Source organism: Sitophilus oryzae, unplaced genomic scaffold, assembly GCF_002938485.1.
Source record: "Sitophilus oryzae breed Bouriz unplaced genomic scaffold, Soryzae_2.0 scaffold_882_pilon_pilon, whole genome shotgun sequence".
Lineage (NCBI taxonomy): Eukaryota > Metazoa > Arthropoda > Insecta > Coleoptera > Curculionidae > Sitophilus > Sitophilus oryzae.
In genome coordinates, this window is record NW_022147508.1 from 1770363 (window position 1) to 2056213 (window position 285851).

Consider the following 285851-nt stretch of genomic DNA (forward strand, 5'->3'; position numbering starts at 1 on the left):
ATTCAAGCAGTTCGACGAAACAAGTGAGTAAACAAAGTGCTCGTTACAATCAAAAAAATTTTTGATTGCAACGAGCACTGAAAAACTAGTTTTGACATTAGTTTTAATCATCTGCTGATGATGCTAACATGGTTAGCGAAACGCGCGTCCAGTGTAAAAGTAAAAGTGTTCTGGTGTATTGCGGTGATTTAGTGTTTTAGTTTCCTGTTGTAACACAAAGGGTTCCAACCTCCAACTGTAATTAATTATTATATATCGGCTAATAATGATTTTATTCTTTTGGGCACAGCTCTGAGAGCTATTACAAATAACTTTAAATAAAAAAATAAAATGTTACTATAAATACTCGAGGTATTAAATATAACAAACTGCAGTTGAAATCTAAATAATTATAAATAATATATGCATGAATACTATTAATTATAAATAATATATACATGAATACTATCACAGACTAACTAGTTTTCAGATTACTTGACAAATTGGTGAAGGAACAATTGAGATTCAATACATCATTATTGTGTAATTCCTTAAACAAATTTTACTGTGCTTACTGCATAACATATTCGTAATATTCATAGGCTTTTTTATTTTGTATATGGTACTCGTTTTAGAAAAACTGAAACTTGAGGCGGTTCTTCAATAGGTGAAGACGTACATCCCTAAATTCAATGCTAAAAATATTACAGAAATAGTTGCATCTATATATCTCGATTTGCTATACCACATTGCCAACGGTCAGCGATAACAATCCCTTAAAATAAGAATTTAAGAAAAAGCTTTCCGCCAAGTACGTAATTAAAAATTCACTAAAACCCCTAAAATGTGGTGACCGGACAGTCTAAATTGAATAATTAGAATTAATTAATTTTCATTATCAGACAATTTTTCAGAAATAGGTCCAATGTAAAAAATAATTTATACCGATCTTACTATTACACCAGACATTAATATGTTTTTTTTTATTGAAATCGAAATTTGTTAATATAATTAACATTATATTTCTCAAACACTGGTGTGCCCTCGCAATTCGCCAGGTTATCTGTTATTTATCTGATTACAGAATAATTTACCTCCTAGCGAACATGTACGAATTATCTAATTTTTAATTTTTTAACTAGTTCCTTTACTAAATAATAGGTAAATATGACCATTTTTGTAGGTATTTACCTCTAAGGTTCATATTTTATTCCAAGCAAGTTTTTATTAAATTTTGTAAATTGCATATTTTGACAGATATTTGCGAAAAACTAACTTTTCGACCATTTGGGGTAATTTTTTCGGTTAAAGCCGGCTAAAAACGGTGTTACAAATTTTCCCCAAAAGGTACAAAATCCGCCTGAAAAGTCCCGGTGGACGAATTAAGGCCGTGGTTTCAACCTTCATAGATTTCAGATTATAACGGCCGAAATTCGTATTATAGTTATAACTTTTTTAACTCATCACGAATTTCGTGCTATTCACCTTTCTCCAAAAGATAAACAATAGTTTCAAGTTTTTATTTAACCTTAGCGTTATGCGAATGAAATTGATACTTTGTATTTGACCAGATTTGATGACATTCTAATATCGTTGTTTTACAAATAATTAAAAAAAAGTCTTATGCTATAAACTGGTTATACCGGGCAAAGAAATGAAATAATATTTTAGGAACGAATATCACTTTAATAAGAATACTGGCAGGTATTATTCAGGAAATACTTCATTGTAATCCAAGTTTTTGGTTATTTTGTTGCTTGTCTCCAATAATATCTCAGCCACTTTACGCTCAATGAAAGGTAAAGCCATTTTTATTAAATCTCCTTTGTTATTGTTGATCAAATCTTTAGCCAACTCGTCTGAAATAAAAATAAAATAGTAAAAAATATAGCATGCAGAAGTATATGGAAGGTATATGAGTATGTATATGGGAGTATATGATGCGAGGAAGAAACAGTTTCTCTATATACGTTTTTCATATACATAACAGGATATAAAAATTTCTCCATATACATTATCCATATACATACTCCCATATACATATGTATATGGGAGTATATGATACACCCAGGAAGAAATTTATAAATATCATGGTGTAAAATAAAATGTTCACAAAAGAAATTAATAATATCAGTCAAAATAGAAAATCCAGATCAATCCAAGTTCATTTTAATCCACAGTCAAACTATTTAAAAAATCGTCCAATCATTTCTTATTTTTGAATGGATTTCTATCAAACCATGTTATTATTATACCGGGTGTTGCATCGTCGGACGGGACATAGGAAATCCCATGTAAATTTTAATGGGGTCAATTATTGACTTCCCTAATTATTTTAGAGAATAATTCTATTTAGGTTTATTGAAGAGCACTAAAACCCACATTCAAAAGAATAACTTTAGATATTTTTGATTAGCCCGTTTACGAGTTATCGCCGATTTCTTTGTAAATGTTTCTCCTTTCTTATGGCCCTGTATTGACTTATGAGCACCAGTCAAGGTAAAAGATAACTATCAAATGAAGTTGTCATTTCAGAAATTTACCTATTTAGTGCTTTATTATTAAGGAAAACTCATTCCTACACCGGAAATCTTCAAGGTGTATTTATAAATACAAATTAATATGAATTAAAGTAAAATAAAGTAATCAATTACAAGGATAATTATAGTATTATTACAATATTCAATAACTTATTATTTAGGTACAATAAAATTGTTAGAACTTTAGGATGAAGGAAAAGAAGATGTTCAAATATTCCTCCATCGACTGCTAGACAATAACCCAGGCGATCATAAAATTCTCTTCTTACATTCGCTAGTTGGTAAACTGAAATTCTATTGCATTCGGCAGAAATAGCATTTTTTAACTCGTCTAGATTTGGGTATTTTTTATCCTTATATATCCTGTTTTTTAAATGGCCCCAGGGAAAGAAATCATTTGGCGAAATATCAGAAGACCTTGCTGGCCAATTTACTGTATGATTTAGGCCAATAACGTTTCCGTTAAAACTATTGTCTAAATATTCCCGAACAGCCAGGGTACTATGTGCCGGGCAGCCATCCGTTTAGTACCAAACTTCCTGATTTTCCCTAGCGGCATCATGCAAAGCAGGTAAAACATGATTTTCGAGTAGTTCCAAATAATATTCTGCTTTTAAATTTCGCGTAATAATGGCCCGATAATATTGTGTCCGAATATCCCTGCCCAAACATTTACTTTCTGTGGATATTGCGTCCTTGTTTCGACAAACCTGTGTTGGTTTTCTTTGTTCCAATATCGATAATTTTGAACATTGGGTTCATTATTTAAGGTAAACGTGCATTCATCAGTGAAACATATGTTTTTAAAAAATTCCCTATCCGTGTTTGCTCTTTCCATCATATCAAAACAAAACGCCTGCCGCCGTATTTCGTCCCCACCTCGTAGCTCTTGGTGCTTTTCATATTTGAATGAATAGTATTTGTGTCGTTTCAAAATTCGAAACGCTGTAGAGCAATCTATTCCTATTTCATCCTCAAGTTTTCTTGTGCTGATCTTTCCATCGTTCTCTTCCACGCACAATAGAACTTCCAACTCGGTATCACTTCTTGCATCTTCTCTTTGTTCCTGCCTTGCTTCAGATCTGCAGTTATTTATTAGGGTACCTTTGGTCTCAAATCTCTGGATATTCCTTGCGATTGTAGATTTTCCAGGTATCGGTCTATTCGGATACAAAGCAGCAAACATGTCCGACACCTTTTGATAACTATTTCCTTGATAATACCATTTAATCATCAATACTTTTTCTTCGGTAGTGTAATTCATGGCTAATATTTTTGATGTAGGTATGAGTTTTTAATAATAATAATAAAGCACTAATTAGATAAATTTCTGAAATGACAACTTCATTTGACAGTTATCTTTTACCTCGACTGGTGCTCATAAGTAAATACGGGGCCTTAAGAAAGCAGAAATATTTAAAAAGAAATCGGCGATAACTCGTAAACGGGGTAATCAAAAATATCTAAAGTTATTCTTTTGAATGTGGGTTTTAGCGCTCTTCACTAAAATTAAATAGAATTATTCTCTAAAATAATTATGGAAACCAATAATTGACCCCATTAAAATTTACATGGGATTTCCTATGTCCCGCTCGACGATGCAACACCCGGTATATAAAAAATCTTTTATTGAACATCGAGTCAATCAATAATTTTTCCAATCAGCTCCATATAATAATTATGTTGCCAGTATTACTCATCAAGCAATACTACTGTTATTTTAATCAATTAAGGGCGCGTAAAACAAACATAACATATATACAATTTTACACACTCATTTACTATAACAAAATTAATAATCAATATATTGTAATTATATTCCTGTAGATTGAGTGAAAAGTTTTGTTCTTAAATTTCTACTCTACATATTATCAACGCGTGTTCAAATATTAATTTTGTGGAATATATATTAACATAAAACGAGATGTAATTAACGCAATATCATTGTAGCAATAGCTATTTTAGAAACGGCTAGGTTTACTTATTTTACTGAGATTTATGAAAAAGATCCTTTGCCTCGCGTACAGATACCGCCACGTTTTGGTTATAATATATATAATAGCTCAAAACGAAACAAAATTGAACGAGGCAACGGGAAACGCCAAAAAAAAAAATCTCTCCACGCCAATAAATAAAATGTGACAAAGTTGGGCGACGAAATTCGACCTTGGCCTGTTTGGAAGAGTTCTCCGCATAGTGTAGAGTTATGTAGAGACTGTTGAGAGAAAAAGCGTCCAAAAGCTAAAGTCCACAAAACAAATTTCTGATAAAAATCAAATAAACTAACTTATCAAAAACCATTAAAATTTAATGTAAATGAATGAAATTTTATTTAATGTTCAATTGATAAATAAATAATTTATTAGATTATTTTTATTTTATTTTATAGTTATTAGGTATTTTAGTTCATTTTTATTCAATATTTCAGTAGCACCAAAGAAAATAATAATGACAGTGCTGAATGTTTACAAAGGATACAGCGGCTGTATATCCGATTCTGACTCTACTCTACAACTTCAGCCGGATCTACAACTAATCCGGTTCAAATATGCTGATAATTACCGTGAGGGCCTGTTGTGACACTGCAATTTTTGCTGCATACTCTCTCGTGCGGCGCGGCGTCTAATGAAATTACATTTACAGAACAAATGTTTGTCACTTTATTCGACAATTATTATTACTTTACATTATTACGCTTTAATTTATTTATTCATTATCAAGCATTTTGTTTTAAAAAGCAACCCAAATATTGTGTAATAGAGATGAGCAACAAATCGCAAACTGCGTTTCAATCGCAGCGCTTTAAAAATCGCAATTGCAACCTCCGATTGGCTCTCATAGGAAACTGCGACTGCAATTTCTTCCATTTGGAAGTTTTAATTTAGGCAACCAATCTACAGTTGCGATTTTGCTGCGATTGTTATTGTATAAACTAGGACCATGACAACCTTCTATCTGCGAGTTTGAATTTTTAGGAGTTGCGATTTGCGATTTTGTTGCTAATGTAATTTTGTAGTCCATTGAAGCATTTTATAGTAAACTGCAATTGATTTTTTTCTCTGATTTTATTTATTTATAGAGAAGGTATTATTTTCTAGCGCCAAGATCATAATATACCGGGTGTTCGCCCCAATATCTTTTTTTATTTTTTTCTAATAAAAAAACAAGATTTGGTATGTTCGCATATGACATAAATTAGGACTGATTGACGTATTCAACTTTTCTCGATCACTTACTATAGTTGGCACCTTCGGTATTTTTTTACTTTATTCGATAGAAAATAACACTCTCAATAGAATGGCATATCATATGTCAACTTTTCACATTTACACTTAAAAATCGTATTTTTAATTTCAATCTAGAGTGCCATGGCTGTGTTAAAAATACTAATTTTTAATCAAGGATCCTTGCAAAAAAAATTAATTGTCTATTATTTTTCGTGTGTCGTCCTGACCGATTAAAAGATGCCCAAATAGTATTTTTAATCATATCTCAATGTTTTCAAATGGAACGAGGATGGCTCATTAGCTAATTTAGTAAAAGCATTTCTTTACGAATAATTTGGTACCGCACACACTTGGTAATTCGAGTCAAATTGTCGTTATGAATCGCTTGTTACAAGTTCAAATAAACCATACGCGAAAATGTCTAAAGTTGATATACGATATTTCATTCGTTTCAGAATAGTTTTCTATCGAATAAAGTAATAAAAATACCGAGGGTATTATTAAAAAATGAAAAGTTCTAGATATTTACGATAATTTACGATGAAACAGGATTGAATACAAATCAATTGAATACGTCTATCAATCTTGATTTATGTCATATAATAACGTAACATATAGTAACCTAAGTGGCAGGAAACTAATCCTAGAAGCAGACAGGCAGACGCAAGATTTTACTATTAGTGGAGGTGTCCCACAAGGATCGTTACTTGGACCAACCTTATGGAATGTTCTATACGACGATCTGTTCCGGATTGATATGCCAACGGGCGTGACTTTAATTAGTTTCGCTGATGATGTCGCTATGGTTGTAACGGCACAATGAGGAAACAGTAATGAATTTGGGAAACGCCGCCCTAGCAAGAGTAACACACTGGATGATGGAACATCAACTCCAGTTGGCACCACATAAAACTGAGGTTGTAATATTGACAACACGAAGGAAGATGACTCCCATATCTTTTCAAATTTTGGGGTCTGAAGTTGGACAGAGTAAGGCATTGAAATATCTAGGGGTATGGCTCTAGCACTGTCTACAGCAAGCTAACTTTTGTAGAGCAAAATTACTGGTAAAGCAGAAAGAACTGTTACGGCGCTATCCTTGTTGATGCCAAATATCCGAGAGGTCATCCGAAAGACGGATCTTGACAAGCGTTGTGCATTCACAAATTCTATATGCCGCACCGATATGGCACAAAATAGTTGAGAATCGCAAACGTTTGCAGAAGCTTGTTAGCGAGCGGTTCCGTTGTAGTTGGTGAAGTAAAAGGAGGCGGTTTTTTTAGTCGGTAAGAATCCGACACTACCTCGACAACTAAACACCAGTCGTGGTGTCTTATGCAAGATTTTTTCCCCTCCAACAAAAAAAAATGTCATATAATAACGCACCTAATCTTGATTCTTTATCTAAAAAAATAGGGCTGAGCTACCTTAAAAAAATAGTTTCTTAAGATCATTTAAAAATTGAAGACTACACGGGAAAAACGAACTAAGTCCAAAAAAAATGGAAATTGCGATAACACTGCCATCTTATGCCCATCAAGTGTCCGTTCCAAAATAGGAATAATGTAACACTGAAATAATTATCTAAGTCCACTAAAATCAGCGATTAAAATATTAATACTTTGGAAAAGCGATCTAAGTCCACGTGAATGCACGGAAGACCGATCCAAGTCCATATTTCATGTTTTTAAACATATCAACGCATACAAAACGAATAAAAATAGCTATATATTCAGCACCACAACAACTTTATGCTGACCTAATTCCTTTGCCCAAACTCAAGTATGAGCAGTTACAATTTTTGAAAAAGTTCGTGGATGAATCTCTGCAAGACTACTACACAAATTTGCCTTGTGCGTCAAACAGTGCTCATCTAAACGATGCAGATATGGTGAGTAATATCAATTAAAGTATATTGTTTTTATTTCTGCCTAAGAAAAGAAGTCTGATTATGTCTATTGTGTCACTAGTTTTAAATTCAAAGAAATTAAATTCTGGAAATGTTCTAGTGGAACCATAAGGGAACTGTCTAGTAGTGTAGTTTCATTTTATCAGAAACAAATCGCCATTCTTAAGTAAAAAATAATCTAATGCTAATAATATTAATAAAAAAATAATAACAAAAATAAGAAATAAATAAAAAAATATTAAGAAAATATAATTAATACAATATTAATAATAAAAATGAGAATAAAAACATATTTTTCTCTTTATTCCAGCATGAGTAATACTCGGAGTAACCACATACAGAATTATTCCATATGGACTTGGATCACTTTTCCATTGAACCAAGCGAATACGAGTTTTATTTTATCTAACAAATTTGCTACAAATTATTTTTCTTTGTTTTGTCTGTTAATCAGTTAATGTCTATACATATAACTATTGATAAAAACTTCTTACGATTCGCTACATTTTATTATTTCTTGTCCTTTAGTCTTTAAAGTTTCAAAATCATGTATCTCAAAAGTAAGAAAATGTGACTTAGATCGTTTTTCCCCTGTAGTCTTCAATTGGACAAAGAATTAGACTCAGTTATCTAATTCTTGCACGAAAGATAAAATTTGCCAGGTTGCATTGGATATTCTCGGTGTAACCTAACTCACAATTGCAACCGAAATGGGACACACTATACATAAATATCCTGTACCCAGGGTAGAACATATAAAATTTTAAAATACCCCATGCGTTGAAGTAAACAGTGACAATACCAATATAGTAACTTTAATGGAATAATCCATAAAAACTTAACGGGCATCAATTAAACAAAAAAACTGCAATATATCATATACGTCTGTATTTAAAATGAACTGAAAATGCCTATTTATTACCTTCCAATTATGTTTTGACCTCAACCAAATTATCATTAATTAAAATATGTAATTATTTCAGTGCTGATTAATCATTAATTAATATATGTCAACTGTACCATTAGTTTATATTTTTTAAACAATGTCTTTTTTTAGGTATTCATTATTATTTACAAAAAACAACAGGGATTTTATAAGTAGGTTTTAATAAATATATAGATCTGAATATCAACGTTAGTAAGTCTATTGATATTAGAAATTAGAAAGAAGTTTATAAGTTTAGATTATTGTTTCTGGGACATGTGTTTTAATAATTAAAACAATTAACAGCAAAAAAATCTAGAATAATAAATATTTTCGTTTAAAAAATGTAATTACTATTAATAATAATAATTTAATACTTAGTCAATTAATGACTACATATTTCAATTTTTGTAGAGATATTTTAAATATTTATTAATAAAATAATTTATACAGTATGTCCTCGGATTGTCTTTACAAAAGGAAAAACTTATTTATTATTGAAATTTTGAAAAAATGCATGCTTTATAAAATTTTTTGCTTCTTCTAAAATGGTTAATCCTGTTTGCACTTTTCCTAATTTCCATACCGTTTTAAAGAAAATTAGAGAAAACATGAAAATATTGTTGAAAAAAGTCCTAAAAATCAAATGGCGTTTCTATGGTAATATTATTTCGATTTCATTCTTTAGTAGATGATTGTTATTAATTTTGATTAACCTCATATTTTTTGCTGTTGTTAACGTATCATATTTTCCGATAACTATTTTCAACCTTCCGTAGCGTTGGACTAAATAAGTTTTGTGCTCCTTTAACATTTTAAAACAGCAAGAAATATGACGTTTATTAAAATTCCATCAACAACAATCTATCAAAGAATGAAAACGAAATTATATTATCATAGAAACGCGTTTTGATTTTAGGACTTTTTCCGGAAAAAAATCAACTATATTTTCATGTTTTCTAAATTTTCTCTAAAACGGTATGAAAATTTGGAAATGTATAAACTGGATTAACCATTTTAAAAGTAGCAAATTTTTTTATGAAGAATGCATTTTTCTCAAAATTTCAGTAATAAAGAAGTTTATCCTCTTGTAAAGACAATCCTAACATTGAAAATGTAGGTAAATATTTCTTTAACTAATATCGTAATTAAATGTTTAGAAATACTGCTTACATAAATTCAAAACTTGTTATTCACTAACCTAAGTCAACAAATTTTAAATGTATGAAAGCATATGGAAATACCCTATCCTCGAGAAACAATATGATGCTGATCTTGAAAATGGACACATTTAATAAAATAATTGAAATTAAAATAAACTATTTTGTTATCAAAACAAGTGGGAGGACAAATCCCCGGTGGTGGAAAATTGACAGAAGCAAGCAAAACAGCTCATAGTTAACACTAGCCAAAAGTTGCGAAACTTGATAAGCAAAGGCAGGAAAACTGTCAAAAGTATAATGGATATACTAACAGCGCTCAGTAGCCTTTTAAAGTTGATAGGTTTTATAAAATCACGGGATTCTGAAGAAAAAACAGTAGAATAAATACTATCTCAATGTAATAGCCAGTGCAAAATGCGCGTTGTTTTAGACTGAGCCATGGTTTAGACTGGAGCTATTTGCAGCACACGATGGTCACCTATGGTGACAGTCTTTGTACTGTCATCATTGGCAAAATGCTAGATGAAAGTCCCAATTTCTTTATTAGACTTAGTGAAGAGACAAAATTTACCTCAAAGAAGAAGAGACAAAATCTACCTCATTAAATATATCTATCTATTACATATTTCTAAAAATTACTACTAATATAATACTAATAATTTTGAAAGTGAGAGAGTTCTTGAATCTTAAAGTGTTAAAGTTAAAGTGTCTTCATTTTAGTTTTTTTTTGTTATAAAAAAACTTTAAACTTTAGTCAATAAGGAGAAAATCTATAATTTTCTTTAATCTTCAAAAAACAAACGTTTAGGCTAGAAGCTTTCATTAGTGTCATATTCGGCCCTTTAACAAGGGAATTCCAATACAGAGCTGCGCTAGAAGTAATTCTGGACTTGCAATCAAGCCACTGTTTCGTGAAGGACCTGGCCACTAAAGATGCCCTAAGATTAAGCAGGGAATCCAATCTGTGGAACCAGACCAACTACGGTCACTCGAGAATATTGCCAATGATAGGGAAATTCATGGCGAACATCACTCCATATCTGCTGGAGCAGAAAACGAACTATATGCTCATCAAACATGATTTTGGAGAAAAGATAAGGATTCGCATCCCGACAAGAGAAGAATGGGAAAGCAACCGAGTAATGAACACTTAAAAGATAGCAGTCTACACGATGCTTCCGCAACTTCAGGAGGCACAGGTATAGGCATCTTCTCAGAGGAACTAGACATCCGACGATCTTTAAGGCTATCGGAGAATTGTAATGTTCTACAAGCAGATGTTAAAGCCATAAAAAAAGCGGCTTGTTGTATACGACAGAAAATTGCTGATGACGGGATATCGTGATATATTCTGACAGCCTGGGCGCTTTAAGAAGAATTACCATGCAATCAAGGAGATCGAAAAGGGTGATGAACTGCCGAGAAGCATTGTCCTGGCTGCGTCAAGGCGGGCTACTCTGTGCTTGGTGCCAGGCCACAGCAATGTGGTGGACAATCAAAGCAGACAGACTCGCTAAAGAAAGGGATAGGGGAGAAGCCGTAGCAGATGGCCCACCACTTGTGACGATCAACAAACTAAAGGAAGCTATAAGATCTACCATCAAGGCAAAGCAGCAGGAGACGTGGCAACACCGTGAGGACTGCGCTACAGCTCGAAGACTATGGCCAATGGTAGATAGCAAAAAGAAAAAAACAACTTCTACAGCGCAAAAAGAACCTTATACGCATAATTATTGTAGTTGTCATCACTGGAAACTGCCCCACGGGGGTAAACTTCGTGAAATGGAAGATTTCCAATGATGACTACTGCAGACAATGTGGAGAGAACGAAGAAACCATAGAGCACCTGCTTTACCGACGCTTTAAAACTTTAGGTGAAGGTTTTTTGGAGGAACTAGAGCACTTTGGAGGAACAACAGCACTTTTGAGCATTGATGTCAAAAATTGGGCCGAACCCGCATATACAAGGTGGTTTGAATTGTATTCGGGAAACTTCAGCAGCATATTCTGCAGATGAAAATAATTTTAAAAAAATCTTATAAATGTATGTCCTAAAATGCCAAGTGTTGGAGATACAGGGTGTAGAAATTTCATTTTTATTACGAATTTTTTCAAATAATTTCTGAACTAATATCGATTTTTGATGAAAATTGGTGTCTTTTGGACATGAGAAATTTTATTTCGATGTTAATATGACTCCTACTTGTAGGGGGGATACTGAATGAAAAAATATATCTATTTTTTGCCATTTTTTAGGTAAACAGGCGTCTTGATAGAAATCACTTAGAATAACCGTTGTCAAGATATTTGAAATGTAAATAATTATCAATACATATCATCATTGACAAAAAATAAATATGTTCACTAGATTATACTTGTTATTTTTTTAAATTAATCATAAATTTTTGATGAAATAGTTTCCGTTGAACCTGGCACAAAAAAATCAATTTTATGATTTCAGCCAAACAACTATCTTGACAACATGTTCAATTTTTGGCAATGATGATATGTATTGATTATTTTGATTTATTGATTATTTGAAAAACGATTATTTGTAGCGATTTTTACCAAGATACCTTTTTACATAAAAACGGCGTTAAGTATATTATTTTTTCACTCAGTAGATTTATACAGATATGGACAAAAATATATTATTCTTCAAAACCTTTAAAAAATATGTAGGTGCAGCTCCCAACAAGTGGGAGTCATATTGACATTGAAATCAAATTTCTCATATCAGTAAACTGCCAGACACCAATTTTCATCCAAATATCGACATTAGTTTCAATTAGTTCAGTTTTCATTAGTTTCAAATTCTTTGGAAAAAGCCGAAATAAAAATGAAACTTCTACACCCTGTATCTCCAAAACCAAGCATTTTAGGGCATACATTTATACGAACTTCTTTTTACACATTTTTCTCTGCAGAATATGCTGCCGAAGGTTCCCGAATACAATTCGAACCACCCTGTAACCACTTTAATATATAATTTGTCTTTGTTTTTAATAATTATACTAAAAACAGAAATACAGTCTGGAAGACACATTTGAGAAATTAAAAAACTGCCTTTTTAAAAGCAGCGCTAAAGGTAACTCGAAAAAAAAAATTTGGCACAAAACAATATAATTGGCCCACTTGTAGGGGTTAAGGCCTTTTTACGCTTCTATATACTATTTTTATTTAAGTTAATGTAATAATAATTTAATTAAAAGTGATTTGGCTGTTGTGAAAATAACAAAGTGCTGGGAAAGTATTATTATAAATCAGATTTCCTTCGATATACAATATAAAAAAATAAGTTACTTACTTAATGCTGGATTTGACTTAAACAAATCCCCAAAGTCTACATTGAAGTCCTTGACGCCAATTTTAAAGTTGAACGATTTAAACATTAGATGATTTTCTTCTAGTTCGCCTTGTATCACAGCTTGCCCATTAATTCCACCTTAAAATAAATAATAAATTCAAAATTTACTCTTAATTGTTTTAATATAAAATACTTACTGACATTAGCATGAAAGTCGCCATTTTCTTTAATAGGATTCTGCAGAATTTTAAGATTAATATTATATGCTCCGACAATATCCAAGAATGGAATTGTGACACCGACTCTGTAAGTCATCTTGTCTATATCCAGTCTGAAAGTCACAGCTAGTATTAGTCAAAAATTTCAAGTACAAGCAAAAGTTTGTTATTATCTTAAATTCTGTCACGAGTTATATAAAAAAAAATTTGGAACTGCGAAAAGATAAAATGCATTAAGTATTTTAATGTATTATACAAACTCTTTCAACAACTGTTGCAGTTCTATGCGAATTTCATGTGTGTTAACAGAATACAGTACATGTATGCTTGTCTTACTTCAGTTTAGTAATTTCAAAATCTCCTGCTCCACGCACTTGTAAGTTTTCCAAATATGCATATAATCCAGATTTCTCTGATCCTTGGAAAATAGTTACTTTATCTAAAAGGAAGGGATCGATTCCAGGGGCATCTATTTCAGGTAGACCTTCAGCCAATTTGGGTTTAAGATGTTCGATGGATTCTTTAATGCAAGCCACGACATTTGGATCTTTTTTATGACATATATGTATATAGTCAGCTAGAATTCGTTAAAATGTAATAAAAGAGAAAATTATCGAAAATTCAAAGTACACTTACGAACTTCGCTCAAAACGAACCCGAACAATAATACATACAAGGTAAAGTAAGCTCCAACCATTGTAACGAAGTGGTTAGAAAAAAGGAAATACTCGCAACTGATTTGCAACACCCATTATTTATACTTTTATAGAAAATTCGTAACTGATGATGGCAAATGACTGGCTTGCAAATAATTAAGTACGTAATACGTATTTACAGAGTGAGGCAACTTATAATTATGATAAAGAAATCATCATTAAGGTTGAAACGGTTAGATAGAAAAAAACAGATTTTTTACGATAGGAAAATTTAGGTGAGAGAAGGTCAGTTTTATTTTTATGCCTTTGAAAAAGAAGAATTTAAGAAGGAAATATGAGAAACAATATAATTTAGAATATACGCGTCCACCAAATATATAGCAACAAAAAACGTAATTATCTTCTTCAAACCAGCTTTATTATTGTACAAGTTCGGTTTCAAGGTGCGTGGAAAACCCAAAATGCGATGTTTTTTGATATAGTTCCGCTGCTGAATTTACATAAGATACAGTCCTTCAAAATGTAAACACGATCCATAAATATTGCAATAAAGAGGACCATAAAATTAATTTCAAGAACTAAACGTAGAAGAATAGGTTTATTCAATAATAGAAAAATGCAATAAAAGTCATTTGTTGAAAAAATAACATTAAGATAATAATTCCGTATGATCGAAAAAAAAATGAAAATGAATGAAAATCATATCGTAGCCATCGCTGTCATTTTATATGTAAATGTATATGGGAGATGTCATCGATCGTCATTTCCCAGCCAACTGGAGACCGTTTTTTCTCTATCATACGGTATATTGTTTTATTAGGAGTAAAAATGACACTTTTCGCGGCGAGACTGTACATTTGACATACAGGCAAGGTTTGACCTTTGGCAACACTGCCTATTGAGAACGCGTCGTCGACCGACGAGCGGGCCGAGGTTGCCATATTTCAACCATAAAGCTCTTGTCACGAGTAATGAACAAATTAACAACCTGTATATCGAGAAATTATGGTTACGCTCGTTGAATTTGACACTTTGTCAGTTGATTAAATTTTTATTTATTTTGATACTTTTGTGCTTAGGCGTAAAAGTGCTTTATTTTTATGCCTAGGCGTTAAAATGACTTTTTTATATTGTCAATCAATCACCTGGCAAAAATTAATACTTATGTGACGTTTGAAAAAAAATATGTTTTAATATATTGTACCGAAAGGCTATTAAATTTTATTTGTTAACAGTTTTACATATTGATATTTTGAATTACTAAAAAATTGGAACAAAACTGTGCGTAATACATACAGGGGGAGTCTTATATAAGTGCAAATATTTTTAGGGGTAGTATATTTCGACCCCAAAAACACGGTTGTGAGGTTACTTTCGCGAAAAAAAAATTCACACTTCACAATTTGGATTTTTTTTATCTTTTTTTTTGTTTTTAGTTAAAAAACATAATTTCTTGATAATATAGCAACGATATGTTCTAAAATGCTTCGTTTCGGAGATACAGGGTGTAAAAGTTTTATTTTATTTCGATGTTTTCCAAATAATTTCTTAACTAACGCTGATATTTGGGTGAAAAAATGTGTGTTGTATATCGATATCGCTGTGTTATGTGTTATACTTATAGGGGGGCCAGCTAGATATTTTTTGGCTGCTTTGAAGAGTAACAACTTTTCGTCCGTACATTACTGAATTACTGAGTGGAAAAATATAAATTTCCGTAATTTTTTGCGTAAAAATGATCTTTTAAATTTAAAATCGCTATGAAATCGTCCTAAAGATATTTGAAGAGCACACGGGAAAAACTATGAAAGTCCCATTTTTTGCTAATTTGATTTTAATGCATAATATTTTTCGTCATAAAAAGCTACACCTTTTGGTACCTAAATAAATGGGAATATCGATAACGGCCACATAGAAAATTGAAAAAGAAAAATTGACATAGAAAAAGACATTTAAAAATGGGAAAACGATAAAACTCCATACGTAATTTAAATTAAAAAACTCCTTCTGAACATTTATCCGCCCGTTTTTGGACATTCATCATTTCTCCCGTGTGCTCTTCATTTGGTATCAAAATAGTTAATACATGATACTAATTGACAAATCACCCAGACGCCATCAATTTAAAAAAAATGGATTTTTTTACAAGAAATTTTCGAAATTTTTTAAATGTTTAATTAAAAAACATAATAACTTCATAATATGGCAACATAGGTAGTGGATATGTTACGGTTAAAGTCCGATGTGCGGTTAATGTCGACATTAACATGTTAATGTTTGGGTTAGGTTATGTTTTTGGTTGTTTTGTTGTGTCTTATTCTCGAGATTAACCGGGTAATGTCAATATTAACCGGACATCGGACCTTAACCGTAACAGATAAATTTACAAAATAGAAAAAAAACCCAAAAAATATCTAACGGTTCTAAAAATTTAAATAAAAATCATTTTTTTGGAAATTTTCAAAGTAAAATATTTCGGGTATTTTGGACTTGAAAAACGGTAAAGGGAAAAAATGTTTCTTTTATCGAAATCTACCAGCCCTGAAAATATTTGCACTTATTTAAGACTCACCCGGTATATAATAGCGGTAAAAAATTAATGACTGATAAGAAAAACTCACGGTTCGATAAGAAAAACACAATCATTATGAAAATGAAGACAAAAAATGACAATTGGAATTGTATTGTGAATTATTGTTATAGTCGAATATTTTTAGCATGAAGGTAGAATTTACATTGATGCTAAAGAATTCATGCTTTTAGCACGTGAATGCAATAAATGTAAAAGTTACGGAATTTTCTAACCAATCAAAGTTTTTATCTTCTACCAAGTCAATATTGTATCATCGTATCGTCGGAAATAAAGCGCACGAAAATTCGCCTTGATGATAATTATTCTTATAATCTAATATATTTTGCAAACCAGCGATTAAACATTCAAATGAAAAAAAAGCATATTAAATTAGTAAAATGTTTCCTAACGAATTGTCCAGTACTTTGTACAAAATTGATACGAACATGTGCACCTCAGTGATTTATATTGGAAATACGTTCAATTTGTAATGCGTTTGCGGAAAGGAAGAATTTTAAAGCCGGGCCCCCATTAACAATGTGCCACGCCATGCCACGCCACGCCATCTCACGTTATCACATGTGTAACTTCATTATACAGGGTGTTCCTTAATGACAAATAATGACCTATTCTAAAAAAAACTTTATATGAATATATGTCCTAAACATCTTAACTTTTAGATACAGGGTGGTAAAACTTTGTATTTTATTTTTCAAATTACCTCCGATGTTATATTTGATACACGTTTTCCCTGCATTAAAATGCTTATTTTGATATACAAAAAAAATGTTTTATTTCTTAATTTCCTTCCAGCTGATTCAGAAATGATTTCCACACAACAATCACCGGATCAGATTTTCAGCCATTTGACCCTGAAGGAAACTGACTTTAACTTTTTTAAGCAAAAACTATGCGTCGGAATTAAGAGATAAAAAATGTTTCCAAATGAATGGAGATTTTGAAAAGTTAGTGGTGTACCACTTTTTTCTCCAATAATATTCAATGTAAAACCCATATGGACACTGGTTGAAATAAATAAAATTCTTTGAACATCAAAAAGGTATTTTGATACATAGAAGACGTGTATGAAGTTTCATAAAGATGTCTGTAACAACAACTCAACAAACTGTAATAAAATCAGAGTTATTATGCATTTTTTTTAGAAAAATTTACCACTGTATCTCAGAAACTGAGATGTGTAGGACATACATTCATATGAAGTTTTTCTCTTAAAATGGGTCAAAGAATCAACCCTTAAATATTAGCATATCATTAAGGAACACCTTCTATACTATTACACCATTAAATTCTACGTAGAAAGGTGCTTGGAAATGCTTTCATAAAAATACAAAATTTTCCATAGCAAAAAAGTTATAGCGATTTGTTAAAAATGCACATTTTTGAAAAACACCCCGTAACTCCGAAAGGGTAACAGATACCCATGTGCAGTTTTTACCATAATGTTTTTGGTAAAAGTTCAGCTCCAGACAACGATATTAGTTTTCGTCTATCTTCTTTAGAAAAAAGTGTTTGCCTTTGAAAGTGTCCAATTTGACCCACCCTGTACACCCTTTCCCACGTCGCGACACGTGGCGTGGCATGGCGTATTGCTAATGGGATCCCGGCTTAAATCTATTGAAAGCTTCATAAGTCCAATAAACTGTAATAAAATCAGAGTTATTATGCATTTTTTTTAGAAAAATTTACCACTCTGTATCTCAGAAACTAAGATGTGTAGGACATACATTCATATGAAGTTTTTCTCTTAAAATGGGTCCAAGAATCACCCCCTTAAATATTAGCATATCATTAAGGAACACCCTCTATACTATTACACCATTAAATTCTACGTAGAAAGGTGCTTGGAAATGCTTTCATAAAAATACCAAATTTTCCATAGCAAAAAAGTTACAGCGATTTGTTAAAAATGCACATTTTTGAAAAACACCCCGTAACTCCGAAAGGGTAACAGATACCGATGTGCAGTTTTTACCATAATGTTTTTGGTAAAAATTCAGCTCCAGACAACGATATTAGTTTTCGTCTATCTCCTTTAGAAAAAGGTGTTTCCCTTTAAAAGTGTCGAATTTGACCCACCCTATACACCCTTTCCCACGTCGCTACACGTGGCGTGGCATGGCGTATTGCTAATGGGGTCCCGGCTTTAATCTATTGAAAGCTTCATAAGTCCAATAAAGGATGTATACTGTAGGGTTCTTCTTGGTTCTTCCATTCTACGCAATTTCGAACCAATCTCAGCCATTGTCTTCCTGCCACTGTTTTGACGTCATAGTCGGTACGCCATAATCCGTAAAACATTGAAAATGATATGGCTGAGAACCGCGGTTTGGATTCCGCGTAAACAAAGTAAGCCTTGTCCAGATTATCTTCAGCAGCAAAAAGTAGATGTTAACTTAAAGTACTTTACTTTAAATGATATTATATAATAATTTATAAAAGAACAAGGTGAAAGAAATGCAGGTCACATGATAAGGTTATGTTAATATAAATATTCCGCAATAGATATAAATCCTACTGTTAGCAGAACAAAGAGAACATTTATATTGTCAAGATTTATCTGATCAGCGTCCAATAAAGATGTACCTAGTGTTAGTAGACTTTAGATCCCATTGTCTCCTAAAATTAGTGAAATTCGCTAAATGTCAGCACTTCCCTGGATTATTCCTATAGTATTAAGTTTTGTCAGTGATTATTAGTGATGGGATAACTCGAGCAAAAACTCGCTCGAGTACTCGATTATTGAAATAACCGACATCGCTCGATTATGAACGAGCGATGCAAGTGACGAGTGCCAAGCGACGAACGCAAGCGACACTAGAATGAAATAAATTGAAATCCGATTTTAATGTGACGTACTCGATAAAAAGCCGAGCGAATTTTCTACATACATTGCAGGTAGCAAATTTATACGACGCCGTATTATATATTTATCCGCTGCGTATCTGAGGGACAAAATTTTACGACCTACATTGACAATGCTTTGTAATAAACTAAATAAAGCGTCAAGAGATCGACGAATCGCTCGCTGCTTGCTACTTGCCATTCATCACTGCGCACGCAACTTACTGCTTGGCGCTTGGCGTTAACGAGTACTTACAACAAGCGACGACGGCGACGGGTGAAAAACCGTATTTTTAAATACGAGTGATATTTCGCTCGAGCGATCAGTCGGTTATTGCCATCGCTTGAATCTCGAGTACTCGATTGTTGAAATTAATCGGTTTTTCCCATCACTAGTGATTATCAATACCGATAGAATTGAAGCTATGGGCAGAGGAGTGGTTATCAATTACAACATTTTTACTTTGGAAAGCAAAGATTTCATTTATTTGCAGTTTCAACTCTACAAAGAAAATATATTTTAAAGAAACTGAATACTTGATAATTGACAATTTGTAAATCATGTCTGCTTTTGATACCAGGCCCTTTTTAAGATGTACGTTTTAAATAAAACAAATATTTGCCAACAATAGATGAATTATTTGGGAAACAACTGATTAAATGAAAACGATTCCATGATACCATTGCCGGCATTTAAAAACACTCTACCTAATGCATTTTCGATAATGGGCATCAGTTGATCCAAGAAGGGTTGTAAGTTTCTATTAATAGCGTCATTGATAATAGTCACTGAAAATAAATAAAGAATATTTCTGTTTCATTCTAAACTTTAGAAACTCGTTATACTTACATAAAACCTTATCTTTGTCATTGAAAAGATTTTTCAAACGAACAGATCCGCCTCCAACTCGCGCCTTTAACTTTATTTCACGATGTCTCACATATATATCTCCATCTTTTTCATAAGGTTCGCCCTTTAATTTTGCTCTTGCGCCTATATCAGCTGAAAGTTTAAATTGTAAATTATAAAATATCTATATTTATTTTATGTCATAATTTTAATTATTCAGTTATTACATATTTTTTAACATAAAGTAAAAGAATGGAGTGGATAAGACAAACGACCGAGGTAATAGATCAGAGGTAATAGGACATCAATAAAATCCCTGTAGTGGCAATGGGCAGTACACAAAAATTTTACAAATTGTAGACAAAGGTAAAGTAAACAAACAAACAAATAAAAGAGAATACAATACATTATACAAATAATATAATAATATATTGAAAGCTGAAATTTGGTTTATAGATTAAGGAAAAAAATAGAAAATCTTGAAATGAAACTGTAATAATAGAACTATTAATTTTTAAATAGCTCTATTTAAGAAACCGGAAGGTTTAGGTATAGGAACATGATATATCGTTGAAAGGCAATTTTATTAGTCTTTTAATTTTTTGAATAATATTCATAGGGTTGAATTAAAAATATCAAAGATTTGAGTAACTTTATAACAAACGGAAATAAATAATATTTTTGCTCTCTCTCTGTGTAATATCCAATTGGTTTATTTAGACAGATTGAATATATCGACTTTCGTTAACTTATAACCCAAATTTCGAGTTTAAAAATGTTTAATTCTTATGATTTTGCCAATGCTTATTGACGATCATGTTTTTTGTCAATTTCACACATGTTTTATTTGTTTATCTTAAAAACTGTTTGAAATAGTATAGGTTAGTATAATAGAAAAATTATTATGAGATATGAAAGTAGTTTTCACAAATGTAATAATATACTGGGAGTTCCACTTAAAATAAGAAAGATGCTACCACGTTGTTGCCGAATCATTCAAAAAGTCGAATGATTCGGTAACACTGTAGTGCTGTAAATATTTTAGTAAAAATGAAGCCGGTGCCTGTATGTAGAAATCCAAATTTTCAAAAAACTCTATCACCAGTTCTCCATAAACGTCTACGTGCCATCGCCCTGAATCACCCTTAATTTTGAACCTAAATTTCAAATTTATTGAATCAACAAGTAGAGAAATGACTCCCTCTGCCACAATTTTTTTGACATCCGGTATTGTATTTTTTTTTCATTATATTGTATATAATTATTGTTAATTATTATTTTTAATGTGTATATATATTTAAAAATGAACTTACTTATATTGGCTTCCAAGTTTCCAGTTCCTTTTACAGGTACCAACAGAATCTTTCCATCTAGAGTATATTGAGCTTCAATCATCAGTTGTGGTATCTCAACATCAATAATTACCTCATGGTTGAGTAAATTTATACTAAACATGCAAATAAAAAAACAGTGTATCCGAATAGTATGCATTTAAACAAAAATCATTTTTACCTTAAATTACTAATAGTAAAATTGCTGCAACCATACGCACTTACATTATTAACAACAATTTTTAAAGTTTGAGTTTCGTCTGAAAAGAAATTTTCCATAATTAATGGTTCTAAACTAGGAATGTTGTACTCAGGAATTCCTAAAATGGTTACCTCTATTATTATGAACATTGTCATTAGATCAGCAAACCTTTTATTAAGTATGGCCTCAAATATTCTATAGATTTTATTACACATTCAGATAAATGTTGGTCGTCTCGTTTGCATACATGGAGAAAGGATGCTAAAGAAAAAAAAATATATTTATAAAATTATTCTAGTTATAAAGTTTATTCTAATTATTTTAATATTCTATTAAGATTAATTCTCAAATAGACAATTTTGACAGTGAGACACCCCTCAGCATTACCTGTCTAAACAGTTAGAACAGTTTACTCTAAAAGAGAGAGATATATATATCAAAATTTGATAAACGTCGACATTCACAAAGCCATTTTCGGATTTTCTTGCATTTCGAATTCAATGTAAATCTGATTGGTATGCAAACGACACATCTTCTATTTTAAAATAGCTGCAATATTCAATATTCGCATAGAGCTAGCCGCAAAGTCGTAAATAAGGTTTCTGTTGGTTTATCCAAAATTATATTTATAATGAAATAAAAAAAAATCTAAGAAATAATATTTTTAAATATGCTATGATTAGTGATGTAAAATTACCGGTAATTTATAAATCGGTAATATTACGTAATGTTATGGTAACATTGGTAATTTATAAAAACATCTTCTTAAATAGTATTATTATATTTCCCGCCTCTTCCTCTTAGATCACTATGTAGTTCACTCTCTCGCCGTAAGGTGGAGCCACGCATTTTAAAGCCAAACAAAAAATTGTGTCGATCCAGACCCTTTCCCGGAATATATCACGCCGGGCCGCCTTCAATTCATTATTCTTTCGCGTGTGAGTGGAACCACGTCGCGTCACCGTCTGTCATTTATAAAAAATCGGACGCGAGTGATAACCAGTGGATTCGAACACTAGTGTTACACTACAGATGACAAAGTGCCTTACAATGTTACTCATCAATTTATAACTTTTGGACTTATAAATTATGGACCTTCTGATTCGGAACGTGAGTACCTGAAAATATTTTCCTTTTTACACTCTGTAGACTATTACGCTTAACAATGTTGTAAGTGGAAACAATGGATAGTACTACTTAACGGGTTTGGTTGACACAAGTTCTAATTTTATACGATGCTAACGAGCTTTGATATTGGCATTTCATGAGCCTCTAATTTTATTCTATAACTTTTTGTGTTTTTTGCTAACTAGAACAGTAAAAGTTTTTGTCTATGTGATATGTCAATTATTGTTAAAATCCTAGTTGATTATGACTAAGAATATATAATAAGTATATCGTTATAGGCAATAGTTAATATAGTACAGAGTTGGTACATTACACCTGTTAGCACATTACATTTGTTAGCACAGTTAATATTGTTAACGCCAACGAGTTTTGGCCTGTGTTAACCCCAACGAGTTTTGGCATGTAGTAACGCCAACGTGTTTTAGCCTGTATCAACGCCAACGAGTTTTGGCCTGTGTTGGCCAACGTGTTTTGGAATGTGTTAACGCTAACGAGTTTTGGCATGTGTTAACGCCAACGAGTTTTGGCAAGTGTTAACGCCAACGAGTTTTGGCATGTAGTAACGCAAACGTGCTTTAGCCTGTGTCAACGCCAACTAGTTTTGGCCTATGTTAACGCCAACGAGTTTTGGCCTGTGATGTAGAATGTAGAATGTTTAGGAGGCGATTTAATCACCGCTACCTGATAGATATATTGTGTGTTTCCCTTTCTTGAGTTATAACGAGTTATAACTCATCATACAGTCTCAGGGCTTTAACAAAAGCCAGTATCTGAGACGGCTCCACAAAGGCCAGCTCTCCATCCTCGACATCAGACGTACTAAAGTTCATGGCACGAATGGTTGTTGTCTCGGCGCACTCAGTGATAAGGTGTTCTGGTGTGGCCTGTGTTAACACCAACAGGTTTTGGCATGGGTTTACGCTATCCAGAATTTTCAAAATTCTCGTCGTCTGTCAAAATTCTATTATCTAACTGAACAGACTTTATGTCAATATATTTTGAAGAGCACAAGTTATATATATATATATATTTTTTTTTCTTTCTGCAGGTTAGCATGTGTTAACGCCAACGAGTTTTGGCATGTGTTAACGCCAACAAGTTTTGAGATGTTGCATTTCAACCTATAATTTTATGTTTTAACCGTTTTTTTTTGTTTTGCTAACGAGTTTAGTAAAAATTTATGTGTTATATGTATATAAATGTTGTAAACTCCTTTCTCTCTCAAATTTGGTTTAAAATATTATAGGAGGGACTCGACGCCGAAATGCTCTCCTACCTGTGCAAAAACTATTCTCCTCCTAATAATCTGAGTCTCAAACAAGTGCTCCCAAACTTAATTTAGAAATTCTAGCAGTTCCCACTGAACACCACAAGAATTGAGATCAAAGACTAGCAACCGACAAAACCAAATGAGAGCCGCTTTAGTGGCAATAGAAAAATCTTTAACAGCATTTCGTAAAGAAGGGGGGGGGAGCACACACAAGGGATCTGATTGAATGGCTCAGCGATGTAATCCCAAAAGCAATCAGTTTGTTTCAAATATTTTTTGTTAACACCCAAGCCGAACGGATCATTTAGATTAATTTTAAATCTAAAAACCTTCAACAAGTTTATTAAAACAGAACATTTTAAATTAGAGGATCATAAAATGGTCAAAAAACTCTTAACTAAAAATATGTTTCTTGAATCTTTAGACCTCAAGGGTGCATACCACTTGATCCCTATACATCAACGGCATCGTAAATATCTGAGATTTGTGTTTCCTGGGCAACTTTATGAATACACTTGTTTTCCTTTCGGCCTTAATACAGCGCCTTATCTATTTACCAAACTGCTGAAACCCGTATTATATTACTTACGGGAACGAAGTTTTATCGGTGTTATATATTGATGACTTTCTATTAATGGGCCGTACTTATGAAGAATGTCTATTAAATATAACTGTTACAAAGCAAATTTTGCTAGATTTAGGATTTATAATTAATTCGGAGAAGAGCGTTTTTGTTCCATGTATTAATATTAAATACTTAGTTTTTTTTTAATACTGTTGATAGTTGAAAATAGTGTTAAACTTACCATTCGAGAGTTTGCGAAATTGATCGGGATTTTATTGCGGCTGGCCCAGATATCAAATATGATTGGCTTTATACCAAAAATAGCGAAAGAGGAAATTTAGCTCTAAAAAAGTCATATGGGTCTTATAAACATGGAATAAAATTACTTCTGATATTTTAACTGACCTTATGTGGTGGAAAGATCACCTTTCTAGCAAAAATACTTTTCATAGTTTTACCCGTAAACTAGAAATTTCAGTCATAGTTCCCTCACGGGTTGGGGCGTTTATTGTAATGGGGATAAGTGTCGGGGTTTTTTGGTCTAAAAAAGATAAAAGTAATCATAAATTATTTTTAGCGAGAGTTTTTAGCGACATTTTTTAGGCTAAAATGTTTTGCGAATAATCTTGTTAATTGTGAAATATTATTGCGGATAGACAATACTACGCTATGGCTATCTCATATATATACAGAATGGGTGGCATTCAGTTCCCACATTTTAACAGTCTTGCTAGGGAAATGTGGGAGTGGTGTGAACAGCGCAACTTAGTTATCTTTGCTTCTTATATAAAGTCACAAGAAAATTTTAGTGCTGATAAAGAATCTCGTTGCCTAGATACTGAAACTGGATTTACGATTGCAAATTATGATTCAAAAATATTTGCCGTAATTTCCGAACGCCGGAAGTTGACTTATTTGCTTCCAGAATTAATGCAAAGTGTAGCAGATTTGCTTCTTAGTTTAAAGATCCTAGGGCTGAAATTATTGAGCATTTATAGTATCATGGGCAAACTATACTTTTCATGCTTAAAATAATTACTGCCCTGCAAAAAATAATTGCAGATAAAGATGAGGGTATCGTAGTGGTTCCCTGGTGGCCAAGTCAACTCTGGTCCGTTATTTCAGTCTCTACTTATCAAAAAGTCATTAATTTTTGCTCCTAATGCTCAATTAGAACTATCCATTGATAGGACACCCCATGCTCTATATACCAACCTTTCCCTGGAAGCAGGTCTCTTATCCGGCAGGACATGATCGTTAGAAAGGTTCCAGAAGAGGCTATTGAGGTGTTAATATCATCTTTGACATTGAGTCATCGATAAAACAATATGGAAATGGGTTAAAATTATGGTGGTATTTTTGCAATCACAAAAAAAAAAAAAAAAAAAAAGCTAAACGGTAAACATTTATAGCGGTAAACACTGTACGCTTTTCTCTGGCATTGCTAATATCACCACAAGTCGGTGAAGATTATCAAATTAAAAGATTTTTAAGGGTGATTACCAAATTTTACCAAAACGACCACCTTTACCCAAGTACCATGTAACATGGAATCCGACATTAGTTTTAGATTATGTAGGGACTTGTTACCCTAATGAAAAAATTAGTTGAGAAATGTTGACACGTAAATTATCGAAGGTAATGGCCCTGATAACGGCACACAGAGTACAAACATTTTCATTAATAGAAGTTCGAAACATCCAAATATCGGAAAAAAAAAGATAGAAATAGAAATAGAAATAAAAGTTCCAGCCAGAATTAAGACAACAGCTCCCAATAAATACCAACTCTTATTAATTATTTAAATTAAAAATTTTTTTTTAATAATTAAAAAAAAAAAAAAAAAAAAAAAAAAGAACCAAAATATGTGCTGCGAAGTGCTACTTAAACAGAACCGCAACAAGGCAAACAGATAAACTGTCACGACTTTTCCTCACTTACAAAAAACCCCATAAAGAAGCAACCGCTCAGTCTATCAGTCGGTGGATTCGTTGGGTCTTAAATAAGAGTGGAATTGATACATCTGTTTTTACGGCGCATAGTACCAGACACGCCTCCATATTGGCAGCTATTAACAGGGGTGACATCGATACGATACGTAATATAGCAGGGTGGCACGAGTCATCTCAAGTGTTTGCAAAATTTTTTAACAGGCCTCTAATGACCCCTGATAATTTTGCGCAAGCAATAATTGTCATGCAATAAGCAATACAACCTTAGAATTCCTAGATATAGTATTTACAATCGCTAAATATAAATATATATTTTTAAATTTACTATTAAGGACAATTTGTTATTAAGTATAATCATTTAGTGTGTAAAAGTTGGCCTAGAAAAGTATAATCTAGGGAAGTTTTTTTCTTTAAAATTTATATATATATATATATTTTTTTTTGTTTGTTTGCAGAATAAATAAAGTTTTCTAGTGATAGGTTTTATTTATTCTTACTAAAACTGTTGCTCTACTTTGAACATCTACATAGTGATCTAAGAGGAAGAGGCGGGAAATATAATTATAAGATTAAACAAACTACCTTTGTGAAGTTTGATCATAATTATATGACCGCCTCTTCCGAATAGATCACTCCCTCCCTCCCGGAACCCGTGATCTATTCTATCGCAACAGTTCCGGCTTTGAAGTAATGAATTGAAGGCGGCCCGGCGTGATATATTCCGGGAAAGGGTCTGGATCGACACAATTTTTTGTTTGGCTTTAAAATGCGTGGCTCCACCTTACGGTGAGAGAGTGAACTACATAGTGATCTATTCGGAAGAGGCGGTCATATAATTATGATCAAACTTCACTTAGGTAAGTTTGTTTAATCTTATAATTTTTTTATTTCAAAACTGTAAAAACATTACAAAAAAACAGAAGAACATTTTTTAAGCTAGTTAGAGTCAGAGTGGTCCGAGGAGTGGCCTCTGTTATAGTACGTAATAGACTGATAATGGTAAATCATCCTTAATCTTGTCATATGGTTCTTCTTTATCTTGCGTTCATTGAGTCAAGTCTATTACTTCGAAATCGATATCTTCTTTCATACATATACATTCTGCCATTATACTCGCTGACGAGTATTTGACACGCATCAGGTCACGCAAGGCGTTTTCTTTCATGAGCTTTTCTGTGACTGAAAAGCCCGATACGTGATGTGATGATACACGGATACTACCGCACTCCGGACATTCAAAAATCTCATTGCTGTGTTGCCTCTTTACTTTTTGGTTGTCGCTGTTAACTGAGTTTACAATTCTTCTCCATTCCGTTCTATTGTGAGCTGCTTCTTCCCACTCATTCTGCTTGTTAATCCCCTTTAAGCTTTCGTGGAAAATATCCTTGTACATTTTGAGTTGTCCACCCGGCCTCCTCTTACCGTCTACAAAGCTCACCGTAAATCAGAGATTTTGGTATGCGGTTTTCATACTTTCTGCATATGTGACCAGCCCATCTTAAGCGGGACTTTGTAATGATGACTTCAATACTCTCGCAGTTAGCTTTTTCAAGGACCGATACGTTTGAGACATGATGGAACTATTTGATTCTTAAGAATTGTCTAAGATGTCTCTGTTGCAACTTGTTTAGTGCGTTCATGTGTCGGCGGTACGGCCGGCACCCAGGTTTCGCTTCCATATAACATGGTTAGAATTATTATTGCTCGGTACACTGCAAGTTTCGTTTTTGTGCTCAAGTCATGATTGTAGAAAACCCTGTCTTTTATTTTCCAGAAAGCTCTTGAGGCCCTGCTAATCCTGTGCTGAATTTCAAAGTCGATATTGGCCTTTTCCGAAATCAAACTGCCGAGGTAATTGAATTCCGCTACATATTCCAATAGTTCTTCTCCGATTTTTATAGCATTGTTGTGATTTTCCGGGGGGGTTCATATGATTCTAGTTTTATCGATGCTCAACTTAAGTCCCAAAGCTTCGCATGCCCATGCATATGTGTTCAACATTTCTTGCAATTGCTGTAACGTATTTGCAACTAGAGCACAGTCATCAGCGTATTGAAGTTCTGTGATGAATTTTGTACGTCTCTTTGCTTTGAGTCTGTTTATGTTGAACAGACCGCCGTCGTGTCTGTATCTAATCCATGTATCTGTATCTAACGCCGAAACCTCTCTCCTGCAGTTTGCTGTCCACTATAATAGAGAGTGCTGCCATGAATATATTGAATAGAAGAGGCGCTAACACTGCCTAGACAGCCTAAGACTGCCTAACGTATGCATATCTTCTTTCATTTCTTTCTTAGCGGCCTCTACCATTCTTGGATGTTTTTCTCCATTTAGTAAATTATATTTATAGGCAATATAAGTAAATTTCTGGCCCTTTCCACGGTAAGTTTGTTTCCTCTTGGCCGATGGAAAAATCCATAAGTAGTACTAAAGGTTCTTTAGGTTGCGGCTCTTTACGATGGTAAATTTAGATTGTCTATGGCCAGCATAGGTACGTATTTTAGAGCTTGACCAAATTCCTATCCACCAGACAGGTTCAGTCATAGTTTTTTTTGCTGAATGATTTTTTTAGCAAAAATATTACTTCTAATTTTGTATTGTACCAGTCAGTGCTTCCATAATGAGATCTAGTTATGAAAAGTACTTTGAATGACGCCTTAGATGAACTCCGTTGAATTGTACGTATATTTTCTTGTTTTCCGACCTCGCAACGGATGAATCTGATACTTTGCTACATAATATAGACCTTATTTCCAAAAAGCAGGTAAAACTTAAACGCTTACTTATTAGGCAAGAAGCATTCGTAACAATATTATCCACATTTTCAAATACACTTTCAGTAGAATCAGTTAGTTATACCAATAATATAGCATATAGCATGTAGGATTTTGTAGTATGTTCAACGTGTCAGTGAATATTTCGACAGACAACATCCAAAAAAAAAAAATTTAGGTAAGAATTAAAATATCAGACGCAAGACGCAACTGTCACTGTCAAGCATCCTCTTGTTGGACAGACTATATCAAAGTAAATCTGATATTAACAATTTTAAATATTATTTTGTCTTTCATACATAGAAATTATATTTTATAAATACGGTATTATATTAAATATTTTTATTTTATTTATAGTTTATTTTTATTATAATGATTTTCTTTTTTTTTTTGTTAATCTGTTATTTTCGTTAAATCTATTCAATTTAATCGTCTAGTATCCAGTAAAAATGTATCTAAGAACATATTATGATTTGGTCACAAATCTATTTTTTAGTAAATTTGAGACAAATAAACTATTAATTTACAAGAAATATAGCTTAATATTACTGGTGCCTATAACATAAGCACCAGTTAAGAGATCTACATCAAATTAGTATAGTATTATTCTGTGGTATTAATGCATCAAATGTTTATGCTTCTTTCAGTTATAATAATTATAACTGAAAGAATCATAAATATTTTTTCCGCATAATAATTATTACTATACGTACCTAGAGAAGAGAGAACTACTTAATAAAGAACCACAAAATATAAAGTCATATCTATTTTATGATTTGTTTGTTAATATTTTATGCAATTAAAAAACTGCAATACTTCGAAAAATTAAAGGCATTTCCATTTACTTATTTAGAATGACAATACAAAAAAATCAAAACAATGGCTGAAATTTTTGAGTTCCGGAAAGTCGATCAGAAAGCTAATTGTTTTGGTGAATTATAAAAAATAGTTAAATTATTACAACAATGGAGGCATGGATAAAGGCTAAATTGATTTAAACAACGTTGCATTTTTGAGAATCATCTTTAATTTATCATGGTGATGTTTTATAAACGTTTTTATAGATTTAAAATAAACATATATCCAATTTTATTCCATTTAATAATATTGATCGAACCACGCAGAGAGCGTACCCTGTACCCCAATATGTGGGAGCTTTTCCGCTATTATATGAGCCTGACAACATAGTCATTTTGAAAGGGGATAGTCTGCCTTCGCTTGGTTGGTAAATAGCCAGAATTACATCCTGTTGTCTGTTGTAACAGATGTAGTTATACAGAGTGGTGACAATTTCGATGCTCAACATTGGCATCTTGTATCTATTGCAACGTAAGTTGGTAATTTTATATTTTTGACCTTGGCCAATTAAATGCCGTTTTCAGAAAATTTCTAAGCCTTCTAGATTTCGCACAACAAGAGTCAAGTTTTTGTTTTCTTATGGCCGCCATTTTGAATTTTTATACTGGACGCATAAAAATTGTATAGTAGAGTTCAATACAGGTCAATACAAAACCTAAAATTTTATTGTGAAGAATGCCAGCCCAGACGTTCAAAGAATATCTTATTTGTGGTCTGGTTTCTTTAATTAAATGAGGATTTTCTTTTACATAATAATGTGATTTTTTTCTGTTAGATGTACCAGAATTTGTAAATAAAGATTCATCCGTCCACAATATTTTTCTAGATAAAGGGTCTTGAACGCTTTCCCGAAACCATTTGCAAAATTGTAACCGTCTCTCGTGATCACCAGCATGTAAAAAAATATAAATTTGGTACACATTTAAATTTAAAGTTCTGATATTTATGTTTTTTGATCATTTTCCCTACATAAAAGTCACTTATACAACACTATATAGCCACTTATTTTACGGCTAGAAGTTTCTGGATTTATTTCAATCTGAGCTGGCACATTAATATCATTAATCCTAATATTGCCTGTATAGATTATTTTTGCTCTATCTAATAGTATTAAAATTAAAAATGGCGGTCATAAGAAAACAAAAACTTGACTGTTGTTGTGCGAAATCTAGGCTTAGAAATTTTCTGAAAACGGCATTTAATTGGCCGGGATCAAAAATATAAAACTACCAACTTACGTTGCAATAGATACGATAGTTCTGAAGATATTGTCATTTAAAATAAACGAATTATTTTCATTTTTTTTACATAAATCCGAAACTAATCAAGATACCGAGGTGTTCTTCATAGGTGTTTGTCAAACATCTAATTACGCAACTTTTGTCCCATTTAATCGAATTCGTATCTCTCGAATATAGTTTCTGAGTTGCCAATGTTGAGCATCGAAATTGTCACCACCCTATACAGGGTGTCATTAAAATGGTGTAAAAAAATTCGGGGGGTTATAGTACTCCTAAAAATACTAAAAAAAGTTCCTATAAGTATAGGGCCGAAAATGCATATTAAGGGAGTTAGGGGCACTGAAAGGGTGAATTTAAAAAACGGTTGTTTTGAAATTGTATGCTTAAAAAACGAGATAAAACTTCGAAGAAAAGTCCTCTGCCATACATTTTGACCCTAAATCAAACGATGATACTGAAAAATTATTTGAAAAAGCGGAAAGGGTAGTTTTTGCAAGGGTAGGGGGTTGTTTCGTGAATAATTTTTTTGAAATTATTTTTTTTGCAACGTGGGTTCATTTTTTGAAAACTACATACTTTTTCCTACAAAAAAGGTACTCTTGTTGCACATCGCCCAGAGCGATGGTTTTCGAGAAAATTGAAAGCAAAAAGATTGCTCTAACTAGTTAATCAACACAAAACTTATGAAAGTTATGGCGGTTCAAAAGTAACCAAGTAGTTATTAAATAATTAATTGGAAAATAAAAATTTCATGATTTTTAAAACATCTTATTGCTTTAAAAACGAAATAAACTTTTTTGGTTTTAAAAAAATGGTTTACTCAGTGGCGATTAATAGTGAAGAGCAACTACGGCAACGCATTATTGACTGGTCCAATCAAATTCGGACAACACCAAGGATATTCCACAGGGTACCTATGCAGAACGTGAAGAAGAAGATTAGATGTCTACATTGAAATGGATGGTGGTCACTTTGAACATTTACTATGAATGAATTAAGGAATGCATTATTTTAATAAGGAATTTTGGTAATTGGATTATTTCGTTTTTTAAAGCAATAAAATGTTTTAAAAATTATGAAATTTTGATTTTTCAATTAATTATTTGATAACTACTTGGTTACTTTTGAACCAATAATTTTTCTTCAATAATTTTCTCGAAAACCATCGCTCTGGGCGATATGCAACAAGAGTATCTTTTTTATAGGAAAAAGTATGTAGTTCTCAAAAAATGGTAACCCACGTTACAAAAAAAAAATAACCTCAAAAATGTTATTCACGAAACAGCCCCCTTCCCTTGCAAAAACTACCCTTTCCGCTTTTCCAAATAATTTTTCAGTACCACCATTTGATTTAGGGTCAAAATTTATGGCAGAGGATTTTTTTTCGAAATTTTATCTCGTTTTTTAAGCCTACAATTTTAAGACAACCGTTTTTTATATTCACCCTTTCAGTGCCCCTAACTTCCTTAATATGTATTTTCTGCCCTATACTTATAGGAACTTTTTTTACTATTTTTAGGAGTACTATCACCCCCCAATTTTTTTACACCATTTCAATGACACCCTGTATATATCTCGACATTCTTGATACAGCGTCCATTCTTAGTTGCCCACCCAGTAATAAGAAGAAAGAAAGTGAAATTTTGAAAAGGGACTTGAGAGGAGATTGAGACTAGTTTCCATTTTAGTACTAAAACAGAAGATGCTGGAAAAGTAATGCTAACATTGAAGAATTGTTTTAGGATATAGGATTTTGCTAATTGGGATATTTTACCACAACTATTAAGTCACAAACTGTTAAGATGTGGAAATATCGTCAATAAAAGTAAGAAAGTGTTCACCACAACTAAAACAACATCTGAGAACTTTGGAAATTGTAAAATGAAGTCAGTGGCAAATAGAATAAAAGAAAACAGAATTGTTAAGAAATGTGCACAAAGAAATATGTATTAAAGCTTTTTGAAACTGTCCATCTGCGGTAGGTTTTGATGGTTGTATGGAGTTTTATGCTTATAAATATTTATATAAACTACTGAAAGTTTCACCTAGATAAAAAGTAGAAATAATAGTACTTACGTAGTGTATTTTCAGAACAAACAAAGTAGAAACCAACAAGTGTTACTAAAAGTGACAGTAACATCTTCAATATTTCACAATAAAATATGGGGCATCTATCGGAGAATCTTTTATATAGCTCAACGTAATTAACGTGATAATTATTGTCAATTTTGTAGGACACATCCTGCGACAATATATGTATAGTCGCATGAGTGATTGCGGTACTTTACAAAATTATGTTTTATTGTATATAATTTACCTTTCAGTCTTACCTAATTTTCTAGAATCGGACAAGAAAATCAAAAGGCCAGTTGCAGAGAAGAATCTATATTTAACTAATTAACTAAGAAATAAATACTTATAAATTAATGGTAAATTAAAGTTACTGGTCAGTCAAGAATGCTTCATAAGGAACGTTTTCGAATAGGTTCGATACGAATTCGCTCATCAAAACGATTAGCTTTTTCTTTAAATGGGGTTTCATTTCTTTTAATAATTCCTGAGAGTTGCTGTTGATGAACAAGTTTAACGCGGCTTCTGAAATACAGAAATAAAATGTATTATAAACACTCTAAAATGTTATGATTAAACTTACGGAGTACCGCATTGCCATTATGAATTCCGTCAACGCCCATTTTGATATCCTTTACGCTAAAGTCCATTTTTAACTGTTGAAGATTTAAGTAGCTGAGTCCGTCATCGCCTGGAGTTCTGCTTGCTCGAATATAAGCCTTCACTTTGACACCCTCTATAAAATTGAATATAAATTACTAAATACAAAATTCTTGCCTTGAGCTGCTATACTTTTCAATTTTCGATAATTGAAAAAAAGGAAAAAAATGTTGTTTGTCGTTAAGGGGGGGAAACAACTCCAACTCTCACGACCGATTTCTGGGTCTACACTTCATCAAGTGAGCTGTCCAGAGGTTTGTTCTCCAACGAAACGACAAACATAACTTTAACAATTTGACTCGGCGATGTCGAATTGTGTCGCTGAGATATTAAGGATCTCGCGCCAAAACGATGGAAAAGAGCATTCTTCGGCCGCTCTAATATACAGGGTGGCGCACCTCATTCGCCTCGGCTGATTATACGAAAATGGAAAGATGTAGAAACAAAAATTTTATGGGTATATCTGGAGAGGCAATGTGCACAATTGTGCATTGGCAATAAACAAGTTATTTTGAAATATACAGAGTGTTTCAGAACTAGGATCCATACCAAAGTTATATATATTTTTCTTATGGAACACTCGGTAGTTTATTTCATTTTTGGTTTCTTGGGCCCAAAAAAAGGTATTTATTATAAGGGTTAAATATGTTTAAAATCTTTGGTTTTTGAGATATTTAAAGATATTTTGATATGCATGCTACACAATAGAAAAGATTATCAACACCCTGTACATTACTTTTCAGATTTAATTCTTGTGCTGAGTTTAAAGGTAAAGAAATAAACTTTAACGAAAAATTGTATTGCTACCTTAAATCTATACCAAGGGGTACCAAAAATTGCTGATCTATTTTAAATATTTATTTTGCATAAAAACTTTGTATTTTCAATTGCAACACCCTGTATTATTTAAATAAATCGAGGCAGATTTAAGTGCTCTTCTAAATTATATTAGAGTTTCCTATACCTGTTGCAGCTCAGGTTTTGAATAAAAAGCGATTTTTCAATAAAATGGCGATCAAGATGGCTGATATTGCCATGGCAATTTTCTAGTGACAGTTAGTAACTATTTTTAAAATCGACATTAGTCTATGGACATTATTATTTAGATTTATAACAGTTTACTTAAATTTACCTACAATAGTTTATTAAGTAAGTACTCGTTATATTTTATCAAGAAAAATAATGCAGTATATATGCTGGCGCGGCGAGCGAATGAATTTATGTTACTAGTGATTTTATTTTGTGAGGAAAATTGCTTCTCGGCCTCAAGGGCTTAGAGATATTCAAATAGGAATCTTCCTGATAAGGGTGTCTTTGAAAAACTACTTGTCTTATTGTCTTAACTACGCAAATCTGGTAGTGTAATTTATAAAAAAACCTATTAGGTAGAAACCTGTCGTTAGATGTGAAGAATATGAATTTGCCATGATTGGGTCTTTTATAGAAAATCCAAACAAGGAAATCTAATAAGTCATGATAATATAAAACAAAGAACTAATTCTTCGTTTTTCTTGATAAGGTAATACATATTTACAAACAACATACAAGAAGCAGAAAAAGGGGCTAAAAATACATATTTAATAAATATTATTTATTAAATTATTGTAGGTAAATTAAATAAAAGAAAACAGCTATAAATTTAAATAAAGTCCAGAAACTAATTTAAATTTTGAAAATAGCTTCTTTCACTAAAAACTTGCCATGATGACATCTACCTTTAGCATCTACCACCCCTCTTTGTTGTCACTTTATTGAAAAATTACTCTTTATTCAAAATCTGAACTAGATAGGTATAGGAAACCCTAATATAATTTGAAAGAGCATTTGAATCTGCTTCGATTTATTTAAAAAAATACAGGGTATTGTATTTGAAATAACTTAGTTTTTATGTAAAATAAATATTTAAAATAGACCAGCAATTTTTGATACCCCTGTATATATTAAACAAAGCAATCAAATTTTTCAGTAAAGTTTATTTCTTTGGCTTAAAATTCAGCACAAAATTTAATTCTGAAAAGCAATGTACAGGGTGTTAATATTTTTTATTATAGCATGCATATTTAAATATCTTTAAATATCTCAAAAAACAAAGTTTGTAAACATATTTAACCCTTATAACAAATGCCTTATTTTGTGTCAAAGGATCCAAATATGAAATAAAATACCGGGTGTACCAAAAAATATAACTTTTATATATCTTAGTTCTGACATACCCTGTACATAAAATATTTTGTTTCGACATCTTTCCGTTTGCATATAATCAACCCTGTATATAAAGCTAAACAACATAACAAACAGAACGACAAACATACTACAATTTTTTATTTCCTTTTTGCGGTTTTCGAAAATTGAACAGTATGTCCCCGGGTCGTCTTTACAAGAGAAAGCATTTTTTTATTATTAACATTTTCAAAAAAATGCATTCTTGCATTCTCGTGACATTTAGGTTTTCATTCTTTGATATATATGTTTATTAGTAATTTTGATTAACGTCATATTCTTTGCTGTTTTCATAAGTTAATGAAGTACAAAATTTATTTACTTGCAAGTATTGCATTGTTTCAATAGGTTCTTACCATAGTACAAGTTTTTACTAGAGTCAATGCAAATAAAACTTTAAAGAATAAAATGATTATATTTATCAGACAAAAAAAATTATTTTTAATTTTTATCAGTATTTTTTTTTCAATTTTATTCAGTAGTCGAAAAACTACTATTTGTAATAAATTAAAACAATAATTTTGAAGAAATAATTAATTTCTTATAGCAATAAACGCGAAAGAAAAAAGCATCTTGGTCTTGCAGATCTAACGGTAGTCTTGGTCTTGGTCCAAGACTCCAAAACCAGTCTTGCTCATCACTATCAAGCCATGTCACAGTAAGCAGATTCTTCCAGTCTAGCCTTTTGTTAGTTAGTGACCATGGGAGTTTTTAAGAAGATCATAATTTTTATACAAGATCCAGATAATTTACCAAAGCTGGTCTTACCATATCTAGTGACATAATACCAATACTAAAACTTTGAGGATAAATTTAATTTTTATATGAGTCACAATATCTAAAATTTTGCTTATCGAATGTTTTTGCTTGTTTAAAATATATCTCTCCAAAAAAATCCTTTATGGGTATTTCGCCACTGCACTGCAAGAAAATCTACAAAATAAAATAATTATTTTTTGTAAACACTTAAACCTGCGTTAAACCTAAACGGACGCTGTTTGAACAGAGCTGTTTCTTGTAGACGTATCTGTTTTAAAAAAGTAAAGTGTTCTCAAATAGTTGAATTTAAACATTTTAAATAGTTTTTTTCTTTATTCTTTGTATTTGTTTGCTTCCGAAGATGGAAAGAGATAACTTTCCGAAAAGTTAAGCATTTTTTTTTCTGTGTTAGGCAAATTTGTATTACCATAAACATAACTTCTGACAAGCAGCGTCCGTTTAGGTTTAACGCAGAAGCGTTTACAAAAAACAGTGGCGAAATACCCATTAAGGATTTTTTTGGAAATCCGCCACATAGGTATAGACATTTTTTAAAATATATCTTCTCAGACATCTGTCAGACATAGAGGTACCATTGCTCTAATGGGTTCATGGCCTCAAACATATTAAAAGCGACCCTGAATAATGCCAAAAAATAATAAGCGGTGCTCACCATATTCTCCCCAATAGTTGCCTCCTCCAGATGCCTGAACTAGAATTAATACTCCACTAGACTCATAAATTGCACGTGCTGAAATCTTTGGTATATATAAGGTAAACTGGAACTGATTGGTTGCAATATCAGACCTGAAAAAAAATGTATATGTTACTGTAAATATCCGAAATGCGGTAAAACCTAGGATAAGCGCGCTAAGCCTAGGATTTCCCAAAAGCATGTGGTAAAAGCCCGAAAACTATTTATTTTGCTTCCATTTCGGACTTTTACCGAACCCAAACAGTAAATCTTAGGATTTACCACACCGCATTGGTAAAAATACAAATAAGCAAATGGTAGTAAAAACCAACCAACACCACCAAATAGCCACCTAACCAATGCATTAACACCCCCCAAATAACCAGACTAACCAATGCATTAACACCCCCCAAATAACCGGGCTAACCAATGCATTAACACCCTCCAAATAACCAGGCTAACCAATGCATTAACACCCTCCAAATAACCAGGCTAACCTATTTAGCTTGGTAAATCCTAGGTTTAGGTTAGGTTATGTTAGGCTTATTGAAAATACTTTTAATCGATAGATCTCGTTGTAGAACAATAATATGCAAAAAATCTCCGATCTAGGTATTGTGGTTCACTAGAAACTTCTAATGCACGCTCAGCCTGGGACACCCTGTATATAAAATTGAACCTACCTAACTGCTGTCACGGAACAGTTACTGACTCCATATGCCTCAATATCCTTAAATATCGCTCTATATCCATCAGGCCCGGTTCCTAACGCCAGTTGTATTTGATCTATTATGATCGGTTCGGGGTTATTTAGGTTTAATTCCGGTATTCCCCTTCTCATATTAGCTATGAGGTAATTGGTTGATTCGCGTAAACATTCGTTTATCTCGGGATCGTTTGCCGAACATTGTTTAATATAATAAAAAGCTAAAACAGAATGAAATAATGATAGATTTAATAATTTTTTGATGATAATTGGCGCACTCAAGAGGGCTATAACTCTACTAGCCATTCTAAGAATAAATTATATACTATTTTTAAAATCAATTGAATTGGTTTCGGACTCTTGATCTCGGCACTGCATTATTGGACACCATTGTGGGGCTAGACTAGGGTTTTCATAAAGGCTTTTGGAAGTTCCGGAAAAGTGAACTCAGAAATCCGGACAAATGAACTCTGAAATCCAGACAAAATCCGGACGTCGCGTCGCAAAAAAGAAACTATAAATTCATTTATGAACTTTTAAAGGACGCCGAATAATAGTTCCGTAATCAACAAAATATAAACCAAAATAATATTCATTTTCCAGGAGTACACCAAAAGCAGTGGCGGCTCGTGACTCGTGTGACTGGGTAGGCGACAAAATTTTAGTTGCGTATTTTAAATTTTTAAATTTACATAATACCCTAACGCAGTTTGTAAATATATGTTATCTCTGGATTAAAAACATAGCTCAAGGATATTTAGGACAAAACTAAAGCAAAAGTGACAGCATTCAACGTAATGACATAATGATTGACATAATGTACAAGTATATGTTTGTTTATCTATTACTATGGAGTTACTATGGAGTACATCATAGAATTTTATTTTATTTATTTACGCAAACTAATAAAATTGGTAGTATTGAGAAAAAGAACAATTATGTTTTATATATTAAATTGATGAGTCGGTCTCTTGATAAAGAAAAGTTATTTAATATTATATCAGTAAAATCATCAGATTGTTGAAGAGCTGTGAAAAGATCTTTTTAGATTGAAAGTAAGGCAAGTGGCGATAAACGTTTATTTTTCATGGAATCTCTACTATAAATTATAATGCATTTCAAACATCAAAAATGTCTCTCAACCCAAGTAATTGTAAATGGTGTAGTAACAATCAAAACCAACAATTTGAAAGCCTCTGGAAATATATTTCCAGGATTATTCTCCTTAAATTCGTTTATAATCGAAATTATCACAGCTATTATTAATTAATACCTGCAATTTATTCATTAATTTATGTTGGGCATTAACATTTTATTTTTGTTAAATCAATATTAAATGCGTTGGAAATGTATCAATATAACAAGTTTGATAAATCAGATATTAAATGCTTTGGAAATTTTTTATAGGATTCTTTAAATTTCGGATTTATTAGGATAAATAAAAATAATTGAGACATACGAGTACCTATCTGCAAACCTTATTTCTAATGTATAACAATCTTATCTAATATTTCATAAAATAGGCAACATTTATTAACATGTCGAATTTATTAGCACACTGAGACTTTTCTTTAATATCTGTTGTATCGTCTTCTTGCACCGAATAACGCGCTCTTTTATTTCGGATTCTTTTATTTCTGTGGTATGTTCTGAAATACAACCGGTTAATATAATTTTGAATAACGTTTCCAATTTGTTTTAAACGTTTTTTGAAATTTCATATAAAAATTTAAATGCTATGTGAATAATGAATTATATGAAATATCCCCTTAACGAAATGTGATATATCCCCTTATAAAATATCCGGAGTATCCCCTTAACTTCTTAGCCTACCGAGCCTCCACGACTTCATGCGAAGGCGACCGGAGATTTCGCCTAAACCCCGCCTTAATACGATACAACTCCGACTTACGTCGCGTCGCTACCGCACCGCACGATGATATTTTTATATACAAGACCACAAATATTAAAATAATATTGATTATTATAACACACTTCCGTGTATTAATAGTATTTTTACTGACAAACTGCTTAAATTCTGCCAAAATTTTAGGGTAGGCGCCGCTTACCTTGCCTACCCTGACGAGCCGCCACTGACCAAAAGCAGAAAATTTGAGGGCCAAAGCAAAGAGTAGATAAGACAAGAGACAGAGAACAGAGAACAAAGAAGTCGAATTTCGCGAGAGAGACGCAGATATATTAAAATTTAAAGGTCCCATGAAGTCCCATTTTGTTTGTTGCCAAGTATATTTCTTTGAAAAATAAACAAGATTTTCTGAAAATAAATTAATAATATAAGAAGGATATAAGTAACGTATGTTAATACGGAAATGTAAATTTTTAGTTTAGGTTGGTTTAGGTTCTTTTTTTGCAATGTACTGATAATATCAAAGAAACAGAATGACTAACTAAGTTGATCGATTTCAAAGATAAACAGATAAAATCTGAAAATCTGACAACGGCTATTTTATTTATTCTAACCTATGATTTTAGGACGCTAATCAGCTGTGCTAATCAGGCTTAAACATAAACAAATCTGATTAGTTGTTTTCTTGCATTTTTGCCTTTTTCAAGTGTGTTTTCAGAGTTTTTCGATATATTATCGTTTTGAGAGTTTTTAAGGTTTAATTTTAGTATCGGTTTTGTTGCGTACTAATTTGTAATTATTGTTAAATATGAATACTGAACAGGACACGAGTAGCAGGAAAAGAGGAGATGGTGGCAATGTGTGTGCTTATAAAGACTGCAAAAATAGGTCTTATTCTTCGACAAACATAATATTTCACTCTTTTCCAAAGGATCCTGAAAAGTATTTTTATAGAAATATACTATATAATTATGTTATTAAACTAAATGTAATCCATAGATCGAAGACATGGTTAGAAGCTTGTAATATATTTTTACAAAAAAAATTGAGCCACTCTATTTTTTTGTACATAAACTCCACATTGTGATATTACACTTGTTCAAGTCCATATGTAAAAAAAAATAAACGTAAATAAAACATTTCTTACAAATCGACTTGGTCACTTTATCTTGTTTACCAACGATATACAAAATATTGCTTGGTATTATTATCTTTATTCCCCGACAAATATGTTTCTAATTATAATTTATTTTATATAATATTTAGAAAATTCATTTTTTCTTTAGTTTCTATTTACTTCTTTACCCATACAGTAACTATTTATAAGCTATACAGGCAAGTTTTAATAATAGTCTATTTCAAATTTCCCGCGAAAAAATTACGAAAATTTAAAGGGACAAGCGAGACGAGGTCACTCTCCCCACCACTCAAACATGAAAGGTACCGCGCGAACTGTCGTCTCTTGTCTTATCTACTCTTTGGCCAAAGTATAGAAATGGATACCTTCGAACATGCGTCGGTTAAGTAGAGCTGTAGCATCGTAGAGACTAAAATATTCAACAAAGTAACTGGGAAATTAAATTAAATGTATGAAAGACGTATGGAAACCCTAGGTTAGACAAACAAATTAACGAGTCCTAAACTAATCCAACTGACTTGATTGAAATCATATAACTAAATTTAAACTATTATAAATAATAGAGAGGACATCCAGAAAAATATATTTTCGCTTTAGGTTTCCTATTTCAAATACTTTGAAATATGTCTATAATATTGTGATTTCAGTTGGAGATTTTCACACTTTCCTGATTTTTTACCAATTGGCGGAAAATAAAGTAAGAAAATTTAATACTGGCATGCATTAGGAATTCTTTTAAAAATCTTGTTATGGTCACTGCTATACATAATGTAAGAAACACAAAAAAAGTATTAGAGCCGTTTATTTTTTTCAAAACTATTAATTTGCAAAACTTTCTAGGTTTAGTGACACTGAAACAAAAAATACAACTTCAAAAATCAAAATATCTGTATAATGAATATAAATCATTTGATAAACTCAATTCAACAGAATGTCATCGATTAAGTACTGATACACTGACATATTAATAGCATTTCAATTATATATTTACTGTGTCTACCGCTGACACTTTTGTCTGTGACAGTGACAGATCGAATAGTTGTCTTCATAGATAAAGGAAACAAGTTTAGATTGGAATGCTCGGCTTGCCCCCAAAACTTATAATAATTCTTTTGGTGTACATACGTTGCACGGGATCTGGCGCTGCTATAGCGGTTGCTAAGAACAACCGCCAAACAACAACAGAAATAATTTTCTCTTGTCAAAGTCAGAATCTTCAAAAATGATAAAACTTTGTTATAAAATCTTTCAAAAATTAAACTGCCCTCGTTGAAAAAATACCAAAATATGTTTAAAGCGTCCATTTTCAAAGTAATTATTGCTATATCTTGTGAGTTTAATTTAAATTTTATTTACTCAAACCTTTGATAATTATGAAAAGTGGCATTAAAAACTTGTAAACTGTGAACTGCAAAAACCATCGTGGATCGTGGCATAACGTCGGTTTCCAATGTTTCATAGGTATTTCATACATATGTCCTTATATAAAATAAAGTTTCTTATATGCAACACACTTTATTTTATTTAAAAAATTAAAAGGAAATAATAAATTTGAATAAATAATATTTGGCGACATAATTTCGGAAAACTCCGAACCGCTCCGAAATTATCTAAAGCTTCTGGAGAGAGACCGTTGTAAGAACAGCGCCAAATAGTATTTAATGGGCACTTTCCAATGTACACTTGTTTCCTTCATCTATGGTTGTCTTCTAAATGGTAAAACTATATACAATATAAGGAAGACAATGGTTTTCAAACAATAAATATTTGGAAGTTATGTCTTTTATATCTGACGAAATTGACGACCACTAACAGCTGTCTCTGGCTATAAATGTCAAAAAGTCAAAAGAGTCAAAATAAAGCTCATATTAAAAACCTCTGTTAAAAACAAATACCATTCCATCGAAAAACAATCGAAATTAAAGATGGCTGGGGAATGACAATCGATAATAATTTTGGCGAGGTCAATCTCTAGAAGTCATTTACTAAAAATTGACTTAAAACTTAACATTAAAATTATAGGAAGATTAAAAAAAGGATAGAACGTTTCCAGACACTCAAATCTATTTCCAATTTTTTTTTCTCGAATTTTAAACTACACAATTTAAAAATATTGTTTACTCAATATAAAAATAAATTCCAACCTTCTTAGACCAATTGGCAGTATAAGCGCCATTAAAAAGTAAACAAGAGTACGGGCCGAGTAATGACGTCTAGGGCTTGACCTCGCCAAAATTATCATCTACTGTCGTTCCCCAGCCGTCTTGGACTATTGTACAGGGTGGGTCAAATTGGACGCTTTTAGAAGATAGACAAAAACTAATATCGGTGTCTGAAGCTCAATTTTTATCAAAAACGTGATGGTGAAAACCGCTATCTGTTACCGTTTCGGAGTTACGCGGTGTTTTTCAAAAATGTGCATTTTTAACAAATCGCTGTAACTTTTTTGCTATAGAAAATTTTGTATTTTTATGAAAATATTTCCAAAGCATCTTTTTACGTAGAATTTAATGGTTTAAGTATAATTTTCTCGAATATGAATCGAGCAAAATATCAAGTATGCTATATTTTTGGAAAGGTAATTTAAATTATTTTCGATAAATTAAAAATATACAGGGTGTCCCATATTAAAAATCAAAATTTGTGTTGATAATTCTTAAATTATTAATTTTAAAAAAATTATACTTAAACCGTTAATTTCTACGTAAAAAGGTGCTTTGGAAATGCTACAGCGATTTGTTAAAAATATACATTTTTGAAAAACACCCCGTAACTCCGCAACGGTAACAGATATTAATGTGCGGTTTTCACCATCATGTTTTTGATCAAAATTGAGCTCTAGACACCGATATTAGTTTTCGTCGATCTCCTAGAAATATCTAGAAAAGGGTGTTTCCCTTTAAAAGCGTCCAATTTGGCACACCCTGTACACATATGGTGACATCGTGTCTATTCTTATGGAGGAGGGGAGATCTTATATACTCCATTGAAACATGTTTTTGTTTATTAGACAGCATTCTCACTGCTACAAAAAGAACAAATTAACATTTCGTCTTGGTGAATAATAAGTGATTTTTCCAAAACGAATGTTCGTTACTTAAAAAAAAAGAAACGTTACTTATGTACTTACGGTCTTGGGCGGTCACGTACTGCGCAAACGCAAATATAACTAGTAGTATCTTTGAAGGGCACATATCACAAATCAGTTTTGAGAATATTTACGTTATTAATTATTTTTATTTATGATTTGTCGCACTTTTATGCCGGCGGTGACAGTAACTGAATAATATTTGATCGCTCGCGCTTTCTTCTGGCTTTCTCGAGCGACCCCGAAACCAATGACCATGACCGAGACCAAGAAGACTGACGATGGGATTTACTGTTAGCTTACTATCGAGTACCACTCGACAATTATTTTACCGATCGAACGGTGGAATCGCCTTTATAGGATGAAATTTATTTAAATTTAATTCAATACCGATATTAATTTATTTAAGGTACTAACTTATTTATTATTGATTTTTATTCTTTCATAAACTTTTTAGTTAATACAGGGTGATTTTTAACTTATACGCATAAACTTGGAAAATTATTGCTGATGACAAATAATGACTAACAATGAAAAAAAAAGTTAGTAAAATATTTTTAGATTCTGAAATAATTTTTTTTTTCACAAAAATTTTCAACTTTATCAGTAAATGTAAATGCACATTCAATTTAATGGAATTTACGTTTTTTGTTTTTATTTCAAATAGTTTCTTATCTCCGTAAATAAAAATATTTTACTTACTTTTTTTTATTATTAATCATTATTTGTCATCAGCAATAATTTCCCAAGTTTATGCGTATAGGTTAAAAATCACCCTGTATATTATGTTTTCTTATTTTTAATATACAGTACGTCTGCTGGATCTGTGTCTATGAAACGAATGCGGACAAAAATCATTTAAATAAACAACAATATATTTTATACGTCGACTTGACGGGTACGTCACACGCAAATCGCTCCGCCCACTCATTTTATTGGCTACTTGCAAATTTGTCGAATTTTTATTGATGGGACGCGTCGTCTAATTTTTTGAGAAAAGCATCGAGAGAATATCGTTTCCCCTCTCACGGATACCCCGTAGCTACAGAACGGACAAACGTACTGTACAGGGTCCGGGAATAGTGTGTCGGGCATCTGTAGCTCCTAGAATAAGCAACTTGGGTATTTTGTTCAAGTGCAGACCTAAAGTATGTCCTAGAATGTATTGCGGGAAAATATTTTAACTTCTATAGGGTGGCTCAAAAAAGCGAATTCAAAAGAGTGGATTGGGATGTTTTTTTAATGGAGCATTCTGTATATTATTGTATTTTTGGTTTTCTTTCAGATCAATCTACATAATCCTAAAGTACCTATGAGTAAATATTTTTCGATAGTTGCAGAGATATTAATAAATAATTGAACAATATATATTTTTCAGCCTTTCTTAAAATCATTATTAGTTATTACAAATACAAGAACTGCCCTGAAGTCAAAAATATATTAGGTATTTACTTCAGATGATCTATACTTACTTTGCTATAAATATCGCAAACTTAAATCACACAGGGTGTTCAAAATTCTACGCCAAACTTTTTAAAATATAAATTAATTTTTCCTCGTATTTTTAAATGGAACACCCTGTATATAATTTTTTTATTAGATGGAGAATTAAAAAATTAACATTTTTTGTATTTAGATTATTTCAACGGTTTCGCAGATACTAGCGATATTATTTCATATGGCTCTTTCAACGGTAAAATACGAGAGAAAAATCATTGGGTGGGTTTCATAAAAAATTGATGCGGAAAATGCGATATGAAATATAAAACCGCGAATATCTGAAAAACCGTAAAAAATGTTGAACTACTTTAAATACAAAGAATGTTAATTTTGTAATTCTCCATCTATTAAAAATATAATATACAGGGTGTTCTATTTAAAAAAACAAAGAAAAATTATTTTATATTTTAGAAAGTTTGGCGTAGAATTTTGAACATCCTGTGTGATTTAAGATTACGATATTTATAGCAAAGTAAGTATAGACCATCTGAAGTAAATAGCTAATTTAGTTTTGATTTCAAAACAGTTCTTGTATTTGTAATATTTTTTTTAAGGATGGTTGAAAAATATATTTTTTTTTATTTATTTATTAATATATCGGAAACTAATCGAAACATATTTACACATATCTTAGGATTATGTGAAGTGATCTGACAGGAAGGTAAAAATACAATAATATACAGGGTGTTCTATTTATTTCCAGTGACACTACATGTTTGCACGCGATTGGTCCATATATATATAAACCGACGAGTAGCGACAGTCCGGTTTTCAATTTTCTTTACGGCTGCGTGAAATAATTAGTCTATCTGTCATATGAAGAAGCGAAGTTGCCACTGTTGCCATTTATCAAGTATCTCTATATACTCTATTTCAAGTATGCCTCAGGCAACAAATAATTTTTTTAATTATTTATTAACTGTAAGATATTTTATACATTCAAATTTAGATATAAGGATTAAACAAAACAAAAAAATATGTTTAAAACTTTATAATTAATTCCACTTCAAATTATGAGCAGTGTATACCATGTTTATAGGACCACTTCATAAGTTCAGCAGTTAAATAAGTAGTTTATCTGTCAAACACGTCAAAAGAGACAGAAAGAAAATTTGGTCCCACCTGCTGCCAAAAGAGCCGACGGTTTATGTCGCTACTCGTCGATTATATGCCGTGCTGTAACCATAATAAGCTAGAGTCAAAATATATTACAAGAAATTTTGCCATCGACTTGGAAGCTATATTGTTTATGATTAATATTTGAATCATGAATTTAAAAGCAACTTCTTCTCCTATAGAGTTCCCTGAATGTGAGTCTCTTATAAGTCTGGCGTCTCTTCTGTACATTCCCCCGAAAATTAATTCTATACGCTTTAGTCTGTTGAAATGTATATCACAAGCTAACTTATATACAGGGTGGGCCACTGAAAACTTACAATGGCTATAATTTTTAAACCAAAAAAGATATCAAAAAAATAAAAAATACCGTTTCTACGAGTATAATATCGAAGGAGAATACATATATGACGTATTTTTTAACCCACGCCGACCTACCCCTTAGGCGGCACCCCTACTCACTTGAAAATCTTAAATGGCAACACCCCACTTGTGGCGCCTTTTTGGAAAGCCCATGAAAAATGCTAAACGATGATCATAAAGTTTTTAGGGTGAAATTGAAAATCTACCCCATACACGAAACATTAGGTGGACATTAATGAAAAAAGTGATTTTTTCAGCACAAGTTACAAATTGGGACCCAGCTAAATGAGGTAAATTAGGTATTTTTTAAACCACCCCGACACACCCCTAGGTGCCACCCCCTCAGTTCTAATCTCAAGATAGCGATACCCCACTTGTGACACTTCTTTTGAAAGCTAATTGAAATTGCTAAACGATAGTCATACAGACTTCAACTTAATTACTGGTAAGTAGTGATAAGAAGTGGCCGGCCGTAGCCCCAGGGTTTATGTCGATTTTATGTCGATCTGCGAATCGGAAGGTACTGGGTTCGATCCCCAGCCAGTACGGTCGCTTTATTTATTTAATTAAAAATATTTATTTATCTAAATAGAGCGACCAACGAACCGCCACCTTAAGGAAGGCAATGGCAAACCACCTAAGTATATTTGCCTTGTTCAGTCTCTCAAATTGTGCCGTTCGGATTCGGCAATAAACTGTAGGTCCCGTACACTTGTGAAACACTGATGACACACATCACAAGTACATGCGAGAGGTAGCCGACGCTCTATATAGAGTATGGCACTGTAAGAAGAAGTGATAAAAAATGTAGGTGTGACAATTTGAAAGAAATTTAAAATGATAATTTATTTTAACAATTGCTCAAAATGACAGCCGTTTTGTTCCATACAAAAATACAAACGATTTTCAAATTCTTCTCTCACTCTTTGGAAAGTCCCTCTCGGAATATTTCGACATGCTTCAGTTATCCTCTGCGGCAATTCTTGCAACGAATCTGGTTTTGTCTTGTAGACTATGGATTTAGTGTAACCCCTTAAGAAAACGTCTAAAGGAGTGGGATCAGGTGACCTTGGCGGCCACTAGATTGGACCCCTTCTGCCAATCCATTGCCTTGGATAATATCTATCCAACCACCGCCTTGTGACAATAGAATAATGCGGTGGGGCTCTATCTTGCTGAAAGTGTATGAGGTCTTCATTAAGAGTTAAATTTCCTTCCAAATCTCTTTGATTTTCAACCTCATTTACAATGGCTGGCTCTATCAGTGTTTAGCATTTCCACATAAGCATCACCAGTCAAATTTCCGTCGATGAAAAATGGACCTATAATTTTATCGCCTAGTATTCCGAACTAAACATTGAGCTTTTGGGGATGTTGGGTGTGTCTTTCAACAACAATATGCGGATTCTCATCGCTCCAGTATCTGCAGTTCTGCTTATTCACATTTCCGTTTAAAAAAATGAGCACTCATCACTAAAACAAATATTTTAGTTAGTGAAGGTTCCCTTCGAATTTCCTCCGTCATTAGTTCACAGAACTGAATCCTTCTATCTGGATCGTCGTCGCCAAGTTCCTGCAGAATCTTCATTTTGTAGGGATGGAATTTGTGCATTTTCAATACTCTTCTGATAGATGTTCGAGGTATACCTGTGATTGATACCATCTGGCATGTTGATGCTTCTGGATTGACCGATACCTGACCAATAACTTCCATCAGCCTTCATTCAATATCCTGGGCCCTGATATTATTTATTTTTGACCGATCTCACAAATCTCTAACATAAAAGTGACACCATAAAGAAAAACTATATGAATTCTTTCTTCCACAGTATAAACCATTTTTCTTTCAAATAGGCGAATTAAATAAAGGTTTAAAATACCACCAAATTTGCAAACGATTGAAAGTCGATAAAAGACAGTGCAAAAACGCAAAGATATACCGTTTTAAGATTCCTGTTTGTTGATAGTAAAAAATAGATGATAAGGAAGAATTTGTGTTATCCCAAAATTAGGCTGTAGATTTTAGGCTTTATTATCTACATTTTTTATTTTTAGCTTTAAAATGACAATGGTTTCAAAATGGCATTGATGAGATTAAAAGTGAGGGGGTGGCACCTAGGGGTGGGTCGGGGTAGTTTGAAAAATACATCATTTGCCTCATTTAGCTGGGTCCCAATTTGTATCTTATGCTGAAAAAATTACTTAATGTCCACCTAATTTTACGTGTAAGGGGTAGTTTTTCGATTTCACCCTAAAAACTTTATGATCATCGTTTAGTATTTTTCATGGGCTTTCCAAAAAGGCGCCACAAGTGGGGTGTTGCAATTTAAGATTTTCAAGTGAGTAGGGGTGCCGCTTAAGGGGTAGGTCGGGGTGGTTCAAAAAATACGTCATATGTATTCCCCCTCGATATTATAGAAACGGTATTTTTTATTTTTTTGATATCTTTTTTGGTTTAAAAATTATAGCCATTGTAAGTTTTCAGTGGCGCACCCTGTATATATTATGCTAGCTTGTGATATATTTTGATTTCTTCAGTCATTAAAAAATTAAACTCTATAAATAAAAAAACTATATATAACTTTATTAAAATATAAAGAGTAAGTAAAGAAGTAAAATTAATCAGACACAAATAATTCTTTCACTGAATAATTTGAAAACAATTTGTTTACTATACCAAAAATAAAATCACTAACTACACGCTGGATAACTGGTTGAAGATCGTTGATAATAGTTTCGATATTTTCGTTGAGAACCTTATTAGTCTTGTCTGCTATATCCGTATGATTTCCGAACAGCTTCTCCAAGATAACGTGCGATTCACCTACTGTCGTATTGATAGTTTCCTTCTCCCATTTAAGATGTTCTTTGTCGTTTTCAAGGTAAGGAGTTCCTTTTAGTCCCAAGTAAATTCGGAAATTCGCTAAAAAATGTAATTGAATTAGAATTGATTATAACTTCAATATACTTTAAGTTTTAAAAGTTAATTTCAATTTTTATAAAGTGGATTAATTTAGCATAAACTGCATTTTAACAATGCGTAAAATATGTTTAGAGATCTTCAGAGACTCCTGTAAATTTAGCATAATTATTTGAAAAGATATAAAGCGAGATATAGTTTGTAATAATCTGAACAAAAGTCAGTTTTCTAGAACCAATATTATTAACATTTTCTTAGATAAAATCGATCATGAGAACGAGACCAGACGCTTTTGTGTAAACAATATACAGTGCATCATTTAAAGTTCTTCGCTTAGGCCCACGTTGAGTTATTCGATATCGATTAATGGAAAACATGAGTTTTGATGAACCAGAGTTTTGAACGTCTTTTAAACAGAATTTTTTTTCGACAAAAAAATCTGATGGTAGCTTGTGCACCGATTTGGGTACCACCATGTATAAAGTAATATCCTGATTCCTGATAATCTACATATATGTTACTTTGAATGTGATAGACAATGATTCAGTATTGAAACTAAAAGAATTTCGGACTTCCATTCTTTGTTTATTTTGCTTACACAACGTTTCGCTCAGAAGTATCACTGACCGTTATCAAGTGTGAACTAATCTAAATCCTTAAACTACTGAGCTTAATATACTAGAGCCACTGTCCACTAAGAATACCTACATTGGAACGTTTTATGAGTGGTTATAAATTGTTGATTTCCATACTTGGATTATTAACGATTTTATTATTGTTAGATATGAATAAAGTTAAAGTTGCGCTTTTTACAATAGGGTTCTTTACTGTGCAAAATCCCTCTACAATATTATATCCAACTGCAAATCTGACTCATTGGTGCCTGAGGAGAATACTCTCTCTCTCATCGACGATTCCATATGGGAAAGGAACATCGGAAAAGATCAGGCGAATAGCCAAACAGAATAAAATTCAAACTGTTTTTAAGTCCGGAACTGCACAGAGAAGTACCAACCGGAACCAAACAATACCGGAATCATCAAAACAAGAAAGGAAGTGCATCCACCAGGTACCTTTTGCGAGTACGGTGAGTCGTATATTGGAGAGACGTCCTCTACATGTACGACTTAATTAAATCGGGCATTGCAGATTACATACAGGGTGAGTTTCCTACGATGTTCTCTATGGGTATCTCGGAAACTACTGGAGATAGAGAGTCGGTTAAATGGGGAAAGGATTGCAGTTTTGTGGGGTCATAAATATGCGCCTTTCAGATTTTTGAAAAAGTTCATAGCTTAGATATTTCCAAAAAAAACAAATTTTGGCTATTTAAAAAATTGTTCATATTCCTATTATAATCTATTTTAGACAGAAAGTTTTCAGATAAAAGTTGTAGATAATCACATCTCTAATGAGTTTGTGTTCTTCGATTTTTTCTCAAGTCTGTCATTTTTGACATATGACACAAACATATGTTTTTTAAATGGAAACCACAGTTGGCCATGACTTCATAAGAAGCGCCATTTTTTAAGCTTTTCAACGATATATTGATTATCTACAAATTTTATCTGAAAACCTTTTGTCTAAAATAGATTATAATGAATTAGGGACAATTTTTAAAACAGCCAAAATTTGTTTTTTTCGAAATATCTAGTAAGCCATGAACTTTTTCAAAAATCTGAAAGGCGCATATTTATGACCCCACAAAACTGCAATCCTTTCCCCATTTAACCGCCTCTCTATCTCCAGTAGTTTCCGAGATACCCATAGAGAACATCGTAGGAAACTCACCCTGTATATGTGGTCCAAGCACCACAACATAAAATGGTCGGAAGCCCGGGTTGTCCACAAAGAACCTCACTAGAAAAAGCGCAAATTTAAAGTGGCCGTATTCATATCAACATTCATATTTCATACTTTCACATACTTATAAAATGATTATAAAAATAATTATAAAACTCATAAAACGCTCCAATACAGAGATATTCTTAGTTAACTACACCCAATTAACTTAACTGCACCCAATTAATTTCACAGGTGAATGCTAGGCTCTAGTAACTCGTGTATACATACAAATAGATCTGTTACGGTTAAAGTCCGATGTCCGGTTAATGTCGACATTAACATGTTAATGTTTGGGTTAGGTTATGTTTTTGGTTGTTTTGTTGTGTATTATTCTCGAGATTAACCGGGGGTGATGTCGACATTGGACCTTAACCGTAACATATATATCCCACACCTATTCGGTACAATAGGTATACAATAAATACAAAAAATGCAAAAAAAATAGTCAAACTATCGTGCAAAATATATACGAATAGGTGTGGGATATAGACGCGAAGGGCTCTAGTATAGGCTAAACCAAGCTCAGTAGTTTTAGAATTTAGATTAGTTCACACTTGATAACGGTCAGTGATACTTCTGATCGAAATGTTGTGTAAGGAGAATAAATAAAAACAATGGAAGTCCAAAATTCTTTTAGTTTCGATATCTATACCTATGTTGGAAAATAAAACTCTAGTTCACCATAATACATCAACACACTTAACTGTACGCGAATTTCGCTATGTGCGAAGAATTATATACGGTACATTATGGGTGAAATGGTGTTTTATTTTGCTATACTAACACCAAAAATTCCATCCCAACTGGATTTTTGTAACATAAGATAAAACGGATATCTAATAAAATCTATTTAATGTTTATGCTAAGCCGAAATTTGTCCCAGTCAATTTTCTCCTGATATTTTAACATAGAGAGTAGTTATTTTATTTGTAAATTGTGTTGTTTGGGAAATTTCGTGTAATTTCCCGAAGTCTGAAATGAACCCGATACACCGGTTTATCTAATTCTAAATTATAATTTGTAATTATCAGATATTACTAATCAGATTTAATGAGTCGTCTTAGTTTTGCTGGTTGATAATTTTTGACTTAAATATTTAATTTTCTGTTGCCATTACTTTATTCACAAAACGGGAAAACCTAAACTATAAATATAAGTTTGCATGTGTTGTAATAAATATACCTTATTCTTTCCGATACCAACTACTTTAATAAATTAGCGGAAAATAATCACATTTTTTAAGATATTTACCTTATTACCTTCTTTTATTACTTACAACCATCAAAAAGAATAAGAATATTTTAGACACATTAAATAAATTTTAAATTTAAATCGCTTCATTATTATGAGATTTTTCGGTTACGTTTCTAATAATAAATATTTATGATACTTTAAATTTTCAGATGTAAGTCTATAAAAAATATATTTATATAATGTTCATTATGCAGATGTCGCTAGCCAAATAAAAAGCGGTTGTTGATTTACATTTTTAAGGTTTCAAATGTATATATAACCGCTTTTTCTTACTAGGAAATTACTTAGACTGATATAACAAATAATACATTTAGTAAAAATCTGAAAATTCTAATCAATAGTAGTAGTAGTAGTAGTAGGTAGAGAATATTTTTAAAATGGTGGTAGTACTTATGGGTAAACCACAACTAATTATCAAAGTTTTTTATCGAGTCGTAACAGAGATCCACTTTGGGCAATTATGAAAAAGTTCGGAGTTCGCAACAAATGTCTTACAGTATGTAAAAGCCTCCATAACAATAACAAGTCAAGAGTGTCACATCATGGATCACTGAGCGATCCCTTCCTGACAAATACAGGAGTTAGGCAGGGATGTGTCTTAGCGCCTCTCATATTCAACATATTCATGGCAGCGCTCTCCATTATAGTGGACATCAAACTGTAGGAAAGAGGATACGATGGCGGCCTGTTCAACATAAAAGGACTCACAGCAAAAACATATACAAAATTCATCACAGAACTTCACAATACACTGATGACTGCGTTCTAGTTGCAAAAACGTTACAGCAATTACAAGAACTGCTGAACACATATATCTAACAAAAACCACTAAATAGACACTAAACCTGCATTTTTTCACTTTTCAAAGCTTTCAAATAGACGAATTATTGAATTGAAAAAAATTACTCTGAGATAGATTTTTTAGTAAATTTTATGCTCTACAATAATCCGAGATGTAATTTTTTTTATCGTATACCTTTTCAAAGTTATGGTACTTTTAATGGAAAAATATTTTTTACGTGTTAATTACATGTTCAAATGATTTAAGTCAAAGACTTAAATCATATGAACTTTATGTTGAATTTGACTTAAGACTTAAATCATTTTGATTTTAGAAATGACTTAAGACGTCTTTTTAAAACTGACTTGTTGCAGCTCTGCTTATAACCTCAATAATGTAGAGTACAAAAAATGTTGGTCTTTTTTTTCGAGAAAATATGTATGTGGTTATCAATTCAATTTTTTTAAGAAAATGTCCATTTTAAATAAAAAGCTTAAAAAAGTAAAAAGCTCTAATAACAAACATGTACTTCAGAGAAACATTGATATAGTGGAGAATCTTTCTTAACAGATCTCTGACAAGGAGCTGAACTTATTAAATAAAAGTTTTTTGGTGTATTTTGTAATACTCACTATAATTTCCATCCGCTGGACCGCTTTTATCAAATGTGACCACCAAGAATTTTCCGTTTACGTTATACGTAGATTTGATCCTTAGCAATGGGAAATTAATAGTCAAATTAACTTCGTGGTTCTCCAAATCGATATCGAACTGGTCCAAAGTGAAATCGTTAACATGGTAGATATGAATGTCCTAAAACAAAAAAAGTAAAGGATTAATATCATAATGCCGCCCGGTTTAGGTATACCAGTTTGACCAGTTGCGACATTCCGTCAAACGTTTCTTACTTTGAATTAAAAATGTGAAAGGGTCGTTATTTAATTTATGCCCAACCAGATTTGTATTTTGTAACTAGTATCGATATTTTTTCAAGATTATTTCAAAAGGCGATAGCTAATAACAAAATAAGAGACCTGCTTTTATTTCTATTATACTTAATATACAGGGTGGTCCGAACTGTATTCCGGAAACTTCGGGAGCATATTCTGCAGTTAAAAGTAAGTAAAAAAGTTCGTCTAAATGTATGTCCTAAAATGCTTTGTTTCGGAGATACAGGGTGTAGAAGTTTAATTTTTATTTCGATTTTTCTCAGATAATTTCTGAAGTAACGTCAGTATTTGGTTTAAAATTGGTGTCTGGGAGTTTTTTGACATGAGAAATTTGATTTTGATGTCAATATAACTGCTATTTGTAGAGGGCGCCACCTACATGTGTTTTAACTGTTTTGAAGAGTAATAATTTTTCGTTCGTACCTATATAAAACTAGTGAGTGAAAAAATGTGCATTTACGACGTTTTTTACGTAACAAAGGTCTCTTGGTAAAAATCGCTACGAGTAATAGTTATCGACATATTTGGAATCGAAATTATAAATACCTATCATCTTTGACATAAATTAAACATGTTGACTAAATAGTTTTTAGAGTCAATAAATTTGAAATATTTTTGTGCCAAAAGTTCAACAGAAACTGTTTTATTGTCATTAGAAAAGTCAAAGAAAAACTTATGATTAATTTAAAAAGATAAAAATTTCCCAAATTTATTATTTCAGTCTAATAACTATCTACTCAACGTGTTTATTTTTTGTCAATAATGATATGTATTGACTATTTCTGTTCTAAATATCTTGAGAACGGTTGCTCGAATCGATTTTTACCAAGAAACATGTTTTACGTAAAAAAATCACGGAAATGTATATTTTTTCACTCAGTAGTTTTATACAGGTACGGTCAAAAAGTTATTACTCTTCAAAACAGTTAAAATACATGTAGAGGGCGCCCCTTAGAAATAGCAGTCATGATGACATCAAAATCAAATTTCTCATGTCAAAAAACTCCCAGACACCAATTTTCATTCAAATATTGACGTTACTTCAGAAATTATTTGAGAAAAATCGAAATAAAAATGAAATTTCTACACCCTGTATCTCCGAAACTAGGCATTTTAGAACATACATTTATACAAACTTTTTTACTTATTTTTATCTTTAGAATATGCTTCTAAAGTTTCCGGAATACAGTTCGGACCACCCTGTATAAATATACAATATGCATATCAATGACACTATCTAATCATATTCATAAATGCAAGACAGAAAATGACAAAGTGATTGGTAGGACTTTTGTTTCAAGTTCTTCAGTAGTTAGTCGCAACGATGCTTTCAAAATCAAAGCAGGGACAGTAGGGAGTATTTGGACCGAAAACTAAATACTCCGAATCAATGGGCACCTACCCCAGCATCCTTCAGGCAGAAATGTACGCTATCGAAAGATGCGTACAATTTATCTTAGATAGGAACTATCGAAAACAGGTAATAGCCATCTTATCCGATAGTTAAGAAGCACTAAAGGCGATTTTCCATTAATTCGAAATTGAAGAAGAATGCCTAGAGAAGCTGAACAAATTAGGCAAAGAAAATAAAGTCCTCCTACTCTCAGTGCCCGCTCACCAAGGGATAGAAGACAATAAAAAAGCAAATGATCTAGCTAGCGAACACTCCCACTAACTGGACCAGAACCGTTCAGTTTTCCAAGCGGAAACTAACTAAAGGTGGAACTGAGGAACCTGGAAGACTCCATCCGTAACCTGGAATGGGAGTCATCCAACGGTCTAAGACACTCGAAGAAGTTCCTCAGATCTTACGACCGAGAAAAAACAAAGATTTTCCTTGATTTAAGTAAAAACAATCTTCGGATTGTCACTAGATTTCTAACAGGAACTTTCTCCTCAACGAACACCTCAGTAGGCTGAAGCTGAGAAACAACGGCGAATGCAGATTCTGTGGGGAAAATGGAGAAATACCAGAACACCTTATCAATGAGTGCGCCGAGATGCCGACCGTTTGTGCCATGAACTTTGGTACGGCTGATGTCGAGGATGGAGAACTGGCCTCTGTGGAGCCGTCTCAGATACTGGCTTTTGTTAAAGCCCTTGATTTCATTCGCACTGTATGATTAATTATCACTGTATGATTAAGAAATAAGAAAGGGGGACACAATAGATCTGTAAGGTCACGGTGATTAACTCCCCTCTTAAATATTCTACATCCCATATTCACATGCAATTGTTTAACCGAATAATAAAAACATTAGTGTTATAATAATAATACAAATAGGTCAAATGTATCTGAACAGCATGCAAGTATATTGTATTATAAAACGATATTTCATTTATACACAGTACCTTGAAAGTGACTTTTACTTGATCCTCTTCATTTACACAAGTTGGTGGAATGATTAGTGGGTCTAGGGCTGGAATAAACAATGAGGGGATGCCTTCTTTTAAATTAGGTCTCAAAGCATCAATGTTGACTTCTACACACTTATGAATGTTTGGGTCAGATCTGTTGCAAGGCTTAATATATGAAGCTAAAAATATAACATTTTATATATTAAATTTACAGACATTGATTTTTATCTCTCTCGTTACTTTATTTATTATTAATAAATAATTAGTATATATAGTTTATACAATATTAAATTTGTGGGTAATATGTACATTTTAAGAAGTGCGGCCACCAGAGTGTGTGGCTATCAGATAATTTCCTCCATATTACGGGGGGGGGGGCTTCGGGGGCTCAATACCCCCCTTAGATTCAACCAAGTAATACGATATAATTAATTTCTTTGGTTACAAACGACTCTGGAGTATGTACTTTGAATAAAATTTTGTGTCTAAATGCTGAGTCAATATAATATATTTAAAAGTAAAAAATTTTCATCTAGCAGATATTTTTATAAATTCTTTCTTTATAGTTTTATTTGCATTAAATTACTAAAAATACTATTTATTTAATGATTTTCTATGTAGTGCCCTCAACTGCCTCTAGCAGAAATCTATTAAAAAGTCCCAGCCTTACAAGACTCTTGGACTTGGAGCAACACCAAGAAAATGAAGTGAACTATTTTTCATGTTGTATAATATTATCCCTAAACATATTAATTGAAAAATCTGTAAATGATTTATATCCTTTAACTACAACAAAATATAACAGTAAATCACCACAATACAACAAAACGCTTTTACTTTTTTTAATTCTTTCTTTATAGTTTTATTTGCATTAAATTACTAAAAATACTATTTATTTAATGATTTTCTATGTAGTGCCCCCAACTGCCTCTAGCAGAAATCTATTAAAAAGTTCCAGCCTTACAAGACTCTTGGACTTGGAGCAACACCAAGAAAATGAAGTGAACTATTTTTCATGTTGTATAATATTATCCCTAAACATATTAATTGAAAAATCTGTAAATGATTTATATCCTTTAACTACAACAAAATATAACAGTAAATCACCACAATACAACAAAACGCTTTTACTTTTGCACAGGACGCGCGTTTCGCTAACCGTGTTAGCGCATTATCAGCAGACGATTAAAACTAACATTTGAACAAACAACATGAATAAAACTGAATGTAGCTTTAACCATCTGCTGATCAAAAACCAAACCAAAGATTCCAAGTTTCAACCCCCAACTGTAATCTTTTAACTAGTTAAAAGAACCTAAAATTAACACATACTAAGAGTCACTTAAAATAAAATCATGTTTTAAAATATGAATTATCCATAAGGAATATAATACATAAATCAGTGTTATTAAAAAAATAACGGTATATAATGATATATTCTTGAATATAGCTTAACAATTTATTTAATATTATTAGGGTATTGTTTCACAAACGGCTACAAATTTTATTTAAAGTAAATAAAGACATAATCAAATATATTATTAAAATATATTTATCCTAAATTAGAAATACATGTATTTACAAAAGACAAACATAGTGCATTAATTCTAAACACAGTGAGTGTCCTTTGATAATAATTACAACAAATAACAATAAACAGTTAACTTTCTAATGGTAAAATTTAAACGTTTTCAGACAAATAAGTTTATAACCTTCCTAAAAACACTTTTTTGAATAAGCCTCCGAGTCTAATATAGAGAAAGGCTTTTATGTCAAAATTTATTAAATTATATCCTTGATTATTTCACTCATCGTGAAATGGACCAATCAGCTAATCTAATTTTTCGAATAAATTTTGTTTAGATAAGTGATTAAATCCCAAGACCAGTTTAACCCCAATTATTTTTTCGGCTTCGTTTTGGGTTTTCTTTTTGTCGTTTATCACTAATTCTGAGAGATTTTGGCAACATTTCATTAAAAAAACATTGATTTACAACTCATATGTATGACTTAATAACGATTTTAATCGGTGAAAACCCTTTATTCGATATTATTTTGAACAAATAAGTGGAGAAAAATACGTCAGAATTTGATATGTTGACATGCGAAACGGTCCATAGATAAATGAAATAAGTTTAGATTGGAAAGTGCCCATAAGGACAATGTAAACACTATTTGGCGCTATTCTTGCAACGGTCGCGACCCAAAACTTTTGAAAATTTCGGAGCGGTTCGGCTTTTTCCGGAATTATATCGCCAAATATTGTTTATTCAAATTTATTATTATTTTCGTTCAATTTTATAAATAAAATACAGTGTGTTGCATACAAGAAACTTTATTTTATATAAGGACCCATGTATGAAATACCTATGAAACATTGGAAACCGACGCCGGCGTTATGCCACGATCCACGATGGTTTTTGCAGTTCACAGTTCACAGCACATTTTAATGCCACTTTTTCAGAATTATCACCGGTTGGAGTAAATAAAACTTGAATTAAACTCACAAGATAGCAATAATTACTTTGAAAATGAACGCTATAAACACTTTTCGGAATTTCTTTAATGAGAGCGGTTTAGATTTTGAAAATTATTATGATTTTTGAAGATTCTGACTTTGACAAGAGAAAATTATTTCTGTTTTTGTTTGCCGTTGTTATTAGCGACCGCTATAGCAGCGCCAGATCGCGTATAACGGTCGCGACCCAAAATAATTTCGCGACCTAAAATTTTTACGGGCTTTCCAATCTAAACTTGTTGCATTTATCTATGAAACGGTCCTCGATGCATTGTTGGGATGCGTAACCAAGGTACCTTGTATACCAAGGTACCTTGTATTTTAAATTTCAATCTAGGTGTTAAAAACACTAATTTTTAATCAAGGAATCTTGGAAAAATAGATTTGATCGCCTAATATTTTTAGTGTCTTGTCCTAGCCGGTTAAAAGATGCCTAAATCATATTTTTAATCATATCTCAATTTTTTCAAATAGATCGAGAGTGGCTCATTAGCATATTTCGAAAAAACATTTTTTACGAATCATTTGGTACCACAAACTATTTCGAGTCAAATTGTCGTTATGAATCCCTTGTAATTGTAATTTCAGATAAACCATATTCGAAAATGTCAAAAGTTGACATATTATGATATGCCATTCTATTCAGAGTGTCATTTAAAAATCAAAAGTTGTAGTTATTTCCGGTGAAACAGAAAGTGACCGAAAACAATTAAATGCGTCAATCAATCATAATTTATGTCATATACCTACAACATACATATCTAATCTCGATTTTTTATCCGAAAAAATAAAAAAACTGAGTGGGGTGAGCCACTTTTGAGACGCACCCGGTATATAAAAATTTTTACATTACAAGGGAAAAATATACAATGTGCTATGAGCAAGCGTGCTTTGTACGATGACAGAAAAACAATGCTTATGAAAATTTATATCGGTAGTTTTTTAATTGTCTGAGTCAGAGCACCTTGATCATAAAACTTTTTGATCATACGGTATAATAGTAAAACTGTAAGGCTGAGATACCGTAAGATATTTTTCTAAAATATCCATTTAAAGTTTTCAAACACTTTTATAGTAGTGTAAAGCTGATTTTAGAGGCAATAACAGCATATGTAAATATGTAAATAGAAGAAAGTAAAAAAATGAAAACATAAAGACAAGCTTTCAACTTTCAACTGTTATATGTACAATTATGTAACAGTTTCTTCCTAACACTTTTCCCGCAAGATTTCAGTTTATGATACTGCAGTACATTAAAAATAATTGGTCGTTTTTTAAAGAAAATGGAAAATATTTTCAATTAATAAGTATGAAAAATGTGTAACTTACGTAAAGTATACGTCTGGTTATCACTACAACATACAACATGAAGAAGAAAGGCACTAATAACTGCGTAGTTCCACATGGTGCTTCGACGGCTACGGAATCTCAATAGCAAATAATAATTCGAATGTTCGAAGAGCTGAAAACGTTTGGTTGGGCAAGAAATCGTACAGGGTGATTCAGTATTGGTAGATAGTATCCAAAAGGAAGCGGCTAAGGTTTATTTTTTCTATGTTAGATCTTCGGAGATTTTTTAAAAAAGCGAATATGATACCATAAAATCTAATTTTTCCGAAACATTGTCATTTTCTATCATTAAAACTCAAAGAATTTCGGACATTCCCTTTATTTAGGTTTTTTTTACACGACGGTACACAACGGGTTTCGGTCAGATGTACCTATCACTGATACGCCAGGGCAGTTAGCAAAAATAGGGGAAGTTTTTGCAATCAAGCTGTTTTTTTCACAGATGATAGTACTCATTAACAGTACTCTGTAAAAAAAAGTTACACCTCCTAGAGCGCTTGCTTCCTCCGCCATGTTGAATTAAAGATGGTGTCTGATCCTATTCTTTAAAAAATCGTAACTTTCTTATTTATTAACTGATTTTCGTCAAGTAAAACTCATTACCTTTGTTTTGGACTAAAGAATGAAATAAAAATATAAAACTATTTTGACAGGTTGCTTTTCTGTCATAAATAAAAAAAAAGTGAAAATAATAAAAGAAATCGACTTGCTTTTCTTCAATTTTTTTTTGAACCGTACTCCGTAGCAAAAATGTTAAAGGCACTCTTTTGTTCTGATTTTGAAACAGTCCTTAAGTTTGTGATAGGTTGAGTAGTGCGGGAGATATAGTGTATCCTTAAGGATACAAAGTTACATACAAAAATAAAATTTATGCAGGATGTAAAAATACTTTATTTTTTGCTCGATTGACATAAAATAAAAACAGTTGCCTTTGGTTTTAGGTTAAACATATGAATTAAAAAAAATATTAAAAATTAATTTAAAAAAAAAACAGAAGAAATTGTTATTCTTAATAATAGATAATAATAAACACTGAAATTCTTTTTATTCCAACCGAAAAGTATAAATTCAACTTTTAATAGCTTTTAACTACAAATACATAATAATAACTTTTTCACATTTGTATTTACACTTCACCATTATTTATTTCCACTTCTTCATAATCAACTCTGGGTGCATTTAGACATGCTTGATTGCATTTTTACAGAAAATACTGCATTTGCGATTATAAGAAGCACAAAAACAGTTTGCTGTGCAAAGATCTTTGCATTTGCAAGAAAAAGTTGCCATTAGGTGTTCGGGCCCTGGAAGTTTGGTGTAAGTCACTGGGAAAAGCTCATTGCCACTGGCAAACCACCAAATGGATCTAACTTGTTTCCTCTCCAGCTTTGTACCTGTAAATATACCCTAAAAACATGTTGATTACTGGAGTCTTCTATGTGGGAAGAAGATTTGTCAAATCAAAATTAGATCCCAAACCTTATGTGGAGGTGATTTTTTGATAGCAATAAAGTCTAGCATCGTTCAGTTTTTCACAGTTTTGGAGAGGAAAAAATTTTAATATAAGTTTTTGCCCAACTTCACTTAAAGCAGGTTTATTCATATTCAGTGCATTGAAACTTTTTATCAAATCAAACATTTCAGGACTGTTTTTTAACACGTCAAATATTCTTTTTTTACCCATTTTATATGGGTACGAAGTGGTGTCGCATCCTGTAAATGCATGAATGCATAGAAGATTTTCGCGAATTTGTTCCGAGATCAAGCTTTGTATTTTGAAAATATTTAAAAATTTATCAAGAGCTTTACTCGTACTGGGTCCCAAATATATAGCTGGTTGTTAGACTTTTTGCTAAGGAAAGTAACATTACAATTACATCAGTAGGTATCATTAACGAAGACGACTCTACATCTTGGAATTGACATTCTGATATTGCGGTTGAGGCAACAATACTATCACAATCAGATTTTGTATGTGTGACTTTTATACCCTTTTCTTTCAATTTGTCGGCTAGGTAAGATATAAACCTTTCTTTGTTGAAAGTATTTGACACGAAGTCTGCTTGGAAAAAGATCAACATTGTGTTCTCCTGGAATTCAACCCTAGGTGTAATTTTTGATTGATGTCTATGTTCCTCGTCTTTAATGGACTTTTCGCTATAACCATCAAAAAGTACCCAAGAGTTTTTTCTCAGAGAATTTTCTTTAACTTCTCTTCCTCCTTAATATGGAGTTTGTTTGAGGTAAATCGGTTAAAAAATAAGAAAGTTACAATATTTAAAAAAATATTGTGTCGGCCATCTTTAATCAACATGGCGGAAAAAGCAAGCCTCCTAGAAGGTGTAACTTTTTTTACAGAGTACTATTGATGGGGACTATCATCTGTGAAAAAATTAGCTTGATTGCAAAAACTTTTCCTAAAGGCCATTTTTCCACCCAACTGCCCTGGCCTATGACCGTTATCATGTGTGATCAAGTCATAAATCTACTGAATTTATACACCAGAGCAGAGCATTTGCCCGTGAAAAAGTTGGTTACAATCAAGCGTGAGGTTGTCCCCAAAGAATGTCCACATTGGTACGTTTTATTAATAGTTCCTATATTGTGAAAATTTCCATAGTAGCATGGCTAAAGAGTTATAATTGCTAGATATAGAATACGGCTTCTTTAAATTTTCACTTTTTCCAATAAGGCTAATTCTGGATAACACGGGCTTGCTACCCTACCATTTTATATTGTGGTACTTGGCACACACTTGGTTTTCATTACCTGACTTCATTGTTTCACCTCTTTGCGTATGTTTTTTTATGTTCGTTAAGTCGTTCATTTAGAGGAGGTTTTGTTTCTCCAATACACAACTCACCACACTCACAAGGTACCTGGTAGATGGATTCTTTTTCTTGTTAGTTGATGATTCCGGTTTTATTTTTGTTAAGACACTTCTTACAGTATCCAATGTAAAATTAAAACTTTATTTTGAATAAGATTAATTCATAGTTGATAACAGAAACTTATACATCTTAGTGGTGTGCGCCTTTTTGCGGTTGCAGTAAAAAGGCGTGCGTTTTAGCCATATGGCACCAGCGCCACACATATAAACTATACAGAGTACCGGTGCTGTGGCAAAAACGCATAGTTTAACATCTCCCATATTTCCCTAGGAGATGCAAAACCTTGTCGTTGGTGGGGAAGCTCCTAGTCAGGTGCTAGGGTGCCAAACCCCCTAGCACTTTGGTTTAGTCTAAGAAGCATCTCACTCATGGTATTGTCCCTAGCTGTAGTGTCGTGGCCAGGGAATTGCACCAAGACATATAACGATACCGGACTGGGCTACCCTGTTCATTATACCAGGCACCCTCTACTGTCTGTGGCCATGTCTCACGGATAGAGGATGTGGGGAGGTCTTGGCTTAACCGCCCGGACCAAAAAGAAAAAACCTTACCAAAAACCTAAATCCACGACGGCGACGGCGGAACTAGGTCAAAGGGATGCGGGCTAGATAGAAGACTAGCCTTTACTGGTCTCAATCATGGGGCACCATTGTATTTACCCCTTACTTTTACATGCGGGGCTCTGCAAAAATGGACTATCACTAACGACTCGTTGGAACACTATCAGATCTAGTATTAAAAACACCACCGGTAAAGCTGTAGAAAAACCCCCTAGCGACACTGGAAACATTAACAATGAAAGTTCCAAGGGACCAAACCCAAAGGGAACTATGCAGGAGAGGCGGCCGACACTTGCACGAGACCATCCTCCATAATTGGCACACAAGCTAGTAAGGGTCGAGAGCAGAGCCTACCGCTAGACCCGGCAAGCGACATAAGCTACCGTTTCGTCTAGCCGGCCTGGGTCAACCAGGCGGGCTAGGCGATCCTCTGAGAGTAGGGCTTAGCGGAGCAGAAGCACGGAGATACCTCCGAGTGCTCCACGAAGGACTTGCTCCAGAGGAAGAAAAAGCGAAAACACTCCTTGAAAAAGGGGAGAGTAAAGAAACCAAGAAACAGCCCGGCGCATCTCCACCAAAGGATAAGGGAGGGAGCGAGTCTGCTCCGGTAAAAGAGAGAAAAAAGCCGAGATAGAAAGCCGTCGAACACCGGGAGGCAAGTAGGGACGTATCACCAGTTTTGCCGGTATTGTATTACTGGACAAGTGAAAATGGCGGTGCTGCCAAAGGATTACCCAGTTGCGCTGACCACCGACCAGCAAATGGCCCTAGAAGAGACGATACTGGACGACGTAGTGGCTAGCGGATTGCAACGCAACGGTCCACAACATGTGTACCAGCTGCGTTTTGCGGGGATACATTTTCCCTTCACTTACAAAAGTATTTATTTTTAGTAAAAGTTTTTCTCTATCTAAACGGATTTAGGCAGTGTCACATAGTGATTCTAGGCTAAGTGATTCTAAAATTATTATTATTAGTTAAGATACCAAAAAAGAATCTTTCGAATATCTATGCAGTGTTAAATTTGTAGAGAGTTACCTTGTCCCAGTCCTTTTTCAATAGTGCCAACCAGTTTTTCATTTTTATTTACCATTTGTTAGAATCACCCTGTATATGCAAAAGCGAGAGATAATTCTTGTTGATCGATTTCGATATGTGTATATTTACTGAGTTGAGAAAACAAACTAATAAAAAACGCGGTTTTCATGGAGAACAGGTTGATATGAACGGGGACAATGTTTGGTTTAGTCGCGTGTTGGATTGCTTTAGTCGATTTCGTCTATGAATTTAAATATTTCTACATTGTACAAAAATAATATCCGTGAGTAAAATTTATGGGTGATAGTACATGGTGTCTCTAAAGTAAGCTAAAAAGGCTTAAGAAGAGTCTCTCAAGGTTTCTAACTAGCAATTTACTTCAATTTTCTGGAAAATCATTGCTCTAAAATTAACATGTAAGGAGAGTTCATTTTTATGGATAAATGTGCAACAATCTAAAAAACAAACAATCCCCCTACAATAATAATATAGCCATATAGAATGTAGAATGAGTGGGAGGAGGAATTAATCACTGTGACCTAAAGATCTATTCCTTTAGTTATATCGGGTGGGTCTCAAATGTGGCTCATCCCTATAACTTTTTTATTCTTTTAGATAAAAAAAACGAGATTTGGTATGAATGTTGGTATATGACATAAATTAGGATTGATTGGCGTATTCAATTGTTTTCGATCACTTCCGGTTTCACCGAAAATCACTACAACTTTTGATTTTTAAATGTCACCCCCGGTATGCTTTTTACTTTATTCGATAGAAAATGTCACTCTGAATAGAATGGCATAGCATATGTCAACTTTTGACATTTTCGCATATGGTTTATTTGAAATTACAACTTGCGGTTCGTAACGAAAATTTGACTCGAAATGCCAAGTGTGTGGTATCAAATTATTTTGTAAAAAAATGCTTTTTCCAAATATGCTAATGAGCCAGCCTGCCCGTTTGAAAAAATTGAGATATGAATAAAAATACGATTTGAGCATTTTCTAACTGGTCAGAACAAGACATTAAGACATTAGACGATCGAATCTATTTTCCAATGCTCCTTGATGAAGAATTACTGTAGGTACGTCTGCTGGATCTGTGTCTACGAAAGGAATGCGGACAAAAAACATTTAAATAAACAACAATATATTTTCTACGTCGACTTGACGAGTACGTCACCGCAAATCGCTCCGCCCACTCATTTTATTGGCTACTTGCAAATTTGTCGAATTTTTATTGATGAGACGCGTCGTCTAATTTTTTACGAAAAACATCGAGAGAATATCGTTTCCCCTCTCAAGGATACCCCATAGCTATAGAACGGACAGACGTACTGTAGTGTTTTTAACATAGCCATGGTACAGTTCGTCTGCTGGGTCTGTGTCTATGAAAGGAATGCGGACAAAAAACATTTAAATAAACAGCAATATATTTTATACGTCGACTTGACGAGTACGTCACCGCAAATCGCTCCGCCCACTCATTTTATTGGCTACTTGCAAATTTGTCGAATTTTTATTGATGTTGTTTCCCCTCTCACGGATACCCCGTAGCTACAGAACGGACAGACGTACTGTACTCTAGATTGAATTTTAAAATACAATTTTTTATTAAGCGAGAATGTCAAAAGTTGACATGTGATATGTCATTCTATTTAAAATGTCATTTTCTATCGAATAAAGTAAAAAAATACCGAGGGTGCTATCTAAAAATCAAAAGTTGTAGTCATTTCCGGTAAAATAGGAAGTGACCAAAAACAATTGAATACACCAATCAATCCTAATTTATGTCATATACTAACACACCAAATCTCATTTTTTTTTTATCTGAAAAACTAAAAAAGTTATTAGGGGTTATTGGGGTGTGCCACTTTTGAGACGCACCCGAGACGTATGTTGAGTTATACCTCAACATACATGTTGTAGGGGAGACAGGATATTTCTCATCCTTCTCTGACAACAAATATTCCTCCTCTCAGGGTATACACCCTTTCACGGTTGGGGTTTGGCCCTCTGTGCCCTTCATAATCGAGGAGCTTCTCTCCGGCTGAGGTACCCGTGAGGTGGAGGCTAGAGGATCTGTCTCTATTTTCTCTACCTCTAACTTGGTCTCTCCTTAGACCTAATACCGGGGTTGTTCCGAATTTATAATAGAGGATATATCCTTCTTTCTCTATTGTTTCCTTTACGCCATATAACCTCTATGACCTCTTATGACAAGTTTCGGAATATTTTCATATACTATATGTTAAACCCACAATTTAATGCTCTATAACTTTCGTTCTATTTTTTTATTTAGAATGACGTATTCCATGTGACGGAGGACTGAATGTTACTTTGCACTGCATTTTTCATCAAAGTGGGTAAATATCACCGTTCTTCGACTTTCGGTTTTAGCCATACTACAGAACCGAATTGAATGAATATGCATATACTCACTCGACAGACAATTTAATTCTCTTTAATTTACGTAATACTCAAGTATTCGCTAAAATGCAACGTTTCGGAACTATAGACGAAAATCTGAAAGAAAATCTAAGAATTTTACCATCTTTTGGGCCTCCTGAGTCGAGCGGCGGTCGAAGAACCATACAAACCTAGAAAACTTCTCTTTCGTGTCAAATGAACCGATCAAATCAATATAATTGGTTTTCTAACACTTTTTTCCAAGTGATCCCTCTAATAAATCTCATTTGACTGACCTAAATATTAATGTGGTAGGTTTGCGTCCTTATACCATATGATCGAAAAAAAAGAACGCCGTCAGCGATGGCTATGAAATGAAGATCGCTGTCATTTTATTGTAAGTTTATATGGGAGATGTCATCGATCTTCATTTCCAAGCCAACTGGACGCCGTTTTGTCTCGATGATATGGTATAATAATATATGAAATGGCATTAGCAAGTTTAGAACTAGGAAAAAAATTTTATTCAATAAATTGTAGACATTTAGATGTATATTCTCGCATTTTTTTGAGAGGAGGTTCTTTTGACAAGCGTAAACATTAGTAGTGGCGTTTCCTCACAGTATGGGTACAATTTCAAAAGCGGTACACATAATAGTAATAATAGTCTGTGTATACCATAGACAAGGCACAGAAAATAAACACTACACCAGAATAAAATATATACAGTTTCACTTATACAAAAATTAAAAGCATCTGTGTTCCCTTGAGAGATACCGCTATTTTAAATATCGAATTTTAATTTCTATATAAAACAGGATAACCAGACAGTAGTATCAACTAACTAGTGAGAAAGAAAATCTAGGAACTAGTAGGGTTGAAGTAGGAAGGGTTTAAAATAGAATTAATACACTTTGTTAATTGTAAAGCTTTCGGAGTTTATTCATTCCTTCCTCAGGACATCAACGTGGTACAAGAGACCTTCATAAAAAACTACATTAACAAAAAATTGGTAAGAGTTGTCGTTTGTCGGTTGCTTTGCGCCTTCACGCCTTAGATTGAGACGCAATTGAATTTTTAATCGAACATCTCTCAATTATTTCAATGTTTTAAATAAGATAGAGAGCCTTCTTATATGTGGTTGACTGGTCAGCGATGCTTCACGTAGAGTTTTCAATGCATCCCACAAGCCAATTTTTTGTTAATGTAGTTTTTTATGAAGGTCTCGTGTACCACGTTGATGTCCTGAGGAAGGAATGAATAAATTCCGAAAGCTTGATAATTAACAAAGTGTATTAATTCTATTTTAAACCCTTCCAAAAAGGATTACTGTATATATTTTTTATTCTTATTAAATAATTACGGCATAATAATCGGGTATATTCATCTTTTGATCATTTTGATTGGTCTATGTTGCTCTAATATAAAGAATGTCTTGTTTCTAAAACACTTTATATACTCTTTCTTATAGCCGACAAAAATGTGTCCTGATACTATCTTAATCATTCATGCATATGTGGGTGTGACGGAACTTCGGCAATGTTTAACCAGGGGAAATTAAAAGTTCTTAGAAAAGTTTTACAGAAAAATAATACTTGAAATCCATCATTAATGATTTTAAAGATCCCCAACATACTAAGGCAATGTTGCTTGAAGTTGGAAACTTATTTCTAATGGATCTATATAGTAAACAACTCCAAAGAAATCAGACTGCACTGAACGATTTAAGCTACAGACAATCTTCGTCCTAAAAAGGCAACACATAATATTGCTTCACTGTACGATAACACGCTGTTTTCTTTCGAGTACAGGGGGTTATCTAACCAAACTACATATTATGAACAAAAAAAAATTCCAAATGAGTGCGAGTGAAAAAACACACATTCTGCGGTACATTTCTTGCAAATGCAAGAAAGGTTATCAACGCAATTGTGAATGCAGGAGGATAGGAGGACTCTAAACAACATTATAAATTTAAATGCTTTGTGAATGTAGTATTATAAGAGTATCATTTTTCATTTTTTTTTTGTTGCAACTAATGTTTTTCATAAAGGATATTTAAAATCTCCGGTCTTTTCAGTGAAAAAATCGGTTTTGAAGCGATAGCTCAAAATACGCTAATTTTAAACTAGCGCTGGAGCCTCATCGAAATTTTGTCCACTTTTATTTTGAATAGAAGTATTATTTCTGAAAAAAATATATTTTTGCAATAATACTAATAATTACTTATAAGCAATAAAACGCTAAATTTGCATTTTTTTCAATATCTCGTTACGAAATTTTGTTAGCAAACATCAGATTCAGATCCAGATTTTTAAGAAAACTAAACTTAGAAAAAATACGATGACGTTGATATAATACAAAGAGCTTAGTATTATAGCAAATACATATTTAGGCAGAAAAGAAAGTTAACAAATTGAACATTTCGAAACATATGTATAAGCATATTACTACTTAGGTATAAGTTGTAATGCTTTCACTAATTTCTTACACTTTTCTTATTGCAATTGTTCTTTTAAGCAAATCTATCTTCAAATTCATTACCATCCTCTCTATATATTTGTAACTAGCGTGTACCCGCGACTTCGTTCGCATCGAATTAAACATTTGTAACGGTGATGATAAAGCAAAGCAAGAATTTCCATAAACATATAAACTGGATAAAATTTTCTCAAATTTATGTCAGCATGAGAAAAAACAATATGGCGATATTATTATATAACTTGGTAATATTAATTTGAGGGGTAGTTTCATCTCGTTGGAATTTGAGTTTCGAAAGACCCGTTTGTCAAAAATAAGCTTTTTACGTCAAGCAGTTTAAGCAGAATCGTGGTTAATCAATTACCCAACTTTTTGGAACACCCTGTATGATTTTTTAAAAAATTTCAAAATTTGTAAAAAAACAAAATAAATAATTCGTTTTCGAGCATTTTCCCGAAAGACTAACCGTTTTTTAAATAACAAATATTGTAATATTTGAGGGGCGTTTTCACCCTCGATTCGAGATTCGAGAAATCCCTCCTTATCGAACCTCTACACCCCACAGTCAATCTGTTTGCCAAAAATCAGCTGCAAACGTCAAGCAGTTTAAGCAATCGTGATTACTCAATGGTCATATTTTATGAAACACCCTGTATAATTTTTTAAAAAATCTTAAAATATGTAAAACAACAAAATAAAATATACGTGTTTAAGAGTTTTTCTTTTCGTTTTTTAAAAAAATATTCTAATATTTGAGGGGTGGTTTTACCCCCTTAGAATTCGCGTTTCGAAAAATCCTTTCTTATTGAACCTCTACATCCTAAAGTCGATCCGTTTTCCAAAAATCAGCTTTTTACGTCAAGCGCAAATTTCTAATTTCATTTTCTTATTGGGTATATATTGCAAATTATTATAAAACTATAAATATTTGAACATTTGAGGCGTCAAGTTGCAAAACCCGTCTTATCCCACAAAGGTTGTTACGATAATAAGCAAAATCTGTTTTAGCAAATGTTTGAAGCATTAATTTACAAAAAACGTGTCCATTGAGTGGAATCATTGTTTGTGTCTCGTTTTTCTAAAAATAAAAATTAATATTTAATTTTTAAACAGAAAAAACACAAAAATAATTCGGATAAGGCGGGTTTTGTTGCAGTATGGTGCATATTGGCTATGAAATGAAGAACGCTGTCGTTTTATATATAATTTTTTATGGGAAATGTCATTGATCGTCATTTCCTAGCCAACTGGACGCTGTTTTTTTATCATACGGTATTTGCATCCTAACTTGATGTATTAAATATACTTACTTATTACTTATGAAAAAATGCGGGATTTGTAACAATAATGGCAATAAAAAGCAAATATAAGTGGATAAGACGGATTTTGCTGCAGTAACGTAATTTGTAGTGAATTTTATACAGGCCGACTTTTACTGCAGTTTGGGATTATGTTTATGAATATTTCTGAGTCCCACTATTAAAATATGTCATTAGACCATTTTTTTTACCGGACAAGGCGGGTTTTGCAACTTGATGCCTATCATTTATATACGAATTTCAAACACAGCAAATATTTGTAATATTAGATATTAAAAGACTTATGTTGTATAACAAGAGTAAATTAATTAAATTAAAAGTGAGAAATGACCCTGATTAATAATTTAAGACTCACTTGGACTAGATTTTGAAGGAAACCCCAAAAATTTGCTAACTGTTGACAGTGTTGACATACATTTATAAAAAAATGGCATTGAAATTGAAATAAAACCAAATTTGACCTTTAACGTGTCATTTTATTTTTCTGTATAAAAAATAGTAAATTCTAAATCTTACCAATGGAAATTAATCTAAATGTATTCTTTACTTTTCATGTGTATTACTGAAATCAGTCTCGCGTTTTATTTATTCAGTTAATTTTGATTAACTTATAAACAACTCGTTAACAGAATATCTGGCAAAAACTCTGTTAATGATGGTGAATACGAAATCACTGACAACTCCCTGAATTACTGGTTGTAATTCCTGGATGATTCCATCAATATTGTCATTAATGGCTCTGTTTGTTTGTTCATTGAGTTGGGCATTATCGCCAAAGAGGCGGTCAAATGACAGATGGGACTTTTCAATACCGATGTCGATCTTTTCTTTTTCCCATCTAATATATTCCTTGTTGTTTTTCTTGAATGGAGTACCTTTTAAGCTCAGACTGGCACGGACATTTGCTGAAATAAAAATGAAGTTATAGTTAATCTATTTTGACTTATCATATGCATTTGTCACAGCAATCTTATACCTATTTAGTAGTAAAAAGCAAAAAAAAACACTAATTCAACACAATACACAAAAACATTACTTTTAACACTAAGACCTAATCTATGCGTTTCCCTAACACCTAATACATGCGCTTCACTAACCATGCATCATCAGCAGTCATCTTAATTAAAACTTAATCTTGATTAAAACTATTTCAGTTTTAAGCATCTGCTGATGATGTTATCATGGTTAAAGAAACGTTTGTGCAGTGTTAAAAGTAAAGTGTTTTGGGGTGTATTGTGGTGAATTAGTGTTTTATTTTGCTATTATAACACCAAAAGTTCCAGCCCCCAACCATTTTATTTAACTATTTCAAATACATGGTCCGGCAATAGTGCGTCGGGCATCTGTAGTTCATAAAAGAAAAAACTTAGTAATGTTGTTTAAGTGCAAACCTAAAGTATGTATTAGGATGTATCTCAGGAAAAAAAGTATTATTTTTTAACCCTGTGTATTATATGCCTAAAGATTTTCTTGGTATGTTCCGTTCCGAGACTGCTGTTCCCGTATTGTAACGTCATGCCTCTAATCTATTCACAGAGCCATGTACTCACGAATGACGTGCCTGTTTTAGCGAGGTAGTCAACATGTTCGTTTCCCTCTAGGCTGACATGTCCTGGTATCAAGATTGACTACACGCTGTTCCTATCTCCTAGTAAATTGAGTAATTTCTTACAGTGGAGAATCGTCATGGATATGCATTTCGTCGTTTTAAGCGCTTTCAGCACAGCTTGACTATCCGGAAATATGTATATTGTTTTCCCGGTGTTTTGTCACTCTACCAGCAGATGGACACAAGTTTCAATAGCATATAACTCAGCTTAAAAAATTGTGGTGTATTTCCCAGGTCTATAAATTTTATCCAAGGCTAGATCTTAGTTTTTGTTCTGCTGCAATAAATTCCAACGCTGCGCGCTGTTTCCTTTTTCATTATTAAATCTGAATGTACCATCACCTTTCCGCAACTGTTTCTCGGTTTATCACATTCGCTCCTTTTTGAAAACAGGATGTTATAAGTGTGCATCAAGAGTTTGAACGGTTGCATGAAATTTGAGACCATTCCAAAAATCTCATCCGCCTGTAGCCCATCTCGCCTCTCTTTCCAAAAGAGTTTGAAGTGGAGGTAAGTCGAGTAGGGTTTCCATAACTTTTGAGGTGTAGAATAAAAAACACCAGTCACCGTTAAACATGATATAATTTCGGGAAGTTATTCTTTTAAGTTGTTTGGTTGCCTTTTTATCACGTATAACCAGTGCATATTTTTAGAGTTGGGTTGGGTGCCCAATTTCTGCCGTAAATTCGGAGACACGTCCATAGAGCATTGCACGCCTATTTTGTAGTTTTTTTTCCAAATGGACATCCATTTGGTTAGTCCAGTTATGTTTTTATATTTTTTTATGTTTTTATCCAGGGTTTTAATCTTAGATACTTAGCTTCCTCCGCAAACATAATAGTCTCACCAAGAAGGGTAGGCGGTTTCAGTTGTCTTCTTTTTCTACAGGTTTTCTATGGGTTTACACTAAGATGTTCCAGTGTGCATCAACAGTGGATTGCATCTAGGACTTCCTGTATTTGTAAGGAATGTCCCCCTCTTCACTAATTCTTGCTCTAAAAATCTTTAATAGGATAATGTCTTAATCTTTAACGATAATGTTCTTAGGCCTTTTCAATAAGGCTGGAAACACTTCGTCCTCACCTGGAAACTAAATAGATCGCAATTTTCGAGTAGGTGGCCCATATAACTAAAAACATAAATAGCTTTAACGATCCAAACTTTCAGCAGATATACAGGGACTACAGAATTAAATTGAATTATTTAATAATAAAACAGAAACAATCTTACTACTTTGAGAAGATAATGAGGGAGAGAAGTGATATAAAATCAATTTGGAATGCTCTAAAAAGACTAGCGGAAGTAACCAGATAAGAAATGACAATATACATTGCATCAAAAAACCTAACTGTACATGGTGTCCCAAATTAGATTCGTCCCTCGTCATTTGGATCTAGGAAAATGGAAGAGACACATGTGATCATAAAATCCCATCTTAAAAGTTTAAAAATTCCAAATACTTTCTTTCGAAACAAATCCAGAACATGGAAGTCCAATGGAAGATGCAAAAAATGCAAAATCTTGGGTTGAAAATATGGAGTGGATGTTGTAGATAAGATATTATGTGCACTCATTATGATGATGTGTCTAGTAATAGCGGGTATTGCCCACTCTTTAGTACTAGTTAATTTAAAGAAATTTAGTTTATTTATATGCAATAATCGGTTTCCAAAAACCTACACTAGATTTCTTTCTGAAAAAAGGTCACTGGGGGATTAGTTTGGGAACGGGTTATAAAAAGAATATGTTTACAAAATATAAAAAATAGATATTCATTCTTTTTAACATGGTGAGGAAACATGAAAATCTACCAAAGTACAGGTTATGTTACCACTTTTCCTCTCGCGTCTCATGTGTCATGGCCTTCAATTTTTACTCTCATCGGGCGTAAAGAAGTTTCACTTCAAAAAGAAAACATCTGTTGTAAAAGAAAATATCATAATTTTTTAAATCTACCAAAGATCAAAGTACACGATACATGATCGTAAAACATTACATTTTCAAAGAAAGTCCAAAATTGGCAAAGCAAAATGTTATTTATGTGTGGCAGGAAAGACCCAGTTAGCTGCCCCAAGTGGACTAAGTGGATATGAAAAATCCATCAACAGTGGTCCTAGCAAATAAAGCCAAAATTAAACCTTAATTTAAAAATGATAGATATTCTAACTAAATACTATATTAATTAGTGACAACTATTCGGATACTATAAATAAATAGATAGTAACGTAATAAAATACACTGTTTATATAGAGTTGGGTATAAGGTAAATTTTATAAGAACTTACTATAGTTTCCATCTGCTGGCCCTTGCCCGTTCAATTGTAAGATTAATAATCTGCCATTAATATTGTAATTCGATTTTATCCTTAGAAGAGGGAATGTCAGTTTCGCATCAACATGGTGGTGATCCAAATCAAAATTGAAAGTGTCTACTTTGAAGTTTTCAGCATGGTACATCTAAAACAAGACATTAGCCATATTAGCAAGAAGATATTAACATTAAGACAAATTAATTTAGTATAATAATAACAAATTATTGAATCTACCCTAAATTGCCAGTTGTACGGGGTGTTTCAAAAAACATGTGCCATCTCTCGTGGGGAGATTCCTCACGCAAAAATAAGATTTATTTTTCATATCAACATAGGTTTGATTCTGCTTTGTTTCGTATATACAGGGTGTTAAAATGTCAATATTTGTTCGATTTATTACAATTTTCTTCTAAGTACTTTTAGCGTTTCGAATGAAATTTTGAGGGTAAAAGTTACTATAAATGCGACATATTTTAAAGCTAAAAAAGTGACGACATATTCACCAGGGATGTGCATATGGGTTACCACTGGAATATTTTTCTAAAAAAACATGTACGCCACTGACTTTTTCTCTCTTGTTAGTGATATAGTGTAAGCAGTTTAATGTCGATTAAAAGTTGTTTCTTGATATTTTGTCGTTTTCGGCCTCCTTGATGAGATAAAAGCAATTTTATTAATTTGCCTTGATCCAAGCCTAATAGCAACTTCTAAAAAATTAATATCATTAGCTTGCAAAAGTTTTAAATAAGTACTCATTGATTCCTCATCAAAAAATATGAAAAAAAGTTCCTATAAACATGGGTCTGGAAATATATGTATTATAGTTTATACAGGATGTTAAAACTTTCTAAAATTAGGTTTTTTGTAATTATCTTAAATACCTACCATTATTTTTATTTGAAATTGTTGTAGGTTTGACTAATAGTAATAATAACTAATAGTAATAATATTTAATAATAAATTTGGTAAAATATTTATTAATTTTATTAATAGCGATTAGTAAAATTGCGTTTATCTCGTCAAGGAGATCGAAATCGACATAATATCAAGATACAACTTTTAATTGGCATTAAACAGCCTAGACAATTTTGATATAAAAAAATCAGTGGCGCACATGTTTTTTTTAAACAATTCCAGTGATAACCCATATGCACGTCCCTGATGAATTTATTGACACTTTTTTAGCATTAACATATGTAACATTTACAGTAACTTTTACCCCCAAAATTTCATTCGAATCACTAAGAGTGTTTGGAAGAAAATTATAATAAATCGAAATATTATTATAACCTTAACACCCGGTAGTTACGAAAGAAAGCAGAATCGGACCTAAAAAAAATCTTATTTTTACGTGAGAAATCTCCCCACGAGAGATGGCACATGTTTTTTGAAACATCCTGTATGAGCCAGAAGTATAAAAAAAGACTGGAAAAAAAACTTTCAATTAATATATTTACAATTGATTTGAAATTTTGGGGATTTTTTGTCCTTTTCTTAGCTTATTTTATTTTGTTTATTATTCATTCTACAATTGCTTTTGTTCAGAAGTAGTAAATCTAAACGGATATTGTGTCAGAACTGAGTGACATTATTGCCGAATTCCAAAAATCCAAAAATAGACTGTGAAGTATAATTGTGCAGCGTGCGATAAATCTCGGTTAAAAATCAAGAGAAATAAGGGACTAACTTTTCACTAGAAAGTAACTATACAGGGTGAGTCTTAAATAAGTGCAAATATTTTCAGGGTTGGTAGATCTCAATAAAAGATATATATTTACTCTTTACCGTTTTTCAAATAAGTCCAAAAAAGTTATTTTACTTTGAAAATTTTCAAAAAAAATTATTTTTTACTTAAATTTTGAGAACCACTGGATCTTTTCTGTTTTTTTTTTCTTGTAAATGTAATCTACTACTTATGTTGTCATATTATCAAGAAATTATGCTTTTTAACTAAAAAATAAAAAAAAATAAAAAATGTTTTCCAAATTTTCCAAAAAAAATTTTTCGCGAAAAAAAACCTCATAATCATTGTTTCTGGGGTCGAAATATATTACCATTAAAATATTTGCACTTATTTAAGACTCACCCTGTATAATAATATAGCACACGTGTAGTGTAGTAAACCAATTAATTATGAAATTCACTGGCATTAATTAATTTTATATTTTTTCTCGCAATTTTTCTTTTATTTGAAAGGATACGCAATTCACTTATTTTGGTTATTAAATAATTATTATCGCTTATATCTATTCTTGTGAGAAATATATTTTTATCAATTTTAATAACTAATAAACTAACAAAGTATTGTGTCTACCTTAGATTACATTTTTACACGTTTGTTTTATATAAAATTAGAACGGCACTGACTGATAAAACAACCATGCTAATCCCTCATGGCGCTTCACCCAGATTTGTTCATAAATATTCTCCTTTCTTAATATTTTTATTCAAAGGGTTTACTAAATCTGACCAGTACTAAAAGATGACAACCACGGAATGTAACTGACGTATTCGTTTACGCTCATTCACCTTATTTAGATATCAGAAGAGCTAATATGGAACAGTGGTTCTGGTAATTCAAATATACAAACTACTCTGACAAGTTATTCTACCTTATTAAGATAACGACGAAAGAAAACAAACATGCCATAGTCTTTTTTGGAACACTTCTAAATAACATTTCTTTAAGAAACTACTATTTATATATCATACTATTTTTTATTTATTTATGCGTGTCAAAAGCGTTGCGTGTAAAAATGAATATATAAAAATAGCAGAGGATAAAAATGTATAGACAAATAGAAGAAAAATGTAAAGGTAAAATTTATGACAGTTACAGACATAAAATTGTAAAAAAAATAAAAGATATAAATATAGTACAAACACTAAATATTATCAAACCTAAAGTTAGCAACATTGATGGTTTTTGCTGCGACACTGAGGGCAGTTAAGTATAAATGTAATGGTGGTTTGTTCAATACAACAATCGCAATGTTGAAGAAAATATTGTAAAACGGAACAATAAAATTAATAACAAATATGCTAATAGATATCAATATAATAAATTTATAGAACATTCACACAAACAACTTTAAGAATAACTAGAGATTAACAGCTACCTCCATCTTCTTACATTGACGTCACTATTTTTCCATATAAAATGTGATTAATTACATGAACGTCAACAATAAACATAAAAAAATATTATTATTTATATGCAGCTACTTGTTATTTTGGAAATATGACGCAGAAAAATTCTTCGTAAATACATAAAAAAATCGTTAAGTTAAATGGTACATGATCTTTGATCATGTTGTACTGTGAACTTCGGAGAGTTTTAACCAAGGTTTTACACATTCAAGAGATAGCTATCCTTTAAAAACATATAGATTTTACAATATATTGATGATAAAAAATCTAGTTTAAAAGAAAATTCTACATCATACAAGAGTTAAAAAATAAAGTATAAATTATAACTCAAAAATACTCCTTAAAAAGACTATATGGTTGGATACTGGAGCAAAAGTAAAAAGAAGTAATACGAAAAAGCAAGAAGTTTTTGTTGGGTAGGCAATTCTGTTTATTAGTAAAAATCCATTGACAAGTTGGTTTCCATTTTAGGTATTTTGCGTATATATTCTGTGTTAAAAGGAGTGGATAGTTTTTTTTATCAAATTTTGAGCCCCTATATTGATAAAACAAACTAGTATAACTTCTATTTCTTCCTCTTCTTCTTTTTGCAATAGGGTTATCCCTGTATATAACAACAATTTAAGCCTCTTGTGAACCGGATATCTAACTTTCGTACCATCGTTTTGGTGGCCTACCAGGGGGTCTGGGTGGTCTGGGTGGTTCGCACCCATTTTGCTATTCTGTCGTGGTCCATTCTTTCAACATGGTTACCCAATGACGTCTTCTTGATCTTCCCCATCTCACTATGTCTTGCACTCCCAGTTCCTCTCTGATGTCGTGGTTTCGCATTCTATCTCTTAGAGTGACTCCGCGTATTGTTCAATACTTTCATCTTGTTCTATTGTTCTGAGTATTGTATTTGTTTTTGATGTTTCGGCTGAAGTCTCTCTAGCATAGGTAAGAACTAAACAACACAAGTCTTATATATGCGAACTTTACTTTCTCTTGACATAACTTTATTCTCCATATGGCATCTCAGTAGCCAGATATTCATGCTAGTTTGTTCGCTTGGAAACCAAACCTTGCTTCGTCTGAGAGATTTCTGTTGCCAGATTTATTCACGCCTAAGTAATTAAATTGGACACTTGGTTATTTGTTTGGTTGTTAACTACGAGTTTGCATCTGATTGGTTCTTTCGCTGTAACCACGGATTGCGTTTTTTCCACGGATATCTGCATATTGAGATTTTCAGCTTTATTTGATAGTCGGTACAGGAGCCGCTGTAGGCTATCCTCGTTCTCTGCCATTAGTACTGCATTGTCTGCATAACATACAATTTCGACGGATTTCTGGTCCATTCTGTATCCAGTGTCCAAGAGCTTCACATCTTTGATCATCTGATCCATAATGATATTAAAGAGAATAGGACTGAGGCTGTCCCCTTGCCTCATGCCGACAGAGACTGGTACATTTTCAGAAAGGCCGTCTTTGTTTTAATTTTGTGCTTAGTATAACTTAAAAAAAATAATAATTTTTAGTAGTGTTTAGTATAACTTGAAAAATAATAATTTTATTATCCTTATATCTATATATCGTGTTAAATTTTTAAGCCAATCTAACTCTATTTCCATTAAAAATACGATATTTTTTAACTGTCAACTGGGGATACGTATATGTGCACATTAGTGATGTAAAGAATATCAATTTTTCCACATTTGCGAATGCAAAGCAAATAGCTGATGCCATTATAGCGAATCCGAATGCGAATCCGTTAATATGTTGTTGAAAATTATTATATAACAACAGATAGCAGATGTTATAATTAAAGAAATTAATTTTTTTAGTGTAAATTATTTTGTAAAAGAAGTTTAATAGCGGAACATTATTGTTGGTTATTAGTATTTTTAGTTATAAAAGATGATTTAAGTTTAAAATCAAAGTAGATTGATACAATGATTGTAAAAAAAATTAAAAGAAGAATACGCTATATAATATACCATATCGGCCATCGACATTCTTGGGTCGGTATCTACATGTATCTGCGTGCATCGCTATGCGATCTTGTAAGTCAGAGAGAAGAATATGCAAAGTGTTTATTACATATCTACTTAATCGAAACCGACGAGAAATTTAGACAAAAATCTCTGGAGGAATTTTTTCAAAATTGATTTTAAAATATTTAATGCATTATTGGTTTATATACCGAAACCCAGAAAAAAATCAATCCGAACTTTAATACCTAGATAATTTAAAGTAGGTGTAGATCATCAGAATAAATAATTGATATATTATAGATTTATTTTTAGTATAATTTTACCGTTAGTCATTCAGATCTATAATTAATATGTAAATTTGTTTAAGCAATATCTAGAATCATCTCATAATATTATATAAGAGATATAAGACATAAATTATTATAATCACAATACGCTTGCCGTTCGCAGAAAATGGACTTTGTATGGACTCTTGGAATCGCAAGAATGATATTTTTTGACTTTGGATTTTAAAAAGCAAATGATTCAGCACAAATAATTCGAAATATGAAAATTTCGCCACATAATGAAATGGATTATAATTATTTGCTATAAATCTAATTTCTATTTTTCTATAATACAAATTTCATTCGAATCGCTAAAAACACTTGGAACAAAATTATATTAAATCGAAAATAGATGAAGACTGACCAGATGAAACAAAGATAGAATAATACAAAGACAAACGAAACAATGCAGAATCGGACCTATGTAAAGGTATCTTGGAAACCGTAATAGCACAGTTTAAAGATATATTCTTAAACTGTGGTAATAGATTTTCTTTCCATAAGAAGGAGCCGTCCTCTGCTGGAAATACTGCGACCTGTGAGGCCTATTGTGTTTGTCCCCTTGCTATATCTGCACCCACTCTCCTATCCCTGTAGCCTGCACTAACTTATGCAGGTCCTTGATAGGATAGGAGCATAGTTCCTCCGGTTCTAGCCTAGCTTTCCCAAATAAGAGGGTCGCTTGCGATCCAGAACATCACAGTGACATATTATGTGCATATATTATTATTATAAAGACTTCCTTGATACAGGTTGAGCTTGTTCAGGTAACACTTGACAACCATGTGTCCTGTCAAGAGGCCTGTTGTAATCCGCACTTTATTTCTACTAAGCGTTAGCAGTTCTTTTGTGGTTTTAGAGCTAGGTCCTTGGATGATAATAGATAAGTTGGATGGTAATAGATACGAAGATGGTTAAATTGAGGCAAAGTTGCGTTGGGTATTTGTTGAGTGCCACCCTATATAACCTTATAGTACAAAATACATATTTGTAATATTTATTACATACCTCAATATTTCTAAACGTTGCTTTAAATTGATCACCACTGTTCAGCGTTGCTTCCGGGATAATCAGGGGATCCATTGAAGGAATGAAGAGTTCTGGAATGCCCTTTTTCAGATGAGGACGAAGTAACTCGACATTTTCAGCAACACATGTACGTAAGTTGCCACTTCTTCTTTTGCACAATTTCAAGTATGATGCTAAACATAAAAATTCATGATATAAAATATTTATAATTATTTCAGTGTGTGTATATACATTAGATAATAGCTTATAATCAAAAAGTTTTATCAAACAGGCTTTGACGTTGACAATCAAAATTATTTTAATATAACTTTTTAGATTTGTTTATCTATTATATTCCAAAGCTTGATCATAAAACAAATTGGTCATATGGGATATCAAATAATGAACTATATCTCAATAAGTTCTCATCACCAGAGTAGCGAATGCGAAAATAGTTTTTACTAGTGATAGGAAAAACCGATTAATTTCAATAATCGAGTACTCGAGTTTCAATTGATTTCAATAATCAAACGATCGCTTGAGCGAAATTTCGCTCGTATTTAAAAATACGGTTTTTCGCTCGTCGCCGTCGCTTGTAATGCAACTTCCTGCTTAATTATTGTCAAATTTTCGTTACATTTATGGCCATGACACTCAGGGGCGCCGACTTTTATGAAACCTCGTGGGTGCTCATCAAATATCAGTAAATGTACCAAATTTCCAGATTGTTACATTTGTCGTATTTATTACACTTTTTTACATATGTAATATACATAACAATATTAGAAAAATATCATATCAATTTGTCATTTTTACAATTTTATTGAGTATAATTTGAGTTATGCAGAATAATTTTTTCAGTACAGATACCGGTTTGTGAAAATATTAATTCTACCCATTACAATCGTGCAAGGGCAGGCATTAAAACAGCAGACAGATATTGTAGCTGTATTTTATAAAGAGATACAAAATAAACGAAACTAAAAGTTGCTGAGAAGAGCTGCTAGTGGAGGGATCTCCGAGAATGGGAGGGGGACAGCTTAGGGTTTTTATATAAACAAATCTATATGTCAAGACTGAAAATTCTCAAAGATCATACACAACCAGCTTTCGCATCACATAGCACAGTTCGTATACATGGCCAGCTAAATAGATTGACAGTGAGCTATCGTGGATATGAACACACATTCCTAATGTAGTTTACAATTCGCTTCCAATTTAGAATAAATATAATTAATATACAGGGAGAGTCTTAAATAAGTACAAATATTTTCAGGGCTGGTAGATCTCGATAAAAGAAACACTTGTTTTCTCTTTATCGTTTTTCAAATAACCCCAAAATAAACCGAGTTATTTTACTTACTAAAAATAAAAAAATATGTATTTTATGCCCATATTTTGAGAACCACTGTTTTTTTTCTGGGTTTTCTTTTTTGTAAACATAATCTACTACCGATGTTGCCATAATATTAAGATATTATATTTTTTAATTAATTTAAAAAATCCATTTTTTTTGAAAAACACCAAATTTAAAAAAGAATCGCGAAAGAAACCTTATAGACGTGTTTCTGAGGTCGAAATATACCACCCCTAAAATATTTGTACTAATTTAAGAACATTTTTAGAGCCCCCACAAACGCACAGTTAATTATTTTTATTTTTATTATTAAACACAGGCAGACTGTGCAGCCCAGTCTGCCCAGTTTAACCTGTATTACAGCCTGTCGCACACACACGCAATTTTATAGTACAGTTTTATCTATAATGAACTGAGTTACGGAATCACTTCGGCACATTTTTTTTTCTCAGTAAAAATGGCCTCCCGAAATACACATCTGTCTCGGATTTTATTCGCTTATGCAATAAGTAAAAAAGCAGCAAAACTACGGTTACTTAAAGGAAATAAGTACTGCCATGTTAATTTGCTTGCTGATTTAACAGTTGAAAAACAGGATTGATTTAACTACCTAAGAATGAACGAGGAAACTTCCTTAGAACTACTGAAATTGATGTCTGGAATTGGAAATTGGGCTGGATGAGATGCGAGTGTCTTAAAGTTGCTAAACTGGTTAGTTTTGATGCTTATACGCCCGTGGGTGCTCCGCACCCACTAATTTTCTCTCGTGGGTGCTTGAGCACCCGAGTACCCACGTAGTCGGCGCCCCTGATGGCACTCCAAATTAAAATTTAAAATGCTTTTTTTAATTGTAAATGTCAAAAGTTGACATATTATGCTATGCCATTCTATTCAGAATGTCATTTTCTATCAAATGAACAACATTTTAACATTTTCAATTAAAATATAGCATTTTAAATTTTAGTTTAGAGTACCATGGCCATAAATGTAACGACAATTTGACTCGAAATACAAAGTGTGTGGTACCAAATTATTCGTAAAACAAATATTTTTCCAAATATGCTAACGAGCCACACTCCTTCCATTTTAAAAAATTGAGATATGATTAAAAATACGATTTGGGTATCTTTTAATTGGCCAGGACAAGACATTAGACGATCAAATTTTTTTTCCAATGCTCCCCTGATTAATAATTAGTATTTTTAACACAGCCTTTTTTAAGCGAATATGTCAAAAGTTGACACATGCTATGTCATTCTATTCAGAGTGTCATTTTCTATAGATTAAAGCAAAAAAATACCGAAAGTGCCATTTTAAAATCAAAAGTTGTAGTCATTTCCTGAAACAGGAAGTGACCGAAAATAATTGAATGCATCAATCAATCCTCATTTATGTCAAATACTACCAAACCAAATCTCCTTTTTTTTTATATGATGAAAAAAACAAAAAAATTACTAAAATTACAAAAATTATAGGGGTGAGCCACTTTTGAGACGCAGACCACTTTTGCATACCGGGTATACAGGGTGAGTCTTTCATAAGTGCAAATATTTTTAGGCCTAGAATATTTCGACCACAGAAACAAACCTATGATGTATTTTTTGCGAAAAAGTCCAAAAAGAAAACCCAGAAAAAATTCAGCAGTTAAATTTTCAAAATTTAAGCGAAATATATATATATATATATATATATATATATATATATATATATATATATATATATATATATATATATATATATATATATATATATATATATATATATATATATATATATTTTGTAATTTTGGACTTATTTTAAAACGGCAAAGAGAAAATATGTTTCCTTTATCGAGATCTACCAGCCCTGAAAATATTTGCACCAACCCAAACCAAAACCAAAATAATAATTTTTAAAGTTTTTAATGTATATTTTTATATTTATATCTACTATATCAATGTAAATGGTTAAATAATGAAATAAATAATAAAAGTTTCTAAATGGGCATTTCAATATAAAAAAGAAAAAGCAAAGTAAAAAAATGCATAATCATACTACAAAAAAAAAACATGCCTCCCATGAACCTAATAAAAAGTAAATTATTTAATTAATTCATTACTAGGTATCGTAAAATTATTAACATGTAATTAAATTGTCACAATATTAATTTAATTATAGCCATCTAGAATATAATTTACTCGTTATTTAGTGAAATTATATTAAAATGGAGATTCAACATATTTTATAAAATAAAATAAGTATGTTAGATATGGGAAGCCCAGATTAATATCAAAATATATCAGAATATTATATAATACCACTTAGTGACGTTAAAAGAGAAGATGAAAACGACCATCCAACAATGTAATGGAATATTACCGAAAAGAAAAGGAATTGCGGCAAAAACATTGCTAAAAAGTTAAAAAATATATATATTTTTTTTAGTATTTTGATATTAGTCTCAAATGTATAATTTGAAAATGTCGGTATAAACAAAAAACCTTATAGATTAGAAAATTTTACTACGATGCGGTTCGTCAATGATTAGATGCGTTGATTTGATGCGATGGTTTGTGCGATTCGGCGGAATGACGGTTTTTGGATCCACAATACCAACAAATTCAAACAACAATCAACAAATCCACTAGCAATCCAAACGAAGTAACGAATCGCATTGACGAACCGCATGATACCCAGTATGCGTGCATGGACGCATGGACGAATCAAATCCACATATCAGCGCATAGTGAGCACAAAAATAAGAAATACGTCGTGAGTTTGGGCGTTACGTAAACTTAAATAATTCTGTCAAAATAACTTAAACAGAATACAAAAAAGTACATAAGTGCATTTTCCAGTCAGATATAATTACTATCGAACTTAATTTATCTTCAAATTAGGCTTCATTAGCAACCGAAAAATTAGTAGAATAAATTAGTGGTTGCAATAATTAAGCTTCATTCAGAACATCACAATTAGTGGAACAAATTAGTGGTTTCAATTACACTTTATACTTTTAAGGCTTCATTCAGAACCTCGCAATTAGTGGAATAAATTAGTGGTGTCAATTAACGTAGAAGTTTGTTCATTTAATTGTAATGTAAAGGACGGTCCACACTTGCTATATAACACTGCTATATAGCAAAGTTATATAACATGTCACATATTTTTAGTGATATTTAGCAAATTTCGCTGCTATATAACTTGCTAGATGTTATCCATTTGTAGTCGGTAGAGATCAAAAGATGTTGTGCAACACTGCTATTGTAACATGAAACAATGCATCCAGACTTGCTAAATTTCTAGTTTAACCGCTCATATTTTCAGGGACGTGCGCGACAGAATCTTAGTGTGGTGAGCTGATATTGGTTTGTTTATTTACTGGTTAATAATATACCGTATGGTCAATAATGACGTCCGTATGATCGAAAAAAAAAACTGTGTCCAGTCGGCCTCTCGTCCAGTTGGGTTGGACATGACGATCGATGACATTTTCCATATAAAATGAGAGCAATCTTCATTTCATAGCCATCGCTGACGACATTTTTTTTTTTCGATCGTATGGTTCTTATTAATGGAGTAGAGCCAAGAGCAGACTTATCAACTAATTAAGTTGTATAGAGATCATACAGTGTTATGGGATATCCGTAGTCCCTCATTTAAAGTGAAAAAAAAAAGCATGATGCATGGTTAAAAATTGCAAAAAGTATGTACATATTTGGAAAGAGAAAAGTTGAGAAAAAAATGGGTTTTCTAATAGGCCAGTTCCAGAGGGATCAAAAGAGATGCAAATCAGGTACTGGTTTAGATAAAGTGGATAATAATTGTAAATGGTTTCCTTTTAAGTTATTAATGTTTTTAAAGACAGAAACACACCACCAGAAACAGCCGCGGCAGGTATTGAAAAGGTAAGCTAATTGAGTTCAACTATAGATAGATCTTGCTTGTAGGCTATGGCGGACTCAAAACCTTTTTTTTCTCGAGTTTCTTTCTCTTTCTTCAAAAAAAATTACGCACGCCGCTGCTGCGAGCTGAACCTCTTTCTTGCCAAAACGATTCATGTTTACATTAAACTATAATGTGGACGGCTCCCGGTATTTTAACATGTGATATGTAGCTTGTTAAATAGCAATGTTATATAACATGTTAATAAATGTAGACCCTCCTTAAGGCATTCAAAACGTCAATTATAGTGGTAGGAATTTTCAATTAGTAGGAAAAGTTAACAGACTTTTAACTTTCCCACTAATTATACTTTAAAATGTGCGACGAATGTTATTTTGACCTTTGATCATCATTCGTCAAGACAAAATTTGGTTACACATTAAAAGTTTATTGTTTTATAAGCTAAATATTAGGCTCGATATTAGGCTTTCTCTATGGATACAACCGACTACTGGAAGCTGTTGCTAGGATATTTTATTAATTTTAATTGGACCCACAAGGGCTCACCCCTATAACTTTTTTATTTTTCAGATAAAAAAACGAGATTTGGTATGATAGTATATATATAGTATATGACATAAATTAAGATTGATTGACGTACTCAATTGTTTTCTGTCAGTTTCGGTTTCACCGGAAATGACTACAACTTTTGATTTTTAAATGGCACCATCGGTATTTTTAGCCGACCATACCAACAGGTATGGTAGGCTATTAAGATCGGCAAAAAAAAAGTTTTTTTTAAATTCACTCAAAATGAGTTATTTGGGTCATAAATGACCTAAATACAAAATATTTTCATGGTGTCTGTCTGTCTGTCTGTCTGTCCGTTTGTCCGTCTGTAACACGATAACTCAAAAACCGCTAAACCGATTTTAACCAAATTTGGCCCCCCCAATTTTGACCCGAGAATCTGGCCATTAGTTTTTGGTGGGGGTGGGGGGTTAGTAAGGCGGTATGGAAGGGGGCTAAAAATTTTAAAAAATCGTAACTCCAAAATTACAATAGCTAGCGAAACGCGGTTTTCAATTTAAGATTAGGAATAATATTTGCAATACAATTTGTAATAACATCAAAATCACTCAAAGTCGCAGTTTTTGACATATTCCGTGTTTCCGTAGTCCGTTTTTGAGAAAATCCGTGTGGAGAACTCCAAACTCCAATCGGACGCGACCCCAGGTGGCGGATAGGGGAAATAACAGCGGACCAAAATTGGAAAAATTCCAATAGCTTACCAACTTTTTATTAACATATTTTAGTATGGTGGCTATACGTGCCTACGGGCGCCATTTTTTTTTACTTTATTTGATAGAAAATGAAACGCTGAATCGAATGACATATCATATGTCAACTTTTCACATATTCGCTCAAAACAAATTGTATTTTAAATTTCAATCTAGAACGCCATGGCTGTGTTTAAAACACTATTTTTTAATCAGGAGCCTTAGAAAAGTAGATTTGATCGTCTAGTATTTTTAGTGTCTTGTCCTGGCCGGTTAGAAAATGCCCAAATCGTATTTTTAAACATATCTCAATTTTTTCAAGTGGAACGAACGTGGCTCATTGGCATATTTGGAAAAAGGATTTCTTTGCGAATAATTTGATACCACACACTTAGTATTTCGAGTCAAATTGTCGTTATGAACCGCATGTTACAATTTCAAATAAACCATATGCAAAAATGTCAAAAGTTGACATATGATATGACATTCTATTCAGAGTGTCATTTTCTATCGAATAAAATAAAAAAAATATCGAGGGTGCCATTTAAGAATCAAAAATTGTAGTAATTTCCGGTAAAAAAAAGGGTGAAACGGTTAATCACGTGATTAACCTTGCAACTTTTAAATTCATTCTTGCCAACCATGGATATATTCGGCGCCGTGTTGACTAACTGGAATTTAAATTTCGCGCTGGGTATTCAACTGGTTGATTTGCTGTAAAAAATGTCAAGTTGCCGCATTTATTTATTTATTTCTTGACATTGTCATTTGACACTTGACATTGTCGTTTTGACACTTTAGTTTTGTATTACCAGCTTTTTTTAGTTTAAAAGAATTGTGTTGTGATACTTTAAGCTTGAGAATGTTTACTAGCAGACCTTGCAGTCGAACATTGTTCTTTTTAGAACCTGTTTTAGTGCGAAGTGGTACAAGATAGCTTAATAGCCGGAAAAAACTCATTGCAACTTTATTATAATATTTTGATCGGGTAGTAATGGCCCTTTATATCCCTTAAGTGCTGTTAAGGTGAGTTTATATATTTATAATTTATTTTTGTTTCCTAAAATATTTTGATTAAAAGAAAATATATAAAACTGGGCAACGCTGTGCCAGTCAAGCTTAATCACGTGACAAAAAGTTTATTTTGTATGAACTGTAGAAACGCTTTTTGATTTTTAGGAATTACGAGTAGAAAAAAATCCACTGTGTTTTCATATATTTGTTATTTTTCTCTAAAACGGTATAGAAATATAGAAAAGTATAAACATTTTAGAACAAGCAAAAACTTTTATTATGAAAAATGCATTTTTATCAAAATGTTAATAATAAAAAAAAATTAAAAAAGGACGTTTTTTAACATACTCTTATATTAAATTAACTTTTGTCGAAATAGTAGATAATGCAGCTTGAAATAAACAATAAACCTTATTAAGTTGACATTGACACCGAAATTATTATAAACAAGAACACTTACGTAAACCCTTGGACGACGCATTGTCTAAGACCAACAAAATAACTACCGTCCCGCTAATAAGTTTCCACATACTTGTGATGTCAAAATTTCGCGACAACCTCAAAACGTATCTCCCCTTAAACTGATCTTCGCTACCGACCCCCAGACCGTATTTATAGTCGTCCCCTATCCCGGCATTTCCCAAAATCGCGCGCTTCGACCACTAATTAACAGAAAATCACCGCGAAACGTCGCCGTTGGTCGATCTTCGAGAACGATGACATTAGCCGCCAGTTTCGAACGAGTTCGAATGTGCGCCATCGTCAGGGATAACGACTAGCATTCGGTCAAGGGAATTCACGGCGGCGACGACACACAAACTAATTGAAGTGGACATCTCGCTTGAATCAAATGGGACAGCAAAATTAATAAACGTACGAAAGTAACCTTAGAACGACCGAGTTCGCTAGTACAACAAATTGCGAAATGAGTCTATTAAAGAATACAATGTAAAGTTTTTTTTTTACACAGAATGAAGAAATAGTCATCTTATCTGATAGTTAAGCAGCATTAAAAGTGATCAACTCAGTATGAATCAATTCGAAGTTGGTCAAAGGAGGCATCTTCTTCTTCTTCTTAAAGTGCCTTCTCCATTCAGTGAAGATCGGCAACAACCATGGCAAATTCCTCTCTATTTTTCGCTCTTCTCAGCAAAGTATGCGAGTCCAGGCCTGTCCAATCTCTAATGTTCTTCAGCCAGGAGCATTGCCGTCGTCCGGGTCCGCGCTTTCCCTCAATTTTACCCTCGATGATGAGCTGAAGGAATTCATACTTGCTATGTCTCATGATATGGCCCAAATAGGCTGCTTTCCTCTTTTTTATTATGTCGAGGAGTTCTCGGTCCTTGTTCATTTGGTTTAGAACTCGTTCATTCGAGACACGGTCAGTCCATGGTATTCTCAGCATTCTGCGATATACCCACATCTCAAATGCTTCCAACTTATTCATTGCGCTTACTTTGAGTGTCCACGACTCAACCCCGTAGAGAAGTGTGGAAAGTACGTAGCACTTGACGAAGTTGTCTTTTATATGGATGTTGAGACGTTTATCGCACAGTAGGTTCCGCAATTTTAGGAAGTTTGATCTAGCCATCTCAATTCGAGCTCTGATCTCAATGTCTGGGTTTAGGTCTTCACTAATCCAACTGCCCAAATATCTAAACTTTGAGACTCTTGCTATTGGTGTCCCACCTACGACTACCTCCGTTGCCTGTCTTGCATCTCTATTTATCACCATGACTTTTGTTTTGTTTGTATTTATCCTGAGACCCATTGAGTCGCCCACCGAGGACAGTCTATCAAGAAGTCTTTGCAGGCCCTCAGTGGTGTCTGCAATAACGACGGTATCATCAGCATATCTCATGTTGTTAATCAGCCTGCCATTCACTTTTATGCCGTCTTCTGATCCCTCAAGCGCATTTCGAAATATTAGTTCGGAGTACATATTGAAGAGCATAGGGCTCAATACGCATCCTTGCCTAACTCCACGCTTGATAGGTATTGCTGTTGTTTCAGTGTCCTGTAGTTTTACTGTCGCTACTTGTTGTTCGTATAGCTTTTGGATAATTTTCAGGTCTTGGGTATCCAGGCCTCTTCTTTCAAGGATGCTCAGCAATTCCCTGTGGTTGACGCAGTCGAATGCCTTCGTGTAGTCTATGAAGCATAGGTGTACCTCCTTTCGTTGATCTCTGCACTTCTGCAAAAGCACCGATAGCACAAACAGGGCTTCTCTCGTCCCCAGTCCCTCGCGAAATCCCATTTGCTGTTCACTTATGTCTAGCTCACATTTTCTTCGGATTCGATTATGCAGAACCTTTAAAAACAGCTTTAGGACTTGACTCATCAGACTTATTAAACGAAACTCATCACATCTTTTTGCACCATTTTTTTTTAAGGAATAGGTATAAATGTCGACGTTAGCTAGTCCTGCGGTATGTTTCCGGTATTGTATACAGAATGGAAGAGGTTTACCAATAACTTTAAATTGTCTCCGTTTATTAGTTTTATCAATTCTGGGTAGATGTTGCCGGTCCAGCTGCTTTCCCCTTTTTGGTGTTCTTTAAAGCTCTCTCGATTTCTGAGATCATTATATCTGGACCATTTTCCGTTTCTATTTGGGAGTGAAAAGAGGGGCCACCGTCATCGAACAGTTCCCTTATGTAATTGGTCCATACCTCCTCTAGTTTTTGTTCGGTTAGGATTGGTTTATTCTCACCGTCCACGATTCTGGTACATGTTCGAGGTTTGTGTTTCCCAGTGACTTCTTTGACTTTTTTATGTAGGTTAAATAAGTCATGTTTTTGGTGGAGCTCCTCGACTTCGCGGCACCTCTCCGTCATCCACAGTTCTTTGGCTTCTTTGATTTTATTTCTGATAAGCCTGTGAGTGTCTCTATATCTCTGAGGGTCTGTGCCTTTAAAACTTCGCCACTTTTCCATGAGGTCTAAAATTTCTTGAGTCATCCACGCTTATGGTGCTTCTCGTTATTAGTTGTTGTTAGTTGTTCTTGTGTTTCCTGCAGCGCTTCTTTAATTTTCTTCCAGATGTTCTCTATGTTATTGTGGTCTTCCAGTCCAGGGGTTTGAGAGGCATTTGGCTGTTGGATCTTTCCTAGTTGCTCGTTGAGTTTGTTGGATACGTCTTGTCGTTGTGCCTCACTTCTCAGTAAACTAAAGTTTCTCAGTAAACTAAAGGAGGCATAGAGAAGCTAAACAAAGGCAAAGGAAACAAAGTCCTCCTGCTCTGGGTGCCAGCTCACCAAGGGATAGAAGGTAATGCGAAACCAAATGATCTAGTTAGAAAAGGAACGAACACTCTACTAACTGGACCAGAACCATTAGGCTTTCCAAACAAAAACCAAATAAAAGCGGAACTCAAGAACTTGGAACACTCCATCCGTAACCTGGAATGAAAATTCTGCAACGGTAGAAAAAATTCTTCTTAGTTAGAAACTTCTTCGAGTGTCTCAGACTCGAAGAAGTTTCTAAGAACTTACGACTAACAAAAATCAAAGACTTACCTTGATTTAAGTAAAAACAATCTTCGGATTGTCACGGGGTTTTTAACAAGACACTGTCTCCTAAATGAACACTTCAGTAGATTGAAACTAAGGAAAAACGGCGAATGCAGATTCTGTGGGGAAATGGGGAAACGCCTCATTACTGAGTGTGCAGAGACGATAATCATTCGTGCCATAATAGTGGAGTGCCAAAGACTTTTACCTCGGAATTCAATTACTGTAAATGTATTTTAACCTTCTGTATTGTGTTTTATAGATAAAATTCTAAAATGTTTGAGACCCAAACACCTATTTTTTTTTCGTTGCTTTTAATTTTTTATTTTAGTAAATTCTTAATTATTTCCTTCTTAATTTTTTGATTTTTTTAATTCTTTTTCTAAGTAAATTTATTGAAGTAAATAAATCTAATGCACAAGCTACACCTATTCTGCTTATATTCTAATCATTGACATTTTGATCGAAATCGAATTATACAAGGCGGCGCGACATATACGACGCGGTTTTTGCAAGGAGAACAAAAGTTTGCATTGAAGTGAAATTTAGTGAGCTTATGTAAGTTAATTTAAAGCATTTTCTAAAATTATGTAGAGTTCTACAGGTGTTCCCAAAAAAAGTTACACATCAAAGTTATGTTTTTTGTAATGGAACACCCTATATATTAATTGATTTTTGGATTCTAGTAAAAAATAAAGGTTTGTTTCATTAGAAAAGTATATGATTAAAATGTATAGTTTTTGAAATACATTTACCGGCACGAAAAATGGGCACCTTAAAAATTTGATGTATTTTAAAGGTTAATATATTTTGTTTTAATGGGCCGATTTTGATGATTTTTTAAGCAGTGTGTAGCCAAATTATTTGACTTTTTAGTATCTTTTTCTAAAGCTTAGGTTCCTTAGCGATAAACTTACAATAAGTCGATCGTCTCGATTAGAAGTTCTCATACGAAGGGTCCTGTGGACGTCTAGATTGACGGCCTCATGGTTGTGGTCATCATTCAAAAACCACTTAGTATACTCTATGGTATTAAGGTATTTTTGAACCGGAATTTTATAGCAAATTCACTGAACTAAACAAATATAGATATATATTTGACTCACCCTGTATATCTATAAAAATATTTTTGAAATGTGAACTACCATTAACAACATATTTTGTAAAAGGTTTGGACTAAAAATCTCAAATAGGAATCCTGATACAGAGCTTTTGCGGAATACGGAGCCATCTTGTATGTGTGCATTTGTTATGTATGTTTATTTAAATACTAAGTGAAAGCAACGAATTTAAATGGGTAAACTTTGTAATATATCTTATTAACAATACAATGCACAAAGTTTTATAAAAATTCGTTCACAGTAAATGAATTCCTAGGTTTGTATCCCATAAGGGCTTAAAACACTCCACTATAAACTTTGGTACTACTGATATTGGAAATGGGGAATTACACTCTATAAAACCGTCCCAGATACTGGTTTTTGTCAAAGCCCCTTCAACTCGTTCTACATTCTACACAGAATCATGATGCCAAAAGACCTCATATTATGTTCCAAAATTGACTAAAATTTTGACTTGTAACCCGGGGCGGTAGTAATGAGCAAGACTAATCTTGGTCTTGCATTTTTGCGAGACCAAGACCAACACCGACAGTGCAAGATTTACGCAATACCAAGACCAGGCATGCAAGACTCTTGCGGTCTTGAGTTTTTCTATGCATTTTTCGTTTACTCGTGTACTAAGCATTTTGGAACGATTACAGTTGAGGGTTGGAATCTTTGGTGTTACAACAGCAAAATAAAACTCTAATTTACCCAAAACAACCAAACCAAAACACTTTACTTTTACACTGGACGCGCGTTTCACTAACGATGTTAATATCATCAGCAGGGTTTTTATCATCTGCTGATGATACTAACACGGTTAGCGAAACGCGTCTAATGTAAAAGTAAAGTATTTTGGTGTATTGTGGTTAATTCGTGTTATATTTAGCTATTTTAGAACGACCAAATTTTTTAAATGATCAAAAGGTGTTTCCTTTTGTGTCCTTCCACTCTTATTACAACGTCCATTACCTTTGTTATTTGACGTATCCCTTCTTTACTACTATGATTTCTAGTTCTGATTCCTATGGCACGTTCAATTGATTTCTGTGTTTTTTCAGCTTTTTTATTCGTTGGACTTACCGTCCAAATACCTATGGTTATAACTGTGCCTTCCAACGGTCAATATCTTTGTTTTCTTTACACTCATCTTAAGCCCAATTCGTTTTGTAGATCTTTAATATGGTGAGCAAAATAAAGGTAATGATTTACAAATGCTTCCAGGAAACAGACGGAGGCATTTGAGAGTTTGCGGTATTTGGTACATTGTTCTGTTAAACTGTTAGCTGGTTAGTAAATGGTCTTTTTAAGCGTCTGGGGTTCCATTCTATTATTTTAGTGGTTCATAGAGATGGACCACTATGGATTTTTATTATTAGTTTGTACAGATATGAAAAACAGCTAATAAACATCAAAAGTTTGCCATTTCATCATTTCAACATTGTCTTGTTTTTTTTAAGAATCAGTATGTCAAGAAGAATTTTATCAAGGTTTCAGATTTCATTAATTTGAACATTATTGTAAAATATTGAGAAAAGATTACCAGAGAAAGAGTCCTACAAGATAAGACACTATATAAGTGTTCCAAATTACTATGAGAACATGCATAAACAAATCACAATATACTATACCACCAAATCTGATCTGGATGAATTAAGATTACATATACTAGTTTGAAGCAACAACATTTTAAAAACCTTAGTGATAATAAAAACTACAAACTTTAACACTAATTTTATTGGATTAAATAATTTTATTCATTTCAAATCTATGTTATAAAGCAAAAACTGTTTCTACTATATCCTACTGTTAAAACATAATCAAGGACTAACTATCTATTAATTGTTACATTTTTTATTAATTATCAACCCATCAAGTTTAAGTTATCAATCGTAGGTAAAGAATATCCGGGGCTGTTGACCCAACAAAACATTTTAATACCTAAGCTTCCCAAGTCGAAGGTTATCCTTAGTAGTATTTTGTAATTCATTAATATCAAAATTTTCTTATTTTCTTATATTACTATCAAATATTCTGGTATGATTCAATTGTGCCAAGTTATTTTTTCAAGTTCAAAACTTTTCGGGTATAATTCATATTTTTATTCTAATGCATCTTTTTGGGATTATTCGCTTTAGAAGAGCTCTTCTTAGTCAATTTATCTTCTCGAAATTCCAATTTATCTTCTCGGATGATAACATTGTTACATCAGTGTTATCATAACCGTGATGTTCAACCAGGGTTGGCGATTTTTATTTGTTTAATTTACCCTAATGTCCCAATTTTTATTTGTTTAATAGCTACGTTTTAATTATTAAATAATAAAATAGTAAAATTTATTATTGAAATTACATCTTTATTAATTTATTGAATTTAAAAAGAGTTTCCACGAAATAACTAAAATCTTAGAAATTTTAGAATTAAAAGAAGTAGATTTTGATACTCTGTTTAATGAATACTCGATAATAAAAACTTGCGTAAAGGAAATTTGCCAAAAAGGATATAAAAATTATAGATAAAAAAATAAAGTATTTTTAAAACTAGAGTAAATTACATGCCTTCATTGTTTAAGGTTATTATTTATATATTTTCACGTATTTATTGAAGTAGACAGACGCTAGAAATAGATGTTCAGTTAAGCTCATTAGAACAGAACTTCAAATCTCATTTGATTTTAATATATCGCATATAACAATTTTTGAAAAAACCTATACCTATGTGGCGGATTCATCTCTCCAAAAAAATCCTTTATGGGTATTTCGCCACTGCACTTTTATCACTTTCCGACGACGGAAACAGATAAACTTTCCAAAACGTTAAGCATTTTTTTCTTTGTTAGTCAAATTTATATAACTGTAAACATAACTTCTGACAAGCAGTGTCCGTTTAGGTTTACCGCCAGAAGTGTTTACAAAAAATAACTATTTTATTTTGTAGATTTTCTTGCAGTGCAGTGGCGAAATACCCATAAAGGATTTTTTGGAGAAACAATTTTTGAATTTTATTAAAATGACAAAGCTCTTATTATTACAGCAACCCTTGATGATACAGCAACAAAACAAATAAAAAATATTTATTACAGTTGGGGGTTGGATCTTTAGTGTTACAACAGCAAAATAAAACACTAATACACCGCTAATATATAGTAATAAAACACTAATACACCAAAACATTTTGCTTTTAACACTGGACGCTCGTTTTGCTAACCATAAATTTTCAGCTAACCATCAATTTTCATCATCTGCTGATGATGCTAAGTTGGTTACCGCGCAATCAGTGTCAAAAACTAAAGTATGTAATGGAAATTAGAGCACCCCTAATGTCAAAAATGACAAGCTTGAGAAAAAAGCGGAGGACACAGGATACAGTCTCATTAAGGATGTGATTATCTAAAACTTTTATCTGAAAACTTTTTGTCAAAAATAGATTATAATGGAATTAGGGACAATTTTTAAAATAGCCGTAATTTGTTTTTTTCGAAATATCTAGTAAGCCATGAACTTTTTCAAAAATCTGAAAGGCGCATATTTATGACCCCACAAAACAGCAATTCTTTCCCCATTTAACCGACTCTCTATCTCCAGTAGTTTCCGAGATACCCATAGAGAACATGGTAGGAAACTCACCCTGTATAGTAACATTTATTGCAATTGTAGTATCTCTGTATGGTTTGTCGATATACTTATCTGCAAAATTAGAAACAGCAATTAACAGCTCAATACCACAAAATTCGTTAAGCTGACAAACTGGCCAACAAGAGATGTACCACCAAAATTACAAAGTGGTAACCAAGAGGCATAAGAAGACCATGGAGATGAACTAATATAAGACACAACTACGACGGTTTTTAACATAAATAGACATTAAACAGCGCAATGATATGGAGGGTTCAGAAGTCAATCAGTGTAAACAATCAACAATTGCATTAAGCTAATGAGGTTCAAAACCAGAATATGAAAAAATGAAAATCATACAAATTGACTTTCATCTTTTTAAATGCTGTTTTGCAAACCTTATTATCCCAATCCAATAATTGATTGACTTACACTTGATTGACTTCTGTCTGACTGTGAAAAGTAAGAAGAATAAAAATATTATTGAATATGTATGTTGTTGAAAGTTATTTTTACTAGAATTTTTAATTTGAAAGTATTTTAAAGGCATCCACAACGGCAGGTTCCAAATTTTGTTTGCATCGCAATAAAAATATTAATTTATCCAGAGTTCCAATCTTGAGAAATGAAGTTTAACAGCAAATTTTAAATATAAAAAGTTTATTTTTATGACTAGTAAATATTTCTATTATATCCAATTAGATAGACCGGTAATTATCTTATTTTATTGCTAGAATTATTAAAATAATTTAGAAATAGCCAGAAATATGAGTGACAACGATAGGTACCTAATGATTAAAATAATCTTAAAAAATAGTAATTATTAATTTCTTGCAATTAAATATTATAACATTTCTTGTAAATAATTATCATTGACGTCAATTTTTAGAACTGGTGTTTTATTTAGAACCGACTGACTGTTAGAATTTATGGCACTGCGCGTTATAAATTTAAAAATGAATTATATAATATATGAAATTTTAATTTTATAAATGTCTAAAGCTAAGTCCACACCAAAGAAACACAGAGGAACATTTTGTTGCAAATTGCCGCAACCTGTTTATGAAAATTGAAACAACAGCAAAAGTTCCGTAAACATTCTTTCCACACCAAGGTAACTCATTCTTGTGAATGTTTCGTTGTGTTGCTGCAACAGGAAAGATGTGTCCACACCAGTGCAGTGTGTGTTTCTGTTTCTAGTTTACAATGTGGTCCGAGTTCTCTCCTCTGCTGTGGAATCTCGTTATGGACGGACTGCTTAATAGTCTCAACAGGGCTGGTTTCAACACTCTGGGATATGCAGACGATTTCGTCGTGTTAGTCAGAGGTAAGTTTAACACAACAGTAAGGGAGCGAATGCAAAGGGCCCTGAAGATTGTGGAATCATGGGTGACACGGGAGGGACTAAATATTAGTCCTACAAAGACCAAGCGCAGAATACTTGAGGGACTAGGCCCTCTAAGACTCTGCGGTGATGAGATTCCTCTCTCAAGGGAGGGTCAAGTATCTAGGAATCAGGCTTGCATGGCCCGTAGTGCACTAAAACTCTGGATCAGGGAAAAGCAGAATGTCCACTGGAGAAACAGACAGGGGCACAGGCACAGCAAGGCTTTTATCCAAGGACCTAGGTCTAAAACCGCAAAAGAACTGCTAATGCTGAGCAGGAATAAAGTGCGGATTACAACAGGCTTCTTGACAGGACACATGACTGTCAAGTGTTACCCGAACAAGCTCAACCTGTATCAAGGAAGTCTTTGCTGCAGACTCTGCGATAAAGATCCTGAAACAGCGGAGCACATAATATTTCACTGCGAGACTCTGGATCGCAAGCGACATTTTTATTTGGGAAAGCTAGGCTAGAACCGGAGGAACTATGTTCCCATCCTATCAAGGACCTGTATAAGTTAGTGCAGGGCACAGAGATAGGAGAATGAATGCAGATATAGAAAGGGGACAAACACAATAGGCCTCACAGGCAGGGTTCGGAAAACTACATGTTTTAAAAACTACATTACATGTAGTTAATGTAGTTTATGTAGAGGGTGTAGTTTATGTAACCTATGTATGTAACTTTCAAATATCAAAGGTTTGAGGTGAGGTTATAATAAGTTGAAGCTTTAAAAACACATAATGTATTTAAGAATACAGAAGAAATATGGCTTTAAATATAATATTTAGATCATATTATCTCTATAACACCTCATGCAAATGAAAATTATTCATAACATCAATACATAGTTTATTAACGTAGTTTTCATGTAGTTAATGAACGGGAAAAGACGTAGTTTTTGAAGAAAAACTACACGTAGTTAATCAGGTAAATTACGTCTTAATTAACTTCTTCCGAACCCTGCTTACAGGTCGCAGTGTTTCCGGCAGAGGACGGCCCCTTGTTGGGAAAAAAAAGTCTTTTAGAAAGTCATCCTATAATAAAATTTTAATCAATCAGAGTTGTTTATCTCCATCATTTACCGGATTAATAATACAGATATTACAGTTCATTTACAAACAATTCATTATTTATAGTGACTTACACTAATTTTATTAAATATACGAATATTCTGGTTGATTATTGGTCACAATTAATAAAATTGAAATAAAAATAAAATTAATAAATTATTTATTTAATGCAATTTATTACTACATTTTATTAACATTTAATAAAGTTCAGTGCTACTAGACAAGGGTGCTACCTACACCAAATTCACCCCAAAGATAATGATATTTAAGATAAATACAAAATGTCTTATTTTTTTTTCTTAAGTTTAAAACTATAAAGTATGCATCTCTGCAGCCATGTTTTTAGGATTTTTTTTTCATATTTTTTGATGAGGAAATCTCATTTAACATTTTGGCAATTTAACAGCATTAAATTTTTTTACAGGTACTATTAGAATTGGATTAAGGCAAATTAATTAAATTGCGTTTATCTCATCAACTTTTAATCAGTATTTAACGGTCTACCCAGGTTTTGCTGCAAGATAAAAAAAGTCAGTGGCGCACATATTTTTATTAGAAAATTATTCCAGTTATAACCCATATGCAAGTCCTTCGTGTATTTTACTGGGTTTCACCCAACCTCCTGGATTCTCCACTCTTTAAAAACTACTCATACTGACAATAGTGTAGCGGTCCACTCACGGTCACAAACCACTCTAAACCTATGAGATGGCGCTCGAGAAAAATTTTACGAAAACTTGATATCAGTAACGCTCTCTGGAAAGAAACACTGTAGGATGTATTTAAACCATATATTTATAAACTAAAATAGTTAATATACAAGGTGAGTTTTCTACGATGTTCTCTATGGGTATCTCGGAAACTACTGGAGATAGAGAGTCGGTTAAATGGGGAAAGAATTGCAGTTTTGTGAGGACAAACATGTGTATTTTCGGATTTTTCAAAAAGTTTATGGCTTACTAGAAAAAAAAATTAAAAATGCAGTCTAATTTCATTATAATTTATTTTAGACAAAAACTTTTCAGATAAAAGTTGTAGATAATTACATCCTAATTAAATTGTGTCATCTGTTTTTGTTCTAAAGCTTGTCACTTTTGACATATGACACAAACATATGTTTTTTTTTAAATGGAAACCATAGTTGGCCAAGACTTTATAAAAAGCGCCATTTTTAAGCTTTTTCAGCGATATAAGCTATAATATGTTTTTTTTCGAAAAATTACTGAGTTAAATTGGAGGTTACACGGCTATTCAAAGATATTTTTATAACAATCTAATCAGTCTGCTAATATTACCCGCTTATTTCCAAAAAAAAGTTAAAGTGAAAATCTCAAGGAGGAAACCCGATATAAAGTTTTTTTGCGAAGACTGGGCCATCCTGCAGATATTTATAAAAATTTGATCAGCTGTTATTATTATCTATACTTAATTGTAATACATTTGTTTAAATAAGGTTGCTTAATACGCCAGAGTATAAAATTTGAGTCTTCCGCTCATTTAGGGTAATTAGGAGCCACATAAAAATAAATATATATTACGACAATTCACTTTGAACATATCTATTGTGTCAACATTTTTGGTGTCATGGCAATAGACTAAGTAACATAAATTGTATTTAAGTGTACGTTTTACGGCCATAAAAAATATTTTCTTCTTTTTAGAATTTCCACAGAAATATAGTTTTCTACCATTTGAAGGTTAAGCAGTTAAGTTAAATGAATTAGCAGGAAATACAAATTCTAGTTATACCGAGTACACCATAAAGTTTATACTCTACAAATTGAAAAACATATTACTGAATATCCAAAAAAAAAATCAGCCAATCAATCTTATATCAAAAAAAAAATAACTAAATCAATTCATCCTATCTAATAACCAAAAAATAAACATTTTGGCATGCGACAGTCATTGCATAAAATATTGAAAAATATAGATGAAAACAATTAATTAGAATTCACATTTTTCAAACTTAAACAGAATTTTAAACGGTTTTAAAAACAAAGTAGGTTCAAATTAGCCAAAGACAGCAAAAAGAAGACTTTAACTTAAAATATATTTTGTCATTATTTTTCAAAAAATTAGCATATTACTTTTTTTTCAAACTAATTCCCTAGTTTTAGAGAAATCCAGACAAATGAACTCTGAAATACGGACAAAATCCGGACGTCGCGCGTCGCAAAAAAGAAACTATAAATTTATTTATGAACTTATATCCATATATCCATCGGTGCCCGGTGGCGTAGAGGTACAGGCTCTCGTCTACCAATCTCAAGGTGTGGGTTCGATTCCCACACCCGGCATTTCATCAGCCGACTATTTTTATTAAAATAAAAATAGTTTGGGTACCTAGGTCGACTCAGCCTTTAATGAGTACTTGGGATTCACAATCCTGAGGTAATAATAGGCGGTTGAAGCGTAGTGCTAGCCACATTACCTTCCTTGTATACCGAACGGCTCTAGTATAGCAAGCTGTACCTTGCTACTCCCAAGGCGTTAAACGCTATATACGGGAGCTATTATTATTATTATATCCATATATCCTGTAAGACGGAGATAACAGTCCCGCAATCAACATAAAATTATAAACCAACAAAACATTCACTTTCCAGGAGTGCACCAAAGGCGAAAATTTTGAGCGCCAAAGCAAGCCAAAGTATAGAAATAGGTAGGTATACTTTCGAACATAACGTCGCCGTCGCGCGTCGGTGAAGTAGAGCTGTAGCATCGTAGAGAGTAAAATATTCAACAAAGTAACTGAGAAATTAATTGAGCTGTAACTGGTAAAATATTTATTATTTTATTTTTTTTTTGTTTTTTTTTTAAGTTAAATTACTACGCTTTTCCAAATCCGGGCAAGACCACCCCGGACACTTTAAAACTCCGGACGCATGGAAACTCTAAATTAAATAATATTCTAAATACAGGGTGGCTCATCGAAAACGTTCCGCAAGGCATAACGGCCAGGGTAAATTTTTTTTCAGAAAATTCAAAAACACGTCAATTTTGTTTGTGAGGGGGACAACTTTTGCCCCAAAAATGATTGCAAAATCTTCAACCCTCTAAGCGGGGGTGTCATCCCCCAACTTTTTTCAAATGGGAAGGGGGTCAAGTGGTACCGCAATGAAAAGGGGTTTTGAAAATCGGTCGAGTCATTGAGAAAATATGAAGGATTGAAATTTGGAAAGTTTATTTAAACATTTATCAGAGTAAATGATAAGAATAAATTCCTTCGTCCAATTTGCTGTTTTTTCTTATTATTTCTAGATGTTTACGCATTTTTTCACTTGCCACAGCTGTGGGTTTTTCACTGAACACATAGCTGTTCTGTGACTTGTGCGTTGAAGTTCTTCTTCGATGAAGTTCTTCTCAATATTCTATGAAGTTCTTCTCAATATCGTTAAACTTTTTAACAATTATGGATAGTACGCTGAGTACAAGAAAATTAGCCGATGCAAAATTAGCCGGCGTGAATCGTACGTCCAAAGGATATTAAAAAAACACAAGTTCCACCCGTACAAAATTTAGTTGGTACAAGAACTCAACGAAGACGATTTTGATCGTCGCTCAGAAATTTTGATAGATATATTTCCAGTAATTCTATTGGCTGAAAAATTCATCTGTCACAAATTTCAGCCAATAGAATTACTGGAAATCTATTCAAGGTCGTTACGCCGTTACGCCGATACGCCGTTTTTAGGATAATGTGGATGCACCCTCACTGAACGATGACTCTTGGCTAAATATATTTATTTATTTGCTTGTGATATGATATTGTAAAAATGACTTTTTCCATTTTTGTTTAGTTAATATTATTTTTCTTTGTTCAAAAAATGTGTGTTAGTTTTTATTTTTTTTCAAAATTTGTAGGTATTTTAGTAATCCACGGGAACACGGGTTGATCACCAACTCTATCAAATTTATTGATAGAGAAATTCATGTAAACGTTTTATTCAAAAATGGTATTTATTTTTAATGATAGTCTTCATTAAAAAAAAACGAAATCCTTAGGTCCCCAGGGTGAATTGCTAGTTACGCTAATGTATTTAGGGTCAAAATTTGAAATTTATATAATTTTCCAATATACGAGGTCGAAATGCTTATTACGGACATAGTAAAATATATTTTTATATTTTATTCACATTTAATGTAAAGAATATATTTTACGATTTTACGATTTGTTTACTATCGCCATACCTGATTAAAAACACATACACATCTAGTTACCGACATGTCTGCTTCATTATGCACATTGATTCGAATATCCTTTTATATCTCCTACTATTTCTCTAGGTATTATATTATTGCGGATCTATTAGAATTTTGAAATACAATTTAGAAGTTTCTCTAATTTCCGTGATATTATGCCTAAATTTTAAGAATTACTTTTAATTGCTGTATATTCGAAAAAATGTTTATTCTTTAACGCTTGGGCAAAATGGAAAAAACAAAGAGAGAAAAAGAAATATTTTCCCAAGCGCGTGAAATAAAACCAGGCAAAAAGATTATAGTTGAGGGTTGGAACCTTTGGTGTTACACTGCAAAATAAAACACTAAATCACCACAATACACCAAAACACTTTTACTTTTACACTGGACGCGCGTTTCGCTAACCATGTTAGCATCAGCAGATGATTATAAACTAAAATACAATCTATCAATTCGCTCCAATTGTAGATGGTATTTTAGTTTATAATTATCTGCTGATGATGCTAACATGGTTAGCGAAACGCGCGTCCAGTGTAAAAGTAAAAGTGTTTTGGTGTATTGTGGTGATTTAGTGTTTTATTTTGCTTTTTCCAGGCAAAAAAGTTCATTGTATAAATTAAAATAGGGTAATTCGCCAAAAATTTACGGCAGTACTGATAAGGGTAAGCAAAGACAGAAAGAATCAAAAGGTCTACTAACAGGGCATTGTAAGCTGAATAGGCATCTAAAGTTAACAATGGGATTGACGGACAAAGGTATGTGCAGGTTCTGTCGATCTGAAGAAGAAAGGACAGAACACATTTTGTGTCGTTGCACCTGCCTGGTAAATGTGCGGTTCTCTATAGGCAATGATAGGCCGCTGACAGAGAGCTACATGGAGGGTTCAGTCTCCAAGTTGCTATAGATTTTGCGAAAAGGATAGGACTGGAGAATGTAACCCAAGGATCAGAAGAGGACCACAATAGATCTGGAAAGGTCCCAGTGGATCAGGCCGATAGCCTGATACCCACCTCGAAGAATCTAATCTAATCTAATAAAGTTACCATGTATGATAGTTACACACATTTTTATATAAACAGCAATATTTGAATCAGCCGAACAAAAGAATATGAACTCCACTAGCCACTCCTAATAGAAGCCCTAGTGAAACAAGGCCTTATATAGAAACTTTCGCCAATATATACAAAGAAGCCAAGGATAAAACAACTCCAGAGTTCCCAACTGGCAAAGGAGACAGAAGAGACATCACAGGGAGACGCGATATCCCCAAAGCTGTTCACAGCAACACTAGAAGAAATCTTCCGTCAACTGGACTGGACCAACAAAGGATTAAAAATAGATGGAGAATATCTCAACCATCTAAGATTCGCTGATGATATAGTCCTAAATTAATTCAATTATATACAAATCTAGAATGCCCCTTTATCTAAAGAAGAGGACATTTTTTGACCAATGTGTATTATTACCAGTGACGTATACTACCTATGCATGCGAAACCTGGCCACTTAAAACGGATATCATAAGGAAACTGCAGGTAGGACAACACTCAATGGAACGAAATTTGCTGGGAATAACCAAGAGAGATCGTAAAAGAATATTTTAATATAAAATTGTGTGGGAGGGCTAACAAAGAGAATATGTTAATGAGGCTAAATTTAAGAGAGAATTACAACCATAATTGGAAATGGTTGAATAAGCTGAAAATGATGATGATGATGTTGATTTGAACTTTATATTGGATCTTTATTTATTGCTAATCTAATGCAAGTATTCTTTATTTGTTGCTAATCTATATAATTTAGATTTGAGTACAAAGAAGTATAATAATTAGTCGTCATAATAATTAAACTCTATACTTCATTTTTTTCTATTAGATAGATCGAATCAAAGCATTATTACCTTTCTTCAATGTTGTCAAAAACAAAGGGGATTAACCCAGGGCAAAACAGGTTTGTCTCGATGTATTAAAAATCGTTTAATACGATAAAGTATAGAAGCTGCATTAAAAAATGATAAAATAAAAAAGAAGTAGTATGTTGACCTGCACCAAGTTGCGTAAAGTAATTCAGGAGTAATTATTACATATTTATACAATGCAAGGCTGTAGAGCTAAATAAGTTCACTACAGTTTAGTTATAAACATATTTGAATTGACATTGTTTTGTAGGAATGTAAGAAATAGTTACATAGTAAATTTTATATAATTATATTCTATTAAATATTCAAGTAAGATGTCTTGTAATAAGTAATATACAGGGTGGTCCGAATGGTATTCCGGAAACATATTCTACAGATAATAATAAGTAAAAAAGTTCGTATAAATGTATGTCCTAAAATGCTTAGTTTCGGAGATACAGAGTGTTGAAGTTTTATTTTTATTTCGATATTTTTCAAATAATTTCTGAAGTAACGTCAATATTTGGATAAAAATTAGTATCTCGGAGTTTTTTGACATTAAAAATGATTGATATCAGATGATTTTGATGTCAAAATGACTCCTACTTGTAGAGGGCGCCACCTCCATATTTTTAACTGGTTTAAAAAATTATAACTTTTCGTCCGTACCTGTATAAAAGAACTGAGTAAAAAAATATACATTACGACGTTTTTTTACGTAAAAAAGTCTCTTGGTAAAAATCGCTATAAGTAATGGTTCTCGAGATATTTGGAATCAAAATTACCAATACCTGTCATCATTGGCATAAATTAAACATGTTGACTAAATAGTTATTAGACTGAAATCATAAATTTGAAATGTTTTTGTATCAAAAGTTCAAAAGAAACTGATAATCATCATTATTTCGAAGAAAATTTATTATTAATTTAAAAAAGTCAATATATAACTAGAACAATCTACTTAACATGTTTATTTTTTGTCAATAATGACATGTATTAATTAATTTCATTCTAAACATCTTGAGAACAGTTACTCGTAGCGTTTTTTACTAAGAGACATTTTTTACGTAAAAAATCACGGAAATGTATATTTATTCATTCAGTACTTATAACTCTTCAAAACAGCTAAAATACATGTAGGTGGCGTCCCCTACGAATAGGAGTGATGTCAAAAGACTGTCAGGCACCAATTTTCATCCAAAAAATATTGGCGTTATTTCAGAAATTATTTGGAAACAATAGAAATAAGAATGAAACTTCTACACCCTGTATCTCCGAAACCAAGCATTTTAGGACATACATTTATAGGAACTATTTTTATCTGCAGAATACGCTGCTAAATTTTCCGGAATATAGTTAGGACCACCCTGTAGAGTAAATAAAAACAGCAGGTTTAGTCTTCACTGACTAAGTTAAAAACACTAATAAATTTAGCGAAGACGCAGTCAACAATCACCACATAATAAAACTACTTTTCAATTTATCAAGCTTTCGAGAGAAAAGAGAGAGCAACTTATTCCCATCATCAGGACAGTTTCTAAAATATATGAAAAAAACGCATTAAAATGTTGAATTTGTCTCGGAATTTGTATAAAAACAAACTTACGATGAGTTAATTAACAAAACAACATCCTTTGCACATTACAGCCTTACAAATTAACATCATTTTATAAAAATATTCAAAATTCAAAATCTATATCTAAATATTTTTTAACAAATTACTCAAAAGAAATTGCTACATTGTTGTTTCGATCTCGATCGACAGTAACTCTTTACTGTCGATTACTTAGTTTACCTAGTACGTTATGCTGTACCAAAATGCACTAAACATTTTAAAACTTTTCTTATCAAAAGATTTTTTATGTTGACATGTACTTCTGTTTCTTGCATTTTTTTAATGTTCCGCCACAAAATTTTGTTGGCAAACTTAAAAACATAAAAACTCTTTTATAGTTATTCCTTCAATCAACGATACTAGTCTTGTATTTTCTTTGGTGTCGTATAAGTTGAGTCTTCTTACAGTGCCATACTCTATATAGAGCGTCGGCTACCTCTCGCATGTACTTGTGATTGTGTTTCACAAGCACACGGGACCTACAGTTTATTGCCGAAATGCCGAATCCGAACGGCACTATTTGAGACGCTGTACAAGGCAAATATACTCAAGGTGGTTTGCCATTGCCTTCCTTGAGGTGGCGCACAGTGGGGTATTTGACACCGACAGTTGATCCATTTTTTTTTATGTAGACCTTATATAAATTATTGGTATTTTCAATTAAAGAGGAAATAATATGAACAAAATAAAGGATAATTCGTCGATTCTAAAAAAAGGATGAAAAATCATTATTCCAGTGGTTCCACGATCAATGCCACTAATGCCAGTAGTAATATTGCAACTAATACTACTAATGCTACGACTGATCCGCGACCAATGCCCATACCACTAAAGCCGCTACTAATGCCAAATTGTGCTATACTGCTAATGACACTAATGCGATCGCTTCGTACACAACAATGCCATCGCGGTTTACACCTCGCATTAGTATATCACTGATTTGCAAATTAGAGGAATGTTTTTCTTATTTTATCAGCAAAGTCGCAAAAAGTCGCAGTATTTTATTTTACTGTATGAAAGCCCAATGTTTACTAAGTAAAACATATATAGACAATATGCTGAATTCTTCGAAATGCGCAACTAAATCTCTAAGTATAATAAAAATGTCACAAATTTAATCAAATTTTCTGAACGCCTAACTTTTAGTTGCAAAGAAAATCGTTAGTATAGAGAATATCAAAATAAATAATATGTTTTTGTAGAATACATACCTGCAGCTTGCTGAGCCATTTTCAATCAAAACAATAATATAAAAAAAAGGAGCAGAAGAACAACAACATTTTATAATTTTAAACATAAAATTTAGCCATTTACCTCTTATCTGTGAAAAGTAACAACCATAGTAACAACTTTGACGTTTCGTTGAAACAGATGAATGCAGCTAAACACACCCATAGCAACGCCATTCATTGCAGACATGATTTAACTTATCATTTATCTTTTTTTGGGAAATCTTAAACACATTTGCTTTTTCGAATTTCGATCACCTTTTTCATGCTAATACTCCACCGTGTGGCGGCTGGTTGGCCGCTCTATTTAGATAAATAAATATTTTTATTTAAACAAATAAAGCGACAGTACTGGCTGGGGATCGAACCCAGTACCTTCCGCCCCGCAGTTCGACACACTGGAGCTACGGCCGGCCACCATAATTTGAATAATGTACATAAATTATTTCATTCACTCTATAATAAAATTTGTCTAAGGCCATTAATTTGGAGGAAAATTAGTTAGGAAATTTTGTCTATTTTTATTTTGTATCGAATTTTTGCATTATTTGTAAAAATGTAGTTTCGGAGTTATAGCAAAAAACTAGCTAAAATACATTTTTTATATTTCTTGCATTTTTTAATGTTTAACGGACAATCCGCCGTCACAAAATGTTGTTGCCAAACTTCAGATTCGGATTCACCGCCCCAACAAACATACGAGTATGAAATAAATTAGGGCCCCCCCAAAAATACATTTTGACTTTTCACTAGATTATACCTTTTCACAGTTAAATAAATCATTGTTAATATTTTTTAAATACTACTCTTGTATTTTCTTTGGTGTTCAATAATCTACATAAATTATTTCGTCCATTGTATAATAAAAATTGTCCACTTTTATTCTGTATAGAATTTTGGCATTATTTCTGAAAAATTGTATTTTTGGAGTTATAGCAAAAAACTAGCTATAATTAATTTTTTATGTTTTTTGCATTTTTTTAATGTTCTGTCACATAAACTATTTCATACACTGTATAATAAAAATTGTTCATTCCTTTGCAATATGCTTATGCAACGAACTTTAAATTGTTAGTAAATAACTAATTATTAATTAATTACCAGCATTCGTGCTGACATATCTATTAACGTTATGAAGACAAAATAATTAATGTGTGTCTGCAGATACATTATTATAATTAAAAACCAGTTGTTAAAAAAAATAAAATTGTGTTAAACTTTAGTAATGAGTATTGTGAAAAAAACTGTTTTATTATTTTTAGCGATAGCGTCAATTAGCCCTATTAGAGGAAGACAAAAACTGCGTGAGTAATTTCTAATTAAGGCATTTATCTATCTTGGTACGTGGTGTCATAAATAGTTATAAATTACTAAATATATTTAGTGTTAATTAATAAATTAAATATAATAGACGATAGATAGACAAATAATAGAAAATATCATTAAGTAAAAACATAGCTGTCCAGTTAAATGAGTCACCGACGGTTATTATTAAAATTTCAATTACCTATTTATTATTGTTGTCCATCAACAGAAAGTTTAAAAATTAGGTCCCCATGATTATGCTTAAGAGTCCATATCACTAGTTCGAAAAAGTAGCAATTAAGCCCACGGCTACACAGAAAGCATTTTTTGCGTTTTTAGCGTAAAGCGTCTTTAGCGACTAAAATAAAATAACAGGATTATATAGGAGTGACCACACAAAAAGCATGTAGCGTTCGGCGTGTCTCGCAAAAAACGCAAATGAAAACAAATCAGCTTGTTTTCTGTAGCGTCTTTAGCGTTTTCTAAGACGAGACCCCGTCATAGGCGGACGTTATATTTAATAATACAATAAAAATAAATTAAATAGTATGCATTTTTTTCATTTTAGGATATTCTCTAAAAATATTTTTATAAAGAACATCCAACAAGTTTAGGAAGATTTTATTAAATCCAAAAATTTGAAAGAAATGTTTGGAAAAGTGTAGTTTGAAATGTTGAAAAAGTAATAAATTAAAGGAATATTTTCTTACGCGTAAAAAATAGTTTTTTATGCGTAAAAAGTGTTTTTTTCTGCGTAAAAAAGGGTTTTAACGTTTTTGACGCATAAAAAATACTTTTTTACGTGTAACAAATAGTTTTCTACAAGTAACAAATAGTTTTATACGCGTAAAAAATAGTTTTTTACGTGTAACAGTTTTATTCGCGTAAAATAATAAAACTAGTTTTTTACGTGTAACAAATGTTTTTTTACACGTAATAATTTGATTCACTTTTACAAAATTTGTATTAAATATCAATATTTTTGATAAACACGTGGACTGCTCACTAAGTATGTCTAAGCCATTAACACGTTTCGTTACAACGAGCTCGTGTGTCAGGGCCGACTCACTAGCTCGTATGTCACAGCCTTCAATTTTTACTCCCAGCCCGCGTAAAGAAGTTTCATTCCATAATGTTTCATAAATCATGTCCTAAAATTGCATTAGCAACTAGAAATATTTACTATTCTATTATATAATTATAATTATTTATTATATTATATTGTAATTATAACAAGTACTAACCACAACACTACAACATAAAAAAACTATACACATATAAATAATATAAACTAAAATTCGTAAAATAAATGACAAATAATAATTATTATTTTTACACACACCACTGGCACTAGTAGTAGATTGTGTTTGTCTCCAAATATATGCCCCGGCCCGTCCACAATTCAATCCCAGCATCTTTTATCTTCGCCTTTTCAACGCGAACGGCGCCGATCTCGCCTATCTCTTTATCACAAGATTGATTGTTGGACAGGCCGGGAATCCACGAGCTTGCGACGTTACTAATTGACATCTTGATAGAAACTGCAGACCTGCCGCGTCTTTTGCGTGATTTTAATGGACACAAATCGAAAAAAGCGCTTAAAACGGTAAAATCGCAAAAAGCGCTTGAGACGCAAAAACGCAAAACGCTAAAAACGCTTTCTATGTGGCCGTGGGCTAAAGGCAGATTTCTGAAATTAATATAAATATTTCCTTCGGCCACACACCCGCTTTACCCGACCCCTGAGAGCAATCTGAAAGTACAGCCAAAGGCTGTACCAAAGATTACAGTGCAGTGCATTCAGAACCTCGAAATTAGTAGATTAAATTAGTGGTTTCAATTAGCGTAGAAGTTTGTTCCTTTAATTTCAATGTAAGCAGTCAGAACATCGAAGTTAGTGGTAGTAGAAAAAGTTATCACACTTTTAACTTTCTTCACTAAATATACTTAAAAATTTGCGAGTAGTGTCATTTTGGCCTTTGATTAATTATCATCAGTCAAAAGAAATTGTGGTTAGAAATGAAAAGTTTATTGTTTTATAAGCTAATTATTTGGTTTTCTCTAGGGATACAACTGACTACAGCAAGCTATTGCTAGGATATTCTATTAATTTCGAGGTCTGAATGAAGCTTTAATTTGTGTAGAAGATGCAATTTTATATATACAGGGTGGTCCGAATCGAATCGGGAAAATTCGTAACATATTCTGGACAAATAAAAGTAAAAAAGTTCGTATAAATGTATATCCTAAAATGCTTGGTCTGGGAGATACGGGGCGTAGAAATTTAATTTTTAATTCGGTTTATTCCAAATAATTTCTGAACTAACGTCGATATTTGGGTGACAATTAGTGTTTGGGTGTTTTTTGATATGAGAAATTCGATTTCGATGTCAGTATGTATCCTATTTGTAGCGGGAGTCACCTACATGCTTTTTAACTATTATGAAGAGTAATAAGTAATAACTTTTTGTTTGTACCTGTATTTTACTACCGAGAGAAAAAAATATACATTCTCGTCGTTTTCTGCGTAAAAAAGATATTTTGGTAAAAATCGCTATGGACAACCCTTCTCAAGATATTTGGAATCTAAAAAATCAATACATACCATCATTGACCAAAATTAAACATGTAGACTAGATAGTAAATAGAGTGAAATAACAAATTTGGAAATGTTGTTGCGCCAAATGTTTAAAAGAAAATGTTTTATCGTAATTTTTTTCTAGAAAATGTTATAATTAATTTAAAAAAGTGAAAAGTTCCCAAATTTACCATTTCAATCTATCTAGTCGGATCACCCTGTATGTCTTAATCACTAGAAAGGAATGGATTACATAGACATTCAAAATTTTTAATACATGGTTAGCCTTAAATAAGTGCAAATATTTTCAGTGGTAGTATATTTCGACCCCAGAAATACAATTTTTCGCGAAAAATTCTTTTTCAAAATTAGTAATTTTAAAAAAAAATTGAAAATTTTCTTAGTTTTTACTTAAAAAACATTACAGTAACAACAGGTAGTAGATTAAATTTAACATAGGTAACCACAGGTAGTAGATTAAATTTACAAGAAAGAAAACCCAGAAATGATCGAGCGGTTCTCAAAATTTAAGCAAAAAACATTTTTTAGATATTTTCAAAATAAAATAACTCGGTTAATTTGGACTTATTTGAAAAACGGTAAAAAGAAAATATTTTTTTTAACGAGATCTACCAACCCTGAAAATATTTACCCAAATATGACCTACAGTAGACAGTTTCTTAATGATACAATATGATTGAAAAAACTGCGTCAGCAATGGCTATAAAACACAGATCACTGTCAACTTAAATGTTTTATATATAAAATTATGAGGAATCCCCCCCCCAAATGATGTTCATGTCCAATATATTTCGATCATACGATATTTTTTCTTTAATAAACAGCTTCATTCTTAAAAATCTGCTCCAAATCGGATCCAAATTTGAAGAAATGCTTCATCGAATCTGTAGAACACTTAAAACCTTACTTGGCCAAAGGTATTCCAGAGTTCGACATCCCGCCATGTGAACCGTTGGAGATTCCAGAAGTTGTCATCGATCAAGGAACAGGCCCGGTGTCAGTTTATTCGTGCTACAAAAACGTCAAAGTGTATGGACCGTCCCAGTTTGAAATTAAAAATATAAGGTACGTTATTTTATAAAATATTCTGAAATTGGTGGATCTGTAGGTCCTATAAAAAATATAAGAATTCCGTTTAAATTAGGTACAGGGTGTCCCCTATTTTCGTGTATTTTACAGGGTTTCTTCTTTATGCTTGGAGGTATCAAGATGCGAATTTAACATCAGTGTGTTACTTTTAATGACTGAAATTAAAAATGTTACACACAGATTTGTCCTAGCCCTCTTAGTTCTTGACATACTCGGCAAATTCGAAATTGTTACAATTTCCGACTTACCTCGTATCTCGGTTATCTTATTATCGAAAAAGTGAAATCTGACTGCTGATTTCACTTTGCACGAGGTTTTGCATGTAAAATCTAGTGGCGTAACTAGTTTTTTACTGGCAGCTGTCATTCTTGAAATATGACCCAATTTTTTTTAAAACGATATACCCTGTATATTATATTTATGTTATTTGTCTTGTTATGAACTTTCTAAAAATATAAAACCGGGTGCGTCTCAAAAGTGGGTCACCCCCTATAACTTTTTTATTTTTTCAGATAAAAAAAACTAGTAGTGGTAGGTTTGGTAGTAAAAACTAAAAGTAAACACTAGTATTGGTGCGTTATTATTATTCAATTGTTTTCGGTCACTTTCTGTTTCACCGGAAATGACTACAACTTTTGATTTTTAAATGGTACCTTCGATATTTTTTTACTTTATTTGATAGAAAATGACACTCTGAATCGAATGACATATCATATGTCAACTTTTGACATATTCGCTCAAAAACAAATTGTATTTTAAATTTCAATCTAGAGTGCAATGGCTGTGTTAAAAACACTAAAAAACACTAATTTTTAATGAAGAAGCCTTGGAAAAATAGATTTGATCGTCTAATGTTTCTAGTGTCTTGTCCTGGCCGGTTAAAAGATACCCATATCGGATTTTTAATTATATCTCAATTTTTTTCAAATGGAACGAGGGTGACTTATTAGCATAATAGGAAAAAGCATTTTTTTACAAATAATTTGATACCACACACTTGGTATTTCGAGTCAAATTGTCGTTATGAACCGCATGTTATAATTTCAAATTAAAAATATGCGAAAATGTCAAAAGTTGACATATGATATTTGTCATTCTATTCAGAGTGTCATTTTCTATCGAATAAAGTGAAAACATACCGAGGGTGCCATTTAAAAATCAAAAGTTGTAGTCATTTCCGGTTAAATCGGAAGGGACCGAAAACAATTGAATATGTCAATCAATCCTAATTTATGTCATATATTACCAAATGAAATCTCGTTGTTTTATCTGAAAAAAATAAAAAAGTTATAGGGGTGAGCCACTTTTGAGATGCACCCGGTATAGTCCATACTTACTTTCATATACAAAGTAAAAAATCATCACTTAACTAATGTCGATATTTGGATGAAAATGTATCTGGGTGTTTTTGACATCAAAAATTTGATTTCGATCAAAATAACTCCTACTTCTTTCGGTCAAAATGAATCCTACTTCTAGGGTGCACCACCTACATGTCTGGCCGCAACTGGTATCTGACTATCCAGTCGACAAAAATTTTATTAGTGATTCTCTGGTATTGACTACTGAAAAAAATTCTACACACTGTATCTCCGAAACGAAGCATTTTAGGATATAAATTAATACGAACATTTTTACTTATTTTTATCTGCATTTTTATCCCTGTATAATATTTTTAGGATAGACATTGATAAAGGCAAGTTAAAGATCAAACTGTGGTTACCCCGACTGAACGTTGTGACGAATTATAGCATGAACGGTCAGATTTTAATGATGCCAATTAAAGGATCGGGTTTAAGCACAGGGAATTATACAGAAATTGAGGCTATTTTGAGCATGAAAGCAAAGAATATCGAAAAAGACGACGAAATATATTACAATATTCAGGACTGTTCAGTGGATTTCAAAATCGGACATGCACAACTTAATTTTGAAAACTTATTCGATGGCAACAAAGAGTTGGGTAAGTATTTAAGACACCCTTAATGTGCACATGGGTTCGGCAATAGTGCGTCGGACATCTGTAGCTCCTAGAAAAAACTTGGGAATTTTGTTTCAGTGCAAACCTAAAGTGTGTACTAGGGTATATTTCAGGAAAATATTTTAACTTCTACAGGGTGACCAAAAAAAGTGTGAGTGGATCGGGATGATTTTTTTAAAATGGAACCCCCTGTATATTATTGCATTTTTGGCTTCCTTTCTGATCACTTTACATAATCCTAAAATATGAGTAAATAAATTTCAGTAGTTTCAGAGATATTAATAAATAAATAATAAAATATTTTCAGCCATTCTTCAAATACAAAAACTATCCTGAAATCAAAACTATATTAGGTATTTACTTTAGATGGTCTGGACTTATTCGCTGTAAATATCGGAATCTTAAATCATACAGGGTGTTCAAAATTCTACGACAAACTTTCTAAAATATAAAATAATTTTTCTTAATTTTTTTAAATGGTTCACCCTGTATATGATTTGTTTAATAGATGGAGAATTAATAAATGTATCTAGAGTTTGTATCTAGTGACCTATAACTACCAGAAATTTTCAGTTTTTTCATATAACATTTTCGGGGCTATATTAACCAACATTTCTATGTACGACAGTCCAACCAAATAGACAACCCAACGGTATTCATAGTTAGAACAGGACAGAAAATTGATTTTTGAAATCACTTTAACTTAACGTTTTCGACTTTCCTTCGTATTTCCAAACACAGTATACAGGGTGGTCCGAACTGTATTCCGGAAACTTCGGCAGCATATTCTGCAGACAAAAATAAGTAAAAAAGTTCGTATAAATGTATGTCCTAAAATGCTTAGTTTCGGAGATACAGGGTGTAGAAGTTTCATTTTTATTTCGATTTTTTCCAAATAATTTCTGAAGTAACGTCAATATTTGGATGAAAATTGGTGTCTGGGAGTTTTTTGACATGAGAAATTTGATTTTGATGTTGATATTGTTACGTTTTTCGTCGGTTCCGTGTGGATAGAAAGTCACAATTTATTTAAACACTATTTATTTAACACTAATTAACAAAAACAATAACGATAAAAGACTTAAAGAACTATTTACAAACGATTTATAACTAAGAATTTATTTTGAATTTTAGCGCGTCAACTGCACTCGATTTATAACTGCCCTCTCTAGGCCACAGCCGCCAGCTTTTATACCTACAGTTAAAGTTTACTAGAATAGTCCATAGATCGTTAGGTGCATAGAGAAGGTTTCGAATGTTCTCGTATGTACTACTCCATTCCAGTGTGACTCGATCCTTCTCGAATCTTCGAATGAATCGTTACGGTGTCTATGCGATGTTAAGGTCATCCGAGGGCGGGCCATATTGTTAGATTAGGTCGAGTCCACACCGGTCCGCAACAATATGACTCCTACTAGTAGAGAGCGCCCCCTGCATATTTTTTAACTGCTTTGAAGACTTTTTGTCCGTACCTGTATAAAACTACTGAGGAAAAAAATATACATTTATGACGTTTCTTGCGTAAAAAAGGTCTCTTGGTAAAAATCGCTACTAGTAATGGTTTTTGAGATATTTGGAATTGACATAAATTAAACATGCATGTTTACTAAATAGTTATTAGACTGAAATCATAAATTTGAAATGTTTTTGTGCCAAAGGTTCAACAGAAACTGTTTTATCATCATTTTTTACAGAAAAATGTATGATTAATTAAAAAAAATAAAAATATATCCCAAATTTATTAGTTCAGTGAAATAACTATCTACTCAGCAACGCGCTTATTTTTCGTTAATAATGACATGTATTGACTATTTCCATTCTAAATATCTTAAGAACGGTTGCTAGTAGCGATTTTTACAAAGATATATTTTTTACGTAAAAAGTTACAAAGGTGTACATTCTTTCCCTCGGTAGTTTTATACAGGTACGGACAAAAAGTTATTACGCTTCAAAACAGTTAAAACACATATGTAGGAACTACTAGTAGGAGTCTACTAATATGTATTGACATCAAAATCAATTTTTTCATGTCAAAAAACTCCTAGACACCAATTTTGATCTAAATATTGACGTTACTTCAAAAATTATTTGGAAAAAATCCAAATAAAAATGAAATTTCTACACCCTGTATCTCTGAAACTAAGCATTTTAGGACATAAATTTATACGAACTTTTTTACTTATTTTTATCTGCAGAATATGCTGCCGAAGTTTCCGGAATACAGTTCGGACCACCCTGTATTTAAACAATAACATCTCGTATTGTGACAAGAAAAATTAAATAATTTATACATGGGTATAATAACTCAATGAAAACTGGGAAAGTTAGCAATCAATGAGTGATTATTGATTTTTTTTTATTACTTGTTATTAAAAATAATTTGTTATCCATCATAAAATTAAGATTTATTTTTATTTTAAAATGTGTAATAAAAATATCCAATATAATATATTTTAAGTTGCTTATTAAAGTTCATAAACAAAGCAAATAAAAAGTTATTTTTGACAGTTCTCAGATTTAAAAATTTCCAAAACTAATGGGTCTTTAAAAGATACGTTTATGTGAAGGTAAGTAATAATTAAAGTGCATTAAACATCGAATGTATCATCTCTGTTGCACTGACACCAATTATAAAGCATAATTTTATGATTATTACACGGATATAAATATTTTATTTTAAATGGATAATTTTCAATAACTAATACCTGTATATAATTTGTCTAATTATAAAGAGATTATTCTTTTATAATAATAAATTAGACTTGGCAAATTGAATCTTATGATGTTTATATGAGCATTGAGCGCACATGAGCAAATTTTACTAAGCAATTTCTCCACTTTATATATTTTTAGCTGCACCTTTTGTTCAATGAATTCCATTAGTATTTAAACTTAGCTTAACTACTTACTAAACTTAAAATATTATATTAAATATTATTATTATTACTTATTTCCGATTGTAACATTACAATTCTTTTCTAATAATTTGTATTATATATGTATTATCGTTGATTGAAAGAATTGGGAAGATATGCAACCTAATGGACAAATTCGTGAAAAGGCTGATTAATTTCCCCTTACGTCTCAAGTGCTGTAAGGTGGAGCCTCCACTTGTTCTGCGACCAACGCAACACTCATTTTCTCTAATTCGGCTAGCGAAGACATATCAAAGACGGTGTGGAACTGAAAGCGACAATGTTGCCATATTAAAATGTGTAATATCTGTAGGTAATACGTTTGACAATCTTTGGATAAAAAAAACGAGTTTATGTATTGAAAATTTATTCGTGTTAAACAACAAAAATAAAAATTCATTTATAGGTACTGAATATTTCGAAAAAAAGTCGTTTAGTTGGCTTAGAAATGACAACTATTGATATTAACCATAATATTTTACATATGAAATAATAGCGATCTTCATTTCCAAGCCAAGCCCGACGCCGTTCTTTGTTTAATAGTATATTATATTAAATTATTTAATGGTAGAAAATCCGTATTATTAACGTACTGTACCCAAAATCCGTAAATCTACGGATTAATCCGTAGTTCTGGAAACACTGACTCGGCAACCACCCACTCTGTCAACTGAAAGCAGAACTACGGTACAGTATTCTTTATCTGTTGCGCTGTAAACGACTATCAGCGCGCAGCGGCGCAGAGCTAAACTAAATCTCGGACAGGTTGACTAGCGGCAATCGCATCCCCAGCTACATCTTGGACAGGTTTTGTGCCACAAAATAGCCCATCAGGTTGGGCATCTTCTTATATCTTCAATCAACAGTATTATTTTAATTTATTCTTTAAATTTTTAATTAATTATATTTCCGGTGATATGCTCTTAATTATATTTATCGTACAATTTTAATTCTGATAAGCAGATAGTATACTTCGTAAATGATATTAGAGATTAGTCAACCTCCATATAGTTAGGATGTTTCAAAAGCGGAAGTAGGATTTAAATCGTAATCTAGATAACAACAAAAAACAAAAAAGATATATGTAAAAAAAGAAAGAAAATTGCGAGAAAGAAACGTATTGTTACGTTTTTCGTCGGTTCCGTCTGGATAAAAAGTCTAATTTATTTAAACACAATTTATTTTACACTAAGTAACAATACAATAACGACAACACAATTAAAAAGTCTATTTTTATATTATATATATATATATTATTTTATATTTACAAACTTATTTACAAATATTTATCTAAAACGGATTTATTTGAATTTATTTTAAAAGGCGCGAGCACGAGACCAACTCTGATTGTTTCTGTCTCTTTTTTGCACAAGCGTCGGTTTATATATGAGAGAAACAAACAGTCTAAATTTTACTCGTCTTTTTTATCTTTTCGTCGTCGCGTGTTCTCTGTCTTTCTGGCGTATTCCACTGGTGCCCGAATGGGGGCGGGGCATATTAGTGATGGGCTGAATCCGCAACAGTATAGAGAATAATATATAACTCTAGTATCGTAGAATTCACATTTAGGATACTTGAAAATTTTATGAGAACGAAAAAGAATTAGAAGATAAAAAATTATTTGAAGATATGATTTTAGGTGATGTAATGAACATGTTTCTCAACGATAACTGGAAAACAGTTACCAACGAGGTAAAGCCTATTTTAGAGGACAGACTTGCTGAAATATTTAAGAAATTTGCCAATAAGATATTCCACAAATATCCAATCAGTATGCTCTTTCCCCAGTAAAACCTGAACAGAGTTTCAGTGGTGTAAAATATACTTTGTATATTTTCTGTTAAATTATTGTATTTTAATCCTCTACTACTGTATTTAGTAATAAATTATCCAATTCTATAAATAATGTCAAGTTACTTGTTTTATAAAAAATAAAGAGTTCCTAATTCAAGATTCTGTTTTATTTAACAAAGTCGCAGTTTGCAAAATAAAACACTAATTCATCACAATACACCAAAAAATTTTACTTTAACACTGGACGCGAGTTTTTCCAACCATATTGGCATCATCAGCAGATGATTAAAACTTGACGATGATATTCAGTGAATTATTGCAAAATTTTTACTCTGGCGTATGTCAATCATTAATAAAGACAATGCCAAACAGGCTTGCAGTGGTTGCAAAAGTTCATGCCGATGTAACGCCATATTAGAACAGTTATTTTTTAAAGTGTCAATCTTTTTGTTTATATATTGGCCTACAGTTTATTTTAATGTTTATAGAAATTAAACTATTTAAATAGGTACCCATTAGAAATGTTAGATTTTAATATATTTTTAATGTATTTCTTAAATGTAAATAATTCAGTTAATGAAAATAAAGGATTTTAATAAATTTTTCTTTGTCCGAACATTTAGTTGTTAGGGCTCGTAGTAGTTATTTAATAGTAGTAGGTACAGAAATACCGCATAGGCGGGAACAGCGACACTTTTGAAGCCGGAGCCTCGGTTACAAAATCGCGGTATTTCTCTGGAACGGTCGCTATGGCAACGCGACTAATGTGGAACTGGTGTTCCCATCACTAATTTTTATCGTCTGTTATCCTGTAACGTCGTAAAGCCCTTTATTTTTCCTGTTCTCATATTGCGTTTTAACAATTATGATCCTTCTTAATTCACTTATTCCACAATCCAATGTCCTTCATCTTCGTTTGAAAAAATTGCTGACACCTAACTGCATACTGATAATAGGATGTTTCACGAGAGTTGTATATCTTACAATTTGTGAAAATTCGCATCATATCCGCTATGAATAATCGTCTTGATATATAATATCTCGACTTCAATCTTTCTGTCATTGTTTTTAAATCTAGAAAAGGAATTTTTCTTATTTAGATTAAGATCAAATTAACAAAAAATAAAATTACCCATTGGATATTTTATGTGATCAAAGTAATCTGGAGCATCCGCTATATTAACTGGTAATCTAAAAGGCCAAGATGATTCATGGCTCTTCACCTGAAAAAGTATTTATATAAATAATTTTACAGTACTTTTACGTATTCATGTACTGATTTTAGTAGCTATAATCAGGTAGTACCGGATGCGTCTCAAAAGTGGCTCACCCCTATAACTTTTTAGCCGACCATACCAATAGGTATGGTAGGCTATTAAGATCGGCAAAAAAAAGTTTTTTTTTAATTTCACTCAAAATGAGTTATTTGGGTCATAAATGACCTAAATACAAAATATTTTCATGGTGTCTGTCTGTCTATCCGCCCGTCTGTCCGTCTGTAACACGATAACTCAAAAATCGCTAAACCGATTTTAACCAAATTTGGCACAAAAATACTGTGGCACCCGAGAATCTGGCCATTAGTTTTTGGTGGAGGTGGGGGGTTGGTAAGGGGGTATGGGAGGGGGTTAAAAATTTAAAAAAATCGTAACTCCAAAATTACTGTACCTAGCTAGCGAAACGCGGTTTCGAATTTAAGATTAGGAATAATATTTGCAACAAAATTTGTAATAACATCAAAATCAGTCAAAGTCGCAGTTTTTAAGAAAAAAAAAATTGGAAAAATTCCTTTACTTTGAAACTAAAAGAACTGCCTACCCAAGGACTGTATATATTCTAAAGGACTGTTCGATCGCGCCAAATCGCCGCTGTCGTAGTCGCCGTGGAATGCTACGTCACGCGCTGACCAGCGCTCCACAGTGCGGCGGATGGTTATTCTAGCGTGACAAAATCTCAAGAGCAATGTTTGGGACTTAAAATCTAAGAACGTAGCAAATGGTCTAATATATAGCAACTATATGGTTAAATTTATTTATTTATTAACAACTTAATTTATTAATAAATAAATACAAGATAATAAAACTATGATATTATTCGTACATGACACACAAAAACCGTATTGTAAACTATTGCCAAATACATAAAATTATGATATCAAAAAACTCTTCAGCAGTTTTTTTTTAATTAATTTGTAATCTTGTGATACCCTCTATAATTTATTTTAAAAAAATATATTTTATTTTGAAAATAATAAATAAGATAGATATTTTAATTTTAATTTTAACACTCGGTAATTGTAAAAACAAATATAGTAAGTATCTAAGACAATTTTTTAAACTCAGTGCCTTATTTTGATGGAGTTGTTTTGTTTTTAAACTATCCGATTGAAATGAATCTTTTTGGGCATTCACCTGTTCAGCTTGAACTCCCTGTGACTGTGACTACCTGTGTTGGTAACTATTGGTAACTCAAAAGATCTACATCATTCAATATATCGATATTTGAAAAAAAAGTGAAAGTTTGATATCTGCAGAACAAAGGCACGAATGATTTTAACAAATAATATACGTACAGTAGAAAAGTACATACCTTTGGCAATCTTCAACATAATTTGGCTTTCTAATAAAATGTATAAGCACTTGTAAATATTTTGTTTTCGTATGATCTCTGCCTTGCTGAGCAGAAAACGACCAAATTTGGTTGATATAAATGTATCGAAATACAAAGAATATTCATGTATTTTTGTATCAATTGGAATGTCTACTATTTATTCTTATCAGTACACATTTTTTGGCTTATTTCTAACCAAACGCTTTTGTCCCGCTAAATTTATCTTCCAACGCACTGTGCGCTCGTCCGTCAAATGCAAAAATAACTGTCACTGTCTAAAATCTTTAGCGCCAATCGCGCCAACTTCAACTCGGTCAGTAGATGACGTAAAAAAACTGACAGTGCAGGAAGATAGGAATCGAACAATCCTTATCTCTATAGTATCCTGCCTACTAACTTTTTATTAACATATTTTAGTATGGGCGGCTATACGTGCCTCCCGGCGCCAATTTTTTTTATTTTTTAGATAAAAAAACGACATTTGGTATGTTAGTATATGACATAAATTAGGGATTGATTGACATATTCAATTGCTTTCGGTCACTTCCTGTTTGACTGTAAATTACTACAACTTTTGATTTTTAAAGGGCATCCTCCGTATTTTTTTACTTTATTCCATAGAAAATTACACTCTGAATAGAATGACATTTGACATTTCAACCTTTGACATTTTCGGATATAGTTTACTTGAAATTGTAACATGCGGTTCATAACGACAATTTGACTCGAAATACCAAGTGTGTGTTACCAAATTATTCATAAAAAAATGTTTTTTTTCCAAATACGCTAACGAGCCACCCTCGTTCCATTAAAAAAAAATGAAATATGATTAAAAATTTGATTTGGGCATCTTTTAACCGGCCAAGACTAGATAATTTTTTTAGTAGATTAGACAATCAGATCTATTATTCCAAAGCTCCTTGATTAAAAATTAGTGTTTTTAGCACAGCCATGAAATTTAAAATACGATGTTTTTTTTAAGCGAATATGTCAAAAGTCGTGAAAAGTGGGAAAAAATAATATATGATATGTCATTCTGTCCAAAGTGTCATTTTCTATTGAATAAAGTAAAAAAAATTGGCGCCTGGAGGCACGTAGAGCCGCCCATACTAAAATATGTTAGTAAAAAGTTGGTAGGCAGTTCTTTTAGTTTCAAAGTAAAGGAATTTTCCAATTTTGGTCCGCGGTTATTTCCCCTATCCGCCACCTGGGGTCCCGTCCGATGGGAGTTTGGAGTTCTCCACACGGATTTTCTCAAAAACGGACTACGGAAACACGGAATATCTCAAAAACTGTGACTTTGACTGATTTTGATGTTATTAAAAATTTTCTTGCAAATATTATTCCTAATCTTAAATTGAAAACCGCGTTTCGCTAGCTAATGTAATTTTGGAGTTACGATGTTTTTTTAATTTTTAACCCCCTCCCATACCCACAACCCCCCACTCCCACCAAAAACTAATGGCCAGATTCTCGGGTGCCACAGTATTTTTGTGCCAAATTTGGTTAAAATCGGTTTAGCGGCTTTTGAGTTATCGTGTTACAGACGGACAGACAGACAGACACCATGAGAGAGAAAATATTTTGTATTTAGGTCATTTATGACCCAAATAACTCATTTTGAGTGAAATTAAAAAAACTTTTTTTTGTCGTTCTTAATAGCCACCTGCCATACCTACCATACCTGTTTGTATGGTCTCGTTATTTTATCTGAAAAAATAAAAGAGTTCTAGGGGTGAGCCACTAGGGGGAGACGCACCCGGTATATTAATTGAATATTAATTAGAAATCTAATAATTATTAAGCAAATTAATAGGTCAATATACCATTCTAATTTCATATAACATGTTTTCACTGATACCTTTTTATATGTCTATTTTTATGAAATTTGATTTATTATAAAAATATTTGAAAAAAAAGTAATTATTACATATTTCTAAACGAAGCATGCATTTTTCTGCCTTCTTCTTGCGAGTTTTTTGGGATAATTAGGCTACGCGCTGATGCAATTTTTAGTTGGCCGACTATTCAGTTGCAAAAATGAAAGCAATACATTCTTATTAGTGATGGGTTGTTATTTAACTATCTGTTATTTTATAACAATTATTTATAAATAACATAACGCAACCGTTGCTACTTCTAAAAAATAACAGATATAAAATAACGACACGTAGAGATCGGCCGCTCGTGAAACGATAAACGAAGTCGGCGCTCTGCATCACCACGAAATTCTATGCTGCTCGAAGCAATTCCAAAAAACAACTAGTATGGATGGAAAACATGTTATTTCGTCAACCATCGATACAGGCGGCGAGAAACGGACAACGGAGTGGGGAAAGCGCTACGGCGAACGTAGCTGCTTCGGTCGATACCGTCAATGGTCGTATTTACAACAGCTTAAAAATAATAGGATATAAAAGAAGCAGGTTTTTTGAAACAGTTGAGGGCATAACGCCTGGCGGTGGAGATAACAGGAGTGGGAAAGGAACGCTGCTGCATCGGTCGATTGTCGATGGAGGCTCGCAACGGGTTGGAGAAGCAGTCATTTTAGATATGTTGTTTTTCAACCTGTTACAAGTATAACAGGGCGGCGGACGAGATAATAGGTGTGGGAAAAGAACGCTGCTGCATCGGTCGATTGTCGATGGAGGTTCGAAACAGGTTGGGGAATATCGCGTCAGTTGTTTTAGATACATTCTGTTTCAACCTGTTACGAGCATAACGGACGGAGGTCGAGATATTATGGCGCTGTATGTTTCAGTACTTACTTATTAAGTTTCAATATTTAGGTATTTATTTGTTCTGAAAAATTTTCAGAATAATATTTTAAGATTTTTTAAAAATGTATACAGGGTGTTTTGAAAAATCTGGTCATTGATTAATCACGATCCTGCTTAAAGCCCTTGACGTAAAAAGCTGATTTTTGGAAAACGGATTGACTTTAGTGTGTAGAGGTTCGATAAGAAGGGATTTTTCGAAACTCGAATTCTAAGGGGGTGAAACTACTCCTTAAAAACCGGTGAGTTTTTCGGAAAAACTCTTAAAACACGTATATTTTATTATGTTGTTTTACATATTTTACAAGATTTTTTAAAAATATATACAGGGTGTTTCATAAAATATGATCATTGAGTAATCACTATTCTGCTTAAACTGCTGGACGTTTAAAGCTGATTTTTTGCAAACGGATTGACTGTGGGGTTGAGGTTCGATAACGAGGGGTTTCTCGAATCTCAAATTCCAACAGGGTGAAAACGCTCCTCAAATATTACAATATTTGTTATTTCTCGCCCGTCGAGTGAGATGCACCCTGTACACTGCTACGCAATTCAGGATCTACGCGGATCGAGGGGCAGGGCGTAGGTAGATCGCAATGTGTAGGTATAGACGAGTGGCGGAATTTTGGCTTTTTTTATATCGCAATTTGTAAACAGCGCTTATTTGTAAAGAACCACCGTTTTTAGAGAGGTATTTTAGATAACAATCGATATTTAGAAATGTTTTGACACCCTGGAAATACTACCACGTCATTGTTGCAACTTGCAACTGCGTTAATACGCCTGGCGGTGACCGTCTCATACTCTTTCAGATATTTAGCAGTAAAATAAAGAAACCTGTTATTTTTAAGCTGTTATTTTAAGCTGTTTTTTATAAATAACTATAACAGTTTCAACTGTTATCTAAAAATAACAGTTTTGCCCATCACTAATTCTTATTGAGCCAATCGGCTGGAATAATTTAGTAGTTTCAATTAGTCGTAGAAGTTTGTTCACCTAATTTTAATGTAAGCATTCAGAACGTCATAATTAGTGGTAGTAATTTTCAATTATGGAAAAAGTCAAACTTTTGACTTTTCCACTAATTATACTTCAAAATTTGCGAGGAATGTCATTTTGGCCTTTGATTATCACCCGCCGTTTTATAAGCTTAATATTATGCTTTCTCTATGGATACAACAGACTACCGCAAGCTGTTGCTAGGATATTTTATTAATTTTAATTGTGTTTTTTAGACATTGCAAATGATCGTAAACTAAAAAGTATAAAGCGTAATTGAAACCACTAATTTATTCCACTAATTGGGAGGGTCTGAATGAAGCTTAAATGTCTTTTTTTTTTTCGAATTAATATTTTTGTTTAGAAAATATGCAATAATTGCTTTGAGTAGTTTATTTCTAAATATTACACATCAAATGCAGATGTGTTTGAAAAAATTAAAAATTAGTACAATGTTATCAAAAAGTTTTATAATCAAGCATGCTTGGTATAATAGCAGATAAACAATAATTCTTATGTTAAATTATATTGGAATTATTTTAGCTGTCAAAGTCAAAGCCCGCAGCTCGACCATAAAACTTTTTGCCGAAGCTGACTAATAAAGAGTACACACAATTAAATTGAATTTTACTACTTACGGCATTTAATACAGTCTTAAGTAAACTAGTTAATGTATCCATATCTTGATGTTCTTCAAAATTTTGAGCTCTGATTATTCTGTTCTCAGGTGTGTATCCAATCTCCTCTAATCCCGGAATTGATTCAACTGAAATAGTTCGTTCTCCTAAAAGAAAATAATAGAAAATAAATAAAACGACTTACTACAAATAGATTAACAAACGACCTTTATAAAATGTTAGTCCTGGCTGAATATTTGATACTGGTTTTTTCATTTGATAAATAAGGTGCTTAATAAATTTCTTTTGTCTTTTTATAACGCTCGAGGCCTGCGTATAAATAATTCTCGGATTTAGTTCACAGTGCAATAATGTTGCACGTTTATAATATTTAATATAACCTTCATAGACTGTTCTACTCAATTTGATGTTTTCGGAAAATCCGTGTCTCTCAAAATACCCTACGAAAGAGGACAATACAGTTATTATTAGACGGAATTTTTGAACAAAATATTAAGGAAGAAGTATAACGCTATTCGTGTATTCATGCATGGTAGACGTAGATGGGGACCTAGGGTGGGGTTTCTTGACAGTTCTCTTGGACGATAAATTTGACACATTTAAATTTCATTTATACATTTAAAATTTTGTGGATTTGTCTGTCTTTACTGAGATTATTTTATGTTGTTTATTACTCGTTCTACAACTGGCAGTTGTTTAGAAGTAGTAAATCTTTAAGGAAATTGTGGCAGAACTTAAATTAACAGTGACACTATTGCGATTTATCGAAAAAGATTGTATAATGTGCGGTAGATCTCGGTCAAAAATCAAGGGAAATAATGGAATAACTTTTCGTTAGTAAGTGACTATATAATATACATACACGGTGGCGCCTCTCATAAGCCGCGGAAGCTCCTAGTAGAACGGTAGTTTATATTGAAATAAAATTTTGGCAGCGTATCTAGATTAACTGAAAGCATTTTATAAAAATATATAGAATTATACAGGGTGTCCCCAAAAAAAGTTACTCATCAAAGTTGTTTTTTCTAATGGAACACCCTATATATTAATTAATTTTCGGATTCTACGAAAAAAATAAAGGTGAATTTTATTAAGAAGTATATACCTAAAATCTAAGGATTTTGACATATTTCACATTTTCTGGAGAGTAAATTTTAAATTTTGATAATAGCTACCTAAATTTTAGTTGACCATGTATAGCCTGATATTTAATTACAGTAACCTCTGTATGTTAAACCAAATTGAAATTTGATCCAAAAAGTTATACAGGGTGAGACAAAATTAATATGGAACATTAGTCAGTTTTAAAAGCAAGTTACTCCTTTATTTTAAATAGAACACCCAGTATATTTTTGCGGTATTCAATGGAGAATTTATATATTTTCAAAATATTATTAAGGTTGCCTACCCCTCAGACAAAGATTTTCCTAGATATTTTAATTATTATGATTTTGCGTCAGTAGATCTTTATTATTTGAAAAATCTAGGTGGCTGTGATATATGTACCTTTTGTTAATTTAAGAAAAATTAAAGATTAAAGAGTAAAATACTCAACGATCAAACAAATAAAAAGATACAAGTTTAAAACATATTTTAATTATTACATAATTAAAACTATATATGAACCTATAATTATGTGACAAAAATTAGCTAGATGAAAGATGAAATCAAATGCTCAAAATGTTTCCTTTGAGCATTTGATTTCATCTTTCATCTAGCTAATGTTTGTCAGTCATTTTTGTCTTTAAGCCTTGTCTTTTCAAAATAATATTTTCATTTTAAAAAGCATATGTGGAGTTTCACCTCGAAAAGCAGCCATAATAACTTCTCTCATATTGTCGACAATAGTTGGTCGAGTTTTCTAAACACTGTCTTTAACATATCCCCATAAAAAACCCAGACAATATAAAATCAGGAGCATTTAAGTATTCTTTTAATTGGTGAATACACACTGCATGCACCAACTAATAGAATCATATCAATTCTCTCTGATGTAAGATAAGTTTGCATTTTTTTTGTTTTAACAGACACAAAATGATAACTAGTTGTTAAACCTAACCTAACCCAGCCACCTAGATTTTATCAAATAATAAAGATCTACTCAGATCGAATCATGTAAATGAAAATATCTAAGAAAATCTTTGTTTGAGAGGTAGGCAACCTAGTATAGTATTTTGAAGAGACATGAATTCCCCATTGAATATCGGAATAATGTACAGGGTGTTCCATTTAAAATAATAGAGTAACATGCTTTTAAAGGTGACCAATGAATATTAATTTTGTCTCACCCTGTATAACTTTTTGGATCACGTTTTAATTTGATTTAAAGTATAATAGTTGATTTAACTACATATTAGGCTATACCGAGTAAATTCCAATTGAGGTAGCTTTTATTGTAATTTAAAAATTGTTCTTTATTTCTAGAAAATGTTAAATATGTTAAAAACCTTACATTTTAGTCATATACTACTCTTATAAAACTCATTTTTATTTTTCTCCCAAAAACCAAAAATCAATTAATATATGTATAGGGTGTTCCATTACAAAAAAACAACACTTTGATATGTAACTTTTTTTGGGGACACCCTGTAGAACTCTCTATATTTTTAAAAAGTGCTCTGAATTAACCTACATATGCTCACAAAATTTCACTTCAATACAAACTGTCGTTCTCCTTGGAGCCTCCGCGGCGTATGAGAGGCGCCACCCTCTGTACATGTAGTAAACCGATCATTTATGAAATTCACTTAAAATTAACTAATTATATATTTTTTCTTGCATTTTTGCTTTTATTTACTACTTGTCAAAGATTAGATGTCAAATAATTTAGATACTTCAATTTGACTACAAGGCTCTGAAATCACGACTTCACAGCGGTGGGGTAAACGTATAAACCATTAAAAATTTGAGCGCTCTTGTCAGATGGTACTTATTATTACCACAGATTATACAGATTATAAACTTTGTTTTTTCTTTATTGTTTTTCGTGGTTCCAATTTTCGGAATCGGGCACTAGTTAGGTTACTAGTTTGCGCACATAGCACGCCCACTTATGGCCTCTAAAATTGTGCAAAGGGCCTGACCGGCACAGTTATTAGAGAGATATCGGAAAACCGAATAGCGCCATGCAGTATTTACGCGTACCATATCATGGTTACGATATGCGCGAGTCAATTTTTAACGCAACACCCGCTAATAACGTTACCGCCTGACGTAATTTGCGGATCAATTACACTAAGCGCTATTTCTAAATAACATTTAAAAATTGCTTAAATGGGCATGTGTGAGTATTTGACAACCGGGGTCGGCCGCCGAATCTTTTATTTTAGGTTATGTTTGAATTGTTTTGAATTATTACTTTAGTTTTATTAGGTAATTTGATATTTAAGTAGCTGGGATTAGTTTTAATTAAATAAATATGGTCCAAAATATGGATTCCACCTCTTCCAATATTAAACAACCTGTAAAGAGGCTTAGGTTTACAGCAGATGACGACTTAGCCCTTCTAAGAGAATTTGTTGCTTGTAAACCCACTGGCAGACGTTGAACAATAAAGCACTGGAAATAAGCACTTTAGTCCTTTAGTTTCAAAATACCTAGTAAACAAAACAATTTCAAAGTTTTAAATTCAAAGTTAGGTTAAGTTTAGATAGCGGAAGCGACGCGAACAGAATTCTTTCCGATCCGATAACTACAAATGAAGAGAGTTAATACCACCTCACGTAAAGGAAATAACAGCTGGCCTTATTAATGTCCATGCACGCTTTTCAGTTTAGCGATCTATTACGCTGTTTATTGTTACTTTACGCGAGTTTATTTTTGCGCACAGGAAATTTTACTTGTTTGCACATCGTCATAAAAAACAATTTTCGTACCACGAATTAGGGATAAGATTTTTATCTGTATACATATAGTATACCTAATCTGTGTTATTACGTTATGAACGGCGGAACTAAGTAATGCCTAGCTATAGCCTTCCTAAGAAAGCAGCTGTAGCTCCATTGACAAGGCCGTCGCTTCGGGATCGAGAGGTCCCAGGTTTGTGTCCCACAAATATATAACTTTTTTTATTTTTTTTAAAAGCTGTTTTTACTTTTTTATTTATTTATACAGCTGTCGGTAATAGCAATCAAAATACGCCCACTGTTTTGATTGCGTTGGTTAGTCTCTGGCGGTAAGTTTTTTTAGATTATTATCGGCCTTATCGGCTAGATGTAAGAATTAATCTAAAATCTTTTTTTTTTCGTAAATATCGTAATCTACATATCATTTGTCTTTTCTTTTTTTTTCATAAAGTAATGGTCAAAAAGGTGAAAATTGGCAAAGCTGCAAGCAATGACTTCATGATTTTAAAGCCTTGTAATTTGATTTACCTGCTTCAGTAGCATATCGGATGTTAGTGTTATTAAATAATTATTATAACTATCTATTTTTATTAGCATTATATATTTTTATAACAATTTTAATAACCACCAACATTTATAGGCAACGCAAAACAAAACAACAAATTATTAAGTTCTACATCGTACATCGTATTTTTACATGTTTTGAATAAAATTAGAACGGCACTGATAAACAGAAATTTAAGTCGGCCATTTTTGGTCCCCATCGCGCTCGACCTATGTTTTTAGATATGCTCCTTCCTTAACCATTTTATTCAAAGGACGAAACCATAATAATACCTATAGCACTTTTGTCTGCGTACGTTAAGCAGTGATAAATCCCTTTTGAAATATGATAATCCTTTAAATGGTTCATTAGGTGAATACCATAACCTTTGGTTTGTTCCAGCAAAGTAAGAGCACAGAAAGCAATCTCTGTAAATCCTTGAGTAAAAAAAGGACGAAAACATATTCCACCTACTGGTTTGTTGTTCTTTATCAGAGCTATAGTTCGATGTTTACTAAATAAAGAATATAATTGACAGCGGCATAAAAATATAAATTATAATATACTTACGGATCAAACAGCAACAAAGTGATATATTCTATAGGAATACCAGGCAACTCACGTGAGAACACATTTCTTAATCCAATTAACCATAACTTTACTTGTTTGGATATCGGTTGGGTGAGGCTGTTACCAATTAAATGTAACTCGATAATGCCTTCTTGTTCTTCTGATTTAGGACTCTGGTCTGTCGTTGGAGTGTTATCGAAGAAAAACAACTAGAAACACATAATAGCACTATTAAATTAGTAGGTAAATTTTACTGGCTGAATAAAAATAACGTCGTGATAGACGTAGAAATAATATTTAAATTCGAGTATGTAATAAGGGAAGCTCTTGACATAAAATAACAGCAGTTTTGTTCCGTTTGGCGTCTTTTTAGTCGTATGATTAACGCCCGTCCTAATCTCTTAAATATTCTTCAAAATAGTTTCAGTTTTGATAATTATTTTCTCTAGGTATAGTAGAAGACAAGGTTAGTTTATAGAAATATAGTAAACGCCACGAATGTTTGGGAGTGATTCATCGGTCGCTACCATGTGAACTAATCTGTTCAAGGTTACATCAAACTTAATTCCAGTGCCGTGGTGTTTCAAGTCATATAATAATCAATATATAATCTGTTGTAATTTGTTGTTTTAACTGTCAAAGTCTTGTCAAAACATATATTTGGTTATAAATATAAAATGGAATGTCCCATTGGTCGCACTGCAAGCACACCAATGGATTGACGCACACAAACGAATCAATCAAAGAAACGCGATATAGTATCGTCTTTGTCAATCACGCTAACATTTTAGAATAAGTAGGAGGAGCGCAGGCAGATGATTAGACCGGGCTTTTAAAAACTTACGTCTGCGGTAAAAATTTACGTTTTTAATGAAAAAATGACAGCGCGCGTGTCGATTCTAACTTCATCAAGCGATGAATCACTCCCAAACATTCGTGGCGTTTACTTTAGTTAATTTTGGTTTGTTTTCTCTAAGAATTTAAATTGCTAAAAAATATATATTTGGTTACAATTGGTGCCATTAAGAACACAATGTCCCAAATAACGCCAATTGTAGTTTCGATGAAGAAAAACACACCAGAAGGCTATAAAAGTTTTTTTCTTAAATTTCAGGATAAGACAAGGGTATAATACCTACTCATCTCAAAAATTGAATAACACGAGTTAGTAAACTAACATTCATATTCAAAACAAACAAATGAAGAGGTATCCTCTTTAGATAGTCCTACACATTCCTCGTGGATGTAACGATTGCATAAAACACAAAGACGCATGTTGAGGATATGGTGTTATTGATAAATAAAGCCCAATCAACTTTCTTGAATATACTTTTTTTTTTTCATTTAATTCCGTATAGTTCCTAACAACGCCAGTGGAAGACAATAGAACAAATAATAACGCCGTTTTTTTCACCGGCGTTATTAGATGCATATGATTTAAAAAGATCTGCTATTGATTGGAGATAAGTTTCACCTGTTTTCATTAAAACTATTATACAGTAATGTTGCGAACTTACCAGAGGGTACCTTCATGCCACTAAACCCAATTTTAAAGGTTATTAAATAGAAACAATTTTTATATATTTGTTATTAATATAGAAACAACAACAAGAATGGTCATTGACGGAAACAGTACTGGGAGAATTTTCAGGTCAGGGGCTTGGAACACCCTTAAAAAGAAAATTCCACTTCTCCAACTCCCAGTGGATGAGATACCAAGAATTTACAACTTTGAGAAACACCTCACTGTAGTATTGAGTAATAAAAAGGATTGGAAGAAAGAAACGCTTACTCAGCATATAAAAAACCATACCATCACGTGGTATACTGATGCTTCCAAAACCAAAGCAGGGACAGGGATAGGAGTATTTGGGCCGAAAACTAAATACTCCGAACCAATGGGCACCTACCCCAGTATCCTTCAGGCAGAAATTTACGCTATCGAAAGATGCGTACAATTTATCTTAGATAGGAACTATCGAAAACAGGAAATTGCCATCCTATCCGATAGTCAAGCCTTAACGCGATCAACTCAGTAACCATCAATTCTAAGTTGGTCAAAGAATGCCTAGAGAAGCTCAACAAATTAGGCAAAGAAAATAAAGTCCTCCTACTCTGGGTGCCTGCTCACCAAGGGATAGAAGGCAATGAAAAAGCAAATGATCTAGCTAGGAAAGGAGCAAACACTCCACTAACTGGACCAGAACCGTTCTGTTTTCCAAACGGGAACCGACTGAAAGCGTAACTGAAGAATCTGGAAAACTCCATCCGAAACTTGGTATGGGTGTCCTCTAACCGGTCTAAGACACTCGAAAAAGTTCCTCAGAACTTACGACCGAGAAAAATCAAAGTTAAAATTATGAACCCATTTGTAATTAGGTAGTTTGGTTAGGTTTTTATGTATTCTTGGTAGCGAATTTGAAACCAAACGTAACGTAAGTGCTTAGCGACGAATTTTAAGTGACTGAAATTAAACGTAATATGACGTTGGTAATTGGTAGAATTACATTCCCTAGTAGGTCAGATACCGACGTCGAGACGACCCGAATCTGTATTCCCCATTTAGGTGCAAATAAGGGTCGTCAGGCGGTCGAACAGACGTTGGTATCCGACGTCGGGTTTATTGAACACGACGTATACCCGACGTTAAATAACGTCCAAATGCTACTTGGGAATTTTATGGCACAATTGGTTGTAACACCTGGTACAATTGTGGGAACCTGACAACACTGGTTGGGAGTAGTTAGGTAGTATAAAATAAAAGTAGGTACTACATAAGAAAGAAATACTACATAAGCGAGGACCGCGACACTTAGGAAGTCGGAACCTCGATTACAAAATCGCGGTATTTTGTCGCGGTATTTTTCTGGAACGGTCGCTACTGTAACGCGACTCATGTGGAACCGGTATTCCCATCACTAGCATAAACTATGAGCCATAGGCCATATATGTGGTGTAACTACATAAACTGTCACGAGCACAAATTCTAAATTAAAGTTTAAGGACAAAAAGTGTAACTTTTATAAATTTTAAATTATAAATAAAAATCTTCCTAATACTATTTAAATAGAAATAAATCATATATTACCATAAAGTAATAAAATGTTATCACTTACATCAGGTCCTAGTTTATAATTGGGATCATCTATATTATTAAGTATTTGGTTGACTATATCTGATGGTAAATCTTCATATATTTCTTCTTGTGCACCTTTATGCCTTTTTGCTTCTCTGGGTGGCGTGTCTAAGTGTCTTACAGCTTTGCCTTATGTATTTAATCAATATTATTGTTAGTACACTATATTATTAACAACATTTTACTCACCTGAAGAAACTGTTACAATTGTAAAACCATCATCCTTATCTACATCTGCAGCAGAAAGATTTTCGAAATCTTCACTTTTAGGTGAACAAAAAGTAATATTGGTTTTTAAATCGTCTACAGAAAAAGTCAAAGGTTGTGGCTGAAAATTTACGTCCCAAATCGGGGAATTTGGGGAATAAACTTCTTCTTCCAGCTGATTCAAAAATTGAGGAAAAATATTCAAAAGCTTTGTTCTCCTCTCTAAAAATAAATACATAATTTAATGCCAACAATCCATATACAGGGCGGCGCACCTCATTCGCCTCGGTTGATTATACGAAGATGAAAAGATGTAGAACCAAAATATTTTATGTGTATATGTAGGAAGGCAATGTGCATAATTTAAAATTATTTTCAAATGTACAGGGTGTGTCAGAACTAAGATCCATACCAAAGTTATATTTTTTCTTATGAAACACACACCCGGTATTTTATTTCATTTTTTGATTGTTGGCCATAAAATAAGGCATTTATTATAAGTGTTGCGAAACCAGTCCCGCTTTAATATGACCTAGAAGAGCCTAGAAATTCGAGAACACAGCGGCTAAGAATTGTTCAGCACCGCCCAGAGCGTTCTAGACTCCGTCGCACGCCTATATATATAATAAATAATATTTTCTTGCCTTTAGCTGTGTATTTTTTCTAATTTCGAAAATTCGAAAGTAGAGAAAAAATTAAAAAAAAAAAGGTAAAAAGAAAATTGTCTTACTTGTCGTAAAGGGGGGAACCAAGCTCCACTCCCACAACCGGTTTCTGGGCCTACCCTTCATCAGGTGAGCTGTCCAGGGGCTGGTTCTCACCGATACGGCAAGCAAAACTTCTTCTATATCAACAGACGATGTCGTAAAGTGTCGGTGAGATATTAGTGCATCTCCCGTCAACGGGATATATATATATACCGTATATATACCGACGCCGGTGCGCAAGGGACAGACGATAATAAACTACAGTGTGCTACGATCGAGGCTTCTTGCTTTTGCTCTAAATAAATACGATAGATAAATAAGTTTGTAAATATAGTTATAAATAGTTATTTAAGTCTTTTATCGTTATTGTTTTTGTTAATTAGTGTAAATAAATAGTGTTTTAAATAAATTGTGACTTTCTATCCACACGGAACCGACGAAAAACGTAACATAAGGGTATGTTTAAATGCCTTGATTTTTGAGATATTTAAAGATATTTAAATATGCATGCTATAATAAACAAATTATCAACACCCTGTACATTTCTTTTCAAAGTTAATTCTTGTGCTGACTTTGAAGCCAGAGAAATAAACTTTACTAAAAAAATGTATTGCTTCCTTAAATGTATACAGGGGTATCAAAAATTGCTGGTTTATTTTAAATGTTTATTTTACATAAAAACTTCGTTATTTCAAATTCAACACTATGTATTTTTTTAAACAAATCGAAGCAGGTTTAAATGCTCTTTTAAACTATATTAGGGTTTACTATATCTATCTGACTCAGATTTTGAATAAAAAGCTATTTTTCTATAAAATTGTAATCAAGAAGGCTGGTGTCGCCATGGCAATTTTCTAGTGACACTAAGTAGCTATTTTTAAACACACTACAAACACACTACACGACATTAGTTTATGGACTTTATTTAAATTTATAACAGGTTAATTTTATTTAATTTACCTACAATAAGGTTAATAAGTAAGTATTTATTATTCTATCAAGAAAAATGAAGCAGTATCTGCTGGCGGAAGGAATGGATATGTTATAGCACAGAATATCTAGCTACGCAACAGAAGCCTCGCTACATGTATAAAATTGTAGGTATCAAAAGGAGAGAGGCTTTTAAAGCCTGTCTCCAAATCAGATATTTTGATGCGGTAGTTTCTCTACTACATAATAGAGGGCGATAAATTTAAAAGAAAATAGTTTTCTACAAACGAAATTTAAAAGAATTTTGTGCAGTGTTGCCATTGTGTAATTCATATTGTAATACTTCCTGATAAAGTCCACCTTCAAATTTGCTACATCATTTAAACATATCAAAATAGATCAGTACTCTTTTTTGAAACGTTTAAGTCAGGTTTAAGTATTTAACTTGCCATGTTAGTTGGGGTTAAATCTTACGAGCTGAATTACAATCAGTTCCTGACATTTGATCGTAATTGAATCCTAAATTTTTATTGTAATTCGGCGACAATATAAGTATTGTTCTACTATTATGATACCACTTCCTGACGTTCAATTGTGTTCATACTTTATATCGTGGCTAGTTAAAAGTTGCCCAAATCTTATTTTTAATCATATTCCAATATTTTCAAATGGAACGAGGGTGGCTCATTAGCATATTTGGAAAAAGCATTTTTTACAAATAATTTGGTACCACACACTTGATATTTCGAATCAAATTGCAGTTAGATTTATGACCATAGCACTCTAAATTAAAATTTAAAATGTTATTTTTTTTATTGTAAATGTCAAAAGTTGACATATGCTACATAGCATATGTCAACTACATACATACCATACTAGCTACATAGCAAGGTTTTTTACTTCGTTTGATAGAAAATGACATTCAGATGATGACAATGATGTCATTGTATTCTGAATGTCATTTTCTATCAAACGAAGTAAAAAAAATACAAAGGATGTCATTTAAAAATCAAAAGTTGTAGTCATTTCCGGTGAAATAAGAAGTGATCGAAAAGAATTGAATACGTCAATGAATCCTAATTTATGCCATATACTAACATACCAAATCTTGTTTTTTTTATCCGAAAAAACAAGAAAAACCTATAGGGGTGAGCCATTTTTGAGACGATCCACTATATCAGAATTTGAATGTAAAAATGTTTAACATTTCCCCACCACTTTAATTTTGACAATGGTCAAAAATTATTTTAGAGCAAAAAAGTGTAGTGTATTGTAATGGTTTGGAGAAAATACAATGCTTATATTTTCAACATACCTTAAATAAGAAATTTTAAAAAAAACTGGCATTTTTTATTTTGTTACTGTTATACTCGACTCTTTAGAGGCTTACTTTCGAACATGAAAATAATTTACAACAAGTTTCCCTTAGCCACTTAACCTATAGGTAAATATTTTACTTGAGCCGACATCGTCTATTGTTAGACCACTGTACAAATTACTCACCTGGACTCATTTTGTCTCGCTCTAAATAAACTTGATCCATTATTTGTTTTTTAATGTATTTGAATACCGCTCTTAGTAAAGTTCTGCCAAATATTTGCAATGTTTCATAATGGGGTAAAGATTCACAAAATGTAGGTATATAACAAAACGCCAACCACCTAAAATATTAAGAATTTTACAAAATTATATCAATACATCAACAATATCCGCACCATTTATATTAATTTAAAATAAATTGAAGAATATGGATAATTAATTATTAAATCGGTAGTTTTAAGATAAATTATATATATAAATTTAATTTTAACTCATTTAAGAATTTTTAAGATTACAAGTGATGAATATACAAGATGTCTCAAATTTAAAAGTGTAACAGTATTACTCTGCTTTCATTACCAATTAAATTTAAATTACTGTGGCCTCGAACGATAAGCCCCGTTCTCAGAACTTCGTAGTGTCGCCAGCAACACGTCAAAAGAACCAATGAGATTTGTAGAAAATTCATACAGCCTGTCAATTTTAAATTTAAACAACTCCTATTGGTTCTTTGAAGTGTCAACCACTGTCAGAAAGTCGTTCTGAGAAACTGAGAACAATTAAAATATCAATATTTTTGATAAACACGTAGACAGCTCACAAATACACGTCGCGTCACTACGTATTTCTAAACCGTTATCACTTTTCGTTACCACTAGTTCGTGTGTCACGGCCTTCAACTTTTACTCCCAGCGCGCGTAAAAAATACGTCTATGCGTTTCACTTCAAAAAGTATGATAAATCATGTCCTAGAATCGTTAGCAACTAGTAATACTTACTAGTCTATTATATAATATTTGTAATTATTTATTATATTATTATAATTATAACACAAAAGTAACCACAAAACTCCAACATAAAAAATGTATACACAAAAAAACTAAAATTCGTAAAATAATTGGCAAATAATAATTATTATTACACACACCGCTGGCACTAGCAGTAGATTGCGTTTGTCGTCGAATATCCAGCCCGTTCAACATTCGATCCGAGCATATATTTCTTTTTCGTCTTTGCAACGCCAATGTCGTCTATCTCTTTCTCACAGGATTGATTGTTGAACGGGCAGGGAATCCACGAGCTTGCGACGTTACTAATTGACAAATTGATATAAACTGCAGACTTCTTTTGCGTGTTTTTAATGGAAACAAATCGAAATAAAAGCTTCAAATGGTAAAATCGCAAAAGCGCTTCATGCGCCAAAACGCTTTCTGTGTGGCCGTGGGCTTAGTCTGATAACGTTTAAAAATTGCTTAAATGGGCATGTGCGGGTATTTGACAACCGGAGCCGGCCGGCGAGATCTTTTATTTTAGGTTATGTTTGAATTGTTTTGAATTATTGCTTTAGTTTTATTAGGTAATTTGATATTTAAGTAGCTGGGATTAGTTTTAATTAAATAAATATGGCCCAAAATATGGATTCCACCTCTTCCAATACTAAAGAACCTATAAAGAGTCAGGTTTACAGCAGATGAAGACTTAGCCCTTCTAAGAGAATTTGTTGCTTGTTGCCCTAAACCCACTGGCAGACGTTGAACAATAAAGCACTGGAAATAAGCACTTTAGCCTTTTAGTTTTAAAATACCTAGTAAACAAAACAATTTCAAAGTTTTAAATTCAAAGTTAGGTTAAGTTTAAATAGCGGACGCGACGCGACCAGAATTCTTTCCAATCCGATAACTATAAACCTGTACGCACACTGGCGCGATCACGGCCGCGATCACGATCACGATCAGGGATTTAAGTGTACAAACACTTTATTGCTGCCCTGATCGTGATCGTGATCGTGATCGCACCAGTGTGCGTGTAGCTTAAATGAAGAGAGTTAATACCACCTCACGTAAAGGAAATAAAACCTGGCCTTATTAACGTCCATGCACGCTATTCGGTTTAGCGATATCTCTCTATTACGCTGTTTATTGTTATTTTATGTGAGTTTATTTTTGCGCACAGGAAATTTGACTCGTTTGCACATCGTCATAAAAAAAACAATTTTCGTACCACGAATTAGGGACAAGATTTTTATCTGTATACTTATAGGATACCTAATCTGTGCTAATACTAATACCCAAGGATATTATAGAGATAAGGATAGTTCGATTCCTATCTTCCTGTACTGTCAGTTTTTTCATGTCATCAAGATGTCATCTAGGGACCGAGTTGAAGTTCGCGCTAAAGATTATAGACCGTGACACTCGTGACAGTTATTTTGAGCGCACAGTGCGGCGGAATATAAGTCTAGCGGGGCAAAACCGTTTGATTAGAAATAAGCCAAAAAATGTGTATACTAATAAGAATAACTAGTAGTTTATAAGAATTACTAGTAGACATTCCAATTGATATAAAAATGCATGAATTATTTTTGGGTTGTATATATTCTTTGTATTTCAATACGTTTTTATCAACAAAATTTGGTCGTTTTCTGCTGAGCAAGGCAGAGGTCATACGAAAACAAAATATTTACAAGTGCTTATAAATTTTATTCCAAAGCCAAATTATGTTGAAGACTGCCAAAGGTTTTTTACTGTACGTATATTATTTGTTAAAATCCTTCAAGCTTTTGTTCTGCAGATAACAAACTTTCACTTTCTTTCAAATACCGATATATTGAATGATGTTGATCTTTTGATTTACCAATAGTGATCAAAAAGTAGTAAGCAATTTTGATGCTAGAATGTTTGTCGTTTCTATGCCCATATTTATTTTTACCGGATGTTTTAAATTGTTGAAAAAAAACATGATTTTTGGGAGTCTCTCCATTTCAGCTGACAAGAATTTTTTGAAGTCCTCAAGAAAAAAAAAGCGTTTTAAAACCAACATCTAAGACCCGTTTGACCGTTTTGTGGGATGTCATGATGTAATTTTTGGATCCTAACTCTCTTAGAATACCTACATAGTGAGGCATCTCGATGCGATGCTCGCCGCGATGCATCCTACGCGCACTTACTCGCCATTTTAAAACAGTGCTTAAAACGTGCGTGTAGGATGCATCGCGGCGAGCATCGCATCGAGATGCCCCACTATGTTTGTACCCTTAGTGACGATGAAAAGAAAGGTGCGACCCATCTGGCGATCAGTTTTCATTGTTTTATATCGGAAGTGGAGAAAATGGCTTTTCCTTAAACAATTTTCGCAAATAGAATAAATTGTGGCCAGAATGCATTTTGTTAGTCACAGGGAGTTCAAGCTTAGCAGGTGGACGCCTAAATGTTTCATTTCAGTCAGATAGCATAAAAATGAAACATAATAAAAAAATAACTGCTAAATAGAGTTTTTTGTAAGCATTTCACCTGATACCATAATTTTATTTACTTGGCAATAATAGTTTACAGGTTTACAGTAACGTTTTTGTGTGTCATGTACGAATATTATAATAGTTTTATTATCTTGTATTCATTTATTTATTAATAAATTATGTTATTAATAAATAAATAAATTTAACCATATGGTTGCTATATATGAGACCATTTGCTACATTTTTAGATTTTAAGTCCCAAACATTGCACCTGATATTTTGTCCCGCTAGAATTACCATCCGCTGCACTGTAGAGAGGAGGTCCCAATGACTAAAGCCCCGTTTTCAGAACTGCGTCGTATCGCTGGCTACACAGTTTGACATTTCAAACAACCAGTGAGAGCTGTACTAAATTTAAAATTGACAGCTGTTTGAATTTTGTACAAATCTCATTGGTCCTTTTAATGTGTCGCCCGCGACACGACGTCGTTCTGAGAACGGAACTTAAAGAATACATGGACATGTAACGTCCATATACGGGCTGCAGCAGAATTTGTGACCTTAGCGTGTCGCTGGCTACACAGTTTGACATTTCAAACAACCAATGAGAGCTGTACTAAATTTAAAATTGACAGCTGTTTGAATTTTGTACAAATCTCATTGGTCCTTTTAACGTGTCGCCCGCGACACGACGTCGTTCTGAGAACGGGGCTTAAAGAATACATGGACATGTAACGTCCATATACGAGCTGCAGCAGAATTTGTGACCTTAGACGCCATTTTTTTAGACATAACGAATGAGTCATCAGCTGGCCATCAGCAACAATTTTAGCGATGTTAGTTGGTTCGTTGGTTGTGTGTGTAGTGAACTTTGCATAAACTGTATTACAATGGTAATTTGTTCAGCTTTCAAGTGTAAAAGGCGCAATGATAAGAGCCGGGAGTTACGTTTTATAGGGAAATAAACAGTCCACTACACCTTTTTAGCGTTTTTTTTATTGAATTCGATAATTATTTCTCTGATATTATATGTACTTGGTATGTGCTATACGTCGATACTAGTTTTGTACTTTTTGTTAACATTTTAACGTTTTTTTCGTAATTAATTAATATGATACCACCAGATACACCATAGGCGTAGTGAAAACATTTATCAAAAATATAAATATCGCTTCATGCGGCTATGTTAAGAAAAATATGTGACACGGCACTGTTTGGAAGAATGGTCACAGTTTGGTCTCGGGTGCTATTTGTCCTTGTATTCTTTCATTTGTCATTGGGATGTCCCTGCGTGACGTAAGCATCCACGGCGATTGCGATGGCGGCGATTTGACGCGATCGATCAGTCCTTTAGAATATATACAGCCCTAGACTAATACCAAAGTTAAATGGTAACATCAGGATTACACGCTTAAAAAGCTATTAAAGTATCAAAAAATTGTGACTAAAATTTTATTAACAAAACGGTACCTTACCTATCATATTCAATTCTATAAAGAACAACATCCTCAAAATTTGTAATAAATTGGTGATTACATGGACTTGGTAAGTCACAAATGTTTAAATGTCGAAATATTATATCAACAAATTCGTCCATGGTTTTAAATTCCTCAGCAGTATGTGAGTATTTATAGAGCAATAGGTTTGATAGTGCCGTTTGTATATTGGGCTCTTCAAATGGCGGCTGTCCAAGAATACCGTCTGCTACAGGTTTTTTTAGTGTCAGAACACAATTTTTTAACAGCTACAATATTTAAATTTTGTAACATAAAAACTAGAATCATACAACCTGATATTTTTACCTCAAAAATATATAAGTAAACTTTTTTTGCATCAAGATTCTCTTCGCTGCATATAGCTGCATACATGGTATCAACGTCCACCGCCATGCTCAATAGCCAGTTAATAGTGTCAGCACATTTAGCAATTAGGTGAAAAACATGAATTTCTGGAACAAACAAATTACATTAAAATACAGAAGATGGTAGTATATCATCAAATTTATATACCCACCTAAAGTATGACCACATTTACAGGGCTCTTCAAAGGTTGTAGGCATGTCAGACTTCTCTATCCTCTTCCATCCTAAGCAGGGGCAACTTAAATCCTGGGAGGTTATAATAAAAAAAATAGATAAATAGAAAACCATCTAATTTGTCAGATTTGATTTAGCATTTTAGAACAAAATATAATCCTCAGTCACAGTATATTATATAGTATGCAGGTATTAGATGACTATCTAGTTTATAACGAAGAGCAATAAAACTATCCTGATGTTTCAAAAATCATATGCCATATCTCGTGGGAGATTCCACACATAAAAAGAAGATTTATTTCTTATATTAGTATATGTCCGATTCTGCTTTGTTTCCTAGCTACAGGGGGTAAATTATTCATTTTATAATAACCTTCTATCAAGTGCTTAAAACGATTCTAATGGAATTTTGAGGGTAAAAGTTACTAAGTAAACCTCTGACGTAAAGTCTAAGTGCGACATAATTTAATGCTAAAAAAGTGTCGACAGATTCACCAGGGAGGTACACATAGGTTATTATTGGTGTATTTTTTAGTGTTGGGAATAATCGATTAGTCACAGTGGAACAATCCGATAGCCCCCTCAAAAATTTAATTTAATTAATTGGTTATAATGTATGTCAAGCAAAAAAAAATATATTTAAAAAAAAATATTAAAAATATATTTCTAGAATCATCAAGATTATTGCAATATCCGAGGCAATATCTATAAAACCAAATTATGTATATTGTTATTAAACTACCAAATTATATTGTGCAACTCAAATGTTGATAGTTACCACTGTTACCAGTTCAGCATCAACAAGAAAAAATAATAAATGATGAAAATTCCTCAACAGAGAAAATAGTTAAAACAGGTAAAGTAATTCCAAAGCCAGCTGGATTGGTATGGGACTCTAAATTTGTTTGTACAGGCAATGCTAAAATAAATGGACAAACTGGACACATGAGAATGCTGAAATTAAGAGACGCACATTTCCAACTGACTTCAGACACTTGGAAACGTGGATCTCTTAATAGGTAAATACACCAATACACAAAGTTGTCTATGGGTAAATAAGGTAAATTCTTATAGGTAAATAAGTTGTCCAACTGACACCAGAAATTCGTTACAATTGCAGTACTTATAAAAATATTAGATTTTTATGCAGTGGGGAAAATCTACAACACGGACGATAACTATCCCACTTCATTTATTCTTTTTCTGCGCCAATTTTCCTACACATACCTATGAGTAGGTACTCAGAATTTCAGTGAAGCCCAGAATCAGATCTGTTATATAAAATAAGAGAATTATTTAGGTAGGATTCTAATGCCCACTTGCACCGTTTGTATAAACTTTGTTTAAAGGCTAAGCAGTGATTAACTATAATAAAATATGTATAGTTAATCACTGTTTAGCCCTTAAACAAAGTTTATACAAACGGTGCAAGTGGGCATAAATTTCAAAGTAAAAGACGTTAAGTTGGCTGGTACTAATAGGCTGTGAGCTGTGACCCTGCTGTGACTTACATAGATAAATAAAACATAGATGTTTATCTCAAATAGGTATAATACAAATTCTCTAACCTGGCATTTTGAATAAACTGCTAGTTTCTGTAGTTTTTTGGGTAAAGAAAACAACAAAATTTGTTGTTTCTTGTCTTGAATGCTTTTCAATTTGCTTAGACTTCCATACTCCTCTACTCTCTTTGCCTGAAGGTCAGGCATAACAGCGGCTGGATATGATGATCCTCCTCCTGAATCCATTGCCAATCAATCAAGTGGATAAATGGTCAGTAAAAATTAATTCATTCCTCTGTTTTCTATAATCACAACCAATCACAACGATAACACAACTCAGACCAAAACAGACTAAAACAAAAACAAATAAACTTAGGTTAGAATCGTTTTATTCAAGGCCACAGATACAAATTCAAGGCACTGACTACCCACCCGTCAACGTACGCCGATAAAAATCTAAAGCGGCCCAAACAAAAAAAATCCCAACAAAACGATACGCAACCAAAGCAGCAACGTTGAGTTGCACATGCACATATGTTGCACCAATGCCTTCTATTAAAAGATCAGCCTACGGGCGGACTTTTGTTTACTTCATCAGCTGTACATACTTAGATATTGGGTTAGATTCCGTTTCATATTTTGTCGGTTGATTTTTGGTTTTAACTCTTTGATTTTTGGTATTATTTATTATTGTAGTGCAAAAAACTAATTATTTTGGTGTTGAAGTGACATAAACTACTACCAGATATATGGTCACTCTCGGTTTCGCACAAAAAAATAGAAATTTTAAAAATTACACGTTGTGCAAGTGATTTAACCTAAAAGTGCCCATACATTTTTTACTTATCGTGATTTTTTTGTGTGTGTTTTTAAGACTCTAACAATTCATCAATAAAGCTTAAGTGGAGTGTGTTATTGGTGCTATGCCTCATCTTTGTTGTGTTCCTGGTGGAAAGGATGGTTACTAAGGATAGTTATTATACTAGGCAGCCTAAAGTGTCCGGAAGAGCAAGAAAAGTGGGTACGAGTTATAAATCAAGAGAATTTTATTGAAAATATCTTTAATAAAATTTAAAATAATATTCTCCCATGATGGTATTAATGAAAACTGGACAATTATGTTTATTTTATTCATATTGTGGAATCTCCACTCAAGTGTTGCTGGTTCAGCTTCGATAGATTCAAACACGTAAGTAGGTATTATGATCTAGGGAAAAATAAAGAATATGTGTATTAGAGATCATGAAAAAGATTATTATTTTGAGTTCAAATTTTTAAAAAGATTTTTGTAAAGACAAGACTGATACAGTTTAAAAGAAGAATGTGTTTTTGTTTGATAATATATAATGTATGTTAAGCATAACATATATTTGTTCAGTAATTTTTAATGAATAGTATTGATTATTTATAATACCAAATTAATATCAAATATTTAAGTGATGGCTGAATACAATATGAATAAAATAACAATAAAATTGGTATATTTGCATAATACAAAATTAAGTTTTAAGAATAAAGGTGTTACTAAGAATACTAAGAAATTCATATTTCTTTGTTTTAATTGGTCTAATGTTATTTACATTTTACGTAAAATTATACCGTATCATCGAAAAAATCGGCGTCTAGTTGGCTTGGAAATGAACATCGATGACATTCCCTAAATAACTGTACACATAAAATAATTAACTAGAATTTTACAATCTTGGAAAATTTGATATTCTTGAACCTTGATTCTAAATATTCTAAATTTTTTGATTTTCTTGGAATTTAGGTTCGGGAAAAACGCTGATTGATTTTCCATTTGGTTTTTCATTATTTTTATTTGGTTTAAAAAAAACGGTTCGGCTAACATTATAGCCTCCATCAGTGTTGTGTCATATGAAAAAAATAGTGTCGAATATAATCCAAAAAATTGCATATAAAATATGCACACCACGCACATAATGTTTACTGCCTACTCCATAGTCAATGTAGATAATTTTAGTGTTAAGAATAATAATTTTAAAAAATATGTGGTCATCTTTTGATAAGTTTATATTAGTTTATTAATTGCAGTAAACATTATGAGGTGAGATTATATTGTTTATGTAATTTTTTGGATTATATTCGACACTATTTTTCTCATATGACACAACACTGTGAAGGCTATAGTTAGCCGAAACGTTTTTTAAACCAAATAAAAATAATGAAAACCCAAATGAAAACTTAATCAGCGTTTTTCCCGAACCTAAAATCCCAAGAAAATAAAAATTTTAGAATAATTTAACATATAAAATGCCAGCGATCTTCATTTCATAGCCATCGCTGACGCCTTTTTTTAGATAATATTGTATTATTTGTAAATATAATTTTTCGAACATTGATACTTGCAAAATAAACATATAAATTTTGTGAATGCAAATAATAATACATCACTATTAGTAGATATTCAATGTTTTTTGTTAAATTAGATCGATTTTCAAACCCCAAAATTTAAAATATATTTACATTTTACCCATTATCTTATGTACCTATACATTATTTGTACATTGTAAAACATTTGCTGCATATGTATGGTTCATAGTTTATTTGCCAAAGTATTTATTACTATAAATAGGTATATATGTTGTAGTTATTAACTGTATATTATGTATATTTCATTTAAACTATATCATTTTTAAAATACAAACCAAAAATCTGAGGAATAATTATGTTTTCCATGTATTCTACAACATATTTATTAATCCGTTATATCTAACTAGCGTGACGTCATAAATCTCGCCCGTCGGCTGATCTTTTAATAGAAGGCATTGGTTGCACACAAAGGTCTTTAAATCTTTAAAATGTCTGTGACAAGTGACAGGTGACAGTTGGCGGCAAATATTTTGTGGTTAGGTAAACTGCCATTTCTTTGTTTACTTCACTATATTTATTATTTAACATTAATCTATTATTTCATATTTAATCCAAGTCAGCCTAAATTTTTGATTTTACTGTGTTTATTTTCCAACTTCTATGCTCTTAACGTCTAATATTAAGTGTTAATTATTTAGCAATGAATTCTGAAGAAGGTACATCAAATTCAATTGATGTTAAACCCGTTATTCCGGAAGAAAAAATTGAAGAATATGGAAGCCGGTTAAACAAATTGAAAAATATTCAAGAGAAGAAACAACAAATTTTATCGTTTACTTTACCTAAAAAGCTTCAAAAACTCGCCGTCTACTCAAAATGCCAGGTAAGAATAAATTCTTACATTTGTTGTGGTTTTTGAATAAAAAAATATTTTTTTCAAAGTTGTAGTGTACTTGTTTTCATTGGGCGCATTCAGTAAACCCACACTGGTATTAACCGGTAAAGAAGACCTACCGATAACTTTTCATTGAACAATCAAGTTACCGGTACGTAAATAAACCGGAAACAAAATACGGTAGGCTCTCAAGTGATCGGTGAATCAACCAGTGAGTTACCATTGGCATTCAATTTAATTTTCTGCACCGGTGGACTAACCGGTGTGTTTACTGAATGCGCCCATTATTACATATAGTAATACCACAGGTAATACCTTGAGGTAATACATGTACCTATTTACAAACTACCTACTTACTTTAATGTAAAAAATGCGTAGTTCAGATGTATTGGAGTATTGAATGGTATTTAATTTTTATTAAAACTTCTCAGGGTGCAGGTTGTGAATGTATCGGATGGAAGAGAAAAGAGAAATCTGATATGCCTATTACCTCTGAAGAACCCTGTAAATGTGATCATACTTTAGGTGAGTATATGCAATTTACAGCATAAATTTTATGCAGCATTTTGATGTGTTCTTTATTCAAGAAAGTCACATTCTTCACCTAATTCCTAAACGTTCTGAAACTATTAACTGGCTACTGAGTATGGTTGTGGATATAGATAACATGTATGCAGCTATGTGTAGTGAGGAAAATACTGATACAAAAAAAGTTTATTTGTATCTTTTTAAGGTAATGTTAATAAGGTATGTTAGTCAAATATTTTTATATTATAAAATTATAATATTGCAGCTATTAAAAAATTGTGTTGTAACATTAGAAAAGCCTGTAGTAGAGAGTCCTCTTGGACAACCACCTTTTGAAAAGCCAAGTATACATAAAGCAGTAACAAACTTGTTGCTATATAAGTACTCCCATATTGGCCAGGAATTGAAAACTATGGATGAATTAGTTGAGATATTATTTCAGTGTTTGAATACTTGGGATTTTCCAAGTCCATGTGATCAGAAGTACATAGCAAATCAAGAGGAAGCTGCTCTTTATAGAATTGAATACAAAAGGTAAGATAATATAAGTATGATTTATTGAATTCATTTTTTTATTTTATCTTTAACTAAATTCCCTCAAATATATTTTTACCTTAAAATTATCAGATAATCAATAATAATTATTAAGTGTTATAACACTTAACCATATTTGTTATTTAGGTACAATATGTATATTATATATTTTTAGATGGTTGGCATTTTGTTATGTACCTACATTTTGTGACTCATTGCCCCATTATGATACAACACAGATATTTGGTAGAACTTTATTGAGGGCAGTATTCAAATACATTAGAAAGCAAATAATGGATCAGTTCTATTTGGAGCGAGACAAAATGAGTTCAGGTGAGTATTTATAGGGAAAAAATAAATAAGGTAGCCTATAGGTACGCGCACACTGACCAGAGCCGCACGCGCCGCGTCGACCGAAGAAAAATATTGTTTGTATTACTTTCAATGAAGGTGCGCACACTAGCCAGAGCCGCACGAATCGCATCGACGAAAATGCGGCCAGCATTATTGGGCCAGAATGATTTTCGATAAATGCGGCTAGTGCTGCTGACGTCACACGCAATTCCTTCGACTCTACGTAGGTAGCCTAAGAAGAGATTAGAAATTCAATATGCTAAGAACGTTTAAAGAAATTTTTCATGGCTCATATTGAAAAATTTTTAGTTCATCCTCAAATATGGAAATAATGTGGATTTTTGCAAATATTGTGACCCTATAACTTTCGATTCTTTCTCGTGATTTCTTCTTCTATTAGCAAGGAGCTTATAATTTCTTGTTCGTTGTCATTCGTTGTCGAGAAATATTAAAAAACACGCTTATCACCGCAGACAGGACTCTTGAAGCGACTGATGAGAAATTCGATTGGCAAATACGGGTGTAGTAGGGGCAAAAAGAACCAAAATAGCGACTAATGCGGCGCGTTCGGTACGGCTCAGTGTGCGCGACAAGAAAAAAAAGGGCGATTCGTGTGGCGAGTGCGGCGCTGGTCAGCGTGCGCGTACCTTAAGTGACTACTGCTGTGGTGTGGTTATTAGTGTGTACCAGGCGGATGAAACTGCCATTTGAATTTTGGAAACACGGCGGAGTTTCTGCCAGTAGAGGGATAGATGGCGCTGCGTAGAAATTTCATCTAAAGTCCCTAGATATTCATCTAGGGACTTTAATTTCATCATGATTTTATCAAGTCATCCACAGAGTATAGTTTAATTAACAATTCGTTTGATTCTCTGTGGAGTAATTGGAGTAGTTGGAGTAGTTGAAAAATATAAATATTTATATAAAATGTTGATAATTTAACAGCGATGTGCTTTGTTACCCTATGAATAAACATTGATATGAAGTTGCTTTCGTCAGAAACAATTATAATTAAATAATTTAATAAAAATTTAATTTCTAAGTGACCCGGATCAGTTAGATCAGTAAAATAAATTGAAAAATAAACGTCATTCCATATTTGGCAATGTCTGTCAGTTTCTGTGAAGTGGAAGTGAATTGTGATTTGTTTTTATGGGAATATTTTACGGATTTTTGCGAATTTAGAGTATTTTGGACGATAGGATTGTGAAATTTAAAAGCCAAGTAGTTTAATATATAAGATTAATTAATCCCTGTGATAATTTTTATGAAATTTCTCATAATCAAAACAAATTCTTTCAACAAAATGGCTGTCTCAGAAATTTGGAAGATCATTAATTTTAAAGTTTTATTTAAGTGTATTTATATCGAATCAAGAATTTGTATAACATATTAAAAGCTTAATTTTAAAGGTTGTGCAGTAATTTATGTAAGTGTACGCTTTTAGATAAATATTAAATATACAAATTTGCAAAGACAAACAAGTAATTTTAAAAAGATCATTTATTTATTTAAACGAGTATAATCATTAATCATTAGGTTGAAAATATATTTGTATTTACTTATTTATATATTTTCTATACCCTTGTATTATTTATAAGCCCTATATGTCCTGTTTTATTTGAAAAAAAAATGCTTCGAGTCATCGAGAATAGATTTAATAACAATTTTGTCCCTTGGCTTTGTGTATTATATAATGTGAATTGTAAGATGTTTCTATTTGAATAGGTCATTAAAGTTGAGATTAAAGTTATACCAAATTATATTCACGGTAACTATATGTCTTTTATATAATGAATTATTTATTTATAATTTATAACCTTTTTTATAATTACTTATAACTGATTGTATAAATTCTGATAACTTTTATATATACTTGTATAGTGTTGAATGTGTTATATGTAATTTTATTAACAATGTTATAATAAAATAATCAAGTTACAAATTTTTCGTGTTTTATTCTAATTTCAGGGATAATTTCAACCTAATTATTAATTTATTTGTATCAAAATACATTATTTTATTTTTGTAAAATGTTTTGTTACAAATAAGTTCATAATCTAGATTGAAATTACCAAATATAAGTAAAAAACTTATGAACTGGCAGTAAAGGTCCATTTAAAAATATGGCGCGAACTTTTAGTTCTGCCAGTAGCCCGCTTGGATCGCGTCGAGCGCGTGTTTCCAGGCTTTAACATAGGAGTTTTCATTTCTTTCAGTTAGTTATTCTATGGTGTGTACTATTAGATATAGATGATCTATAACTTCTGTTGCTAGTGTCACCGTGTAGAGTATCTGTCACAGTGTGTTCCAAAAAATTGGGTAATTGATTAACCACGATTCTGCTTAAACTGCTTGACGTATAAAGCTTATTTTTGGCAAACGGATTTTTCGAAAGTCAAATTCCAACGAGATGAAACTACCCCTCAAATATTACCAAGTTATATAATAATATCGCCATATTGTTTTTTCTCATGCCGACATAAATGTGAGAAAATTTTATTCAGTTGGTATGTTAATGGAAATTCTTGCTTTGCCTTATCATCACCATTACAAATAATTAATTCGCGGGTACACGCTAGTAAGCTTCATAAGAAGCTTAAAAAATAATAATTTTTAAATTAATTAACGTTCGGGTTTATTCTTGGTTGATGCCCTCTAACGGACAAACGAAGCACTTTTATATAAAGGTAAATTATGGGCAATTAACTTATTGCGATCCAAAAAATACGTATTTGTTCTATTTTCACGGAATATTAGAACTCCCTGTATATTTTGTAGGTCTGCTTTGGAAAATTAAATTCTCCACAATTTTTTTTCTCAAAAACTATGCGATGTAGCGTTTTTCTACAATAAAGAGAAGAGATAAAAAAATGTAGTAAATACTAGAAGAATCATTTTACGAAAAGATAATATGTCGTCGGTGGAGATGAAAAATATTTATACTAAAATTTATGTAAGGGTGGGGGTAGTTTTCAGCCTCCCCGTACTTTTTCTTGATTTTTGTAAAAGCCAAATGTTAAAGCACTTAGCAAAACATAGACATCCAAAATCTCATTCAAATCGGAATAATGGTTCTTAAAACATCTGAAAAAATGTGTTTATTTTGTTAAAGTTTGATGCCATCTAGCGGATAAACGAAGCACTCTTCTATGGAGGTAAATTGTGTCCAATGAACTTATTTTGATTCTAAAAATACGTAGTAGTTCTATGTCCACGGAATATTGGGATACCCTGTATAGTGTAACATAAAAATATCATAATGTAATCAATTTTAACTCTATAATTATAGTATTTATATAAGTAAAAGCTTTTATCTTTGTCTTGTACATTAAAATGCAGACCATGTATTCAGAATATTGTTTTTTTAGAGAGAAAAACAATGCTGTTGAATAATTTTCCTCCATTTTTGAATCAGTTGGAAGAAGAAATTTATTCTCCAAATTCCCCTATTTGGGATATAGATTTTAAGCCACAACCATTGAATTCGTTGGATAGTTTAAAAGCTAATAGAATTCTTTTCTCACCTAAAAAAGGTCAGGAATTTGAAAAACCCGCTGCCGGGGGTGTAGATAAAGATAGTTTAACGAATTTGTCAGTCTCTTCAGGTAAGTAAAATTATTATTTATAATAAAGTATATTTTCATTTTATTGATTAAATTAATCAGGAAAAGCCTTAAAACCATCTGATACATCCCCCAAAGAAGCAAAGAGACGCAAAGGTGCGCAAGAAGAAGCGTTTGAAGATTTACCCCAAGAAACAGTGAACCAAATACTTAATAACATGGACGATCCCAATTTTAAGACGGGATCTGATGTAAGATTTTCTTATTTTATTATGTAGAATTTATTATTTTAACATTCTTAACACCAACAGATAATTAAATCTAAATTATTATTTATAAATTGGAGTTTCGTTTAAGAAAAGGTAGAGTACGAACCAACTAAGAACATGTCACAACCTTGATAGAAAACGATCGCTTTCTCTCTTGGGTTCTAATCATTCACGCGCCAGTGCAAGAGAGACAAACGATGTCTAAGTGATGACGCTCGTAGCATCACAGATTATACAGATTATAAACTTTGTTTTTTCTTTATTGTTTTTCGTGGTTCCAATTTTCGGAATCGGGCACTAGTTAGGTTACTAGTTTGCGCACATAGCACGCCCACTTATGGCCTCTAAAATTGTGCACAGCGCTTGACCGGCACAGTTATTAGAGAGAAAACCGAATAGCGTCATGCAGTATTTACGCGTACCTTATCATGGTTACGATATGCGCGAGTCAATTTTTAACGCAACACCCGTTAATAACGTTACCGCCTGACGTAATTTGCGGATCAATTACACCAAGCGCTATTTCTAAATAACGTTTAAAAATTGCTTAAATGGGCATGTGCGGGTATTTGACAACCGGGGCCGGCCGGCCGGCGAGATCTTTTATTTTAGGTTATGTTTGAATTGTTTTGAATTATTACTTTAGTTTTATTAGGTAATTTGATATTTAAGTAGCTGGGATTAGTTTTAATTAAATAAATATGGCTCAAAATATGGATTCCACCTCTTCCAATATTAAAGAACCTATAAAGAGGCTTAGGTTTACAGCAGATGACGACTTAACCCTTCTAAGAGAATTTGTTGCTTGTTGCCCTAAACCCACTGGCAGACGTTGAACAATAAAGCACTGGAAATAAGAACTTTAGTCCGTTAGTTTTAAAATACCTAGTAAACAAAACAATTTCAAAGTTTTAAACTCAAAGTTAAGGTTAAGTTTAAATAGCGGACGCGACGCGAACAGTATTCTTTCCGATCCAATAACTATAAATGAAGAGAGTTAATACCACCTCACGTAGAGGAAATAACACCTGGCCTTATTAACGTCCATGCACGCTATTCGGTTTAGCGATATCTCTCTATTACGCTGTTTATTGTTATTTCACGCGAGTTTATTTTTGCGTAATGGAAATTTTACTCGTTTGCACTTCGTCATAAAAAACAATTTTCGTACCACGTATTATGGATAAGATTTTTATCTGTATACATATAGTATACCTAATGTTCTAGTTGGTTCCTTAGGTTGGTTCGTACTTTACTCAGTTGGTATTGACAAAGCCTAACAAAATCAGCCAAGCGACGCAAAACTAGAAGGAATTGGACCATTACCTCTGTCTTTATGTTGACTTTCTTGGATGCATCTAATTGTCTGTAATTTAGGAGGTGTTTGATGACGTTTGAAAATGACAGGCATTAAGATTCATGAGGGGGAGTCAAAATAAATATTCGATTTTGATATAAAGATAATGTTGTAGATTTGCGTCCGTATGTTATATGTATATAAAATGGCGTTCGCAGGTTTAGGACCAACAAATAAAAAACCTTTTATTTAAAAAAATTACCGACATTTCGACGTTTATTCTCGTCTTTTTAATCTTTTTCAAGGCTATTTTCAGCTAAAAGATTCTTTTGTCAAAAGCAAGTAAGTAGCGTATCCTGCTGGCATGGATACTACACATAATAGTCTATGGATTTTGAAAAAGATGAGAATAACCATTTGAAACGTCGGCAATTTTTGAAGTGAAACTTCAGTCAAGGCCGCGACACACGAACTAGCTAGTGGTAACTTTGGAGCGACGTAACTCGGACCCTATGTGAACTAAGGGGTTGAAACTCTGAATGTAAATGGGGCTCGATGGGCCCCATCTTTCCACATTTTGACGTTTATATTTGACGACCATATTTTGACACCACATCATTAATGAATCAAATCAAAAAATCGTCCGGTTTACATGAAATTTGGTATGTCGATAGAATGGACCAAGGCCAACTTGACCGTGTACGACACGTGTCACTGTGACAGTTAGTTTTGACGTAAGAAACGTCAAAAGTTGATGTCGTCCGATCGCGACTAAATTTGGTGTGTAGGCTATGTAAGCGACGGTGCACACTGTCCCACCCTGCAAAGTTGGATGCGACGTTTCATTTACATCTTCATCGGGGTGGGACTAAGGATTTGATATTGAACAAAAATGTGGGTCGATTTCGGTATAATTGGGGACGGGCTACAGGATGACGCCCTCGGCGTTTCGAACCGATGCCCCTATAAATTGACGAAATCATCAGGATTTTTCTTAATTATGGGTCGATTGGAACCAAACTCGGCACATGGATTAGAGGTACCCAAATGGAATCCTCAGACGGACAGACGGTCATTTTAATACAATTTTTTTACAACTAAACTAAATTTTGTGAAAGTCAAATTAATTAAATTATTTATTGATTTTTAATTTATTACTTTTTCGACGTTTCACTTCTCTCTCCTCTTTTTCAAACGTGCTTCAAACCATTCTGTTTAATAGCTATTTGTAAGAAGTTCCACTTCAAATATGGCGCCAGTCTCACTGGTACACCAGCTCTTAGCTTGCGTAGAACTTTCATTTTGAGTTAGTTTTTGGGCTATTCTACTAGGAAAATTCAATAATTACTATATTTACTCACACCAATTAAACTACGCACTGTACGGAAGTACGCCAGTCTCCCGTACCAATTCGTAGATCGAAGGTACGCCAGTGACTGGCATTATCCTTAAGGTCTGTGCTGGACTGGCACGAAAAAGTGCTAACACAAAAGACAACAATAAGCCTTTGAGCCCGCAGTGGGGCTCAACAAATATGATGCACTACCATGCCAGTGCTGGCGTACCGCTGAAACTGGCACCAGCTACTGGATACGTGTAGATCTGCCTTTGCCAAATTGGTTTTGTCTAGCTTCTCTGATTTGGTTAGTGGACCATGTAGAATGTTTAGGAAGGGAGTTAATCACCGCGACCTTACAGATCTATTGTGTGTTCCCCTTTCTTGAGTTATAACTCGTTATAACTTAAGAAAAGGGAACAAAACTCGTTATAACTCATCATACAGTCTCAAGGCTTTAACAAAACCCAGTATCTGAGACGGCTTCACAGGGGCCAGCTCTTCATTCTCGACATCAGCCGTACTAAAGTTCATGGCACGAACGGTTGTCGTCTCGGCGCACTCAGTGATAAGGTGTTCTGGTGTTTCCCCATTTTAATTATAATAATAATAATAATAATATTTTACTTTATTTATGTAAGTGGCGAGATCTAGCATACGCTACTCAATCTAACCACCTTAAAAAAATACAAAATACACATACAATAGTAATACAACAATATAACAATTTTAATATAATATAAATCTAAATTATATAAACGAACAAAAAAAAGACATATATCGGGTGCGTCTCAAAAGTGGCTCATCCCTATAACTTTTTTATTTTTTCAGATAAAACAATTGTTTTCGGTCACTTCCGGTTTCACCGGAAATTACTACAACTTTTGATTTTTAAATTGCACCCTCGGTATTTTTTTACTTTATTCGATAGAAAATGACACTCTGAATAGAATGACATATCATATGTCAACTTTTGACAATTTCGCATATGGTTTATTTGACATTGTAACTTGCGGTTCATAACGAAAATTTGACTCGAAATACCAAGTGTGTGGTATCAAATTATTCGTAAAAAATGCTTTTTCCAAATATACTAATGAGCCACCCTCGTTCCATTTGAAAAAATTGAGATATGATTAAAAATACGATTTGGGCATCTTTTAACCGGCCAGGACAAGACACTAAAAACATTAGACGATCAAATCGATTTTTCCAAGGCCCCTTGATTAAAAATTAGTGTTTTTAATACAGCCATGGTACTCAAGATTGAATTTTAAAATGCAATTTGTTTTTGAGCGAATATGTCAAAAGTTGACATATGATATGTCATTCGATTCAGAATATAATTTTCTATCGAATAAAGTAAAATACCGAGGGTGCCATTTAAAAATCAAAAGTTGTAGTCATTTCCGGTGAAACAGGAAGTGACCGAAAACAATTGAATACGTCAATCAATCCTAATTTATGTCATATACTAACACACCAAATCTGTTTTTTTTATCTGAAAAAATAAAAAAGTTATAGGGGGTGAGCCACTTTTGAGACGCATCCGGTATAACACCTATACATGAGCTTAACATACAAATCAATAATACTTTTATAAAGTTAAATTGAAATCAACAAGAGATTTCCTGAAACCTGCAATGGACGGACAGCTTTTAAGGTACGGAGGAAGTGAATTGTAGCATTTTGAAGCATAATACGAAAACAATTTTCCCCACAGAATCTGCATTCGCCGTTGTTCCTTAGCTTCAACCTACTGAAGTGTTCGTTGAGGAGACTGCAGTGTCCTATTAAAAACCCCGTAACAATCCGAATATTGTTTTTACTTAAATCAAAGAAAATCTTTAATTTTTCTCGGTCGTAAGTTTTGAGGAACGTTTTCGAGTGTCAAGGGGCGTCCAGACCAGATGAGCGAGCAGTAACGAGCGCGAGCAAACATTTATTCAAATTCGCTCGTGATTTCTGCTGCTCTCGAGCACATGATCAGCTTCCGTCCAGACCTAGCGGTTATTTGTATGTTCGGCGTTGATCGGTGTGTGGCACTTCATGTTCATAATGTCGGAAAAACTTATTGCTTGTGTGTCTTTCATTGTATTTTATAAATTGTTGAAACGTCAAAAGAGAAAACGACTGCAGAGGAGATGGTGGAATAACTCTTTTTGAAAATCGAGTTTCTCATGGTGGTAACAATTTACTAAACGATGTTGAAACAGAAGATTCTGGAAAATTTAAGAACTTTTGTCGGATGTCACTTAGAGATTTTAATACCTTATTAGATTTAACTGACATGAAAAGTGATACGAATTACCGAAAAGCAATTTCACCTAGAGACAGGCTAGCTATAACCTTACGGGTTTTGGCGATTTTTGTACTCCTCTATTAGTTCTAAAACAACTTCATTCGGCCATTCCATTTTTGATATTCGATTGCAAACGTGGTAAACAAAATCCCGTCCAAACCGAACGTGCAATAGCGCGAATCTTCTTTGATGTACCGACACGGCGTGGAACAGCGTCGAGCGCGAGCAAGCAATCATTCGCTCGCTCGCAGAGCCGTCCACACCAGTTAAGCGTTCCCATTTAACATACCCGAATTTTTGCTCGCTCCTGTTCGCTCATCTGGTCTGGACGCCCCTTTAGACCATTGGAGAACTCCCATTCAAGGTTCCTCAGTTCCACCTTTTAGTGGACCATATAACACTCAATTTATAAATACATACTAGTTGAATATTAATCAGCTCCAAATTATGCTCACATGTTATTTTATGGTTAGCAAAACGCGCCTCCCCAGTGTTAAAACTTTACTTTCAACACTGAGGACAGTTTGATGTATTATGGTGAACTAGTGTTTTATTTTGTTGTTGTAACACCAACAGTTCCAACGTCAACTCTATTTAACTTAAAGAGTTTTAATGTTTTTAGTTGGTTTTCTCTGATAACACCCCAGCAACAGATGAGGCTCCTAAATTAGAAGAACGTAACGGCATTATTCAATTACATTTAATTGGCAACAGTCTAACGCAACCTGTATCTAAACAAGTAATGCTATGGTTAATTGGTCTAAAAAATGTATTTTCGCGTCAGTTACCTAGAATGCCTATAGAGTATATAACTTTGCTGCTGTTTGATCCGTAAGTCAATGGTTATTTAGGTGTATTTATATAACATTGTATTTATTCATATTTTTTTAGTAAACATCAAACTATAGCTCTAATAAAAAACGGTAATCCTATAGGAGGTATATGTTTTCGTCCATTCTTTACTCAAGGTTTTACGGAAATTGTTTTCTGTGCCCTTACTTTGCTTGAACAGATTAAGGGTTATGGTACTCACATAATGAACCATTTAAAGGATTATCATATTTCAAAGGGCATTTATCACTGCTTAACATATGCGGACAAAAATGCTATAGGTATTATCATAATATCATCTAAAATATCTGATTAAGGTATTGTTCTCTTTGGCAGGTTATTTTGAGAGACAGGGATTTTCCAAAGACATCAAATTAAGTAAAACAATCTACCAAGGATATATTAAAGAATATGAAGGTGCAACTTTAATGCACTGCGAACTCAATCCAAAAATTATTTATACCCAAGCAACAAGTGTTATAAGGAGACAGAAGAAATTTATTACACAACTCATTTATCAACAGCAAAAAACAGTTTCAAAGATTCATCCAGGAATAACATTTTTTAAAGATGGTTTGATTTTCTTAGATCTAAGTGCTCTTTACTTACTTCTGTATTATTTTTTTAGGGGTAAAAAATATTCCGATTGAATCGATTCCAGGCTTAGAAGAGACTGGATATAAACCGGCCACTAGAACAACTAGAGGTCAACATTTAGAAGAATCTCAAGATATTGATACATTAACTAGTATGCTTAAGACTGTACTAAATACCGTAAGTAATTCATGAGCAGATTTTTTATGATAAAAATTTTAAAATATATGGTTATCCATTGCTCCTATAAGATTTCTTATAGTAGGGTAGACCAAGTGGGTATTTTGGGATTTACTTAAGCGCAGCAGAATAACGTAAAGGGAGATTACTATTATTTTACAGGTGAAAAACCACGAATCATCTTGGCCTTTTAGAGTACCAGTTGACAGAGAAGAAGTTCCAGATTATTATGATCATATAAAATATCCTATGGGTAATTTTATTTTTATAAGGTTTGTAAAAAGTAACTAAAATGTTTTTTTCTAGATTTAAAAACAATGACTGAAAGACTGAAGTCAAGATATTATGTATCTAGACGGTTATTTATAGCGGATATGATGCGAATTTTCACAAATTGTAAGGTATATAACTCCCCTGAGACACCTTATTATCAGTGTGCAGTCAAATTGCAGCAATATTTTCAAACGAAAATGAAGGAAATAGGATTGTGGGATAAGTAAACAAAAAAATATAGTAAAAACCCAATATGAAAAAAGGAAAACCAGTTTAATAAAGATCTATACAACGTTACAGGATAATAGACGATAAAAATGACTAGTCAAATCCATAACTATAATATCATGAAAAGTTAAAAACATTTTAGCGTTAAACTATACAGTTACAACAATAAATAGCAGCAATATATAATAAAGTCTCGCAAATTAAAGCCATTGCTCTATTAAAATCTTATAAAAGACAATTATATCCGCATTCAGCAGTTGATCAAGGAGCAATGGCTCATAGTATAGAGATATATTTAACAAAGATAATAAAAAGAAAACAAGATTCTTTACTTAATAAATATTTTAAGTAATACAGCATGTCATGTGTATGTGTATATTAAATTATCTCGGTCAGTTGATCTATCCCAAAGTAAGTTTGAGAAAATTGAAATAGATTTAATACACTTTTTACACACTGTATGTGGAGCTACAACACTTAAGCTAAAGTTAATAAATAAACAAATTAAATGGCTTGGATTTTTTTCCTATAAACCCTGTATAATTGATTTAGGGAAAGCAAAAAGATGACAAATTTAAGTTGAATAATCATTTACTTCAGTACCTGTATAGTATATCGCAAAAAAGAAATTTATTAAGTCACTTTTTGTATAAAAATATTAATTTATACAAGCTTAGGCATGGCTTCTTCTACTGAATTAAAATGATAAAGTATTCTCTTGTGCATGTTTTTATTTTTTATATACAGGGTGCTACAAATTCGAGGCACGAGCATCGGTATCTCGGTAACCGTAATAGATAGGGACATGGTTAAATTGGGGCAAAGTTGCGCTTTAGGATGTTCACCAAGATGCCATCAAAAATGTTTTAAAAATTTCAAGGATTGGTGAGTTTTTTGGAAAAAAACGGATTTTTTTTAAAATGAATTTAATTTTTTTCTGTCGTTACTTTTAAGAAAATCAAAAAACTAATTGCACATTCTCATAGACACTTTATAAAGGTTATCTGATAGTATTTTTAGATTTTCAAATTAGCTGATAATTTGTGAGCTACTGAGGCCAACTTAATTTTTTTTAAATACGGACCTGCGTTTTTTATTTTAGATTTTGAAAGACCTCGGTCTCCTGAGTGCAATGATATGCCACACTTAATATTCTTTTGTTTCGGACATTCTGTTTTTTTAAATATTTAATCTATTCATCGTTACAATATTGATAAGTTTTCAAGCTTAACAATGACGTGGGGTAAAACATTGAATATGGAAAATCAAATGCAATAAAATAATAAAAATTAATATACAAATGAATACATTATATACTTCACGTCATTTGTAAAAGTGAAATCAATACATCTCAACATTTACAATAAAGAGTACAAAATACATTCGGAAGTATAAGAAAATTGAACGAAAAATAAATTTGTGCAATAGGGAGGGTGGGTTTAAATTTGACTAATCCTTTCGAACATGTATAGCATTTTAGAAACTAGTTTGTAGAAGTTGATTTATTTATAATAACTACGATTAATATTATGCATATTATTAGATCGCATACTGAGATTTCAAATTCACAATAAAAAAAGTTAAAAATAATATCTTTAAATTGCTGACCTGGATAGAATTTATTTGAATCTTCCAATTATTGGTTAGGTATTCGATTTTCCTTATTCAATGTTAATTAGCGTTGATCAATATTGTTGCGATGAATATAAAATCAGATGAATTAATTTAAAAAACCAGAGTCGGACTAGAAATTATTTTAGATAATAATTATTGAATAGTTTTGTTGTTAAGGTACCCAAAACAAAAAAAGTATAAAGTGTGGCATACCATTATACTCAGGAGACCGAGTTCTTTCAAAACCTGAAATAAAAAATACAGGTTCACAGGTTTAAAAAAAATTAAGTTGGCCTCTGTATCTCACAAATTATCAGTTAATTTGAAAATCTAAAAATACTATCAGATAGCCCTAATAAAGTGGCTATGAGAATGTGAAATTAGTTTTTTGATTTTCTTAAAAGTAACGATTGGAAAAAATATAATTTATTTTCAAAAAAATCCGGTTTTTCCAAAAAAACTGAGCAATCGCTGAAATTTTTAAAACTTCTAAGCATCTTGGTGAACATCCCAAAGCACAACTTTGCCCCAATTTAAACATGTTCGTATCTATTACGGTTACCGAGATACCAATGCTCGTATCTCGAATTTGTAGCACCCTGTATACACAAAAATATTACTCTCTTATTTTCTCTGAAGTATTAATATATATTTATTCAACTTAAATTTGGCAATCGAGCAATCCCTTTTGAATAAGGTCACGACAAACGTATTAAAGCATTATTTCCTATAATAAAAGTTACAAGACTAGACGGGGGATATACTATCAAATACCTAAACACTAATGTCAAATACAAAATAATTTTTCTTATCGATAGAAAAAAATCACACTTCATTTGTGCTTGGAGTAAGATTCTTAAATCTACTTAAAACTGATGTTACACCATTTTCAGATTAATTTAATTAAGTTACGAGTGGCTGAAGACGGTGTAAGACGGAGTTTTGATGCTACATACGCCAACTCATCTACGTATTTTAAGCTGCACTTTCGTTTAGAATGAATTTTGAGACTACAATATTATAAAATATAGGAATTTTGTGAATCAATTCCGACTAGAAACTACAGTTTTGAGATTTCTTTCAAATTGTTACCCACTGGCTAAATACTACAGTCGCTGTCGTCGGATAATTCCAAGGCTCCTTCTAAATTTTCGGAGAGTAGTTCTTCATTTCCTTCATCGGACGAGCTAAATATTTAAAAATAGTAAGTATGTGCTATTTTAATGTATGTTTAGCTGTATCGCAGAACAATCCAGGGAGCAGGAATATTTTTTTTTTATAAAAAATAATGATATACAATCCAGTTCTGAATAGATGATATCACATCATATTGAGTCACAATTACGTTGATGCCTCTAAAGGTTTTTTTTGGAACATAGTCTCGTGTTGTCATTAATTTTCTATCAGAAGGACTATATCAAATCACATTTTAACTGCTTGAAAGAGGCTTAAATTTAGTTTAACCTTTATTTTATACCTTAAAATAATGAAATGGAATAAAAAAAATAATGGAATAATGGAATAAAAAAAATATATAAATAATGGAATCCTTTATTTTATACCTTAAGAAACCTCTGTTTTTATTTTGTAATCGCTCATAAAAACGCTGCCCCTTTGATTATCAGTAGACGATTTTAGACATTCACGCTTTTTTTATTCTTATTTTCGCCATTGATAAAAAAATAACAACCGTTTTAAAATAATGTTTCACCATTTTTTTAGGAGCCTCTAATAAAAAACATGGTGTCCCATTTTCGTGTGTTTTATGGGGTTTCTCGTTTATAAGTAGAGATACAAGGATGCGGTTTTCACATCACTGTGCTACTTTATGAAACTAAAAATGCTACACACATATTTGTCCTAGTCCCCTTGGTTTCTGAAATACAGGGCGAAAATAAAAATGTTGCATGTTGTTTTCCACCCCTTCATATCTCGGTTATCTTATAACTTATTCAAAAGGTGAAAGCTGAGCCCCGTAAAGTTTTTCACGTAGGGTCCAATGGAACTAGATTTTCGCTGGGAGCTGTCATTCTTGAAATATGACCCAAACTGATATTTTTTTAACGGAATATTCAGTATATTACTTTTTTATTTTATTTTTCTTGTAATGAGCTTTCTAAAAATATAGTATACTAGGGTCAGCATTCCTCGTTTTGGGTGCCGAGGGGTAGGGTCAACACGCTTAGTAAAATAAGATGTACTGAATAAAGACAGAGGGCAAGTATTTTCCCAAGCGCATGGAATCTAGCGTCAGATAAAGTGGTTATGTAATAAATGCTTATTTTTACGCTCTCCGACTTACTAGATTGCCATAGCGATTCACTCCTATACAAGTAAACGCCGACCCAAGGTTTCGCTTGCCAGCAGGGTATACCGGGTGCGTTTCAAAAGTGGCTCACCCCTATAACTTTTATATTTTTTCAGATAAAACAACGATATTTGGTATGTTAGTATATGCGGTTCATAACGAGAATTTGACTCAAAATACCAAGTGTGTGGTATCAAATTATTTGTAAAAAAATGCTTTTTCCAAATATGCTAATGAGCCACCCTCGTTCCATTTGAAAAAATTGAGATATGATTGAAAATACGATTTGGGCATCTTTTACCGGCCAGGACAAGACACTAAAAAAAGACGATCAAATCTATTTTTCCAAGGCTCATTGATTAAAAATGAATATTTTTAACACAGCTATGGCACTCTAGATTGAAATTTAAAATAGAATTTGTTTTTTCAGAATGCCATTTTCTATCAAATAAAGTAAAAAAATACCGAGGGTGCCATTTAAAAATCAAGAGTTGTAGGTGTCATTTCCGGTGAAACCGGAAGTGACCGAAAACAATTGAAAACGTCAATCAATCCCAATTTATGTTCTATACTAACATACCAAATCTCGTTTTATCTGAAAAAATAAAAAAGTTATAGCCACTTTTTGAGACGCACCCGGTATACTTTGCGTATCTCTGTATCTCTTTGTATCTCTACTCATAAACGAGAAGCCTTGTAAAACACACGAAAAATGATTTACACTTATTCTAATCAATGATTATAGGAGAAGAAATATAAGCAGTATCAAATAAGTAGCGCTACATAATAACATTTATTAATAATATTAGTCGGTTAGTCAGTTAGTATGGCAGATATTACACATAACAACCCAGTATATATTAAAATATTTATTTAGTTTTGTAATTTATTATGCAGAAAATCGTTTGTTAGAACAAACATAATCACAGATAAATAATAGATGTGATGTCTAGTGACTTTCACTGAGATTTTTGTGGAACACTTCGAAAATCGTACGCTAATTGTTCGCCCAGAACTATTTTCACTGTGGCTTAAATTCTAGAACAGTTTTCGAATGTTTCGAGATCTACAAAATACATCTGAAACTACACATTTTACTACAGCAATCTTCAATTAGAACAGACGAAACTATAAACAGCAGTCAAAAAAAAATCTGGTACGTCGAGCCCGATACCATTTTTAGGACTATCTTGATGAAAATGCTATAACGAGAAATTTTAAGTATATTTTTGCCAGAAGATCTCATCTATTATTTACATGACATTACATGCTTCCTTTTATTTCATCTTACCCTATCATAGCCACACTCGTATTCCCTTGAACACAATTAATATAAATAATTAGTTTTAGATAAGAATAAAAATAATCACTATAATACATATTTCAGTTTTTAATTTCTAATTTCATCCCTTGTTAATATAATTAAAATTTCGAATCAAAAGTTAGAGTACACTTAAAATTATTAAATATAGTTTTATTTTTGAATCCATCACCAAGTTACTAGAATATGTTATATTTCAAAAAATTATATACAGGGTGAGTTTCCTACGATGTTCTCTATGGGTATCTCGGAAACTACTGGAGATAGAGTCGGTTAAATGAGGAAAGAATTGCAGTTTTGTGGGGTCAGAAACATGCGCTTTTCAGATTTTTGTAAAAGTTTATGGCTTACTAGATATTTCGAAAAAAAACAAATTTCGGCTATTTCAAAAATTGTCCCTAATTCCATTATAATCTATTTTAGACAAAAAGTTTTCAGATAAAAGTTGTAGATAATCACATCCTTAATAAGATGGTGTCCTCCGTTTTTTTCTAAAGCCTGTAATTTTTGACATATGACACAAACATATGTTTTTTTAAATGGAAACCATAGTTGGCCATGACTTCATAAAAAGCGCTATTTTTTAATCTTTTCAGCGATATAAGACTTTAATATGTTTCTTTCAAAAAATTACTGAGTTATAGCGAATTCTTATCATTTTTAAACAATTTCACTTAGACATGGGAACAAGTTCAATTGTCGTTGCTCTCAGTAATGTGAAACTGTCACATCCAAACTTTGTAAATTAAAATAAACAAAAATTGTAAATATGAATTTCTCAAATAAAGAAAAGCGTGTAAGCGTGACCGGTGAACGTTACTTACGTTTTTTAGAAAAGTTAAAGTTAGATACTCGCGCACCATTAGAGTGGTTCCAACATGACTTTCATTGTGACAATCCCCCTTATAATGAATGAAATGTTAAAAATCGTATCATAATTATGTAAACTTGCTTAATTATGCAATTGCATGGGCCTCTATCCATTTTAGATTTTTTTAACAAGGTTTAGAAAAGAACTTATGAATTTAGAGAGGCACTCGAAGAGGCGGTACGGGAGAAGTTTATTAAAGTCGACCGGTCGTTCTGTGGGAAAAGCTTGTAATTCAGTTTTAAAAAGATGCATTTTATGTACTCAAAACAATGGCGGTTTTTTTAACATTTTCTAAAATAACTTAAAGTGTATGTAGTGATATTAGTTTTTTTAAGTTTTAGCTTATGTAATGTAAATTTTAAAGGACCATTTAATAAAATATTCTGTTTTTTTATAAGGTATAAATCATAACAGAATAAGAATACCATACCGACTAAGTGAAATTTGTGAAGAAAGATAAGAATTGGCTATAACTCAGTAATTTTTCGAAAAAAAGATATTACAGCTTATTTCACTGAAAAGCTTAAAAATGGCGCTTTTTATGAAGCCATGGCCAACTATGGTTTCCATTTAAAAAACATATGTTTGTGTCATATGTTAAAAATGACAGGCTTTAGAAAAAATCGGAGAACACAATCTCACTAAGGATGTAATTATCTACAACTTTTATCTGAAAACTTTTTGTCTAAAATAGATTATAACGGAATTAGGGACAATTTTTAAAATAGCCGAAATTTGTTTTTTTTTTCGAAATATCTAGTAAGCCATAAACTTTTTCAAAAATCTGAAAGACGCATATATATGACCCCACAAAACTGCAATTCTTTCCCCATTTAACCGACTCTCTATCTCCAGTAGTTTCCGAGATACCCAATAGAGAACATCGTAGGAAACTCACCTTGTATAATATTGTAATAGATTGTTCAATATTTTCATTTGGTATAATTATTTGGGTATCTATTTTATAATAATAATTTCATTAAGCATAATACTTACAGGCTATCATTTTGATCATTTCCGCCTTCTTCTGCCACTAAAAGTTCGTACTCTTCAGCGGCGTACCTATCCCAATCAGACATCTAAAGAAAAAAACAATATTTATTAAGAGAAAGATATAACTTTATCAAGTATAAAAAAATGTTTTTAACAATTGTCCAGTGAGAGAAGGAACAATTTCGCAGGCAAATTCCTAAAATTTACAGAAAAAAATTACCTTTGAATTAAAATATCAGTTACTGTTTGTTAACAAACAACTATCACTGCCAACATTTTATTATTGCACTACAACAGAGGGCTACCTTTGAAGAAGAAGATTAAGGAAGGAGCATATCAAAAATCTTAGATCGACGGGGTCGACTTAAATTCCGGTTTATCAGTGCCGTGCTAATTTTATTCAAAACGTCTAAAAATATGATGTGGGTAGACTCAATAAATGTTGTTTTATTTTACGTTGTCAATAAATGTTGGTAGTTATTAAAATTGTTATAAAAATATACAATTTTAATAAAATATATAAGTTATAATAATTATTTATTAACACAAACATCCGATACGCTACTGAAGCAGGTAAGTCAAATTGAATTATCTAAATTCTTTGGCATCTAATCTTTGACAAGTAGTAAATAAAAGCAAAAATGCAAGGAAAAATATATAATTAGTTAATTTTAAGCGAATTTCTCATAAATTATCGGTTTACTAAACGTATGTATATTATATATAGTCACTTACTAACTAAAAGTTATTCCATTATTTAACTCGATTTTTGACCGAGATCTACCGCACACTACACAACCAACTATTTTAGAATCTTTTTCGATAAATCGCAATAATGTCAGTGTTATTCAAGTTCTGCTACAATTTCCTTCTATATTTACTAGTGATGTAAACTTTAGTTACTTTTTATGGACTCGTAACTACTACTTTTGGTAATAGGACTCGTTACTTTAGTTACTCGTTACTTTGGTACTTAGTATCGCTACTTTATAATCGTTGTTTTGTGTACAGGTTGGAACACTTGGGCTTGACGTGGAACTTCGTTACTTATTGTGCGCGGCGATCTTCGTTGCATGCTCGGTTTAACCTATTAGGGGTTTCTACTTTCTTCTAGTGTAAGGGCTTAATAGGATAATTTCAATACTCGGTATTCAAGTACTGAATAATATGTTTTTAATAATATGTATAATATTTTTATAATGATATGTTAAATAAAACTATGTACTATTAATAAAATTAAAAATAAAAGAAAACAAATCAAACAAATAAAATATGTGTATAATAAATATAAAGTATTTTTTTATATTCTCTCTCTCTCTCTCTCTCTCTCTCTCTCTCTCTCTCTTTGTATTACATTAATAAATAGGCAAACATTAAAGAGTAACATAACAAAAAATGTATATATTTTTGTTAAAATGTAAAAATATTAAAGAAATGTATATTCCTCTGTGGCGGATTCATCTCTTCAAAAAAGTCCTTTGGATTAAAGCCCCAGCAGTGTTTACTAAAAATTACTATTTTTACTTTGTAGATTTTCTTACAGTTAAGTGGCGAAATATCTATTCTCTTTTGAAGAAGAAAAATATTTATTTTTAGCTTTTTCAGATGTTAACATTTTTTGTGACTAACGTGAATCCATTTTTAATTAATATCTAAGACATATTAATCTAAATAAACAATTCTATTCTATTAATAAAAAGCGACAACAAACGGCAAAGAGGCAGGGCCGCCTCCGGGTCGGCATGAGTCAATCATAATAAATAAAAATATCATACATTTGCCATCCAAAACACCGGCCGGCGTCAAGTCAACACTTTAAACATAAACATATTGATACCAACTAGACCTACGTCGAAGTAAGGAATATTTCAGTATCGAGTTTTGTGTCCTCGGTTCGTGCATTTCTAGGGATTAGGATTACTGCCGGCGCAAAAGTAACGAATTAGCTTAGTAACGAGTAACGAGTCCTAAATTCAAATAGTAAGCGTTACTTCGAGTCCTCGTAAAGTAACTGTTACTTTGAAACGATTACTTAGAATTTTTACATCACTAATATTTACTACCTTTAAACAACTATCAGTAGTAGAATAAATAGTAACATAAAATAAGCTCAGTAAAGATTGATAAATCCACAAAATTTCAAATCTAATTCAAATGTGTCAAATGAACCGTCAAACAGAACTGTCAAGGATCCCTATCCTAGGGCCCTTTATCTGTCTACCTTGCATGAATACATGGAGAGCGTTATTATACTCCTTCCGTAATCTTTTTATTCAAAGAGGGCTACAAATATTTGATTTGGGCCTCCCTAAAATAAATTTCTGTATCCGCCCCTGAGTCTTTACCTCCATGCCATCTAAGTCGTGATCTCGCTGCGAAGCGAAGGGATCTCGCTGTTCGTGATCTAAGTATTTCTCCAGATTGAAGAATGTATCGAAAAAGATCGAAGTCATTTTACAATGTTTCAAATCACTTAGAGATATTTTCCCTGGAATTTTTGGTTTAACCATATCAAGCATTTGGCATAGACAGTCCTGCAAAACGAAAGCTTAGAAAATAATTATCTATTACAAATATAATAACATTTACCTGGAATGGTAAAGTCTCAATACCAATGCTTTCCATCCGCTGCATTTGTTCTTCATAGAAGTATTCCAGTTCATACATAGATAAAAATCCGTCTCCGTCCAGGTCCATGCAACGGAACCAATATTCGATGGCGGTAGGGTGGAGTTTGTCCTCTTCGCTCAGCAGAAACCAGACAAAATCTGTATATGACATTCTTTCTTCTTGATGGCGTTTCGTACCTCTGGTTACACAGCCACTGAATATTCTGTCAATTATTCGAGACGATAAAGCTGAAAGATAAATATACTTTGTATATATATGAAAGTTCTATTTCAAAATGGGCCCAAACACCAGACGTAGGTATTTGCTATTGCGAATATTTACTATTGTTGATTATTATTATAGGCTTGGTGCATTTCAGTTGATTTTAAAAATTCCGATCGCAGCGCTCGATACGGCAGAAATTAGAAATGCCCGACTAAAGTATTTCACGCAAAAATTCAAAATTAAACCGTTACCGGGACTACCTGAAATGTTGCACCCAACATTACTTATGTTGTTGGGTTTTGAGGAAAAAATATATTTAAAATTTTTGGGCGAAAAAAACTACCTGTCAAAAAAAATTGTATAGCCTAAAAGTAAAATTTACTGATTACCGCAACCACGTTGACATCAAGAGAAGACATGTGGCTATCTATTTCAAAAATTAAATTATTCAAATGTCATATAATAATGGCGGTAACTGTCATAGAATTGAGCGATTAAAAAAGTTTGATAAATATTTTTTTTCAAATGGAAACCCGCTTTTTTATTTCACTAATGAAAAGGATTTTCAATTCGTTACTTTTTAACTATACATGTTCCTATACCTAAAATAAATCGTTTTTAAGTTATTTAAAATTTAATTGGAAAACGTATAATTTTTCTTTATTTTATCTAGCTTCCTTTGACATTAAGTGTCAAACGGTCAGACAATTTATTTCCTTCCATCTGTCAGAAAACGAGTTATTTGAATTTCCTGTATTATAAATGCTGCCTGCCTTAAGAGTTTAAAAAGTGTATTTATAAAAATATATCTCGTATTTTCGCTCGCTGTGATATCTAATAGTGGATATTATTAATAATATTCCGTATGATTGAAAAAAAAACAGCGCAAAGTTGGCTCGGAAATGATGCTGCCTTTTGAACAAAGCGTCACAATATGATATTGCCAGATCTATTATTTTATATCACTTGACGTTTAAAGTCATAGGCTACTGGTTAAAATCAAGAAAAATATATGCTTTAAAACTAAATCTTAAATAACTTAAAAACGATTTACTTTAGGGATAGGAATATGTATAGTCAAAAAGTAACGAATTAAAAAAAACCTTTTCATTAGTGAAATAAAGAAATGGGTTTCCATTTGAAAAAAATTATTTATGATCATTTTTAAATCGCTCAATTCTATGACAGCTGCGGCCATTATTATATGACATTCGAACAATTTAATTTGGCACAGTGGCTGTGGGTAATCACTAAATTTGACGTTTAGGCATACACAACATCTAAAATTATAATTAACGTTTAAAAAATTGCATTATAGCCGAAATAGCGCCAGTTATGACCCCACTAGCAAAACCGGTGCGCAAACCAATGCGCGCTACCGTAGTTGAACTCGTCTAATAATTTTTATTAGCTTAAATGATAAATCATAAAATTAGACCTTCTGAAGATATCAAAATATTTACTTTTATTTTTATATTTAGAATTAACACAAATTATATAATTATATAAAAAAAAATTCGTCTATTCTCTATTTAAACCCATGTATTGTTTAGTCCGCTGTTTACAGTAATCTCCGATGGTGGCAGCATGGTGCTTTTTCCGGCGGAGAACGCACCAAGCCTATACAGCCTGCCTTAAGTTAAAGGCAGACTCTGACGACTAGTGTACTTGGCAAACATTTTTATTGACACACAGCGTCCGGTGATAGTTCAGCGTAGCTCCTATAATAAATAACTTAGAAATTCTGTATAGACGCCCGACGCAACCTGTATACCCTGTGTACCAATAACAAATGTTTGTTAAGTACACGAGTCGTATAAGCTGTGTAAACCAAGCAAAGAGTAGATCGCGTATTAAGTCGTAGTGAGTTACTATTAGTGGCCGTATACATGCGTCGTGCATTGTCTTGGGCGGTATAAAATTTAATTAGAAAGTAACAAAATATAGATAATACATACCATGGTCGTTGTGTCGCGTCAGATCTTGCTTATCTATAAAAAGATCATGATCCCTATCTAATTCCCAGAACTTGCAATAGATAACGTAAAAGTGCTCGTAGCTAAAATACTGAGTAATTTGGTTAATATCTTCTTCCTCTTCGAGTATCTGAATTACGTTTAACAAATTGGAGCGCCTTAGTTCGGGAACTGTGATCTTAGCGGACCAAGAACGATTCACGCAGTAATAAATACGACCAATCACGGTATGGACATATCTAGAATGGAATTCGGTGGCTTCTTTTAGGAAAGTAAGACCGGGATGAGTTTCTACGACATCTTGAACCATGGGTATAAAGTCCTCTGGTACCAGATATTGCCTACGACCACGGGTTAGTATGTAAATAAACCTGGAAGCCGCGTCGTGACATGAGGAAGCCATTCTAGAATAGAAAGAATACATTTATAATAGTTTTATATAAAATTATTATATACCCACCCTTGCCAGAATGTCATAAACTGATCAAAAGTACAGCTACCTTTATCAGCACATGCAGCTAAGTATAATGGAGTTTTCCAATACAACGGCAATTGACAAGCTTGAGTAATAGTGCCAAAGTGTTCCCTGAAATATATTAAAAATGTACGAAAATTAATAGGTAAATCGATTGACTAGGCATGCTCAATATAAAGCCCTCCGCACACGGGTCGACTTGCGATGCGGTCGACACGATTGTAATGACGTCAGAATTCCGTCGTTCGGTTTGGTTTGGTTTGGTGTCCACGTTTTCTTTCCACGCTTCGTATGGAGGTTGACCGTAAGAAGAAACATATCTTATGGGACTTTATTTAAAAAGTGGGCACCAAAATGGGAAGAATAAGGGTTCACTAAATAGCCACAGTGTCGCTAACAAGCAATAATGGAGCGAACTGAACTTAGCGGTTATAAATAAAGTGAAGAACAGGCCTTCAGAAATCACATATTTATCTCTCTCTGCAATTATTTCTCGTTCTAAAAATGGTTGGCGCTTCTTTTCAATGTAGATTTTTTTACAGCAGCGCCCTCTTAAGTCTTCCCTCTTTGATGATCACTTTTCAATACACGAAGATATTTCTCCATTAAAACGGAGCCACTATTTTTCTTCTTTTTTTAAACAAAAGAGTTTGCTTATCCTAAAAATGAGCAGTTCTAGTAATGAGAAGAGTTTTGTAACAGCTGGCGTTTATTTATTCATCCGTACATTGAAGCTTCTTTTATATGATTATAATGGTTGTTTTGCCCCTATTACTTTATGAAATATTAATCTTTAAGATTATCTCGATATCTAATGAAACCTTACCCAAAAGAGATTATAAAAAAGGTTTTAATCTACTGATTAAGCCAAGCAAGAAACACGGTGTAATGTACGCTCAGTAAGATTTTGAATCGTTTGGAAAATTGAGTGAGATACGGTGTCACAATATGAATACGGTCATTAAGACTATAAAGTTTGCATGACACAATTCTCTGCCAGAAAAAAAGAAGGGTGTAAATATGCACTGAAACAGGTAGAAGTAATACTAAATAATGTACACTAATTTACACCAAGAATACACAATTACTAGCCTGTAGCCTATGCATTACGATTAGCAAATTATTTTCTAATGCCCCTGGCCTCATCATCTTAGCAATTAATTTCAATAGCCAACAGGTTTATTGGATTTAAATATATCTATTCTGACGACATACATTAAGGTTGATTCTCACTATACCTTCCGTTTCCATTCCATATCCGTTACGTATTTTTTATTGTATTGGCGCTATACGTAAGCTTCCGTTCCGTATCAGTTCCATACTTTTTATTGTATAATTTATATCATTACGAAAGTTTTATTTTAAAAATTTGTATAGTTTGAAAAAGGTTATAATAGATTCAATTAAGAGGTGAAAGAATAAATAAATATCAGCAAAATGTTAACAAAGCTGGTACAAATGTAAGAACTTGACAACGCTGTTTCCGATACGCTTCAGTCCGTCGGCCAAAAAAATGTATGGAAGGAAAGGATATGAAAAGCAAGGGAAACGGAACAGATAGTGTGCATTGTCCTATTCATTTACATGATATAATATTTTATGTAAACGGAAGGGAAACGGAAGGTATAGTGAGAATCAACCTTTATAAGGAAACGCGCGATCCGCCCGATTCACGTGCTTTATTTCTGATCGCATGAGATTAAAAACGATGGAATCCAGAATCGTACGTTTTTAGAGAAGCACTATGCTATTTAGACGACCAGATTGCTTTGCATATCGCCTCGTGTGAGGAGGGCCTAACAGTTTTATAAAATTAATGTCTTACCTGGAAGCCCTATCACCAATACCAATGAAAGCAGCTTTAACTTTAGCTCGCAGTACTTCCAGTTGACCAGGAGGTCCAGGCTTGCCTACTGGGTAATGGAATCTTGGTATATTAACATTCCTATGGGCTCTAACATGCCTTTGAAGAGTGGTGTGTTGAAGATTAGACTGTTTTAACTGAGGCTGAAAAAAATGTCTTATGTAAATTTGGTTCAATTAATGTTTTACAATGAGATCCTTCAATTAAAAATATTCGTAATATTGATTAGAGATTTAAATTCTCTGTAAACTTTGGTGAACTGTTTTTGAGAAGTAAAAATATTTTGTAAGAAATTAGCAAAAAAAACTATAAAGGCATAAAAAAAAATTCCTTTTAAGGAAAAAATCCTTGATAAAATTCTATATTCTACATTAATTCTAGAGTAAAATGAGATCGTATTTATGCTCATTTTGGCGAGTCTAGAGGTTCACCTAGACGTCATTAAATAAAAATTGACATAAAACTTGTCAAAAATTAACACTAATTATAGAAAAATTGAGAAAAGGATAGAATGTTTCCAGACACAAAAATCTATTTCCAAAAAGATATTTTTTCTTGAATTTTAAATTTAAAAAGAATTTTTATTCAATATAAAAACCAATTACAACATTCTTAAGGCCAATTGGCCGTAAGCGCCATTAGGAAATAAAGAGAAGTACAGGCCAAGTAAATGACGTATAGGGCTTGACCTCGCCAAAGTTATCATGGATTGTCATTCCCCAGCCGTCTTCGATGCCATTTTTTTCGATCGTATGGTATAAATACAAGTTACATAAACTTGTACTAAATAATAAAATAAAATATTTAATGAATAACTTCAATGATTGCTAATAAACATTATAGAAACTTCAATGATTGCTAATAAACATTATAGAAACTTCAAGAATTACAGAAGTAAGAACAACAAGAGATAGCATCACTACTTATTTAAAAGTGTTTGATTTCGACCGCGAGACAGTATCAATGGACTTTTGATTGTAACAAAACGTAATTTTTTAATTATTGTTACCAAGTCCCGAAAGTATCGAAAGCAACGGGATTTTATAATTTCGAGTTTCGGTTCTTTCATGTCTCAAAAATATCAGGATGTTCTTTTTTTCCCATTTTTCCCGTTTCGCCGGAAAACGGAAAATTTTCAAGACAATTTTGATAAAACTTCATGATACTGAAAATAAAAATTTTAAAAAAGACAGGTAATTTAAATCGAAAAGAAACGGTACTCTTTAAAATACAATAAAAACGTGATATATCTATAAAAGGAACAAAATGTAACAAGAATTAAAAAAATTGATACTGATTTATTTCATGGTTTCACTGCCTTATTTTTTACTAAGCTATTTTTTCAGTTATGACAACCTAAGATTTCTACTAAAATCACTGGAATTGCAATAATATCAAGATACTAACTGTTGAGCATTGTTAAGTAGGTATAAAAATCGACATTATATCCATTTTCATCTATATTCCTTTATTCTACGATTAATTCTACACTATGCCACTACTTGCAGTAATAATTTAAAACTGCTTTAGTAATTCTCATTGTTAAAATTGCTAGAAAAAAAATAAAAACATCTATACTTTAAATTTTGAGAAAGACCGTTCTTTCGAAACAAAGAAACGTCTAATTAAATTAAAATTAAATAATTAATAACAATAAATTAATTAAATGCAGACCAAAGAACGTTTTTTTACGAAACGAATTGGTTTTATTTTCAGCCGAACTTACGTTTCAGTATAGCCCTATTGTATATGTATATGTAATAACAAAACTACATATTTTTATATACTTCTGCTAAAGGTGTAGGAGCAGCATAAAGAATTAGATTAGGAAATTCATTGAATAAACGGCTTTTATTGCCACCCACAGATGGGCGGTCAGCGGATGCAGACAGGTGTGACATTATGAGTTTATCCAATTATTACTCCATATTATGAATAATTATCTAAAGCGTTCCCCACAACATATGGATAAAAATAATAAACAAAAAGTATGGAATATTAAAAAGAACGCTAACTGGAGAAAAATAAACATTTCTAATAAAAAGAATTTAATTATTATTCTAAATCTCTGTAAACAGGTTACTATAAAACAAAGACGAAAAAAAATATACTCAAATGGCTTCTCTTATTTAACACTTTTGTCAATCCAGTCTAGTTCGTTGAAAAAAGAATCTTGAGTTTAGAAATGGTCTTAAACGGTTTATTTAGACATAGGCTAATGTATCGAGCTCGATAAGAGAAACAGAATTAAAATCTATTTTTATTTTTCGTCTTTTATACTGAGGGCTGGCAAATGTTAGTCTTGGGTCGAGATTTCCGTATATAAGAAGAGTACAATGCGTTTGTAATGTACTGAACAAAGAGAGAACAGTAAAAACGTTGCCAAAAGTATGAAATAAACTGAGAAACTGTGCACATTGCTAAGAGACGTGGAAGAGGATATAGCAGATTTGTCGCAGTCGACCGATCGCCGGTCGACCCAATCAGTACCTCCGTCAGTACTGAAAATTTTAGGTAAAGGTATGCATCATACGTTCAGCTTCACGATTAATTACGTCTCGTGATACTTTATTTGTTTATTTATTAACGAGTGGTTGTAATTTTCCCTGTAGCTTGAAAAATTTTAAGTTCAAGTTAGAAACACTTGCACTTTTGGTAAAAATAAGTGGAATTGAGTTGGTGTTCGACAGTGGTCGCGCTATTAGAATTCTGAATTCAAAAATCGATATCTCGAAATCCATTAGACATAAGTGATTGTACTTTTTTCAAAAACTTTCTTAATATTTCTACTATATTTTCTTCACAGACAGCATGTGAAAGTCTTTACAAATAAAAAAAGTTACACGATTGCTGAAAATTCCAATGCACTAAAAGTAAATGGATGGGTTGTTTGAAATTTTTGAATGGAAAAAACAAGCCTAACGAATTTTTCTTATTTAAACATCTTGTAAAATATTCGATCTTTAGAATAAAAAAAGTTTCAATATCTAAGTGGTTCTTTCGCAATTACTGACTTTTTCTCGTAATAAAAAAAATGACACCTTAACGATATCCTTATAATTCCAATTCAGATGCTCAGAAACATATCTAATGATTTTTTCTAGTTATCTTTTCGAAAAATAAGTCTTAAAAATAAGCGGTTTGCAATCGTGATTCTACTTTACTTGATAGGGAAAGGCGTAACGGAGAAATGTGGCAACGTAACAACAGCACACCGTCGCATTTCTCTCACTCCGACTTAATAAGATCCCTACTATGCGATTTACTTCCACACATGTAGATACCGACCCAAAAGTAACAGTTGCCAGCACGGTATGCCAAACTAGACATCCAACAAAAAAACTATTCTGTAAACAAAATTGAAAATCGCAAAATTTATTTTTTTAATAAGTTTTATTTATTTTACCATACAATCGAAAAAATCTGCGTTAAATACGGCTGGAGAATGACGATCGATAATAATTTTGGCGAGGTCAATGGCTATCATTTATAAATGAAAATAGATGATATATAAAATACCATACCAGAAATGGTTTACCCTGTATTTTACGTAATAATTAAAAAAAAACGTTTAAAGCCAGACTGCAAATTTTAAATGAAACAGCAGTTTATTTTGATGGACCAAGTACCCATCTATTTTATTTTTGAGGGTTTCTTAATGTCTCCCTTTATAAGTTTCAATGATTGATATAATAAATAATGCTATTCAATGAGATTCTATTCAATAATGCTATAATTAAATATGCTAAATTATAATAATGCTATTCACTTCAGATTATCATCGACTGCTCAATAAACAGAATAAGACATTTAAAAAAGATATTATGAAAATATCTGTACAATATGAGCGATATTTCGGGAGCAGAAAGATTACAGTTCATATATTTTATTTTGGGCCCATAATTAAAATAAAAATATCATAATTTGACATTATATAGTTGTATAACAATCGACCATTGTTGGCGTAGGTGATAAATATTTATATTCGTTTCATCAGTCAACACGAACTCTCCTCAAGTCAAGGTCGATAGACATATGCGGATGCCTACAACTTGTTCGACAAGTCGGAAGAAGATGCAATTCACTTTACGAGTTAGTGCCATGTTTTATGTATATCGTAATTAAATGTCTCTATGTATGCCTTTTACTTTATACAACTTCGCACACGATATATAGTCTTCTAAAGTAAATATTAAGGTAATTAAATTAAAGAGAGCAACAGTAATTCAATTATTTTTGTAATTTGACATGATTAATTTCAAAATCGTTACCTACACAAATCGCAATTTAATTTTGCTTTTTACAGAATGAATTCGAAAAATTACTAATTTAATTTCTATTAAAATAGTTGAATAGGTACCTATCACTTCCAGTAAAAAACTTAACTAAACTTATTATAATCTATGCATTTTAAATGACACTTCTAATAACGATTTATTAGTATAAGATGTGATCCTATGTGATAAAAATGTGATCCTACGTGGTAAAAAATATTAGAAATAAAATAAAGACCTCGACTGTTCAGCGATCGTTCAACTTTACATTATCACCATTTGTAAAATATGCGTTTTAAACGGCCTCTACACTATTCATGTTGTTGGTGGATACCAAAACTGTGACCCATGATTACGCATGGACCAGTTGCTTGGTACAAAAAAACTAGAGTAACGTACAGCAAGGCAAAACCTGTGCAAAGTACAGAGACTGGCACGAATCTGCATCACAGGTGCCATGAGAACATGCCCAACAGCAGCAATGGAGGTTATCCTAGACCTAACACCTTTGCATATTGTCGTCGGTAGTTATGCCAATGCGATAATGATTAGAAGGGTCATTGATGGAAACAGTACTGTGAGAATTTTCAGGCCAGGGGCTTGGAACACTCTCAAATAAAATTCCACTCCTCCAACTCCCAGTGGATGATATACCAAGAATTTACAACTTTGCGAAACACCTCGCTGTAGTATTGAGCAATAAATAGTATTGGAAAGACATAAACGATTGCTCAGCATGTAAAAGAGCATACCATAATGTGGTATACTGATGATTCCAAAACCAAAGCAGAGAGGGATACGAGTATGTAAGCTACTACGACTATGTAGGATGCTGGAGTAGGTCCAATTCAATCAGAAATATACGTTATCGAAAGATGCGTACCAGGTACAGCTGGTTCTAAAAAAATGAATACGACTTTTTACACATTTTTTTCGAATATTTGGGCAGTGTATATTTATGTGTCAAGTATATTGACATGTTAGGTTAGGTTAGGTTATTGTGACATTGTATAAAACAACTTTGCTTTTGACAAAGTGGCAAATAAATTTTTCAGAACGTCAGCATGACATGAGTAGAAAAATGGGGGACTGGTATCATAGAATATACTGCCCGAAATAATAAAAATAGGTTTTAAATCGTACTCAATTTTATTGGAACCAGCTGTACAATGCGTACGAAGATGCGTCAGATACTGGCTTTTGTCAAAGTCCTGAGACTGTATGATTAGTTGTAACTCGTTATAACTCAAGAAGAACCCTCTTTACCATTCGACCTTGACCTATTTCGGATATTTCGCGAATAGTGTGGCCGTTTTAGAGATGTTTTAATAAAGTCGTCACGAACGACTGGAACATTGATTTTAGTGTTGATGATTAGACTGTCATTGATATGACAACTGATTTTAGTGTTACGTTAGATATATTCATTGAGGGACTCGATTATATTTTAGTTTTATTTATTTAACATAATATAGTTAACTACATACTAACCTGGGATTTACTAATTTGTGGTACTGGCGCTCGAACTCTTTTATCTAACAGCAGGTCGCTAGGACACCTTTCAAAAATAAGAACTCTTTCCGCTACGGAACCTCTCGTAAGGAATGGTCTTACAGGGTTGGTTGAGGCTTGTCTAAGGTGTTGTCGTTGGCTGGTGGTTAATTCAGGATGAGGAACCTGTAATAAAACATTAAATTTAATATAATTACATCATTTTGGAGTATACAGTAGAATCGATTATCCGAATAGAGGTTAACGTTGGAAATATCTTTTAATAAATAGGGTCTAAATGAAAAAGTGCAAAAAGACTTTTAGAAAATAAAGTGGTATTTCAGAATCACAATCAACACTAGACAAAGAGTGTAATGACATGTGTTGTCTTATGCCTGGGCCGCTTATGTGGCAGTTACCCCAGTATCCTTCAGGCAGAAATTTACGCTATCGAAAGATGCGTTCAATTTATCTTAGATAGGAACTATCGAAAACAGGAAAATGCCATCCTATCCGATAGTCAAGCAGCACTTAACGCAATCAACTCAGTAACCATAAATACGAAGTTGGTCAAAGAATGCATACAGAAGCTCAACAAATTAGGCAAAGAAAATAAAGTCCTCCTACTCTGGGTGCCTGCTCGCCAAGGGATAGAAGGCAATGAAAAAGCAAATGATCTAGCTAGGAAAGGAGCGAACACTCCACTAACTGGACCAGAACCGTTCTGTTTTCCAAACGGGAACCAACTGAAAGCGGAACTGAAGAATCTGGAAGACTGCATCCGTAACTTGGAATGGGTGTCCTCCACCGGTCTAAGACACTCGAAAAAGTTCCTCAGAACTTACAACCGAGAAAAATGAAAGGTTTTCCTTGATTTAAGTAAAAACAATTTTCGAATTGTCACGGGGTTTCTAACAGGACACTGTCTCCTCAACGAACACCTCAGTAGGCTGAAGCTGAGAAACAACGGCGAATGCAGATTCTGTGGGGAAAATGGGGAAACACCAGAACACCTTATCACTGAGTGCGCCGAGACGACGACCATTCGTGCCATGAACTTTGGTACGGCTGATGTCGAGGATGGAGAGCTGGCCTCTGTGGAGCCGTCTCAGATACTGGCTTTTGTTAAAGCCCTGAGACTGTATGATGAATTATAACTCGTTATAACTCAAGAAAGGACACAATAGATGAACACAAATGGGAACACACGTGAGATGGTGATTAACTCCCCTCCTAAACATTCTACATTCCACATTCTATGTGGCAGTTGGCGATTTCCGAGCACTCGTCAAATACCGATTCTAGCAAATATAATTTATTCAGTTTACTCAAAATATGCCACATATTACAAATGGAAATAAGTTGTCAGTTCTTGCACATATCGCCTACTTTGGGAGATATTAGATTCCTCAGAAATTTCCCGTTTTAGATACGAGTTAGTTACATGCTCTTAATTAATAATCATCGATATTTCATCATCCTCATCCAGTCTTTTATCATGTTCACTGCTGAACATAACAGTGGTCAAGTACTTCGGTTTTGGACTGCCTGCATCCAATTTGCTTCCACTCGTTTTAGATTGTCTGAGCATTTGGTTGGTGACCGCCTTCGATTTCAATACGCCTCGTCTCGTGGTCTCCATTCGACGACCTTCTTTGTCCATTGTCGATCGGATATTATTGCCACGTGACCGGCCCAGTTCCATTTCAAGTGATTTATCCTAGTCACAGCTTTGGTCAGGCCAGTACGTTTACTTATTATATTATGTTGTTGGCCGTATTGCCGGTCTTTCAGGTACACACCCAATATTGCTCTCTCCCTGTTTTTCTATACTATTTTGATTATATTTCTGTACTGTTTAGTAAGCCTGAATGTTTCCGCGCCGTACGTGTAGGAGAACGCCATAGTCAAAGATCTTTCGCTTTAGACAAACCGGGATGTTTGATGCTGAAGCACATTTTTGCTTCAGTTTTCCATAAGCAGCCTATAGATCAAACCAAATTCTCCTATTCGTGTCTCTATGTTCTATGTTCGATTTCATAACCCAGATATTGATAGGAGGCAACCTGTTCTACTGGAGTGTTGTTCCACCATAAAGCAGTTGCTTTGATGTATTTAGTTTGTTCAGGTTTATTTCCAGCCCAATCTAGCGTGAAACGTCCAACATTCTGCATGCATCTTCTGTTCTGTCAGTAATTAAGACCACGTCATCCGCAAATCGTATGTGATTCAATTTTCCCCATCCAAATTTATAGCAGACAAATCCTAGTTGATCTGTTTGCACAGGGGTTCCAGAAGGGAAAAAGCTTCGAAAAAACTTCGACGAGATCGTGTCTCTCTCTCTCTTTAACTTCCCTCCCTATTTTAAACGTGTTTGTGTCACCGTGGACTCTGACGCTAACTGTTGCTGTTTAATATATTGTACCAATTTATTCATCCAAACTGTGCGGTTTAGATTTTAACGTGTAAGACAGTGATGTAGATAGCTTAATGGAAAATCAAATGTATTAAAAAGAGATAAAAATTGGGTCGGCACATTTCTTCTATGCGGTATTGCCGGATTTTGCATCAAAATTTCAAACCGCACAAGTAGACGTTTACGAAAAATGTTGCATTTAGGGTTGGAACATTATTTTTCACTATTAGATATTCATATTATTACAGCTGTTATATTAGATTATATTTAGTTTAGATATTTTTATCATTATTTCAGTAGTATACATGAAAATTTTTAAAATACCTTATATTTTTCTACACACATTTTCCTACAAACGTAAAAAACCGGCAACACTGTATGCCGCTTTTGATTTTGTCTCTCCGTCTGTCAACCGGTTATTTATATTATTCTCTGCCACACTCCTTAAAATCCAGACCACATAAATTGGATGACCAGCAGCCAGCAGGGTATGTTTAAATATATATTTTATCAGATCGACATTTATTATTAATTTACTATATTTTTAGAAACATTATAAATATTTTTTTATCAAAAACCCCCTTATGTTGTTTTATTCTGATTTTTTCGACTTATACAGTGGACAACTCGATATTTATTATAAAAAATGGACAGTTGAATATGTCTATAATAATAATAGCTCCCGTATATAGCGTTTAACGCCTTGGGAGTAGCAAGGTACAGCTTGCTATACTAGAGCCGTTCGGTATACAAGGAAGGTAATGTGGCTAGCACTACGCTTCAACCGCCTATTATTACCTCAGGATTGTGAATCCCAAGTACTCATTTAAGGCTGAGTCGACCTAGGTACCCAAACTATTTTTATTTTAATAAAAATAGTCGGCTGATGAAATGCCCGGTGTGGGAATCGAACCCACACCTTGAGATTGGTAGACGAGAGCCTGTACCTATACGCCACCGGGCACCTATGAATAGTCTTCTCGGCAATTCTCGAATGAATATGTCTTCTCGGCAAAATAAAAATTACCTACCCTTCTTTATTTTGCCGAAAAATACTATATTTCAATATAAAGAAATTAATAATTTTCCACTTACTTGTTGTTCAGGTCTTTTTGGCGTGGTTTTTAAACCCCATTTGTTAGTCGTACCCTCCAACGGTTTTTCAACAGGCTCCCGAGTGATGGTCTTGGAAGGTACATGACTAATAATAGGTTCCTCATTAACTACGTCACCATTCTTCAGTGCATTGATTAATCTTTTTTCTTCCAGCGCCACCTTGAACGAAAAGACATCATAATTAGTAAATCCACCTTCAATTATAATTTTTACAAAAATAGAAAACGAAAACAAAACCAAATAATCAAAAAGTCTACTTTACCTCATCAATAGTGGTCTTTGATATTTTGGACGGCAGCGTGCCATAGCCCCGTCCAGGTATCTGTTTGTCTTGCCTCACATCATTGTAGACGGTGGTATTTTTATAAGGTGTTGGGGTGGTACTGGTGACTTGCGATTTTTTTCCCACATTGTCTACGGAGATAACTCGATTTTTTAAAGGCCACGTCTGCAAACCTGTAGGACCCAGGTCGGGAGGTAAAGTCATCTCGATAGTCTCAGAGAGATGAGCAGGCTTAGGTGATATCTGGGGTTTTTGTCCCCCCGCAGGTTTACCAAGAGGTGTGGGATAGGTCTGAAATGGTGGTGAATAGTAAGTAGGTAATCACTTCGGTTTTAATCAGAAGTGATTTATTGAGACATGTATAATGAATTGTAAAAACTTGTATATTTTTGTCTATATAAATAGGTGGTGAACTAAATTGTTTTTTTTATTTGGTATGCACAAGAGGGAGAAGTTCTACGGAGAAACGTGGACCCTCTAACTTTAATCACTACATACAGTGTCACAGGTAAAGTCATATGGATTTTTTTTTATTTATTGACGTAGATGAAATTCGATTTCGGTAGTAATCTCTGCTTCGGTACAGATTAAAAATGACACAAAAAATGTAACATGTTGCTTACGGGGTTACCTATCAAATTTAACATTTAAAGTAAAAAATGTCTATAAAATTGGTTTCCTGTCCGAATGTGAAAAAACTTTATTTAAAAAAGGTGTTTCTTTACTAAAAACCTTAATGTTAAAATCAAAAACAAAGTCCAAACAGTGTTGGACGATGATCAAAAAATTCCTTATTAGTGACCGGTTTTCTACTTTGACTTTCGACTTTATATATAAAAATCATTTTTCATTTTTACATAGCTTCATACATACTACAGCAACATACCAAATTTTCTTATGTCAGTTTTAATCTAAACCAAAGCAGAGACAAAAGCAGAAGCAGAAGTCAAATTTTACATAAGTAAATAAATACAAAAAAAATCCATATATGAGAGGACTTACCATAAGTGCAAGTTTAAATAATATTAACCGAAATTGTAGCCAATTCTAACATTAGTTGTTCTATATAGTTCGTTCTTGTTTACTGTGGTAGTTATTTGTTAAGTTAGGTTTTTTTTTTATTTATGATTTATGTGATTCTTGTTATAAAAACATACCAGATGACAACAGAATCGTTTGTGCAATGACATTCGTTAAAAATTCCATTACAATCTTTTTAATCATATAAATTTAAAATTTGGGTGGAATATATATCTTATTAAAACACACATTTTCCATTAAAAATCGGTGGAAAATCGCTACCGGTTGAATATAGTTCAAGCGAAACATTTTTAATGGTGCCCTCTATATTTTTAGACATATTTACATGGTTCTTAAAATGCCCTTTTCAGTGATAAAAGTTAAGTTGTATTATGTCAAAATGTCGGCGTGGAGCGACTTTATTCCAATTTCGATATGGCAAAACCTTGAAGTCAATCACTTCAAATCGCCCACTAATATATGTGTCAAAATTGATTCTTCTGTCAATTTGGCTTACTACTTTTGCATAAATATATACGTACTAGCTTTTTCGTTTGCCAGGATCGTTCATGCATTGATTTAAATTATTGTTTAATTCTTTATAGATAGAGCTAGTGAGCCATACAGATGCACTATTTAAACTATGTTTTTAAGAGTTTTAGAGCTAATAATAAAGCAAAAAATTCCAAACTTTCAAAAAAAATTCGCGAAAAACCTCATAATCGTGTTTCTGGGGTCAAAATATACCATCGCTAAAAATAATGCGCTTATTTATGACTCGCCCTGTATATCCTTTCACAAAATCGATTTTGTTATTTTTGACTTATTACACATTTTTTACTTAAAATTTATAAAAAACCAATCAATATGCCAATTTCAAAAGCATTTTTATTCTCTTTAAATTTTTATTACGTATTTAAAAAAAAACGAAAATTTAAAAACCGTTTTTTATTTTGGAGGCATATGACTTTATGACACACTTTGTATACCGAAAATAAAACTTGATTAGACCAGTCTGAAATAAATAATCTTAATAATTCCAGAAGTTATCTAAATCAAAGTATTTCAAAGGAGTTCAATAATAATAATAATAGCTCCCGTATATAGCATTTAACGCCTTGGGAGTAGCAAGGTACAGCTTGCCATGCTAGAGCCGTTCGGTACACAAGGAAGGTCATGTGGCTAGCACTACGCTTCAACCTGTGGCTTCAACCTAACCGCCTATTATTACCTCAGGATTGTGAATCCCAAGTACTCATTTAAGGCCTAGGTACCCAAACAATTTTTATTTTAATAAAAAATAGTCGGCTGATGAAATGCCGGGTGTAAAATTCGAACCCACTACCTTGAGATTGGTAGACGAGAGCCTGTACCTCTACGCCACCGGTCACCCTAAGTTCAATTTTGGTCCCAAAATTATTTTGAAAGCATGCGTGAAAAATGAGTGTTAAATTATTTTCAAAATTTTCTACTTCCATTGACTGAAACTAATTATGTATGATTGGATAGAGGGTGGATGGCTCTCTTCCATGGCGGTTTTTGATTTCTTAATTATGTATAGGGTGTTTTAGAAATCGCGCCAAACTCGACATTTTGCAAAATCTGAAAAAGTTTTCAATTGTCGTTTTTCTTGATATATTCCATTTTTTATACTGCTAGATGTTATAGTAATGCATTTTCGTACAGTCCCCCAAACTTTTATTCTCTATTCTACTCCCTAGGGGTATAAATTTCATAAATTCACCTTATCCAAATAATTAACTCATGTTTTTTAAATGATACTTTGTGCCAATTTTTATGTGTAACTTTGTGCAACTTTACCCATTTGGTTAATGAATTTCAAAAATCTCTTCTAATTCTTTTTGCAGGATTTCATTCTGCTAGACCAGATAGTAAGCAATTTTCATACAACAAATTGTTCCGACATAATTGTACACTCTAAGAGGATGAATTTCCTAAAAATGTTTTGTGTAGTTAAAAACTTTGTTTGTGTTCCAAATTTATAGATTAAATTTACTTATTGTTTTCCCGGTGCAAATGTAGGTTAATTTTCTATCATTTTAGATGTAGTATTACGTCATCGTCCCGTTTCTCACTGAACAGACTTTAGTTCTATTTGGAAATAGTATAGTTTCGCCAATTACGGGAAATTTTTTCGATGTGGTAGCCCGTTCTTTTATAGCTTTATTAATATTATAATAATTGAAGAGTCCAGAGGAATAACTTGATAAGCGCCAGTTTCTTAATTTTAGTATTTTACAATATTATAATAGGCCTCACTGGTCCCTACAAAATCTACAAACTCTGCATAGCAATAAGGATTTAGCAATAAGTTGCTAAATCCTAGGGTATAGGCCTAGTAAAAATATAGAATACACGGGAAGAACCTGATAACCAATAGCCGTGCAGTGCTCTCCTGTATAAAATTAGTCAATTAGTGAAATGGCGCTTATCATGGTTTTCCCCTGTACCCTTCAATTACAGTTACTACAAGTGTTTGTTTTTGTAACTTGATATTAAAATAAATAAAATAATTTTAATGCCATGTGCTAAAAAAATAAAATTATATGTGGGAAAATAAATCTGAAAATACCGGACCTTCAAAACGCCATTATAGCAAGCAAGAATGTTCGCTATTGCTTCTAAGAAAAATTTGTTTCGGAGAAAATTTAGGTGTATTTACTAAATGCCGAGAGCATATACATATGTGTATATAATCAATACTAAATTATTACAAATTTCATGCATAACTGTTTATCAAACAATAATACTTTTTCTCTTAATAAAATTATGTAAACAGAAAGAAATCATCACTGACCTACTTACTGAATTACTAAAATTTATTTTTAACTAACATATAGATACGGAGTTGTTTCATTGAGATCGGAATTCTTAATTCAAGATGTCTGAATTTCGATGCTTTTACTAATTTACGACGTTATCTCATATGTTCTAATGCCAATTTCCAATTACATGATATATTATCTTTATTTATAATTAAAATTATAGTAACGTTTATAGGAAAGATTACTAAAAACTTTGGTTTATTTTCACCTGTATAATGTAAGTAATAATTGTTACAGAATGCTGTCAGTTTATAGATCTTTATGTTCATGATGATGCAGTCTTCATTTAAGAATGTTGAAAAATAAATAGACCACAAATAGTATTTTTTTATACCAAAAAAACAGCTCTGCAATAATTGAAAATCTACAATTATTAGTAATATTATACGCGAAAGTATATATGTATACAGATTGCTAACTGAAAACGCTATGACCAATCAGAGCACCGTCGGACCAACGTATCAACGTATAACGGATGCAAGAAAATCAAGCTTAATGCCAAAAATACCAAATAATTCCAACTAATACCAGTAATACCACGAATAATGCCAAAAATGACAACTAATGTCACTAACACCACGACTAAAGCTTGATTTTTATGCATCCGTTATCCGACGATACGATGATACGATATTAATTTTATTGGTTAAATTTAAAGACTCCGATTGGTTGGAAATTGTTAACCAATCGAAGTCTTTAAATTCAACCAATAAAATTAATATCGTATCATCGTATCGTCGGGCAACGGATGCATGAAAATCAAGCTTAATACCACTAATGCCAAATAATGCCAAATACATACACCAAAATACACCAGCGGTTTACCCCTCGTAAAATTTATAATACTGCCTAGTGAACGCTACAATTAAAATACCAGCAAAAATATGAATTTGTCATTGTCAAATGCGATGTCCATTTTGTTCACAAGAATTTGTGTTGTTTGGAAAGGGTGGTTAATTTTTTTTCTGAATTGAAATGATCTAGAAAACAATTAGTTGTACTGAGAATAGTATTCGCAGTGTATGACTTGTTTGCTGTTCATTACTCGATCTCGATCATTCTCAGGCCTCGCTCTCATACCACATGCATCCACAATAATTTAAGAAATAAACGAAATATTTGTAACTAAAGGAACTCTATTAAACTATAGTAATTAATAAAATAGTTACATAAACGCCCATTTACAGCTAACCAATACCCCAAATGATTGTAAAATTCACGCCTCCCACTACAAAGCTGTTAAGGGGAGAAACTTTAGCATTCCACAGAGACGTCGTTTTCAGTTCATCTAAATTTCTGTATTTAATATACCTATAAAGACAGTTTTTGAGTGTGCTACACAGGAAGAAGTCGTTCGGCGAAAGATCCTGTGTTATTTTCCTACCGTTTCCCCTAATTAATAAATATCTTTGGTTTCCCCAATAGGCTGGAGTCAATGTTGTTCTTTTCTTCCTGTCCATTATTTTTTTTACCTTCACAGTTCAATGTGCTTGAATCGCGTCTTTAGTTTTAAACCTTTGATTTATACTTTAAACTGTATTTTGTGTGTGTATTTTGTATAGGGCTGTCCGGACTGAGCTGCGAACATATCTAACACAGCGGAGATACTATTTCCAGAAAAATGCCATTTAACCACTGTAACTTTTTGGGAAATATAATAAAGTTGTGAAAATCATATCTTATACAAATTTACTTTATTTGGTCCATTCAAATTCTTTTGTAAACAAAATGTGACGTCGAATTTCGCAATGACAAAATCATATTTTTGCTGGTATAATCTTTGTAGCTTTCTCTGGGCCGTATTATAAATTTTTAGTAATTTGCAGGTAGATTATTGCCATTAACTTTTAAATTCCCATTCCAAATAAAAAGAAATTCACCTTTTGCATAAAATCATCTAGGGATATAATATTTGACCTTTTTAAAATTTGCATGGGGTTTCCTATGTCCCGTGTTCCGATGCCCAACACGGTATATAAATCCGTCATGCGTCGCGTGTCGTGTCTTGTTGTTTTTAACTTAGTCTATTGGTTTATTTCAAAAATGACAGATCATATTTCAATATGATTGGAACAACGGAACAATGAACGACGCACGGATGCAGATCTGTATGAACTCGATTTAAGATTTTGAGACTTGCCAAACTTTTGCCAAATTATAGTTTATAATTTGTGTCAAATTATGTTAAATAGCCTGCGTTTTGGAAATTCATAAACATTTGCAAATCAATTTTGCATTTTGGTCTACCTTGATACTACCTGTTTTGTGCTTTTAAATTTAAATGGAGGAAAAATCGAGGGAAATTCGAGGGACCATTCGATCCCATATAAACTATTTAATGGTAGTTTTTTTTTCGCCACATTGCGACCCTTGAATGTGATTAATGAGAATTTCGCCTAAAAGAGAAATTGCGTTAAAGTCAAGCCCGGTCCTGTTAGGCTCATAAATTATCTCGTAGATTACAATCTCCTACTAAAGTTAGAAACGATGTGAAATTTAGGCTCGTTACTAACTAATCAGTGTAGTAATGAACATAGTTTCAAGTAATTAACTTAGTTTATGATGATTTATAATAATAAATAAAAAAGTACTCCTTCCCTGCTTATGTTTGTAGTGAAATTGTTTTAATATAAGTTGAATTTTATTAGGTTTGTGGTTACACTGGTTAGCATAAAAATCAGCCCTGACACCGTTCTTGCCGATTCTTATGTAAAATGACTCCCTGAATCCAACTCCCTAACCTAACCAAACCATTATGTTCAATCTTTAATAGGTAATAAAGTTATAAATGTACAGTACGTCTGTTCGTTCTGTAGCTACGGGGTATCCGTGAGAGGGGAAACGATATTCTCTCGATGTTTTTCGTAAAAAAATAGACGACGCGTCCCATCAATAAAAATTCAACAAATTTGCAAGTAGCCAATAAAATGAGTGGGCGGTGACTTGCGGTGACGTACTCGTTAAGTCGACGTATAAAATAAATTGCTGTTTATTTGAATATTTTTTGTCCGCATTCCTTTCATAGACACAGATCCAGCAGACGTACTGTATATAAAGCAACATGTTGCTATATTATATATAAGAAAAACATTGAATGAAAGAATGTGAAATGTTGCGAAAAAGTTTTACTCCCAAAGACCGAAAAATCATATTTGAAATAAAAAGACACAAATTAGACATACGTGCACTTTCGGACACGAAAAAGAAGGGCAAAAGGAAACAATTAATTTTAATTATTATTTGAATTATTTCCTTAATAAATACATTTTATTATTATTACTATACCGTGTGATACATCGGAACACGGCACATAAAAAATCCCATGTAAATTTTAAAAGGTTATATAAGGGTTATATTATCTCCCCCAGATGGTTTTATGCAAAAAGTTGTATTAGACTTTTTGAAGAGGCGGTAAAGTTGTACTTTCGCCTAGAATTTCGTTTTATTTAAAATCGGAATTTAAATGTTATTTGCAAAAATCTACATTCAAATTAGTAAAATTTATACGGCCCAGATAAAGCTACAATTAAAATACCAACAAAATATCATTTTGTCATTGTGAAATTCGATAACATCTTTTGATTACAAGAATTTGAAGGTACCAAATAGAGTAATTTCGCCTAAAATCATTATGATTTTTACTACTTCTAAAAAAGTTAAGATGATTAAATGGCAGTTTGCTGGAGATAGTGGAGATCCGCGCTGTGTCGGATATGTTCGCAATTCAATTAGAATTTAGAATGAATGGGAAGGACGTTAATCACTGCGACCTTACAGATCTATTGTAGTCCCCCTTTCTTGAGTTATAACTCATCATACAGTCCCAGGGCTTTGACAAAAGCCAGTATCTGGGACGGTTTTATAGAGGGTAGTTCTCCATCTCCAATATCAGTCGTACCAAAGTTCATGGCACGAATGGTTGTCGTCTCGGCGCACTCAGTGATGAGGTGTACTGGTGTTTCCCCATTTTCCCCACAGAAACTGTATTCGCCGTTTCTTCTTAGATTCAATCTACTGAGGTGTTCATTGAGGAGACAGTGTCCTTGTTAAAAACCCGTGACAATCCGGAAGATTGTTCTTACTTAAATCCAGGAAGATCTTTTGATTTTTTCTTGATCGTAAGCCCTCAGAAACTTCTTCTTAGTGTCTTAGACTGTTGCAAGATTCCCATTCCAGGTTGCGGATGGAGTCTTCCAAGTTCTTGAGTTTCGCCTTGAGTTGGTTACCACTTGGAAAGCAGAACGGTTCTGGTCCAGTTAGTGGAGTGTTCGCTCATTTTCCAGCTAGATCATTTGCTTTTCATTGCGTTCTATCCCTTGGTGAGCAGGCACCCAGAGTAGGAGGACTTTGTTTTCTTTGCCTAATTTAGTCAGCTTCTCTATGCATTCTTTGACCAATTTCGAATTGATTGATACTGAGTTGATCGCTTTTAACGCTGCTTGACTATCAGATAAGATGGCTATTTCTTGTTTCCGATAGTTCCTATCTAAGATAAGTTGTACGCATCTTTCGATAGCGTAGATTTCTGCCTGTAGGATGCTAGGGTAGATGCCCATTGGTTCGGAGTATTTAGTTCTCGGCCCAAAAAATACACCGATCCCTGTTCCCGCATTGGTTTTGGAAGCATCAGTATACGTAGCGTATGGTCTTTTTAACTGCCGGGCAGACGTTTCTCTCTTCCAATCCTTTTATTGCTCAATACTACATTGAGATGTTTCTCAAAGTTGTACGTTCTGGCATATCATCCACTGGGAGTTGCTGGAGTTCGCAACTCAATACCCCGACAAACCTATATCGTATAAAGTATAAGGCCGGTTCTACACGGTGCCGGTGGTGCATCAACGTTGCTTCCACCTTTGGAACCAACGGTGGACGCATCGTTGGGCACATGTTTCGACAATATTGAAATTGACAAGTGTGTCTCCTACACGATGAAGCAAATAATGTTCATGTGTCCAACGTTGGAAGATGTTTTGCCACATCGTGTGGGACCGGCTTAAGTCAACAGTTCAAAGAATAATCCAGAGGTTTGGAACAAAGACACTGTATTAAGCAAATTTAAGTGTGCCAGGTCTCTAACTGTATCTCTGATCTTTCGTTCGCTTTGAATACGTGATTATTTCTACATTTTATCAATTAATATATTACACTCGAGGGGATGGAACTTTTTGTGTTACAACAGCAAAATAAAACATTAATTCACCACAATACACCAAAACACTTTTACTGTTACACTGGACGAACGTTTCGATAACTATGTTATCATTGCTAGTCTTAATCATCTGCTGATGAACATGGTTAGCGAAACGCGCGTCCAGTGCAAAAGTAAAAGTGATTTGGTGTATTGTAGTGAATTAGTGCTTTATATTACCATTGATATAACTGTTTAGTAAAGTTCTTTGAATTACCAATATTTCGATTTTGGATTATTGTATATGTATGTGCTATGAACGAGACCAAGAGTATGATTGATTAATGAATAGCAAACAAAACATACACCGCGAATACTACTTCCAACTCAACAAATTCTTTTGTAGATGATCATTATAATTTAAATCAACCAGCCTTTTCAAACCATACAAATATGAATTCTTCTCAACAAAATGTGACATCGAATTTGACAATGACAAAATCATATTTTTGCTGGTATTTTAAATGTAGCTTTACTGTGTCGTATTATAAAGTTTAATAATTTGAAAGTATACGGGGTGTGCCTCAAAAGTGGCTCACTCCTATAACTTTTTTATTTTTTCATTTAAAAAAACGAGATTTGGTATGTTAATATATGACATAAATTAGAATTGATTGACGTATTCAATTGTTTTCGGTCACTTCTTGTTTCACCGGAACTTACTACAACTTTTGATTTTTAAATGGCACCAGCGGTATTTTTTTACTTTATTCGATAAAAAATAACACTCTGAATTGAATGACATATCATATGTCAACTTTTGACATTTGCGCATATGGTTTATTTGAAATTATAACTTGCGGTTCGTAACGAAAATTTGACTCGAAATATCGGTTAGGTTGTAAGGTTGATGTGGTATCAAATGATTCGTAAAAAAATGCTTTTTTCTAAATATGCTAATGAGCCACCCTCGTTCCATTTAAAAAAATTGATATATGATTAAAAATACGACTTGAGCATTTTCTAACTGCCCAGGACAAGACACTAAAAACATTAGACGATCAAATCTATTTTTCCAAGGTTCCTTGATTAAGAATTAGTGTTTTTAACATAACCATGGCCCTGTAGATTGAATTTTAAAATACTGAGAGAAGAGTTTTTATTAAGCGAGAATGTCAAAAGTTGACATATTTATGATATGTCATTCTATTTACAATGTCACTTTCTATCGAATAAAGTAAAAAAATACCGAGGGTGCCATTTAAAAATCAAAAGTTGTAGTCATTTCCGGTGAAACAGGAAGTGACCAAAAACAATTGAATACGTGAATCAATCCTAATTGATGTCATATACTAACATACCAATTCCCGTTTTTTTTTATCTAAAAAAAAATAAAAAAGTTATAGGGGTGAGCCACCCGGTATTTTTGCTAAAGTAAAATAAAATGCCGATTCTGCATAAAACAAATTTCTATGCGGAAATGCAACTTTAACGCGTAAAAAACTCTAATACAACTTGCTTAAAATCATCTGGGGAGATAATATTTGACCTTTTCAAAATTCATACGAGAGGTCCTATGTCCCGTGTTCCGATGCACCATTAGGTATAGAAAATAAGGTGTCTGAGGTAAAGCTATTTATTCTAATAAAGCTTGCCAATAATATAACTTCCGTAGAGATAAAAATAGACGCGGGAAAAATGTGTTTGTAGGTTAGTTAGTTGCCTGTTAACCGACACTTTAATTAGAATAATTATTTTTTCGTCGATCCGCCGATTGATTTTCGCGTGTAAAAATCGCGATAAGCCCGGCCGCAAACCGCCGCCGATAGCCATCGACGAATACACTTTTAACCCGATTGGAAAATGGGAAAATTTAATGGATACCGTGATATCGTGGAAAGTAGTAATAATTGGAACGAAGGGCATTAAAGTAAATGTATGGGGAGGTTGGATAATCACCGCGAAAATCAATGGAAAATCGTTTACATTCGACTTTTTTGTGGTAATTTAGTAAATTGCTGTTGAAGGGTAAATTTAATCAGTAGAAAAATCTTTCCACAACTTTGATAGCGAACACAATTTGTTTAATAGAGGAAGTTACATGTAATTTTTCATCCCCGATTTGGCCCCCAAAGTGGATGAAAGTTTTTAGTACACAGTAAAGTTTTTTTAATTTATTCAGTTGTAATGAATTTTTGTAAAATGTTTACACACCTCCCTCTTTTTGTTATTAAGTAGATGTAGTAGTACCAGTACAGATCTCATTTGCATGTAACAAATTTTCATACAACACTATCGTATCCCATTTTATCGACATTAAAATCCCTGCCATTTAAAAAAATCTTCTCTCAAATTTTTGTGCTTCTGATATCAGTTGTAATAAAGATTGATACACATTTTCATCCTCTAGGATGATTTTCAAAAATCGTTTTTTCGAGCTCAGTTGAAGGGTGGAAATACCAAAGGGGGTAAGTGCCAAATTTTTCAATATTAAGTTATTAAATTAGAAACGTAATAAATACTATGCTGCATGTCCTAACAAAAGTTACAAGTGCCAAGCGGAAGCGTCTATTTTTTATGTATATTATATACATATCTATGTATTTTAAAAGATATTTTAAAAATTTATTAGTTTCAGTTCTACTGTGTTTTTCTCATTTATCTCGAAAAAATAATTTTGGCACTTACCCCCTTTGGTATTTCCACTCTTCAATTACTTACACACTAGAAACACTTAGGAACTTTTGTACTTCTAGAATCGATTTTTAAAATTTTATACAAACATTTACCCCCTTAAGAAATACATTTTCAAGAGATATCGGTAATTAATCACATCTTCTGCAGAATTCAATCCCTCTATTAACTTTATATTATAAATATTATAAAGTGAAATACCTAATAACACATCATTTGATACTTTTAAAACCATACTCTATTTAAAGATGAAAAAAAAACAACATAGAATACACCTCAAAATAATTAGAAACAAAAAAGAAAAAATATTTTCATAATTTGTCAGGTACCTAGAATAAATATAAGTAATTCTGGATTCCGGATGTTTCTAGTAGTAGATACCAGAAAAAAAATATGAAATCCGCCATTTTGTACCGGCGGCTATCTTAGATTTACAATGTTATTGATATTACTATATTGTATTGTCATCGGAACTAAAGGTGTGTACCAAATTTCAGATCAATCTGACAACAGGAAGGTACTTAAATTTCAATTTCTAATTTTGACCCAAATAAACAAACAAATAAATAAATACCGTACGGGTCGAGCTAAATAAAACCGTTTAAAAAAGGTGCCACAGATATTCATCGGCCCAAATACTCCGATCCCTGTTCCCGCATTGGTTTTGGAAGCATCAGTATACCAAGTTATGGTATGGTCTTTTAACTGCCGGGTAGACGTTTCTCGTTCAAAGTTGTACGGTCTTGGCATATGGAGCACTGGCACTGGAGTTCGCAACTCAATACCCCGACAAACCTATATCGTATAAAGTAGAAGGCCGGTTCTACACGATGCCGGTGGTGCATCAACGTTGCTTCCACCTTGGAACCAACGGTGGAGGCATCGTTGGCACATGTTTCGACAATATTCGGCAATTACTTACACACTAGAAACACTTAGGAACTTTTGTACTTCTAGAATCGATTTTTAACAGATATTCATTAAAGATTAAAATAACAAGTTCATCCAAGAAAAAAAAGTTTCAAGAACCGCCATCCTAATTTTTACTTCTAAAGTGCTTCGTTTGTTCCCCTAGAGAGCACCAATGAAAAATATACCCAAACCTTAATTTATAAAGCTTATTATCAAAGATCATTAAAATTTGTGATGTAAAATTCCACATTTTCGCCAATTAGGTACTATCGCTTGCTAGATTTAAACGCTTGCAGTGACCAGAAATATTTTTATAGGTACCTACTTGCAGTTTTACGTTACAGAGTGTCCAAAATACATTTTTTTCTATCAAAAATTATGCGAGGTGGTATCTCGGCAAATTTAAAACAGAAATAGCCGAAAATTAAAAAGAAAAAAAATTGTGTGTGCACTATGTATGTCTAAGGACTCCATTCGGGTTCCTCTATACACGTGCCGAGTTTGGTTCCAATCGACCCATAATTAAGAAAAACACTGAAGAATTCCATGTAGAGGCATCGGTTCGAAACGCCGAGGGTGTCATCCCTTAGCCCATCCCCAATTATGCCGAAATCGACCCACATTTTTCTTCATTATCAAATTGTCAGTCCCACCCTAATGAAGATGTAAACGAAACGTCCTATCCAACATTGCAGGGTGGGACCGTATGCAACGTCGCTCACATAGCCTACCCACCAAATTTGGTCGCGATCGGACGCCATCAAATTTTGACATGTTTTACGTCAAAACTAACTGTCCCAGTGACACGTGTCTTACAGGGTCAAGTTGGTCTTGGTCCAATCTATCGACATACCAAATTTCATTTAAATTGGACGATTTTTTGATTTGATTCATTAATGATGGGGTTTCGTAGTGCACGAAACGTTGTCCAACTATTAGGAAAAGATGGGGCTCTTCGAGTTCGAATAGATACTTTACCATATCTAGTGCATTTTTTCTACAGCGCAGAAGCGTTACCGTATCCAGAACGTGTTGAAAAAAAACTATTAGATTTCAAACTAAGCTGCTTTAAACTTAACTCTCTTTCGTTTTTTTAGCTCTCATGTAAAATTTAGAAAATGCTAGTTAGTCTCTTAGAAAAAATTGAAAGACCTAACCAGATTTGGAAATCTACCATACTTGAACCTTATCGTTATAGTCAACATTTACCTTAAGTACCTGACAAACCATTGAACTTACAGTTACAGAAAACGACAAAAACAAGTTTCAACCAATTTCTCAATCTATAATCTCCAGATCCAATTGTTTATTAACCCACCTGCTCAACGGTAGTCGTCGACTGATATCCAGGAACCTTCTTGACCGTGCTGGGTGCGGGTTTCTTCGGCGCGTATCCATTTTCCACCACAGATCCCTTCTCGAACTTCTGCAGGGCGTACTGAATACTGTTTGGCATCGGTTTGGAAGTGCGGGCGGCCGCGGCCGCGGCCAGTCGGGCTTTGTCTTCGTGCACGAAATTCTTCACCAGCTTCTCCAGGCGATTATTGTCCATCGTGGGCGCCTGGGCCAGCAGGTCGATGGACGGCTTGGCCGATGTTTGAGGTTTTAACATCGATCTGGAACAAAAAAATTATGTTCTTCAACATCGAATATAACAGCATTCTGACTAGTGCGAGACTGGTCTTGGTCATGCACAAACAGCAAGAGCAAGACTAGCGTTAAATCTGTAAGACCAAGACAAAATAAGTAAAGTTAACCAGGAAATAGCAAAAGACGATGTTTGTTTTTTTTTGTTTGGTTTAAATACGTGTGCTAAGTTGAGTATCATCTTCGGAACTCGTGACATTTTCCCTAAATCTTATACCGTCGCGCGTCGTCATTTTGATCAAGAATAATTTTGGGCCCATTCTTCACGTCTTGAGCCATGAAAGCAAAGGATACGGAAGCTCAAAATAATAACTACACCAACATGAGACAAACATCGGAAATCATATACAGTTTACTTTTACTTCCGGTACATAATCGCTAACTTGAGGTCTCGGACACCTCGACGACATATTTCTGATAAGAAGAGTCTAGCCCCAGCAAGCAACTATTATTAAGCTTGACCAATCAGGTTGGTTAGCGTGGTTATTTGGAGGGTGTTAATTCACTTGTGTTTGTCAAAAACTCTAATGTGATTGGCCAGGCTTAATAGTTGCCAGCTGGGGCTAGACACAAGTTTTCTGATATACCTACAACCACAATGCACTTAGCAAGATGCTGCTGTCCGAGAGGTCCCGAGCTCCCACTAAGCATTTGTCCTGTGTCGTTACGTTGTAAGGTTGAGAAGGTTGAAATTAAACATTTCTGAACATCATGAATTTATTTTCAATCAACGTTAATGATATCAGCTAGATCATATTGATCGGATAATGTAGGGTGCAACTGAATGCAAACAATATAAGTCAATATAGAGCAGTGATTCCCAAAGTGGTCCAGGTGGACCCCCAGGGGTCCACGGGAGACTTGCTGGGGGTCTACGTAGGCGTGAACAAAAAATGGGGGTCCATAAGATGTTAATGGGGGTCCACGAAAATTTATCTGCTTTTGATAGTAAAGAGCAAAAATGTAAGCATAGTTTTTATAAGGAACCAGATGGTTTATTTCATAGTTATTTGACTACAAAAGACACGAATTTTGTTCGTCTTTAGCTTGAAACTAAGTTACTACGAATATAATAAAATATAACTAGAGTACCTATTACAGCAATATGTTTGGGGGGGGGGGCAAAATCAAAAGTAACGTAGAATATGCTTTTTAGAGCGCCGTGTTTAACCCAAAAGCCTAATATTTAACACAATTTACAGATTTTAGAGGGGACCCGGGCCTCATGGCCCCCCTCTGTATCCGCCACTGTATACCTAATATAATTTTAAGAGCTAGGCGGTAATGAGTAAGTTCTCCAAAAAATATTATCAATTTGTCAATTATGCGTGTATTTTCAGACTAAAAGTTGGTATCGTGTTTTTGTCTTGTATCAAAAATAATTTACGATACACGTAAATCATTCTGTATCGTCTCTTATAATACAAATATAAAAATATACATCCTTAATTGTACAAATCATTAATTCTTATTAAAATCATATTTAACGGGCTAGTTACGACCAGTAGTAATTACGCTTAACACATAGTATACTGATTTATAATATGTATAGCCAACCAGTAGAAACATTTTAAATCATACTAATATAATGCCTTTTCTAAATATGCTAATGAACCACCCTCGTCCCATTTGAAAAAATTGGCGCCGGGAGGCACGTATAGCCGCCCATACTAAATATGTTAATAAAAAGTTGGTAGGCAGTTCTTTTAGTTTCAAAGTAAAGGAATTTTTCCAATTTTTTTTTATCTCAAAAACTGCGACTTTGACTGATTTTGATGTTATTATAAATTTTGTGGCAAATGTTATTCCTAATCCTAAACTGAAAACCGCGTTTCGCTAGCTACTGTAATTTTGGAGTTAAAGGTAGGATTTCCTAAAGGTAGGATTTCCTAACTGCGTCGAAACGTATGCGTTCAACGCATGCGATAAACGCGAGGTACTGGTTCAGTGCAATTATGCACAACTGATTTCCTATGTGAGCGTCTGACGCTTCAGTATCCGGCAATCGCATGCATCGGTTCATTTATGACCCAAATAACTCATTTTGAGTGAAATTAAAAAAACTTTTTTTTTGTCGATCTTAATAGCCTACCCTCGAGCCTACCATACCTATTGGTATGGTCGGCTAAAAATTGGACGAGTACATTAGGGGTACAAGTGTAGCTGAGTCTCAGATACTGGCTTTTGTCAAAGTTCTGAGATTGTATGATGAGTTATAACTCGTTATAACTCAAGAAGAGTCCTCCCTCCTAAACATTCTACATTCTATTTTAATATGGACGCCTGTAGCTATTTTCGACGTCGATAAATTATTAGCTACATTTTATTTATTACTTATGAAAAAATATTTAAGTTTTTTGAAAATTCTTATTCTGCGAGTCGTCAAATCCTACGCATGTTTCGAAAAACATTGTATAATTTATATCAATCAGTTCATGACAAACTTTAGTTTGTCAATAGATGTACGGTAGTACTTTGGTACTACAGAACATATTACAAAATAGTGATAATTGATGCTAATAATGAAGTAAGCAAAATTGAAGCAAATACATTAAATCAGTTGTATAAATAGTGTCATATATATGGTTAGTGTTATTTACAAATATCGTAAACGCATTTTTATAGATCATAAAAATTAATTGTCTAGTTAAACCGGTAGTGATGAAATACCTACTACTTATATTTTTTAATAACTAATTTACAATTTTATATGAATTTTACATCAGCGAGATGTTGAAACATAATCATAATTCGCAAAAACAGCATTATCGGTGAATTACATCGATCATTTCCTTTTTCCTGTCAGGGCTAATTTGGACAGAACCTACTTTGTTTAAGCAGATTCCGTTAATCAACTCCCTCCTCATTGTGTTATCGGAATTCCTTTGCTCCCTCTGTTACATGACATGTACTTCAAATACTTCCATATTCCATACTCTCACTCGCCATCGGATCGTGTCTAGTTCGTCCTATTACATCACTCTGCCATAATAACTTATTGTTTCACCTCTTTGCATGTGTTTATATTCATTAAGCTCCAAAACGATACAGAAATGGAGTACTTAGTGCAAAGACTTACCCAGGAGCGGATGTTGGGTCAGACCATAATCCCGTTGTGGCACGAATCCGAATGAGGCTCAAAAAAATTGTTCGAAAGTTCACTAAAAAACCCAACATGAGTTTACTGAGAAGTGAGGCACAACCTCAGACGGGATAGCATTTAAGTTGTTATCACTGTCAAGCCACCAAAGTAGTTAAAACATTATGTTATCGAGCAATTACTATATGCACTATGCAGTGACCAAGAATCAATTAATTCTGAAATAAGTAATATTAAATCGGATTAGCTTCAGAATGGTTACTCTGCGAAGTCTCTCGATAAGAGTATATCCAACTGCAAGAATGACTCAGGTGTGCCAGCCTGAAGATGTTCTCTTTCTTGACGATTCTAGATTTGAAAACAACATCAGAAGAGATCAGGAGAAGAGCCAAACGTGTGGAACTACTTTAAAGAATGTTTTAATGGAAACAAAGCCGGCATCATCAAAACAAAAGTAGGCAATAATTACATAGAGCAAATTCAAGACCAAGACTTCCTTGATCTTAGTCTTGGTTTTGCATTTAGTAAGTATTATCAAAAGTATCATCATTATAAAATCAAGTATCATCATTATAAAATTAAAGTAGTCTTGGTCTGGTTCTTGCAAGATCCAGTCTTGGTGTTGGTCTTGCTACAAGACTATTGCAAGTCCCGATTTTCTTAAAGACGTTTAGTTATTTATTAAAAAATAAATAGTATTTTTAGTAACTTTTACTTAACTAGAATTTTAAAAGTATCTTAAAAATTGGATAAACGAAGCACTTTTGTATAGAAGTAAATTGGGTCCAATTAATTTAATTTGACTTCAAAAATTCGTAAAAGTTCTATATTCACGGAATATTGGGACACCCTGTATAATCGAACATCATTTACATATTCTTTGTTGCGTAAGATTTTGTCATTAAGAGTCAATTTCACTAGTCCGAAAAAGTAGCAAAATAAGCGTTCGGCATATAACGTTTTATGTAAAACTGGCTAGGTATTTTTACACAAATGAGAGGGAAATAAAAGATATTATACTATATCCGTATTGTAGCACATTTTTAAACAACTTCTTTATTTTTAAAAGTTTGATGGTCAAACATCAAACTTTTAAAACAAAATATTCCTTATGTTTGGAACAAATTTTCTCGAAAATAAAGGCATAATTTAAAATTCCGTTACAATACGGAAATAAATTGAAGTTTTTTTATTACAGTGATATATAATTTATATAGTTTTGTAACAAATTGCTCGCTATTTTATGGCAAATGCTGAACTCTGCAAACCTTTAACTAACCTAACTTAATCAAAGCACGTGTGTTTGGAATTTTGGATGTGGCTGAACACAAGATCGGGCTCAGCCTTAGGCAGATTTCTGAAATATAATATATATTTCCTTCGGCCACACACCCACTTTACCCGAGCCCTGAGAGTGACCCAAACAGTACAGCTCTTAAGCTCCACCCGAAAACGATCTTTCATGTGACAAAACAATTTATAACAAAGCCTATTCTTGTTGCGAAATGCGCAATTCAATATCGTCCCATACTGTCCAGCTGTCCGGTTCGGCGTCCGTCGACATTGTTGATATTTTCTCGGCTTTCTGGATCGCATCCAACACGAAATCGGAATCTCCCCCGATAAAATACGCCGTCCAATGGAAACCTAATTGATTGTTAACTGGCATTTTTCATGATCAGTAGCCGTTGCTTATTGCTTGCCAATTTTTTTATCGACTGTCCATAATTATTTAAGATTTATGCAAAGGTTACAACAACTTTAAGAGAAAGGGAAAACATTTTAAAAATAAAATATATATAGGTATAATATTCGTAATACCTTCTTGGACTGACATTATCTTTAGTTTTGAAATTTGATACAACGTTTTGGTCAGATGTATCACTGACCATTATCAAGTGTGAACTAATCTAAATATTAAGCATTCACCCATGAAAATCTGAATGCAGTCAAGAGGGCGTGAGATGTCCGCAGTCTCAGGCGTGAGATGTCCGCTGAGAATACTTGCATTCGTATGTTTTCAGTGAGGTTTATTGTAAACAACCCGAACTCCTGACCACTCTATGTTGTGATTCTTGGATCACAGATGGTCTGCAATACTTGACTGCATTGTTTTACATCTGTGCGTATTATTATTTATGCTCGTTAAGTTGTACAGGGTGAGTCAACGATAGAGTAAAGTCCATTATCTCATTTGTTTCGAGGTTTACAAAAAAATATTAAATATAAAAGTTATAGGAAAGGTTAAGATACACATTTCAAAATTATTATAGAGTATACAAGGAGCTTCAAAAAAGTGTGGCGGATATAACATATGTTTTTTTAAATGCAAAACCATATTTTTTATTTTATTTTTAGATTCTGCGTAAAATTCCATAACTTTTTTATATATAATGTTATATACCTAAAATTAATAGTTTTTGTAATATTTCAATTTGTTTAAACAAATGTTAAATTGCAGTGTGGTAAAAAATTGTTAGTGGTGCCATTGTTTCTGAAGTTGGAGTACCAAAATTTGGTAGGAGGATTTTTTAGAGATGAAACAAAAGATATATGTAAAGTATTTTAGTTAGATGATACAGGGTGTTCAAAATATATTTATGAATTTCAACTACTTAAAATTAAAAAATCTCAATTTTTTTAAATGGGATACCCTATATATTTTCATTTTTTCTGATAGACTTTACGAAACTCTTCAACTTTTATTAAGTATGTCATATACCTATTTTTAATAGTTTGCGATATATTCCAATTTTTTTTATTTTTAACCATTTTTAATACAAATTACCCCATAAAATCATAGTTGCCATGACAAAACAAAACTATTTATTACTTATCTTTAACAAGTAGCTTAATTACTAGCTACAACTGCTGGTATTAGTTAAAATTAATTAACTTTACTCAAATAAACTAAAATTGCAGTCGTGAATTTCTTGGTGTATTTCTATATTATGAAAAAGATGACACTTGGATTTTTCGGAGCGAATAGCCACAGATTAGGGTAATACTAGATTACCTAATTGTTGAAGACTACTGATACTGATATAGGAATTTTCTTATACAGTAAAGTTTTTTTTCTCGTAGTAATTCTGCTTTATAATTCATTTGGTAAAGCCAATATTACTACTGCCGCGAAACCGTCCCATTACACACTGAAGATGTTTTCTAGATAATCTACATCTATTCTTATAGTACTTAGCAAAGTACTATATAATATATAGTACCTACTTGTATATCTTTACTACTACTGTGTTCTTTACATAGGACTTTTTCTATGCCTCTATAAAATTCTCCTACCAAATTTTAGTTGTCCAACTTCAGAAACAATTCCATCACTGACATTTTTTTATCACACTGCAATCTAACATTTGTTTAAACAAATTTAAATACTACAAAAACTATTAATTTTAGGTATATAACATTATATACAAAAAAGTTATGGAATTTTACGCAGAATCTAAAATTAAAATAAAAAATAGGGTGTTGCATTTAAATAAACATATGTTATATTCGCCACACTTTTTTGAAGCACCCTGTATGCTCTATAATAATTTTAAAATGTGTATCTTAACCGTCCCTATAACTTTTATATTTAATGTTTTTTTGTAAACCTCGAAACCAATGAGATAATGGACTTTACTCTATCGTTGACTCACCCTGTACATTTAAAAGACGTTTAGTCTCTCCAATATACGACTCACCTTACTCACAAAATGCCTGGTAGATGCACCCTTTAGGATAGGTTAGGTGTTTGAGATCCTGCTTGATCTCTTATCCCGAGGCCTTGGACCCATTGTGACTCACTTGTATTATTGTATACCAAACATTCCTCTCATTCTTTCTTCGCGTTAGCTTTGCTTTGCTTCCAGCTCTCTGATATTGGCTTCTGCTGCTTCCTCTGGTCCCTCCAAAAAACCGTGGTTTAAAGTTTTGTAGCGTCGGTTTTCCAGTGCCTCCATGGTTTCATCTTCCTCTCCTCATTCGCCGCAGTAGTCGTCGTTGGAAATCTTCCATACTTCTCACGAGAATATCTCACGAGGTTTATCCCTGTGGGGCAGTTTTCAGTGACGACACCTACTAAATATTATGCGCACTAGGTTCTTTTTGTGCTCTAGTAGTTGTTTTGTGTTTTTGCTATATACCATTGACCACAGTCTTCGAGCCATATACAAGCTGTCGCGCGGTCCTTACGGTGTTGCGACGTCTCTTGCTGCTTGGCCTTAATGGTAGTTCATATAGCTTCCTTCAGCATCTTGATCGTCACAGGTGGTGGGTCATCTGCCACGGCTTCTCTCCTGACCCTCTTTTTGGCGAGTTTCCTGGTTGCCCACCACATTGCTGTGTCCTGGCATCCAGCACAGAGTGGTCTCGCCTTGACCTAGTCAGGACAGTGCTTCTCGGCAGTCCATCATAGCAAAGTCTATATCATAGTTTTCAATCTCACTGATTCCATAGTGATGCTTATTAGCATCAGATGCCCAAGCTGTCAGAATAAATCACGATGATTGGTCTATCAGAGATTTTTTCCTCGTATACGTAACTATTGGAGACACTGGTTTCTAAATATTTTTATACATATTTTATTTAGGGTAAACTAATTTATAGCTATAGTTTGCCTAAATAGAAAATTTGGTTTCGTAGATATTATTAGTCCGCCGTTTCTTTTAAAGCGTAAACCTCTGCTTATAGAACATTGCAGCTATCTGATGAGCCTAAGAAATCGTCAGGTGTCTAGTTCTGAGATATACCTATAACTGTGTCTCCAGAAGATGCACCTTTAGTGACAAGCGAGATTGGTCTTGGTAATCAAGAACAAGACCAATCCGCATCAAATCGACGCATCAACGCATAGTGAGTATGGAGCTTTACTGTAGAAATTAAATTCTGACCGTATGTAGTCGATCGAAGCAGTAAACACTGTTAATAAATTCTGCCATGATTTAAATTATGCTAATAATTTGTTATCCCAAGATAATTACTGGTCGGAAACGTAATACTATGATCACATCTATCGATGTCATCATTTAGGACACACCTTAGGAGTACAAAACCAATATTTTAATAGTTTTTTGATGTTCGAACATTTAAAAAAAATACATATACCTATTTAGATGATTTTTCACACACTTCCCTTCACTAAAAAATGTACTTTCTATTTTCGGGTTTAGCTAAAAATGGCTGTCAATTTGTTTATTTTAAATATCTAAAACAATCTATACGTATGTATGAAATACTAAAAAAATAGTGATGTAAAAACGTTATAACTAAACGGTTGTAGATAAAATAAATAACAAAACTGGTAACTGTAGTTTCATAAATCAATGTATCATATGATCAATATTCAATGTGTCTATAAGAGACAAATATGAATGGGTCCCCAACATAAACCAAAAAATTTGGGTCTAATGTAGTAAAACACAATAATGGTGAAAATAGAAAGTTAAATAAAAAATAACTCCTCACCTCGTTTTCCGCCTTCATTCTCTGTACGATACACGATCCTCGTAGTTATTTTTAAGCACTATGTTTTACACACACGCACACACTGTCGGACTACGTGAATAATTTAGTAGGAATATTAAACGCGTATCCGAAAATTGGAACAGATTTTACATTTTAAACGAGACATGGTGGAATGGAAAAAGACCTAAGACATTTGTACTGATCAGATCGGTCTAGATAGTATTAAGCTTTTTAATTTTCTAAAACAGTATAAAACATGTTAATGAAATAACTTATAATAAACCATACCGGATGTTTGTCAAAAGTGGTTCACCACTATAACTTACTTACTTTTTAAGTTAAAAAACGATATCAAGTATGTTAGCATATGACATAAACGAGGGTTGATTGATGTATTCAATTAGTTTCGTTCTCTTCCAGTTTCACAGGAAATTACTACAGCTTTTGATTTTTAAATGGTACCGTCGGTATTTTTTACTTTTTTTTTATATAAAATGGTATTCTGAATAGAATGGCATATCATCTGTCAACTTTTGACATTTTCGTTTTCGGACCCAAGTAGCACTTTCACGACTTGCGACCACATGTTTACTAAACACAACGTTGGATTAGTTACAAAAAATAGTTAGCTCCCTACCTTTGGTATTAAAATAAATTTAAACGTTTTTATAACGTTGTGCCGACGTTGGACTAGTACTACAGCAAAGTAGAAGCTTCTGCGACGTCGAATAAACGTTGTCTTGTAACCTTTTTTGCTTAAGTGATCTTTAGGTGATTTGGACAACGTAGTTACAACGTTGGACAATATAGAGTTTTCCGACGTCAGTTTCAGGACCTATTCCAACGTTATGCAAACGTCGTCTGTTTTACTACTTCCAACGTTGTTTAGATTTCCTTATTCTTACGTTGGCAGGACGTCGAGTCACTACCTTTTTGCAAGTGTATTGAACCATAACCTTAAATCTTAAATTTTCACTTCATTGTTCCGTTCAGTCAGACAGTTCAGTGCTGTTTTTGTTTTTATAAAAAAAACTTAATTAAAATGGGACATAAGAAAGGTACATATAAAACTAAATTTAAAAATACATCGACATATATTACCGATAGTTTATCCACTCCCTCGTTTATTTAGATTTTAGAGAGCGGCACAAGCTAGACTCTAGGATGACTAAATTAGGCAATCTTGCGACTAGTATACTACCTGTTACGGCCGAACTGCGACTTTATTAGTCCAGTATGCGACTACTCGAACTACTCCATCTTAATCTCCAAAACAACAAAATGAAAGCTGCCATGTTGTTAAATAAGAAAATGTTTCGTTCCTAAAATAGCAATTCCTGCTTTTTGAATACATTAACTTGAAATATTTGACCCGAAAAAACACGCGGAAACAATTTTTTCGACTGCGGATAAATTATTCTCATTTTACTAAAAAAAAAATTCAAGAAAATTTTTAAAACTTCTTTAATTTTAAAGCCCATTAGTATTTTTCAAAGTAGAAACAATACATTTATCAATAAAGTTGTTTGCGTTTAACTTTTTTGCCTTGGGTAACGAGTTACAGAGTCGGTTAAAGTGTTTCAATAATTATGATCTTCAAAATCCTCCACACTTAAATACTTTTGTTTTGTTTTCCTTCACTGTCATCTGACATATGTCTTTAACTAAATCATAAAAATAATATTTTTACTATAATTATCCCAATTTAGGATAAAACGCGACTTAGACGCCATATTAGTTTTGTATTTCTGTAAATTAGGATTTTAAACAACGTTGCAGTTTGTACTAAATTAGGCTTCTAGCCAACGTCGGTATCCAACGTCGTTTCGACCCAAAAATTATTCTCCAAACTAGCGCAGACTAGGGTTGGCACGAGGTTGTGCCGACGTTGCGCCCCGACGTTTGGTCGCGTGACACAACGTTGTCCCGACGTCCAAATGCTGCTTGGGGATAAAAATAGAATTTTAAATTTCAATCTTGAGCGCCAAATATCATTTTCTATCAAATAAAGTAAAAAAATACCAATAGTAATTTAAAAATTAAAAGTTGTAGTCATTTCCGGTGAAACAGGAAGTGACCAATACTAAATGAATACGTCAATCAATCTAAGTGATTTATGTCGGATACTAACTAAGCAACTTTTGTTTTTTTTATCTGAAAAAATTAAAAAGTTATAGGGGTGAGTCCCTTTTGAAAAACACCCGGTATATTAATAAAATGGGATTATGTCTATTTCTTTACATACTGAACATTTTCTGATGAAAACTAGTCAACTTTGCCAACTACCGGTCAAGATCAATAACTTTATACTAAGCTTCGCTAATGCAAAAAAATAATATAGAGATGGCCATATTTGAAAAATCGCTTACGATAGCTTGGAAACGACAATGTTATAGCAAAATCAACTAAGCCATAATACAGGAATTGTACAATACAATAGATTAGTAGTAATACAACACATTAAATTTGACATAAAATTCTTAACTGCTTAAGAACTATAACTTTGGTACAAAATTTTATCTGTGTACATCTGAAAACATATTGTTAAAATGTACCTCTTGTACACCCCCTTGATTGATTGTTGGGGGGTTGATTAACCCCCCTCCCACTCATTCTAATTCTAAAATTCTACCTCTTGTACACATATTTCTTAAAATAATGAATTGAATATATCAAATATGAAAACTGATACGAGTTTCAAGAATTGAAAAATCAGTTGAACTAATGGAAAACGACACGAAGTGATTGTGATTAATCCTAAAATATCAGTTTAGATTCCATTGTAATCACTCTGCTATCGATCAAGTTCACAAAATTACTGATTTAATAGAGAAAACGTAGGAAAAAGAAAAAAAATAGAAAAAATTTAGCACTAAGGAATGATATACAGGTCGCTGATATGTATGGAAACGGTCGATTATTATTAGGTAAAATATACAAGGTACTGCAAAAAGTTAAAGACAAAAGATTTAGGGTTTTTAAATATCTGGCTAGTAGTAAATTTATGTATACAGGGTCGGTCATAAAGTTGTGGCACATTAAAATTTATTTTTTTTAAATGGAACTATTGTTCTATTGTACTAATGTATATTATTGCAATCAATTCAATTCTCACTTCAATTCTAAGCAAAAATCGTAATACACAAAATGTACCTAAATTCAAAACTAATGGCAAATAGTATTAAGCATCACAGTTTCCGCAGAATGGCATTGTTAAATGAAACCGAACACATCGAAATTAATTAAATCGAATTATTGTTTAAGTGATATTTTCCAGTGGCGGCTCGTCAGGGTAGGCAAGGTTAGGCGGCGCCTACCCTACAATTTTGTCAGATTTTTTTTTCATTATAATATTTATCTTTATTAATGTTGCCATTACATACTATATAAATACTTTAATACACGGAAATGAATTGTAACAATTAATACCGTATGATCGAATAAAAACGGCGTCAGCGATGGCTATGAAATGAAGATCGCTGTCATTTTATATGTAAAATTATATGGGAAATGTCATCGATCGTAATTTCCAAGCCAACTGGACGCCGTTTTTTTTCGATCATACGGTATTAATTTAATATTTTTGTAGTATTTTATATTAATATATTAACTACCGCCGGCGTATGCAGTTAGAAATCAAAATAATATTGACCGTTGGTGTATAATGCATTCATCTTTGTTCGGCGATTTCTGACATCGCCTTTCAAATTAAATTTTGATCTCCCACTCAGCCGTCGAGGTAAATGTGCGTCTTTTGTGTCTAACTCATCGCTCGGTAGCGATGGAAATCGATGACTACTCATTGACTACTGACTACGTCGAATTAAGGCGGGGTTTAGGCGCAATGTTACCAACTTCAGGATTTTATCCCTAAATTTGGGGAGAAAAAATCTATATGGGGATTTTTTTAGGGGTAAAATTTTTTGGGGATATTTTTAGGGATAAAATTTCAATGGAATTTTACCGACTAGAGGAGATAAGACCGCTACTGCTATTTTTCAAAATTAATAGGAAAGTATAAATAAAACAAAATAATTTATTTATTTTAATCACCGAATCTTCGATAACAGTTGTGGGGATTTTAGATGTTTGGATTTAAGAAGGTTTGATATTGCTTTAATGGAAAGTTTCGAACAGTTGGCTAATGGTTGCAATGGCTGTGATCAGACGTTTCAAGGTCAACCACTTAAAACACAACAAATTGTTTATTTATTATTACTTATTTATATTTCTAGGGTTTTTTCGGGATATTTTTTTAGGTTTTTAGGGATATTTTGGGGATTTTTGATACGAGCGTTTTAGATTTTTAGGGAGATAAATTTTTGAGAGTTGGGAACACTGTTTAGGCGATATCTTCAGTCGCCTCGGCATGCGCGTGGAGCTCGGTAGGTTTTAGAAATTCGGTGGTTCCCATAATATATAATTCATCATACGTTTCAGTATTTAAAACTTTAATTACTATCTGTTTATCGACTGCCTATTATTGACTTGAATTATTGTGTACAGTGCATTTGGTGTTCCTGTTAGTGTACAGTGCATTTGGATGTTAATTTCTAAGTTAACAAGGAGGAGATACGGATAAGTATTAATTTAGATTAAAATTTGGAGTAATTAATGTTCATTTTCGTTTATGCGACGTATACAATACATTCATACCATTTACAAGTACTTCGGTTGAGAGACATTTTTCATGTTTGAAACGCATTAAAAATTACACTAGAAATTCATTGAAAAATAAACGTTTATCGTCATTGGCCTTACTTTTAATCGAAAAAGATATTTTCATAGCCCTTCAACAATCTGATAACATTACTGGTATAATAATAAATAAATTTTCATTATTAAGAGATCGGCGAATCAATTAAATATATAAAAAGTAATTATTCTTTTCATTTGTTTATGAGTCTCGAAATATGTATATGAATAAGATAATCTGTAAATTTATTTGTCTAATTTGTCTTTGTAAATATATTTACTTATTGTTAAGCTACGTAAATAAATAGAAATAAAATAAAATGCTATGATGAACTGCATGGTACTATTACCTATCTTATTTATCAAGCATTAGCATTTAGCTTGCTATCTGAGGAAATAAATAAAACACACATATCCATTATGTTAATCATTGTCTCATTATGTTGAATGCTGTTAGTTTAGTTTTATCCTAACTATTCTTAAGCTATCCCATAAGCTAACATATTGGCTTTTACGAACTGGGTTAAGATATTATGTAAATTTTGGGGAACAAATAGATTAATTAAAATTTTGTCGCCTACCCAGTCCCACAGGCCACGAGCCGCCACTGATATTTTCAAAAGTCAATAACTCGGAAAAGGTTGGTTTGAGGTACATTTTGATAGTAGAATTGAAATATGCAATAATAAACAGGGGTTCATTTAAAAAAAATAAACTTTGATGTGCCACGACTTTATGACCGATCCTGTATACTTAAATGTATTACTCGCTAATAGACATTTAAAAACCCTATAACTTTTATATTTAACTTTTTGCGGTACCTCGTATATTACCTGTAATAATCGACCGTTTCCATACATATCAGCGACCCTTTATAAATTGATCCAGGTACCATCTGTTCAGTACACTCATCAAACGGAAGAGTTTTTAGTTCATTTTGTACGATGTTCAACTGAACATCGTAGAAATTCACTAAAACTAGGGGCTACACGTACGATTTTACCTGCGCAAACCCCTTGCGAAACGACATCAGAAATATTACCTCTCGCAAACTTATAATCCAACCCCTACCAAACTTACTAAATTGTAAAATGTGGCCTTCTACGTATCCTAGGCATTGGTAGAAATTGGCAAGAACAATATAAACTGGTCTGATATCACATTGTTTCACAGTTTAAACAAAAATAAACAATTATTAAAAATAAATAATTTTTAGTGGGTGTTCTATTTTCTATGTCACTAAGTATCGACTTGGCTCGTATCGTATGCAATGGTTCTTGGTATGTCTCTCTAAGTTGTCAATAGACAACAAATTAATCACATACAAGTGAATGCAACGCAAAAATAATTAAAAGTGTTTAAGTGTGCAAAACAAAATTCGAGACATGATCCGTGGTTTGAATGAATTTACTTTACATTTGATCGAGTCCTGCAGAATCATTACATTAAAGAATAAAAACAAAGATTTCGCTGGGAAATCACGGATCATCAATATCATCCCCAATGAAAAACTGTTCCACAAGCTGAAGAAGGGCAGTATTTAAATTAATAATTTTAAGAGGTTTTGGTATCAAAATTAAGGGTTGGTGAAATTGACCAGTTTTACTGCCATACAACAATTTTGGTTTGGTTTGGTTACAATAAAAAAATAATTTCATTATTTCCTACTATCAATGTCACTTAATTAAAAAATTCCTAAGTAAATAAAACAAACATCAACATGCGTCACACTAATCCTGGAAAAAATGTCAGCTGTTAATAAGGAAGTCCATCTACTATTATATTGGTTGACCATAAAAAAGTTTACGATAGCATCCCGCCTGTTAAACTGTGAAAGGTACAAACTTCAATGCTACAATAATTAAAAGCCGTTAAATACATAAAAACTCCGATATAAAAATAAAAATTAAAAACTCAGTCTCCAGTGGGTTCATGCCAAATAAAGGATTAAAACCCCTCCCTGAGATCCCCAACACCCTTCAAAATATTTTTAGAAATAACGCTGATGGAAACGGAAATGTAGCCATATAGGTATCCCGCTAAACGCCAACACCATCTATACATTAAGTTTTACAGACGACCAAGCAGTACTGGCACAAGACTCCGACCATCTCGAATATATGACCAGAAAGCTAATCGAAGAATACAGATGGAGACTACACATGGAGATTGGAAGTGAATTTAGATAAGACGGAATATATGTGCGTCGGCGGACTCCAAGAAAATCTTGAAAAAAAATCCCCCTTGAAAACGATCAAAATATTAATGGCTACATAAAGTATAAATACTTGGGAGCAAAAATTTCAAGGAATGATGGCATTCTGGATAAAGCCATTAGGGGCAGAAACGCTCAGGGAAGAAAGCGTTTAACGTCTTGGGAGTAGCAAGGTACAGCTTGTCATGCTAGAGGCGTTCGGTACAAGGAAGGTAATGTGGCTAGCACTACGCTTCAACCGCCTATTATTAGCTAAAAGATATGTATAAAAAATATGGCAGCTAAAAGATATGCCGTGCGCACCCAGGAACGACAGAAATGGATTTCTGGAGACGGGCTGCAGGTAAATCCAGAAGAAAAAGATGTACGAACAACAGAATTCGAGAAATTATGGAGGCCTATCGAACAATAGCTGATGACATAAGAACAAAATAATTAATATGGTATGGCCACGTACAAAGAATGGCTTCTAAAACAGAAAAAACTGGACACTAGCGGGACGACGAAAAAAGGAGTAGACCACGCAAGAGCTGGAAAGAAGGAATAGACAACGAGAGCTCGAAGGCGACCTCTGGCCAGATAGGGAGCACTGGCGACTGGACATCGGAAGACGTCGAAGAACGTTTTAAAACCGATTGATATGTATATAAACATTAACATGCATAACCAATTACCAAATTATATCAACTCGTTTTAAATTATTAATTGAAATAAGAGAAATTAAAATTTGGATTATTAAAAAAAGAACTAATGAGTTATAAACCATTAGAACAAATAACTCATTTTCAAATTTTCATTTAAAATAATACCAAGTTAATTAACGTTTTTTTTTAATTTAGCAAAATTTTGTACTTGTTTTATTTTTAGTTTATTGAGTAGTCATCAACTTGATCTAATGTAATATCATTAACAATTATACTGGTTTCCTAAAATAACAGGCACTTGATTTTTAAACTATAAAACGAGCTATAAAATAATTACATAAATTGGTAGAGAAAAATATAACCTCCAAAAATGTTTCCTTGTTGTCAAAAATAGACATAACCCCACTTTTTCGATAGTTTATAATCTTACTAGTTGCAAATTTCATTTTATTTTTATTGATTATTATTTTATTACACGTCCACAAGTTAACACTAATTGAAAAAACACACCATCTTCTAACACTAGCTAACTGAACCAAATCAAATGCAGTTATTTTTAAATAAGTCATTTACGCATAATTAAAAACAATCCGGATTTAGTACTAAGGAAACCGACACCGAAAACGCGGACCGTTTGAAAAAAAAACTTAAAAAATATAGTCACGACAGGAGACCAACGACACGTCGGACTGCACTACATTCGGCACAACCGGAAAACTACGAAAATAGAGCCAGCATATCAACGGGAGTTTTTTTTTTCTGTCGACCGAGTCGTGTCGGGATGAAAATACGGGACATTATTTCAAGAAACCTTGTGCTCGTCTATCTTAAAAAGTGATTTGTATTTAAAGTTTTTTTTTCGATGGAGATTATTACTGACGTAGGAATCTGAAGGTTAAAATAAAATATATAATTAATTAAAAAAAGTTATACAGCATTTTTTATTCAGTTTTTGAGTATTTTATGGAAAGATACTGCCGAATGTTTGTTAAATTCTATTAATGAATATAAACTGAGTTTCTCTCACCAATTAAAGCAAAAATGGATTGAAGCAGTTCAACGAAACAAGTGAGTAGGACGATTTTGATGATTTCTAAAGCAATTTGTAGTTAAATTATTTCACTTTTTAGTATCTCTTTTTAAATTAAAATTGAAAGTTCCTATCTATCAACTATTCGAGGGAATACAAAATGTAGTCATATTGGTGAATGTTTGGAACACCCTGGGGAATATGTTAAAGAAGCAACGAATTTGAAAATAATTTTATCGACTAGGTGCATCTTTTCTCGATGGGTTATTTTTTGGTTCATCTCAATAGCTTTTATTTCTTGAAATATTCCCTTTTGAAGAAGACACTACCATTTTTTCGTAATTTTTACATTAAGACCATGCCTTTGTTTTTGGTCCCAGTCAACAGACCTATGAAATAGTGTTTATGATTTATGTAATCATATTATATAAATATATAAATGTCACAATCATATTATTATTGTCTGTTGGCTGTTTGGTTTGGTTTGGCAGTTACTCTAGCAGAGATAGTTGGAGTGCAGAAGTTGTATCCGCTTTAGTTGTAAAATTATGTCGCTAACAGATTTTTTAGGTATGCACGAAGTACAGTGCGGTCGCTTCCTCGAGACAATTCATTTGTTATACGTACAGGAATCTTCGTATGAGAACTTCGAATCAAGACGATCGACTTATTGTAAGTTTATCGCTAGAAATAGGCGTTTTCCATTTTTATAAAATTTATAATGAATTGCACCCAAGGAACGTTTGTTACACAATGGGTCATTTCCAGACTAATTGGAATTGACATAGGGAATATGGTTTTATTGTAAGCACACCATATCCTCAACGAGTAAGACGGAAAACAAGGAGGGCAGATCGGTATCTTGTTCAAGCTGCCCTTCGTGAAAGAACACGTAAGTACCACAAGAAATCGATAAATTATTCTTATTATCATCACAAGACCTCGAAGTTCAACTCAAACTGTAATAAATGGGTTACATTAAGTTAACATTGGATCAAGGCGAGCATTCGATGCTGTACCGCATTTAACTGCTAATCATCGTAGGGCATAAATGATATTTGCTTAAGACTCTATTACGCTGTACTTTTCGGGTCGCTCTCAGGGGTCGGGTAAAGCGGGTGTGTGGCCAAAGGAAATATATATTATATCTCAGAAATCTACCTAGGGCTTAGCCCGATCCTGTCGAGTTAAGCCCCACCCAAAATTCCAAACACATGTGCTTTGATTAAGGTTTGCAGAGCTTCAGCATTTGCCATAAAACAGCGAGCAATTTATTACAAAACAATATATTTCCGTATTGTAACGGAATTTCAAATTATGTCTTTATTTTCGAGAAAATTTAGTCCAAACATAAGGAATATTTTGTTGATGTTTGACCATAAAAGTCTTAAAAATAAAGAAGTTGTCTAAAATTTTACTACAATACAGATATAGTATAATCTTTTATCTTTAATTTCCTTTCTAGCCAATTTTACATAAAACATTAAAAGCCGAACGCTTATTTTGCTACTTTTTCGGACTAGTGAAATGGACTCTTAAGAACATCCTCACTGGGGCGCGGGTCAGTAAAAGCACGTCCTTTTTACGGACGAGTCTCGTTTTCGACTAAATCATAATGAAGCCCAGCGTCGAGTATACAGAGGACCGAAAGAATGGTATCTGGACGCCACAGTCAGAGAAACGATTCATTTTGAAGGCGGTATAGCAAAGAATAACTTTAACGTTTTAAAGTTTCAAGAACGGCACAGTTAATGTCGAACGAGGCAGAGATGAGATTTTTGCACCATATTATGTAATTCCATCGGCTTTCAATTCATTTTATAACAGAATAATGCCGGGCCTCATACTGGAAAAGTAGTAGTTGATACCTTCACGACTCCAATATCACAATTATGGCTTGACCTGCTAATAGACCTAATTTCAATACTAGTGACCACCTTTGGGACCTACTAAAGAGAAGACTACAAAATCATTCGCAAGCAACAGATCTTCAAACGTTAGAAGAAAATCTTTAAGAGGAGTGGAACGACTTTCCTCAAGAAATTGAGATGATTTCCTCAAATTTTTTTGTTGGAAATTTCCGTGGATATTTTCGTTCCTTCAAAGTTTTATTTGCATAAAAATACTAAAAATGATTTAAAATATTTACAGATTTTCTATATAGAAAGTACCTGTAGCAAAAATCTATTAAAAAAATGCAAGACTTACAAGAGTCATATAGTAAGACCAAGACCAAGTCTGTAGTAAGACTGAGCCTTGATCTTGCATTTGCTCATCATTACAGCTAATTTAGAAACTTTTTTGGCAAACTTTTTCTCTGCACATTTTTCTTTAAATATAGCTCTAATCTAACAAAAATTAAAGAAGAAAATACTCCATTAATTCTCTAAAGACAATAACCGCCTAAATAGCGGGCGCGTCTCAAAAGTGGCTCACCCCTATAACTTTTTTATTTTTTTTTAGGTAATAAATTTTGGTAGTATGATATAAATTAGGATGGAACAGGAGATTTGGTATGTCAGTATATGACATAAATTTGGATTGATTGACGTATTCAATTATACTTTTCACTTCCTGTTTAACCGGAAATGACTACAGGTTGGGTACTTACTGATTTTTAAATTGCACCCTCGGTATTTTGTTACTTTATTCGATAGAAAATGACACTCTGAATTCTATTCATTCACATATTCATATCATATGTCAACTTTTGACTTTTTCGAATATGGTTGGAAATACCAAGTGTGTGATACCAAATTATTCGTAAAAAAATGCTTTTCCAAATATGCTAATAAGCCACACTCGTTCCATTTGAAAAAAATGAAATATGATTAAAAATACGATTTCGGCATCTTTTAACGGGCCAGGAGAAAACACTAAAAACATTAGAAGATCAAATCTATTTTTCCAAGGCTCCTTGATTAAAAATTAGTGTTTTTAACACAACCATGGCACTCTAGATTGAATTTTAAAATACAATTTTGTTTTAAGCGAAAAAGTCAAAAGTTGACATATGATATGTTATTATATTCAGAGTGTCAGTTTCTATCGAATAAAGTAACAAAATACCGAGGGTGCTATTTAAAAATCAAAAGTTGTAGTCATTTCCGGAGAAACAGGAAGTGGACGAAAAGAATAATTGAATACGTCCAATCAATCCTAAATTATGTCATATACTAACATTCCAAATCTGTTTTTTTTATTTGAAAAAATAAAAAAGTTATAGGGGTGACCCACTTTTGAGACGTACCCGGTATATTCTCGCGCTTAATTATTTACACCAAAATGTGAAACATCTAAAATTGAAACTCACCCGAGTTTAGCTGTGTCTCCCGCTCCATGACAGGTGATCAGATCGGCTGGAGCTAGGTTCCTGGACTTCCAGTTTTGGTAGATGACTTCGGCCGTGTCGGATATTTGTTTGGCTATGGCGGCGATGTCATCTTCAGCGGAATCTCCGCTGCCGCCAGGTCGGCGGCGAGCCATGGCCGCCATTTTCAAACTGGCCGACGGGTGGAAAACCAAAAGTGCGCCATTTTCTTACGCCTGAAATGAGAAAGAACAATTTAAAGGAGTAATTTGAATGCTCTGGAGAAAAGCTGTAAAAAACAAGGCATTTCATCGTCGGGTTCCAATTCCACGATCTACCATACGACGCTGAGGCTGCAAGGAGAACGACAGTTTGTACTGAAATGAGATTTAGTAAGCATTTTTTTAAACACAGCGCGGGCCACTGAAAACTTACAATGGCTATAATTTTTAAACCAAAAAAGATATCAAAAAAGTAGAAGAAAACCGTTTCTATAATATCGAGGGGAAATATATATAACGTATTTTTTGAACCACCCCGACCTACTCCTTAGGCGGCACCCCTACTCACTTGAAAATCTTAAACGGCAACACCCCACTTGTGGCGCCTTTTTGGAAAGCCCATGAAAAATGCTAAACGATGATCATAAAGTTTTTAGGGTGAAATTGAAAAACTACCCCTTACACAAAAAATTAGGTAGACATTAATGAAAAAAGTGATTTTCCCAGCATGAGTTACAAATTGAAACCCAGCTAAATAAGGCAAATGAGGTATTTTTCAAACCACCCCGACCCACTCCTAGGTGCCACCCCCTCACTTCTAATCAGATAGCGATACCCCACTTGTGACACTTCTTTGGAAAGCTAATTGAAATTGCTAAACGATGGTCATACAGACTTCAACTTAATTACTGGTAAGTAGTGATATGAAATGTAGATGTGACAATTTGAAAGAAATTTAAAATGATAATTTATTTTAACAATTGCTCAAAATGACAGCCATTTTGTTCCATACAAAAATACAAACGATTTTCAAATTCTTTTCTCACTTTTTGGAAAGTCTCTCTCGGAATATTTCGACATGCTTCAGTTATCCTCTGCCACAAATCTTGCAACGTACTTGGTTTTAATCAAACCACCGCTTTGGGACAATAGAATAATGCGGAGGGGCTCCGTCTTACTGAAAGTGTATGAGATCTTCATTAAGAGCTTCCTTCCAAATCTCTTTCATTTTCAACCTCATTTACAATGGCTGGCTCTATCAAATTGTTCAGCATTTCCACATAAGCATCACTAGTCAAATTTCCGTCGATGAAAAATGATAATTTTATCGCCTAGTATTCCGCACCAAACACTGAGCTTTTGGGGATGTTGGGTGTGTCCATCAACAACAATATGAGGATTCTCATCGCTCCAATATCTGCAGTTCTGCTTACTCACATTCCCGTTTAAAAAAAATGAGCACTCATCACTAAAACAAATATTTTTAGTGAGTGAAGGTTCCCTTCGAATTTCCTCCGTCATTAGTTCAAAGAATCCTTCTATCTGGATCGTCGTCGTCAAGTTCCTGCAGAATCTTCATTATGTAGGGATGGAATTTGTGCACTTTCAATATTCTTCTGACAGATGTTCGAGGTATACCTGTGATTGATGCCAACTGGCGTGTTGATGTTTCTGGATTGACCGATACCTGACCAATAACTTCCATCTGCATTTCTTCATTCAGTACCCTGGGCCCTGTCCTTTTTTTATTTTTGATCGATCCAGTTTCTTGAAACTTTAGAAAAAGTCAACAATCAACAAATCTCTAACATGTGACTTACGTTTTTGTCCAGATTTCTCTCATTGAAAGCACGGGCCGTTCTCAAATAGCACATACCTTCAGCACCATAAAGAAAAACTACTTGAATTCTTTCTTCCACAGTGTATAAACATTATTCTTTCAAATAAGCGAATCAAATAAAGATTTAAAATACCACCAAATTTGCAAACGATTGAAAATCGATAGAAGGCAGTGCAAAAACGAAAAGATATGCTGTATTAAGATTCCTGTTTGTTGAAAGTAAAAAAATAGATGATAAGGAAGAATTTGCTTTGAATTTTTTTTATTATCTACATTTTTTATTTTTAGCTTCAAAATGGCATCGATGAGATTAGAAGTGAGGGTGGCACCTAGGGGTGGGTCGGGGTGGTTTGAAAAATACCTCATTTGCCGTATTTAGCTGGGTCCAAAATTGTAACTTATGCTGAAAAAATCACTTTTTTCATTAATGTCCACCTAATTTTTCGTGTAAGGGGTAGTTTTTCAATTTCACCCTAAAAACTTTATAATCATCGTTTAGTTTTTCATGGGCTTTCCAAAAAGGCGCCACAAGTGGAGTGTTGCCGTTTAAGATTTTCAAGTGAATAGGGGTGCCGCCTAAGGAGTAGGTCGGTGTGGTTCAAAAAATACTAATATATATTTCCCCTCGATATTATAGAAACGGTTTTCTTCTACTTTTTTGATATCTTTTTTGGTTTAAAAATTATAGCCATTGTAAGTTTTCAGTGGCCCACCCTGTATACAGTTCATACAGTATACAGGGTGTCCCCTAAAAAAGTTGACAAATCAAAATTGCGTTTTTTGTAATGGAACATCTTATACATATCAATCTAAAGAAGCATATGACTAAAATGTATAATTTCTGACAAATTTAAATTTCAATAAAAGCTACCTATTTATCAGGTATAGCCTAATATGTAATTAAAATAGTCATTGTATTCTAAAACAAATTAAAACCCAACCCAAAAAGTTATACAGGGTGAGATAAAAGTAATAACAATACATTTGACACCCTTGCTTTGGAACAATATGTTACGGGTTCGTTAGGTCGTTCGTTCCCCGACAGATGTCGCCACAATAACATCGTCTAAGGTCACAATTTCGATGATTGATCAGGAATCGGTGTTTCATCATATCATAACAGGGCCGTTCTCATCATGAACAAGACTGTGATCCAGTATCCAGCGCGACGAAACAATTTTCATGAGTAATGTGCAACGTAAAGAGTGTTTTTCGAGAGGGTCAGAATTGAGAAGATGTAATGCCACTGAGAGAAATAAAAAGGCCATATTGCAGGAAAAACGAGCATAGTGAAATTATTTGTGGTTGTCCGTTGCTGTTCCATGTATAAAATTATAAAATGCCGCCAAAGAGCATAAAGATAAGAGTTAAAAACGCTTTAATATATAAAACAGTTTGCTTTTTTACAAAATTTCTCTCAAAATCTATTTAATCAACTTATGAATATAACTGAAATTGAGGATTAGTAAGAAATTCGATTGATTTGATTTTAAATCGGGCAATTAGATTCTCCGAGACGAAACCGGTTCTGTTTTGTGTCTCGTTTACTCCCACCCATCCAGTTTCATCTGCTTTTATCTCTCTATTCACTTGTCAGCATCTCCGTGTTTATAGAATAAACATCACGGGACCAGTTTTATTACCTACGTAAAATGATAACACGCCTAAATAGATGTACCTTACAAGTGTAGTGACAATAAACGGAAAGTAAAATTAAGAACAAATAATAAGCAAATATAAAGCTGAATATTTTATTATTCGGTGTTATTTCCTGATAAACCAGAAATATACATATAGACAAAGATAGAACGTATATTTATTTGTAAGTTAATTTGGGGTAGTTATTGTACTATGTTAATGGGAAGAGCAATGCTTTGAAATATACTCAAAATTGTTGGTCTTCCGGTAACACCATTTGAGTATTTTAAACAAAATTTATTATATTTTATGAATATTTTACACAAAGTAATCTGCATATTATTACATTTATAAGTTATACATTAAATTAGAGACACATTTAAAGGTTTTTTCAAACATTTTAAATATTTAGTGCTTCATAATCTTTTAGTTCAATGATTTTAACAGAAAAAATAGAGATATTTTCAGTACAGTAAACTACAAGCAATTTTTGAGTCATCACATTAACATAATTTCAATAGATACTCCTACAGTATGTATAGAGAACTTAAACGGTGTTTGGTTCCACAATAAAAGAAACATTCTGTATTTAAAAATAGCATTGCGTTACAGAAGAACAACCTGTTTATTTGTTTTATACAGCGTGGTCCGAACTGTATTCCGGAAACTTGGGCAGCAAATTCTGCAGTTAAAAATAAGTAAAAAGTTCGTATAAGTCAAAATGTGTAAAATCGTTAATTTTCGGGCTTACTCAACCGGGTCTCACAATGCAAATTCACCTCAAATATCCATTTAGTTGGTCATTGGCAAGCACTCTCTCATTGTACATGAAAATAACAAAACAAACATTTACTGATCTGGATAAAATTGATAGTTAAATAGTAAGACTCACCCGGGGGTACTCCGCCCCCTAGCCACTGACATCACTGACATTCTATTCAATATATCCCATTCCATATCTTCCATCTATTTCAAATATTATTCGGATCTATTGGTTAATAATCTTCAACAACTAGCTAGTGTCACCTGAAATAGTATAGGGGCTTCCCCCGGACGCAAATCTGCCGCTAAACAGATTCGCATCCCAATCGATGGGGCTAATTGGGGTCCTCACACAACGCCCCAGCGGTGTCAATCGAGAAGCAAGAGAGACCTCAAACTCTCAAGACCATCCTCGAAGGAACGACGTCACAAGAGGTTTTCTACTTCCATAGTCAAAAGACTCGCTACTTCCAAATGTCAGCTCTGTGACAAAACACAACACTACACGGCCGGCTGGCCCACAAAACACATACACAAGAAGAAGTGCGAGCGCCTTGCTAAATATTGGAAAGTGAAATTGACGTTTAAATTTGACACTGTTGACAAGTCTACTGCTACTAGCGCCCCCAATTTCGCTTGTAGGAACTACGGACTAAATTGTCACGCATGGCGGGAAGTTTAAAAAAATAAAAAATTTTATTTCTTCATTTATTTTTAATTATGACATACACAAAAACACAAAAAATACACCATTTTTTAAAAATATGTTTAATATCAATATCAAATATACAACAGAAATTAATTTCACCACAATAAATTAATAAAATTAAAAGAATAATGTTACAAGTAGATCAAGAGACAAAATTAATTATAACAAAACTGAAAAAAATGGCGTCATAGATGGCTTAGAAATAAAAGATATATCATAATTTTGAAAGTAAAATTATATGGGAAATGTCTTCGATCATCATTTTTAAGCCAACTGGACGATTATTTCAAACATACAAGCTGAGTTCGTTCATAGTGCTCTGAGAAATCTAGATAAACAAAGAATAATAAATTAAAAGTATTCCAGGGGAAAAGAGAGGAAAAACCTGTATCGTCTCTGATATCTGTCAGGGTATTGTTGAAAGTGTCATCTTTTTGCTCGAAGTTTTCAGGTCGATCAAAAAGATGACATTTACAACAATACTTTGCTGTAACTTTCACAAATATCAGAGAGAGTACATACAGGTATTGCCTCTCTTTTCCTCTGGGATGCTTTATATCTGTTGTTCTTTGTTTATCTATATTTCTCAGAGCATAATGCCGAACACGACTACAGTATATAATAATTTCAATATCCGAAGTGGAAAGAAAAAAGATCACCTTTCTGTTTTGTACTATGGTCCCTTTCTTCCGATGGCTCATCTCGTTGATATTTAGGAAGGATAAATAGGAAGGAAAATATAAAATTCAATTTGATTTGATGATCCTTTTCTGTCACCTAAAATCAGGAGAACGACAATGAGCATGTTAAGATGAAAAAAAAATTATCAACACTTACCTACACGTTAGTCCGAGGAGTTTTATTAAAAACCTATATATTTGCCTAAATAATTTATGTATTAAATTTGCAAAGCAAAATGCAGCGTGTAAACAAAAGAAATAAAATGGCGACAAGTCAACGTCAACGACCCGACAAGGAGAAAAGTGGTGTTCGAATAACAAATTATGGGTCACCAAAAATTGTTTTTGTCTCCTTTCAACGCACACTTTAGAAAGAAAAAGAGATGAACTGGAATACTGAAAGAACGTCAAGGCTTTATCTGTCACTCTTGTCAATAATTTATCGGTAAGGAAGATTCCTAGAAAATCGCTTGTAGTCAAGTTTTCAACCATTGCCAGTTCTCCCATAAGAAGTGTCATCCACCTGGGCTGGCCTATCAACAACTGACTGACCTGCCGCCTGCCGAGCTAAGCCTCCTCTTACATCACAATTTTACCTGATCACCAATATTTACATCGCTTGCCAATGAATCATACTGTTTTCTCTAATCGACTTTCAAATAGAGTGTTTTATTAGCATTACCAAATAAATAAATAGAGAGTTTCCGAAGGAATGCATATTGTTTATTAGAATAGTGAATAAATAAAAGCATTATTATGACGAACTTATTTTCCAAGTTTTACAAATGTCCATGTCCAAAAATGCTTAGTTTCGGATATACAGGGTGTAGAAGTTTCATTTTTATTTCGAATTTTTCCAAATAATATCTGAAGTAACGTCAATAATATTTGGATTGTAAGATTAATGGGCCACCGAATATTGCAAGCGAGGTATTCCCAGAATTAACGGACGCAACGTATAGTAGAGGCGACGGAGTTTTGGGATAGGAGTGGCGACGACAGACGAATCGTGCGAACACGGTGCGAAGCTCAAGTAGCAAGACCGGTGTCCTCCTTACGCGATATATTAAGCTCTATTTTTATGAAGTATTATTAAATGGATTATTAGTATTTTCTTTAATTAAAAGTTTAGTTCGTCTAAAGGACTTTTATTTAAGACATTCTTATAGGATGAAAATTGGTATCTGGGAGTTTTTTGATATGAGAAATTTGATGTTGATTTCAATATGACTCCTACTTGTAGAGGGCGCCAGCTACATATTTTTTAACTAGTTTGAAGAGTAATAACTTTTCGTCCAAACCTGTATAAAACCACTGAGTAAAAAATATATATTTACAACGTTTTTTACGTAGAAAAGTTCTCTTGGTAAAAATCGCTACCAGTAGTGGTTCTCGAGATATTTGTAATCGAAATTATCAATACCTGTTGTCAATAACATAAACTAAACATGTTGATTAAATAGTTATTAGACTGAAATCATACTTGAATGTTTTTCTGCCAAAAATTTTTTCGAAGAAAAATTTATTATTAATTTAAAATAATAAAAAGTTCCCAAATTTATCATTTCAGTCAAATAACTGTATCTACTGGACATGTTTATTTTTTTTCAATAATGACATGCATTGACTATTTCCATTCTAAATATCTTGAGATCAAAAATGGTAATATAATTTCGTTTTCATTCTTTGATAGATAAAGAAGCACAAAATTGATTTAGTTCAATGCTACGAAAAAGGTGATAATAGTTATCGGAAAATGTAATACTATTGTGATACTTTAACAAATTTGAAGCAATACTATAAGCCATATTTTTAACTTATTTCCCAATAAATATGTTTTGTCGACCACTGGTGTATGTCCGAGTACTGGCATATTCACCCTATTCGTTCAGAAAAGTATTCAAAGTAATGTGCGCTTTTCAAGGTATTTTGCTATCAGTGCAGTGGTTCAAATTATGATGAAGCCCGAGATGAAGCCTATAGGTACATATAAAAATAATGGGTTAGAAATGGAGATTGTTATTTTAGCAGTTATTATAATAGCATGTACATGGTGTCCCATTTTGGTTGAAATCATACGGTATCTCCGTTATTCGTGAAGATAGAAGGGTGCGGTTTGCACAAACCCGTCCCACTTTTTTGTCAAACGAAAGATGCCGTAAACAAAATTTTCATAGCCCTCTTCATTTCTAAGCTACAAGGCAAACACAACCTGTATCTATGTTATTGTTAAAGGTATCGAGAAGGTGAAAACTGTTTTTTGTAGAACTTTTTACGTAGAATACAGTGGCGTCTGTTATTCTACGAAAATAATATTTTTGAAGATATGTACTATAGTTTTGTTTTTTTGAATAGAACACCCTGTATATTTAGAAATTATATGTTCTGACTTGCCATAAGCTTTTCAAAAATATATATCACTCTATACTTATTTTTACTATTTACTGCAATATTTAAAAAAAAATATTAAAAGATCATAATATTTATTAGTAGGCCATGATTGATAATGAAACTAAAGAATTATTAAAAATATACTGCTGTCTGTCTCTTGTTTTATTTTGAGGGTCACTAATAAATTTTTATATATTAGGGAAACTTAACTCTCTACCGCTATTTGTAAATCTTGGAAGCTATTGTATCGGAATTTTTAAATATTCCTTTAGCTAATTTACGTGAAATATACTTTCAGCAAGATGAGGCTCCCCCTCACAACAATATTAGAATTTTGTTAAATTATTATTTCTCAAATCAATGGATTTGTCCGTTCTCGATTTCTGATTTTGGGGATTTTTGAAATATGAAATATATCATAGCAACTAACACAATGTCGAACACCTGGAAAATGCTTTAATAATGCAAACTTTAAATATTTGCAAACCCATCCCGTTATAATAAATTCCGTTATAAAAAAAAGAAAAATATTTTCAGAGATTCAAAAATAAAATATATCAATTCCAAATAAATTTTTAATATGTGTACGACTATTTTAGTAAATACCACTTTGATTTTTTGTTATTTATCACGGCCTACTAATAAGAAAATTATACATATATTTTAAATATTGTAGTAAATTAAAAAATAAATGTAGAGTGATATATATTTTTGAGAAGCTCATAACAAGGCGGATCATATGATTTATAAATATACAGGGTGTTCCATTTGAAAAAACATAACTGTAGTTCATATTTTCAAAAATATTTTTTTCGTACAGAAACAGACTACGCCAGTGGATTCTACGTAAAAAGTTCTACAAGAATCAGTTTTCACTGTCCCAAATTGCAAAATTTTCGAAAAGACCCTGTAGATCAGAAACGAAGAGAGCTTGAAAATTTTGTTGACAGCATCTTCCGTTTGACAAAAAAATGGCATAGGTTTGTGCAAACCGCATCGTCCTATCTTTACTAATAACGGAGATACCGTATGATTTCAACCAAAATGGGACACCCTGTACAAGTAAAGCAGCACAGTGAAGTAAGTGTATTTTTGTTAAGTGTACCGAAAAACAGAACCGTCACAGTTACCTATTTTCAATTTATTTTGAAAATGGTAAAGAGAAAAATATGTTTCTTTTGACCAGTATCTACAACTCCTTAAAATACTTTTAAGGAGTGGCACTTATTTCTGAGACACCTTGTATAAAAGGCGACATTTTTATAGAAAATTCAAATTTATGGCATATTTTACGTTAAACTCTCGGTTAACGCGTATACATGCTTAACTATAAATCAAAATTTCAATTTGACATTTATTTGCCATCCGTCGTTGTAATAAATTTGCAAATACTGTAAATTTTTCGTAATTAAAATCGATTATTTGTTGCCGACATTATGGAATATAAAATTATGAGCGGGAATTAAACAGAAAATATATCTATAAATAACACCGTAAGGTCGACTCCAGCCTGATGATATAAAACATTCCAAAATAACTTAATCTAAAATATAGCAATAAAAGTTTATAGGGTACCTAGTTATTGTAATAAAATTCCACGAAAATACCGATTTGTTATGAAATTATTAATATCACATTTGTAGTAAAAACAATGGGATTTATGAATGAAATTATCGGTAATACTATCTAACACAAAATATTATGAGTTATAAGTACTGTTTAAATAGCATACAATAGCACTCTATGGACCAAACCAAAATAAATACTTATAACAAAGAAATAATCAATTTAATTGATTATATCTTTGTTATAAGTATTTATTTTTATTGATAATGATTGTAATAAAATTATTGATTATAATTATTGGTTCATTCACAAGTCATATCGACCGCATTGAAGTCGTTAAGTCATACAAGGGTCATACGTATATCTGGGATCACTATTGACAAATACAGGCACATCGGAAGAAGAGGTGAAGCGTAGGTGCAACAAGGCAAAGGTAGCTGTTGGTAGCTGTTGGAAGACTGATGGAAAGACCGCCTGATTTCAAGAGCCATCAAAAACCGGCTAGTCAACTGCTTGGTACTCCCAATATTGACGTAACTGCGAATCGTGGACTCTCAGGCAGGCGGAACGTAAGAAGATCGATGTTACCGAAATGTATTTTATAGACGTATGCTCCGTATCCCTTGGACTGAACGCCGTACAAACGTTTCCATTATAAATGAACTTAATATTACCAACACACAGGCTTTTCTGTAAAATCCGACTAAAACAACTAAAATATTTTGGACATATTATAATGAGGAAAAGTCCGGACAATATGGAAAGACTCGCTCTCCGACTCGATGGATAGACCAGATCACGACTAGCTGTAGCAAGCCAATGCATGATGTCATCGAGATGACAAAAGACAGAGGCGCATGAAGAAAAATCATCCATGATGATACGCTGATGACCACTACACACCCTAATGGGGGTCAGGACAGAAGAGAGAGTAGTTTAGGAAAGACACACAGTGTAATGATTTTTTAAAAAAATAACACGCATTTTTTAGCTCAATTATTGAAAACATGTCAAGGTTTGTTTCTAGTTACATTCGTCTGAGTATTGCTCGGGTTCTGCTTCCTCTGTAACCCGCCGCTTTTGCGAGATGCTCCACGCCCTGAAATAATTCGATCTATTCTCGTTGATTGCCGCATTTCGAATGGTTCTCATCTATTTCTGTTTTAAAATTAAAACTTAAACAGCTCGACAATCTGTTTCAGATATACATACATATCTGTATGTATTTCTGTTGTGGTTAGATATTTAACAGTCATTGTTAAAAAAAAACTAACCGTAAATCAGTTCCTGTAACATTATATAACGTTTACAAGTAACATGAATGTTTAAATCAAAATAATATCTAGTTTTCTTGAAATAAGTAGTAGCATCTCGGTAGGCATTCTTTTGTTTTGAATTTTCTCAAAATATCCCTAGGTACATTAGTGTAATTTCTAAAATTAAATATGGTATACTTTTGTTTCCTGCCTTACAATGAAGAATTGCCTTTACTTAGACTTTGTTTATTATCTACATTGTTTAACAACTATTTATTAGTGCAAATAGTTTATAACGGAACAGTTTATTACTTACTCTCTCTGCTTCTGTGTGAAATTAAACGTCTCACATATTTGCACCTGGTGATCTGAAGGTTATATGGCGTTAAAGGTATTTCCCATTAAGTATATTAGATACGTTATTTTGTCGTAAAAATAACAATGAATAAAACGGTGCTTGTAGGTTAAATATTTGAATTATAATAGTAGCTGAAATACGTGGTGTACGTACAGGGTGGGTCAAATTGGGCGCTTTTAAAGGGAAACACCCTTTTCTAAAGGAGATAGACGAAAACTAATATCGGTGTCTGGAGCTCAATCTTTATCAAAAACATGATGGTGGAAACCGCACATGGATATCTGTTACCGTTTCGCAGTTACGGGGTGTTTTTCAAAAATGTGCATTTTTAACAAATCGCTCTAACTTTTTTGCTATGGAAAATTTTGTATTTCTATGAAAACATTTCCAAAGCACCTTTTTACGTAGAATTTAATGGTTTAAGTATATTTTTTTTAAAATTAATAATTTAAGAGTTATCAACAGAAAAATTGATTTTTTATTTGGGACACCCTCTATATTTTTAATTAACTGTAAAGAAATACTAGAAAAAACCTTTCCAAAAATATAGCACACTTGATATTTTGTTATAATCCCCTTCGAAATACAGAATTTTTAAAAGTTCGCCACTTTTAACTATAGTAGGCTTTGGACCCCTTATTGCTGATATGCCCTTAATGGAACTCGAAAACATATTTTTCCAGCAAGACGATGCACCACCTCTGAACGCTGAAGTTATCAGCAAATTTTTGCAGCCTATTTCAAGAATAATTGAATAGCTTACATTGATCCCAGCCGTTGGCCATCGGATATATTTGACTTAGTGCCCATGGATCTAATCCTATGGATATATTTGCGGAAGAATAAAGGTTCCTTATTCCGCATAATCTAGACAAGAATTAGAAATACTTAGCAGTTATGAGAGAGTATCTTTCACCCCTACTGAGTTAATGAATTCCGCGAGAAATGTTCAAAACTGCCCCGTCTGTCCCTAACAGAAGACGGTTAATATGTCGAACACCTGTAGCAAAATCTCATGTCTTGGTTTGCTATTTATTTTTATTGTTATTAGATATAGTTTAAATGTGTTGATGTTGGTTAAATATATTTTAAATTGTTATAAAATTCTGCATCTCTCATAACAAATATTATTTTCGTTTTAATTGATGCTCACAGCTTGAATTTTTGCATTATAGCCGGTGCCGTTCAAAGCCTACTTATTTAAAGCGGGCAAATTTTTTATATACTCTATATTTCGAAGAGGAATCGAGCAAAATATCAAGTGTGTTATATTTTTGAAAGGTAATTTTAAATTCTTTTCAATAAACTAAAATATACAGGGTGTCCCATATAAAAAATCAAATTTTCTCTTGATAATTCTTAAATTATTAATTTTAAAAAAATTATACTTAAACCATTAAATTCTACGTAAAAAGGTACTTTGGAAATGTTTTCATAAAAATAGAAAATTTTCCATAGCAAAAAAGTTACAGCGATTTATTAAAAATGCATATTTTTGAAAAACACCCCGTAACTCCGAAACGGTAACAGATATGGACATGCGGTTTTCACCATCATGTTTTTGACAAAAATTGAGCTCCAGACACCGATATTAGTTTTTGTCTATCTCCTATAGAAAAGGGTGTTTCCATTTAAAAGCGTCGAATTTGACCCACCCTGTACAAAGTATTCGAATACAAAAAGAATAATAAGGTATTCGGTTCTAAAAACACCCAATTCTCCCTTAACTAATATGTGTTTCCAAAATACTGAAATATTCGGTTGGAAATATTCATTTTTCGAGTTTTAATCAGAAGCAAGTGTTTATTTTTCCCATAGGCCCGGTATGTTGAAAAAAATTCAGGCGTGGCCTAAAATTACAATCGGAGGTCCCGTGGGCGTCCTTTGCAATGGACAAATAGAAGCCGCGTCCTCGAGAGGCCGTCAGGACACAATGCAAGCGAATGTCGCAACGTAGCAGTATTTGCGTAATGGCCTATTTCAACAACGGATTTATAAAAAGGTGCTAATTGATTCAGTGGCCAGTATACTCTATTCGCATCTGGTGGTATAACGTGAAAATGCATACATTTAAACATTTTTGCTTTAATTCTTTTAGTTCAACATATAACATGAAATTAGTATTCAGTTAGTATACCTATTACTGTTTTAATTGAACCAACTCTACCTAAGAAATGAATAATATAGTAGATACTACAAATGTTGTAGAGGGTATCCTAAATTCAATCCTTATCATGGTGGCTAAGTTGTGCAATTTGATGACGTTCGAAACACCTTGTACAGGGTGGGTCAAATTGGACGCTTTTAAAGGGAAACACCTTTTTCTATAGGAATAGACGAAAAGTAATATCGGTCTCTGGAGCTTGATTTTTATCAAAAACCGAGTCAAAAACATGATGGTGAAAATCACACATCGATATCTTTTGTTTCGGAGATACGGGGAAGTTTTTCAGAAATGTGCATTTTTAACAAATCGGCAAAATTGTTACAAACTCTTTTCCTATGGAAAATTTTGTATTTTTATGAAAACATTTTTTTACGTAGAAAGCACCTCTTTACGTAGAATTTAATGGTTTAAGTATCATTTTTTTTTTAAATTAATAATTTAAGAGTTATCAACAAAAAAATTGGTTTTTCATTTGGGAGACAATCAGATCAGCCCCTCGTCACAAATTCAACACATCAACATCACATCACAACACAACCATTAGGTTGCGTATCTTCCCAATTCTCTCAATCAACTTTAAAACTGTATATTGAGAATGTAGTTTTAATCATCACTGATGATATTAAAACTAAAAAAGTTTTTTTTTGAACTTCCATTGTCTTTATTTATTTTGCTTACACAATGTTTGGGTCAGAAGACTCAGAAGTATCACTGACCGTTATCAAGTGTAAACTAAACAAAATCCTAAAACTACTGAGCTTATATACTAGAGCCGAGCATTTCATCGAGCATTCACCCCTGAATTTGTTGGGTGCAGTCAATGTTGTTTATAGAGTCTGTTCCAGTCTGTTCGGTGGTGGCTCATGATAACACTTAATGTGATAATCAAAATCGGTAGTTTGGCCATTGATTTTGATTATCACAATAAGTCTTAAAAATGTTAAATTAGAATTTTTAGAATTAGAATGAGTGGGAGGGGGGTTAATCACTGCGACCTTACAGATTTATTGTGTCCCCCTTTCTTGAGTTATAACTCATCATACAGTCCCAGGGCTTTGACAAAAGCCAGTATCTGGGACGGTTTTATAGAGGGTTATAATTCTCCATCTCCAATATCAGTCGTACCAAAGTTCATGGCACGAATGGTTGTCGTCTCGGCGCACTCAGTGATGAGGTGTACTGGTGTTTCCCCATTTTCCCCACAGAATCTGTATTCGTCGTTTCTTCTTAGTTTCAATCTACTGAGGTGTTCAGGCACCCAGAGTAGGAGGACTTTGTTTTCTTTGCCTAATTTATTCAGCCTGTCTATGCATTCTTTGACCAATTTCGAATTGACTGATACTGAGTTGATCGCTTTTAACGCTGCTTGACTATCAGATAAGATGGCTATTTCTTGTTTCCGATAGTTCCTATCTAAGATAAGTTGTACGCATCTTTCGATAGCGTAGATTTCTGCCTGTAGGATGCTAGGGTAGGTCCCCATTGGTTCGGAGTATTTAGTTCTCGACCCAAATACTCCGATCCCTGTTCGCGCATTGGCTTTAGAAGCATCAGTATACCAAATTATGGTATGGTCTTTTAACTGCCGGGCAGATGTTTCTCTCTTCCAATCCTTTTTATTGCTCAATACTACATTGAGATGTTTCTCAAAGTTTTACTTTCTTGGCATATCATCCACTGAGAGTTGCAGAAGTGGTATTTCCTTTTTGAGGGTGTTCCAAGCCTCTGATCTGACAATTCTCCCAGTACTGATTCCGTTAGTGACCATTCTAATTATTGTCGCATTGGCATATCTACCAATGACAATGTGCATTGGTGTTAGATCTAGAATGAACTCCATTGCTGCTATTGGACAGGTTCTAACGCTAGTATCTGGACTTTGCACAGGTTTAGCCTTGCCGTCCGTTACTCTAGTTTTGTGTACCAGGCAACTGCTCCATAAGTAATCATGAGTCTTACTATCATGGTATACATCCAGCGCAAAATGTTAGGGGAGCAGCCCCATCTATTTCCGCCCAGTCTTCTGCAGATCATGAGAGCCTTTGTGGCTTTGCTGGTAGTGTTCTTAATATGCCTGTTCCACAGGAGTTTACTGTCCAGGGTTATTCCCAGATATTTAACTTCCTCTGATGACAGTATGTCCTTTCCATCTAGTTGGATTCTTTTCAAGTTTTTCAGACTTCGCTTTCTGGTGAATGGCACTGGCGGTTTTATCTGAGTTGCTACTCAGCCCGACAGTCCTGCACCATCTCTCAGTGATACGGAGTCCTCTTTGGATAATATCATACAGGGTGCCTTCACGTTTCCCCCGAGCGATCATGACTGTTGCAATTTCTATGTCACACAGTTATATGTAATATTTTTCCCTAGCATAACCTGTATGAGACAATGAAACTCTAATTACATACTGATTGTTCTATTTACGATAATTAGTACTAAACCGAGCAACTGTTGAATCTTAGAGTTCCTATTTGGCAGATAGTATAAAATGCAGGATTTATTAGGGAATTCCATTTACGGTTATTTATAGATCCAAACGTAAAGCCAACGAGAGAAAATCCGATTTATTTGGCACGCCAAACTGAGACGTACAAATACATAAAGAAAATGTAGCACAATACGCGTCCGTAAGCCTATTAAATAAATATCATCCAAAGCGATTTCGTAGTCGGAATTTCAATTCGCATCATGTCGCTCATAAATAGGTGTCGTACGAAAACCGAATTTTAAAACTGACTGACCGTGTTTTTTTACAAGGAGTATGTATTAACTACATATAGATTAAACATTTCATTCAGACTGATTCATAATATGTAAAAACAGCCGGCTGTAATAGCAATATGCAAAATATAATAGCAATATGTAAAAACAGCCACTGAATTTTAACATACTCTAATGTTAGATATATTAACATTGTAATGTACAGTAGAGTTGATTTTCAAAAAAATTGCTACTAAAACACTCTCCTAGAGTGTGAATTACAGCAAATAAAAATGCTTCATATATACTAAACTCGGAACTCGGAATAATCTAACGATCGTATATTATGAGGTCAGGTCAACTTTAACTCGATTTAATTTAAAGCTACTTAATTAATTTTTAGTACGATAGCTACTTAAATTCCAAGTTGTAAAGCTTCATATATAACAACAATTAGGTCAAGTGGCTATTTAAATGCACCACAAAAAACCTAAGAGTTTTGTAAAACATTGCATCTAAAGCTCGACTATGATTAAAGACTGTTGCAAAATAAGATATGGTTTAAAACACAGATTGGTTTAAAATGAGGTTTAAATTTTTTTTAAGATATTTTATTAAATGTTTGACGCTCGCTTTAACATATCGTCCCCTTAAGTCACAAGTGGTCTATGTCCATTTTCTTTGAAATTGCGATTTTCAGGTGGAACATGGTCTTGTGGATTGAATGCAAAATTAATCTAAGTCCTGTCGGGTCGTCAGGTGTAGGGGTAGTAGAATGTAGAATTAGTGGAAGGGGGGTCTTCGAGACCCAAAAGATCTATCGTGTCTCCTTTTCTTGAGTTATAACTCAAAAAAAGAGGACAAACCATACATGGGGATCTTTATGTTGTAGGGGGAACAGAGTATTTCTCATCCTCCGTGCCTTGTCGGGGGTAGCCGATACATGGTTAATGTAGCTGACAAGACTTATATTAGTTCTGCATTCAATCCACAAGGCTAAGTTTCCAAATTTCAAAAAAAATGAACATATGAAACTAGTTCTGGTCTAAGAAGATGATATACAGGGTGAGTCTTAAATAAGTGCAAATATTTTCAGGGCTGGTAGATCTCGATAAAAGAAACATATTTTCTCTTTACCATTTTTCAGATAGGTAAGTCCAAAATAACCGAGTTATTTCCAAAATAACCGAGTTATTTAAGTTTGAAAATTAAAAAAAAATGGTTTTTTTGAAAAAAATTTGAGAGCCACCGGATTTTTTCTGTATTTGCATCCCTTTTAGTGCCGTAACCATAGAGTAAAACCGTAACTATGGTAATATCCGAGGTAATATCAGAGATTAAGAAATTTACCGTGGGAAAATTTGCGGTGAACAGGCAGTTCTAAAAAGTTTTCGAAAAATATACAGGGAAATATAAAAGAAAGTGCACGATTTTCAACATCTTCTTTTTGCGAAAAAAACTCATAGACGTGTTCTTGGGGTCGAAATATACCACCCCTGAAAATATTTGCACTTATTTAAGACTCACCCTGTATATTTCATATATCAAATAAAATTTTAGTCACGTGATTAAGCTTGACCGGCACAGCGTTGCCCACTTTTACATATTTTCTTTTAATCAACATATTTTAGGAAACAAAAATAAATTAATTATAAATATATAAACCTCGATATAAACAGTTATTTACATCAACAAAACTTAAGAAGGTGAGTTTTGTTGATTACGTAACTAAAAGTTTAATTAATATCAAATATATGTTATAATTTCATTACAGATAAATAAATAATGAATGAATTTATATGTGGCCTGAAATTAGGAGAATTTAAAACATTCATTCATTTAAAACGGCTTCCATGCAGTTGGCTTGGAAATGATGATCAATGACATTTTCCATATAATTTTACATACTTATAAAATGACAGCGATCTTCATTTCATATAGCATAGCCATCGCTGACGCCGTTTTTGTTTTCGATCATAGAGTATCTCGGTAAGTCGGTAAGTATAAAAGAAAATCGACAGGAAAATAAGACATTGATGGAAAGTCTCGTAAATACAATAAGTATGATCGAAAAAAACGGCGTCAGTGATAGCTATGAAATGAAGATCGCTGTCATTTTATATGTAAAATTATATGGAAAAATGTCATTGATAGTCATTTCCAGCCCAAATATACGCCATTTTTTGCAATCACACGGTACTTATAGAATTAAACTGGGAATTAAACATTTCTCGCCAAACTCAAAAACATATTTTATTTTCAAAAATTACGAAAAATTGTGGCATTTTATTCTTGGGGAATGTCTCCGATCATCATTTCCACGCTAACTGGACGCCGTTTTTTTATCATTCGGTATAATATATAATCAATAAAATATAATAATACCTAAGTAATTACATAGAACTTTATTTTTTGTTCTGCTGACTAATAAAATTAAAATAGAAAATGATGTATTGAAGTGATCACTCATTCTGGATAGAAACCGCAAGTTTTGAATAAAATCTTTTACCACTTCCAGCATTCTCCAGTTGTCCAGACGATGCCCAACAATGACAGTGCCGAAATCAAGAGCCTCAAATCAAACCAGTCCAATTGACTTCGGAAATACTATACCTTGGTTTGGTTTTTGGTTATTTATACTTGTAGTTAACAATTGTAACTTTTTCAATTAAAACTTACACAGTCCATATACATACATATAGGTACCTAGTACCTACCTACTTAAGACTTAAGTAATATACCTACAATTTCTAAAAATGAACTAGAAAAGTGCAAGAAGTCGTTGCCCTTTGCGTTTCACATTTTTGGCAACAGAAAGAAACTTCAAGTATTCCAGAAATAAACCAACATACAAACGCATTATATCCACTTGGTGAACTACTTTAGCAGTTTATTCTGAGAGTAGGTGCATTGAAATTGAAAATGTTATCAAGCATCAAACAAACTAAAATGTTAAGAATTATCACTTTGTTTTTACCCCAATAACCCTTTCAACTAGTATCATTGATTTTTTCAGGTTTCTTAAGCTTACGCATCTTATTTCATTTTTCTTAAGTTAATAGATACCTATATATGTTATTAATTATAATTTTAGACCATTAAAAATTAAACGTATATTTTATTTTATGGTTAAATTAATTTGCATACTGACGAGGCGTGTTTAAAAGGAAAATAGAGCAAATTGCAGGCAGACTCGATCGTACCTCTAATTATAGATTAACAGGCTGGCATTTATCTGAGATGATCGGAATTCCAACGACGATCCAAAGAATATCACAGGAGACCAAACCTTTCTTCTACCACTACACAAAATCACATATCTCCCGGAAAATGAGAATTTCCCACGAAAGTTCGTCACAAATAAACGTAAATAATTGTCACTGAAAACTTGACGAAAAAATTAGGCGCTGCAATTATCTAATTTCTGTTCATTTTCGCACAATGGTTTTTCACTTTCCTTATCCTGAAAAATATTTTACTTTTACACGTCTGTCAACAGAGAGCTTTCGATTTTCGCATCAAACCATACACGGTTCCAAAACTTACTGAAAGAAAACAAATGTCAGAATTTCAGGATCCAATGTCACACAGAAAGATGGATGATCGTACATCTAACGGAGAATCTATAAAGTAATCAACTACGCCTAACAGTTTTCTTTTATGAAGTAAGCTGCCATCTGTTTTTGATGACACTAAACTTAGTTTTTCAATCTTACAGGTTTCTACCCAGTAGATTACAGAAATCTATATATTATTTTAATTCATAGTTTTGATATAAGTACATAGATGGCAGAATAGAGGACAGATGGAGGACAGAAAAAGCCGCGTTAAAAAACTAATATGAATATGAAATAAAAATTATAAAAGGGTAGTTGATGTCTTAAGAACAAGTTATTCTTCCAACTCCATCTCCTTCTTGTAAAATATGCAATAATAGTAGCACAGATTTTAAAAATATTTTTTAGATATACAGAGTGACTATATTAAATATATTTGATTTCTAATGGAATGCTGTAATTTTTTTATGCTCTAATAAAATTCTATAAATGCCATAACAATACCGAGTTAACTACTTTTAGTTAAAATTTTCTTTATTGTGGTAATTGTTATATAGATTAAACTTTCTACTTATTTCAAGTTCATTCTAAACTATGAAAATGTTGAATATTGATCTGTTTAAATCTCCTTCTTTGTCGAACCTAATTCTTTATATATACTAGTTGAAGCCTGGCGCATCCGCCACGACATCAGGAAAAAAATACTTTTTATTTTTTCTTAATTAAACGAAAAACAAAAAATCCGGCGACGACACTTTTTAGAAGAGCCAATTAGCTATATTTTATTAAAAAAAATAACTTTCTAGAGCAAGTCGTTACTTCAGTAGAGACGACACAGATAAACATTAGCATTTTATATGTATATTACTAGTTGAAGCCTGGCGCATCCGCCACAACATCGACATCAGGAAAAAAATACTTTTTTTTAATTAAATGAAAAACAAAAATTCCGGCGACGACAGATTTTAGAAGAGCCAATTAGCTATCTTTTAGTAAAAAAAGCAACTTTCTAGAGCAAGTCGTTACTTCAGTAGAGACGACACAGATAAACATTAGCATTTTATATATGTAGACTATAGTTGAAGCCTGGCGCATCCGCCACGACATCAAAAAAAAATACTTTTCATTTATTTTTTTTAATGAAATGAAAAACAAAAAATCCGGCGACGACAGTTTTTAGAAGAGCCAATTAGCTATCTTTTAGTAAAAAAAGCAACTTTCTAGAGCAAGTCGTTACTTCAGTAGAGACGACACAGATAAACATTAGCATTTTATATATGTAGACTAGTTGAAGCCTGGCGCATCCGCCACGACATCAGGAAAAAAAAATACTTTTTATTTTTTGTTTAATTAAATGAAAAACAAAAAATCCGGCGATGACAGTTTTTAGAAGAGCCAATTAGCTATTTTTTAGTAAAAAAAGCAACTTTCTAGAGTAAGTCGTTACTTCAGTACAGACGACACAGATAAACATTAGCATTTTAGTATGTATTTTAGGTATGTAGATAGCATTTTATATATGTAGATGTAGATTTGCAGAGGGACTCAAATCTAGATACAGAGTAACCCAGGACCCAGGCTTCCAAAAAAGCTCTACAGTGTCCGGCAATAGTGCGTCGGGCATCTGTAGTTTCTAGAATAAAAAAATTGGGAATTTTGTTTAAGTGCAGACTTAAAGCATGTACCTACTACGATCTATTATAGGTTTAGGAAAATATTTTAACCCTATAGGGTCGCTCAATAAAGTGTGAGTGTATCGGGATGATTTTTTTAATTGATCAAACACCCTGTATATTATTGCATTTTGGCTTCTTTACATAATCCTAAGATATGAGTAAATACATTTGGATAGAAAATGTATGGACGAAAAGTTACTACTCTTCAAACCAATTATAGCATATGTAGAATGGCGCCCACTACAAGTAGGGGTCATATTGACATCAAAATCAAATTTCTCATGTCAAAAAACTTCCAGGCACCAATTTTCATCCAAATATTGATGTTACTTCTTAAATTATTTGGAAAAAATCGAAATAAAAATGAAACTTCTACACCCTGTATCTCCGAAACTAAGCATTTTAAGACATGTATTTATACGAACTTTTTTATTTATTTTTATCTGCAGAATATGCTTCTGAAGTTTCCGGAATACAGTTCGGACCACCCTGTATACTATACCTAGTGGTTTTTGAATATGTATATCCGTTTTTAAACTGCTGCTTATTGAAAGCCCTCTTAAAAATCAAAATTTGAAGAATTTTAAAAATTATAAGCACTGTAAAGGTGCGTTTATACCGGCTGCGCCGCTCCACGCCGCGCAAATCATTTTTTCAACGTATATTTTTGTGCGCGCTAAAAAAATACACTTCAAAAGTACATGTTAAAAAAATGTTTTACGCGTCAGTCTGAACGCACCTTAATAATAGCGTCTTCTTTAAAATTCGGTATATTTTTAGCCTTTCTTAAATAAATTATGTATTACAAATACAGGGTGGCGCCCCTCATACACCGCGGAGGATCAAAAGAGAACGACAGTTTGTATTGAAAAGAAATTTTGTGAGCATATATGTAGGTTAATTCAGAGCACTTTTTAAAAATATAGAGAGTTCTACAGGGTGTCCCCAAAAAAAGTTACATATCAAAGTTGTGTTTTTTGTAATGTAACACTCTATATATTAATTGATTTTCGGATTCTGGGAGAAAAATAAAGGTAAGTTTTATAAGAGAAGTATATAACAAAAATGTAAGGTTTTTGACATATTTAACATTTTCTAGAAATAAAGAACAATTTTTATATTACAACCTAAATTGGAATTTATCCGGTATAACTTAATATGTAGTTAAATTAACTATTGTACTTTATATCAAATTAAAGCTTGATCCAAAAACTTATACAGGGTAAAACAAAATTAATATTGAACATTGGTCTCCATTAAAAGCATGTTACTCTTTTATTTTAAATAGAACACCCAGTATATTATTCCGATATTAAATGGAGAATTCATGTCTCTTCAAAATACTATTAAGGTTACCTACCACTCAAACAAAGATTTTCCTAGATATTTTCATTTACATGATTTGATCTGAGTAGATTTTTATAATTATCGATAATTAAGCTTCAAAAGTACATGTTAAAAAAATGTTTTGCGCGGCGCTGAGCGGCGCAGTCAGTCTGAACGCACCTTAATAATAGCGTCTTCTTTAAAATTCGGTTTGCCAAAATTTGCAATTTTGTTTGATATATACAGGGTGAGTCATAATTAATTGTTATATTTTTTGCCACTATTTTAAATACAACACAATGTATTTTGTATCATAATCGAACAGAGTTTTGTTTATTCTTTTTGTTTTAAGTGTTTTTTTGAAAATATAAGACAAATTTGCCTTTCGTAATCTTAAATCGTACAATAGTAGTAGTGTGTATGTATTAAGATAATTTTCGGGAAAAATAAAGTTTAAAAATTATATAAAGGGGGCTTGTATATCTGTAGAGTATTGCCCATTTTGATTGCAAAGACCGTTATCTCGCTTATCAGTAAAGATAGAACATTGCAGTACCGCGAACCTAAGCTAATTAACTAGTTTGTATATGGCTCACGTCTTGCACGCTTATAGAACTTATTTGTAATAATTAATGTCCACTGTGACATACTAGGACATTATACAATATAAATTTTACCAAACCAAACCAAACCAAACCAAATCAAACCTAATAATATTCCATAGCATATTCCAATACAGAAAGATTTTAAAATATACAGAAAATACTTGAATCGAATTGACAACAAAATATAGAGAACAAATGACAACAGCAGAACTGTCAAATCGATTGGTCTCAATGGTTCGAGATTATTCGGTCATTGTACAACAAAACTAACAAAAAACTCACTTCTATCACTACCATACGAAGTTAGCCAGATTGCCAACTTTCAAAATAAAAAATAGAGGACGACAGCGTAAAAAAAGGCACAGGCGAACATTTTTTGAAATCTCGCCCAAATGTCTAGAATTTACCAAAAAGTTATGTAAACGGTATGCGATTAATGGTCTTTCTTACTTTCTAAAAAATATTTATATTCAAAATTTGTTAAAATAAAAGAAACCATTTCCAACAAAACTTTTTTTTCTAAACCATAATCTAAAGTAAACATAAAACCGTTAAACATGTTTATCGCTTCCACAAGTATTTCTTGTACATAAATATTTCTTCATTTTCTTTTTTGTACAAAGCAGTAGGAGTAGCGAAAGACATAGATTATAACAATTTTTTAAAGCATTGTTGTGGCGGCAGACGAATATTTTTTAGATTTTGATGTAAAAAGAGGACTTTTTCAATACGTGAGAAAAAAGAGGACAGTGAGATCAAAAAGAGGACTGTCCTCTGGAATAGAGGACGGTTGGCAACCCTAAGTTATTATATTATGTCGGATATTTATTTTATAAATCTTTATTGTAAATGTATTCCGAGCTACGGCCAAAGTAAAATAATTCATCTTAATGAAGGTGTCATTGGTATAACATTGAAAATTAAAACGTTAAGAAACTGACTTATGCATAATTACAGCTCAGGCAATATAAAATATTCTGTGATTTTAGTTGAAATTTCTTTTGAAGATTGCCGCCAAGATGGACCTTAATTTATTGATAACGGTCAGCTGGCTGTCACTGTAATACTGTAATTTCTCCGGCTCATTCTTAATTTCGTGGCGTGGCGTGGTGAGGTGATAAAAAATGATAGGTACGATGTAAAGGTCCGATCTGACTTGAGATAAAGACCGAAAAATTTAAAATAAAATTTACCATGTGAAAATTATAAATGATATAGGTTATAAATATCTAGGATATACCGGGTGAAAAAACAGACAACATTCATTTCATTTTTTTATCGGATAATATATTAATTTTATCGTCACAAATCAGTTGAATATTACAGAATTTTAAATGGTACCTTGGTTGGGGTTTCCATACAAATTTATTGAAAATTCCGGACAAGTGAGCTCTGAAATCCGGACAAAATCCGGACTCTGTCAAAAATAGATTATGATATTATGAATATATTTTTGTATAAGTCTGTTTAAAGCGAGGTCAATTGTATTTTATGTCTTCGTTTGGCTGGCGTTTGACGATATTCATTCCTGTCTCTTTTTTTTTAATTTACTTTAAAGGGCAAATAAAAGGCAGTTGAAAAAGTGTTAGATATACACTACCGGGTGCGTACCCTTATAACTTTTTTATTTTTGCAGATAAAAAAAATGAGATTTGGTATGTTAGTATATGACATAAATTAGGATTGATTGACGTATTCAATTGTTTTTGGTCACTTCCTATTTCACTGGAAAAGACAACAACTATTGATTTTTAAATGGCACCCTCAGTATTTTTTTACTTAATTCGGTAGAAAATGGCACTCTGAGCAGAGTGACATACCTTTCATGCTCCTCAGATTAACAAAAACCAGCTGCATGGGTTAATTCTTAACTCTTTTTTCAAATATTTGGCATTCTACTCATCTAACATAATAATTTATTACACACAATAACTTATTTCATAAAGCACAAATCTAATTTCATAAAGCTCGACTATTTTTGTTTCCATATTTGCTACTCGACTATTTAGGTATTTAAAAATCCATCACGAGAAAACTTATATTTTAAACATCAAGATCCACATATGTACTGTCATTATAAATATGTAATATTATGTAGATATGCATACCTATATCATTAAAATTTCAATCTTAGTATTTGAATCACTATCCTCGATTGATATAACAACATATAACCTTTTTGAGACCTTGACAGATAAGATAAGATATAACAGATTGTTTTAATTTACGACAATAACTCCTAATTTTAAGTACTGCAAATCTATTAGATATCGCCTTGAATTCATGTATTCAGCTTTAGAATTTTGCAGAAATGTGACACCGTATGCTAAATGTTGTATGGGTATACTACCACATATTTGATGCAATTATTAGAAAAGTATAATTTGAATTTAAGTATTTATAAAGGATCAGAACATAATACATTATATGGAACATAATATGAATGTAAAATGTAAGTTACTGTAGTGAATGTCTATTGAAAAAAAACTGTTTATAGTTAAAATATAAAAATGATCCATACATAAATATCTACCTAACTTAAATATCTCATATCTCAAATCAAATCCATACATAAATATCTCTATCTAACTTAACCACGAAGAACATAAATGAAATAAGTAAAGTAATTATACGAACTAAATATAGTTTAAGAACTAAAATATAGCTTTTTATAAGTTTAATAAGGGTTTAATTTAATGTATTTTGAAGAAATTATTTGACAAATAAAACACATAATCATACAGGGTGCTACAAATTCGAGGTACGAGCATTGGTATCTCGGTAACCGTAATAGATACGAACATGGTTAAATTGGGGCAAAGTTGCGTATTGAGATGTTCACCAAGCAAAAAAGCTTTAAAAAATTCAAGGATTGCTGAGTTTTTTGGAAAAAACGGATTTTTTTGAAAATAATTTTTATTTTTTCCTGTCGTTAGTTTTTAGAAAATCAAAAAACTAATTGCACATTCGCCTAGCCACTTTATTAGATCTATCTGATTGTATTTTTAGATTTTCAAATTAACTGATAATTTCTAAGATACAGAGGCCAACTTAATTTTTTTAAATACGGACCTGCATTTTTTATTTCAGATTTTGAAAGAACTCGGTCTGCTGAGTACAATGATATTCCATACTTTTTTTTTTTGTTTTGGTTACCTTAACAGCAACAAAACTATTTAATTATTATTTACAATAATTTCAAGTCCGACTCTGGTTTCTTTAATTATTTAAACTGATTATATTCATTGCAACAATATTGATCAGCGCTAATTAACATTGATAAGGAAAATCGAGCTAATTGGAAGATTCAAATAAATATTATCCAGGTCAGAAATTTAAAGATATTATTTTTAACTTTTTTTATTGTGAATTTGAAATCTCAGTGTGCGATCTAAAGGTACGCGCACGAATCGCACTTTTTTTTCTTGTCGCGCACACTGAGCCGTACCGAACGCGCCGCACGCGCCTCATTATTCGCTATTTTGTTTCTTTTTGCCCCTACTACTTCTTCCGGAGTCCTGTCTGCGGTGATAGGCGTGTTTTTTAATATTTCTCGACAATAAATGACGGCGAACAAGAAATAATTATGAGCTCCTTGCTAATAGAAGAAGAAGAAATCACGAGAAAGAATCGAAAGTTATAGGTTCACAATATTGGCAAAAATCCACATTATTTCCATATTTAATAGAGGATGAACTAAACATTTTTGTTACAAATAATTTCTGAAGTAAAGTCAATATTTGAATGAAAATTGGTGTCTGGGAGTTTTTTAACATGAGAAATTTGATTTTGATGTCAATATGGGTCTTAGTAGAAGAGGGCGCCACCTACATATTTTTTAACCCGTTTGAAGAGTAATAAATTTTCGTCCGCACCTGTTTAAAACTACTGAGCAAAAAAATATACATTAACGACGTTTTTTATGTAAAAAAGGTCTCTTAGTAAAAATCGCTGCGAGTGATGGTTTTCGAGATATTTGGAATCAAAATTATTAATACCTGTCATCATTGACATTAATTATTAAACATGTTGACTAAATAGTTGTTAAACTGAAATCATAAATTTGAAATATTTTTGTGCCAAAACTTCAACAGAAACTGTTTTATCGTCATTTTTTGCAGAAAAATTTATGATTAATTTAAAAAAAATAAAAATTTTCAAATTTATTATTTCAGTGAAACAACTATCTACTCAAAAGTGTTTATTTTTCGTCAATAATGACATGTATTGACTATTTCCATTCTAAATATCTTAAGAACGGTTGCTCGTAGCGATTTTTATAAAGAGATATTTTTTACGTAAAAAGTCACAGAGATCTATATTTTTTCACTCGGTAGTTTTATACAGGTACGGGCAAAAAGTTATTAAGCTTCAAAGCAGTTAAAACACATGTAGGTGGCGCCCTCTACTAGTAGGAGTCATATTGACATCACTATCAAATTTCTCATGTCAAAAAACTCCCAGACACCAATTTTCATCCAAATATTGACGTTACTTCAGAAATTATTTAGAAAAAAACGAAATAAAAATGAAATTTCTACACCCTGTATCTCTGAAACTAAGCATTATAGGACCTACATTTATACGAACTTTTTTATTTATTTTTATCTGCAGAATATGCTGCCGAAGTTTCCGGAATACAATTCGTACCACCCTGTATGTCAATGATGTCAGGTACTGATAATTTAGATTCCAAATATCTCGAAAACCATTACTCGTAGCAATTTTCAGACAACTGTTTGCGTAAAAAACGTCGTAAATATATGTTTTTTATCCAGTAGTTTTATACAGGTACGCACGAAAAGTTGTTATTCTTGAAACCAGTTAAAAATATGTAGGTGGCGCCCTCTACAAGTAGGAGTCATATTGACATCAAAATCAAATTTCTAATGCCAAAAAATAGACACCAATTTTCATCTAAATATTGATGTCACTTCAGAAATTATTTGAGAAAATCGAAATAAAAATGAAAACTAAGTATTTTAGGATATACATTTTACGAACTTTTTACTTACCTATTTATTTTTATCTGCAGAATATACTATTGAAGTTTCCGGAATACACTTTGGACCACCCTGTATAATGTGCAATATTTAATTTTACCAATTTATATGATATAATATTTTATGTAAACGGAAGGGAAACGGAAGGGAGCTGTATGGAAGGTATAGTAAGAATCAACCTTTAAGGGCGCAAATACCAAAAGAAAAGTGTGAATAAACGAACCAACAAAATCATCAAGGTTTTCTCTTCTATTATGAAAGGATAATCCAATATCCAATTCTGTTGTCGTTTGTAACGCTTGCCGTATAAATCTTAGTACTGCTCACGAAGGCAAAAGTGTATACCTACTTAACACATTTTCAACTGCGTTTAATTTCCTCTTGAAAGTTATAAAGTGTGTCCGTCTACCCAACGACATCGAACTAACACATCTTTTGAACGAAAGAAAATATTAACTAAACAAAACTAGATAACGTCATTTTTACTACATCACTTACTACTGTGTAAATATAAAATAATGTTTAGCCCAGAGTCATAGTTTAGTCAACATGTAAGATTTCTCGGGGGGTACCCAGCAGTACCTGGAGTGGGTCCGCTATCCCCAGCTTCCCTGTAGTTACGTCAATGACGAAATGCAAAACTCAAAAGTGAATTCAAAGTTTACAGAATTTGAAATACCCGAAACGAAAGCTTAATATTCGTTCAAATTGTTATACAAACTACCCCATTGATCAAGAGAGTCAGATCAGTCCCTGGCAACGAGGCATAATTCCATGCGTAGGTCTGGTTTCTGCGCAAAATTTCAGTTTTCATTTTCAGTTGCCGTCTATTTGGCGGCATGGAAGTTTCATTGATGCTTCCACGTCGGCGTCGTTACAATCGTAAAATTGTAAGTTGTGCGAGAATCATGCTAGTATAACGCAAATAAACATTAAATAGTACATACATAGAATAGTTTTCTAAGTATCGAACATAAAATTCGAGATATTTGATATATTTAAAGGTAAGCTAAAGCTACTTAACTCCATAAATTAACTTTAAGGACTTTAACTAAAATTAGGGTTGCTTTTTACATACAAAATAATGTTTATATTCCTATCATCTATTAAAATCGTATATATCATTTTCCGTAAAAGTTGCCTTATAAAGACTAGACAAGTTTTGAAATGTGAATGGAAGAATCAGAGACCAAGAAGAATGAAACATATGATTGGTAAGCAGCGTTGAGTGTATCGATTTTTAGTCCTAACCTAAAATAACTAAGTATATCAACTACGGTCTGGAGCCTGCTGATGCAGTCAGCTGATTGTACATTGATTCAGACAATAGAATAGTTACTGATGATTATTTACTAATTATTAAATTATATTTGGCGAAGGTAAACAAACTATTACCACAGAACAGATACAAATTTTGTATCTGTTGTCTGTTGTTTTTTTGTATCTGTTCTGTGCTATTACCAACTTTGTAATTGTTTATTTTCGTATTTTGTGTTGCAGGGCATATTTTCATATTATATGTTTCTTATTTATTGACGTGAAACTTTTTTACCCGCGATGGGAGTAAAAAAAGTCCGTAGTACACGAGACGCGAGAGGAAAAGTGGTAAAGATTTTAGAGCGTTGTAACTCGGGCCCTATGTGAGTTGGGGGCTGAAACTCGAAATGTATATGGGGCCCTGTGAGCCCCACCTTTCCATGATATTCTGACGGCGTTTCGTGCACTACGAAACCCCACCATCAATGTATTATCGTCCGATTTAAATGAAATTTGGTATGTCGATAGATTGGACCAAGACCAACTTGACCGTATACGACCAATACCACCTGTCTATTGCTGTTCTCCTTTCACGCAGTTGAGCAGCTCTGAACTGTTCAAGAACGCGATACTCTCACTCCATTTATTTGAGTCATAAAGCTCCAGAACTGTTCCGCGCCATATGGAGGCACCAGGCTATCGCGCACCGCTCCTTTCAGAACCGTCCTCGAGTAGCCCCAGTGCGTAAAGCCCGGAACTTGAAGTTCGCGAATGGAGGATAGCATATGTGGTATTGATACGAAACGTGTCTCTGTGACAGTTGTTTGAAGTCGTTCGATCGCGACCGGATTTGGTGGGTAGGCTATGTGAGCGACGGTGCACACTGTGCACACGGTCCCACCGTGCAAAGTTGGATGATGCCCTCGACGTTTCGAAACGATACCTCTAGGCGGACGAAATTGTCAGGATTTTTCTTAATTATGGGTCGATTCGAACCAAACTCGGAACGTGTATAGAGGTATCCGTGCTCCCATATACTCGATCCACTGTGCGGCGTAGACGTCAAATATCTCCCCAGATAGTTTATGCAAAAGTTGTATTAGACTTTTTGAAGAGTAGTTAAAGCTTTGTGGTTAGGGTCTAGAATTTCGTTTTATTTGGAATAGGCAAGTAGGCATGGCGGCACTTTGGACAGACAGAATTCCGGCACAAGAAATGACGTCATCAGCTAAGAACAATTAAAACACGTTAATAAATAAGGATAAACAGAGGTTTGAACCGCGCTATTGACTTAAAATTTCTTATCTTCTCTTGAAATCTAAAATTACTTTATATCTTGATCTGTCTTGAAATCAAGACAAGATCTTGAAATTTTCAAGAACTTGGCGACCACTAGGGATACAATAGGAAAAGACCACAGGATCTTTCGTCGAACGAGTTCTTCATGTAGAGGACACTCGTCTTTACGGGCATATTAAATACAGAAATTTAGATGACTTGAAAAATACATCTCTGTGAGTATTGTTTGGTTGGGAATGGTTGTGAATATGACCATTTTGTTAATTAGTATAGTTCTTTAATAAAGTTCGGATAGACAATTTTTGTACTCATATATATTTTACTTTAGATATTGAAAAATAATGTAACCTATTTTTAAAGCATTACAATATATTAAGTTAAAAGTTTTTAAACGTGTATTTAATTTAAAGATCCACGGAATCCCTCTTATAATATTAACATTAATGAGCGAATTATTTAAACATTTTATTAACTTATTTTACTTTTTTATTAAGTCATTTTCAGAAAATTAAAAATTAACGTGCCACTTAAAGTAAAGTGTTGTTTTGCGTCAATTTTGGAAAGTTTCAATAGATATGATAAAATCAGTCAATGATGAGTCAGCCACTCATTTTATTAAGAGTCAAGGATGTAAAGATTATATTCCTGCAGATTTTTAAAAATTACTATTTAATAATGGATAATATAATAATAAAAAAAATATTGTTATACCTATTATCCTTTATTATATATGCCGTTTATTATTTTTTTTAAGTAAAGCGCTTTAAAAGAAAGTTTACAGATAATTAGGTAATTTTTTAATTCTGTATACTTTTTCGAAAGATAGCGTGAAAAATCGCTACTTCCTTGCCAAAAAAACGTTTACTTACGGTTAATAAATTGTTGATAAAAATGTTTAAATGTTTAACGCAAAACTAACAACTAAAGTAATCTTTTACATCTATGACGTAAATTATCAAGTTTAGGTTTAAGACATCCTGTATGTTTTTGATTTAGATAAGTTTTACTTTTGAATCAGCCATGAAATAATTGTAATTGTCTGAACTGTTTTACGTTGATTGCATATATTTTATGACTAAGTGAGAATGATAATGACTTTACTTCAAATATAAAAAAATAGAACTATTTGTAATGGGAGGTGAGGGAGATTTTTAATATTCTAAATCTAAATGACGGTTTTTGGATATCAGATAAATGTTGATTGTTTTTACTTATATTTCATTAAAAAATATATTATGGAAGGTAAATACGCTAAAGTATTTTACATAATAAAACAATTGTTTATTGTTTAAAATAAGAGAAAAGGGGTGAGATAACTTACTTTAGATAAGTATTGGATTTAATTACTCTGAAAATTTCATGTTTACAATGCAGTTATGTATTTACATTTTCTGTTATATACAGGGTGGCGCACCTCATTCGCCTCGGTTGATTATACGAAAACGGAAAGATGTAGAAACAAAATATTTTATGGGTATAAGTGAGGAGGCAATGTGCACAATTTAAAATTATTTTGAAATATACAGGGTGTCTCAGAACTAACATTCATACCAAAGTTTTATTTTTTCTTATGGAACACCCGGTATTTTATTTCGTTTTTGGATTCTTGGGCCCAAAAAAGGCATTTATTATGGGGGTTAAATATGTTTAGAATCATTGGTTTTTGAGATATTTAAAGATATTTAAATGTGCATGCTACAAGAGAATTGATTATCAACACCCTGTACATTACTTTTCAGAATTAATTCTTGTGCTGAGTTTAAAGGTAAAGAAATTTTTAACTGAAAACTTTACTGAAAAATGTTATTGCTCGCTTAAATTTATACAGGGGTACCAAAAATTGGTGATCTATTTTAAGGATTTATTTTACATAAAAACTTTATTATTTCAAATGCAACACCCTGTATTTTTTTAAATAAATTGAAGCAGATTCAAATGCTCTTTCAAACTATATTAGGGTTTCCTATACCTATCTATCTCAGATTTTAAATAAAAAGCGATTTTTTAATAAAATGGCAATCAAGATGGCTGGTATCGCCATGGCAATTTTCTAGTGACAGTTAGTAACTATTTTCAAAATCGACATTAGTGTATGGACATTACTTATTAAAATATTGTGGGTAAATTTTAGTAAACTGTTTATATAATAATGTCCATACACTAATGTCGATTTTGAAAATAGTTACTAACTGTCACTAGAAAATTGCCATGGCGATACCAACCGTCTTGATTGCCATTTTATTTAAAAATCGCTTTTTATTCAAAATCTGAGATAGATAGGTATAGGAAACCCTAATATAGTTTGAAAGAGCATTTGAATCTGCTTCGATTTATTTAAAAAAATACAGGGCGTTGCATTTGAAATAACAAAGTTTGTATGTAAAATAAATCTTTAAAATAGATCACCAATTTTTGGTACCCCTGTATAAATTTGAACAAGCAATAATATTTTTCTTTAAAGTTTATTTCTTTACCTTTCAACTCAGCACAAGAATTTAAATCAAGTTGATTTAAATTATTGCACTCTGGATGGGAGCATAGTTTACACAGTTCCAATCTTATGCCGGGTCCAGACCAAGGCGACAAAAACTAAACACGATTTTGAGACAAAAACAAGACAAACTTGTCACAAAAAATGGAGACTTCTGACAAGACAAATTGTCCACACCGCAATGACAAAAGTACAACAAAGTCAAAAGTTTAATTGTTGCGAATGAGTTTTATTAACCATGTGTGATTTGACTGGTCTCCTACTGTTGGCAGCACACGCCATCCACACTGCGCCGACAACTTGTCGCAAAATATACGAACAAAACATAGACACTTTGATCTTTACCGATTCGAGACGGGACATTGAAAAGTCTTCAAATTTTGAAACAAAACAAAAATGAGACAAAAATGTTGCAGAAATGTATTGGATTTGTTACAACTTTGTCGTAAAACATGAATGTTTCTGTCTTGTAACTGTTTTGTCTGCTTGGTCTGGACCCGGCATTACTTACTTATAATCCAGTGCTGCAGTGACAGTCGCTCTGCTGTTTCAGGATTCTTACCGCAGCAGTCTAAAAAATGTCAAGAGCAGTTTTATCTAGTATATATAAGTATTGAGTGACATGTAACTTTGTATTTTATTTATATACTAGCGTGTACCAGCGACTTCGTTCGCGTCGAATTAATCATTTGTAATGGTGATGATAAAGCAAAGCAAGAATTTCCATTAACATACAAACTGGATAAAATTTTCTCACATTTATGTCAGTATGAGAAAAAACAATATGGCGATATTATTATATAACTTGGTAATATTTGAGGGGTAGTTTCATCTCGTTAGAATTTGACTTTCGAAAAATCCGTTTGCCAAAAATAAGCTTTTTACGTCAAGCAGTTTAAGCTGAATCGTGGTTAAGAAATTACCCAACTTTTTGGAACACCCTGTATGATTTTTTAAAAAATTCAAAATATGTAAAAAAACCAAATAAATTATGCTTGTCCAAGCGTTTTCCCGAAAGACTAACCGTTTTTTAAATAACAAATATTGTAATATTTGAGGGGCGTTTTCACCCTCTTGGAATTTGAGATTCGAGAAACCCCTCCTTATCGAACCTCTACACCCCACAGTCAATCCGTTTACCAAAAATCAGCTTTAAACGTCAAGCAGTTTAAGCAGAATCGTGATTACTCAATGGTCATATTTTATGAAACACCCTGTATAAATTTATAAAAAATCTTAGAATATGTAAAACAACAAAATAAAATATACGTGTTTAAGAGTTTTTCCGAAAAACTCACCGGTTTTAAATAAAAAATATTTTAATATTTGAGGGATAGTTTCACCGCCTTAGAATTCGAGTTTCGAAAAATCCCTTCTTATCGAACCTCTACACCCTAAAGTCAATCTGTTTTCCAAAAATCAGCTTTTTACGTCAAGCGCTTTAAGCAGGATCATGATTAATCAATGACCAGATTTTTCGAAATACCCTTTATACATTTTTAAAAAATCTTAAAATATGTAAAAAAACAAAATGAAATATACGTGTTTGAGCGTTTTTTCGGAAACTTGACCGTTTTTTAAATAAAAAATATTGTAATATTTGAGGGATGGTTTCACCCTCTTGGAACTGGAATTTCGAGAAATCCCTTCTTATTGAACCTCTATACACCCTAGAATCAACCTGTATGCCAAAATTGAGCTTCTTACGTTGAGTGGTTTGAGCAGGATCGTGATTAATCAGTATGTCAGTCACTTAAGGATTTTATATATTAGCATAGTATAAGGAAACTAGTAGCTTTACTCCTTGTCAAATCCTTTGTTCTTTTTCTGCCACTTTATATGACCTTGTTCTCGCCTCCCGTGACCACTGACGTAGCTGTATAGTCGTGGTATATTAACTAGGCAAAGTATAGTCGTGGCATTCGCCATAGTTTCACAGATATGTATTTAGGAAAATATGAGTTCATAATAAAATAAAATAAAAAAAATTGATCATCGATTAAAAACTTGCTTGAAAACAGAATATTAGTAACAATTCTTCTGTATCTGAAAATCTTCTGATGGGAAGAAATGCGGAAAAGTATATAATGACATATTTTTATATTATTATCTATTTCAGAGATTTTCCACAACTTTTTTTTGATTTAAAACAAGTTTAATTTTCTGTATATAACTGGATTCGGCATAAAATTCTGCTATAGTACACTGTTTTTATTTAAAGCACACTGCGGTGTTGCCATTCTATTTCTTATTTACTAAAACTTTGGTTAAAAACATTATATACGAAAAGTGGTAAAAAACAAGAGTGAATATCACTTTATTAATACTTAGCTATGTTTTCTTAAACATGAAGGATACCAGAATAAATTCGTGTAGAAAAATTTACTTTATCGTATACAGGGTATTTTTTATGGCGTCACCAAAATCGTAATATTTAAAATGTTGTATCTCATTTTTTTAAATGCAACACCTTGTAAATTATTTTTCTTTCAGATGTAGAATTAAAAGGTGAACATTTTTTGTATTTAAAGTGTTCTTAAATTTTTAGCCGTTTTGTAAATATTTTCTGTATTTCATTACATATTATGGGATTTTCAACGATAAAATATTAGACAAAGATCACATTAGGTGGCTTTGAAAAAAATTTACTGTTGAAAGAGTTATATGTAATATAATACTGCGAATATCTGCGAAACCGTTAAAAATTTAGAAACATTTTAAATAAAAAAAATGTTCACTTTTTAATTCTACATCTGACAGAAAAATAATATACAGAATGTTGCATTTAAAAGAAATTGAGATATATTATTTTAAATATTCCGATTTTGGTGACGCCATAAAAAATACCCTATATAGAATAATGTAAATTTTTCTACTCGGATTTGTTATCCTTGTTTAGGATTTTCTATTTTCTTTTTTAACACTTGGCTATAATAAAGCCAATTGTTAATAAAGTTATATTCACTCTAGTTTTTTACAACTTTTCGGATATAATGTTTTTAACCAAAGTTTTAGTAAATAAGTCATAGAATGGCAACATTGTAGAATGATTCAAATAAATATAGTGTACTATATGCAGAATTTTATGCTGAATCCGATTATCTACAGAAAAATGGGAGGGGGTGCAGTTGGTTAGGCAATTTAAAGAAATAAAACTAACTTTACCATAACCTTTTTTGTGACACCTTGTATATAACAAAATATTTTAGGATACGTCCCTTTATAAACCTTGAAACATATTAATAAAACTTTTTTCACATCTTCGACAACGACGACGATATTGGACTTCCTCGCACTAATGGGCCACCCTGTATATTTACGGTGGTTTAAAGCTAGTGTAGCACTTTTCTTCCCTCAAATACAAACTCAATATTTTGTCTATAATATTTTGAATATTGTTATATTACGACCACTTATAATAAAAAATAAATAAATAAAAAAAAACATAAAAAATACAGTCCACTAATTTTATAAGAGATTATAAAATTCTTTCAATTAAAAAATATGAATAATTTGCGGAGACTTTAGATGTACAAAATATTTACTCTAAAATTGTTTCAAAAACCAATCTATATAAATTATCTCCTAAATTATTATTGGAATGAAAATTTTATGACAAATCCCCTGATCAAAAAATATTTTTATGCGCATATTTGAGACAACCTGTATATCTAAAAAACTATTTTTAAAATCTGCCCACATGCTAAAAAAATAATAACATTTAATTAATTACATAATATCTCAGCTTCTAAAATAAACAAATATAATTAAATGTTTATTGATATGTAATTACTATCAGCTTGCCGATTTACATCCGATGGAAATCTAAAAAAACTCCAAGAACAATTTTTTGAATTATTACTACAATTAATAGCAGCACACAGTAAGGCACTCATTTTTTGTCAATCCGTCTCTGTGCTGGGACGCAAGGCTCGAACCTCGCAGCTCGACGGACGGAATTCAACTGAAACGCTTTGCAATCTGCCGATATTCGACAGATTGCAAAAACTGGCAGAAAATATTTGCGAGAGTGCAACTACTCTTTTCCTTAAACTATGATATTAGTATAGATTACGTTATTTTGTGAGTTATGTTTTGTTATTGAACAACTATAAATGGTGGATTTATATTTTATAAATATGACATTTGGCCAAACTGATAAAGACTAGATTGTTGTCGAAATGGTTTTGTAACTAAAAAAAATTTGGAAAAATATAATATGACATAAATATAATGTATATTATTTAAACTGAACTGCATACCCAAGAATCTCTGCATAATTTAAAAAATGTCAAGTATAAAACCCGCGGATTTCATTTTAAAACTGAATTTCAAAGTAGCTTTTCTTCTTGATAACTAAATTTCGAATGACTATTTGATTAGAAACAACAATTAAAATAAAGTAGTGATTTAATTATTCACCAATAATAAAAAGTAGAATTTGATAAGACAAGGATTATTACTTGAGGGAGAAGTGCGTGTGGTATGCGCTGTAATGTTATGACAAAACAGCTTGTTGTTAGCGTGTGTTATATAAATAAATTTCGATTAGATCGTCTAGTTCAGTTGCCGGCTAGGCGTGTTGCGGTGTTGGTCGTTTTGTTGTTTTAATTTCAACATCATGATCGTGGAATAGAGAGTGCGTGGTGTATTTATAAATGAACGCAAATAACTTAGCTTTAATTGATCGTCCAGACTTTAAAATTGTGATACTTATTTTCATAATACTTAAATTTACTGTGTTAATATTTAAAGGTAAGATTTACTATTTGAATAACGCTATTATCTCTGACTTCGTTCAGGTAGAATACCTGTAAATAATGATATGTCTCCCAGTGTGTGGAGGTCACACAAAAAATACAAAATAAAAAAATATAAAAGATTATCCCATAGATTATCCTATTATAAGTGTATAAGTTCTGTGTGATCCAGGCACCTCGGCAATGAAGCAATTGAAGTTATTGATGTAAATGTGATATTAATATATTCTACAACTAATTATTATTGTTTTAACATTTTAAGTACGGATAATAAATGTTTGAGATGATTTCACAATTGATAATTAAAATTATTTAATTTTTGAGGAAATATGAGGTTAGAATTTCGAATGTATCTTCCATTATTAAATTTAATAAGAATGACCATAGAATGAAGATAGATTCCGGTTTATTGGTCTTTTGCTCGCGTCTGCGCATATCGATGGCGGTAACAATAAAATTTTGAAAATGGTGTGTCTGACATGAATCAAATAAATAAATCAATTAGATATTTTGTTTTATTTATACCTTCCTATTAATTTTGATAAATAGCAGTAGCGATATTGGGTGAATTTTTTTTAACCTAAATCGCCTATTAACAAAACACGATATCCATAGAAGCCTTGTATATATACATATATTATCCAGGGTGAGTCTTAAATAAGTGCAAATATTTTCAGGGGTGGTGTATTTCGACCCCAGGAACACGTCATGAGTTTTTTTCGCTAAAAAAACATGTTGAAAATCATGCATTTTCTTTTAAATTTCCCTGTATATTTTTCGTAAACTTTTTAAAACTGCCTGTTCACCGCAAATTATTTAATTCCTTAATCTGGTAATTTCTTAACCGGTATAATTCCTTAATCTCAGATATTACCATAGTTACGGCTTTACTAAATTATGGTTGCGGCAATAAAAGGGATGCAAATACAGAACAAATCCGGTGGCTCTCAAAATTTTTTCAAAAAAAATCTTTTTTTTTTTAATTTTCAAACTTAAATAACTCGGTGATTTTGGACTTATATGAAAAATGGTAAAGAGAAAATATGTTCCTTTTATCGAGATCTACCAGCCCTGAAAATATTTGCAGTTATTTAAGACTCGCCCTGTATATACAAGGATAGAAGCCTCCCCAAACACAAAATCATAAAAAATTGTTTGCGGAAATGCATCATTTTCTTTTATCCGACTTTAGAATAACTGAAATCAGTTACATGAAAACATATTCCTGCTTTACATTCTAGACAAGTACGCACTAAAAGTTTTATTCATTTTTAAAACGATATATTTTTGAAGAAAATATATCATTTTCTTAAAATAGTGTTAACTTTAGAAAAACTAAAATCAATTGAGGGGTTTCTGGCAAAAATCCCTCTCTTTCTCTTTCTCTCTTTCTCAGCCTGGTTCCATCCAGTGTTGAATATAGGCCTCTTCTAGGTTTTTCCACGCTTCGCGATCTCTAGCCAATCTTATCCATTGTCTTCCCGCCACTGCCCTGACGTCATCGACCCATCTCTTTTTTGGTCGGCCCACACTTCTTGTTGTTCCCCTAGGTCTCCATAGGATTATTTTTTGGGGCCATCGGTCTGGATCCTGTCTTGCCACATGTCCTATCCATTGCCACTTCAGACTTGCCACTCTTTTAACGACATCTATTAATTTTGTTTTTTGACGTATGTGGGTATTCCGTATTTTTTCCCTAATGGTGACTCCCAACATGATTCTTTCCATTGCTCTTTGTGCTACTCGTAGTTGTTCTGCTGTTTTTCGAGTAATTGCCATAGTCTCTAAGCCATACCTAAGCACAGGTAGAATGCAGCTGTCGTCAAGCCTTTTTCTTTAGGTTCATGGGCACCTTTTTATCCTTGAAAATATCGCTCATATTTCCAAATGCTACCCATGCCAAATGGATCCTGCGTTTGATCTCCGAAATACAGCAAAAATCCCATTAGTCAAAAAATAGGTAAAATGAGTTAATGGCGCTATCCGACAGTAATTTGTTAGTCATAACGTTCCTACCAAACGAATTCGGGAAAAGTGCTATAAGTCAGCCCGTGCATATATGATCAAAAATACCGTAATTCCGCAAGAACCCCACAAGTCACAAGTCTTAACGGTAAGTAGTTTGGTTGTTTGTCGTTCGTAATCGTTCGAATAGTTGCTAAGAGGAATTGGTTATTTCCACGGTTTTTGCCAAATTTCCAGCAAAAACCCCACATGTCAAACAAATTCACGCCTTTCCTAACTTAAAAATAACAAAAAAATAAGGAAAACTAGTTTTCTGTAATTTCAGATTATAACCAGAGCTCACACAAAAAAACGACAATTTAAATTTAAATGGGAGCAAAATATACGTTTTTTTTTCCAAATTTCGAAATATCTGACTAATGGGGGTTTTGCCAGAAACCCCTCAATTACTAAATACATGTTTCTGTTTTATATCCTAAAATTTCTTCTAAATATAAATAAGCACAAAATTCCTTGCGGAAATTCATCGTTTTAATTTTTCAATTCAAAAGATTATCTCAAATAAATTTTAAGAAATATTAATAAAAATGTATAGAATTACAAATGGAAATGTTGAAGCCAACGCAATCAAATTCGTATTAAAATTAAGAAAACAAAAACAGAATTACAACAAAAAAGGTTTAAACAAAAGCAATCTAATTTGTATTAAATAAAAAAATTCACAGATTTTGCAACATGCGCAACCATCATAGGCGTATTGAAAATACCAGACACAAAAGTCGGCGGTGGTCGGCAATCATCTGTCTTTTACATTTTATATTAATCTGTGACGTCATTTGGAAGAGCTCAATAGAAATATGAAAGAACTAAACCTTGTTTGGAAAGCAATTTGACATTCGTGACGTCAGCATTCTGGCAGTCTAACGTAGCGCTAATTGCCATTCGCAAATACTGGGGTCGGCATTACTGGTCTTGGGTGCCGATTTTCGTGTGTACGAAACGTAAAATAAGATGTACTGAATAAAGACAGAAGGCAAGTATTTTTCCAAGCGCATGGATCTAGCGTCAGATTAAAGTGATTATATTACAAATATTTCGTATTTTGGCTCGATGGCGGTATGAACTTAGATACTGGTAGAACATACTAGATACTAATTTTATTAATAATTTAGACATCAATACCGTACACAGAAAAACAAAAATAAACAAAAGCGTGAAACCCAAGGTAGGTAAAACCAAAGAACTATATAGTTATTCATTAACCTATCTTGAATAAGAGCTCCAATATCTCGACAATATGAAAAAATAAATGCTTGTTTCTAATTCCAGTTGCCAAGTGCTTGTCAAATTTTGCTATATTTTACAATAATTTATCAATAAATGAAGAAAATTTCTAGAATGACAAAAACAGGAAAGTGATGTTAGCTAAAAATGATGCATTTCCATAATAGTCCAGGAGGGAATGAATATTTTCGGTACTTAATTTCCCAGTCAGCAAACACCGATGGAATTATTCGGTATCTTATTCTAAGCAAATTTTATATGTATATAATATATATAAGGGGGGGGGGGGCTTTTTGATGGATTGAGGCGGAAAATGCGTTATAAAGTACAAATATACTGCACTTTTTTCCAGCGATAAAAATAATTCTAATATAGTGAGAGATGTTGTGCAGTTAAGAAAAAAAATAGTCTAGCTAATCTGTGAGAATGGGTAGTAAGTCTAGCAAGAGAAAAACTGGATAAAAATTATTGAAACTATTGCCCTTATTTTCGTAGTCCTAAAAATTTGTCAGATGATAGTTTATATTACAATACAGCTGCAAATATAGTCTGGCTCGTGTGGAACATCCCGAAAGCCTTGCCAGACTCGTCCAACGCTCACCAGATGCGCTGAATTCGGCCTGTTCAATTATACAGGTGATCGTTGTCATCTCTACATGTTTTTACCTTCCATAATTTATGGGAAGAAAAGTATTGGTTTAGGGTGAAATTTGACTATGGACAAAACACTTTTCTCAAAGTTTTGACCCCAGCGATCCAAAAACAAGGTTTTTTAGTCCGTCCGTACACCATCAAAAAACTACATTCGCCAATAACTTTGTAATTATCAGAGATATAAGAAAGTTGTAGTAATAAATATCAAATATTTGTTAAAGGAAATTTAATTTTCTTCAAAATCGATCTCTTGACTTTATTTTTTATCTCCTTTAGTTTTTGAGTTATAGCAATAAACAAGTCTGGTCAAGATGACTTGTCCAAAACTTTTCATCATATGAATGTGTTTGGATCTGGAGCGATTTTTGAAATTAATTGATAATGTGCTTTTGCTACATTGAAAATCACGAAATTGCAGACTGTCAAAAATTTTTGCATCAAAAAATACGAAATGTACGACCTGACTCGAGCGGGGCTTTCGTGGTTGTAAATGACAGCTAGACGTGTATTTTCTATGACATTAAAAATAATATTATAATTATTTTTAATGTGACAAATTTTCAAATCCGGGAAAATAAGTGCAATTTTTTTTTAATATTTACAATTTTCAAGATGCCGCCAAACTGAGCCAAACTCATTTGCCAATTTTATAAATGAATCAGACTTGCTTTTGAGTATAGTTTCTGATTGTATCAAATGATACGTTAAATTTCAAGCATGAGAAAATAAAGCTTCATTCAGAACGTCGAAATCAGTGGAATAAATTAGTAGTTTCAATTAGCCGTGGAAGTTTGTTCACCTAATTTCAATGTAAGCATTCAGAACGTCATAATTAGTGGGAGTACTTTTCAATTATTGGAAAAAGTCATTAACGTAAGTAATAACTCAATGGAAAAAGTTAACAAACTTTTGACTTTTCCACTAATTATACTTCAAAATTTGCGAGGAATGTCATTTTGGCCTTTGAACCCGCCAAGAAAAATTTTGGTTAGAAATCAAAAGTTTATTGTTTTATAAGCTAAATATTATGCTTTCTCTATGGATACAACAGACTACCGCAAGCTGTTGCTAGGATATGTTATTAATTTTAATTGTGTTTTTTAGACATTGTGAATGATCCTAAAGTAAAAAGTATAAAGTGTAATTGAAACCACTAATTTATTCCACTAATTGGGAGGTTCTGAATGAAGCTTTAGGGTTATGGATTTCAAAAATCTGTCAAATTTTAAATCCGCAAAATTTGCAGCCAGATTGACTTTCCAATACTTGGAATGTGCCAGACTATTATTTTCATTAATAAAATGATTCACTTTAATAATTGTCAATATTTATGGAAAAATAAGTGGATTTTTTTGTTATTTTATTTAGAAAACCCATACGAAAAATTTAACCAGACGCACAAATTGTCATTTAATGTCACCATGCCAGCAAACTATTATACCGGGTGCGTCTCAAAAGCGGTTCACTCCTATAACTTTTTTATTCTTTCAGTTAAAAAACGTATGTTAGTTATGTTACATAAATTAGGATTGATTGGCGTATTTAATTGTTTTTGGTCACTTCCTGTTTCACCGGAAATGACTAGAACTTTTGATTCTTAAGGGGCACCCTAGGTATTTTTTTACTTTATTCAATAGAAAATAACACTCTGAATCAGCTCTGAATAGAATGATATATCATATGTCAACGTTTGACATTTTCGCATATGTGGTGTATTTGAAATTATAACTTGCGGTTCGTAACGAAAATTTGACTCGAAATACCAAACCTGTGGTATCAAATTATTCGTAAAAAATGCTATTTCCAAATATGCTAATGAGCCACACTTGTTCCATTTGAAAAAATTGAGATATGATTAAAAATACGATTTGGGCATCTTTTAACCGGCCAGGACAAGACACTAAAACATTAGACGGTCAAATCTATTTTTCCAAGGCTACTTGATTAAGAATTAGTGTTTTTAACATAGTCATGGCACTCTAGATTGAAATTTAAAATACTAATTTTTATTAAGCAAGAACGTCAAAAGTTGACATATGTTATGTCATTTTATTAAGAATACCGAGGGTGCCCTTCAAAAATCAAAAGTTGTAGTCATTTCCGGTGAAAGAGGAAGTGACCAAAAACAATTGAGTCAATCAATCCCAATTTATGTCATATACTACTATACATATAACAATTTATGTTATATAATAACATACCAAATCTTTTTTTTTATCTGAAAAAATAAAGAAGTTATAGGGGAGCCACTTTTGAAACGCACCCGGTATATTCACCTACTGGAAAAACAAGTACAAAAAAATGTCACTGCCACCTGGACTATCGATGCCAATCAATAATAATTTGAACGCTTCCGTTGCTTTATTGTAAATCTGTGTCATTTATCGTATTTTTAGTCAATTACTGTCCTGGTGGTACTGTCGACCTTGAGCTGATGGGCTAGAAAAGATATTTGAATTAGTAATGTAAATATTATACGAGAAATAAATTCAAAATTATGTAGTAGCTTCAGTAACAGCAATAGATTAACGTATTGTTATATCAGATGAGTAACGCGCCGGTTTTTAAATCGGAATAAGTACATTTATTTAAACACTTTCTTTGTAGAGAGTACCTCTAGTAAACATCTTTTAAAAAAGTGGAAGACTTGCAAGAGTATTGTTGCAACACTAAAACCAAGGCTGGACCCTGCAAGGCCAAGACCAAGAGAGGTCTTGCATCTACTCATCATTACTAATCTTCTTCTTCTTCTTCTTCTTCTTCCTTCTTCATACTAGGCGAATCGCCTGTTTGGTTTCGTCGTCTCTACCGGTTAGACTGATAAGTTGTCGCTCCATTGTTTTCGTGGTTGTCCGAAGCTTCTGCGACCTAGCGGTGATTTGTCCCGTGCAACTCTCACTATCCTTCTGTTGTTCATTCTGCTGATATGCTCTCATTTACATTTTCCACCTTGCGTGCTGTTCTTATGCTTTTATTTCACTCATTGTCCAAAAGCTGTCTCTAGTAGTTGTTTAGTTTTCGCTGTATCAGGTCGAGTTTCTGCAGTGTATGTCATTATTGGTCGTACCGTTGCCTTGTAAATTCTTGCTTTAGTTTCAGCCTCAATGTTTTTATTTCGCTATATTGTGTCACTCAGGCATCCTGCTATTCTGGTTGCCTTCGTTGTTCGTTCTCGCACCTCCGCTTCTAGTTACTAATCAACCATAGACAAAAGAAATAATCATAAATAGATGGGAATGCTCGGTTTTCCGCCAAAACTTATAATTGTTTGGTTTACTGTTTAAAACAACGGTAAACAAGAAAAGAAAGATTTTTTTCTTGTTCAAGGCAGAGTCATGTCAGAAACTTCAAAAATTATAGAATCTTTGCTTCTAAAATTTAAATCGCCCTCATTGAAAAAATACCGAAAAGTGTTTAAAACGTCTTTTTTCAACCGTCAATTATTATTGCTATCTTCAGAGTTTAATTTAAATTGTATTTACGCCAACCCGTAATAATTGTGGAAAAGCTATGTGAACTGTGAACTGCAAAAACCATCGTTCCATAACATCGGTTTCCAAAAAATGATTCTCATATTTTCCAACCGTGAATTAATATTGTTAAACCTGGGTAATATGAGCCTAACTGGTGTTGGGTTCAGTGCTGCAACAAGTCAGTTTTAAAAAGACTTAAGTTTTAAGTCTTAAGTCATTTCTAAAATGAACATTATTTAAGTCTTAAGTCAATTTCAATACAAAGTTTAAATAACTTAAGTCATTTTCTTTCAAGTCAAGTCATTTTGTAAAGACTTAAATCAATATAACATTATTATATAAGAGTTTCTTGCCTTGAACTGCTAATATAGAAATTAATTCCAAGCTGTGTTCGACATAATGTGGACTACTACCGGTCCTGCTCTCACTACCGGTTTCGGGGCCCTACCCCATCATCAGGTGAGCTTGGGTCGTTTCCACAATATGTCGAGCACAGCGCAGAGTATCTAAACACGACTTGTCGTAAAGTAGCGGTAAGATATTAAGTTCCGCATCGCGAGATAGCAGCCTGCGTGCAATGGTAGTACTTTCGTACCACCGAGGCACAATTATCGATAGTAAATAAAGGCTTTTTTCGGCTAGCCCAAATTATATAATGGAAAATAAATTTCTTGCAGTTTTTAGGTATATAATAAAATTATATAAGAGTTTCTTGCCTTGAACTACTAATATAGAAATTAATTCCACGCTAATCTCTAGTCGAAAAAAGCCTTTATTTACTATCGATAGTTGTGCCTCGGTGGTACGAAAGTACTACCATTGCACGCAGGCCGCTATCTCGCGATGCGGGACTTAATAACTTACCGCTACTTTACGACAAGTCGTGTTTATATCCTCTGCGCTGTGCTCGACATATTGTGGAAACGACCCAAGCTCACCTGATGATGAGATAGGGCCCCGAAACCGGTAGTGAGGGCAGGTTGATCCACATTATGTCGAACACAGCGTGGAAATAATTTCTATATTAGCAGTTCAAGGCAAGAAACTCTTATATAATTTTATTATATACCTAAAAACTGCAAGAAATTTATTTTCCATTATATAACATTATTTAGTTATATCATTAGTTCCATTTCAGGTCCGGTCTTCTAAGTTATTCCGAGCATATTTCGTTCCGTTGAGCGTGGTGGACACTTAAAATGGACATTATAAGTTTTCTTATAATGTCCGTTTTAAGTGTCCACGTGGTTTGGTCGAATGTTTTCTTCTTTAGATAAAGTGGCATTCTTGATTTGAATATGATTGAATTTCTTTCATAAGTATTCCATGCTAACTTACATCTTCTGTTGATTTCTGGTATTAGAGATCCCGAGCTGTGTATTAGTTGTCCCAAAATTATATATTCTTCTGCTATTTTCAGTTTTGTGTTATTTATTAGAATGTATTTTCTATCCACTAGTTCGATGTACATTACTTTAGTTTTTGCTAAATTCATTTTGAGACCCACTTTATTGCTGGTTGTATTTAGTTCATTAATTTGTGTTTGTCGTTCTTCAGGACTATTGGCAATTAGGATTATATCATCAGCGAATCTTAGATGGTTAAGATTTATCTTTGTAATCAACTCAATATAAAATGGTCACCGAATAATACTGTGACGTGGTTCACTTCCGTCCAATTAGAAGTTCTACTTTTCAGTCATACCCTTAATCAAGGGTCATACTATATATTTTTCTGTAAAAAAATAGACATCTTCAATTTAAACTAATAATTACAATTGGTTACAGTGCCTTATTTAAACGCCAAATTTTGTCAGTTTTGGAAATTCAACGAAAAAGAGAAAAATCATCGCATTTAGCTTATATTTCGGAATGTTCCTGTATTGGAAGCATATGGTCATGGTTATAATGTCATGTCTGTAATGAAATATAATTTTATAATTTTGGGATATTGAATTTCAAATAAAGCCACTCTACGCCGCCGTTTCTGAAAAGAAAATGTTATGGCCTTTGCCAGGGATGGCGAAGCTTTTTGAGACATGGGCCAACATATTCATATTTTTTTAGTACTAGCTCGCGAGGCACTAATGTCATTTGCACCAGAAAAAGAAACAACGGTACGGTTTATTTGATTTATAGTATTTTTAAGTACTTACTAACAAAAAATGTAAAACAATTGATATCATGAATCATTATTTTTAATAGTAAAGCATAATATCAAGTAGTATTTTAATTAGTATTATCCTTGTTTATATATTAAGTATTATCTTTTGGCTATGTTTACTTTCTGATAAAGTCAATTCAAATCTGATGAAATCTGTGTTGGTAGAGTGTTGAATTTGCGGTTTAGAATTTTCTATATTCTTTACAACAAAACCTTATCGTTTTAATTTTCCCATTAAATTGATTGTTTAATTCAATTTACAATATAATAAATATTATAAAATAAGTGCAAATATTACACTTCTACAAAAAAATATTCTTCAGGTGTCATTTTGAACACCATGGTCTCTATCAGCTATATCTTTTCTTCATGCATAATATCAGTCATATCACTGTTAAAAACGAGTTTCACAGTCTATAACCCATCATACATTTTCCTGTTGTAGGGGGGACAGGGTATTTCCCATCCTCCTCTGATAACAGATGTTCTTCCTCCTAGGGTATACACCCTTCTGTCTCCATTTTCTCCACCTCTTTAATTTGGTCTCTCCTTAGACCTGATACCGGGGTTATTAAAAAAAATCGATAATAGAGGATATATCCTTCTTTATCTATTGCTTCCTTGGATTTGAGGTCAATTCCTGTTGTGAGGACCTAACCATAACCCTCCTCCCTCGAGTTGATGACTCGCCAACTCGATGTACTTACATTGGAGTTCTGAGCCTGAATAAAAGCCTCAGCAGGTAGGTGGTGTCTTTCCCGTTGCTCCTCGGCAGAAAGACCGTGATGGCCGCCCCTTTTGAGATGTTTTCTCCCTTTACTGCAACCAGCCCCGGCCCTTGCCAATTTTTAAGCTTAGGTGCGATTTCCACCAACCAATCCGCCGATTCCATTCAATATCCATTCCATATCCGTACCGGCGTATTTTTTATTGTATTGGTGCTATACGTAAGCTTCCATTCCTTATCAGTTCCATACTTTTTATTGTACAATTTATATCATTACGAAAGTTTTATTTTAAAAATTTATAGATTTATTTATTTATTTTATTTAATAGGTGAAAGAATAAATAATTAGCAAAAGATTAACAGAGCTGGTACAAATGTAAGAACTTGACAACGCTGTTTCCGATACACTTCAGTCTATCCGCCAAAAAAATGTATGGGAGGAAAGGATAGGGCAAGGAAGGGAAACAGAGCGGATAGTGTGCATTGTGCATTGTCCTCTTCATTTACATGATATATTTTATATAAACGGAAGGGAAACGGAAGGTAGCCGATACGGAAGGTAACATATACTCTCCCCTTTTCCGAGGAGTGTTTTTGCTTTTGCTTCCTCTGGAGCAAATCCTTCAGGCGGAGGTATGTCCGTGCCTTTACTCTGCTTTGCTAAGACCTACTCTCAGAGGAACGTCTAGACCCGCCTGGTTAACTAGGCCGGGTAGACGAAACGTTAGCTTGTGTCGCTTATTAGGTCTAGAGGAGACGAAGGCTCCCGACGCTTGCTGCAGGAGGTGGTAGCTAGTCACAACCTAACCACAAATTACCTATAACAGATGCGAAAGAAAGCGACTGCATCGGAAACCGCTCGGCAAACCCGACACGCCTATTGAGTGGTGTAAATACACCAGTCGTTTAGTCCGGAAACCTATGCTGTGTCGTATTCGCTTGCTGGAATGACATAGTGCGTGGTTTTCTTTTTAAAAACGCGTGTAGGATTTTTGTTGAACTTTTGAATTGTTATTTCTAAGTTTTGGTAATTTGTATATATTATTTAAAATGGGATTTATTTATAAGGAAAAAAAGATATTTATAGTATAAAAAATTAATTTATTTAACAAAATTTAATTAAAAATGTGACAAAATAGTTACCTTTCTATTGGTTCTATCGGACTTTTTTCGACTATATAAATCTTTATTTGTAAACTTTAATACATCAAATATTTTCAATCTAATAAATCACGTAATGATGTAAATAAGAGGAAATTTCTCACATGGGTGGTCAAATTTTATAGTTTTCATTATATCAAACAGCCTCTGAGAAATGTTTTCAACTCAAAATGCCTTTAATTGTGTTTGACTACATCATTAAAAAGGGTCTTCAAATACATCAGTGTGATATTTGTCTAAAATTTGCAAAGGAATCCGAATCTCTGGATAACTCGAAATTATTTACCCATTTAAAAGCCTTTGATCATGAAAGTGGAAAAATTTGTTCATTTTATTTACAGGCTGGAAAAATTATTTATATTAAATTTTGATGAGTTTTGCACTGAAGAAAACATTCAGAGGCTGTTTGATATAATGAAAACTATAGAATTTGACCACCCATGTGAGAAAGTTCCTCTTATTTACATCATTAAATTATTTATTAGATTGAAAATATTTTATGCATTAAAGTTTACAAAAAATAAAGATTTATATAGTCGCAAAAAGTCCGATAGAACCAATAGAAATGTAACTATTTTGTCACATCTTTAATTAAATTTTGTTAAATAAATTATTTTTTATACTATAAATATCTTTTTTTTTCTAATCTCCTACGAGCTGATATAATATGATGAGCAATCTATTAAATTACTCTGAGATTATACAGAAAAGTCCACAGACTTCGAGACATAGGAAAATCAAGTCCATTTAGCGTGTTTCCAAATTTTGACAAGTTTTCAAAAATTACAATTTTGTTTAGACTGACGTTTAATTTCACCTGACTTCTCGGTGAATGATTTCTTTTTATGGGGGTACATAAAATCTAAAATTTACGGCCATGAAGAAATTCAAAACTTGGAGCAGTTAAGGCAGAAAATATTTAATGCCTTTGACACTGTCATCCCTGATATGTTATCCAATGTGAGGAGGGGATTTTATGATCGTTTGGGTTATTGTTTAATGCAAGAGGGAGGCACTTTTGAACAATTTTTGTAATTTTTTAAATTTCATTATCCTGTTTTTTTACCGTTTACCCATTACCTACCTTGACGAACATGGGAAAACGAAGGTCCTTTTCAGGACCACAAATATTTTGATTGAGAAAATTGGTAACTTTTTTTTGGATTAAAAAACAAAAGTTGTTAATATAATACCAATTTAAAAGTGTTTTAGTAGTTTTAATACACACTATGATATAAAATTTATTATTATTATAATGTACATTATTAATACTATTGTTCATTCGAAATGGCATTAAGGCCCAATTGCAACAATGATTTAAATTTTTCTTAAAGATAAGTAGAGCTTAGAATGAGCTGTATTTATATTTACTTTAATATTCACCTTAAATGAGGGAATTTGACTGATACAATTTTTGAATTTGAATTGTTTTTAATGATACTAACAATTTTAGTTCAATTTTTAATAAAATTTATTTAATATTAATAGAAATCCAAGAGATTTGAAACCTCTTTTAGCGATTTATAACATTCTCAAATGAATTACAGGTGCCTTTATTTTCTATGAAAATCACACAGCTTTTTTCATAGTCGCTGCAGTTGCTATAGCTATAAAAAACTAATTTTTTAAGGTGTGAAAATTGCGACACACGCTAAATGGACTTGATTTTTCGTATGTCTCGAAGTCTGTATACCTTTTTGTATGTAAACAAATAATAACCCAAACTATACATTGATGCGGATTGTCTATGAACTCTTTCTGAAGGTCACAGAAACCTGAACGCGTAATTCGGTGTTCTTTCGCATCTGTTATAGGTAATTTGTGACCTAACTGTACATTTCCTCTTGTGTACGATTTTCCATCTTGGACAGCGTATGCCAGTATATGCAGCTGTTATTTGGTCTTTCCTTTATTCTGTGCAAGAAGTCCATGAAGACTCCATGCCAGGAAAGGAACTGTATAACATAATAAGTAAAGTGCATGTCTCCATGTTTCTTACTCGTCCAGTTCTCCACGTTGTGGATTAGCGTTCTAGTCCACCTTTCCTTTTCGGATATATCCCACTCCTCTTGCCATTTTAGATAGGTAATTGTTCGTTGCTGTTTTCTCACCTCATCACTAACCTCCGCTTTAACAAATAAATCTCATTTTTTCTCGGCTACTATATGAAACAGATTCTTAGAGCCATTTTTCCCGACTGTGGGGCAAATTTATCCGGAGAAGCCTTCTTCTCGAAAGGGTTAAATATATTTTTTTTTAAATGGTCGCTACTTCAGTTGAGGGAAAAGAAAAAAAAAAGGAAAAACCGACAATGTTCATTTTATGTAATTAACTACCCAAGTCTCACACACAAACACAATGACATGTTAAATTGTAATTTAATATAACAAACCATGACTAAATAATAAAGTATACAGTAATACATTTTTGTATCTCTAACATAGTTATTTGGCAATATGAAATCATCATTTTTTCCTCAAGTCGATTTCGTGACATCGTCAGTTTTTTTCCTTACCCTTAAGTTGTTATATGACATATATGTCAAAATAGTTTTTTTTTTCGTTTTAGCACCGATCATACTGGTATTAGCTACGCAGCGTTTCCGTTTTTCCGTTAAGGTTTTAGGCATGCTGAATTTATACCACATGAATATTTTTTTTATAATTTCATTTGTTGCGAACTTTCTGTATGTAGGTATTATTGTATAGCTATGGATATTTTTTTTTATTTTTTCTATATCATAAGCCTACTTTATGAAATTGTTTATATATGCTACAAATTTATAAGGCGGCAAAAAGAAAACATTAAAATATGAAAATGTTTACTTCTTTTTGAGAAACGGGTTTGATTATGATCTCTCACATCATTTATTTAAACGTAAAAATAATTATTATTAATATTACGTTAACATTTTTATTATAATCTAAATTGTTTTTTTTTAGTCTGATCTTTTATTTTTCAGATTTAAATAAGACTGCCAAAGTGCCAAACCGAATTAAGCCTAAAAACAATTCAAACTTCGAAGTTTTGTTTCAAATTTTGAGGCTATTTTTAACAGAGAAAAAGAAGAATAAAGTGGAAACTTTACATACATAATGGATTTTACTAAAGAACGTCTTAATCCCAATCCAAGAGAGAAGGCGACGCCTTTCGGCCTGCTTTTCTTCACGTAAGTATTTTTATGTATTATAGACATTAATTATTATTAATTAATAAATTACTGTTTTGAAAGGATATACCAGGTGGCGTATTTCCATAATATACCATGTAGAGGGCATATTATAGGGTCCCTAATCCCCGTTCTCAGTTTTAGTTCAGCAGGGAAGATATCTCTCGCGGTATAGAAAGGAATTGGAACTAAAACTAAAATAAAACGCTTCGTCCTACGTGGGCGACAAAAACGGGCGATACATACAAAAAAAACATGTGCGCCACTGACTTTTTTCTCTTGTTAGCACAGTTGTGTAGGCCAGTTAATGCGGATTAAAACTTGTATCTTGATATTTTGTTCACTTCGGTCTCCTTCATGAGATAAACACAATTTTATTAATTACCATTAATTCAAGTCTATTAGCAAACTTCAAAATGTTTAATGTCATTAACTGGTCAAAGTTTTAAATACTTTGGTCAGTTAAAGTACTCATTCATTCCTCATCAAAAAATATAAAAAACAGTTCCTATAAACATAGGTGCAGAAATGCATAGTTTTAAAGTTACAGGATGTTAAAACTTTAAAAAAATAGATGTTTTGAAATTCTCTTAAATACCATTATTTTTTTAAAATTTGCTGTGGGTAGTACTGAATATCACTGTTATAAATTTTAATAATAATTTAAATATTTTATTAATCTTATTTTACTTTTATATTATTAATTGTTATTAATAAAATTGTGTTTATCTCATGAAGGAGATTGAAATCGACAAAATATCAAGATACACTGTGATAACCCATATGCACGTCCCTGCTGAATCTGTCATCTGTCAACACTTTTTAGTACTAAAATATGTGGCACTTATCTTATAGTAACTTTTACCCACAAAATTACCCCCAAGAAAACTAGAATAAATCGAAAAAAAAATGAAGACTAACACCCCGCAGCTACGAAACAAAGCTGAATCGGACCTACCGGGTGCGTCTCAAAAGTGGCTCACCCCCATAACTTTTTATTTTTTCGGTTAAAAAACGAGATTTGGTATGTTAGTATATGACATAAATTGGGATTGATTGACGTATTCAATTGTTTTCGGTCACTTCCGGTTTCACCGGAAATGATTACAACCACGGGGGTGTCACTTGTATGGGAAAACAGGCAACAGTCAAATTTAAACGTGCCAGGACCAACGACAAAGAAAGCAACATCTGCCAGGCATTGGCTTTCTTTGTCACTCACATTGCTTAAATCATGATACCGCGGCCATTTTGCCAACAAAGAAGCTGGCCGGCTGTCCTGGCAAGTGATTTAAAACAATTTTGCTTTTTACAATATTAAATTACCATTTGGATGTATTTAATGCGATTATTCAATTAACTGGTAAGTCAGAAATTACACACAAATACTTTATTCGTAAATACAACTAAGATGTAAACGTAGTTTTGTATTTTTAGATTTCAACTTTTGCAAAGACCCGCCGATAGAACTTGCCTGGCAGCGTACCTGTTTAACTAAACGTATTATTTCCTGATAATAATATCAAAACACGTAAGTACCTCTATAATTTATGATGACAAATGATTTTGATTATGTTTTATGTTATTTAAATACTTTCTAACCTCAAATAATAGTAAGATCCTTGTTTATATCGCACAGCCCGTTCAAAACTGTATTGTCTTCAAAAAATGTTTACAAAACAAACAATTATTACAAAAACAATGTCCTTTTAATCTGATTTATACCTCAGAAGGATGCCAGTAAAATTTTATTAAATCAACATTATATTATTTGGCCATTAATATCCAAAAAGGAGCATATTGCCTTAACTTAAATTTTCTTTTACTTCTCTTGACAATGTTCTCTATATTCTCTATTTTGAGTTAGTAAACTTTTGAACGGGATGTGCGATATATAAAATACATAATATATCCAAGGGTATGATCTGATAAAAGTATTTTTTGATGCATTTTTTGGTTGTTTATGCACGTTGGCTTGGTTTATGTTTTATTCAGCTTATATTTATTTGGTATAACAGTTTTTTTTGCCTTTGGAATGGCATGCATTGAGGCTAGATAGTGTTTCATTAAAGGAATTTAAATTAGCATATATTTTTTGTGATATTAGTGTGTTATCATGATACAGGTAGTTGTATCATAGTGCCTTATGCATGTTATTTACCTATTATATACTTATGTATAATCAGTAAATAGATGATAACATACTACTAAAATGTCTTTTTAATAGTATGTTTATCTTTCCAATTCACTAGTTACTTGCAAAATGTATTTTGAACTAATTTAAGTGATTAATTGATCATCTTTCTTTTTCAGGTTCAGGATATTCTTTTTCATTGTTAAAAATATATATATTTCAATATTATTGTAATATAAATCGCAGCTCTAAAAAATAAATGATATTGTTTACGAATGTGTAATTTATTTACTATGAATTTTCTCTGAAAATAATAAGTCTTTAATAATATCATTGATTTGCTATGTAAAGTTAATAGACATATTTTTTAATACATTAAATTATATTAAAGTAATAAAAAATATGTTTATTAACTTTAAACAGTAAGTCAGTGATACCTTTGGTGATAACTAAAAATATTTTTTTAAAAATTTCCCCTCTTTTAAGCCCCGCCCCTCCAATTCCCCTCAATTTAGCTAGTACTGCCAGGCGACACCAGGTGGCGTCTGTTTCCATTTTTTAACATGAAGTTAGCATTTCTTTAATGTACCTATTCTCTGATTACAACTTTTGATTTTTAAATGGTACCTCGGTATTTTTTTACTTTATTCGATAGAAAATGACACTCTGAATCGAACGACATATCGTATGTCAATTTTTGACATAGTCACTCAAAAACAAATTCTATTTTAAATTTCAATCTAGAGTGCCATGGTTAAAAACACTAATTTTTAATCAAGGAGCCTTGGAAAAATATATTTGATCGTCTAATGCTTTTAGTGTCTTGTCCTGGCTGTTTAAAAGATGCCTAAATCGTATTTTTAATCATATTTCAATTTTCATTAGCATATTTGGAAAAGGCATTTTTTTACAAATAATTTGATACCAGACACTTGGTATTTTGAGTCAAATTGTCGTTATGAACCGCATGTTACAATTTCAAATAAACCATATGCCAAAATGTCAAAAGTTGACATATGATATGTCATTCGATTCAGAGTGTCATTTTCTATCGAATAAAGTAAAAAAATACCGAGGGTACCATTTAAAAATCAAAAGTTGTAATCATTTCCGATGAAACCAGAAGTGACCAAAAACAATTGAATACGTGAATCAATCCCAATTTATGTCATATACTAACATACCAAATATCGTTGTTTTATCTGAAATAATAAAAAAGTTATAGGGGATGAGCCACTTTTGAGACGCACCTGGTATATCAATTTTTTTCAAATGGAACGAGGGTGGCTCATTAACATATTTGAAAAAAGCATTTTTTTACGAATAATTTGATACCACACACTTGGTATTTCGAGTCATATTTTCGTTACAAACCGCAAGTTATAATTTCAAATACACCATATGCAAAAATGTCAAAAGTTGACATATGATATGTCATTCGAAGTGTTATTTTCTATCGAATAAAGTAAAATAATACGAGGGTGTCATTTAAAAATCAAAAATTGTAGTTATTTCCGGTGAAAAAATGAAATGAATGAATGATGTAGAATGTTTAGGAAGGGAGTTAATCACCGCAACCTTATAGATCTATTGTGTGTTCCCCTTTCTTGAGTTATAACGAGTTATAACTCATCATACAGTCTCAGGGCTTTAACAAAAGCCAGTATCTGAAACGGCTCCACAGCGGCCAGCTCTCCATCCTCGACATCAGACGTACCAAAAATGTTCATGGCACGAATGGTCGTCGTCTCGGCGCACTCAGTGATAAGGTGTTCTGGTGTTTCCCCATTTTCCCCACAAAATCTGCATTCACCGTTGTTTCTCAGCTTCAGCCTACTGAGGCGTTCGTTGAGGAGACAGTGTCCTGTTAGAAACCCCGTGACAATCCGAAGATTGTTTTTACTTAAATCAAGGAAAACCTTTGATTTTTCTCGGTTGTAAGTTCTGAGGAACTTTTTCGAGTGTCTTAGACCGTTGGAGGACACCCATTCTAAGTTATGGATGGAGTCTTCCAGATTCTTCAGTTCCGCTTTCAGTTGGTTTCGGTTGGAAAACAGAACGGTTCTGGTCCAGTTAGTGAAGTGTTCGCTCCTTTTCTAGCTAGATCATTTGCTTCTTCATTGCCTTCTATCCCTTGGTGAGCAGGCACCCAGAGTAGGAGGACTTTATTTTCTTTCCTAATTTGTTGAGCTTCTCTAGGCATTCTTTGACCAACTTCGAATTGATGGTTACTGAGTTGATCGCGTTAAGTGCTGCTTGACTATCGGATAGGATGGCAATTTCCTGTTTTCGATAATTCCTATCTAAAATAAATTGTACGCATCTTTCGATATCGTAAATTTCTGCCTGAAGGATACTGGGGTAGGTGCCTATTGGTTCGGAGTATTTAGTTTTCGGGCAAAATACTCCTATCCCTGTCCCTGCTTTGGTTTTGGAAACATCAGTATACCACGTGATGGTATGGTCTTTTATATGCTGAGTAAGCGTTTCTTTTTTCCAATCCTTTTTATTACTCAATACTACAGTGAGGTGTTTCTCAAAGTTGTAATTATTGGTATGTCATCCACTGGGAGTTGGAGAAGTGGAATTTTCTTTTTGAGGGTGTTCCAAGCCCCTGACCTGAATATTCTCCCAGTACTGTTTCCGTCAGTAACCATTCTAATCATTGTCGCATTGGCATAACTACCGACGACAATGTGCAGTGGTGTTAGGTCTAGAATGACCTCCATTGCTGCTGTTGGACATGTTCTCATGGCACCTGTGATGAAGATATATGCCAGTCTCTGTACTTTGCACAGGTTTTGCCTTGCTGTGCGTTGCTCTAGTTTTGTATACCAAGCAATTGCTCCATAAGTAATCATGGGTCTTACTATCATGGTACACATCCAGCGCAAAATGTTAGGGGAGCGGCCCCACCTATTTCCCGCCAGTCTTCTGCATTCATGAGAACATTTGTGGATTTGCTGGAAATGTACTTAATATGCCTGTTCCAGAGAAGTTTACTATCCAGGGTTATTCCCAGATATTTCACTTCCTGTGATGGCAGTATTTCCTTTCCATCTAGATGGATTCTTTTCAAGTTTTTCAAACTTCGCTTTCTGGTGAATGGCATTACTGCGGTTTTATCTGAGTTAATACTCAGCCCAACAGTCCTGCATCATCTCTCCGCGATGCGTAGTCCTCTTTGGATAATATCACACAGGGTGCCTCCATGTTTCCTCCGTGCAATGACGACTATGTCATCTGCATACCCTATGCAGTGTATTCCCGCTAGAGTTAATTCTTCCAGTAGTTCATCCATTGCCAAGCTCCACAGTAGGGAGAGGTCACTCCACCTTGTGGAGTTCCTTGCGTTGTTTTAACAACTACAGTTTTGGTACCTATCTCAGCCTCTGCTGTTCGTGTTGAGAGCATTTCCCAAAACCAGCGAATTATCGTACGTGTTCACCCCTCTTGTTTCAAGAGATCGCTTGACCGATGACTGATGAATGAATGATGGTGACCGAAAACAATTGAATACGTCAATCAGTCCTAATTTATGTCATATACTAACATACCAAATTTCGTTTTTTTTTAACTGAAAAAATAGTTAAAAGTCATAGGGCTGAGCCACTTTTGAGACGCACTCGGTATGTTGATATAAGAAATACATCTTATTTTTACGCGAGGAGTCTCCTCACGAGAGATGGTACATGTTTTTTGAAACACTTTAGAGACTTTACTGCTGAAGTAAGCTGAGACACACAATAACAACTCATTAAATTCATTTATTATAGCATTCATTAGTGCATTGATTATGTTCTTCTAATAGTATATTCATTCTTATCTGTAAGACAATTATTGTGCATGACGATGTTGATATAATCTCAACTTTATTTATACTTATACCACAGCTTATACTTATAGATATAGTCATTTAATTATCATGATTCAATAACGTAATTTACTTAATAGTTTTTACGAAAATGTTTAATATACAGGGTGACCCTTAAATCAGTGCAAATATTTTTAGGGATAATATATTTCTCTCTCATTTTTTGAAAAAATCTTATTTGGATATTTTTTTTATTTTTAGTTAAGAAACGTAATATCTTTATAGTATGGCAAAATATGTAGTACCTAGCCTTGTAGTAGATTATATTTACAAGAAAGAAAATCCAGAAAAGATCCAGTGGTTTTCAAAATTTAAGGGAAAATTTATTTTTAAGTAAAATATCTCCGTTATTTTGGACTTATTTGAAAATCGGTAAAAAGAGATATGTTTCTTTAATCGAGATCTACCAGTCCTGAAAATATTTGCACTTATGTATATTGACTCACCCTGTATATTTTAAACCAATATTTCAAAACCACACAATCGAAAGATAACCTTTTCATTATTTCAACTTCTAATTTCATTTGTTTAAAATAAGTAAGAATACATTTGTAAAACACTTAAATTACACCAATCCGCATCTATTCACTAGTTTTATATTATATCATTATATCAGTCAGTATTATCTGGTTTACTAATTATCTCTAAGTCATTGATCTAAGTGATTTAATCTTTGTTTTTAGATATACATATTATGTATTTGTTTCGAGTGGATCATTTTTTTATGTTTAAATTTTCAAATGCTGTTTAAAATACTCATTATTCTACAGACTATTTGCAAAGATTAAGGATTTATAAATTCCTTGCCATTTGATCACGAGCCAATTACATTTAATATAAAAAAAAACAATAGTTGTAACCTTGAGTAAAAATCGCATCAATGAAAAAAAAACCGTTTAAATAAATCTATAAATAATATAGAAATAGAACGTGGGTAACGGTAGTATATTTTTAGAAAAAGATGTGTTTTAAGTCACAGTTTAATTAACACCATCTTTAGTTAATATTCGGTGGTTAAGCATTATAGGCAAGGGGCAACTAGACACAGACTTTTAGGTGGGTTCAAGTTTTTTGAGGGGGCTTAGGTCACTAACAGAGGCGCCATATTACTTAATCTAAATCAAAATGAAAATCGATATTTAGAAAATCAAATCTCTGTATTTCCTATTCCTAAAAAATCAACGGCGTACAATTAAAACAACATTCGTTTACTTCGTTCAGATTGAAAATCTATATCTGATAAAAATTAAATATTTTAGATTACAGTTAATGGGTCATAAGTAGACAATGCTAATATAAGTTTAAGTAAAGCAAATGAAAGCAAAGTTATGCAGTACTTTTTATTAAGAGTTCATTTCACTTTTCCGAAAAAGTGGCAAAATAAGCGTTCGGCATTTAACGTTTTATGTAAAACTGGCTAGGTATTTTTACACAAATGAAGAAGGGAATTACAGATAAAGGATTATACTATATCCGTATTGTAGCACATATTTAGACAACTTCTCTATTTTTAAGATTTTAATTGTCAAACATCAACAAAATATTCCTTGTTTGGACTAAATTTTCTCGAAAATAAAGAAATAATTTAAAATACCGTTACAATACCGATATATAATTTTTATAAAACACAGTGCAGAAGGTTTCACATTAATACATTGACAGTAATTGAATTCCGAGGTAAAAGTCTCTGGGCAGTCCACAAGGGTGCTTTTTGTTTTGAGAAACCTAACCTTGTCAAATGTCGTCAGAAAAAAATAAAATTGAAAGCTTTAACTTTCAGTTTTCTGGAATATCTCCGGATATACTCGGAATTTTATAGTTTCTAAACAGCATATTATTAGTCTCACTAGTGCACAACTTTATTCAATTATTATTTTTAATAATTAGTTTTTAAAAAAATTATTTTTATTAAATTACCTATATTTTTTGCATTTCTACGTTAGTTGTTTTTCGTAATTTATGTAGCTATTATGGTTAAATTTTTACAATTACTTTCAGATATACAATAGGAATGTTTAGAAAAGGATATTCAAAGACATTTGAAGTGGATGACTTATATAATCCAATCAAAAGTGATAGAAGTAAGATTTTAGGTGATAGATTAGAAAGGTAAGTGTTTTTAATTTATATATGTACCCCAATATGTAGTAATAAAATATAAAACATTCAATAGAATCCAATGGAGAAGGACAACGAGACATTGTTTTGTTTATAAACATTCTGTTTGTAAACGTTCTGCATATTAGGACATCCTTATTCGATTTTTTTACATAATTTTAATACAAATACAAATCGGACTACCCTGTATATAGGAAACAGTACAATATTCGCATGTACTAACTAGACCTTTACAGATGTATGCAGATATTGTCTCTGATGTTGTAGTACTATGGTTCATATGGAACGAAGAAAGATAATGCCTCGGATAATGCCTATCTTTTTTATATCTCTGTTATGAGCGTATTGTCTTCAGCTGGACAAACTGTAGTTGCGGCATCAGATATTTCATTCCAGACTTTACCATTACAAAAATATTATTTCTGTTTTTTTTGCAGATTCTCCACAACGTTTTTTTCCTAGAGAATAAGCGTTGCCTTTTTTAAATATCTATTAACTTTGATTTTTTTATTTTAAAAATTGCAGAGGTAATATTTTCTATATAATATATGACTTCGTCATTTTTTAAAATTCTGGCTGGACCGCTCATCTAATGATTTATTGTTGACTTTGTTTAGCAAGTACACTCACCGGCACGAAAAACGAGCACCTTAAAATCTTGATGTATTTTAAAGTTTAATATATTTTGTTCTAGTGGGCCGATGTTGATGATTTTTTAAGCAATATGTAGCCAAATGATTGACTTTTTAGTACATCTTTCTAAATTAAAAACTAAAGTTTCCATGTGTCAATTATACGAGACAAAACAAAATGTTGATATTTGGGTGAAAGTTTGAAACACTCTGTGGAGGATTGTTAACAAAGCAAGGAGTTTATAAATAATTTTATCATCTAGGTGTATCCTTTCTCCATAGTTCGCTTTTTGGTTCATCGCAATAGCTGTATTTTTAGTAACATCGTATTTTTACATTAAAATCAAACCTTTGCTTTTGGTCCTAATCAACAGACCAGAACAGACAACAGAACTTGTTTTTAACTTACATTAATGATTTACCCGTGGCTACACTTCAGAATCATATGATTTTGTTTGCCGATGACACTACTATCTTATGTGCTCGGAAATCCCCTGAAGAAATTCAAACTGATTTTGAATCGATTTTGCTAAATGTTGGTGACTGGTTTCAGGCAAACCGATTATGCCTGAATGACACTAAAACAGAAAGAGTTATTTTTTCTCTTAAAACAAAATATAAAGTAGATTTCTGCAGCGTCCGATTTCTGGGAATAAAATTTGACACAAAACTGAGTTTTGAAAATCACGTAGACTATGTGGCAGGGAAGGTTTCCATAAGCATGTATGCATTTCGGCGATTGGCTAAGTGTGTGGAGAGTGATGTGTTAGTAGCTGCTTATCATGCTCTCATTCACACGGTGCTTACTTATGGAATACTTGTTTGGAGTCACTCAGCTCATGCTGACAGACTGTTTGGATTGCAAAGAAAAGCATTGAGAATTTTGTCAAATTTAAGTTGTCAAGCAGATACAAAAAACGCCTACAAAAGAATGGGAATACTGACACTTCCATGTTACTATATCCTCCAGTATCTTTTAATTGTGAAGGATAACCTAGAACTATATACTACGCATGATGAACAACACAATTATGCAACCAGAAACAGAATGAATATAAAGCCTGTTCACATTTGCGCCTCGGAAGATCTTGGAACTCCAGCCTTCATTATGCTCCTGCATGCTTTAATAAATTATCTCAAAATGTCACAAGTTTACCAAGACATCAATTTAAAACGACAATTAAAAGCTATCTTCTTGATATGGCTTATTTTAGTGTTACCTGTGGTGTTACTGATTTTTTAGAAAGCAGTGAAGGGTTATAGCGTGGTTATAGGTCAAAACATTTACATTGTGTATTTATTGTTTTTTTGTGTACTTTAAATTACTGTTTGGTAATTGTTGTGCTTATTTTATAATTTTGCATTTTACAAAATATGACTTTGTGTAAGGATACTTGTATCTATTAACATGCAATAAATGATTTGATTTGATTTGATTTAGACCTATAAAATAATGTTTATGCTTTATTTTTATGCAGTTTTGAAAAATCATATTATTATTTTGTGTTTTGGGCAGTTACTCAAGCAGAGATGTTTTTCAAAAGTTGATCTCTACCATGATCAATAATTAAAGCAGCAATAGCCCATACTTCAGAATTTAAAACCATCTCATAGATAAATGCAACAAGTTTAGATTGGAAAGCCCGTAAAAATTTTAGGTCGCGAAATTATTTTGGGTCGCGGCCCATGTCGCGGCCGTTATACGCGATCTGGCGCTGCTATAGCGGTCGCTAAGAACAACGGCAAACAAAAACAGAAATAATTTTCTCTTGTCAAAGTCAGAATGTTCAAAAATCATAATAATCTTTCAAAATCCAAACCGCTCTCATTAAAGAAATTCCGAAAAGTGTTTATAGCGTCTATTTTCAAAGTAATAATTGCAATCTTGTGAGTTTAATTCAAGTTTTATTTACTCCAACCGGTGATAATTGTGAAAAAGTGGCATTAAAAACTTAAAAAGCTGTGCTGTGAACTGTGAACTGCCAAAACCATCGTGGATCGTGGCTATGGATCGTGGCATAACGTCGGTTTCCAATGTTTCATAGGTATTTCATACATGCGTCCTTATATAAAATAAAGTTTCTTGTTTGCAAAACCCTGTCTTTTATTTATAAAATTAAACGAAAATAATAAATTTGAATAAACAATATTTGGCGATATAATTCCGGAAAAAGCCTAACCGCTCCGAAATTTTCAAAAGTTTTGGGTCGCGACCGTTGCAAGAATAGCGCCAAATAGTGTTTACATTGTCCTTATGGGCACTTTCCAATCTAAACTTGTTTTATTTATCTATGAACCATCTTTACTAGAGTAAACGTCAATATTACTGTGACTTTACAATGACAGTGGCATTACAAAAACAATATTTTATAAGTGTGTTGATGAGGGCCCAAAGGCAAAGGCAGACTTTTAATGCTGAAATTGCTGTAAATAGTTACTGTCTTATTCAAAAGCCAATATCTCCAATAAAAATAAAGTTATTGAGATGAATAAAAAACAAACTATCGAGAAAAGACATACCTAGAAGATAAAATATTTTTTCAGTTCCTTGCTTTGTTATCATACTCCACAGGGTGTTTCAAACTTTCACCATAATATCAACATTTTATTTTCCCTCGCATAATTTACAGACAGGAACTTTCGTTTTTAATTTAGATAGAGATGCTAAAAAGTCAAATAATTTAGCTACAAATTGTTTAAAAAATCATTAAAATCGGCCTACGGGAACAAAATATATTAAATTTATAATACATCAAAATTTTAAGGTGGCCGACTTGAATGAATTCTCCATATTTTTTCTCTTTATTTTATCCTGTAATGGCAGTTTTTTTCATATGAATATCAAAATATGGCTGTTACAACACTTAATGGACTTAATTTCTTGATATATACTAGTTTTATATATAATTAATTTATTATACAAGATGTAAGAAGATAAGGGCTAAAAAAGTTGCGCAATTCTTTCTATACTTTGCTGATGCTATGTTATTTTATTGCAGATCATGGAATAATATTTATGAAAAATCCGTCCAAAAAAATCGAAAACCTAGTCTTTTATTCGCTATGATTGCTTCATTTTGGCCGGAATATACAATTTTAGGAATTATATTAGTTATAATGAACACATCCTCTTTATTACAACCTATAATGTTAGGAAAACTATTAAATTATTTTAGGTAATGTTATAGTTACAATAAACATTTAACACTACTAACAGTAAAGCAGGCTTCGTATCGTATAAGTCATAATATTTTTGAACCTGTTTGTTTTAACTTTATTTTTCATTATATTTTACTTTTATTAGGGATGATAGTGATATCACAAAGAATCAAGCATTTTTATATGCTGGAGCCGTAGTTTCTTGTATATTTATTACTAGTTTAATGAATAATCATGTTTTTATGGGTGGTTTTCATTATGGAATGAAACTGAGAGCAGCATGTTGTGCACTTATATACAGAAAGGTATGTTGGTTTTAAATATATTATATATTTTTTTCAATTTAAAATCTTATCTAATA

General features: G+C 32.8%; 10 protein-coding genes across 14 annotated transcripts; 3 read left to right on the forward strand and 7 right to left on the reverse strand.

Moving 5' to 3' along the window:
• Positions 1-1644: 1644 nt before the first annotated feature.
• Positions 1645-14061, reverse strand: LOC115890571 (putative beta-carotene-binding protein). The gene is made up of 5 exons (XM_030910840.1): positions 13905-14061; positions 13605-13845; positions 13248-13381; positions 13051-13188; positions 1645-1838 (listed from the first exon to the last, which is right to left on the reverse strand). The coding sequence occupies exons 1-5, from the start codon at positions 13963-13965 to the stop codon at positions 1687-1689; spliced, it is 726 nt and encodes a 241-aa protein (XP_030766700.1). The 5' UTR covers positions 13966-14061; the 3' UTR covers positions 1645-1686.
• Positions 14062-19912: 5851 nt separating this feature from the next.
• LOC115890579 lies at positions 19913-33684 on the reverse strand. Its single transcript, XM_030910850.1, has 6 exons — positions 33606-33684; positions 21910-22002; positions 21721-21859; positions 21522-21655; positions 20209-20361; positions 19913-20147 (listed from the first exon to the last, which is right to left on the reverse strand). Exons 1-6 carry the CDS (start codon positions 33667-33669, stop codon positions 19996-19998), a joined length of 735 nt encoding a protein of 244 aa, XP_030766710.1. The 5' UTR covers positions 33670-33684; the 3' UTR covers positions 19913-19995.
• Positions 33685-33898: 214 nt separating this feature from the next.
• On the reverse strand, positions 33899-45009 carry LOC115890575 (protein takeout). The gene is made up of 5 exons (XM_030910845.1): positions 44774-45009; positions 38616-38859; positions 37912-38045; positions 34183-34335; positions 33899-34124 (listed from the first exon to the last, which is right to left on the reverse strand). Exons 1-5 carry the CDS (start codon positions 44835-44837, stop codon positions 33970-33972), a joined length of 750 nt encoding a protein of 249 aa, XP_030766705.1. The 5' UTR covers positions 44838-45009; the 3' UTR covers positions 33899-33969.
• Positions 45010-50273: 5264 nt separating this feature from the next.
• On the reverse strand, positions 50274-61785 carry LOC115890562. Its single transcript, XM_030910832.1, has 4 exons — positions 61666-61785; positions 57813-57997; positions 55143-55323; positions 50274-50633 (listed from the first exon to the last, which is right to left on the reverse strand). Exons 1-4 carry the CDS (start codon positions 61739-61741, stop codon positions 50329-50331), a joined length of 747 nt encoding a protein of 248 aa, XP_030766692.1. The 5' UTR covers positions 61742-61785; the 3' UTR covers positions 50274-50328.
• An 11053-nt stretch (positions 61786-72838) lies between these two features.
• On the reverse strand, positions 72839-90915 carry LOC115890550. Its single transcript, XM_030910816.1, has 4 exons — positions 90739-90915; positions 82764-82957; positions 76277-76448; positions 72839-73288 (listed from the first exon to the last, which is right to left on the reverse strand). The coding sequence occupies exons 1-4, from the start codon at positions 90806-90808 to the stop codon at positions 72987-72989; spliced, it is 738 nt and encodes a 245-aa protein (XP_030766676.1). The 5' UTR covers positions 90809-90915; the 3' UTR covers positions 72839-72986.
• A 20120-nt stretch (positions 90916-111035) lies between these two features.
• On the forward strand, positions 111036-122015 carry LOC115890573 (protein takeout-like). Its single transcript, XM_030910843.1, has 4 exons — positions 111036-111216; positions 114641-114881; positions 116585-116868; positions 121441-122015. Exons 1-4 carry the CDS (start codon positions 111138-111140, stop codon positions 121590-121592), a joined length of 756 nt encoding a protein of 251 aa, XP_030766703.1. The 5' UTR covers positions 111036-111137; the 3' UTR covers positions 121593-122015.
• A 124-nt stretch (positions 122016-122139) lies between these two features.
• Positions 122140-147389, reverse strand: LOC115890530 (histone acetyltransferase KAT2A-like). Its single transcript, XM_030910777.1, has 14 exons — positions 147302-147389; positions 146936-147220; positions 145346-145439; positions 145135-145280; positions 144808-145076; positions 140062-140219; positions 136904-137143; positions 136695-136843; positions 133579-133787; positions 133302-133522; positions 128826-129059; positions 128620-128765; positions 122728-122818; positions 122140-122669 (listed from the first exon to the last, which is right to left on the reverse strand). Exons 2-14 carry the CDS (start codon positions 147113-147115, stop codon positions 122476-122478), a joined length of 2331 nt encoding a protein of 776 aa, XP_030766637.1. The 5' UTR covers positions 147116-147220; positions 147302-147389; the 3' UTR covers positions 122140-122475.
• Positions 147081-162900, forward strand: LOC115890529 (histone acetyltransferase KAT2A). 2 transcript variants are annotated; one of them, XM_030910776.1, is made up of 14 exons: positions 147081-147140; positions 149902-150086; positions 150530-150623; positions 150686-150831; positions 150892-151160; positions 151336-151493; positions 154886-155122; positions 155183-155331; positions 160907-161115; positions 161176-161396; positions 161452-161688; positions 161744-161889; positions 162052-162142; positions 162196-162900. In XM_030910776.1, exons 2-14 carry the CDS (start codon positions 149904-149906, stop codon positions 162387-162389), a joined length of 2334 nt encoding a protein of 777 aa, XP_030766636.1. In that variant the 5' UTR covers positions 147081-147140; positions 149902-149903; the 3' UTR covers positions 162390-162900. The 2 variants fall into 2 exon arrangements, with proteins under 2 accessions (XP_030766636.1, XP_030766635.1); XM_030910775.1 differs by lacking the exon at positions 147081-147140 and adding an exon at positions 149669-149743.
• A 1619-nt stretch (positions 162901-164519) lies between these two features.
• Positions 164520-240533, reverse strand: LOC115890542 (serine/threonine-protein phosphatase 2A regulatory subunit B'' subunit beta). Of its 4 annotated transcripts, XM_030910802.1 has the most exons (14): positions 240207-240533; positions 220938-221170; positions 200149-200446; positions 186207-186518; positions 185924-186103; positions 182413-182598; positions 176609-176790; positions 174769-174894; positions 174291-174712; positions 172087-172355; positions 171843-172031; positions 169501-169583; positions 167604-167628; positions 164521-165191 (listed from the first exon to the last, which is right to left on the reverse strand). In XM_030910802.1, exons 2-14 carry the CDS (start codon positions 221117-221119, stop codon positions 165180-165182), a joined length of 2466 nt encoding a protein of 821 aa, XP_030766662.1. In that variant the 5' UTR covers positions 221120-221170; positions 240207-240533; the 3' UTR covers positions 164521-165179. The 4 variants fall into 4 exon arrangements, with proteins under 4 accessions (XP_030766664.1, XP_030766662.1, XP_030766661.1 ...); XM_030910801.1 differs by lacking the exon at positions 167604-167628; XM_030910803.1 differs by lacking the exons at positions 167604-167628; positions 220938-221170; positions 240207-240533 and adding exons at positions 209041-209279; positions 217025-217291.
• Positions 240534-258794: 18261 nt separating this feature from the next.
• Positions 258795-285795, forward strand: LOC115890568 (multidrug resistance-associated protein 4-like; the record flags this gene model as incomplete). Its single annotated transcript, XM_030910836.1, has 5 exons — positions 258795-258972; positions 273367-273573; positions 281580-281690; positions 285331-285507; positions 285636-285795. Coding segments are annotated over exons 2-5 (522 nt in total), but the record flags the coding sequence as incomplete, so codon positions are not given.
• Between the last annotated feature and the right edge of the window lie 56 nt (positions 285796-285851).

Bases quoted from the DNA above. Each gene is read 5' to 3' on its own strand.
- LOC115890542 (XM_030910801.1), bottom strand. From the start codon at position 221,119: ATGGCGGCCATGGCTCGCCGCCGACCTGGCGGCAGCGGAGATTCCGCT. The intron at 174,713-174,768 runs GTGGGTATATAA...TTTCTATTCTAG, and splicing joins TTTATGACATTCTGGCAAGG to AATGGCTTCCTCATGTCACG. The intron at 172,356-174,290 runs GTATGTATTATC...TTTATCTTTCAG, and splicing joins GACGCGACACAACGACCATG to CTTTATCGTCTCGAATAATT.
- LOC115890571 (XM_030910840.1), bottom strand. From the start codon at position 13,965: ATGGTTGGAGCTTACTTTACCTTGTATGTATTATTGTTCGGGTTCGTT. The intron at 13,189-13,247 runs GTAAGTATTTTA...ATTTATTTTAAG, and splicing joins CGACTTTCATGCTAATGTCA to GTGGAATTAATGGGCAAGCT. The intron at 1,839-13,050 runs GTAAGTAACTTA...TTTTTATTTCAG, and splicing joins TAAGTCAAATCCAGCATTAA to ACGAGTTGGCTAAAGATTTG.
- LOC115890573 (XM_030910843.1), top strand. From the start codon at position 111,138: ATGAGTATTGTGAAAAAAACTGTTTTATTATTTTTAGCGATAGCGTCA. The intron at 111,217-114,640 runs GTGAGTAATTTC...TTTAATAAACAG, and splicing joins TAGAGGAAGACAAAAACTGC to CTTCATTCTTAAAAATCTGC. The intron at 114,882-116,584 runs GTACGTTATTTT...TAATATTTTTAG, and splicing joins TTTGAAATTAAAAATATAAG to GATAGACATTGATAAAGGCA.
- LOC115890529 (XM_030910776.1), top strand. From the start codon at position 149,904: ATGAATTCTGAAGAAGGTACATCAAATTCAATTGATGTTAAACCCGTT. The intron at 155,332-160,906 runs GTAAGATTTTCT...TAATGTTTTTAG, and splicing joins ATTTTAAGACGGGATCTGAT to TTGGTTTTCTCTGATAACAC. The intron at 162,143-162,195 runs GTAATTTTATTT...GTTTTTTTCTAG, and splicing joins TCATATAAAATATCCTATGG to ATTTAAAAACAATGACTGAA.
- LOC115890579 (XM_030910850.1), bottom strand. From the start codon at position 33,669: ATGTTACTGTCACTTTTAGTAACACTTGTTGGTTTCTACTTTGTTTGT. The intron at 21,656-21,720 runs GTAAAAATGATT...TTGCATGTTTAG, and splicing joins TTTACTATTAGTAATTTAAG to TATAAATTTACTCAACCATG. The intron at 20,148-20,208 runs GTAAGTATAACG...ATTTATTTTCAG, and splicing joins TGACAAAGATAAGGTTTTAT to TGACTATTATCAATGACGCT.
- LOC115890530 (XM_030910777.1), bottom strand. From the start codon at position 147,115: ATGGATTCAGGAGGAGGATCATCATATCCAGCCGCTGTTATGCCTGAC. The intron at 145,440-146,935 runs GTTAGAGAATTT...ATAACCTCCCAG, and splicing joins CAGTTTATTCAAAATGCCAG to GATTTAAGTTGCCCCTGCTT. The intron at 145,281-145,345 runs GTGGGTATATAA...TGTTTGTTCCAG, and splicing joins TAAATGTGGTCATACTTTAG to AAATTCATGTTTTTCACCTA.
- LOC115890550 (XM_030910816.1), bottom strand. From the start codon at position 90,808: ATGTGGAAACTTATTAGCGGGACGGTAGTTATTTTGTTGGTCTTAGAC. The intron at 82,958-90,738 runs GTAAGTGTTCTT...TTTTATGTTTAG, and splicing joins TGCGTCGTCCAAGGGTTTAC to CATCATACTTGAAATTGTGC. The intron at 76,449-82,763 runs GTATGTAATAAA...GTCTTGTTTTAG, and splicing joins CAACGTTTAGAAATATTGAG to ATGTACCATGCTGAAAACTT.
- LOC115890562 (XM_030910832.1), bottom strand. From the start codon at position 61,741: ATGTGGAACTACGCAGTTATTAGTGCCTTTCTTCTTCATGTTGTATGT. The intron at 55,324-57,812 runs GTACTGTGTATA...TTTTTGTTTTAG, and splicing joins AAGTAAAAGTCACTTTCAAG to GACATTCATATCTACCATGT. The intron at 50,634-55,142 runs GTGAGTATTACA...TACATTTTTTAG, and splicing joins TCCAGCGGATGGAAATTATA to CGAATTTCCGAATTTACTTG.
- LOC115890575 (XM_030910845.1), bottom strand. From the start codon at position 44,837: ATGTGCCCTTCAAAGATACTACTAGTTATATTTGCGTTTGCGCAGTAC. The intron at 38,860-44,773 runs GTAAGTACATAA...ATTCTGTTTTAG, and splicing joins GTACGTGACCGCCCAAGACC to CTTTTTATTATATTAAACAA. The intron at 34,336-37,911 runs GTGAGCACCGCT...TCAATTTTATAG, and splicing joins CAACTATTGGGGAGAATATG to AGGGTGTCAAAGTGAAGGCT.